Below are 253,076 nucleotides of genomic sequence, written 5' to 3' on the forward strand. Positions count from 1 at the left end.
TGGTCTGCTGCAGTCTGATCCACTAGTTTTCTGAATCCCAGCAAAACCATTACACCTGAGAAGTAGGCTAAGCAAATTAATGAGATACTGAAAACTGCAACACCTGTAGCTGGCATTGGTCAACAGAAAGGGCCCAATTCTCCATGACAACACCCAACCATACATTGAACAAGCAAGGCTTCAAAAGTTGAACAAAATTGTGCTACAAAGTTTTGCCTCATCTGCCATATTCACCTGGCCTCCTGCCAACCAACTACCACTTCTTCAAACATCTTGACAACTTCTTGTAAGGAAAATGCTTCCACAACCAGCAGGAGGCAGAAAATGCTTTCCAAGAGTTCATCGAATCCTGAGGCATGGATTTTTGTGATACAAAAATAAACAAACTTACTTCTCATTGGCAAAAATGTGTTGATTGTAATGGTTCCTATTTTGATTAATAAAGATGTGTTTGACACCAGTCAGGATGGCTGCTATCCAAAAGTCTACAAGCAATACATGCTGGAGAGGGTGTGGAGAAAAGGGAACCCTCTTACACTGTTGGTGGGAATGCAAACTAGTACAGCCACTATGGAGAACAGTGTGGAGATTCCTTAAAAAACTGGAAATAGAACTGCCATATGACCCAGCAATCCCACTGCTGGGCATACACACCGAGGAAACCAGATCTGAAAGAGACACGTGTACCCCAATGTTCATCGCAGCACTGTTTATAATAGCCAGGACATGGAAGCAACCTAGATGCCTATCAGCAGACGAATGGATAATGAAGCTGTGGTACATATACACAATGGAATATTACTCGGCCATTAAAAAGAATTCATTTGAATCAGTTCTAATGAGATGGATGAAACTGGAGCCCATTATACAGAGTGAAGTAAGCCAGAAAGATAAAGACCAATACAGTATACTATAGAATATATGTGGAATTTAGAAAGATGGTAACGATAACCCTATATGCAAAACAGAAAAAGAGACACAGATGTACAGAACAAACTTTTGGACTCTGTGGGAGAAGGCAAGGGTGGGATGTTCTGAGAGAATAGCATTGAAACAAGTATACTATACTATCAAGGGTGAAACAGATCACCAGCCCAGGTTGGATGCATGAGACAAGTGGTCGGGCCTGGTGCACTGGGAAGACCCAGAGGGATGGGATGGGGAGGGAGGTGGGATGGGGGATCGGGATGGGGAACACATGTAAATCCATGGCTGATTCATGTCAATGTATGGCAAAAACCACTACAATATTGTAAAGTAATTAGCCTCCAACTAATAAAAATAAATGAAAAACAAAAAATAAAGATGTGTTTGAGCCTAGTTACAATGATTTAAAATTCATGGCCCAAAACCACGATTATGTTTGCATCAAACTAACAGGATCCCACATGCCACGGAGCACAACAAAATAAAAAGTTATTATCAGCTTTAAATAGAAAGTTAAAAGTATAAGATGGTTATGTAAGCCTTATGACAAACACAAAGGAAAAAACCTATAGTAGATACACAAAAGAAAAAGAGAAAGGAATTAAAACATACAACTATGCTAAAATGATCAATTCACAAAGGAATAATGTTAGACATTATTCCTGAGAGGAAGAGGAAGAGCAGGAGAGGAAGAAACAACAGAACTACAAAACAACCAGAAAACAACAAGATGGCAACAATAAATCCTTACCTATCAATAATTACTTTAAATGTAAACTGATTAGATTATCCAATCAAAAGGAATAGAGTAGCTAATGGATAATTTTTTTAAAAAATACAAGATCCAGTATATGTAGCCTACAAGAGATTTACTTCAACCTTAAGGACATACATAAGTTGAAAGTAAAGAAATGGAAAAAGATATTCTATATAAATAGAGACTAAAAGAAAGCAGACATACCTATACTTATATCAGACAAAATAGATTTGTCTGTAACAAGAGACAAAGAAAGTCCTCGTGTGATGATAAAGAGATCAATCCATCAAGAGGTTATAACACTGTAAATATATAAACACCAACAGCGACTCACCTAAATATATTAAACAAATATTAATATATCTGAAGGCAGAATAACAATGCAACAATAGTAGCAGACTCCAATGCTTCACTTTCAACAATGGATAGATCATTCAGACACAAAATTAAAAGGAAATATTGGACTTGAACTACAATTTATACACCAAATGGACCTAACAGATATCTATGTAACAGTCCATCCAGACTTTCCTGTTGGTACAGTGGATAAGAGTCCATCTGCCAATGCAGGGGACATGGGTTTGATCCCTGGTCCAGGAAGTTCCACATGCTGCAGAGCAACTAAGCCCATGAACCACACCACTGAGCCCGCACTCTAAAGCCCGTGAACCACAACTACTGAGCCCACGAGCCTAGAGCCTGTGCTCTGTAACAAGAGAAGCCTGGGCACCACAATGAAGAGCAGCCCCCACCAACTGCAACTAGAGAAAGCCCACAGGCAGCAGCGAAGACCCAGCACAGCCAAAAGTAAAAGTAAATTAAATACATTTTTATTAAAAGTCCATCCAACAGCAGCAGAATACACATTATTCTCAAGTGCACATAAAACATTCTCCAGGATAGATCAAATGTTAGGTCACAAAAAAAGTTAAGTTCCTGAAATCAAATCAAGTATCATTTCCAACTACAAATGGGATGAAAATGGAAATCAATAATTGGGAAAGCTGGAAATTCCACAAATATGTGGAAATTAAAAAACACTCCTAAAAGATCATTGGGCCAGATAAACCAAACAGAAAATTTAAAAAAAAAAAAAACTTAAATGAAAATGAAAACTCAATATATCAAAATTTATTGGATTCAGTAAAAGCAATTCTAACTAAATGCCTCCATTAAGAAAAAGAATAATGTCAAATAAACAATCTAACTTCACACCTCAAAAAACTAGGAAAAGAGCAAACTAAGCCCACAGTTAGCAAAAGGAAGGAAAGGAAAAAGAGAAGAGCAGAGATAAATGATATAGAGATGATAAAAACAACAGAAAAGATTGAAGAAACTACAAGTTTTTTTTAAGATAAATAAATTTAACAAAAATTTACCTAGACTAAAAGAGGAGTGGGAGAGAAAAGACTCAAATCATAAAATCATAAATGAAAGAGAAGACATTAAAGCTGATATAACAGAAATTTAAAGGATCTAAGTAGTCTCATGAATATGTATGTGCCAAAAAAAACTGCACAACCGAGAAGAAATGGATAAATTCCAAGAAACATACAACCTACCAAGACTGAATCCTGAATAAATAGAAAATCTGATCATATCTACAACTACTAAGGAGACTGATCAGTAGTCAAAAATATACCAAGAAAGAAAAGACAAGGAACAGCCTGTAAGTAGTGAATTTTTACACTATGATCCAGCAATCCCACTCCTGGGCATATATCCAGACAAAACTATAACTCAAAAAGATTACAGGCACCCCTCTGTTTATAGCAGCACTATTCACAATAGCCAAGACAGAAATAATCTAAATGTCCATCTACAGATGAATGGATAAAGATGATATGATTCATATATACAATGGAATACTACTTCGCCATAAAAAAGAACAAAATAGTGCCATATGCAGCAGGATGGCTGCAACTAGAGAGTGTCATACTAAGTTAGAAAAGAGAAAGACAAACACCATATATCATTTACATGTGGAATCTAAAATATCACACAAATGAACCAGAAACAGAATGACAGACATAGAGAACAAACTGGGGGTTACCATGTGTCTGGGGGTGAGGGGAGGGATGCTATGGAGGTTGGGATTAGCTGATGTAAACTTTTATATATATGTGGATAAACAACAACGTCCTCCTGTATAGCACAGAGAACAATATTTAATATTCTATGATAAAAATTTTGTACCTGTATCAAAATTCAATTTAAGTCTGAATCTTGCAATAAGGATCTCATGATCTGAGCCACAGTCAGCTCTAGGTCTTGTTGTTGCTGACTGTATAGAGCTTCTCCATCTTCGAATGCAAAGAATATAATCAATCTGGTTTCTGTATTGACCATCTTATCCATGTGTAGAGTTCTCTTATGTTGTTTGAAAAGGCTGTTTGCCATGACCAGTGTGTTCTCTTGACAAAACTCTGTTAGCCTTTGCCTGCTTCATTGTGTACTCCAAGGCCAAACTTGCCTGTTATTCCAGGTATCTCTTGACTTCCAACTTTCACATTCCAGTCCCCTACGATGAAAAGGACATCTTTCTTTGGTGTTAGTTCTAGGAGGTCTTGTAGTTCTTCATAGAACCACTTCTTCATCATCAGTCATTGGGGCACAGACTTGGATTACTTTGCCCACTTCCAATTTACCTTGATTCATGAACCTAACATTCCAGGTTCCTATGCAACAATTTTCTTTACAGCATCGGGCTTTACTTTCCCCACGAGACACAGCCACAGCTGGGAGTCACCGCTCCTTTGGCCCAGCCACTTCATTCTTTTTGAACTATTAGTAATTGCTCCCCACTCTCCCCCAGTAGCGTACTGGACACCTGCCGACCTGGGGGGCTCATCTTCCAGTGTCATATCTTTTTGCCTTTTCATACTGTTCACGGGGTTCTCGTGGTAAGAGTACCTGAGTGGTTTGCCATCCTCTCCTCCAGTGGACTACGTCTTGTCAAAACTCTTGACTGAGATCTATCCATCTTGGGTAGCCCTGCAGGGCATGGCTCACAGCTCCACTGAGTTACACATGCCCCTTTGCCACAACAAGGCTATGATCCATGAAGGGGAACGGAATATTATTCAGCCATAAAAAGGAGTGCATTTGAGTCAGTTCTAATGAGATGGATGAACCTAGAGCAGATTATACAGAGTGAAGTAAGTCAGAAAAACAAACATCATATATTAATGCATATACATGGAATCTATAAAGGTGGTACTGATGAACCTCTTTTCAGGGCAGCGATGGAGATGCAGACACAGAGAACAGACTTGTGGACAGTGGGGGAAGAAGAGGGTGGGACAAACTGCAAGAGTAGCATCGAAACATGTACATTACCATTGGTAAAACAGACAGCCAGTGGGAATTTGCTGTTTGATGCAAGGAGCTCAAACCCATGCTAACAAACTAGAGGGTTGGGATGAGGTGGGATGGTGGGGGGGGGCGTGGGCTCAAGAGGGAGGGGACGTATGTGTACCTATGGCTGATTCATGTTGTATGGCAGAAACCAATACAATATTGTAAAGTAATTATTCTCCAATTAAAAACAAATAAAATTTTAAAAAATGGACAAAGGATCTAAAATACACATTTTTCCAAAGAAGATATGCAAATGGCCAATGGGTACATGAAAAGGTGAAAAGGTGCGGAACAATATCAATCATCAGGGAATGTAAATAAATGTAAATATATTTATATATCTATATAGGGCTTCCCTGATGACTCAGTGGGTTAAAAAAATCTGCCTACAGTGCAGGAGATTCAGGAGACACAGTTTCAATCCCTGCATTGGGAAGATCCCCTGGAGAAGGAAATGGCAACCCACTCCAGTGTTCTTCCTTAAAAAATCCCATGGATAGACACACACACACACACTTACAATGGAACATTACTCAGCCATTAAAAAAGAAATAATGCCATTTACAACAACATGGATGGACCTAAAGATTATCAAACCAAGCAAAGTAAGTCAAAAAGAGAAAGACAAATACTATGTACATATACACTTACAAGTGGAATCTAAAATATGACACACATGAACATATCTACGAAACAAAAACAGACTCACGGATGTAGAGAACAGACTGGAGGCCAGCAGCGGGAAGGCGGGTTGGGGCAGAAGGGATTGGGAGTGTGTGATTAGCAGATACAAATTATTATATATACACTGGATGAACAGCAAGGTCCTACTGTATAGCACAGGGAACCATATTCAGTATCCTGTGATAATCCATAATGGAAAAGGACATATATATGTGCAACTGAGCCACTCTGCTGTAAGCAGAAATTAAACACAACACTGTAAATCAGCGACACTTCAATAATTTTTTTAATTATTGTGTTGCACATATGATGACACTGGAGGAGGAAGGAAGGACGAGAGGAATAACAGCTGCACTGAAGGAAGGGGCAGGTGGAAAGCAACTGAGTTGCCCTCCAGAAGCTCACAGTGTGATGGGGCAAATGGGACCAACTGAGAAGAACCTCATCTGCGGGCATCCCAGACATGGCCACGCAGCAAGCCTTGCTTAAGGTCTTCCTGAAGGGCAGCAGGGGCTTCTGGGTTTTTTTCCCAGATGAGCTGGGGCAGAGCACCCTGGACCCTACACAGTTCCGTTCCCTTTGTATTTTGTCTCCATGGACCCTGGGCCCTGCTGGAGCCTGTGTGATGGCGTCTGAAGCTGATGGATTGATGAACAAGGAAGAGGCGCTAACTCTTACTCCACAGCTGGTGAACATTAAGATGTCACTCCCAGGACTTCCCTGGTGGTTCAGCGCTTAAGAATCCCCCTGTCAATGCAGGAGACACAGGTTCGATCCCTGGGCCAGGAAGATGCCACACACCACAGAGCAACTACGGCCATGAGCCACAACTATTGAGCCCGTGCTCTAGAGCCCATGGTTGATGATGGGAGAAGCCACCTCAAGGAGAAACCTGCGCGCCACCACGAGAAAGTAGCCCCTGCTCCCCGCAGCTAGAGAAAAAGCCTGCACAGCAACAAAGACCCAGCAAAGCCAAAATAAATAAATACTTTTTTCAAATGTGCTAAGAGAATTCACTCCCACCTTGCAAGGTCAAAGTCTTCCAAACTGCCTCTTAGAATCTCCTAATCCTTGAATGAGGGACTTAAGCTTCCTGTCCAGATGGAAACAAAGGACATGAGAGGGACTGACCACTCAGAGAGCCCAGATACCCTCCACCAAGGAATAGCCCACTCGTAAAAATAAGAGGATTATTTGGCTGTGAAATTCATTTAATAATTGAATAGGAAACTTCTTTTGATTTCCCATGAAAAAGTCACACATTAAGTAATGTAAATTCCCATTCAGCTGGGAGCCAAATAAGCAGAAAATATGAATCACTAGATTCTTCCCCACGCACCAGACCACATTCTATTTCACGGGAAAGAAACAAAGAAAATCAAATTCTCTGACGTCTGGATTTTACGCTAACAAGCAGACCAACAAAATGAACTGGGGAGGGGGCTGCCCACATTTTCCCGGGCCCTACACCAGGAGCACTCAGAACCAGCCACAGAGGATGAGCCACTCCTGAGTGTTCTCCTGCGAACCTCTGGGATCCTTTGAGGGCTAATAGGAGAGACTGGCTCATGATCAGGAAGTAAGACAAACGTGAGTGAGTGCCTGGTGGGGGAGAAGCCCAGGGGCTGAAGGACGGATGCTGGGCTCAGCTCACCCAGCCGCATGGGCCCAAGCTGAAGTAAAATGAGGGAAAACTTGAGCAAATTTTACCTTCCATGCAGCATAAAGGTGTTTATAATTTGTTCTAAGTAAAGATCCACCAGTTCAACAGATAGTTGCAAAACGATGTTCCCCACTCCCCTTTAAAAGTGGCTGTTCTCACAAGCACATCTGACACGAGAGAGCTGGAGAAGGCCCCTGCTTGTACGTTTGGATCCTGCTTTGATAACAACAGCTGTTACGATTTTATGAACACTTATCCTGTGCCAGACTCTAGACTAAGCTCTTAATGTGTTCTCCCATTTAATCTCATGATAAGCCCATGAAGCCAGGGCAGTGCTTAAGGTCTGAATCTGTCTTCTCCAAATACTAGCGGTACAACCAAGTGACTTAATTTCCCTATACTTCAGCTTCCTCATCTGTAAAATGCATATAGTAAGTATGTGCGTGCGTGCTTAGGCGCTTCAGTCACGTCCGACTCTTTGCAACCCTATGGACTATAGCCTGTCAGTCTCTTCTGCCTATGGGATCTTCCAGGCAAGAATACTGGAGTGAGTTGCCATTGCCCCCTCCGAGGGATCTTCCCAACCCAGGGGTCGAACCAGTGTCTCCTGCATTGCAGGTGGATTCTTTACCACTAAGCCACCGGGGAAGCCCTATAATAAGTGTACCACCTTTAATATCGATATGAAAATTAAATGAGTTCTTACATAAAGTGTCTGGAACACAGTATGCACAGTACAAGCAGTGCTGTTGTTATCATCATCTGTTTTCACAAATGAGATAACTGGAGCTCAAAAGCTAAGAAGACTAAGCTGTATCCCCACAGTCCATTCTACTATCAAATTCATTGTCAAGGCCGCACCCTCCCCTACATTCCCATTCACAAAGCATCTAGGTTACACTCTGCAAAGCTCCTGGCCTTTGGACGCCTCAGGAAACAGGTTTGGGAGCAATGGTGCTGGAAAACACAGCTGGACATGGACCGCCTCTCTCCAGACACCTACCCACCTGCCCACAAGACCACCTCCTCGGCTGGAGCCACCACCGCTCCTGGGGAGCTCTCCCCCATTCTAAGAGGACAGAGGCATGCAACTCCATCCGAACAGCAAGAGAGAACACAGCAAGCAGGGTTCCTCAGCATGACCACACAGGTATTCATTTATTCTCAACGTGTCCCATCCTCACAGCCCCCAAAGAGGCCTTTATGTTTAGTGAGAACAGTTTCTATCAAGTAATTTTTCTGGTGAATGGCCGTAATCTCTTGTTACTTGCATGGCTTGTGATTTCGTTGCTGTTGAATACTGAACATTTTGAATATGTGGCAACTCTGGAAGTCAGAGTTTCCTTTCTCTGCCTGTTACAGGTTGCTGCTGTTTGCTTGTTTAGTGACTTTTCGAAACAATTTTTGTAAGGTCTGTAGTCTTTGCCACTGAATTCTGTGTTCTTTTAGCTTACTGGACAACTACTATTTTGGCAGAATTACCTTAAATGTCTGAAGCCAATAAAAGACATGAAGAAGAATTTTTTTAGAGAAAAGAAAAAAATACCCTCCTAGTTTTCACAGATTGGATCTATGTCAGGGCACTCCTTAAACACTTAGTAGGCTGCTTACAACTCTGCCTTCACTTCGCTTCCTGCTTGCACAGGGCCTGAAGGCCAGCATGAGATGAAAGCCCAGATTCTTCTCAGGCCTTTTCTGAATATGTGTCTCACTCTAAGCCTGCACATGGCTTTCTCAAAAACCAGGCACACACAGACCCTTTGAAAAGCTCTGTTCCCACCCATGTCTCTTTCCCAGCTTCTCCTTTAACAGGCTTCTTGTTCTATTACTTGTCCCAAGTATTGTTCCTTGCTCCAGGCTGCTGTGGCCAGTACCTGCCTCTGCTTTTAAACACTTTTAGCAAAAGCCACAGAGAGGTCACCCCAGCTCTAGGAATGCCCTGAGTGAAGAAATAGGAAGCCTTTCCACCTGTCCTGCAGGCTGACACCACAATCACAGCTCTTTCAGAATAAGTTCCTCTCTGGCACCCGCAGTCAGCACGAGAAATCTAGGTCCCCTTCCTCGGGGCCATGGAGCATGGGGGATGGTAGGTGGGCAATCTGAAATGCCACTGCACCCTCTGACCATAAAGCAGCAGTTTGTCTCTTCATCAAGCTTTCCCTTGATCATTTTAAGTTTTTGGCTAGATTTCAGAGTCCCCCAGGAGCTGATTCTGAGGCTCCCCCGGTAGTCTAGTGGTTAACAATCCACCAGCCACGGCAGGGGGACACGGATCCCTGGTCCAGGAAGATCCCACACGCCATGGAGCAGCTAAAGCCCGCACCTCAGCTACTGAGCCAGTGCTCTATGGCCCTTGGGCCACAACTGCTGAAGCCCTCCAGCCTAGAGCCCATGCTCCGCAACAAGAGAGTGGCCCCTGCTCTCTTCAACTAGAGAAAGTCCACTCATAGCAACCAAGTGCTGACAAAAACTTTTTTAAAAAACTGAAAAAAAAAAAGCTGATTCTGATGATTTTCATCATTAATTGTTTAGGGGATAGGATGATACCCTTGGGGCTTCCCTGGTAGCTCAGATGATAAAGAATCTGCCTGCAGTGTAGAAGACCCAGGTTCCATCCCTTGGGTTGAGAAGATCTGCTGAAGCGAACGGTTACCCACTCCAGTATTCTTGCCTGGAGAATCCCATGGACAGAGGAGCCTGGCGGGCTACAGTCCATGGGGCCGCAAAGAGTCGGACATGACTGAGTGACTGACACTTTCTGTGTTGCCCTGGATTTCCCTCTTCCACCAATTTTGGTTGCCCAGCACCTTTTAAGCACTCTTTATGTGTTTGGGGAAATTCCTATATTGTGAATCTAAAGATCCCCAAGGTTAGGATCTTTGTTTTTCCCCATCTCCCTTGCAGCCAGTAATGCACTTAGATCCTAGCAAGATTGGCCCTGTATCTCAGAAATACATCAAAAATAAATGTATTAAGGAACACAAGGGTGCTCTTGTCACTCAGGATTATATGCTTAGCACTGGCTCAGCATGAACTGTAATCCAAAATATCCTATTTCATAACACTGTTCAGGCCCCAAGAATGTTCTCCTCACTTCTTGCCCTAAAATCTCTAAACAAAAGGCAACAGTATCTGAATCTCACAAAGGTTTGCGGGGAGTGGCCTCTGCCGGTATTGCAGACAGACACCTCTTCAGAAGATTCAAAGAACTTGAGCACTGGAAACACTTATGTGAGAGAAAGGACAAATTAATTAACTTCTTAATTAATTTCTCCTTCTCAAGTAGCATGCGTGCCTGTGCAATAGATTCTAGCGTAACAAACATCATTTTCCAGCAGTGCTGAATGTCCATTTTTCTGTTGCTCTTCATGTTCCTGCTTGTTTCTGAGGAACATTTTGCAGTTTAAGTAGATCATGTGTGCTCAGCTGATCAGTTATGTTCAACTTTTTGCAGCCCCATGGACTGTAGCCTGCCAGGCTCCTCTGTCCATGGGAATTTTCAGGCAAGAATACTGGAGTGGGTTGCCATTTCCTCCTCCAGGGGATCTTCCCGACCCAGGGATCAAACCTGGGTCTCTTGCGTCTCCTGCACAGGCAGGTGGATTCTTTACCATTGAGCCTAAGTAGATCATATCACTTTCTAATTTGTATATATGAGATCCAGAATTTCTTTTTTTCTTTTTTTTTGAGATCCAGAATTTCTATTTGGATAGAAATTTCTATTCTTCTTCACATAAGAAGTATAAAGCAATACGAATTCCTTATATTAGCAACTAGATTGACAGAGAACACCAGGCAAAAAGTCATGTAATGGAAATACTGCTTAATAATGAAATATTACATAATGAAACATTTTGTGTTTGGTTTTGCTTTTTGGCCACAATGAGTCCTTAGGGATCTTTTTCTTTTTTTGAGTTGGGGCTTTCAAACTCTCAGTTGCAGCTTGTGGAATCTAGTTTCCTGACCAGGGATCAAACCAAGGCCTCCTACATTGGGAGCATGGAGTCTCAGCCACTGGGCCATCAGGGAAGTCCCCAGTAAAACTGTTTATAAAATTGCTTTCAAAATAGTAAACTAAAATTTCTCAGATTTAAACAACTTTGATTTAAAACTTTGATATTCAGTACTTATATAATTTGTATTTTGTCCTGTAACTTTAATACTTTTGAATACTTTAGAAAAGCAACTTCACTGACGCTTTACAGCTTTAACACTTTCTTATTTTTGTATTTACTTTATATTTTCTATGAAAACATACTCAAATTCTTACATTTTGAAAACTAATCATACTTTTTTGTCTTTTGGATCATTACCACCTGTATAATATAAATTATACAAAAACTTTTACTATAACATATTTAGTGATTTCATGAAAAATGAAGGGCCATAAATTTTATGAAACATATAATAGTTTATAAATTATGAATGTCTTTCTTTCTCATCCAAATATTGCTGTCCCATCATCTTGCTAAGGATATATGCAATAGTTCAGTTTTTGACATTCTGCCAACTTTATCATATAAAACCAAATTTATTTGGGGTTTTGCTGTTATGAAGCTGTCAAGATACAAGAGAATATACTTTACTGAACATCTTGTTAGCTTGACTTATTACTTTTAAATGCACAGACATATGACAAACAGGCCTCTTTTGGAACTCTGGTCCTGGCACAGGCTGCTTGCAGCCCTGATCCCACAGAACAGTGCTTCTCAACCTGGGGTGATATTGCCCTGCAGGAGAATTTAGTAAAGTCTGGGAACATTTTTGCTTGTCTCAGTTGGCATGTAATGTAGGGTACGGAGGCCAAGAATGCTGCTAAAACCCTACATTGCACAAGACAGCCACTACCGTACACACATACCAAAGAATTATCCTGCCCAAAATGTCAAAAGTGCCAAGCTTAAGAGGCGCTGCATGAGAGGATAATATGAAGGAAGTCAGTGTGGAACTGATGCTAATAAGGGTGGTAGAAACCTCAAGCTTCTAGAACCTCGAGTAGGGGCAAAGAACTCAGGAGCTGAGTTTTCCAGTGGAATGGTCAAGAGGTATAATGGAGATACAATCTCTGGCTGTAAACCTCCAAACTAATTCTCCAGCCCTGCCAGAGATTCTGAGTTACCTTATACCCTGCAATAATTTAAACTAGCTAGAGGGATTTCTGGTTTTTTTGCAACTAAATGTACTGACTAATAAACCACATAGTGCTGTACCCCAGAAACTAACAAAACACTGTTAGTTTTGTTATTATACTTGTTATATAATATATATATATAATATATATATATTATATTTTGTTAATATACTTCAATTTCTTAAAAAAAAATATTAAAAAAAAATGTTTAAGCAGGTAGGACCAGTTATCCCAGCCCTCATCTGACAGACGACAAGATTGATTCCCAAGAAGTTCCAGAGTAGATTCATGAAACAGCTGCAAGTAGGGCTGTATTAGTCTGCCTACAAGGGACTAGAATTTAGTTCAAATCAGTAAATTTTAGCTTTATAAATTTATTTTTAAATACACTAAAATTTAGTTCAAACTAGTACTTTAAAAAAAGGTAAGAGTGGAGACTGTTACTCCTTGCTCACAGAATACAAACACGGGTAGGGGCAGGGTAGCACTGTGTCTCAGGAACAGCTGGAAGCAAGAGCCAGTCACCATGAGGACCTGATGCATCGTCTGCTCAGGGACATTCCTCTGTGTTGCTCCAAGTGTCTTTCTCCACACAGCAGAAATCATCACAATCAGCAGCACTCTTATCATTTCCACCATTTTAAAGAGACAAACCTCACATCTTCCAGGTTCAAAATATCCTAATGTATCTTCTACCTGTTTGAGGCAGGTGACTCACTGAGGACTATGTCAGGGGGCTGGGGTGTGGGGGTGTTTAAGAGCCATGTGCACGCATGGAAAATGTTATGGGGATCAATGGAAAAAGACACGTGGAGAACTGGGGGTCAGATTCTCTCCTGACATCCACTCAAAGAATGAGAATCCCTTTTATTCTGCCTACCACCCATTTCCTTTTTGTAACTTAAAAAGCCCTTACTAAATTTCAGAGACTGCTCTAATGCTTGTTGTAAACAATTCACTTGTATCAATGGGCTAGTAATGAACCAAAACCATCAACGGGTGATTTCTCGCTCTTCCACACTGCCACTGCTGAATAGCTGGATCTCTGCATTGTCACCCACACTCCTGGGACTGGGCCACTACAGCCCAGCACCCAGCACCAGGGCAGAAAGAAATGAGGCACACGGGAGTTCTCCCATCAGCCACCAGATGCTCCAGCCTGGCAGTAACACACATCACTTCTGCTCACTTTCCAGCTCATGCATTGCCAGAATTAATCACATAGAAAGTATATGTACCTGGCAGGGGAGAACCTAGACATTTTGCCAACGGCTCTAATTACCATCCCAGTACTTAACAAGCATTATATTTAATCTTCGTGACCCCCACAGGGGGCAGTACGATCATGCCTACACTAAAGATGAAGAAACCGATACAGCAAGGAATGGCATTTGGCCCAAGATCACATGGCATGTGTGTGACTGAGACTAACATTTCATTTCAAAGTCCATTCTATTAACCATCTTTCTTTACTGCCTCCTTTAGCTTATTTTCTGTGTGGTCTTCAGCGTGCTGCAGTCCAGGGGATCACAAAGAGTCACAACTGAGCAACGGAACGACAACAAAGCACTTAAATCTTGACTTTGTCACTCACTCCCTGGCATCTTGAATAAAATGGCACAGCTCTGTGCTTTACTTTTTTTCACCTGAAAAACTGGACCCAACAATAGTAGCCGTAACACCGAACTGTTAAGATGAAATGAGATGATATCTGTAAAGCTCTTGGTCCCATGGTTGGCATATAGTAGTAACTAACAAATACTAAAAACTACTCTTAGCCTTACTAATTCCCAAGTGATGCAATGCTAAAGAATCCGCCTGCCAATGCATGAGATGCAAGAGATGCAGATTCAATCCCTGGGTCAGGAAGATCCCCTGGAGTAGGAAATGGCAACCAGTATTCTTGCCAGGAGAATCCCATGGACAGAGGAGCCTCTCATGCTGCAGTCCGTGGGGTTGCAGAGTTAGACACAACTTAGCAACTGAACAACAAATCTCCAGAAAAAGCATAACACATTTCTTTGGAAGGAAGTTTCATGATTTGACATTTAAGCTGGATTCTGGGAACACCTCTGGGGAAAAGGTATTCCAGATGGGGTGAGCCATATTCAAGAGCTCAGAGGCAGAGCACATATAGGGGAGATTTAGAGCTCAGGATTAGGCTGTCCCTATATTAAAACTGAAGCAATTGCTATTAGCTATTTTGGGAAGCAGTGAATTAGACTGGAAAGCCAAGAATCAGATTTTGAGTTTCCCAGAGCTTGCTTCCTTCTGGGTCAGAAGGGGAAAGCAAACTTTGTAGTCTGGGGGGAAAAGTCATCTCAGATGTTGACCTGAGCAAGTTAAACTGTTAATAATTCTGACTTGCCCAGAGAACTGAGTACTCTTCTATCTACCCGTTACCCCAAAGCAAGGCAAAACAGCCTCTAAATGAGGATTCAGCATGCACTAGCGTGGACACAGATGGTGCTGCTCAATTGTGGAGGGTCTCCTTGGCTATAGTTCTGACTTTTTGAATTACAAATTTCTTTCAGACTATGATCAAAGGCTCTGTGCTGTATGCAATGTCTTTAAAAAAATATAATAATAATATGTATCAAAGTTTGTCTGCCTGACATCTACAGATTCCAGGTTAACCCAGGGCCTGCAAAGGTGCTGGGCCCCCTTATAACACTGACTCAAAGTGCATCTGGTGGGTTCAAATAATCCAGGCGCTGTCCCACTCCAAGTCTCCAGTCTCTGCCTCCCGGCAGCAGCAGCACATTAGAAGGCTGGGTTCACATCACAGGAAAGTCATCCTGCCAGCAGGAACCTAAAGTCTCCAGAACAACTCCAGTACATAGCCCCAGGTCATGATACAACTCTTACTGGGTCTCAGAAACAGACTAAGGCCATCTGCTTCCTCACCAGCATACAGAACATGTGCTGTTAAATTCATTAACAGGTCTCCCAAATTTTTCCACCCACCCTTGTTCATTTTAAACGACACAGGATCCTTATTAATGGCAAATGTACGCAAATCAACACGTACTTCCTGAGGGGCTTCTCCGGTGGCGCTAGTGATACAGAATCCTCCTGCCAATGCAGGAGACATTAAGAGACTTAGGTTTGATCTCTTGGTCAGGAAGATCCCCTGGAGAAGGAAATAGCAACCACTCCAGTATTCTTGCCTGGGACAGAGTATCCCAGGGACAGAGGTGCCTGGCGGGTTACAGTCCACAGGGTCACGAGACACAACTGAAGCAACCTAGCACACATGTACTAAGGTATCCCGTGTGCCATTTATCAGGCAGACCAGAGACAACAGCAAACAAAACATGGCCTCCATCTACTTAAGAGCTTACCTTAGCGTTTAAGAGAAATAACCAAGTGTAAAACATCAAATGCTTGGTACTATTTTATGTAACCTCACCTTTTCCTTCAATTAAGGTAAATTTTTTTTCATTATCCTCAATCAATATTATTAGGTAGTAAATCAGACCTCAATCCTGATCTGTTGAGCCCCCCAAACTCATGCTAATTACTCACAACCTTCCAAATAGCAGAGGCCCCAAACCTAGACATGCCTCTCAACTTGCTTTTTAGTGAGTGAGCCCACGTGTGGTTGGGCTTCCCAAGTGATGCTAGTGGTAAAGAACATGCCTGCTAATGCAAGAGACACCGAGACCCGGGTTCAATCAGTGGGTCGGGAGGATCCTCTTGAGGACAGCATTGCAACCCACTCCAGTATTCCTGCCTTGAGGATCCCATGGACAGAGGAGCCCGGCAGGCTATAGTCCAGAGTCAGTCAGACGACTGAAGCAAGTCAGCATGCACACCGTATGTGGTTACCAGGCCCCTCTCTACAGCCCACCCAAGGGCTGTTTCCCACATCTTACACCAGCCTTCCTTTCAGGAAGTTACTGAGTGAGTAACCACATGAGATTAAGTCCTCTCTTTACCCAAGAAGGACGCTCAGAGTTGTCACTTGTCAGAGTTCACTTTACCCCAAGTCAGCAATGATTCTGCATTCCTACCCAGGAATACCAGTCTTAATTAAGATATGCTTTAAATGTGAATAAATGTACCATGTTGATCATTTCAGGCTTCCAAGATGGCGCTGGAACAAGTATCAACCTCAGATATGCATATGCTATCACCCTTATGGCAGAAGAGAACTAAAGAGCCTCTTGATCAAAGTGAAAAGAGAACATTCGACATTCAAAATACAAAGATAATGGCATCCAGTCCCATCACTTCGTGGCAAATAAATGGGGAAACAATGTAAACAGACTATTTCGTTGGGCTCCAAACTCATTGCAGATGGTGACTGCAGCCATAAAATTAAGACACTTGCTCCTTGGAAGGAAGAAAAGCAATGAAAAACCTAGACAGCATATTAAAAAGCAGACATTACTTTACCAACAAAGGTCCATGTAGTCAAAGCTGTGGTTTTTCCAGTAATGTACAGATGTGAGTTGGACCATAAAGAAAGCTGAGCACCGAAGAGTTGATGCTTTTCAACTGTGGTGTTGGAGAAGACCCTTGAGAGTACCTTGGATAGCAAGCTCAAACCAGTCAATACTAAAGGAAATCAATCCTGAATATTCATCAGGACTGATGCTGAAGCTCCAATACTGGCCACCTGATGTTGACTCACTGGAAAAGACCCTGATGCTGAGAAAGATCGAGGACAGAAGGGAGTGAGAGAGGATATGGTTGGATGGAAGGCATCTCGACCTAATGAACGTTTCAACAAGGTTCAGGAGATGGTGAAGGACAGGGAAGCCTGGCATCCTGCAGTCCATGCAGTCGCAGAGTCAGACACAACTGAGCTACTGAACAAGATGGCGCTAGTGGTAAAGAACTTGCCAGCCAACGCAGGACGCTGTTAAGAGACAGTGAGTTCTATCTTTGGGTCGGGAAGCACTAGAGGGCATGGCACTTCAGTACACTTGCCTGGAAAATCCGTAAAGACAGAGGCACCTGTGGCAAGCTACATAGGGTCCATAGGGTCGCAAAAAGTCAGACAAGGCTGAAGCCACTAGCATGAATACACATCATGTCAAAGACATTGTAAAGAACAAACCCCACTCATTTTTCACATTATCTATATGGTGAAATTTTAACTTTTGAACACAAAAATGTTATTTTAAGAAAAAAAAAGTTCCTCTTGTTTTAATGTGGCTTCCTGAAGTTTTGAATACACATGTGGCTCTTGTTAGATGTATACTGGACAACGAGCTCTTACTAATTCTGCCCAACTCCTGAATGCATTTGGTGACAGGCTCACAGTACTGGGTTTAAAAAGAATGACATCTTATAGGCACGTACTGCTGGCACGCCCCTGATATGCCATCCAAATTTGAGTCTTAGTGAGCTGCAGGGCTCTAATTACCTGCTTCTTTATGAGTACTTACAGAATCAACTGTAACTGCTATCATATTTTTAGGGTATGAAACGTGTATCCTATCAAGCTAAAAATAGAAAGGCACCACTCATTCAAGGGTTAATTTAGATCCCAGAAGAGGCAGCTTTACCATCTGGACCCCAAACCAGAGTCAATCATCCAGGGCCAGACACACTTTCCTCTGGTGAGCCACAAGGGTGATGGTGAAAGTTACACCAAGTTAAAACTTTCTTGTACTTCAAGGAAACAGCATTCACCAATTAACACAAAGGCTGTGTACTCCCGGAGACACTCTTGCTACTCTGCTGTACAAAGTTCAAATGACTTAAGGAAGCACCAGAGTCCTCTAAGGCATTTTATTTGTACGTATTACATCCCTAGAAAAAGAATCCAAGGATTTTCCCTCCTGTATGTTTTCGTCTTGCTTCTTCATGGTCCATGATGCCAGCTGAGGTTGTCAGTACAATGAAACTATGGAAAGTTAAAAAAAAAAAAAGTTGGTAAGTTTTCCCTATGAACTGTTCAACATCGAGCTACTTCTGGTACAGAAAAACTCCAGCATTCGTCAGCGTTTACCACGCGGTCCCACACTTAACGCAGCCTCCACAGGCTGGCAGTGCACAGGCATGACTCCTAGAACCAGAGACTCCAGCTACACACGCAGTCCTGGTCTCAGCTAACATGAGGCAGCGCTACCTAAAAACAAAAACTGCAGCTCCTCTAACTGCAGAATGTCACTTTCTGCTCTCAAGCAGACATGCAGTTTAAAGCATTAAAGCACTGATATAACTTGACGGAAATGTTTCTGCCACTTACTGTGTGTATGATCACAGGCAAACTATTGTACAGTTACCTGGACAATGGGCATCCCACCTGGCCTATCTCATGGGTTACTATGGGGGTCAAGGTAAGACACAGAAAGTATATAAACTGGGAGGCATTAAAATTAGCATCCTAATTACAATCACAAAGGATCTGCCCTGAACACTCTACCTGTTATACAGCAACCATGAAGTGGGAGTAAAGTCAACATCACCAAACGTGACTGGGTGTTTAAGCTCTTAACCACAAACAGACCAAATGCTTGGTGTGTCAGATCAGGTTTTAAACTGCTTTACCAGAAGCAAATCAGTTGATAATATAACTTACAATAAAAGAACTACCATCTTTAAGAAATCAAGGCCATGAATTGCCCAAAGCCTCACAGCTTTAAAGTAGAAAATCCAGAATTTGAACTCAGTCTCTTAACCACAGATTAAGATTTTCAAACTGAGTTTGCCCAGAGGGTAATGGTTCAGAAGTCATTCTGGCCACAGGAGGGTATTCACAGAGAACATGTATGAACTATCTGCACTGAGCCAAAAGAGCAGACATTAAAGGGAACACAATTCTCTCTCTCAGCCAGCTTCAGTTCTCACACACCTCTCAGAAACTAAAACCTAACACATGAGGTGTGGCAACATAGGAGCTAACCCATGAGTCAAGCTGGTTGGGAATGGAGACTATTACTACTATTGACGTAAAAAATAAACAAAAAGCTCATCAAACTGCATCACAGGCATCCACAGCATCAACTTTTAAATGAAGAAAATCAACTTACCCAAACTGACGGGATGGGAGCAGGTTATTCTGCCATTTTTCTAGATCTTTGAGTTGCACATCAAATCTGGGACTGATCACTCCACACTGTAAAAAGTAACAGAAAACAGTGTTCACACTTCACTAATAACAAAACAGTAACACTAAAAAGCATTTATAAGTGAGCATAGAAACCAACCAACTCAACATTAAATGGGTAACTATTCTGTACAGTATTCTATGTAAGTTCAATTTGAAAAACAGCATGCTCAGTCACTTCAGTCGTATTCCACTCTTTGTGACCCTAATAGACCATATTCTCCAGGCAAGAATATTGAAGTGGGTTGTCATGCCCTCCTCCAGGGGATCTTCCCCACCCAGGGATTGAACATGCGTCTTTCTCTTACCTCTCCTGCATTGGCAGGCAGGTTCTTTACCAATAGTGTAGCCTGGGAAGACTCCAAAATGCTTAACAGTAAACTGAGACTACAGTAATGCTTAACAGTAAAATGAAACTACAAGATTAGGACTTGGTGAAGTCTCTGGAGCAGTTCCACTTCCCACTTCCCTAGGCAGATCGAAACTGGAAATGGACCCATCAGGTCCAAGTGCCCCCTGGCAGGAAGCCCACTCAAGTTGTTTTGATCACATCATCCTGGGAGCTACCTGTCACTTGACTATCAAGGGGAATCCCGCACTGGATAGAAGCAACACAGGGATAGGAGAACGGAAAAGCCAAGCAAGATACAGTGAAAGACAAAGCTTTCTGAGGCCTCTATGCTGCCACATCCAAGCTTTATGTATTCCAGTAGCAAAAACTCCCTTCCATTCAGCTAGTGTAATTCCATCATATCTGCTCTCAAACCACATCTAAGATATGATTAAGGGAAGAATTTTCTTAATCTAGTCTTTAAACACTACCTTATTTCCCAGCCCCATTACATTTACACAATAAGGTATATCCATCTCTTGCATGAAGGAAACTGAGGCAAGAATGTCTTACAAAGGAAGAAAACGGAAATTAAGAGAAACCAAAAAATAATTCAGGCATTTGGCAAGGCCTGGATTTCAACTATCTATTAGCCAGGATTTCCCAAATGACTGAGTGTAGCACAGAGTAACGATGCCGCAAGTTGAGTTCCATTTGGTAAATACTCTGTTCAAACTTATTTCTCAAGCTATTATGTACAGTGGATGTTCATGAGAAATCTGGTCCTTCACAAACTGTTTTTTTTTTTTAAATATCAACCCAATCTTCTGCGGGACAGCTTTAAAATGTGCTATAAGCTATACACCAGAATTAGTCTTCCACTGTCCTTGAGCAGGACTCAGATATATCTTAGTTTCCTAATTCTTAAAAATAGGAAAATAAACACACCCTCTTCTACTTCAACACACTGTGAGAATCAGAGTGAGAAAAGTGAATTCAAATCCTTCCTTGGGATTGGAATCTAACGGTTACAATAAAATAACAGACAGACCCAAAATTTCCTTCAAAAACTCTTCAAAGGCTTCATATCCAGTAATTTTCATCTGACATTAAGTATTTATCCACACAAGAAGCAAATTCACTATGTAAGAAAGCAACTTTGTAAAACAGAAAACTGTTGGACTAGGGAATGACCTTATTAATCAGTCTGGCCCCTGCCACTAACCACTTTCTTGGCCCATTTGCCCTAGTGTTGGATTACAGGAACCTGGCTGCAATGTAGGAGACCCAGGCTGGATCCCTGGGTTGGGAAGATACCCTGGAGAATCCCATCGACAGAGGAGCCTGGCAGGCTGTCATCTACGGGGCTGCAAAGAGTTGGAGACGACTGAGCAACTAACACTTTGGATTATAGGATCTCAGATCCCTTGCAAACCTGAAAGCTACAAATCTGAACACAGAAAGCGAAGAAGCAGCCCTGAGACCCCCAATTGGCTTATAGAATAATACCTAGCCCCCAAATTCATGCAATCCACAAAGTCAAAAAAATCAAACAGATTCAGTAGATTATGCCTACAGGTCAAACTGACAGGAAAAACAGACCCCACAAGTTATTTACACTAACAGGACTACTGGCCTTGAGCCATCCAGGATTCAAAACCAGTACCACCAGTCTCAAGCCCCCACATCTCCCTTAAGATACCTTATACTCCAAACACTAGGTCAATTGACAATTCTACCTGGAAGTTACATAAAATTTAATGACTTTAATCAATTCTCATTCTTCTTAACCTAACTAGGTAAAGCAAACACGACACTATCTGATTTTACAAAGGCAATCATGCCACCTTAGACCATTCTGAAGATTCGAAAATGTGGAAGATAGTCAATTCTTACCTTATTTAGCCTGCCTGTGAGGTTCACAACAATTTTCCCAGCCCTGTGATCATCAATGATTTCAAATTCGCCAATGTAACCTGTAGAACACAACTGACTGTATTAAAAAATAACTTTAAAATTAAGACAGCAATACTCAAAACAAACCACCCTGCAATTTTAAAAGAGGGATAATTTCCTCCTTGCCTCTTCATACCTTCCCACTCCCAAAGGCTACCTAGTGTCCAGGACGTTCAACAATCCTTTACATCCCATGAAGCTCTGAGAAGAGCTCAGGGTCCTTTCAATGACATATTTTGGGGGTGATGTTATTATCAAGAAAGGCCATTTTAGCTGCCAAACACCTAGCAGAGCAACAGTCACAAACCTCCTTCTTTCAACAGTCCTCCTCCTCAGCATTTCTTAAACAGCATCACTTCTCCAGGACTACCCTGTCCACAGCCCAAGTCAACTGCATTAGTTACCACATCTGACTACCACCTTGCTCCCCATTTTCCCTCTCCAGGCCTCTCTCCTCAGTTAATTTCTCCAAGACCCATTCCACAGCATGTTTATCTCAAAACATAAAACAGCAACTTACCATGCTTCATCATCACTGTTAGAAACCTGACGATGACCTTGGAGCACGGCCGAATAAGCACCTGGCGTTTGCCTCTCTTTTCGGCGTTGTTGATACTCTTGAGAGCATCAGCCAGGACATTCATGCGCACCATTCTGGCTGTTCTCGGAAGACAAAACAGGCGGTTTACCGGCACCGTTTTACCATTAACAGGCACCCTATCATTTCCCTGCGAAGACATCCTTTCCTTTCTGCCTCAATCATGTGGAAGCTTCCCCATTTCTCAGCAGGCTGCTTCCCCAGTAACCCCAGAAGGATGTCAACTACTAAAATAAAAACACCAGTCGCGGTAGGTTATTCAAAATGAGAGTTAATAATCAAACTTGCGGCATTCAGCAGCATCTCTACTATTAACACGGTCCCTTAAACCTACTCAGAATCAGCCTTTTCCCAATAATCGAAAGATACTACTCAACTTTCACCTAACACCCAGAACTACTGTATTAACATAAAACGTCCGGCCCTGTGCCATCTAAAGCTATGCCCAACAGTAAGGGTACCGAAGTAATAAACTGAAACATTTCACATGCACTAGACTGGCCTCTTATTCATGGGCACAAACTTCATCTAATAAAGTTTTGAAAGTTAGGAACAGAGGCATGTCTCAAACCACAACAGTAGGACTCCAACCTACTTCCTCCAGCTCCAGTGTCTTCTGAGGAAACCAGATTCGTTCCCAGCAAACCGCCACCACAGGCAGGATGCAGTTTCCCCTCCTGAGGGTTCTCATCTCCCAAGCTCCCGGCGCAACCAAAGTAATGGGAAGCTGCACGGCCCACCAACTCCGTGGCCCTCCAGTGCTTCTCGGAGCCAACAAGCTGCCTCAACCACTAACGGGAGGTATTGGCGCCGCCGAAAGATTCGGAGCTGCCACTCCTCCGGAACGGCCCAAAGCTCCCTGTTCCCAAGGGCTGCGGCCTGCGCCCCAGAGGCCGGGCTCTCCCGGAGGCAAAGCATGGGATAGCCGGGCATGACTCTCCCCTATGCCTGCCCAGACCCAAGCAAGGCTAGCATCTCCGGCCCAGGAGGCCTCCGACATCCTCGCAGGACACGGAGCGCGACTCCCACACCACAGGATGGCACCGATAACCGAGGGATGATGTTGGGTAGCTCAGAGAGAGATACTCACCGGCACGGAAAGATGGCGGAAAGAGGACGGGAGGGGCGAGCGCACGGAATTATGGGTTACGGGTCGGGCTATCGCGAGACTTTTAAAGCCCCGCCAAAAACAAATAAAAAAGGATTGCCTACTGGAAGGAGGCGGGTGAAGGGGCGGAGCCTCCTCCTGGGTAGGTAGTAGAGAATCGATGGAATCGAACATGCCCGGCGCGGCATGGGGGCAGTCACCTGCAAGAGGTGCGGCGTTTGCGTAGTTTTCAACTCCTTTCTAGCAGCTAATTGGTAAAAACGAAAAACTGACGAGAGCCTAGATATTTACTACTTTTTATTGCAGTAACTGTTGACTATTTAGAATGAATTTTGATACGTGCGTATTTACACTATCTCTGCAAGGGATAATCGGCGGCAATTGCCTTTGGGAAGGGCGTTAGAAACTGGGATGGGAGTCATGCTTTTCTCTCCATTTTTGTTGTTTCGTCGCTAAGTCGTATCCGACTGTTTGTGACCCTATGGACTGTAGCCGGTAAGGCTCCTGTGTTCAAGGGATTTCCCAGGCAAAGATGGGTAAGTTGCCATTTCCTTCTCCAGGGGATCGTCCCCATCCAGGAATCGAACACGGGTTTCCTGCGTTGGTGAATTCTTTACCACTGAGCGACCAGGGTAGAGCTTTCTCCTTATACAATTTCTTTTTGTCTTTTGAAATTTTATACTTTTTCAAAAGAGTAAAAAATATTTTTCTTAATCGATGCTTCCTTTTTGACGCTCCCTAAATATTAGAAATTATTTACTGGAGTTCCAGACTTTTCTTTCAAGTTTTGAAAGACACAGTTGCAAAGAAAGCCACAAATGTTTCGAAATAAAAGCTCGGCCTCTTAAAGGTTGTTGCAAGGGTTAGATGAGATAATGGTGACAAAGGGCTCGCAAAATGCCTGGCACGCATTAAATAAATGCTCAGCAGTTACTGCTTCGGGCTCGAGGTCCGGCTGCCTGGGAGTCAGTGAATTCTGGCGCCGCCCTCTCTGGAGCTGAGTGACCTCAGGCTAAGCTTCTGCTCAGGACTTAAGCTTTCTCACTGCTTTCACCCTTACCTTCCCTTCTTCAGTCAGTCAGTTCAGTCGCTCAGTCGTGTCCGACTCTTTGCGACCCCAGGAATCGCAGCACGCCGGGCCTCCCTGTCCATCACCAACTCCCGGAGTTTACTCAAACTCATGCCCATCGAGTAGGTGATGCCATCCAGCCATCTCATCCTCTGTCGTCCCCTTCTCCTCCTGCCCCCAATCCCTCCCAGCATCAGGGTCTTTTCCAATGAGTCAGCTCTTCGCATCAGGTGGCCAAAGTATTGGAGTTTCAGCTTCAGCATCAGTCCTTCCAATGAACACCCAGAACTTACCTCCTTAAGGAGGGACTGGTTGGATCTCCTGGCAGTCCAAAGGACCCTCCCTTCTTACCCTTCCCTTATTTTCCACCCCCTTCCCTGTTTCCCACGTGGCTGCCAGAATGATCATTTTAAAACTTGTCCGACCTTGGACTCTCCAAGGATTTCTGTCAGCCTCAGTAAAATCCAGATTCCTTACAAAAACTTACAAGGTCCTCCTTGTAACATCTGCCTCCTTGCAAAGGAACACCATCCTCCAGCGTTCTCCCTGGCTGGCTTTTCTTCACATATTCCAAGCACACTCTGCCTCAGGGCCTTTGCATTTGCTTTTCCCTTTAAATTGACTTTTCCTCCCCCAGTTTGTCAGGTCTCTGTTCAGTCACACATCCTCCTGCTCATCCTCCCCGCCCCCCAATCTCATTGCCCTGTTTAACTTTTCTCCATATGTTTTACCGCCTGAGATATTGGAAGTGTCTGTCTCCGTTAAGCAAGCAGGGATGTGGTTGGCTTTGTTCACCACCGTACCCACAGCTTCTAGGTAAGTTAACTCCACATAGTAGGTCCCTGATTCATATGTGATGAATAAATGAATGGGCAAATCAGTTTCCCCGTCTGTAAAAGGGAATGATATACTAATTACTCGAAGTTGCTGTGAAGATAAATGAAATAATCCAGATAAAAGACCAGCATTTGTTATTAGCATCACAGCCCACCTCACCCATCGTCACCACTTCTCAAATCCTAAGTGAACCTTGAGTGCCAAGCTCCCAACATAGGCATTGGCTTTTCTAAGAAACATTTCCTGTAAGAACTGGTTGCCTGAATGCAACATGTTGACTAAAACCGGTACTTAACTTGAGGGACTTAGCAACACTGGGGAGTTAATAAACCCACTTTCCTTCAAGAGCCTCCATTAATAGAAAACTAGTGCCACTCACCCTCTTTTTGTACACTTCATTCTTTCCTCCCTTCATTCAGCAAACATCTTATGAGCGCCTATCATGTGCTAGTTGTAGCAGGTGACAGGACAGACATCAGTTCCAGGCCTTAAGAGGTGCAGATCCTAGCAGAGAGAAATCTCTAAATAACAATACCGGGCAGTGTGCTGTTTCCATGCCAATATGAATGTGGGAATGGAGAGGTGGCCTGGAAAGTTGCTAAAGCTTTGCCAGGAGGAAGTGCCATTTGATCTGTCTGAAGGCCTCTAACAGCTACTGATTCCTAACTGCCACTAAGCGCTTCCTGTAGATTAACTCTGAATCCTCAAAACACAAGGAGTTACATAATGCCCCTTTGAGATCTGTATTATCTCCACCTCACAAATGAGAAAGCAAACTAAATTCAGTCTTAAATTAACTCAGTCTTAAAATTTTGTTGGTTAAAAAGTCAAAGAAAGTGGTCATGTATAAATTACTTGTGGGGTTTTATTTCCCAAACTATGTGGCCTATGGGATTTTTGAATGGCTCTAAGAGCTAGGGGCTTCCCTCAGCTCAGTTGGTAAAGAATCCTCCTGTGATGCAGGAGACCCCGGTTCAATTCCTGGGCCGGGAAGATCCCCTGGAGAAGGGAACAGCTACCCACTCCAGTATTCTGGAGAATTCCATGGACTACAGTCCATGGGATCACAGAGAGTCAGACACAACTGAGTGACTTTCACTTTGAAGAGCTAGGAGGGCATATAAGGCATATAAACAGAAATCTTGGAATGGTTGGGACTGGGGGAAGGGAGAGGAGTGGAATGGAGCAGAAGACTGTATAAATCCCCTCTTGACGTCCTGTGAATTCTGGAATAACTCTGCTAGAGGTGGTGCAAAGAAACTTGAAAGGGGACTTGTGCTGTGGCCAGAACTGGCGTAGTATCCAAGCTGGCCTGCAGAGTCATCACAGCTGCACGTGGCTGCATTCCAGAGCACTGGGTGACCAAGAGGCCTATGGTGACAGGGTAGAAACTTCCCTTTTCTGGACATCAAGCCTCCAGGAGGCTTCAAGGAAGGATCCATACATTTGGTAGGTAGGGAAAGCAAGAGGTTTGACATTGAATCTGTTCCCAGGACCCACAAAGAATAGATAGTGAGACCCAATGATAAAATACCCAATTTGGGCTCTATTTTAAAAAAATTCTAAGTGCAAACAAAAGTCACCCACTGATTACTGAGCACGTCAGGTACGAAATTCTGAGCTAGGTCCTAGGGTAGATGTGCGTGGGAGGCCCTCTCTCCTGCATCCTTCTGCTGCAAGACCTCCTAGCCACACCCTCACATACCACCTTTGGCCATCACTTACTCATTTTATCTCCTTTTCCATCTAGGGTGGTGCCTGGATGTTTACTGAATGAACGTAAACCTTTTAGTTCATTCTGCTCTTAAAGAGCACCCTGTGCTATATGCTTAGTTGCTAAATCATCTCCAACTCTTTGGCACCCCATGGACTGTAGCCCACCAGGCTCCTCTGTCCATGGGGCTTCCCAGGCAAGAATGGGTCACCATTTCCTCCTCCCAAGGGATCTTCCCAACCCAGGGATCGCTTCTCCAGCATCTTCTGCATTTGCAGGCAGATTCTTTACCACTGTGCCTCCTGGGAAATCTAAAGAGCCCCTTACAGCAGTGGAATGATCACCGAGCATAGTTCATTAACTGGGTATGTAAATCCAATCATGGAAACACTGTATTGGTTAAGCTATAAAGAAAGGACACAAGGAAGGATTCCAGCTTTTTCATTTATTCCCCTTTTAACAAAGTAGAAGAAATAATACAGGATTAAAACTGCGAAAGTAGTTAATTGGTAGAACACACACACAAAAAATCTGGATAGGAAGACAAACTTATATACAATGAGGAAACACGTGTAAATTATGGTAGTTTGTAGACGAAACATTTTTTTTTAAAAAAAGTCAAACATGCTACACAGTGCCACTGTTTACAGCAATATTGAAGGGGAGAAAATAACACTAATTTAGGGACTGATATACCACAAGGTCCAGGTTTCACAGCATCAGTGCAATATTCACAAAACTATATTACAACTAGTTAATCAGTTTTAAGAATTGTTCCCAAATATGTCACATTTCCATTCCTCAGAGGTCCATTCCTACAGATTTCAACTACTCCATCTATGGGGACCAAAAGCAGCCAGTGTTACCATAAAAGGAGACTCTTGAGACTTATCTTTAAAGGCTTATTCTGGTCTTGAAAAATTAGTAGGATAAGGCTATTTTCTACTGAAGTGAATCTTGACTCAACACAGGAAGACTTTTGTCCTTTATTGGCTGGTCTTGGAGTGAAGATCATAGACATGACTCTTAACCTATTATAGACTTTAGCTCCAATTAACTGAAAATCTGAAATTTAGAAGTCCTAAACACCAACTTGTGTAAGCCTGCTACTAAAAAGCCTTTGAGGATGTACTAACTTCAAGTTTAAGTGTGCAGGAGCAAGAGTTCTGAAAGTTCCTGTCAGATTCCCCATTTGGGAGGAAAGATCAATGTTTCCCTCAAACTGCTAACTTCTGCACAAGGGAGAAAACACATGCTAAGACATGGAATGAGTTTCATCTTATTCCATGAGGCTTCTCCCACACTATCGAAACAGAATGAGGAATGACTCTTCATTGGTCTCTTCATCAGAAGTGGTAAACTTGGTCTCTATATTCATGAAGCCAGTTTTTTAAGCAGACCATGGAAGCAGATGATAGAACGAGCTTCCTGAAACCACAGACCACTCTCCCGTATCCAGCTTAAAAAAAAGATCAACTTGAACAGTTATCCCAAGTCACTGTTAACTGTACTAAAAGGTGAAGTAAGTTCACCACTATGTTATTTTAAAACTAAGAGTTCAGTTAACCCTGGGTGACAAAAAACCAAGATGAGGAACTGAAGAGTTGTCCATATAAGGCCAGCTGATAAGAACACACCCATGAAGACACTGGGCATAAAGCCTTACTTGACAAGTCAGAATTTCTACTAAGGGCAGAGCAAGGGGCAGCAGAGAGCTACTTCTGCAACATTTTAGTATCCAAACAGCATAACAGACACTGTTCCCAAGGACAATGTATACTCCATTAATCACATTGAATAAAGCAAATGCTTTATTCATTTTTCTTTTCTTTTTGTTTCAGAAGCTTGTTTATCTCTCTTTTGGCCATTCCAATGTATTTCGAAATGATTCCATGTTGGTTCAGTCCAGGAAGCAAAAGTAAGAAAGTCACTTTAAAAAAAAAAAAAAGTTACAGAGGCAGCAATTAACTTTCTAAAGACGACTACATTTTACAAGAAGCGAATTCCTCAGACTAAGACACTCTAATGGGAAGAAGCAACATGATATCCATTATTCTCGTTGGTATTTATCCCCAGAAGCTTCTGGTCTCATACCTCCCAATCTCAAGTAACACACACTGCCTATTTTTACCTCACGCACAATACTGTCTACCTTGGTTATCAGTTCTGTGTCTGTCTTCTGCTAAGACCACAAACTCACTGAAAACAAGGACCCAGCTTTTAGTCATCTTTTTATGCTCACACAGTTCCTTAATCACTGCCTGGAACTCAGTGAGCAAGGAACATACTGTTTACTGAATTCCAGTTAAACCGGCCAGGATTGTGCAGAGTACTTCCCCAGAGACTTACCTATCAGGTAGGTGAGGAGGAGGTTATGGACCTGCTGTCCGACCCAAGCAACCGCAGCCAGAGAAACGATCATGGTCATGAAGTACTAATAATGAAAATAACAAGAATTTATCAGCTCCTCGGAACAGAGTAAGAACTGAAACTTTAGGAGGTTGTTTCTAAGGTTGGAAGATAACTCAGTTTTTATTCGCACTTTTCTTTAAAAAGATTTAGCATCTATATATTATATAAAACCTACAGAAAACTCCCTAGGTTTATTTTACAGAATCTAGATACATTCTCTCCTACAATAACTGTGATTCTATATGTAAATTAAGTAGTTTATAATATAAATTACACTACTTTCACAATTGATAACGTCACATAGTAACCTCAAGTGAAGCTAAAAGAGAAGTATGTATCTTTTATATTTATTTCAGTAAGTAAAAAGAACCAGAAAAAACTCACTCTACAATGAAAAATGCAAAATGTAATTTTAACTCTCAGTATAATTGATAAATAAATATTTATGAATGTGCTCAGAGGAGTTAAACCAACACATAATGATAAACATACAACTAGAGTAAAAGAGAAAGGCTTTGGACTATGATGTAAAATCTGACACAATCTTAAAGTGTTGCTCTACTTAAATAAGTCAAAACCAAAAAAGTACCATTTTAGGCTTTTCTTCCTTTAGTGTAAAGAGGCGTTTCCACCAGCCCACAGCTCTGCGTCGCGTTTTTACTAGATTGCTGCAAATTTCATGGAATCTTTGCTGTTGCTCAGTGGTCCTAGAAAAAGAATTTTCCTCTTTACTATAGACAAATCTAAATATTAAACAGAAGTATACCATCCTCTCAAATTTCAGAAGCTACTTGCCAAAGAAAATCTAAATAAGAAAACAATTCACCATTATCTTATTTTTTTTTAAAAAGAGAGCTGTTGAGCCATTAAGACTCTTTGGGGAATTCCTTTTGGTCCAGTGGTTGGGACTTCAAGCTCTCACTTCTGAGGGCCTAGGTGCAATCCCTGGTCAGGGAACTGAAATCCCACAGCTGTGCACCATGGTCAAAAAGCAAACAAAAGACGGAAACAAACCAAAAAAAACCCCCAAAGCTTCCTGTATCATTTGGCAGACCCCAGTGAATCCTGAGCGGTGGCCACCAGAGTCCCACTATCTTGAGGAGGATGTGACATTTCTACCACAGTTAGTAACAATTGGCATTCAAAGCACAATACCCTCAACTGGGCTTCATACATTTGATGCCAAGGCAGCCACAAACAGTTCAAATCCAATCACAAATCACAAACAAAACAGCTATAAGAATACAAAAAGATCCTCCCAAAAAGTCCATTTTCATTTATAATGTATTCTAGGTTCTGATTTTTTAATTTTGTCTTTGTGCTATCTTTGTTACACAGAAATAATGGTTGATATAAAAAGTAAGCCCTATGCTGAGGTGTGTTGCTTGCTCTCCTTGTCCTTGTCCTTGTCCATCTGCAGTGATACAGTAGAAGGCCTTCTGCAGAGCCCTGGAACTTCTTCTAATCAAACATTCATATGCTGCCCATAGTCAAGGCCGGGCTGTGACTATGCAACAATGTTCTTCCTTCCTCAGAAAGGTCAAAAAACAAAACTGCGCCAGTGGTAACATACCAGCTACCAAGAAACCTCATGTGTTAACTTCTGAAATTTTTTCTCCAGGACTTAAGAATTAGCAGATTAGGATGTTATCTGGCTAATAAAATCAGGGTATGAGGTTGAGTCTGTTAATTGTTACACTGCATAGTCACAAACTTGCCCCCAGGGACTTCTCCTCGGTGGTCCAGTGGTTAAGACTCTGAGTTCCCAAATGCAGGGGGCCCAGATTTGATCCCTGATCAGCAAACTGGATCCCACATGCCACAATGAAGAGGGGGCACAGCCAAATAAATTAAAAATAAACTTTAAAAATTAATTAAAAAAAAAAAATACTTGGCTCCCAAACTGCAGAATAATTCATTACTGCACATGAAAAACAATTCAGAGGACATTTCCTAACACTAACCATTCTGATATGATAGACCACGTTTATACAAACAAACATGCTTACTTATCCCATAATTTAAGCAATTCCTACATTTAAAATTATTTTTATAATTTGTTATTATCAGAACAAAAAACTACAGGCACAAGTAGACTACTAATCAAATTAAAATAAACAACCAAGGGAGAAAAACATCTAGGAGAAAAAAAAAATCCCATTCCTCTATCTAGTTTTGTTCACTATTTGGATCAAAAGTGAGAAATCCAACATTCCAGAGAAAAGTTAAGCAATACTTTAATAGGATCCAAAGCCACTTAACCTTATCTTGGGAACCCATAAGTAACTTGTTCAAAGAATGGTATAAATGAAATAAACAACCCACTTCTGTATAAGCTTGAATCTATTCTTAAGCACTTTTGCTAACCACTACTGCACTGCCTCAATGTCTTAGCCTGAAACACAAGATCAATTTTAAAAATCAAAATACTTCACAGCACCCAGAAGAGTGCACTAACATAAAAGTAGACATTCAATAAACAGTTGCTAAATGAACAGGCAAAAAAAAAAAAGCTATGTTTACTGTTTTCAGTTATTCATAAGTTATGAAATTAGTATTATCTTAAATATCAATGGTAAAAATGTAAAGTAGACATACTACTTTTACGGAAAGCTCATTATGAGTTCAGCAATCACTGAAAAATCATTACCGAAAAAAGCCTCACTTCAATAGAAAGGTCTAGAAAGAAAAAAATCAAAATAAATGCTAGAGTATAAAAGAACTATGGAGATATAAGTACTGGAAATTCATGATTTATATGTGAATCAGCTAAGAAATTCTTTACATCAAAAAATGTCTAATCCCTAGCTATCTGTTAATTAAGGCAGTTCTCTGTGTGTAATTACAGCACCCTAGTCACAGTTATCAGGTTCGTAACTTCGCAGAAATTTGAATGCCACATCATTAGGCCACCTACCATTTATTGGAGCCAAAAATTCTAGGTGCTAGAATGGGAACAAGGTAGTCAGCCAAGCACAAAAACATAACAAAACAGGAAACACCAGATAGAACAGATGGATCTAGATAGTAGATAGTCCTGTTTAAAAAAAAAAAAGTAACAAAGGTTAGAAAAATACGGTCTTTATTAGTGCCAGCTGAAGATATTTATTCACTTCGTCCTCTGGTTCTCAAAAGATGTTATCTGCCCTTCCTATTCTCATTTTCTCACAAGTGGTTTTCCGGAAGTTTGATGACATGATGACATCCCAGCCATAATGGTTAATGTAAACATCAAGAGGCAAAAGCCCTTTGGGGTCCTCAACACCTTCTAGGAGTGTAAATGGTCCTAAGTTTGAACGACAGATTTGTTTCACTGCACCGGTTACTGAGTTTACATAGTACTATGGATTCTGAAAACCAGGCAGACGGCTCTAAGGAAAGGCATTTTTTACAGATATTAAAATTACAAGACTTCAGGCACTTTCATAAATGAAACCTGAACCATTATTAGTAACAAGCATAAATCTATTGTAATTTAATAGCTCACTTACAGAAACACCAAAGAAACCACACCCATGATGGCAGGTGGAAACCAGGCTCTTTCCCATCGGAGGACTTTATCTGCCATCAGCATCACTTCTCCCCAGCCTTGCAGCTGCTCTTCCAGACTTGCAGTCTCTGCAGCCTACATACGATCAACGTTTAAAACAATCATTTTACTAATCTCAACATTTCTGTGACTCCTAGAGATACCAAAGTCAGAAATCAGTGGGGGTAAAATTATCATGTAACAGTCACTTTCCAAGCCCAAGTACTGGGGTTATGTAACATTATCCTTATAAGACCCCTTAAGATAGGGATAATCAGACTCATTTACAATTAAAGTGAGTTCCGAATGGTTATTTTCCCAAAGTCATGCACTGCTAAGTGGCACTGCCCCGAGTATAAAATAAGATCACTTGAAGTTTGCTCATTTCAGGTTGTTACAATCGATCTGTTGTTTTGTCATTTCATTGATTTAACCCCCAACTTCTGAATCCATGAGGAAAGCCTCTCCCTGAACAGCTTTCTATTTCCAAAATAGCTCTTTGTGTACTGGAATCATCTATACATTGGCATCGCTTGCACAACTAAGGAAAACTACTGTGCTTTCAATGAACTATAAAAGACTTATCAATATTAAGCCCAATATATCTCAATAAAATGCTCCTACACTTAGGATGCTTTGGTTAGACGTCAAATTTCTCTGCAAATCTGACAATCAGCTGCAAGCAGTCTTCTCAGATGACCTAATGTGGCAAAAAACCTTTAAGTTGATTTTGCTTTTGTTGTTGTTTGGTTTTTTTCTTGCATGTAAGTGAAGTTTTGGTAGAGTGGGGAAAGAAAAAAAACTGGAAGAAATCCACGTTTCCTTAAACAGAGTACCATGTGACAGAAACTCTGTTAAATATTTTATATACTTACACTTTAATGGTTCCTCCCAACAAGCTGAAAGGAAGGTGTTCTTACTATTCTCATTCTACAGATGAGGAAACTGAGAGACACAGAAGTTTACAGATCTGAATTCAGCAAAGCCAAGGCCAAAGGTCTTGTTCTCCTCAAATTAAGTCACACTGTTCTGTGCAAAGAGCAGACCAGCTCGAGGCCAAGACCAGTTGTTTCAATAGCTATTCGATCTTGGGGGTGGTGCGTGCGTGTGTGTGGTGTGTGCGTGTGTGTGTGTGTGCTGGGGCTAACTAGGCTAACCATAGAAAAGGGGCAGAGGTCATGCATATTTAAAAGTCAACACAAAATGAAAATCACCACAATCAAAACTGCCCAACAAAATCACTTGATTCGTTAGAACCTGGGCTCTTGGAAAATCAAATGCCAAAATTCTGTTTCTCTATTCACTGTGATGATGGTGTGTGGCTTGTCTTTTCCTGGGGAAAGGCCAAGGAGAAGATGGACAGATTTCTCTCGCTTTTGCCTAGATCCTGCGGTGAGATTCAGGCTAGGGTTAGAATTGTCTGCCTTTGATACAAGCTCACTGCAGTTCCCTTCGACCCCTGCTTACTCTAAAATCGTTCTGACACCCGCTCCCAGCCTTCCAGACAAACCTACAGACAAACGCCAGGAACCTCCCACTGTCCTTCCAGCTGGATCCCACCTCCAGTTTCCAGTGGTGAGCTCGAAGCCTCCCTGCCGCTTTAAGCCGTGCCAGGCTCTAACAGAAACGCTCGGGAAGAGCCCTTTGACCCTCCACTCCTGCCCAAGCGTTAGGGTAAAGGGCGAAGGGACATTCTGGTTAAGATCAAGGAGGGGGAGACACAGATACGGCTGGAGTCTGGGCCTCAAAGGCGCTCGACAGGACCCTCTCAGCCCTCTGTCACTGACTGCAACCCAGACTGGTCACAGCTCCCTTCTCCAGCTTCCTCCTCAACCTCCATTGCAGCGAATGATCACGCGCCCTCTTCGCTCCATCGCGCACCTTCCCCAAAGGGGTGTTAGGAGTCGCCACGACTCGTCACTGCCAAGCAGAGGTTAACCAAGAAGCCGAAAGGGCAAGCGTCGTCGCCTACACCTGGGAAGGAACAGGAAGGCCGGGCCCGCGGCGGGTGATAAGAACAAGGCCGCAGCGCAGTCCCACGGAGCACACCAAAGTCCGGAGGCTCCGCTCGGTCCTCTGGCTACTATGCGCTGGGACTCACCAGCAGATTGGTGCTGCGATTATCTCCTTCCGCCATAGTTCTCGAGGTGCAGTCTCAGCGAGCACAGGACGCCACCAAGTCTACTCCTCCGCAGATTCCCTCGCCGCACCCCTAACGCGAGGATACGCCCCGTAGCCGGCTTATATAGGCTGGTGGCCTTTCCCGACAGACCCTGCGAAGCTCGTTCCTCATTGGGCAAATCGAGATCAAGCTTGAGCAAGCCGGACCAACCGCTGCCCAGCGCATGACTTGAAACCGAGGTCAAAGAGTGAGACCACGCCGGGGCCCCGGGGGCGGGGCCATGTGATGGCCAATCAGCGCCCAGTAGGTGGGCGACGCCCCGCCCAGGCCTCGCCGAAGCGGTTCAACGGCCGCTGCCTGGGGCCTGGCCTGGCTTCAGTATTCCCAAGGCGGGCCGCCAGGTGGCTCTCGGACGGTCTTACAGGGGACTTCAGAGCAGGCTAAGCACCCTCTCTGGTATTGAGTCCCTAAGGAAATATGCCACGCAGTATCAGGCGGAGGGCAGAGATGGGCATGTGACAGTAACCTCCTTAAGGGGGCGGGCTGGGATCTTCTACCAGATCCAGCGGGTGGCCCTGGGCCTGGCCGTGCACCTAGTTGGATCCGCATTTCTTCTAATCCCTGCTCTGGCAGCCCTCATCAGGCTTCTGAGCAGTTTAGCCTGGATATGTGACTCGGAGACTCGTGCCCATCTCATGAGCTTTGAGGACAAGGGAAAAGGGCATAAATTGTGGATTTTCTGCAGTTTTTCCTTCCTACTCATTAGGAATAAGGCCTTAGATGGAGGGGCGGGGGGTGGGCGGCAGAGAGGGTGTGGACATCTGGGCATAGTTTGAGAGCTTGTGAAAAATGCACCATTTTATAAAACTGGTTTATTTTCATGGGTTCTTTGGGGAAGTTCTTGGTAGAACACTTCACTTGAAACTGCATGGTCCCCCTCCAAAAAGGAGCTGGCTTTGACAGATCCTTTCATATAAGTGTAAACCATCTTATGAGTGGAATTCATTGCAATTTAAGAACCAGATGATGGACGTGAGACACATTTTCTCTCCAGGATTTCAAAATGCATTAACGTTTTCGTTACTCAACACAAACAAAATAATGCCAAATGTTGACCTGGTCAGATGTCTCTTTCAGAAAAACATGCCACAGCTTTCAACTTCCAGTCTTTCATCCTTTTATAGTCATCTATATTATGCCATCAAGTTTATTTTAAAAACGTTCCTTAAATAACTACCAGGTTCATAAAGAGTTCAGGGAAGGCATAAAGAAATGTGAGCCAACACAGCTACAGACCACATGCTGCCCCTAAGAAAACTAGGGGGACAGAGGCATTGTGAATATCACAAAAAGGTATGAAATTTGCCATTGAACTTTAAAAAAAAAATAAGCATCTGATCAGGTATAAACCCTGCGGGGCAGGGCAGGGTGGGGGCGCTTTGTAAGGGAAGGAGACTTTTCAATCAAATGCCGCTTTTGGAAACGTTGGGGTGGGGGTGGGGGGGAGTGTTTATGTAGGGAAAATGCAGCCAATTGGTATACCCCATTTTGGGAGACTTTATATAAAGTGTGAGGAGCAGGCCCTCCTCTACCTATTCAAAAGAAAAAATGTCCCAATCAGCAGCCACATAGTGAATATATAGAGCACTGCGTGCAAAACCTTGCTACAGGCACAGTAATATCCTCTTCCAAAGGGAGAGGTGTGGGGTTATTAGACTTTAAAACCTGCCTTTTGTACTTTGGGAAATCAGTTTTTGTTACAGAATGTGCCTGGTTTTAACCCAAGTTCTCTATGTACAACTTCAGAAGAAAGACTTCAACATCAGCTTGTGAAATTGAAGTAGGTGAAAAAAACTAAAGAAACTGATTTAAAACAGCACAGTTCTCCTTGTTACTCAAGGAACACGTTCCCAGACTTATTTACAACTTAACAGCCTAAGGCACTGAAATAAGGTCCTTAACTAAATTTCCAATTGCCCTAATTACTAAAAATCCCAGCCAGCACTTGGTGTAGCTTCCTTTGGAGTTTTGGGTTGGTTGGCTATTTTTTTGGGGGGTACTACAAAGGCAGGATGTGAGCTTTTGAAATGTATCAGATGACTGAACAGATCCTCCTACAGAATCTGGCAGCAACAAATGCAATCTGATTTCCAGATATTCAAACAAGCTGGATATTGTTTTCCTTCAGAGCTTTTACACACCACACACCAGGGAATATATGTCAATAATAATCTACAGAAGTTTTTAAAGATATACAAAATGAAGCTTAATAAATTGTGCCTTAATACTAAGAACTTTGAAGTAAAATTTCCACTTCTATTCAAAAATATTAGAACATGTAAAATACATTTTTTTTAGAATCAACTTTTTAAACTTTTGGAGGTATTAATGCTTTAAAAAAGCTAGCCATACTCCAAAATTAAGTTTTCTGGAAACTACTTCAACAAATTCAGAGCTTAAATGCTACGTCTTTTAAGACTTTATTTTCTGAAAAACAGGTATTTCATACAATCTTTGCCATGTTAACACAAATATGCACAAAGTAGGCCATGTACTTTTGTTTTCCAAAAGATGCATTATGAGCATTTTCAGGAAGCTGGTGTGATTTATTCAACTTTTAATCTTAAATACAATCACAAAATTATATCCATCAGGAGGCATTACAACCTTTTGTACAGAGAAGCCACTTTATTTATACAATGTTACTAGAACAAGGAAGATTCAGTTCAACTCAATTTGCTCTTATATAACAAGGGTAAAGTAAATTAACAAGTGAAGTGTGATGTTGCCATTGACATTACAGGTGGAAATACAAGGAAAATTTAAACCGGAAAAATAAAAGAACTTTAAACAGGAGCTGAAACTTGGACTGTCGAGGAGGGAAAAAAAAAAAAAAAGCCTGTTTTGAAAGACATACATTCTGCAAGTCTGCATTTCAGAACATTCAGTTAAGTTTATCATCTTCCAAAGTCAAGCTAATTTTATGACACTTTTCCAACAGCACAACAAACAGCTTCTTCCCTAGTAAGCCCAAATCCCCATGGAAAGCAAGAGGCTACATGGTTCATGTTGTACAACTAACCACTGAACCGATAAAGCTTCTCTCAATTGCAGTTCATTTGCCCTTTTGTAAAAAAGAGATGGTGATATTGTTACCCAGGCCTTAAAAAAAGCAGGAAAAGTGCAACAAACCCTTCCGGGTTCATAATACAGTGGATTTCCTTCCTCAGTGTTTGGAAATTTTATGTTAGTTTTTCCCCATAGGAGGAATCTTTCTAATATAACCCACATAGTGAAAAAAATCTGCCTTCTTTAAGCGATCCTTTTATTAACATAGTCTACCTCCTAGAGTTAAGAGGGGAAAAGTCCTAGCTCTAAATTACTGGAATTTTACAAGCTCAAGATACAGAATGGAAGGTCATTGGTTTTCATATGTATCTGGTTTTATGTAAAACAAAGGTACTTCAATGTGCTAACAGAAAAACATTCACTGATTTTTTTTTTTATATATATGAACAGAAGCTAACAGGCTAATTGTAGGCGCCTTCTTTAATATGAAAAGAACTGGGAGAAAAGAAGAACCAGCTCCTTTGCTTTTAGTACTGCCAAAACAAGTAAGCCCCAGAGTAATTACAAATATGTAGAGGAAAATAGGCCAGGAAGACTTCTCAAAGTACTGCCTATATCACAACAGATTTAAAAGGACCTAAGATTGCACATCAACTCTAATATTTGGCTGTACTTGCATTGCCCTGCTTGGAATTTTTTTAATGGCTCTTTCCTTAAATTTCACACATCAGAACAACAATTAAAAACAAAAACAATGCAGGTAACACCAAACACTGGACATTAAGAACACCACATACGACACTTAGATAACAGAGGCAAGTGTTAAGGGCAGTGATGGAAGTTTTTCTTTGTATTACAAACCCTCAACCCTGAACCTGGGGTTTGGGCCCTAAAAGAGCAATTTAGGGGAGCAGATCAAGAGCTTGATTATCAGTTCTCACACAGAAACCTCACGTATCTCAAACAACTCAAACAACTCACAAGTGCCAGACACAAAAGAATACTCATCTAGCAAACTATGTGAAGAACTCATGACCAGAAATAATGAGATACTGCAAGACACAGCAAAGAAACAGAGTAAAAGAGAAATACTGACAGCTCCATAGACTACTAAGCCTCCACAGCTTTATAGAGAAAGCAACTAAAATTCAGGCAATTCTAGAAAATTAAAGACAGCAAAACACTTATGATAAACTTCAATTTCCAAGGGTACATCAAATTGTAGAGGTTGTTAAGTTATTCTGTACCCCCTGAATCTTAAGAAAGGGGGGGGGGGGGAGAGCATAAGAGAGAGTGCAGAAGTCGGGGTGGGGAGGAAGAGGAAGGAGGAAGGTGGGAGAGGGGATGGGGGACAGGAGAAGGGAGGGAGGAAGCAGACCCCTGGTTTTCCACAGGTTATTTCTGTATTATCAAAGATGTATGACTTCATAACCATAGCACTCTGAACTTCACATTTTACAAGATAATCACCAAAATATAGACCTGTCTTCTGAATCTGCTGTATGACCAAAGCCTTTTACTGCTGATTCAATCTCCTAACTGTTGAGTTCTCTTTTAACAGTTCAAAATGACAAGGCTACTTGTCAAATGACTCCCCCAGAAGCAGCCAAAGAGTACAGACTGAGGTCTTGTTGTCCAGAATGCAGCAAAGAGCAAGCTTTGAAGTCATCAATCACGCATATCTGCCCTACAACCAAACATGTATATGTCACACTATTCTCTGAGGGATCATTTTAAAATAAAAGTGATGGATAATTCAGCAGAGGCACATGTTTTTCATGTAAAGCTGTTTTGTTTTCGCTAGGATAAGGTGCCAGGTACCTCTGAAGCCTGAAATTCACAGGCAATAAAATTCACCTATTTCATTTTTCTTCTTTGCCAAAGAAGCAGCAATTTCTGATTACTGTCTATAAGGACAAACTAGTGTGAACTGGTTTTATCACTGTAATAAAAGTTCTTCCTTGTGACAAAGAATGTTGTTGAAAGACTAATCTTAGTAGAGGTAATCAACTGATGAGTGCAACAGCCTCTAGGAAATAAAGCAGTGTGCAAAACACAATATGGCATTATTATTCCGATAGGTTGTTTTGATTGTGAAAATAAGGTTCAAAATGAATGAAGAAAATAAAATTTGATGCACTAGGTTCCTTAACTTATTAGACACATGGGTATTCAAAAATATCACCTTTCTTATAATACCTGTCAAAGTATTAGAGCACTGATACTGAAATGCATTCTCCCATGAGTATTTAAAGATTACCGATTAATGTGGCAATCGGAATACAGGAAAGGCCAGAACTATGTGAAATTTTTCCTTAATTCCTTTCAAGTTTGTCTGTGAAGACTGGCAACTAGAAAGTGATCATAGCCCTAATCTCTAAATTGCAGGGAAAATGTACTCAATCAAGATTTTAATCCTCTTCTACTCTGTGTCGATACGTGATTTTAGGAATCCTATTCTAGTCTGGATTTTTATTTTGGATCAACAATTGAGCTTACACAGTCAGTACTGAAATGCAATGCTAAATTTAAGGAAACCTTGATCATGAATTTACTACTGAACTATTAAAACTGTGCAAAAATCAAAGTACTTCACACACTAATAATGGAACTTAATAAAAGATGTTGGTGGTTCTTACTTTTTGCTCATGTTTCATGTATATGTCCTAAAAGGCCAGGTAAACTAAAGCACTTTTAATTTACTTGTAAATTAAAAGTATCAAATGAGAAAACTAAATTAAAAAAAACATTTCACTCTACCTCCACCAGAACATCACTTTATTGTTAATCTGTCATCAACAATGTAAAACTAATAGGTACTCTATCCTGGTTTTTAAAAAGGTAAAAGATTACATTGGATTAGCTACTTTCTATGAAGAAACTACAGCAATCACAGAAGAGGGAAAATTTGAATGACCTCTCAAAAATGTACACTATAAGCAAAGGGGAGTGTACATTAAATCTAATGTCTGTTAGATTCATTACTTTTGAATGCACAGTGACAATTCTGGAAACTGTACATGATAGAATCACAGATATGACTTAAATAACCAGAATTACATTTTGTATGTGATCATCAGACCTTTAAACAATCCTTGCATTTTCCATGTTATCAGTGGTTTTGGAAAATTTTCTGTTTATCACTCCAAATATAAGTTAACAGCATCGAGATGAAGTACATGAAATATAAGGATTGAAATAAAAGTGAATGTGAAAGATGGCTAATCTACTAGATCAGGTAAAGGGGGAAATGGGCAGATGGTGGGGGGTGGGGAGGAGGACGATGGGGTGGGTTTTTTTCCCTTCATTTCAGAAGTAAGTTCTTCCAATGTAGTGTATCTGTTACATAGCTCTCCTTCTTCAGTCCATTTCTGAAATTCATATCGCATAGACTTTTTTTGTACTTACTGGTCAACCCGACCAGTACTGTTGCTAAGCAACAAGTGTTATGCAAGAATCTGAATGCATCAAATCTTCCTTGGCTGTGATTTCTTCGCGGCCCCAGTTTCCTCTGTTTCTGAGCGGGGTTTTTTTCCTGGATTGTACACACGGGGTCAGGTGGAATGGAGTTCCAAATCACTGTGCTCCGCGGCATCCCGATCTCTTTCTGCAGCTAACCTCCTGACACGTCTGCAGCTGTTCTGTGGCAGAAAGACAATCTCCGTGTTCAGGCGGTGAGCTTGCTTGCTTGCTTTCACCCTTGACCCTGGGGTTGGCAGGCCATGGTGTTGGGCATATCCCTGAGTGCAGCTGTCCTGCAGGATTCACTTCCCTAGCGCACCGAGATTTCCTAGGTTTCCTCAGAGTAAGCCCCCAGTTGCATCACCACCGACTGTGGTGTGGCTTTGGATGCCTGAGGCTGAGTTGATTCTGGTGGATGTCTGACCTCGCTTAACCAGACTCATCTACTGTCTTGCCATTCATACCCAGGCTGTCCAACCTTCATACAGCTGAGCCAAGTTATCTAGATTAGTTGCTTCCTTAATGACATAGTCAACCTGTAAAAATGGGCAGGACAGAATTTAAAGCCATTTAAAACTTGAAAGAGCATGATTCTTATCTGAGTTACATGAACTGTTTAAGTTTCTTATCACCCAAATTAATTACCCAAAGATGTGCAGTTGTCATGGTGGGAAGAAGTTACATAACCTGAGCTTCCCTCCTAATGCTGTAACTTACAAATGTGTGTCTTGGGAAAGTCACAATCCCCTTTGAGCCTTACAAATCCTTAGATGGAGAAAGAGTGCCACTGACCTCACAGGTGTTCTTGGGATTAAACATGTGAATTCACTGGACAAATGCTTAGGTGAACTGAAAAGTGCCCAGCAGATTCTGGAACACAGTTTGATACTCAGCAAACATCTGCTGATTCCGACTCAGCTAAATATTCTTTTATAGTAAGAGATACAATCATTTTTCTATCCAGAGCATCCATCAGGGTCCAATTATATAGTAAATGCTCACTATATGGCTGCTGAATTACAACCTACAACAGTTGTGTGCAAAGAACTCTATACTTACCCTATTCCTGTGAGCCATTTAACATTTTTTTATATAAAACTTAACTATCAGAATAAAAAGCACAAAAGCTAAGCATCATTCAAATAAATAAAATGGACAGAGACCTAAGATGCAGTCATGAAAGCACACAACCCATTAACCTACCAGAAAGTTTCTGAAGCAAAGATACCCCTAGACCCAGAACACTGTCCAGGGTTTTTGACAAATTTGACATACCCTGTCTAAAGAATGACTCTTAACCAAGAAGAGCTTAAGCTCAGATCCATTATAGAGATCTAACAGTGTTTAAAATTTAAAAAAATATTTTCTTGCTGATGTGAATTATGGATGCCAAGCCATTAAAAATAGGATATTCACAAGTCTCAGATTTTTACCCCACAGAAGAAAAGGCAAAGGTGTAATGGAGAATTCAGGAGAACATTACCCTTGACGAAGTGCTCTAACTTAATAACAAAGATGGCACAAACAGACACACATTCAATGATGTAAAATTCTAAGAAAACATCACTGGCAAAGTAGTCTTGCCAAAAATGCTATGATATAAATAAAATATCAGACAAATATAAACTGAGGCACATTCTGCAAACCAAGTGGTCTGGACACATCAAAAATATAAATGTCATAAAAGAAAAGGCTTGGGAACTGTTCTAGACATCAAATGGAAATTAAAACTGGAACAAGTATATGAACTTCAGCATAAGTTTTGACTAAATTCTGTATGGGTGGGGGTGGCTAAGTCAAAAAGGATATCTGAAGATAACTGGAGAAACCTAAATATGGACTCAATGGTGGATAGCAGTCAATATTAACACCAGTGTTAAGTTTTCTGAGTTGATAATTTTATAATTATATCGCAGCTATATATCATAGCTATATATTATTACAATGTTTTGTTTGGGAGACAAAGTACTTAGGCAAGAAGTGTTACACAGAAAGATTAGGCAAATAAAAGATTAACAACCAATTTGCCAATTGTAGACAAGGAATATATAATACATCAGCATTCCTATAACATTTCTGAAGGTTTGAAACTTTTCAAAATAAACAGCTGTGGGCAAAAGAATTCATTCCTGAATTTATATATACAATTTTAATAATATTAATGATAAAATTTCAGAGTAATAACTTCAGACCAACTGACACCCAGGAACACTTTACAGATTAAATTTTGGTTAAAAGAGGACTAGGGAGAAAGGAAAGTGTTAACAGGCTAGAGTTAGAGTTGACAATCTAGGAGCTGTGTTATTCAAAATGTTCTGAGGCCTGAAAATAGGTTTAAATGCCTTATTTCTCAATATGCCACCAAAGATGGGGGTGAGGGAATTTTTAATCCTATACTGCTTTAGCAGCATTAAAATGCGTAGCTCAAGTTTAAAAGATGGTCACCTGTTCAGCAACTGACATCCTCCTACTCGGATCAACATCTCGGCCCTCTAGCTTGGCTTTCACTCTCTTCCACACGCTCACTGCATACGAGTTCCTCTCCTGCACAGCTATGAGGCAATGGAGACATGTGTAAGTCAAGTCACCACTTTGTATTAATATTTAACACGTAAGGTGTCCTTATTTTAACTCATTACCTTTTCCAGTCTTAGGGTCTCTAACGGCCTTTTTAGGACTACAAGCAACACTCTTGCCAGTTCCCGGAATGGTGCTTGGTGGAGTATCTGCTGATGTAGCCAGATTTTTCTGAATCAGCTTTCTAGCATTCTGTGACATGACATCAGGCTGAGTCTTCTGGCCAGTGTTGCTTCGGACTGCTACAGAGAGAAAGTTGGTAGCTCAATATACATGTAAACAGAAAATGGGGGAGCAGGGCAGTTCTGTTTCAATCATCAACCGCAAATGGACAACCCTGATACTAGATGTGATATTACAATCTTAAAGTCCTTATCCCTTAAAATAAAAGCTCTTCACCTAAAAAGACAGTTTAAACAGCTAGATGTGGAAAAAGGCAAGGAAAGGTACAGTCACAGAATGATACAATTTGTACACGTGTGTGCATGCACACAGAGAAGTCAACAAATACACAGTGGTTTTATCTCTAGTTGGAATGGAACTACAGATTTTCCTATTAATTAATTTCCCATATTTCCCTAACAGACATAGATTTTATAATCATAGACAGTATTTGAACACACAGTATTTTTACTCTCTAACATAAATACTTTTAAAATAAAGGCAAAATTTGTTCAGTTTGAAATATGACAAGCATTTAGGGAAACCCGTTGTTCACTTAAATAACTCATTTTTATGGGAGTACAGTTGATAAAAGTCGTGTCAGTTTCTCCCGCCCAGCAAAGTGAGTCAGTCCCACCCACTCTGTCTTAGGTTCTACTCCCACAAAGGTCATCACACAGTACTGAATGGAGGCCCCTGTGCTATGCAGTAGGTTCGCATTATCTATTTCATGTATAGTGGTGTGTATATGTCAACCCCAAGTTCCCAATTTTCCCCCTCCTTGGTAACTATAAGTTTGTTTTTTACATCTGTGACAGAATTTCTGTTTTTGTAAATAGGTTTAATGGGGAAAACCTTTAAAAAGGTGATGATGACTATAAACATGTTTGTTGTTGTTTATTTGCTAAGTCCTGTCTGACTTGTTTGCAACCCCACGGTCTAAAGCCTGTCAGGGTCCTCTGTCCATGGGATTTCCCAGCCAAGAATATTGGAGTGCGCTGCCTTTCCCTTCTCCAAGGGATCTTCCTGACCCAGGGATAGAACCCACGTCTCCTGCTTCTCCTGCATTGGCAGGTGGATTCTTTACAGCCTGAGCCACCAGGGAAGCCCAATAAACATACCAGACCCTTTAACATCTTAGCATCTATGTGTAGATTATTAACAGGTCAAGATATAGGTTTTTCTCAATAGAGGTGTCTTACCTGCAGCAAAGGATGGTTGATAAGTAGCAGACGATGTTGGACTCGAACATTCATTTGTTGCATCGGTGACTAAGGGTGATGCAAAACTCACTAAATTATTATAGACACTGAAATATAAAATAAAATGACTCATTTATGAAATGCTTCAGCAAATAGCTACTTGTTAAGTATGAACAAAACTGAAAAAAATATTAAATAAACAAAACTTACTTTACCAGATGTTTTGCTTACATTTTAAATTCAGGCCTGAAGGCATTCTTACCTCTGACTTTGCGTTTTCAGTTCTTTCAAGGTGGGAGTTATTTCCTGGAGCATTTCAACATGTTCTTGACTTCGAACCTGACCCATGGCTTGGACTAATGTAAACAGCACTGTCTGAATGTTGTCTTGCCATGATTTATATTCACCCAGGAACTGCCTAACACTGTTTTCATAGGGAACGTCTTCACCATCTGCCAGAGCAGCTTCTTCATCCTACAATCAATATTTTAATGATTAAGAAAAATGGTATTTGTTTCAGTATTACTCTTCAGACAGTCACCTTTTGGATAACAGGTTAATAAGTGGTTTTTTAATATCAATGTATTTAGTCTGCTTATTACAACTTATTAATAACTTCTTTTCAACAGGAATCTTGTTTCCAGCACAAATAAAAACTCCAACTAAAAAGAAATCCAGGGACTTCCCTGGCAGTCCAGTGGTTAGGACTCCACGCTCCCACTGCAGGGGGGCATGGGTTTGATCCCTGGTTGAGATCCCACAAGCCACATGATGCAACCAAAAAAAAAAAATTTCAAAACGTAAGTCATCTACTGTTTTGTGACAATAAAGCCTTTTCTAAGGACTGTTTCTTTACTATCTAGATTCTATACAATACTGGAGAGAACAGGCAATATTTCATTTATTTTGGAAGCAAACTATATGATTTGGGTTGGGAGGCAGGAGGGAGTTAGAGATCTAAATACTCTGTGAGACCAAGTTCAAGTTTCAGCTCTTCTATAAGTTATGTAACTTTGTATAGATCAATTTCTCTAAGCCCCAGTTTCTCTGTGTACAGAATCAGAATACTATTTACTACCTGCTTCAAAAAAAAAAAAACAGTTGACAGTTGATGAAAACACAAATAAACTCAGTGACAAACCGGATATATGACCTTGGAGAAATTAGGTTTCTTTCTCATGAATAAAACTCTTTGTAATTTTATAAAAGGGGGGAGTAATTATGTGTCAGTGGTATTAATCTTACCTTGGCCATTGCTTTCAGGAGATGTTTGACATCTCCAAGCTGCCGGTTATGGCCAGTGAGCACAGTCTTTATATTATCAACCAGATTCTGAATTGTTTCACAGACTGTTTCTATTTGTTGCTCTTTCTCTGTCTGAATTGCTCTCTGAGTAGACATATCCTGGGTCAGTTGTTTGTGTGCTGACAAAAGCCATTCAGAGCTGCCAATAGGATGTTCAAGAGTCGTGTCCTAAACAGAATAAGGGTTTGTTTGATTTTAAGAATCAGACAGAAAAATATAAGATTCTTTTCATCAAAATCACATCAAAAGACACTTGTAACTCAAGCTGATACAAAGAACCTCAGTTGCTGAGTCATGGATTAATTCACTAGAAAACAGTTGTTTTCTTAAAAATTTTAATAAATTTTTAAAAATAGTTGATAATTTAAACAATCTACAAAATACAAACTAAGATTTTTACTTTTCTGCATAATTATACAGGGAACAAATGCTTAGTTTAAAACCTAAGAAAATATATTTGGAGTAACAAAGATGACACACAGCTAGGACCCTAAAGACACTGTAAGTAACTTTTTAAAATAAAACCAGAGCCTCCTAATATATAGTCTAAAGCCTTCCCACAGAGTAGAAATGCTGAATTTATTAACTTGATATCCCAGCATTCATCCTCCACTAGTCCTCTGTCTGCTACCCTACTTTCAAAAGTGCATCTGAGTCATTTGCTATTGTCTCTCTCCTTCCCTAGGAACCCCTACAGTGATTCTACTTGTAGCTCCGAGAGTTCTTTTCACTTTTTCATTCACTGCATTATTTGTATAAATAAGTTCCTTTGGGGATAAAAGAAGATTTAGTCATCCTTGAATTCTTCATAACATCTCATATACAGTACATGCTCAATAAACGTAGACTAGTGAATATATTGATTTTGAGAGCATGTAGTTGGTCTTATTTAAATTACCCAATCTCTTCACTCCCAAGAATCAAGACTTACCACCCTCTGTAATAAACGAAGCTCTAACTCAGAGACTGAACTGTTAAACTGTGATGCAAATGAACACATTTGCTGACACCGTTTGATAAGTTCAAATAATGCAGCATCCAGGTTTAAGGCTTCTGCAGTTCTAGTTCGTAAACTTTCAAAATGAATGATATTGCTGCAGAGGAAAGTGACCTATGAAGAGGAAAAAGAGTGGAACCATCACAATGAGGAAAAAATTGCAATTAATGAAAGAAAAATAATACTACCTATTCATTTCCAGAATTCAGGACCAGGTCCTGAAAATGCATGAATGTATGACTCTCATGGGAAACAGACCCATTTCTTATAAAAGCTGTAAATAAATGAAGACTTTTGGGTTGATGCTGTCAAGTCTGAGAAGGCCAAAGAGCACCTAAGCAGAGTCAGGTAAACATGTCTTCCGCATGATTCTTTTTAATACAGAAGTTTCACTCCATAAACAGCCCATCACACCCCGCTGAAATCTGTCTGCGCAACATCCAAACTCCAACCGAAACGCCCCCCCCCTGCTGCTTTGCTCCTATGCAATTTACCATTTAGATCAGAAAACACTGACTGGTTATTTGACAACATTAAGGACATCTTTCAAGGTACAGTGATAGTACTGTGATTATGTTACTAACTAGTTCTCATCTTTATATATACATACTGAAATATTTACAGATAAAATGATATAATATTTGAGATTACCATTAAATTTAGGATAGGGAGTAGGAAGTATAGAGGAAATAAAGTAGGACTTGAGTTGATAATTATTAAATTCTGGCAATGGATATACAGGATATGGGAATCCTGTTGGTTCAGTGTTGTGCCTGATTATGTAATCAGTTATATAATCCTGTAATTGAAAACAAGATGGCACACACAGGTGCCCATACCTGACTTGCTCTTTGGCTCTCCTTAAGGACAAGATTTCTTCTTTCAGCTATTGTTGCTTCAAAATCCTGTAGTACAGGTGCCAGGGCAGGGTTGGCACCACCTGCCCATTTGAGTCGCTGTTCAATACTTGCTTCAAGTGCTGCCAGTTTCTCCTATAAAAGCCAGCAGAATCTCAGTGAATAGGACTCCACTTCCTATCTGTTGAGCATTTTATATGAATAAGAGGGATTCAAAAGAAGTAGGATGGCATACATAACTTAGAAAACATCTTTAACAAACTGTCACCTTTTGGAATTAATCTTGACTTCATATTGAGTATTTAAGACTAAACATATCTGAGAAGGTAAGGACTGGCTTTCAGTTTATTTTGCAGAAAGAAGTTTCATTTTCATTTCTAAATAGTCTTAAAAAAAAAAAAACCCTGTCATACCAAATTCCCACTGCACTATATATGCAATCCATGAGAAAGTCCATTTATATCTTTGATAGTAAAAGATGAAAATCAGATCCCCACAAATGTAAATGTTTATGAATAATGGTAAAAAAAATCCAGCCAGATTATCACAATACGAAGGTTTTACATAACAAAGTTGCTTCATTATGTATTCAACATTTCAAGTGGCGGAGTTCCCAATACTCTTCCCCTCCACCGCTCACTCACACAGACACCTCTAGAATCAGAAAGGGCCTGAGTTCAGTCTCTAAAGTGAAAACTAGAACTAATATGCTGTAGAGAAAAGGTATCTCAATCTTCAAAGAAGTGAGCTCAAGAAAAGTTCTATTAAAAATTTTTAAAATATTAAAAAAAATTTTAAAATTACTACAGTGATTGTAATCATACTAATATTAAACTATAAAAACAGAAAAATGTCAGTTACTACTGAATATATGAGATATAAGAATACCAAAGATGTATATAAAACCATCATCAAGACCAGTTTCTTTTATTTAAAAAAAGAAGACGAGATTAAATATTTTGCTGATGTGACCCAAAAAAAGTCAAAAATAATGGTTTAGAAAAATGTTCTGCTGCTTTTGATATCACAAAATTCCTTTAACTTCACAATAGAAGGAAGATAGGCCTAAGCTTCATGGATATTAATAATATGCCAAACTTTCAGGAAACAAATTTGGTATTCAAGTTTTTACCATTACCAAGGTTAATGTATAATGGCACAGTAATAACCATTAAAACTTCTTAAATAGTTCATTAAAAATTTGAAATATTTAGTATGTCTCTATTCTTAGTTCAAAATATACTGCTAAGATTCCGTTACTTTGGAAGATAAGAAAAAAAAGTCACAAATTAAAAATAAAAGTGCAAAAGGTATTAAAGTTCCTGTGACTTAAAAGCCAAGGACAGACTGAACAGAGCACTTCACCACAGTTGAGGTCATTTCTAAAAGTAAGATGTGTCAGAAGGAGGAGATGACAAAAGGTACCTGAACTGTTGCAATTGAAGTTTCAATCTGGCTCAGAGTATGGAGTTTCTTTTTCATGCTGGTTAATATGGCAGAACGAGGGGGAGGGGTGACAGACATGGCTTGTGGTCTATTGATAAGGAGATCTTCATGCTGCCACTGTTCAAAGAAAAAGAAAAAGAAATGCAATAAAGTAAGCACAGAAAAAATCAAGAGAGGGGAAGTGACACTAGGGGAAGGACTGGGGGAGGAGGTAAAAAGTCCAGTTGCAGCAGGGCAGGGTGGGCAGGGAAGAGTAACAGAAACACAATAAAAGAATTAACCAGATGGAAAATTTCCTGAGGTAGAGAATGGCTGATAAATTCCTTGGATCACTGATATGCAGTATTTAAATAGCAATTCTGAAGGCATTTCCTAGTCTAAGTAAAAGTTTCCTACACAATCCTCCGAAAATATAATCTCCAGTTCAGAGGCTGGAATAAGCACAGTAGGTAGAAGAATTGCCCAGCATGGGAGCTAAGCAAGTAACTGAGAGAAACGACGGCAGCAGTCAAAGAAAGAATTCTCTAGTGAACCTACAAGGGACAGAATGACAGAAAGGTGCAGGGAACTGATGGCAGAGGATCAAGCCATCTTATGCGAGCCTCTTGTACGCTGTAAGGTGGCCCCAGAAGGCCAAGGGACATCTGAGCTGAAATTTTAAAGTTATATATTGTGCTAGCTTAAAATGTGTTCAGATGAACAAAACTGGAAGGACTTTTGTATTTTCCATATAGTTGTGAACTTTTTCAATGAATAAACTCTAAAATGTATTATATAAACCTTTTCAACATTACTCTTTTGAAGTAAAATAAATGCCAAGAAAGCCCAACGTGGGGTTTCCCTGGTGGGTCTAGTGGTTAAGAATCCACTTCGCAATGCCAGGGACAGTGGTCCGGGAAGATCCCACGTGCTGTGGAGGGAGCCACTAAGCCTGTGCGCCACAGCTACTGAGCCCGTGCACCCCGGTTACTGAGGCCTGTGTGCCGAGAGCCTGTGCTCTGCAACAAGGGAAGCCGCCGCAAGGAGAAGCCTGTGCACCACAAACGGAGGGCAGTCTCTGCTCTCCACAACTAGCACACAGCCAACAAAGACCCGAAACAGCCAGTAAATAAATAAAGGCTTTTAAAAATAGATGTTATTAAAAAAAAAAAAAATCCCAATGTGCTAGATGGACTGTTTCTATAATAAATGCAACTTCAGAATCTGAATAAATTACTTTTCTTAACTTAGGAGCTAAGAAACCAGCTAATTGAGAAAATTGCAAAGAGAAAAATATACTGGTTCCATGCCCCACCAATTCCACTCTTGGGAAGTGGCTTCAATATAAATGATACAAAGTAACCAGTGTTTGGGCCAAACCAGAACCCGGATACTACAGTCCCAATGCTACTCCATGAGTCACAACTTGTCAAGCTACTGACAATCTTGAAGCCTCTGAAGTAAAGAAATAAGAAAAAAAATCTGTAATTTATACTGTACTTATGGTCTTACACAGATCACTTTTTTTTTTTAAAGTATTCATTTTTGGGAGTGCTGGGTCTTTGCTGCTGCGCGGGCTTTCCCTAGCTGCAGTGGCCTCCCTTGTTGCAGAGCACAGGTCCCAGGGCACGCGAGCTGCAGAAGCTGCAGCGCGTGGGATCAGCAGCTGTGGCACACAGTGGTTAGCTGCTCAGTAGTTAGTTACTCCAAGGCATGTGGAATCTTCCCAGACCAGGGATCAAATCCGTGTTCCCTGCATTAGCAGCTGGATTCTTACCCACTGTGTCACCAGGGAAGTCCCAGATCATCATTTTTAATTCACACAGTCATCAACCTTTTGGAGAGTACTGTCCCCATTCTACAGGTAAGGAAATCAGATCTTAAGGGAGGTTAAAGGTAAGTTCATATATCCGAATCCAAATCTATCTCACTCCCAAAGTCTGTACTGCCCCAAAACAAACAAGGACAAAAACAGGCTTCTAAAAAATAGTTCCCAAATGACAACAGGTTGTATGCAGAGAGCTTAGACATTCAGGGAAACAGATGTCACTTTGGAAATAATTATGTTAGTACACACAGAATATATACACCTAACAAATACGTTCCATTATTAGAAATCACATTTACAGGGTGGGGGACAGGGAGGCTCAATAGGGACGGGATATATGCACACGCACAGAATTCACTCTGTTGGACAGCAGAAATGAACACAGTGTTGTAAAGCAATTATACTCCAATTAAAAGAAAAAAATTACATTTACAAGTAATATTTAACGATAACACTAACCATAAAACACTGATGGAAACGAATTAAAAGGACACAAACTATAAACATAAAACGATCACAACTACGTAGACAAGAAATGTTACAGAAATGTTAAAGCTGTGTTTGTTCTGGGCTGGCACAATTTGGGAAGTTTAAATTTTCTCTTCTTTATATTGTTCTACATTAATCTCCCAGCTTTTCAAATTCCTACACTGAGGACAAACCCCGTTATGGAGAGAAATACGTACTTGAAACATGGCGATATGCAGCTGGACGCGCTGCAGGCTTGTCTTGCAGGAGGAGATGCTGGTCTCCAGCCTGCGCACCAAGTCGTGCTTCTTCCAGGCAGTGTCGTAGGAGCTCGCCAGCACAGTCGCCCTGTTCATGACCAGCTGAGAGAACTTCCCGATCTGGATGTTGTGCTCCACTGCTTTCTTACACAGATCATCAACAGACACTTTGCTTTCAGCACCAAAATCCTTCGCCTCCACCTGTGCAATGATGTCTACCCCTAGAGCACTGATGAAGCTGCACAGTGTGAGGCCCAGGGCTTGGTTCGGGAGTCCAATCAGGAGCTGCCGCACAAAGTCAGCTGTGAATGCCTTTATTGGTTTGGCCATCTGGTCTTCACTGAAACAAGAGTTTCTAAAAAGGGTTTTCACATTGACAATCTGTACAGGCCCATTTACAGTATTCTGATCTTCAAGTGAACTTGATCCTAAAAAAGGAAATTTTTCTTTAAGTATTTCATACAATACTAAAATAAGGTGACAAAGCTAACTTAAGAATTTGAAGACAGCATGAATTTAAGATTTTAATTTACAGTTAAATTAAGCCTACTCTATCCCATTTCCCTCCAAAGTACAACTAAATCCGGCTTAAGTGTGAAATATTACCTGACAAAGTTTTAGAAAAGGTACCACAGAGCCGAAAGAACTCTTTAATTGTCTGTAGTCGTTTTAGAAAGAAGATCTCTTCCAGCACCTGTCGGTGATTATCATCATCAAAAAAATTGACCTGAGTGCTCCTGGCTTCCCGTATAATGTCAATCTTTCGCCAAGCTATAGGAATTTCCATCTTATTTAGCTATGTAAATGAAAGAAAAGAAAGTTCATTTCTCCACTCTTCAAACACAGAACAACTACTTTACTACACTTGCATTATTTATCAAACCAGGTCAATTATTTACCTTTTCAACTAATAAGCCAAAAGCAGTCTCAACTTGGGCAAACATGCCATCAAATGCTACCAAAAGCATCTGGCCAGCTGACATTTTTGGTGTTTCATCAACTGAACCATTTCTTGGTTGGATTAATTCACCATACTGAGCATGAAGCATTCTAGAGGAAAAGAAAAAGGAGTTAAAACCATTCCTAAACAGTAATATATTTGGGGGGAAACGTTAAGATCAACAAGTCTTACAGCTAGTATGCAGAGTCTAGGGAAAAAGTCTTTTTATGAAGGAAGGAGTGTTATTAGCCATTGTTCATGTGATTAAATTTTATGCAAACTGAAGTTATGACAGTTTTAAAAGAACTATATAAAATATTACAGTATCTCTTTATATACAGAACATTATACACTTCCAATATCAAAAAAAAAATCAAGAGGCACACAATTCTAAAGCTGGTGGACCTAGCAAAAGTTGTCAAGTATCTTCACACTACTGTCACAGGACAGTCAGCTACAGACAGTGAATGGAAACAGCTATCCTTTTTGGCATGCTGAGTTTTGAATAATGCATAGTTTGAAGGCAGGTCTTGAGACATTTGCTCTCACATTATAATTAACTTAAGACTTGCATAGTGTTTATGTATCCAAGCACCATGTTAAACATCTTATATAAGTGTTAAGCTATCAGAGAAATTTATAATGGAAAAAGAGCTATATGATGGTATAAAATTTTCATTTAGATTACCAAAAAGTTTCTCTAACACAAGATACATACAGGCTGTAGTAGAATCAAACATGAAGTCTGTCACCCAGTGCTTACATGGAAGTAAACATTCCTCTATTTGAGAGTAAAGGGAATCTAGATTAGACATCAAGGAAAAGTAAGGGCTGAACTTTTCTGAGAAAGAAAAGTGTACAGACTTAGCATCTAACTTTTAAAATAATGCTAGGAACTTTATGATAAAGCTCTTGTGCAAATAATCTCATTATTTAGCTGAAAAATGTTTATCCTATACTAATTACACTTGTTTTTTAAACTTTATGATAAAACAACTAAAAGAAACATGAGAAAATAGGAAAATTTTGAATGCAGGATAAAAGAAAACATTAAGGAGTTGTTACCTTTTCTTATGAAATAAGGGCCTCTTAAGAAAATAAGTCTACATTAATTCTCCTGCAGTTTAAGAATGAAAAGGTATTTGCTTCAAAGTACCAGGGCAGTACAATTTAAACAAGATTAACCAGAAGCAAAAAAAAAAAAGGGGTGGGGGGCAGGATTAATCACAGTGCAGATAATTACTGAAGGTGGTGAAATGGGGGTTCATTATACTGTTCTCTCTGCTTTCTTATATCTTGTAATTTTCCCATGGGAGGAAGTATGGTGGGTCAATTCATTGCTTCTCTCAATTATATTTTCTGACAGCAACTGGACAGAATGCCAAAGAAAGAGGCCCTGAATCACAAGGGACAAAGGGGCTTAGGGTTTAGCTTTGGGTACACTGCATGGCTGAAGAAACTGTTCAACCTCTACATGTTTCAAAATTGTTTTCCTAGATCTAAGAGTTGAGAAATACAAAGTTCAATACCCAAAATAAACTTATAAAACTTAAGCTAACAAGTGTTCACCTGAAGTGACGTGTATACCCCATTAGCAAGCTAAACTGGCTCAGATGCTCCCATTGAATTCCAAGTGCTGGCTTAAAAAATAACACATTCCACTTTGTGTGTGAGCACAAATATAGTAAAAATTACAGCCTTTAAAGAATATGTGTGTGTATGTAACAAAACCACACACACACACAAGTACACATGTAACTGGTGAAACCTGAGTAAGCTCTGTGGACTGTATCAAAGTCCATTTCATGGTGTTGCTACTATACCACAGGTATGCAAGACGCTACACTCGAGGAGGGATGAAGGCTACATAAGACATCCCTGAACAACGTTTTATTTTAAAAATACAACTTCCTATGAATTTGTAATTATTTCCAAATAAAAGGGGTTTTTTTTTGCTTTTTTGGGGGGGAGCGGGGGACGGAACGGGAGATGTTGTTTTGGTTTTGTTTGTTTTAGCCATGCCGTACAGCTTGCAGAATCTACCAGGGACTGAACCTGCACCCTTCGCAAGTGCAGAATCCTAACCATTGGATCACCAAGGAATTCCCCCAAATAAAAGTATTTTTAAAAAGGTATTACTGAGGCTTCCCTAGTGGCTCAGTGGTAAGGAATCCACCTGCTAATACAGGATATACGGGTTGCATGTCTGATCTGGGAAGATTCCACATGCCTTGGAGCAACTACGCCCATGCAGCACAACTATTGAGCCTGTGCTCCAGAGGCCAGGAACTGCAATTACCGAGGCCACAAGCCACAGCCACTGAAGCCCATGTGCCCTAGAGCCCAAGCTCCACAAGAGAAGCCACGGCAATGAGAAGCTGGAGCCACCGCAACTACAGAACAGCCCCTGCTTGCCACAACTAGAGAAAAGCCTGAGCAGCAATGAAGACCCAGCACAGCCAAGGGCAGAGAAAACTTACAAGTGTTTATATATATATCTGCTCTAAAAATTAAAAGTAAGCTTACAGTAAAATAAGAGCTCAGAAAACGTATCTGGCTTCCCAACTCTTTCACAAGAAAACAGCACAGCTTAGCATTCACTTGCCTGGCAACATCGATGTAATGAGCATGTGTTTCTTCCTCAAGTCCCATAGCTGCATTTCTTAAATAGGCTTGAAGAGATTCAACTAGAGTCTGCAGAGGAACACCATCAGTCGTCTGCTCAATAAGACTGTCCAGCTCACGAAGCATACTTTCTAACGTGTACTCTCCTTTCATTAAACATCTCAGTGCTTCTGGAAATATGATTTGCCGGAAATTTGAATTTAATTCCTGTAAATACATGAGAAACCTATTTTAATGCTTCCTGAGTTTAGATAAAGCAACATTAAAGGCTGAGGAAGTCAAACTGCTTTTCAGAACCAGAGATAAAAAATACAACACTCAACATTTAAAACAAACTTACAAAATTTAAGCTAATTTAGAAGTGCTCACCTGAAGTGAGGTGTATACACCATTAGCCAAATGAACTGCCTCAGATGCTTCCATGGGGTTAGGAATATCTAAGTCTTGTGGCACTAAGTGACACTGCTTCAGTAACTGAACCAGGCATGTGACATTTCCGCTCATGCTGCAGAGCTCCTCCAAGAACCAGGCTCCATCCCGAGAAGTCAGATCAACCAGCTGCTCTCCAGCACTCGACGCTGCACCTTCCATCATTAGGTTACGCCTGAATGAGGTAAGTATTTGTACAGTGAAACCAATTTAGTGGAACACACACAAATAGGATACCTCAAAATCTGGGAGAAAAATAATAATAATAAAGCAGTCTTACACTGGGCAAGACTAATGAAAGTACAAGGATACCTTAAGTTTGGGATCAACCAAAAAACACATGAACTCTCGATAAGCATCAATGTTCACAGGACAGTGAAATAATCTCAATAATACGTCAGCTAACTCACCTTGTGAGAGTACAAAGGGCAGAAATAATAACACTTGCTAGACTCAAAGACCCTTCCTCTCCATTCTCATGAAGGAAAACTTTGATACAACGTTCAATTTCTTTCAACTGATCTTCACAGACAGGTACAGTGACAGCTTCCTGTTTCAAGCGTTCCACCTGTCTAATAAGTCGGCTGTTGATGTCTGCTGCATACCGCTGCAGGGTCATCTCAGTGGCCGTGATGAACTGACACACTGTTGGGGGTGGCTGGGGCGCATACTGCATTTCATATCTTTAAGAAAGAGAAAGAAGGGCTTGAAAGGGAAGTTCACACCTTACAAAGTACTAAAAAAGACAAGATGGAATACTATATTTGATACTCAAACTTTGAAGAGCAGAAATCATTATTTCCATTTTACAGAGAACGTCTCAAGAGCAAAAGTAACTTCTAAAGATGACTTGAGTGACAGAATCAATATGTGAATTCAGCTCTCTTTACCTGATCCCACCACTCTTAGATACATTTTATCTAAGAGTGAGATACATTTGAACTAATTACAAAAACCACTGTCTTATAAAGGAAAACAAGAGTTTAAACCCTCTTAAAACCACAAGAAAGTGACTCCATTCAAATTCCATCAATCATTTCTTTCAGAAAATGAAATACTATGCAATTGAAAATGTGAACACAACCTTGCTTCCAGTCCCAATGAGAAGTAAAGAAAATCGAGAGTGATTAACTTACTTCCTGTAGAGTTCCTGACAGCGTTCTACTGTGGTATTACAGATGAGCTCTTCCATCCAGGTCTTCCACTGCTCAATTCGATGTTTCTGAAATATGGCCTTTGGATACTGCAGAGCAACGGTTGCGTAGTGATGCAGCTGCTCCAGACAGCCTCGCAGGACCGAGCGCCTCTGCTGCAGGAGGGCGCCAACCTCCCCCTCTAGCTGCTCACACTGGCTAATCAAGTGGGCCTGGCCAGCATTCTGCAGAAAGGCTGTTGCCGGCACGTAGCTGGGAGGACCTTTCAGTAAAAGATAATTATCCATCACACTGAAGCCATTTCAAATCAGCAGTCATTGAAAGGGAGTACAAATCAGAACTCTACACATAAACACATAACAACAAAACTCACATGCTCACATGTACATCTAACATACCAAGGTCCATCTGCGTGCTTATCTCCTGAAGCAAACTGGCCAGCTGCGTCGCTTCCAAATTACTGAATGCAGCCTGATAGTGTGTTATCCACTGTTCAAATTCATTCAGCTTCACCTGGATTGCTTCCTGAACAGCTCTCTGCTGAGTCTGTAGTTGAGTGTGTTCAGAATACCTAATGGAAGGAAAAAATTTTAATTGACTGCTGGGAATTTTCATCACTCTAAAAGTATATTTTGCTCATACTTGAGCCTGGTAAGTTCCTTTTCAATCTTGAGGATACCACTCAAACGTTGTTTCCTCCTCTGGTTTTTTTCCTGACGCTATAGTCCCCTAACTATACTCACAACATTTTAAACAAAATTCTACATTTACCAGAGTTATTTGAAGTGCGGAAGACTGAGACTGGAAGACAGATCTCTGTAATCTCAGGATCTCAGCATCTCCTGCAGTGTCTGGCACTTCCACATTTAACCACCCTTCACTGAGCTAGGCACCCACTCTGTGCGAGGTTCACTCACTTAGATCAAAGCTCAAAAAAACTTGGCCATGTGGACAAAATCCACCATACAAATAATAAGGATTCAGACATAAAATGCAGAGGAAAAAAATAAACCCCAGATTTTCTGAATCCAAGTTCACAGTTCTAACCACTATGTCCACCATCTCCCATAGTAACTCAAACATCTAAATACAATGAAGCTGAAAATTTAAGTGAATTCTGTAAGTACTTCAAAACTGCAGTTCTTGCAAGAGCTTTGATTATTCATATGTGAGTTGCTGCAGCAATTCTAATTCAAGTTGATAATGTTCATACAAATACAAAAGTTCTCCTTAATGGAATAAAGATAAATTACAAGTTCAACACTTGTTTTAAACCTGTGTTGCAGAGTATGAGAAGGATGATCCACTCCTTCAGCTCCTTCTAGAAATTCAATTTCTTCCAGCAGTTTGCCCTGAAGTTTCTCCACATCTGTTAGTTGCTCTTGCAAGCTCAGGTATTCATCTAAACTGCTGTCCAGCTTGGGAAGTACAACCAGCATCTCATCCCTGTTTTTAAACCAGTTCACCTGTAAAAAGATATAATTAGGAAGATTCTTATAGGGGCGACTGTGAGGTATGAGGATGTATGCCAAAAGGATCATGTTAGAAGAACATTCTGCACATGCTATTACACTTAAATCTCAACAAAGCCAGTGTGGATCACCTGCATTTTTATAAAGATAACTAATGCAATCAATTCACATGGCCATAAATGAAGACTCAATTCCACAATAACATGCAGTTACCACCATGCCACACAAAGCAGGATCAGCATCACTGGCTATATGTAGAAGGAGGAGACTATCCAATTAAAATCAAAGAGACTATCCAGTTAAAGAACACTTAAAACAGTCACTGGCAAACACATTCAGTATACTAAAAAAGGTATAATATTTTTCAAATTATTAACCTACCTCCCATGTGGGAGTGTGACTATGTGTCTTTTCATGTGAGCATTTCTTAGCAAACGATCACAGCAAACTGCCCTACTTCATGGCCATTTCAATACCATACACTAGAGTCTTACTTTTTTTATGGACCTGTTAACCTTTTTTTTTCAGTGGCACTACACAGCTCACAGGATCTTAGTTCCCTGAGGAGGGCTGGAACCCAGGCCCTGGCAGCAAAACCACCAGGTCCTAGCCACTGGACCACCAAGGAATTCCCTGGTCTTGTTAACTATTAACAAAAAAGGGACAATGACTTACTACTGGCCTCACCTTAATTTCAGCTACTCTTGAAGAAAAAAGGCTGCGAGTGATCTCTCGTTCCATCTCTCTCTTGCTCTGCTTGCTCTCAGCCTGCTGGCCCCCTCCACCATAGACGGCACCAGCAAACCCAGCCTCACCCCCAGCTGTCCAGTCCACCAGGGGGTCATATACAAAGGCCTCTAGCAGCGTCAGCAGAGTCTCCCTGCCACGCCGCATAATGTGTAGAACCTGTTTTCAGAAAACTTTTAATTAAGTTTTGCCAAAAGTTTCCTCATTAAAATGTAGCTTTTCATTCCACAGAACTTGCTAATGTAACAGGTACACTACGCAAGAGAAAACCACATACCTGCTCACACGAAAGCCTAAAAACACCTTCTACTCCAGTTACACCCAGTGCGGTTTCAATGTTCTGTGTCATTCGAAAAGGTACTTTCTCAGGAACTCTAAGGCTTTTACCTTGAAAAGACAAATCATTATATTTTTGTACTTTCACCAAAATATATTCCACCCTTATATAAAAATCCACTTTAATTTTACCTTTTTCAAAGCAAACATTGTAATCTATGTGAACAACCTCTCCAGTCGTCATATCTATGAGAACATTATCCAGATGTCTATCTCCAAGGCCAATTATGTATCCGACCATAGACATGACTGCAGTAGATCTGGCATAAGACTAAAGAAGAGGGGGTGGGGGGAGCAAGTTAGGCATTATTAGCAAATTTCCTTCCAACATGGTCTTGATTCTCTAAAATTTATAAACCCCCACAATCCTACTCCCTTATTTCTAAATAAATAGCTGGCACTCTTCAGGGATGCTACATGTGATCACAGACTTTGGTGAGCAGCAGCACACAACACTGAGGTCCTTGCTGGTTCTACTTTATCATCAACAGAATGCAGGACTTAAAAAAAACAACTGTTCTTCAGTCTCTCTAGTTTTTCCCTTTCTAAAGTTTTTATTCCACTTTTCATTTCATCCATAACCCCCTTCATTCTGCCTTCATACAGTCATGGCCACGCCTCATAAAAATAAAGGTAATATAAGATTCAAATACAGGTCTCAAACTACCAATTCTAGAGGGGCGGCAGGAGGGTGGTGAACAAGACAAGACAGGACGCAGGCAAAGAATAATACTGATGACAGCCCAAAACAAAACACATACCTGTGTGACTCTCCACCACTCATCAGGGGTGGTACATGATGACCAAAGCTCTTTAGCAAGGAGATTTGGGGGCGTGGCCTCCATTAACTCTTCTAACACTGCCTTCATTACATGAAGGGGCCAATCCCGTCGGGACACATCCAGACTAAGTCCAACTGCTTTCAAAGCAGGACCAATTTTACTATAATAAAGTTCACTAGGACGGGGTACAATTCCAGGATTCTGAGGAGTTTGGTAGGAATCTTGGGCCTTTAAAAAAATTTTAAGAGAAGATTAACTTTGTTTAAATAAGGATAAAGAGTACCTTGAATATAGAGTAGTATTTTAAAAACTGTTTTCTCAGCAGCATTCTCCACTAGCTAGCTAAATCTCATGCATCAAATAGCCAGTTCTTCTGGACTGCAATCTACGTTATCTTTTTCTTAATTAGGTCTTATGGCTTTATTGAAAACTTGGTTTACTGTTATATTTTCTTGAGGTTCAACTCAAGCTCAACATCCAAGTTCCACTTTTCTTTGTAACATAGAATTCTGTTTAAAATTTATCATTCATTTATGCACTTATTTCATTGTTCACCAATATAACTTAATAATAATATAAAATTATGATTTAGAAACACCTTAGACAAAAATGCAGATGGCCCTTTCCTAATTCCATCTCTAATCCACCCTTCAGTAATTGTTCTACAGTCTCCTATGTTCAAACTCTTGCTCTTTCCCAAATCTATCCAACTTAGAATCATTTTCTTTGTCTAGATGTTGGAACTTGAAGTTGTGACTGTTTAAAAATTTACCTTTTTTATATGAAGTACTTAGTACTATTTCTTTCATATACTAAGCACTCAGATACTCAGCTAAAATGAATTCTAAAAAACTGTTCTAAATCAAAGTATAAATTTCACAGGTACAAAACAGAACGCCATAGTGATTAACTCCAAATTTAAAGGTGTGTTTATTCCTTCTTTAACTCTCAAACCTGAAAAAATGCTCAAAGGCAGTAAACCTAGACATATTTCACATGTAACGGAGAACAAACTAATACATATACTTGTTTATCAGCATTCAAATAAAAGTACATATTTTAATTTGAATCAACCTTTTGTGCTTGCAAGGCAGCTTCCCGTTGTTGCCACCGTTTGTAAAGACCAAATAAGGGCGTGGCTCCATCTACCCACTGGATTAGGCCTGACCGAGTTCCCAGTGGTGTTACAGAATAGTGGCGAGCATGGAAACGAGGTGTTTCCTGGCGATTGATTGTGGCAAACATGGTATTTACAATAGACAGAAACTGCATTATTCTCTCATCCAGATGTAAATCCTCCAGTCCTGTGGAAACAAAATTAAAGTGGTTGGGACAGATAACCAAATAGGGTGAAGTGCAATGGAATGAGACTGGAAACATACCACTTTTTCATGTCCCTCTCAATTAGCAATAGCAGTGAAGAACTGACAGTCAAAAGGGCATAATGACAGCATTAAAGAACATTCTATTCAGCCACAAGATATTAGATACAGCATTATTAGTTGTATCTCAGTTGCCCAGCTTGTATACATTCATAACCAAGAACAAAGGAAACAAAAGAAAATCACACTACACAGTTTCCAACAAGTTCCATCAAAATACATGATACTCCAGGCTATTCATGACATATAGAAATTCACCTAAACAACACACACACACAGAGAGCATTAAAACATTAATAATCAGATTAATGTTCTTTTAAACCCCACCTTTGAAAAGATAAGGATAGCTCTTCCCATCTGATCCTAGAAAGAGGAGCTTCTTTGGCTTGGTTTTAGTAGGTAAGATTGTGATGGTCCCACCAACACTGTGGATCGTGACGGTGTCTCTGGCTGAGACCTCTCCAGGAAGAGCAATCTCAGTGCTGGTCATGGCAGCCAGCCACGGGCTGATCTCTTCAAGACGCAAGATGTAGCTTGCGCGTTTCTGCGCTCTCTGTTGCAGACTCAGCATTATCTGTGTGTAAGACAGGGAAAGTGTACATCATCATCACTGCACTTACTTTCCTCGACATTTAATCTGGCTTAAAGATAAATTTAAAATACAAACACCTCTTGTCTAGTTCATTTAATTTGCTGTTACATATTTGGGCTTTTCTGGGAGGGGAAACACTGATGTGCTGATATGCTCTTGGTGATTTCTGCTTTGTTCAGACCTCTCCCAAATAAGCAATGAAATCATAGCAGATGGAAAAACAATCACTGCTGTGATCACAAAATTCAAGGCTTGTAGCAAACTAATTCCCCAGTGTTAAGCTATGTCCAATCAACACCCAAACAGATCACTTCACTCCTAACAACAGAACAAAAGATAGAGCTAGTTACTGGCAGGTAACGTAAAGGTGGCAAGCACCTTTAAGAAAGCCATCTGAAAATTTAGTAATAATTTAGAGCTCGGACTATTTGAAGTATGCAGAAGACGCACAATCTTTCTAATAACTCACAGAGAGAGGATCATGTATAGCTGTATCCCTTCTTAGCTAATTCAATAATCTACACCTGAATTAATGAACTCTGGGCTCTGCTTTCACGTGAAAAATTTTAATCAATCTTTAGCAACATTTGTTCATAAAAGGAAAAAGGTAACTGGAAACACCTCAAGTATTCACTGACGGGACAAAAGATAAACTGTGGTACTGTTCAATAATCTATTCATGTTCAACTGTATACAAAATATGGATAAATTATTTTAAAAACCAAAAGCAAAAACCTAATGCTGATGAATCATTTATGGAAGTGGTAAAACACATAACATACACATAAAATACAATCTCATTTATATGAAATTCAAAAACAGGGGGAGGCTAAACTATACTATTTAGAAATGTATCAATAAAAACTATTTTCTTTAAGTAAATAAGGATTAATTCAAAATTCAGAGCAGTGGTTATGGAGAGGAAGATATAATTATGGAGGGACACAGTACTTCTAAAATTTTTCTCTATGACTTATTACACAAACACACACCCACACACACACACACACACCGGGTTTTTAAAAAAATATCCCCTATGGGAGGAGTACAGGAGAGGGAAGGATCAGGATTAGCAGATGCAAACTAGCATATATAGGATGGATAAACAAGGAACTACTGTATAGCACAGGGAATCACACTCAATATCCTGTGATAAACCACAATGGAAAAGAATATGAAAAATAAATATATATAAAAAAGTCACTTTGCTGTACAGTTGAAGTTAATACAACATTGTAAATCAACTGTACATCAGTTTTTAAAAACTGGGACTTCCTGGGTGGTCCAATGGTTAAGACTCCACTGCAGGGGGCACAGGCAGGACCCCTGCTTGGGGAACTGAGATCCCACAAGTCAAGCAGTGTGGCCAAATAAAAAAAAGTATTCCTCCTATCTCCTCTGAGTTTCTTGGTTGATTCACTGAGAAGAATGCAAAGCAAGAAATTACTGCTGGAACATGAGGAAAACAAATTTTGGCTAGGCCACACAAATAAACTTCATCCTTCATGTTAGTGCTCTTGTCTTGAGCTCCTAAGGCATTTCCTCTGTATTTAGCATTTCCTCTGCTTCATATTTTCTACTTAAAGTCAGGTGTAGTTTTGGCTCTACACTGTAGCTTTTAACAGTTTTTTCATTACTAACATATGGAAATCAGTTAAGATCAATATAGGAAAGGGACAACGAAAGAAGGGATAAGAAAAAGATAAAAGGTAATAAATAGGATCCCCCAACTACTGGTGCTATTGCTAAAACAGATGCAAACCAAATATAGAATTAAGTGGATCAAATAAGGATTCTCAAATATTTAAACATACTAATCATCCTTCTGGACTGCAAGGAGATCCAACCAGTCCATCCTAAAAGAGATCAGTCCTGGGTGTTCATTGGAGGGACTGATGTTGAAGCTGAAACTCCAATACTTTGGCCACCTGATGTGGAAAGCTGACTCATTTGAAAAGACCCTGATGCTGGGAAAGATTAAGGGCAGGAGGAGAAGAGGACGACATAGGATGATATGGTTGGATGGCATCACCAACACAAAGGACATGGGTTTGGGTGGACTCCAGGAGTTGGTGATGGACAGGGAGGCCTGGCGTGCTGCGATTCATGGGGGTCACAAAGAGTCAGACATGACTAAGCGACTGAACTGAACTGAATCATCCTTCAAACAGCCTATGCAGAACTGCTGTCGAAAAAATTACTTTTAAAAATTGATGCTATTACATGGAAATATTTTGTCTGTTAGAAATACTGAATACCCCTCCACTAAGAAAAGCTACATAGGTACAAGACCAAATTTGCTAATCTTTTATGAGAAGAATATAGCAAGCAGTCAAGCTCCTTCCCTGTTTAACACCTTACAGTATATTCTCCCCTGGTGGGAACCCTCAGTAGATGCACCTTGCCACCCTAGGACAACTCAACCTCAAATTCAAAAAAATGAAGAAAACATCTTTCTCTATACTTAGCAACTGAACACTGGCTGCATTCCATGGGCTTAGAAAGTCTTCTCTGTGTTTTAAGTAAAAAGAGACCCCTTACTTAAGTTTATTTTCTCATGGAATTTCCCATTTCAGTAGCATTCTTAGATTTTTCTATACCTCTTTAAACGGAATCCAGCTGCTTCCAGGCTTTGCAGGGTTTGACGGTGTTTTCAGTTTTTCTAGAGCATTTTCAATTGCATCACCATAGTTATCCTGAAACCACTTTTCATGAGGTGTTTCTGCAGGGGCCGCCGTGATGCTCCTCACATGCTCCAAAGCAAACACGATGGGCTTCATCAAAGCTGTGTGCTTTTCCCTCATGATTGCAATTTTCTCTTCTCTGACCAGAAAGACATAGAGTTCAATACAAACAAGGAACAATTTAAATTGTCAAGTGTAAGTAAACAGCATAAAAGAAGAATAAAAAATAATAATAATAATAATCAAAATGAATTACTAAAATATTTACAAAGTAACTGACCACAAGAGCACTGTAAAAAATCGAGCATATAAAAGATGCAGCTTCTCCTTTTAACAAATGGTGCTAGGAAAGCTGGATACCTGTTTACAAAAGAATGAAGCTGGAGTGTTACCTGATACTAATATGCCCAAAAAAAAAAATCAAAATGGATCAAAGACCTTAACATAAAAGCTAAGACTTCATTTAAAACTCTTAGAGGAACACAAAAGAAAAAAACAGATAAACTGGGTTACATCAAAACTAAAAAATTTTGTGCATCAAAAGACATCTTCATGCAAGAGTGAAAAATACACAAAATAGGAAAAAATATCTGCAAATCAATGTATCTCATAAAGGGATTAAAATCCAGAATATTTAGAGAGCTCCTAAAATTCCAACAATAAAACCCAATTCAAAAATGGGCAAAAGATTCAAACAGACAAAGGAGATATACAAATGGTCAATAAGCACATGAAAAGATACCATTTCACACCCATTAGGATATCACTATCAGTAAGACAGAAAACAATAAATGTTGGTGAGGATATGTAGAAACTGGAACCCTGGTGCACAGTTTACCAGTTCCTCTACAAGTTAAACATAGAATTACCATAAGACACAGCAAATTCACTGGCTCATACACAAAATAATTAAAAGCAGGGACTCAGACACTTGTAAACCAATGCTGATAGAAGCACTGGTTACAAGAGCTAAAAGATAGGAGCAACTCAAGTGTCCACTGACAGAAGAGTGCATGAATAAAATGTGATAAAGAAGCCCCCTGCCAATGCAGGAGACATAAGAGATGCAGGTTTGATCCTTGGGTCATGAAGATCCCCTGGAGGAGGGCATGGCAAACCATTCCAGTATTTTTGCCTAAAGAATCCCATGGACAGAAGAGCCTGATGGGCTACAGTCCACAGGGTCACAAAGAGTTGATCAGGACTGAAACGACTTGGTGCATGCACACACACACATTCATACGAAGGAATGTGATTCAGCAATAAAAAGGAAGGAAATTCTGATACATGCTGCAATATGGAATGAATCTTCAAAACATGGTAAGTGAAACAAACGACACAAAACGACAAATACTGTTATGTTTCCAGTCACACAAGGTACTCAGAATAGTCAAATTCATAGACAGAAAGTAGACAAGTGGTGAGCAGGAGCTGAGGTTAGGGGAGGATGCAGAAGTACTATTAAATCGGTACAGAGTGGCTATTTGGAAGGATGGATAAGTTCTGGAACTGGACACAACATTGTAAATGTACTTGCTACAACTGAATTGTACACTTAAGCTGGTTAAAAACGGCAAACTTTATATGTATTTTACATTAATAAAAAGGGGCAGCTATGTTTCTGATGTATAAGTTGATAAAAACATACTTGCGTAAGGTGTTGTTGTTCTGGACTCTCTTCACCTCATCTTCCAGCTGTTGAATTCGTCTCAGGACATACATGTGCTGCTGTAACAGAACTCCCAACCAGAGCTCATCCCAGAGAACAGTGACCCTGCGCAGCTCAGCCACAAGCATCTGAACCTGCACACACAGCACATCCAAACATGCTCATCTGTGAGTCTACACACAGCGCAGTTCTGCTAACACTGCAAATTTCAAGGGAAATGGGTGCATCTTGTGTTCATTATCCAATTACAGAACCTCAATCAGTGATTCTATCAGTACAGATTTATAAAACCAATTTTGATTATTTTAAAAGCTTTGCTCCTTAACTATAATTTCCCTAACAGCTTTAGGGGTTTTGTTTTTAGGGAGGAGAGGGGAGTGGTTACAAAAAAAATTTATTTTAAAACATATGAGTTGCTCTGTACCTGTAACACCATAGTTGGGTTTGCCGAGGACAGTTTATCTACAATTTTGCTGTAGCAGTCCTGCATCATGGCTTGGTCTTCATTCAGTCCACTTTTAGGTTCATCCTTATTGCTATCTTGAGAAGCAGGAGGACTTCCTCCCTCACATTCAGAAACCAGCAGTTCTTCTCCTTGAATATTGCCAAGTAAAGTTGGAATTGCAGAGGAAAATTTATTTCCTATAATGAAATGGGAGAATAAGGTATACATTGACTGTTTCTCTCATGTGCATATGTTGAGTTAGGGAAAACATCTATAATGTATTTGATTCCAGGGCACTCATTTAACTCATCTTGCACGTGTGCACTAAGTTGACCAAGGATCATGGATATTATGCCTTTTTACAAGTTGAGCTTCTATACTTATTAATATTATAAGCTAATAAAAGATAAATGGGGGAAATGATAATAGATGAGTCTCAACAAATAAAGAGTTTGACTAACCAGAGTTCAGAACTTGGTTTCAATTCTTATCTGCCAGTTAATCCAGCTCAGTGAACTGAGAGTGACTCGGTTTCTCCAAGCCTTGGTGAGTTACTTTGAGACTGAAGACATAGTGTAAAGCACACATCCTACTGCCAGACATGGTAGCTACTCACTCAGTAAATGGTATTACTATTGGTACTATTATTATTGGAAAAAAAATCACAAACTCTTATCAACTATGGAACACAAAGCTCAAAAAATTTTACCTAATAAACAGTGTTTGCAAACTAATTTAAAGTAGCAGTATTTTAACCTTCCTTACCTGAAGCCTGTGACTCACTACTAAGCGATATGGTGCCCACTATTGCAGGATACAGTATGAGATGCGGGGAATCCTGAGCCACACGGCAGAGGAGGTTACAGATACTCTGACGCACATACACTTCAGGGTGGTTTAAGCGTGAGAAAAGCTGTGGAATAATTCCTTCAGGATAAGAAGAAAAATACTTTAAAATTATTTAAAAAAAACAGTCAACATGGTAGAGGCAAAAGGATAAAACTTGATATATGTCAGTCATTAGTTCTACGAGCCTCAAATTTCTCCCTGGGATAACAAAGAACTATATACACAATAGCTCTTGATTTGCAGGTTTAGTAAGGGTACAGAGCTGTAATCAAAATCCTGATTCAAAACAGTATACAGAAATATATTTTCTGTGAATGCCTGTAAAAGAACGCAGACATAGACAATTTTTTCAAAGGGGTATGAAATTTTTTGAAACATTCTTATCACTCTCTCCAAAATTCCTTTTGTATATTAAAAGCTTTTTGCCTCTCAGCCTTCCATTCCTCTGAAAGATGGGAGAGAAGCTGTTAACAAGCAGTCCACAGTGTCCTCTGAACTAATTTAGCTATTTCATAACACATTCAAACAGTAAACATATAGGAATTTTTTTTTGGCCACACCATGAAGCATGTGGGATCTTAGTTCCCCAACCAGGAATCGGACCCACACCCCCTGCAGTGAAAGTGCAGTCTCAACCAATGGACTGCCAGGGAAATCCAAGGGACTATTATGTTTCAACTGTCTTATTACATTCTACCCAGAAGTACTCTTCCCTGAAACATTTTATTTAGACCATCACCTCTCCATGGCGCAGTAGGTGTTGTTTCCAAGCCATGTTCCAGATACTGCCGAAGCTCCCCAGCATGCTTCACAAGCAATCTGAGCAACCGCAACGTGGCCATCACAATCATGTCATCTGTGCTCTGCTCCACTCTGTGACTTAAATGGAGCCGAGGGTCATCTTCATCTAAAGGAATCTAAGGATGAGAGGCAAGAGGAAAAAATAAAACAATTCCGAATACTGTTTTCATCTACTAGAAAAGTAATTTCAAATAAACTTTCATAACAGAATATTGTGCTACCTACCTGCCCAGCATTGAGTTTAAGGAAAGTAAAATATGCACTGCAAGACAGTTTATACAGGCTGAAGATTCTATCCACAACTTTCCTCCACACTTTAATAACTCCTTCTGTTGCACTTTCATCAAGTTCTGAAAGCCATGGGCAACTTGATATTAACTGACGCCAGATAACATCGACCATGTCATCTTCCTCATTATCTTCACTTTCTGTGATCTGAAGCGTTATATCTTCATCCTAAAGAAAAACAGGGCAAAAAATGCTATTTGGGGACACAAATTTTAGAAAGGAGAAAAGTACGTGCCTTTCCTAATATATGCAAGCATTTTCTCATTTATGAAAGATCAAAATACTCCACATTTAGTGCTATACATGCTAAATCAATGTTACTATGCTTCTCTTTAAGATATATTTACTAATGTAGCTAATGTGGCTAAAGAAGAAATCTTTAGCGAAAATTAAAGATTTTGATTTGGGGAATTTAAATGCTTCCGTTACAATATAATATTCTGCCTGCAAAGAATCACCTTCCCCGCCCTACAGCACCGCACACGTCCCTGACACCAGCTTTGGCAGACACTGATACATGCCAAAGTCGAGAACAAGAACTGCGTCAACAGTTTCAGCTCAGCAAGTAAAATCCACACAGCTAATGTCTACAACTAAATCAGACTGACAACACTCTAGGACTGACAGAATTTTGAGAGAGAGGGGAATAAATCATACAGACTATCTAGTCGGCTGGTTTTCAGCGATGGCTGTATATTTAAGTATCACCTAGTAAACTTACATAAACCCTCCGATGCCCAACACATACACAAACATTCCATTCAGAGTATGTGGGGTAGTGCTTTAGACATGGGCGTATTTTAAAAAGCTTCTAAGCTAGTGATAAGAACCTACTATCTGATCAGAACAGCAATGAAAACAGAAAATCTATTTTACATAAAAAGAACTTCACCTTTTTTAACAGAACCCTAAGGAAATGACTTGATTTTTTCAAGAAAATCACATTCTTCTTAGAAAAATATTTTAACTCCCTTTCATCTTATCAAAATTTCATCTGAAATATTTAATCAGGTATATGCTATTTAGAACACTATTTCCCCCAAAATACTGTATCATGTTTTTCTTGCCTGAATCCCCGCTGGGCGACACACAGCTTGACCAAGAATACCATATATTCTCTCTTTTTCTTCTTCGGTTATGGTGTCTGGGAGCAGATTCTGAACTTCAGATTTCTCTCTAGGCAACAGACGAACACCTTCTCCCTGACTATAAAAATAAAACAAATCATCACTATTTCAGCTACCAAAGCTTTGCCATGTCAGCAGACATTTTAAATCTCTATTTTACAATGCATTAAATAAATTACATGTTTTAACATACACACCTGGCATTGTCAACCACCTTTCTGCCCCACCTGTAAGCCCAACTAGCCAATGCGGCCCAAGATTTGGCTACTTCAGGTGCCTGTACTGAAGACAGGTGATACAGCTGTCCCAAGATGAAGTCAGGTTCCCCAACTCCAATATGTACTGCCATGATGGGAAAAAAAAAATAATGTCACATTCATAAATTTCTAACAGCATTCTCATTTACATTTTAGGAATTTGTTATCAGCCAATAAGTCCTATAACATTATAATGGTACATAATTTGATAAAGCACACATTTGTATTACACTTTTCTGAAAGGCTAATATGTTGAAATGAATCACTCAGTTTCTCAAGTAAGCTTCCTGTAAAACACATCAATGTTTTTCATGACACTGAACTTAACAAACAGTTCAGGTGTCAGATGTGTTGTAGAGTGTCTTGTATTTTGGATATGATTGGCCATTTCCTCACAATTTGATTCAGCTTAAAAATTCTGGCAAAAATAATATGTGATAAGTAGACAATTTCATTCAATGAGAGATTCATGAAGTAATATCTTTTCCCCAATTTAGAAATGAAGAAATCTCCTGCTATAGTGCCACTTGCCAATATGAAGATTTATAATAACAAGCCATATGCCTTATGAATAAAGACACCTATAGTACATAGATTAGAATTATTCAGTAAGACTAATCTAAGTAACTATAGTTCTAGGATTCACAACAAAATGAACAACATGAACAAAATTCTAATGTTTTAGCAAAACGTTTAGTTATCTCAGTCTGTAAAACCTGGACAATGGTGCCTACCATAACAGGCACTCAAACACTGAATGAATTAATTATTCTATTTGTCGAGTACCTTTCTGTAAGTAACACTAGTGTCAGGAGGTGAAACTTGAATCTTTCTGTAGTTTTTGTGCTTCACCAGTCAACAGGATCAGAGGCCACTATTCTATATCTGTGTTAAGTTCTTCCCAGTATGAAGAAGAATTTTAAATATCACAGGTAGGACCTTTCTGCCAGCAAAAACATGTAAGTCCATAAAAGCACCATGAACTGGGGAGTTGGGAAGTATGGTCTGGGAGGCTTGAGTTCAGTGACTTCCATGTGGTGTCAGATGCTAAAGAAATGTGCTTGAGTCACTTCTGGGCAATATACTATACTAAATTTCCATAGAGACAGTTTTTGTGGCAAACTATATAGTCAGCCTATAATCCATCTGCCAATGCAGGAGATACAAGAGACTCAGGTTCAATCCCTGGTTTGGGAAGATCCCCTGGAGTAAGAAATGGCAACCCACTCCAGTATTCGAGCATGAGAAATCCCAAGGACAGATAAGCCAGGTGGGTTACAGTCCATGGGTTCACAAAGAGTCAGACACAACTGACCACACATGCAACATTGTAAACTTTAAAACAGGGGAAATAACTTCTAAAATTAACATTTTAAAGCTATTAAAACAAATTCAACCTGTAGATTCACTCTCTATCCGAGGATACTCTTCCTCCATCGCATTCACAGATGGTAGTTCAATTAGAGTGAGTATGTTTTTAGACAAAGTGGAAAGGCCCGTGGAGTTCTGCTGCTGCTGAGCTCTGTAAACCTGCTTCAGCTGCCCTGAGATCTCCTTCCACTCTGCCTGGACCCATTTAGCCAATGTCAGAATTGACTTGGCAACAGCATGCTCAGCCTTGGCAGACTTGCAGAAAGAGATGGCGCAGGAACTCAGCATCTCCATTGCATGTGTTGACTGGCCTATAAAAAGATCAAAACACCAGCTCTTAGCTGTAAACAAATGATATCCTTTCAGGGTAAAGTAATATTGTAGATTCAGTGACAATCAATGATTTCTGGAAACATTTCTTACTATAATAAACAATAACAAAATCAAAAGCACCAAACTATATAGATAACTCAATTACACAAAACTTATTCAGGATGCAAATGTTCTGCAGAAGTTGAAAAAAAATCAACTTTTCTATTACTACTTTACACCATACACAGTAACATTCATACACGATTTTTAGTATACAGTCACGTATTATTTTACTAACCTGCTGTATACAGCAGTTTCGTTTTTTCAATGTCAAGTTCAGGCCCCCATTTTTCATCCACTTGACCTTGAGTTGATAGTTTTTTAAAGTGCTGGACTAAATCCTGTGCAGTGGTGGTCTTTCCCAGCTGAACCTCACTACACTGTGCCAGCAATCTTGTTGCAAGCGACACATTCCCCCGTTTTCTAGCAAATTTTGCTGCTGTTAGACCTAATTCCATGAGATGGCTTCTAACTGGAACTGTTTGTTCTGGAGAGAAGAAAATGTTTTATTAGTCCCAGATTGGTCTAATCCCAGAGAGCACAAAAACATCGCCAAAAATTCCTTCCCCGATTATTCACTTTCCCACTGCCTCCCTAGATAAAGATAACTCATTTTTCATCATCTTTGAATCCCTAGGAGTTAGCATAGTGTTTGGCATACAATGAACAATAAATGTTTGTTAACATGAATGTATACAATGAAGTATATGAAAGTAAAAATCGTCCAGTCTAAGAAATTAGCTTTTTAGTTTCTGCTCCTAGTGAAGAGCCTAGGCCAACGGGTGGGTGGGGGAGGAGGGTAAGGCTAGACCGTCCCCCCTTCTTGAGTAAGTGTCCTCTGCCCTTCTACCATGCTGTTTTCTCCTGGTTTACTCCTACCTCTCTGAGGAATCAGCTTCTCAGTCTCCTTCTCGTCCACTACCCATCCATTATAATTGGGGCTGCTGGGGTCGATCCTAGGCCCTCTACTCTTCTCACTCTGCATGCTCTCCCTGGACAATATCATCTGCTCCGGTGGCTTCAATTACCATACAAATGCTGATGACTCTTGAATCTTATCTCTAGCTCAGACCTGACATCTGAGTCCCACCTGCCTACCAGTCTAGTCACCTATACTCAGGTATTTCAAAGGCACTTTAACCTGTCACAAGGAATCCATTTCCCACCACCCTCCAACAAATCTCTTACTTCCTTCTCTGTTTTCCTTCTCGAGTAAAGGCACATGATTAACCTGGCTACCTGAGAAGGAGTCTGGTAGTCATCTTAGACTTTACTGTCAACCTTCACATCACATCAGCTTTTTTCTGTCCCTGCCGTCACTACTTTGGTTACCTTTCACAGGGGCTTCTGCTGCTCTGCCTTAGCCTCTAATTCATTCTTCAACCTGCAACTGAACTGATCTTATACAAAGGTAAGTCTGAATACTTAATTTTCCTTTCATCCCTTCCCTAACTCCTAAATTTGGCTTGTAAGGCACTGATGCTTGCATTCCACTCTAATCTCAATCTCATCCAGCTCCATCTCTTCCCATTCTCCCTGAGATGAGAATTGAGTCCTCTAAGAATCTTTTATTACTGCTGGTGGCCTTCACACACAGTGTTTTCTCTAACTAAATCAGTCTGCCTTCTTTCTCAGCTTAAATGTTACTTCCTCCCCAAGTCCTTTTCTGATTCCTAGGATTAAATTAGTGGCCCTGCTGCATTATTTTAAGCACCATGTACATGCACCTCCAGTCAGCACACCATGTTGCTGTTCCTAGCTTGATGACAATTTTCCCTGCTAGACTTCAGAATCCCTTTGGTCCTAAGAATGCAGAAAACAGGCTTGTCTTGTTCACCATTTCATCCCAACTTACAGCACAGTACCTGGCACAAAGCACATTATTTTGATAGGGTTTGCTGAATAAAAAAGAAATGTGAGGAAGAGTGAAGTTCTGACTCCAAAAGTAACTGTTAGGTTACTGACATTTCCTTCTCAATTTTAAAACTTATTCAGTATAGGAAGGATGAGAAAGGAGATGATATTTGTAGTCCAACTATATGCCACGCTCTGTGCTAAGGCTTTTATATACCTTGTCAATCCTTTCAAGAATCTAAGCGGGGCAATCCCCATAACTGAAAAGCTAAGTGATTCAGAAGTTTATGACTTGCCATGAGGTTCCTCGATTTGCAAGTGTTGGGCAAATGATCCAAAACTAGGTCTACCTGGCACTGAGGGTCCTGGTGAATCAAAGCTCCCAGTAATCACCCTGCAGTACAAGTCCACATCCCAGCATTAGCTGACTTAAAATTGAATAGCAAATTTACTCAGTAACTCTGACAACCACATTTTTGACAAATTTTATAGAATTCTGGCAACTTTTCTGTTTTACAGCAAAAGGAAATTTCTAATATCCATTCAACATGATGTCTCCTTCTTAAAAATGAGACATAAATATTTATACAAATGCTAATTCTGTATTCACTTGAATTATTTAAAGCATTCACAGTATAGTATAGCCAACAAAGAATTTGAATATCCAGAACATATAAGTCTTCATTAAAAATAGGCAAGAGTTGAATACTTATAAGATATACAATGGCCACTATACAAATGAAAAGATGCTCAGTATCATTAATCATCTGGAAAATGTAAATAAAACCACAATGAGATACTATTGCACATTCACTCCAGTGACTAAAACTGAAGACCCACTATGGCAAGCACGCAGATGTCAGAAGGAATGTAAAATATACAACCACTTTATAAGAAACTGCTGAACTATTTCAAAAGTTAAACCATATGACCCAATAACTCCAATCCTAGGTATTTATTTCAGAGAAAGGCAAATGTATACCCAACCAAAGACCTGTACATGAGTATCATAGCAACTTTATACATAATAGCCTGAATTTGAAAACAACTCAAATATCTGTCAAAGGATCAACAGATAAACTATGGTGAATTCATACAATGGATATACTCAACTGTAGGAAGGATGGCAATACTGACACATGCAACATAGGGAACCTTAAAAAATAAAATGCTGAGCAAGAGAAGCCAGACACAGAACATACTGTACAATTTATTAAAAAATTTAGTAAAGACAAGTCTAATCTACAGTGATGGGAAACAAATAAGCAGTTGCCCAAGACAGGACAGACAGGAGAAATACCTGGGAAGAAGCATAAGGAAACCTTTAGGGGTGACATAAATGTTCTGTATCTTGATTGTATTGGTGGCTACACATGTGAAGAAATGTCAAAACTGATGAACTATACATTCAACATGTGTAACTATATCTCAAAAAAGCTATTGAAAATAAAAAACCACCTCGTTACCTTTAATTTTCTCCAACAACTGACTCTGATACATCGTGTACCTTAATGCCTGCATCCATGGCCTGACATCATGCTGTTTGCATGAGCGCAAGGCTTCACTGAAGAGTGGGATAAGACAGTCCTGCCAGAGAAAAGTCAAAACCACTGAATGTAAAGAGAATCCTTATATATGACCCCACAGGTCAGCCACTTCAGATCTATTCTAGATTTATCTATCAAACTTTCCTCTACCTTCACTGTATCTTCTAATCACAAGGGGAAAAGACAAAAACCTTTGTTTTTCGAAAAGCAAAAATATTTTTTTCAGAATATTAAGTCCAATTTATCAATGCATTTATAACAAAGTGGTCATATTTTAATTTAAAAAAAGGTTATTTTCTATAAAGCAAAAGCTAAGTTAAAGAAAAACACAGAACTACCACTTCATAAAAAGATTCTCAAGGATTATTTCCCTTGGGAAGGGTTCACTTTTGGTTAAACTTTCTCCTGTTTGAAGGAGGAGGCACTGTGTCTTCTTTTCAGTCAAATCTGAAATGTATACAATCTGGTATATATTTTCATAATCAACTCCTCTTGCAAAAAAAGAAAGGTGGGAAGGAGGAAAGGAAGGTAGAAAAATTAAGCGACTAACTAGCCATTCTTAGGTTCCATCTTCCTCACATATTTCTCCAATGAAAATCTGCCTGAAAATGGCATTTTGGATTTCTGGATTTAATATTAATAACTTGTCCAAAAATGCTACAAATGTTATTTTTAAACTTTTTAAAAAAACTTGAAAAACAGCTTCTGTCCACAATAATGCCTATTAATGGTAAGAAGAATATCCTGGTTAAAAATGTACACATACGCACCTCTGTGGAAAGTCTGTTGGAAACTGTGTTCTCCAAAGCAGAAGAGCAATATAGCTGTAAAGTACTTAGGACTGGCAGAGACTGGGAAACCGTTAAAGTAGAAAGTCTCAGTGGTCCAACAGCTATGCGGGAGGTTTGCTTCAAGTACTTCACCACATTTCTGAAACAAAATATTTGCTGCTAATTAACAAAAAAAATTTTCCAACTTGTAACCACTGAAGGGATAAAGCAGTGTGATAAGATGCTACTATACTGGCATCCGAAGAGGGGAAAGAAAAAGGAACTGCTTGTTTTTAAGTAAAATGACATAAGCAAGTCAAGATACTCGTATTTGGGGATATGAAATTTTTAACGTTCTTTAGTTTCAACCTCTGTATATTTGCAAGCGGCATTTACACAACCTACAACTTCTACAACTAAAATGAAGCTATTATAACTACCACTCCGTGATCTGGTGACTGCCTCACTCCCACCAAACTACAGACATTTACCATATGGTACATGTAATACGTTATTACCTCCTTAGAATTAAACTTACTCAGTAATAGACTGCCACTTCTGATCTTGTTCTATGTGGTTTAAAGCAGTTGCCAAACAAACAGAACTTCTTAACAACTGAACTTCAATGGATTTCTGAAGTTCTCTTGGATCTGGACTTAACATGTTAGGAAGCAGTTTTTTCATATCTACAGAAATCAAACAGGTTCCACTCAGTTAATTCATGTTTAATGTGCAAGGGTGACAAGATACTTTGATAGTATTAAAAAAAACAATCACCAATGAGTACCTCCTTTCATGTTTAAGTTCATATTTAAGTTCAGACACTATGATCAAGCATTTCTGATAACATTTTGGGAGGTCTGAGGTATTACTTTATGTGAGGTATAAAAAAAGTATTTTAAAAAGTGTAAAAATACTTCACATAAAATAATCCCTCAGACCTCCCCAAATGAGTTCATTTTCAAAGACTCAAAAATCAGTAAATCAACCTACTACTTAATGGGGCAAACACTGAATTTATCAGATCAATGTTAACACATAAAATATTCACAATATTTAACTTCAGTACTACATTTTTAAAAATGTTCTAGTTATAATAAACAACTTAATTAGTCAACCATATTAAGATGTGAAGCAAGAAAAATATTTAAACACTACTTGCACTTTTTCAAAGAAAATGGCTAGATAGATCTCTAAGTATTACAATAGCCTTTTTTAGTTTGCTTAATTTGAATTAAACTATTTTATATTTGCCAGATGTAAAGAGAACAGCCCTAATTTATTGCTTCATACTCTGCCCCAATAAATGTACAAAAACTTCCAGATTTTCCACTAAAGTATACTAAACCATTTTAAACAATTTGTTCATTAAAATACTTAATTTAAAAATTATCTCAAATACCTATTTTTTCTTTTGATCCTCCAGCAAGTAGACTGATATTTTCTCCTGGTAACAATTCTAGTTGTTCTGTGCATTCAACAAATTCTCCAGATTCAAAACTGCTTAGTGATCTGTAATTAAAATACTGGTTAGCTTGTATTACACTCTCCCCAGGCTGTGGAGTCATTCAAAAAATAGAACAAATTACAGGAAAAGAGGGCAGTTACACAGAATTCCTGTGATGAAGTTCCTTCCACATAGGCCACCATTTTATTTTTATTTTGAAGATGCAACTACCATCTTAATTAGAGTGCAAACCACAAACTCACAGCTACAGATACTCAGTTTAGCATACTCAACCCTCCACATTTCCTTCCTCTTTCTGCAGCATGTTATCTTTGGGGGCCCGACCAAAACACTAACAGTAGAGCTCTGCAGGGCAGCTTAAACGTCCAATTCTTCCCAAGCTACCACTATATCCCCTGCCTGACCTCACTGCTCATCTAAAGCATAAGCCCCAGCAGGCCTATCTTACTGCCTCAATCTGATATCCTAGTTCTACCTTCTTTCTTTGCTAGTCTCCCTCCTTTTCTCACTTTTCCACTGTTTTACAGAACCTGTTCCTCTTCTTTCAAAGAATTTTTCCTTCCCTTCTCCTCACCTGACCTGAACGTGGTATATCCCTGGAACTCCTTCTGATTGTCTGTCTATAGCTTCAAGGCCAGGATGAGGGCCTTATCATCCTAGCAATCCACTGCCGCTTTCAGATCTATTTTCACTCTATTCCCATTCCTATTACAGCTGCTATCTAACCAACAAGAGGACTTACAGTTTCTCAATTCCCTCTTCTCCACTGATCTCTTATCTTTTCCTATCCCTCTCACTGTATCACGTCCTTCACAACTCAGCCTGAATACAGCACTAGAAATGATTGTGCCTGCTTCTACCTTAACGAACCCCAGCTTCTGAGGTGAGCTGCAATCACCTGGCATTAATGAACCATCTTGGTGTGCTGACCAACACACTTATTATTTCTGCCACCACAGGGTCTGAGTCCTCTCCAAAGGCAGGCTTGCTGTGTCCCCACTATGCTCTATCATGTCCTTGCACTTTCAGCTAATAACTGACACCTCGGAAATAATTTCCTTGCCCTCTGTGTGTTACTTCAATTAATAGCATCTTTTTCCTCTCTGTTCCTTGACCCCACAGTTCAATGGCCAAATGCTCAGCTCCCACCCTAGCCCCTCACCTCCTCCCTGATGATAACCTAGCAGAGTGAGCCAGTAAGTCAGATACTTGTTCAAATCCCACCTAAGATTTTCTATCTTACTGGGAGTCAAAATCTTACTTCTATACCCTTATCACCTATTATTTACTCAGCTCTAACCACAGTGGCCTCCCAGGCATTTCCAGAACACTCCAAGTCTAACATCTTTGCGAGAGGTCTGCTTCCTCAAGTCTGTGCTCAAATGACATCCTGATGGTTTTTCCCAACCTAGTCTGCCTGTGTCTGCTGCTCACTAGCTCAGCTCCTCGAGGGTTAGAATGTGTGTCTGTTGTACACAGCGTTACACCCCACTGGCTGGCACTCAGTACATGTTCAATGGAGAAATTACCCACTAACTCATTTACTCACTAGAAGCTGAGCTCCCTGATGGCAAGGCTCATGACCCTTATCATCCCAGCCTAGGGTCTGGGACACAGCTTGTACTCAAATTTCAAATTAAGATATTAATAAATGCTCAAATGAATAAAAGAAGAAAACAAGAAAGGAAGGGAGTTTGATTTACAAATGTCATAAACTCTGTCCTCTTTATAAACAATGTTTTTGATATATTCACACCTAATTTAGAAATAGTGCCTTCACGTATTATCCCTTCTAAAGCAGTGACAAATTTATTTCATTAAGATTTTAGAACAGGTTCTGAGAATCAATCCCAAATGACTGTTTCAACATACAAATATGTTTTCCCGTTGCGTGAATATCTTCTTCACCTCTAATGTTGGTTTCTCATTGTAGTCATTTTAAGAATGGCAGTATTATTATAATTACAAGCATCTTGTCATAATAAATATAAACAATTTTAATATTCTTCTGCCATAAAACAAGACTTTAAATAAAGTTACTGAAAAATTTTTTAATGGGGTTAAGTATAATTTGTAACTGAAAAGAGATCCTTACTTTATGTAGTTGAAATCCGCCTTTAGGTTGAGAGAAGTGCTACTGGTGCTCTTTTTCAAGTCATGAATAGCATTCTGCCACTCCTGTACTGCAGCCCAATCAGCAATTGAAATGTAGCACTCACATGCTTTATTTCCCAAATAATTTATAACCTCAGGAGAAGAATCAGTTGGTTTGGACAGCACAGTTTTTCTGGATTCACCTAAGTGAAAACATTTCATAAAATAGCAAGAGAGATCCAAAGCAGTTATAAATATTTCAAAGCGAAGAGATATCTAAAAATGTACAGTAAGATCATGAGTTCAAATTATTTGACTACAACTTTTTGTTTAAACTTGGAATGCTCACCATTCAAAGAATGCTTGGGGCTGGCACTATTACGCCCGGTATTAGCTAATGTGAGAACGGATTTGTCGAAGCTAGAGATGCAGCAATCGACACCTGTCATGGCACACAGGTGCTCCTGGTACTCCACAGAGGCCTTTTCAAACCTTCAACACAAGTTCAAACAGTCTTATTTTTTAATTATCCACATATTTCATTTCTAAAAACACTGGAAAGAATGAGTTATTCAATAAATTGAGTGGAGACAATGAGTTGATTATTTTGTATGGGCCTGAGCAGGCAAAAAACTAGACCTCTTCCTCACAAAAAAATGAAAATAAATCCAAAAATCATTAAGTGTTTAAGAAAAAAGAAAGTATAAACTAACAGAAAATAATGCTCGCTTCGGCAGCACATATACTAAAATTGGAGCGATACAGAGAGGATTAGCATGGCCCCTGCGCAAGGATGACACGCAGATTCGTGAAGCGTTCCATATTTTAAAAAAAAAAAAAAAACAAACTAACAGAAAATACCGTTAAGTATCTGATCTCAATGTATGCAGAGACTCAACAGAAAAATAAACACTAAAATAATAAAAGTTAACAGATTTAATGACACCATAATTTGAAACTTTTGGGTATCAAAAAAAAAAAAAACCCACCATGAATATTAAAAACAAATTACTGATCAAGAGGTTAGATAGCATCAATAATCTTGGTGTACAATAAAAGCTCACAGATCAATAACCAAAAAACCAAGAGGACACAAAGACATAACCTATGTTTTTAAGAAATCACATATGGTCAGTAACATATGGGGAAAGCTCTACTATTAATTATTGATAAATTTAAATTAAAACAAGCATTTTCATTAATATGATGGGAGAGTTCTTGTTTCTCAGTGGCCCTCTCTATTCATAAAGGAGAAGGGAAAGGATTATTTTTATTATTAGGGATACAAGTTGGAACCATCTTTTATGCAGGGTAAATTAGCAATAATATGTATCATAAGCCTAATGGTCTGTAGCCTTTCTTCTATTAATAGTAAATCAACAAGCATGAATGCATTCAAAGAAAACCATCACAAACATGAGCAAAGAATTAAGTGCCGTGGTGCATTAAGATTAGTAAAAAAAAAAAAAAAAAGATCACAAATAATTTTGCTGTCTAACAACAAGGAATGTTAAATTACGGTGCACTCAAAAAATAAAATGTGTTGTTAAAAGTCACATTGTAGAAAGTTTAACAGGGCAAAATATTTTTTTTTTTAATACTGTTGAGTAGAAAAAGCAAAATCATGTGACCAGCAGAAACATTGCCATTTCTGTGAAAAGAGGTTAGAAAACTAGATATAAAAGAAAAAGAACTAGAAAGGCATGTACAACAAAACAGTTACCACTAAGAGATGGAATTATGAACCCTTCTTTTATTTTCCCTACATTTTCCATATTTGATAAAACTCACTCAAACATATATAGAGGAATCCAAGGTATGCAAAGAGTCTGTCTAAAGGAATCAAGTAAGTTTAGAGCTAATGAGTGAGAACTCTGGCCATAAAGCGGAATTTGTATCAGATTCTGACATGAAAAGTTATCAATTAAGAATCAACATTAAAAGTAATTAACATTTAATTACAGAGTCAGCCAGTAACACAAAAAAACAACATAAAGAACTATCACCCATTTCCTTCCTTCTAACTTACCTCCCTTCAGCCTGCTGGGCCACTGAATTAATCCAGAGAAGATTTTTTCCAACAACCGAAGATGACCAGACAGCAAGTCCCTGTATAGCCTCAGGACAATGAAGTTCGCACAATGCTTCTACCACCATCATGATAGTTACTTCCAATTCATTTCCCTGAAAGTGGCCATTCAGAAAAAAATCAAAGACTTCAATACCTTCAAAATTCAAATCTCTACTAAATTTACAACTACTGATCACAATCTAAAGCCTGTTTAAAGTCAAATTTATTTAACAATTACTTTTACAATAATGAAATTACATTAGAATTTCCTAAAATGTTATGTATACTGTAGATATGAGGGGGAGGGGGCGCTGATGGACTATAATAAATAGCACTTGGCTGTTAATCTTTACAAAATAAAAAAAAACTTTTACCATTTCAGCTGTGGCATCTTTAGGAGTAACACATGAAGTAAATACAAAGCAAAAAATTGAATAACCATGAATCAAAGAATGCCTAATTTTATGTCTTTGCATATTGTGTATTAACTAGTAAACATTTACAGTTTTTGGATTCTACTTATTTAGTAACCCCACCTACAAGCCAGCACTTTTCCCATATGTTATAATGTTATCAATATTGTATTTTTACATATATTATAATTATACTTTCCCGTACACAATCATTACAAGTGATTATAAACATTTTCTTATATACACGAATTTCTTAGAATAACTTTTAAAGTTCCAACCTTTAAGCATAAGTAATGAATATTTTCACATGTTCTAAGTAAAAAATATAAATAGGCAACTTTGGAAGTTACTGCTTGTATAAAAATATTGGATGAAAAGCTTTAAAAACCAACAGAACCTTTAATTTATTTTATCCAGACTGTGTGCTCAGTTGCATCTGACTCTTTGCAGCCCCATGGATTGGAGCCCACCAGACTCCTCTGTCCATGGGATTTCCCAGGCAAGAATACTGGAGTGGGTTGCCATTTCCTACTCCAGGGGATCTTCCCAACCCAGGGATCGAACCCCAGTCTCTTACATCTCCTGCACTGGCAGGCAGATTCTTTACCACCAGTACCACCTGGGAAGTTCCTATCCAGAGATTAGATCACAGCAAAGGAATTACCCGCAAGTTTTTCTAATTAACAGATTTAACTAACTCCAGACACACCACTTTACCTGAGATGGATTTGTCTTCATTTCTGTAAGCAAATCAAAGCCATGTCTCACTGTCACAGCAGGCTGGCCTGCCAACAATCCAACCCTCATGATGGAGAGTCGGATCCGAGTCAGCCAGTCTTGACAAGTTTGGCGATTGGTATAGAAAAAAGTCCTAATGACCTTTAGAAGAGAAAGAAGAGCTCAGGACTGGTTCAAATTACAGGCAGAAACGTCTGAAATACACATAAAGCATATATACAAGTCTACTGTGATTTCAGCTCTGCACACACTGCGAGGTTTGACCACAAAACTGCTGTGAATCAACATCCAGCCCACTGAAACCAACCTTGGGAGGCGATGTTAATGCATTGGCGCATCCTTCATATGCATTATACATTAACTTCTCCAGGTTTTCCAGATACTGCAGAAGAAGCACAAGTCTAAGCTGGTTGCTACTGTGGCCTTCGTCATTGTCTGCAGTTGTCCACTGACTAACATCTTGATCGGGGTTTAATGTGTGAGCTGCAAGACTTCTAATGATACCTACAACCAAAGACAACATTCCACATTTAAAAGGAGTCTTCAAAGATTCTAGAAGTTCTTGGAGATAATTTCACAAATTCACATTTATCAAGTATCCTTTGCATATCCATCACTTAAAAACAAAACTCCCAATAAGATCTTCATTTTTAGAAGAAAAAGTTGTCTTCTCCACACAAATTCCCTAAGTTTGTGAACAAACACATATGACACAATTATTTCAGTTCAGTCAGTCGTGTCCAACTCTGCGAACCCATGGACTGCAGCACGCCAGGCCTCCCTGTCCATAATCAACTCTCGGAGTTTACTCAAACTCATATCCATTGAGGCAGTGATGCCATCCAACTATCTCATCCTCTGTCACCCCCTTCTCCTCCTGCCTTCAATCTTTCCCAGCATCAGGATCTTTTCAAATAAGTCAGTTCTTTGCATCAGGTGGCCAGCGTATTGGGAGTTTCAGCTTCAGCATCAGTCTTTCCAATGAATATTCAGGACTGATTTCCTTTAGGATAGACTGGCTGGATCTCCTTGCTGTCCAAGGAGCAAGCATGTTTTAATTTCATGGCTGCAGTCACCATCTGCAGTGATACTGGAGCCCAAAAAATAAGTCTGTCACTGTTTCCACTGCTACCCCATCTATTTGCCACGAAGTGATCGGACCAGATGCCATGATCTTAGTTTTCTGAATGTTGACTTTGAAGCCAACTTTTTCACTCTCCTCTTTCATTTTCATCAAGCGGCTCTTTAGTTCTTTACTTTTTGCCATTACGGTGGTGTCATCTGCGTATCTGAGGTTATTGATATTTCTCCTGGTAATCGTGATTCCAGCTTGTGCTTCATCCAGTCCAGCATTTCTCATGATATATGATGATGTACTCTGCATATAAGTTAAATAAGCAGGATGACAACATACAGCCTTGACGTACTGCTTTCCTGATTTGGAACCAGTCTGTTGTTCCATGTCCAGTTCTAACTGTTGCTTCTTGACCTGCATACAGATTTCTCAGGAGGCAGGTCAGGTGGTCTGGTATTTCAATCTCTTGAAGAATTTTCCACAGTTTGTTGTGATCCACACAGTCAAAGGCTTTGGCATAGTCAATGAAGCAGAAGTAGATGTTTTTCTGGAACTCTCTTGCTTTTTCAATGATCCAATGGATGTTGGCAATTTGATCTCTGGTTCCTCTGCCTTTTCTAAATCCAGTTTGAACATCTGGAAGTTCATGGTTCACATATTGTTGAAGCCTGGCTTGCCGAATTTTGAGCATCACTTTGCTATCGTGTGAGATGAGTGCAATTGTGCGGTAGTATGAGCATTCTCTGGCATTGCCTTTCTTTGGAACTGGAATAAAAACTGACCTTTTCCAGTCCTGTGGCCACTGCTGAGTTTTCCAAATTTGCTGGCAAATTTGTGAACAAACACATACGACACAATTATTTAATAAAAGCTTATTCTAACAAACATATCTAGATTAACTGATAAAGTACTAAAGGAAAAAACTGTGTACTCTCAAAGTTCTGTTTTAATGAAGATAAAAAATCCATTATTTCTTAACGCAAGCTTGAAAGTATTTACACTGCAAAGTCTGAAACAGTGCTGAGTCAATTACCTTCAATTGTTTGGAAGGTATCCTGAGCTCTGCCAAGTGGGGTCCTCAGCTTAGAAAGGACAGTGAACTGTGCTGCTTCCCAAATAGCCCACTGCCAGAGGACAGCATCTGTCTTTAGAAGATTGCGGGGAATCGTTGATTGGTCACGTTTATCCAATCTCTGGCAGCTGTAGAACAATCTTTCTAACCAATTGTCCTTCCTGGAAAAAGCAGTTTCATATTTAAAAACAACTTCATTTGAAGAAAAAAAAGACAATAACAAAAAACAAACGGCAAGGGAAATGGGAATATGGGACTTTTCCCCTACTTCAAAAAGGCAAACCTATAAAACTGGGAGGCATTATATCCCCACCTCTCATTTTAAGGTCTTTTACAGCTGAAATAGAGTTGGGTACAGTGTGGACAGATTATTAGCGTAAAAGGCTCATGACAGTTTGGCTATCAGGATAAAATATTCACTACAAGTAAAAGTCTCCAGAATGTCTACACCCTCAGGCCCCTCCCCAAGGCACTGATGACTAGGTCAGATCAGTTATATGTCAACCACATTTCACCTTTACTATAAATTGTAAAGCTCATTTTTATCTCTTCAGGTGCCATCTTCAAAGCAATTCCTCCTATTAAAAACTTAAAACAACTCATTTGAAAAGAATATTACTTTCTATTCTGCTACCCCTGATGTATTTTCTCCTCTAAACTGGGCACAGGGTTAAGACATTCAAATATATTTAAATTATTTTTCCTAGATGAAAGAGTCAAAGAAAGGTCTTACCCTGTTCTATGAGAGTTTCCATACAAAATAAAACTAATAACATCAGAGAAATCTTGTGGGTGGAATGTGTTACTTGGTGCTTTACTCATGTGACTTCTTAATGCTAAAGAAATTTCTTGAATTTCGGTGTGATTATTATTGCTGCAGACAGAAAATAAAGTCACTGTTATACAAAATCTTCCAGTTAAAAGGTTACCTCCTGCTGTAAATGCAATGCTTCCTTGTTAACTAAATCTGACAGTAAAAATGGATAAAATTAAGACATTAAAAATAAAGGTTACTAAAACTTTGAAATTTAAAGTTCTTAAATCACCAAAATTAACCCAATTAAAAACTATAAAAGAATGCAATTTAGTTTTACAAATAATAACTACTGAGAAACACATTTTGGCACTTTAAGTATTATTCTGTAGCAATCATCATAAGCTTTATAAAAATTACAAGTTTTTGTTATTTTCTTCTAGACCTGCATGATTTGATTCTTTGCCATCTCTTCAATCATTGAGAAGCACCACAAAAGATGTGATGTTAATTCACTGAGAGACAATTTGTCTTTTCCTAAACTAAACATTGTGGGATGTCTTTGTATTGATACAATTGTTATACCTCAAGACAACATCTAAAGGGATTGACTTCAACAGCTTTCCAAATGCTTGTCGAATACGAGTTCCACTATGGACTAGTTGAACACGGCAAACATCAACACACCTACAAGAAAATGAAACAGATAATACAAGTGTGGCAATATTTATAGGTTATTAGGGCCAAGGTCAAAACAGTGGATCTAATTTAATCCATACCTCTGTAGAAGATCATCTGGTAAGGAAGAAGACAGTGCATGTAGACTGCTGCATGCTTGCAGACAGATATTCACATCTTCAACAAGAGCTGTTAAAAATTTAAAGACACTTTCAGCTTGCCAGAAGAAATTATATGCCAGTACATCATAAATTTCTGAACACATTCACTTCGATAAACACTGAGTGATTACTATGGATGAGGGGTTGTTCCTGCCTGGAACCCTATCTCACTAGCAGTAGTAACATTTGGGAAAATGATATAACACTCAACAAGAATCTACTTAGGGTGACTAGTCTTCACCCAAACCTTTCTCTGAAGTAAATTTTAAAAGTACATAGAATGTATAAACAATCACATAAGCTTAAAAATGTTAACAATCACTTTAAAACAACTTTTTTTCACATACTAAGACTGGCAAAAAAATTAAGACAGATTACACCTTTGTCATTAAAATGGGGATGACACATTTCCACTCCAGAAAGGCACTCAAGTGACTATCTTTCTCTCATCATCAAAGATCTCTTTTAAGCACTGATTAACAAAAATTAAATAATCACAGAATCTTACTGTTGGCTAAAAGGCCTTTGCAAAATTTATGGAAAGATGGAAGAGAGAATAAAGGTGCGTATGTTTCAGACTTCTTCATTAAAACAGCCACTTCCAAAGCCCAGGTCATTAACAGCTTCCTGAAACATAAAATACACAGTTGATTTCACATTAATAAAAACTAAAAATAGAACAACAACTTGAAAAATCTATTCTTTTTACATTAATTTTCTTTTGGTTTTTTAAATACTTCAAGAAATAAGAAACAAATATTAAAAGTATAGAAATTCCTCTGACAAAACTGTCTTTTAAGAAAATCTCCCCAAACTAGCATAAATTGTAGCAAAGAAAATTCTAAAATCTCTATAAATACATTCATCTATAAAATATTGCAGAAGGGAAAGGTTTCATGTAATTCTTTCAGGAAACAAGAAATTCTAGACTAAATAATAAAACAAAATTTGAAGTGTTTTCATAAAGATGAAGCTGCTCTATATCCCAAATGATAGTCTTCATTTCTTTTTCTCAAATTAACCAAAAGTTAGAACCAACATTATAAAATATTAGTTACCTTGTGTCCTGGTTAAGATTATCTTTCTTAAGCAATATTCCCAGGAGATTTAAGATAATCGAGAAATGTTTTTTTGTAGCTGTAGTTACAGTACTAATAACGGCACCATCAAACAAGGACGGGGATGATGAACTAAGACTACTAGATATAAAGTGGTCATGCCTAGAAGACAAAATTTGGATCATCTTGTCAACTCTCATTAAAAAAAAAAAAAAAAGCAACTCCAAAGTTCAATCTACACATGTTACACTGTATACTCTAAAGGGTCCATCCTCCCTTAAACAACCAATTCTGAAGCAGTATGTGCAGACACATTACCTGGTACAATGCGAGTACAGCGTGTAGAGCACTGCGTACTGAATGGCAGGGAAATGAACAGCCAGCTCGCCGTGCACGACCATCAGATTCTTACTCAGGAGAGCAAACACAGTTGGAGACAGGGCCCACATCTGATGACGTACCAAAGAAATTTAAATGTTTGGCTCCTCCAAGACACACATGACCATACAAAATGCTTATCCTTCAAAATATATCTGCACATTTTTAAAAATTAAAATGACAGATTTAAATTTGGAAACAAGCTAGTACACTAAACCTGGGATCAGCAAATACTTCTTGAGAAGATAAGAGAGTAAATACCTCAGCCTCTGCAGGTTATGTGACACCTCTGTTACAATGTCCAACTCCTCAACTTTGCCACTGCAGTGAGAAAAGTTACAGACAAAAAATAGGAATCAAAGTGGCTATGTTCCAATAAAAAGTCTTTACAAAAAGAGGTGATGTTTGGTGATGGCTGCACAATTCTGTGAACATACTAAAAAATCACTGAATTGTACACTTTAAATGGGTACTGTACAGTATGTGAATTATATCTCAATAATTAAAAGAAAAAAAAAGAAAGAAAGAAAAAAAAAAGCAGTGGACAGCTAGATTTGGTCCATGAACTGTAATTTGCTGATCCCTGGTCTAAACAAAAGCCCCTGCACTCTTCAGTGTAGTAGATCATATTACCTCAGTTTTCCATATACCATAAATGGCGAGTTGCCCTCTCCAGTGGAAAAAAAGGGCAAATCCTGCCACTCTAAGCCTTTACCATTCTTCCCTTTCTTTCCATTGCTAAGATACTCCTTTCACCTGACCACCCTGTCCCTACTTCCTCTCACTTTCAGAGTGTGGAATATAAACCTCAAATCTGAACACAATGTGAATTTCTCAACAACCAAATTTTAGAATGTGAAAGAGGAGTCAGCTGCAGCCCAGCAATGAGGGAAAGAGCAGTCACTGGGGGGACACAGGGCACCTGATCTAATATGGCCAGCATACAAATACAAGTATCAAGTCTTGAGTTTTCCCTCCCTTCTCTCAGAAACACTAACCCCTTAACTATATTCCATTACTTTTCATTGTAAATAATGCTTTTCAATTCTGCAAAGTACCATAGGAGGGAGAAATATACCCTGACACCTCAGTTGGTAAAGAATCCACCTGCAATGCAGGAGACCCCGGTTCAATTCCTGGGTCGGGAATATCCGCTGGAGAAGGGATAGACTACCCCACTCCAGTATTCTTGGTCTTCCCTTGTGGCTAAGCTGGTGAAGAATCCACCTGCAGTGCGGGAGACCTGGGTTCGATCCCTGAGTTGGGAAGATCCCCTGGGGAAGGGAAAGGCTACCCACCCCAGTATTCCGGCCTGGAGAATTCTATGGACCGTATAGTCCATGGGGTTGCAAAGAGTCAGACACCACTGAGCGACTTTCACTTCACTCACACACAGCAATTATTATAAATCAAAAGCAGTCACTTCAGATTTCTTAAAAGGAATGAAATCTTTCTTCCAAAATAATATGTGAATGTTCCCAAAGAAAAGTGGGTAGTCAAAAAATAAGGGACATACGGAAGCACTAACTAGTGGGAAAAGGAAAAGAGTATCAGGGGAAGAAGGGGTTGCATTTTAGAACTATACAAACTTGTCCTGTGGAAAATGTTGACAAGTTTACTAAAAGCATGCTCGAGTAAATGGGAGACGGCATTAAAATACAATTTCAAAAAATAAAAAGGATATAAAAAACTTATCAAAGAAGGCAAGAGCTAAACATAATAGCACGAAAATATTCCCGTCAATTTTAGTTATCCAAGCATGTCCAAAATATGGCCGTTTGTTCTGTGTGATGCTGTAGACACACCGCCTTGATAGTTAATGAAACATGTTATCATGCAATGAGGAGAGGCTCAAAGGTGGATAAAACAAAGCCATTACAAGTAAATACTCACCCCTATCAGTGAGTTTTTAGCATTTCCAATTGTAGTCAGAGCACTAAGGTCAAATATAACTACAAATTTTGCATTGTCTACATTGAAAACATGATTCTTAAAAGCCTCATGTTTTATTTCAGAACAGGCATCAGGAAGTTGTAGACTATGTAGCAGATTGTTTAGGGCACAAGTCATTTCTCCCAAAATTAATTTATAGGCAGTCTCTAAAACAGGAATATTCTTCAGACTGAGCACTGCTTGATAAACAGCATGGGCTACAGCAACAACCTTAAAAAGAGAATTCAGGAAAGTAATAATTAAATGGAAAGTATATTACTATCTGCAAAATGATGATACAAATCAGCTTAAGATTGATAAATTCACTGTCTAAAACACCAAAGACTTTAATTTTTCAAAAGAAATTTAGGAAACCTACACAGTATCAGTAAGCTATTCAAAAATCTATAAAGTTTTATTATCAAAAAAGTATTCTCTAAAAATGACAATGTTAAATTTCTTAAAAGGCCTTCTGTTTTTTAAGCCAGTATCAGAACAAATACAAGCAGCAATTTATAGAGACAGGTTTTCCTACATCTACTTGGAAAGTCTATATTGGCTTTGACTGGAAGTCAGGAAGCTAACAATAAAGTTTTATTTATGACATACACATGAAATTTTAATAAAACAAATTTAATAGAAACAAATGATGAAAACTATCATTCATCAAGGTATACAGTATGAAAATCAACAAATATTAAGTGAATCATTATAATTTCTAATATTCTAAATCAAACATTTATCATTTTAATTTCATTTATGTACCTACTAAGTAATGAACATGAGTCAAACTTTTCAATGACCTAAGTTATCAAAAGCCTGATCAGTGAATCACTTACCTCTTTTTCTTTATGATAACGCAAAAATAGTAGTTTAGATGATGGTATAAATAGCTTTTCTACAAATGATGATGGCAGTTTTGTATTTATCTGTTCAACAATCTAAAAGAATAAAGTAAGAAATGAGCTATCAATTCACAAAAGAATGTAGAGGAACCTTAAATACATACTCCTAAGGGAGAAAAAACCAATATGAAAAGGCTACATATTATATAATTCTGACACTCTGGAAAAGGCAAAACTATGGAGACAGTAAAAGGATCAGTGGCTGCCAGGTAGTAGAGGGGAGAAAATAGGTGGAACAAGAGGGATTTTCAGGGCAATAAAACCCTCCTCTGTGATACTACGAAGGTGAACACATGACATTACACATTTGTCATAAACCACAGAATGGACAATATGGAGACTGAACTCTATGGACTTTAGTTCATCATAATGTGTCAGTCTGGCTCATCAGTTGTAATAAAAGTACCACACTCAAAGAAGGTATTAATAATAACAAGAGGGAACTATTGGGGAAATAGGCTGTAGGAGAACTCTGTACATTCTGCTTAACTTTTCTGTTAACCTAAAAACTGCTCTGAAAAGTAATCTATAAAAGAAAAAAATAATATATCTAAGCTATATTTTTAGGCCTTAACATTGTGACATTAAATGTTTAGCTATCTAAATAGGATACATGTAATTACATTTAAGGGTAAATTTTTACATTGGCAAAGGGAAGTACCACTATGGCAGCAATGTTCAGCAGAATGTCACCTAGAATTTGTTCTGAAATAATCCAGTTGGGGATGGAGGGATGGCAAGGAGGAGGCAGAGAGTAGGAGGCCTAGATGAAACCAGATGGGCCATGTGTTTCTAATTACAGAAACCAAGTATTAAGTATGCAGAGACTCATTATACTATTCTTTTTAAAAATATGCTTCAAAATTCCATAATAAAAGGTGAAGAAAGGGGGAATATTTATGATTAAGAAAAGAAAAACTATCAAAGAAGCTTTCACATGTTTCAGAAACAAAACATAACAGGGTCTTTCAAATTAAGTATCAACTACCTCCTCTAATCAGGAGTGCTAGATAAGTCTCATGTGAAGAATGCTATGTCAACAAAAACAAGAAAAAAGTGAAACTACACTAAGAAAAAATCTCAAACACTAAAAGTAAACAGATACAAGAGCAAAAGCAAACTAGATTTTAAAAGACTAATGCAAAAAAAAATTTTAAAAGCCCCACAGGCAAACAAGGGCTTAATTTCTTCCACAACAATTTACACTTAACAACCTGAATAAACATATTAAAAAGCAACAAAAAAGAATTCACATACCAATGTGAGCAAATTCAAGACTGAGATGATATAATCTGTACCACAAGTCTGGCAATTCTCCAGCTGATCTAATCCATATGTAATAACCATGTCACAATGTACAGTCATGCTAGGATCCAAGCTGCCGAGCAAAACACCAACACACTCATTAGCAGCTGTCAACACAGCCTCAGAAAAAAACACTTGGTTTGCAGCCGTCACACATCTCATTACTCTGTACAGAACCTGCAAATGGGGAAAACAAGCAGCTTTTTAAAAAAATTCATATTCTTCCACAGAGAGAAAATATTTTCTTTCTAATGCAGTTTCAATGGAAAATTAACTGCCTGCCTTGTCAGCAGTCTAAATATTCCAGTTCTCAATGGCTGAATAATAATAAGGGTATCTCTGGTACAATACACAGAAAGGATCTTGCCTAAGTATCTAAAGTTCTACTGTGACAGGAAGTGGGATTTGCCATCCTCTATTTCCCTTATACCCAATTCCTACCCCCCAACCAAAGTCACTAAATAGCTGAAGGTCAGAATCTTTTTAATAATCATAAAACACACCAGAACTTAGCTTAGTATTAACAACATGGGAATAACCTACCAGGAGAATAACTTTCCATAATCTAGCACTTGGACTTTTAATCAATCTTATAAAACTAAATATCCAAGATAGTTTAGCTTATGAAAGTTCATATACTGACGGCCTCTTTGTAAAGATATTCTCATTCATAACATAAAATACCTATTTAAGTATTATGAAAATCATATCATTTCCAAACAAAAACTCTACTAAACTATAGTAGTCAATATTAATGTACTAAATTTCTAATAAAAATAACTTAGGAAAAAACAGATAAAGAGAAAATTGATATGGAAAAATATTTCTCAAATTTTACTGTAATATTCAACAACTACTACATACAGGGTTTTTTTTGTTGTTTTTTAAACCAATAATAGGTTTAAAAAGGCCTAAAACACCATTTTTGGCAAAGACCTAAAAGACTTTCATTAAAGAGTACATTAATATAGAACTAGTCTGGAAAATGATATGTGCTCATCCTTTGTTTTATATCTGAGTTAACTGCTTTTATTTCAACACTGACAAAGTCATCAACCACCCTCCTTTTAGACAGTAAAAAAAAAAAAAATAAACTACTTTGCTCAGTTTTAAAATATTAACATGCTGCTTGTAATTATCTTCAGGAGCTGACATGTCTGCTCAAATACACAATTAACTTACTAAGAATAATATATGTAATTAACATCCTACTTTATCTAGCAATGTGTTCAACAAAAGTAAATGCTAATAAAAGCTAAAATTTTATACCAACAGTAAAGTTTTAATCATTTAGGTTAGATTTTTTATGACTTTATCACACAAGTTTCTCCGTTCTTGTTCAAGCAGAGTATAATGATAGGGGTTCACTTCTCACATCCATTACACTGAACCACTCACTGGACTGTAACAGTGCAACTGATGTCTGGGGCTGAAATGTGGCAATCTAGCTACCTTTTATAATTGGTCTCAGGCTATTACATATTCTAGGTTCTATGTCTTTATATCCTTTGATGTCAAGCTATCAAATTGTTTCATTCTGTCATGCTTAGAGAAAATTACTTTTTGAAGCCTTATTTGTAAGTGAGAAGTATGTTGAAAAACTTCTTAGTATGTTGAAAAACTAAAAGGAGACACAATAATTTTAAAGCAAAACTTAAAATTATTAAAAAACTACAGAATAAGTTTTTAAAGTTATATATTAAAAATAAGAATAAATGGACCTACAGAGAATCTCCTAAAAGTTCAGACATTTAAAAATACAGAGTGGACCTTTTATCATGGGGTGAGGGGGAGTGGAATATAGAATTCCCTATCTTTCTGGCTATTTAAGAAAGTAGTCAGACACATACATACATGCTAAACAAATGAGAGGTTAACAACATATTTCACTAGGTAAAGAGAACCATTTAAAACAAAAAGCAATTATTATTGAATGATACTTAAGACTACTAAAACTTACATCTGTTACATATGCCTCAGTAATTGGAGGACCTCGAATTGGGCTGAAACGTTCCCCAATGCTCCTCACCACAGTGCTGAATACCCGGAGAAGTGCTGCCAGCTTTGGTAAGGACACTGATGGAGGAGGAACGTCTTCATCCACTGACTCTCCAGAGGCTACGTGGCTGAGGTCCTAGATGTGAATTCACATCATTCTTATTTAGGAAGGACATTGTTTTAAAAAACAAACAAAAAGCAACTCCCAATTTTTAAATCAGTTAACTTTATAATAGACGTTTACAAATGAAGAGGAATTTTGGCCTATGAGAGAAAAGGAAACATGAATCTAAATATAAAAGTAGACTTTACTTCTCCAATTATTTAAAAAGCAAAGTGTAACCTCAATAGATTCTTTGAGGAACTCCAACAGTAAGATGAGCCAATATCATGCACATGAAGAGGAAGGGGGATGGGGGAGTTTAGAGGAGGCTGGTTCAGAAAATTATAAGAACCTAGTCTACAGATTTAAAAGCCAGTTGAGGAAATTAGATATACTCAAAGGAAAAGATTAGCAAAAAATGGAGTATTATAACCATTATACCTACATATAATTAAGCACCAAAATAACTGAAGAAAACTAGATCTCTAGGGATAGCAAAAGGAAGTCTCTACAAAAAAGAATGGGTGGCTTATGAGAAGCAGATCAGCTTTAAAGCTGTGCTAGGAAGCAAGACATCCTAGGTGTGGGGGTAAAGAAACATATGGAAGCAACATATTCTCTCATTTTTCTCTGAAAGGGAGAAAACATATTGGTACAGTTACAAGTAGTGAGTTAACCATTTGCCAGAAAGAGCAAAGGTATAAAGAAAAGATGAAGCTAAATCTTTATGGAAGCCTTGACCACCAAATAAGAATCATGGTAATTACCAACTGAGCAAGAAAGAAACACTAAGAGATAGATCCAAAGACGGCAGGTTTAAATCGTGACAGTGGCCAGGAAATCCGAGAACCAGTAATGGACACTTGATTTAAAAGTGTCATACTCAACAGGTGACTGAAACCAAGCTTTGTCCTCTGAAGCACAAGCCAAGACTGCCGATACAAGTAAGAGGAAAGCCTTTTTCATCATCAATTCACAATATCAATTAACCTTTTTCATAACAAAAACTAAGAGTAAACTACAACTGAAGAAAATGTTTTTGAACACTACCAGCCACCAAAATTATTTCAAGCTTTGGGAAATTAGGCCTGCAATGTCTTTCCAGTAATTCTGCTGGCAACCTAAAAGCATCTGAAAAACAATTTAAAAACTGCAATGGTCTCATAATTTTTGCTTAAATGTCTGGTGATCAGAATTATTTTAAAATAAATCTAGCACTGCTTTAGATTTTTGTTTTTGCTTTTTTTCTTAACTGAAATTTTAGGAAATAACTGTTTTTTATATACTCACCTCAGCATATGCCTCCATGTCCTCCAGAAACTGACCAAGAAGAGTGGTAGAAAATGCAAGGTCAGCTACCCAGAATGGCTCCAAACTCTGCAACCACCCTAGGAAGCACATAAGAAAATTTGAAAGAGTAGGAAAAAAATCTAGGTCCAAATTTAAAAATATTTAATAAGAGACTTTTAAAAGGCTTTCAAGTTGCTCACTCTTGAAACAAGCTCTGTATCATAAAATTAGTACTATAAACTGTTTTTTGTTTGTTTTTCGCTGTGCCGCATGGCTTGTGGGGTCTTAGTTCCCACATCAAGGATCAAACCACTCTCCCATCCCCCTTTGCCCCATGGAAGTAGAGTTCTAGTCACTGGACCACCAGAAAATCCCCATGAACTATTAAATATACTAATGATTAACAGCTACCTCTTTTAATGCTGCAGAAATAAAAATTCTACAGAAATTAAAATCTAATCTGTCCTTTTTTTTTTTTAAAGTAGATTTAATATCCATACTGTCACTACACACATGGCTGAGACTATACTGCCCCAATCTAAGACCACACTGGGTTTCTCCTCCAGGGCCACACCTGGCCACTGAAAGTGTACCTTCATCTCCGGGGGAGAAATGGAACCACTTGCCAGTGGAACTGAGAGAACTATTCTCACCTTTGTATCTTAACTTCAGAACTTTATTGTACCAAACAAGCTATGAAAAACTACAGCACCTGGGACAAGTTCAAGTGAGTCCTACTAGTCATTCATTTAACTTGAAAAAGAAAGTGGCTTTTCCCCACAATTTATGACAATCATCCAAATGAATCCATTTGTTTGACTGTTTAATCACTAGAAAAACAAAAAAAAATCATAAATATCCAGGATGTTCCTTCCATTCTACCCTTCAGAATACTGCCACTATGGTATCTCTTCCAACCAACACATGCAACAAATGACTTGAGACAAGTCATAGGTACAACACTACAATCTGCATTTACTCTCCCTACTTATTACAAAAGTACACATTTTTCCTTTGCAAAGATATAGGTAGCTAACAAGTAATCTTCACCAAAATATTCTCTGAAGTAATTATTTTTCTTCTATTATCAAAAAACTAGTATTAACAGCTGGTCTTTGAGGAACCAACACTCCTTCCCACAATATTTAAATGACTGGTATATCCTGAATGACTCACCAGACACCTGTTGTGTAAGTGAAGGTTTCTGAGTATGATCTATATGCCATCCAACTAATATATCAACTGTATCCTGGATGGAGACAAAGAAAAGGGGACTAATCATTTTAAGGTCTTATTGCTATTCCACCTGTGGACCACATAAGAGTAAGAGACTCTAGAACATCTTATGTCCTACCTACCTGACATCATACTAACTTAAAATAGGGGTGGGAGGGACAGGGCAGGAGAATAATGGGCCTTTGTTCATGACATTGATGAAATATTTAAGTATCTTAAGGCACAAGTGTTGGCAAGTACAGATGGTATTTTTCATAAAATTGCATTACTATATCATTCAATCCTGGCCCTTAAAACTGATTATACTCAAAGGAGCAGAAACTTTGTTTTCTATCTAATTTCTCAAGTCCTCCCACACGCAGCCAATCCCTCACCCCATCATCTGAAAAGAAGGGGTCAGGGAACTCACCCTAAAATTGGTGCTGAAAATATGAGGGTAACATCGAGCTACCAAAAGAATGCACTTAACACACTTGCAAAGTAATTCTGGTGTATCCACATTTTCAAGAATGGACTGCAGGCTGGTCATTACAAGCTGAAAAATAAAAGTTACAAACCATGAACATTTAATAAAATAGGGAGAAAACAAGCAAATTAGGTTTATTATTTAATAGTGACATAGCCAAAACTGACTGACATCAGAGAAAATAAACTCTGTAGTTTTAGTTTCCAAAAAATTTGAAAACATTTCAATCCACTAAGATATTAAAGGCTGAAAACAAATACTGTTTTTCCCTTCTTTAATGTCTGTTAACATGTTTCTAAGTAATGTGTTTACTCTGTTCCTAAGTGCTCTCTTCAATATTATGGGTGTGATTAAAATTTCAAGAACAAAAACTATGATGTATGATTTTAAAATTCAAAAGACAGAGCAAATGTTGAACAGTTTATACTTTAAAATATAAACACTTGCTTCAAACTGGAATGACTTAGAGAAGATTAGCACGGCTCTAACACAAGAATGACATATCATGTTACCACTGTACATGTGTATATATATATTTATTAAATAACCATATGGCATGCTACTTATAGAATATTTTGCAGCTGAATTTTTTGTTAAAACCCATTTTTTTCCCCAAAACAAAGGTTCTTCTCTACAAAAGAATGATGTTATAAATATAGAAAAAGTGCTAGAATGAGAAAACCACCATTTTGCAACAGCTAGTACTATAATCTACACAATGCACAGCATATAAATGAATGCTAAAATTGAGTGAAATATTATGAAAAACAGAATATTCAGAAGGTCTCATGGCATTATGTACAGATTACTGACTAATTACAAAGGGAGAAAAACAAGCCTTCACAATGGAAAAATCTGACTGGTCTTCACCTTAACTAAGCAATGAAACTCTTCACGTAAGAGGTATGTGAACCTGAAGCTATGTACCTGCTAGCGTGACACAAAGCTAAGTATGAACCCATGAAGTATTCATGACCAAACTGTTTGAACTGAATTGAACCAGGAACAAATAATCAGACAAGCCCAAGACACAGAACATTCTACAAAAGAAGGGGGACAAAAAAAGTGCAGCGAATTGTTACACCTAAGAAAGATTAAAGAGGCACAACCATCATCTTCAAGAGATTAAAGATTCATCAAAAACATGAATCTTGATGGAATCCTGAGTAAGACAAAAGCTATAAAAGACATCTCAGTGGCAACAGTGCGATTTGAACATGGATTTTATTATGTGACAGAACTAATTTTCTTAGGTATGATTATAATATTGTTATATAGAAGATTAGCTTTAATCTCTGGAGATGTATATGTATGCTCAAGTATCACAGGGTAAACCATCATGATGTAATTTATTTTCAAAGGTTCAATAAAAAATCATGTCTGTGTGTGCATGTGTGTAAAAACAAAACTGGAGCAAAATATTAATCAATGACAAATCTAGGTAAAAGATATATCGGCGTTTACTGTACTAGCCTATCTGTTTTCCTGTGGATTTAAAATTTTTCAAAATAAATAACTGGGGGAACATCCACAATATAAACTGCATGCAGAATAAGTCAAATTTGGTGTTATGCTGTTTAGTTACAAATAATTTTCTAAATCCTTCCCCAAATTCTTTTCATAACCTCTACAATGAAGGGAAAATAAAAATTTTAAGACAGAATAGATTTCTCACTTTTTTTTTTTTAACCAATTGGCCAAAATAAAACAAAATTAGCAACTTTTTAGGAAAAATAAAAATAAAGATATCAAATATTCCAAAACCATCAAATTCTAAATTTCTAAACAACAAAAATTTAATTACTTATAACTTGGCTCAAAATTAAATTGGGAATCATCTTTTAATAATTCAGATAGGCAATTATTTTATATAACTTGGAATAATAATTTTTAACATTATCAAACCTAAAAAAACCCCAAAGTAAGTTGTGATGTTTAATTTTTATTCCCTCAAAAAATGTGAAGCCCCCTTTGACCTGGCTTTCCTCATGCAGCTCCAATGTCCAAATCTGGAAATGATTCTAGTACTAGGCAAATTCAAAAGAAAGTTTCTAAAAAGTGAAGACATAAAATTTTAAGTAACTTATTTTAAATCTACCTATAAAGTGTATTCTTTATATTCTTTACTCAAATTCAGAAAGAGGAATTTTATTTACATTACATGTACTATCAGTAGATAACCCCTACCCTAAGATTCCTTTCTTCAAGCACTCCACCAAAGATGTGTTAAAGACAACGTTCTTACCAAGCACATCATCACTCCCCCACCCTCCATATTCTTACCTGCATTACAGATGAAAAGGCTTTCTTTTCTCCTACAGTCTCTAGTGCTTTGTAGGTGGCACATAAGTAGAGGAGTTTAACTTCATCTTTTGCAGATGAGCTAAATTTGCTAAAAATCCATTTGAAGATCTTCTCAGCCTCATAGCTCAGAGATGCACAAAGAAGGCCAAGACAACAAGCTCCCTCCTGTCTCAACTCCTGAAGCAATTTGCTACTGTGTTTATTTTAATGCAAACAAAACAAAACAAATACACAAGAGGCTTAAGCTTTCACAGATGACAAGAATAACATATCTCACAACAGAATGTCTTAAATGATTTAATTTTTATTCAGACTACACAAAAGGTTTAAGTTTTACCCATTCTAAGTATTCTATCTTCTCTCTCCTGTAGTGCCCAAAGTACCTTTGTTAAAACTTTAAATTTTCTTTTATTTTAGAATCGATTATTTACAAATAGTAAAGAAAGGTTTAAATATACTAAAATTCAGACTTCGAATTTCATCTCAAACTATACTAACTGATTCATAGAAAAAGGCAGCAACAAGTGATCAAACAAAGTGAAGTCACTCAGTCGTGTCCAACTCTTTGGAACCCTGTGGACTGTAGCTTGCCAGGCTCCTCCATCCATGGGGTCTTCCAGGAAAGAATACTGGAGTGGGTTGCCATTTCCTTCTCCAGGGGATCTTCCCAACCCAGGGATCAGATAAAATTACTACACAAATAATTACATACCTTGTAATAGTTAGTATCTGAGGACTATAAAATAGGGAACAGTAATAGTTAAATATAATAAACTTAGAAGATGAACACTGATGTATTATATTAGTGAGTAACTATACAAAATAAAACCATCAAAAAGCAGTAAGATTCATGACCTACTGAGATGAGTTTGGATGCTTTCCAACACTGCAATTCTTTGGGAATCACCATAGGAAGAAATGACTGCAGACCTCTGGGGAACCCCAGCAGCCCTGGAGACTAGATGGCTTGAATTCACTGTTGCCCAAAGGACACTCCCTTTCACCTCTACTCTCTAAGCAGTTTCAAAATGCTCTAGTTTACAAAAGTTAATTGGATTCATTCCTGCTTGCATTCAGAGTTTATGTCATTCTACAAGTCAGTGCTCAATTATTTAGTCATGTTGACACATTAAAAAAAAAAAAGGCTCTCCCTTTCAAGTGGGTTCCGTGTGTGCGTGTGTGTGTGTGCGCGCACGCGCACGCGTGCATGCTCATTTGCTAAGTCCTGTCTGACTCTCTGCACCCCCACAAACTATAACCCACCTGGATTCTATTTCAGTGGTAATTAAGGTTTAAATACTTTAACACAAGAAAAAATGGCAAGAGAACCTAGTGCAACATTAAATATGTTATAAATGAAGTCAATAAGTTTGTCTTCCTGTATACTTTTTAAATTTCTCTTAAATTACTTACCTCTCATTAAGCACATCGTGTACAGCAGCCAAGATATTATCCAATTGCTTAACTAGCACCTTAAAAAAAATTAATAAAAACTTCAGATTTCTATACTTTTAAGAATAACATTATGTACTTTTTCTTACTTCTGGTTCCCTCCAAATTGTAACAGGACCACACCTTACTTTTCTTATTATTCCCAGGTCCCAATTATATCAGGAGGGTCATAAAGTTTCCTTTCAGATTCTGAAAGAAACTTACCCATAGGAAATATACAGCTATGATCATCAATGGGGGAAAAACCAACAACTCTTTCATTTACTCTGAAATGCATTTTTAAAACAACAGGTGGACTGATGGATAGAAGAAGAGGTAGAGACATATATGATAAAGTCATAAAGTGTTAAAGTGTTAATGACAGAATTTAGATGCTATGATATTCACTATAAAATTCTTTCAATTCACTGTGTATTTGAAATTTTTCATAATAAAATCAGGCAGGGGGACTTGGAGGAAACAAGCTTTGAACCAAATGTCATTTGACTCACTATACCATTTTCATTAACTTTCTCCTGTTCTGTATCATGTTCTTAATAGTAGGAGACTTAGTTGTAGGGCAAAGAAATTTGTAACTGCTCCTGTACTTCATTCCTTTTTTCTGGCCAGGCCAAGTAGCTTGCAGAATCTCAGTTCCCTAACCAGGGACTAAACCCAGGTCAAGGCAATGAAAGCCCAGAATCCTAACCATCAGGCCACCAGGGAACTCCCTCCTATACTTTTTTTTTTTCCTCCAGTACTTTAAAGAGTTTTTCCATTTATTTAGCCCTGGCCACCAGACCAAACTTACCCATGAGCAAATTATGTACCTCGTACTCCAGTTTCACTTATGAAAACAGAGATATTCTGTCCCAGAACACAGTATAAAAAAGTTCCAAGGACAACAGAATAAATATGTAAAAGGTCAAAAGTACTTTACCGCAGAAGGAACCAACACAGATCCAACATTTGTGGCTAAAGTACACATTAGGGGCATTAAGTTCAAGATGATCATAATATAGGCCAAATAATCTGGAATTCCCTATTATTTTTCCTTAGAAGCGAACCTTTTCCCTTCTTAAACTATTTCAGATCACATTATCTAGTGTACTATGGATATGCAAAACTGATCAATATTTCCAAACATACTACACTGACCAGCTTATTTTCTGGTTGCTGAATAAATTCTTTCAACTGCTTTACAGTAGCCAGTCTTCGGTCTCTGTCGTCTTCCCGGGTGATCCTCCGAAGAAGATTCGACAGTCGAGACTCATCAGAATAAGACAACGATCGCTCTGTGAACATAAACATTGAGGATGAATCAGCACAGAAACTTAATAGCCCAAATATTTTAAAGTATATTAAATAATCACAGTCCACCAGACAATTAAAGCTCAATGAATGCAAGTCCTGTGACTTTTTTTTTATAATTATTTATTTTTGGCTGTGCTGGGTCTTTGCTGCCACAGGGGCTTTTTCTCTAGTTTCGGAGGGCAGAGGTGACTCGAGCTTCTCACTACGGGGCCTCTCGGTGGAGCTGGGGCTCTAGGGCTGCAAGTCTCGGTCGCTGCAGCACGTGGGCTCCACGTGGGCTCAGCACTTGCGGCTCCGGGGCTCTAGAGCACAGGCTCAGCAGTTGTGGCGCAAGGGCTTAGCCACTCCGCAGCACATGGAATCTTCCCAGACCAAGGATCAAATCCATGTCTCCTGCATTGGCAGGTGGATTCTTTACCACTGAGCCACCAGGGAAGCCCAGCCATAACACCTGTTCATCACTGTAAACCCAGCCCCAGCAGACTGCCAGGCACACAGCAGACCCTCAAAAAAGATAAACCTACACAGATACCTCATTCCAGAGAGCCAATTGACAGAGAAAAAAGAAAGGCTTAGAAATTATTCTCTTCAGATCTGTTCCAAACTGTCTTCAACACCCAGGTAAAGAGCACAGGTAAGAAACTTCAACAGGTTTGAAGTCACCATCAGGCAAAAAGAGGTTACATGCTTCTCTTTCTCACCTAGGTCTCCCACTGGAGGGGAGCCTCTTGTTACATCATCAGTTTTCAAGAACAAAGTTTTGGTGAACTGCAGTTACACATTCAGTTCAACAAATGTCTAATTACCACCTCCCATGTGCAAGGCATGCCGCCACAAGGAAAGTGGCAAATCAAAACTTTTCTTCCCTTGTTTAATGACAAGAACAAGCAGGAATGCTCAAACAATGCTGAACACTACTAACCAAGATGGCTTTAAATAAAGTGTTAAATTTTTCTTTTTAAATTTTCAACTGTGCAATTCATCATAATTAATGAATGTACATTAACACAAACCACATTAAACGGTCTGACAGTTCCATTTCTAAGGAAAAGTAATAACAAAAGAAATTATAACATCTGAGAGAAGGAATAAGATTTTTTAAAAAGCCTTAGCCTACAGAGTCAGCAAGGATGACTGCTAAAAATGTCTGTAGGTTACCAGTCAAGAAATCTAGGCTGTATTTACAATGCTGCCACTAGCAAACTGTTTAACTCTGAGCCTGCAAGGGGGAGCTAGACTAAATTAGCTTTAGAGTCACCTCCTGACTCCACCAGACCTAACTCTTAAGACTGCAAATACTCTGAAGAGATGTTTCAGCCTATGACTTAGTCATTCCACTTTAGAAAAATTTATCTAAAAGAAATCACTTTTTTTTTTAAAGCTGCATGCAAAATAAAAAAAGTTCTAATCAAAAATGTTCACCAAGATACACCACACACACACACACACACACACACACACACACACACACACACACACACACACACACACACACACACACACACACACACACACACACACACACACACACACACACACACACACCCCCCCACACCCACCCCACTGGGAAAAAATGGTTATAAAGTAAAGGTCCAAACAGTAATTATATCCAACAAAGTGTGTAAATCAGAAATCTTGACTTCTTAATCAGCTTTACCAAAATAAACTTCTCTTTCAGAAAAAAACCCATTACCTCTAATCCTATGAACGTTCAAGATACTTTACCCATTCAGTGAGTCTTTAACTTTAGAAAAGGGCCCAGTCCCTTTACTAGAGTTAAACAGAACTCTAGAACTCTAGGGGCCTACCCTCACCCTAGAGTTGAAGGACTTGCTGCACAAGAGTCTATTATACACTAAATGTTCAATATAATACTGTAACCAGGAAAATCCTTTCTTAAAAATCTCATCCAGTCTCCTTATTTTAAGAGAATTCTTTTTAAAAGTATTAAAAACCTTTCTGGTAGAAATTTATGTTGGGGAACAGTTGAGAGGTAAAAGAATGCAAACAATTATCACTGACACACGTTTCTCAACTCAGTAAGCTGACCAAGTCACAGATGCGCAAGGCACTGGTATGAAACGAGGCATTTAGGAGGTGTCTCAGTGGAGGCATGTGCGTTGGTCCCAGGTCACCCAGTCTTACCCTGTGATTTCCTCATGTCTTTGATGGCTAACGCACGACTGCCATGCTGAATACTGGTAAACTCAGGGCTGGTCACATTGTTAACCCTCAGCTCTTGCCCCAACGACTTCCGACCATAAGTATTTTCCCCAGATCCTCCATTGACACTGTAGCCACCTAAAAACAGCAACATTTACATTATTTCAATGGGCTCTTTGTTTCACTCCATCAATTCCTGATAGTTCAGGTCCTTCTGACTCAATCTGCAGCTCAACCAGCCTTTGCTTCTACTCTATCCCTGTGATGCATGTCTTGATTTCATTTTGTTATCTTCAGCGGAAGATCAGATTTTACACTATAAAACTTTCTAGAAGTCCAGAGGAGAGACAGTAGTCAGGAAAGACTTTAGCCTCAGTGATAATACTATATTTTGGGGGGAAGAAAATTGCACTTATATATTTTACTGCATGTGTAAAGAGTATATTTAAATTTACAAGTAAGGGATAAACTTTCAAAAAAATGTTTCAAGAACAGCACTGTGTTTAATAATCATATTTTAAACACATTAGAAGAAAAGAAGGGGGGAGAGGGAAAGAAAGGGAAGGAGGAGGAAAAGGAGAAGTAGGTAGGTTAAAAAACACATATATACACAAAAGCATGCCTCTGGCAATAAGGAAATATATAATATATACCCTTTTCGTCATTCTGTATGTCAGCGTGGATTCTGGTATCATCATGCCTTTGCCGAGACACCACAGCTGAATTTGAAGGTTGCAGTCCATAAGAGGAAGACCCACCCCTATCTCTGGATGAAGAGTATTTTAAATTATCTGGGTCGGCTGATGCACTATCAGTTCTGCAAAGAGAGAAGGGTATAAAGTTACAACTTTAAAAAAACATTTTGATAACCCAAACCATAAATCTTTCTTCTATACAAGCCTCTATCTTCTCATTGCTATTATACAAAAGCACTCCAACATCTAATAAGAAGTCTTTCAACTAGGAAGAGGTTGTCACTGGGTGAAACACCAGCTTTTCAGTCTCTTCTACTATCTAAAGATTAATTCAGAAATATGAATAACTTTCAGGAATAGGGTGGCCAACTCAACACCTAAACTGGTTTTAGCACTGAAAGTTCCATGTCCTATGAACTCCCTTAGTCCCAGGCAAACTGAGGTAGCTGGTCACCATGGTCCAGGGTTCTTTTCACGTGCCTTGATAAAAGGAATAGTTGTTTCTAAATCGCCTTCTCTCATAAGAAGGTTAATCAGTGGAAAATTAGTCTTCTCAGTCATAAAAATAAAAAACACTGGCAACATATCAGGCAGGAGCAAAGTGTTACCAAATTATTATTATTTTTTTTTTTTACCAAATTATTTTTAAACTACTGCCTAACGGCAATGTGGCACTCTGTCTCTCTCACCTAAATTCGTAGCTTGATTATTTGGTGGGAAAATAGATTATAGAATGAAATTCGAAAGCATGCTCAGTAGGGTATTAGGAAAGAACACAGCTGAAAAATAAGATTATGGCAATACTGAGGACTTCATTATTAATAGATATTCTTTATACAAGCAATATCTATTAATAATAAAGACTGAGTCAATTAAAAAAATAATATCTATTAAAATTATAAAAAGTGAGGAAAATAAAAGCAAGGTATCCAAGAATCCAATAAAGCTGAAGGTTGCAGTCCATAATCTATTTAAAATTCAAATGCTACCTAGAATAATCCCAGATATCTGGATATTAATAAACAAGTGGCACGGCCCCAAGGTAAAATCAGTATGCTTACCTAAGGATCATCTCTAGGCCCCAATGGCCCTACCAGTAAAATGGGAAGCTCAACTCTGTAACTTCTCATGAACCTTATATTTTCTTCAATCAACTATCAAGAAATAAGGTATCAAGATATATAAGACAACACTAACTACTCTGTGGTAACACATGAAAAATATGAAGAAAAATGCTCCTCTAATATTGCTATTTCTTCGGACAGGAACGACCTTCTTGGGGGGAAAAAAATCATTCTTACGATACTTACTAAAACGCCTTCTGCACCATAATTTTTTGGTGACATTATCTGGGGACATTAAGGACACTGGCAAGAGCAGAAACTTAGCTGTTTCTCAACCCCGTTCCCCTCCCCATGTATAAAAAAGGACACAGTGTCTGTGTATTTTATTTAGAGTTTATCATCCTTTCCTTGTCCCCATCCACAACAATACTAAATATGAAAAAGTTGCATAGGCTCAGACATCCTGATCTGAACCTACTGCAACCATTGTTAATACAGAATGTAGACAAATAGGTTCAATTAAACTTGGATACCTCCATGGCACACAAGTCTAAATTATTCCTAAAGGCTCTGAATCTGAAACTTAATAAAAATTCATAACGCTGGCATACTAACTAAACGTATATAAGGTTCCATAATGAAGTATATTCTTCAAACATTCAGAGTTCACTCAACAAAGCTTAGAATTTCCAACATGTGAAAAAATAAAATCTATGGAATTTTTAAAAAAGGTATGAGGATACTGTCTAAGTGTAGTAAGTCTACAAGCATTTAAATGCCTTTACCACTAAATGAAGCATAAGAACTCCTTAAACTTACAGAATGACCTGCCCCATGTATCTAAAAGTAGCATACTCAAGGAGCACCTATAATAAACCGTAACATACCATTAACTTCTAAAAAGGAATTGAAAAACAAGAGAATCTATAAACTTTAATGATTTGGGCAGACTTTAAACTTGTCTGTATGTATGGCACCTAACAACCTGGAAAAGGAAACTGTTAGCAAATGAATTAATAAAACAATCCTGAAACATCAAGATAATTACAGTCTTATCAATATTTAAATAAATATTAAAATATTCTGGATTTCTAGTGTCCATTATGCTTAATATAGATTACATATACTACTCTTACTATGAAGAGTTAAATATTTGTATCTTTTTCTGATGACATAGCAGTAAACACAAGGCAACAGAGAATATGGGTTAAAAAAAGATCTAGGCTCAAATCTCAGCTCCAGCACTGCAAAGGTACCTGTGACTTTGCACAAGGAAGTTAACTTCCAAGCCTCTGATGTCTGTTGCATAAAATGGGGATAATGCCTATACGTGATGTTTTTATAAGGCTTATGAAAGATAAGTTCTTAAGAAATACTTAGCTTACAAGGTACACTCAAAGTCAGTAGGTCCATAATACTAAATATACTCAAGGTTTCCAGTCTAACAGATAAATATAAATCATTAATGTATATATGAATATGATCAAAACAAGTTTTTATACTCAGTATACAATAAACTGATTTTAACTTCTTCATTGAAAAAATTAAGCAATCCACTACGACCAAGAAAAGAAATTCATTTCTACTTAGGAATCATACAAAACTAAACAAACAAAAAAACAGAACAAATCTCCCAATTTGTTAGGAATAAAATCTCATTAGTATATACACAAATAAACACAGAGACTTTTCTCCCCAGAATTTGAGTTTTCAGAAATAAAATGAAAAATTCACTAGAGTAGAACTACTGTCTTAGAAATGTCTAAAAACTCCCTGGTTGCCAGGTTTTTTTAATACAAACCAATCAAACTACTTCTAACCAGAATTCAATTTATAGATATTCTGAACCCAAAGACACAAAATGGTTCAGCACTTATATGAAATCTTTTTTTTTATAAGATCTAGACAGCTTAGTTCTCAAAAAGTCAGTATCAGGCAGTTAGCATCAACAAGATCATTGCAGTCCAATAAATAGAAAACTGTTAAGAATGGAAATAAGCACTTAAAATGAGGCAATCAAAGGGCACTAAAAAGAAAAGGCAGATTGAACTCAAAGAGGCAGGCATAAATGTTAAGCTAGTTGTAAGGGCTGAAAAAACTATCATCTGCCAGAATTAGTATCTCAATTTAGTGATAAAAGAAAATGTATTTGTTAAGACTAAGTATCCTAGCTAGGACCCAAAAATACCTCCACAGCCCTTTTAATACTATAAAAATATTATGGAGAGAGAGGGAAAAAAAAGAAATGCATAAATTCCCCAAAATGATTAAACTGAAGTTAAAGCCTGATGTACATGCCACATGAGAGGTAAGTTTCTAAAGCTCATACCTCAAAAATCGCATACTGTATAATATGGAGCCTTTGTGATGTTTTTGCATCAAGTCAATCTGTAAGACAGTAGTTACAATATTAGTGAGGACAGTGGGTTAAAACATTTGTTTTCCAAACATGAAGCAAATATCATTCATGGGTTAGGTGCTTTTAGTTGCACTATGGCCTTCTAGGGTTCATATGCTGAAGCAAAAACTGAGATGGAATGCCACTCTCTGCCTTAGAGGACAGAGGCTTGAGGTGGCAGTGAAAAAATTTTTAGCACCAAAGAGAATTTAAATGTTAACTATAACATACAAATCACATGCAAATACAGTTACCACTCATTTTAGTTACCTATTATCAATATACAGAAAATGTAATAAATCAGAGAGATTATTCATTTTCATTGACCGAAGCCCTGAGATCTCACATCAACAACCTACCGAGTGTTAGGGATCATATGTCACCCCTAAATGTGGTTTTATAGTCCAGTTCTTGTAAGCATCATGAAAACAACTAAGGAGGGGGGAAAAAACCAGCCTGGAAAGGTGAAGTCAGGGAATTCTCTTATCAGAAAATATTTCCATAAAGCACCCCAAAATGACTTGATGCAAACACCACACCTAGTGGTGCCCAGAAAAAGCCTGATATTGCTTCAAGCTGTTTTTAACTAGGCTTATCAAGGGATTTCACTCTAATGGTGAGATCTAGTTTGTAATGAGGATCAAGCAGGAAATGAGATCTGCACTAAGGCCAGTGAGGTGGGAATGCGTTAATTCTCTGAAGCAGTGGCACTCAAAGAGAGCGAGCATCACTGTCACAAAGAAGGTGCAGAATATGCTGTTTCTCATACTAACAGTTCATACCCCTAAAAATTTACCTTTTAAAAATAAATTCAAGGTTATCCCTGTGATGTCTCTTACTCACCTGGATTCAGACATACTTTCAAAAAAGTGTTAAAGAGATGGGAGAAGGCGAGGGTGGGATGTTTCGAGAGAACAGCATCGACACATGTATATTATCTAGGGTGAAACAGATCACCAGCCCAGGTTGGATGCATGAGACAAGTGCTCGGGCCTGGTGCATTGGGAAGACCCAGAGGGATCGGGTAGACAGGGAGGTAGGAGAGGGGATAGGGATGGGGAATACATGTAAATCCATGGCTAATTCATGTCAATGTATGACAAAAACCACTACAATACTGTAAAGTAATTAGCCTCCAACTAATAAAAATAAATGGGAAAAAAAAAGTGTAAGAGAAAAGGTGAAACTATGCATAACTCTGAGACTTGAGTACATCACACTTTCACATGAGAGACACTGCTCTAAAATATGAATCTGTGGCTAAAAAATTAAGTTGGGAGGCTCAGGGACTTCACTGTATGAAATGCCACAGGAGAAAATAGTAAGTTCAAATTTAATAAAACAGAATTGAACCATCAAGCCAAAATTAAAAATTATAAATGAGTTTACCTCAGTTTTACTATAATGAAATATTAAGTTAATATTTCTTGATGAAACTTCCGTAGGTACTTAATAAGAATTAAGTATTAAATACCAAATTTTAATTACCTATTTATGGGTTCTTTAGTAATCAACTTTTAATATCAATCAAACCTTAACTAATTAGTTTTTGCAGTCTCAAAATACAAAAATATATTTAACTACTGTTGGAAAAGTGTAAAGAATTTCACCTTGCCCAAAGAGAGGCCTGAGTTTACCCCTCAACTTCTGGAAGAAGTCTAAACTCTTAGAATATAATGCCTAGTTAAGAGTGTCCCTGTCCACCTGGAAACTTTGGGTCACACCAGAAAGTAAAACTATGGGATCTATGGTGAGGCCTCTGAATCATATGGATCAACTCAACCTTTAGTAGGGCTGGAAACCTAAGTTCATGCATGTGGGCAATTGATCATGGACCCCATGAGAACTCTGGACACCAAGGTTGGGCTGGGCTTCCATGTTTGGTAACATTCCATACGTATTATCACAAGTCAATACCAGGAAACAGAGAGAAGCTCAGAGTTTGGAAGTTATCTGAGACTCTGCCCTATGTACCTTTACCCTTGGTTGATTCTAATCTGTATCCTTTAGCCGCAATAAACTGCAATCACGAATATAACAGCTTTCAATGAGTCTTTAAGTCCTTCTAGTGAATTATCCAACCCAAGAGTGGTCTAGAGGACCCCCAAACTTGCAACTGTTATCAGAAATAAGGGTGATCTTATGGACATGTTCCTTCTAACTCTGCACCTATACTTAAAATCATTAAATATGCTCTAATGCAAAATTTAAAAGGTTGTAAATTTTGTTTTTATGTAATATCTTTAGCAAAACATAGTTTTCAACTTCAATATAGTTTATATCCGTTCCAAGGAATCTCAAACACCATCTATTTGACAGACCTCTAAGCCATATTAACCAAAAAGGACAAAGTAAGTAACTACGTGGGTACTCCATTCGATTTCAACCTTTGCTTCAGGTGCATCTACACTTTGTCTTCAGTGTAAACGTTGTTGAATACACCACTCCTATGTAGCTCTCTGCCTACAACTGAGTGTTCATTGCTGCCCGTGACTCCCTAGCTGGGGTTCTCTGCTTTTCCAAAACAGCTGTCAAACTTTCTGCACCTTTCTCTTTCCCCCAGTACTACCACCGATAAAAATTCCATAAGTGACCTAAAGCAGCACAGCTAATTAGCTAATTAAAGGCAGAGTAAGAATGTAAACTCAGTTCAAGTTCTTTAACACTCCACCACTGCCTGCCACCTCCTTCCAACAATCCACAAGGTTACCTGGGTCTCACACCAAGCCTTTCTTCCCATCACACTCACACAGTGGAACAAGTAAACCTCCTATCTATAGAACCCTCTGAATCCATACATCCCCCTATCTTCTGAGGTATGCCTTGCATCTCCAACTTTCCTACTGCTCATCATATCATCAACAAATACACACACTCAGGTCTTTCCTCTAAAAAAAAAAAGCAGCTCTCTTTTTTCTAAAGCTAATACATCCTTCTAAAGCTAATTGTATAGATAGACTTTTCATAGCCAAACCTCTGGGAAAAAAATTATCATCCTTGCCTTCACTCACTTTTCAACTTGCTGAAACCAGAGTCACACCCTGAATGCTCCAAAGTGCTCCACAGAAACCGTTCCTGCCAAAGTAGCAACTGCCACTGGTGGTTACTTGTCTTTCAAATCCCAAAAGTTTTTCAGTTCATCTTGCTCAATGCCCCCTGACGACTTGCATTGCTTTTGACAACTCTCTATTCTCATTTTCTCTGTACCACTATAAAGGTTTTCAGTAACATTAATTCCTGTGACTTTCTCTACTTTTTCCAATCCAAGTACCTTCTTTTGAACTTCCTCCTTTAATCAGTTTAGATTTCACGGTCTTTCACTTCAGTAACTCTTCCCTTAAATTCCCTTAATATTTCCCTCACACCAGCCTGGCAAAATCCTAATCCTGCATAAATCCAATTATCAATTACCCATCATCCATCAGTAAGTATCACATTCCCAGGTTCTTCCAAAGTTCATCTTCCACATGCACTATCTGTTCCCCATTCTCTTCAGATTCCAAAACACTCTCCTAAATTCCCTACCCCCTCTCTCCTCCCTTCTCTAACATTCCCTCTACTCGATCAAGAGGAAAAATAAAGATACGAGAACACACACGCACTCAACTCTAGAATTTTATGGGACTCCACCTTCTTCTTGTAACTTTTCAAATAATCTTTCTCCTGTGGACTCTACCTTTTCCACCAAACTGAATTTTCTTAAACATGTAAAACTTTCTAATATCTCCCACTTAAAAATATAAAAACAAATTAAAAACACATACACACACAAAAAAAACAGAAAAACTCCATCAATTCCACATCCCTCCAACCAACCAATCTGCCTTTGCTCTTTGCAGTCAAACAAAACTGTCTCTCCTCCCCATTTTATTTCTTTACCTCTATTAGTTCCTCTGTTTACACCAATCCAACTTCTGTTCTATCCCTTTTGGCAAAACCAACTAAGACCTCTAGGTTGCTAAAAGCAAGATATATCTCAGGTTGCTCCTTACTCATCCTCTCACAGGAGGCTTTCACAAGGCTACTGAGCAGGGCTCAGCAGGCTATGGCCTGCACAAAGGTGCCTTACAGAGGAATGAAGTGGGCTGAATGAAAACTTCTTTTTAAAATCCTTATAATAACCCGGGCTCAGATCCTGATAATTCAAAGTAACTAGATTCTTTCCTTCCTGTGGCTTATAGGATGTTGCTGCTGCTGCTGCTGCTAAGTCGCTTCAGTCGTGTCCGACTCTGTGTGACCCCATAGACGGCAGCCACCAGGCTCCACCATCCCTGGGATTCTCCAGGCAAGAACACTGGAGTGGGTTGCCATTTCCTTCTCCAATGCATGAAAGTGAAAAGTGAAAGTGAAGTTGCTCAGTCATGTCCGACTCTTAGCGACCCCATGGACTGCAGCCTACCAGGCTCCTCCGTCCATGGGATTTTCCAGGCAAGTGTACTGGAGTGGGGTGCCATTGCCTTCCCCTATAGGATGTTATACTCTGTATTTCTTCCTACCTCTCCACTTCTGCTTTTTCAGGCACCTTTGAAGACTTACTCAGCCTCTTCTACCAAACCACTAAGCCTTGGAGTTTCTCAAAGCTTGACCATAGGCCTTTTATTCATCTCTTCTGCAAACTATGCTGATGGCAATACTTATCACCTGTATGACATAGACTCCCAAATCTAGGCCTCCATCAAAGACGTGCACTCTGAGATCCAGACCTACATACCCAAGTATTTAACAACAACAACAAAAAGCACTTTTAATGTTCTAATGCCTCAAACACAACAACTGGCTCCTTTCTCCCCAGAACTCCCACTTTAATAACGGTGGGCATTTTCCAACAAATGGCACTATTTGGTCAGACAGACATATTATGCTGGTGCAAAAGAAATTGCAGTTTTATACTGCTGAACGTGGCCATTTGATATTAGAACACTTTCTTAAATGTGGTTATGTTATACATCATTTTAATGCACATTTCTCGCTTTATGTTTTTTTGCTAATGACTTATTACTAGCTGTTTCAGTAAAGTTCAGTTGTTCAGTCGTGTCTGACTCTTTCCGACCCCATGGACTGCAGCACACCAGGCTTCCCAGTCCATCAACAACTCCCGAAGCTTGCTCAAACTCATGTCCATCAAGTCGGTGATGCCATCCACTCATCTCATCCTGTCGTCCCCTTCTCCTCCTGCCTTCAGTCTTTCCCAGCATCAGGGTCTTTTCCAGTGAGTCAGTACTTCGCATCAGGTAGCCAAAGTTTATACTTTCATCAGGTGGCCAATCAGGTGGCCAAAGTAGACTCAAACTAGCTGTTTATATTTATTTTTAGACTAGGGAAATAATGTTAGACAAAAAGCAAATCCAAGTGATTTTCTTATTCGAGTTCAAAATGTGCCATAAAGCAGCGGAGGCATCCCAACATCAATAACACATTTGGCCCAGGAACTGCTAATGAATATACAGTGCAGCAGTGGTTCAAGAAGTTTTGCAAAGGAGACTAGAGTCTTGAAGATGAGGAGTGCAGTGGCCAGCCACCAGAAGTTGACAATGACCCATTGAGAAGATCATCAAAACTGATCCTCTTACAACTACACAAGAAGTTGCCAAAGAACTCAACATCAACCATCCTAACGTCATTTGGCATTTGAAGCAAATTGGAAAGGTGAAAAAGCTCAGTAAGTGGGTGTCGCATGAGCTGACCAAAAATAAAAAAAACTGTCAGTTTGAAGTGTCATCTTTTATTCTACGCAACAACAAAGAACCATTTCTCGATCGGGCTGGGACATGTGATGCAAGGTGGATTTTATATGACAACCAGCAATGACTAGCTTAGTGGCTGAACCAAGAGAAAGCTCCAAAGCACTTTCCAAAGCCAAACATACACCAAAAACTGTCATGGTCACTGCTTGGTGGTCTGCTGCCAGTATGATCCACTACAGTTTTCTGAATCCCAGGGAAACCATTACATCTGAGAGTAAGCTCAGCAAACTGATGAGATGCACCAAATACCGCAACGCCTGCAGCCAGCATCGGTCAACAGAAAGGATCCACTTCTTCTCCACAACATCTGACCACGTGTTGCACAACCAACGCTTCAAAAGCTGAACAAATAAGGCTACGAAGTTTTGCCTCATCCACCATCTTCACCTAACCTCTCACCAACCAACTACCACTTTCTTCAAGCATCTCAACAACTTTTTGCAGGGAAAATGTTTCCACAACCAGCAGGAGGCAGAAAATACTTTCCAAGAGTTCATCAAATCCCAAATTTTTACACTACAGGAATAAACAAACTCATTTCTCATTGGCAAAAATGTGTTGATTGCAATGGTTCCTATTTTGGTAAATAAAGATGTGTTTGAGTCTAGTTTAAATGATTTAAAATTCATAATCTGCAACTGTAATTACGTTTACACCTACCTAATAGTATGTTTTCCACCTCTAGTTCTCACCTCTATTCCATTTCTCCGCACACTGCAACAAAAACAATTCTAATAAAACACAAATGTGATGTCCTCCCACTGCCATTATCATCTTCTGGCCCTTACTTCCCTTTTCAGCTAACTCTCCACACTCCTGTAATCCTTTTACATTCTGTGCCCCATCCATCCCATTCTTTCAGTGCCCCAGTCACCTTGCTAAGCCTGTCTGCATGGAACAGCCTTCTCCTTGGCCCTCATTAATCTTTCAATGTCCTTTAAGCTTTAGCTTTCCTTTGCAAAGTTTCTGATTCCCCTGAGACTGACTAGGAATCCCTGTTACATAAGTATTACCCGAAACTTAACAGTTCCTTAACTCTTACACCAACGGAGAAGCTTATTTAACTGTGTACTGCCAGGAGACTGTAAAGTCCAGAAGGGCAGGAGCCTGTCAGTGTTGCTTATCACTGTATTCCCATTGCCCAGAAAGCAAAAAGTTATTTCCTATGGCTGCCTCTTCGCACAATCGAGGCCCTTCTCTTTACTCTAGAATGCAGTCCCCTAATTTAACCCAACACTAATTTTTCTTCAAGATTCAACCTAGAACCCATACTCCCTCTCCCATATGTTCTATTAAAAATCAACAATGTTTTCTTGGTTATTTTCTACAAGAGCACTTAACAGTAATAACTCCAAAAGATGAACTAAATAAGATAGTTCCAACTCCCTAAGAATTTACAATCTAGAAAGAAAAGAACTGTTAGTATAAATTCCAATTAGGAATATAAAATGTTCTGTGATTTCAGGGCAAAAAAGAAATCCTATGATTCAGTACCTTCTTTAAACTTTAAACTTACTTTAAACTTTTACTCTCAGAGAGAGTACCACACTAGCTTGCACTTTAGTAGTTCTATACTAGCTTCAATTTGTTCACTAGTTTGAGATGTCAGCATTGAAGGCAGATGTACTATATTATCTAACACCACACACGTTTCACAGGGAAAGGAGAACAGCATGATGCTGCAAGGAGAGTGGAGGGAAACTAGATGACGACCTTGGATCAAAATCCATTATGCTCATTTAAGTAAAAACTTTGTCTTGTAACACAAAAAAGAACCCAGTAATAGAAAAGGGATGGATTCTGTAGTACATTTAAATGAATTCTGAGTTTTTTAAACCTACTTAATATGCATATTACAAGTCTCTTTTTTTTGCAAAGGATACTATCAAGTGAAAAGACCACTCACAAAACCAGAGAAAATACTTGCAAATCATGTATCTCTTAAGAGTCTAGTATATAAAGAACTCCTATAACTAAGCAAGAAAACAATCAAATTTAAAAATGGGCAAAAGATCTGGATACATTTCTCCAAAGATATACATATGGCCAATTAGCACATGAAAAGTTGCTCAACTTCACTGGCAAAAGGGTGCTAAATCACTTCAGTTGTGTCCAACTCTTTGTGACCCTACGGATGGTAGACCACCAGGCTTGAGATTTCCCAGGCAAGAACACTGGAGTGGGTTGCCATTCCCTTCTCCAGGGGATCTTCCTGACCCAGGGATCGAATCCTCTTATGTCTCCTGCATCGGCAAGTTGGTTCTTTAACACTAGCGCCACCTGGAGGAAAATGCAAATCAAAACCACAAAGAGAAAGCACCCATTAGAAGAGTCAAAAAATTTGTTAATGGTAAATAACTAAAGTTGTGAGAGGTGGAAAATTTGGAGCCCTCATACATTACTTATGAGAATGTAAAATGCTAGAACCCACTTCAGAAACAGTTCAGCATTTCCTCAAAAAGTTAAACAGAGAAATACCACATGATTCAGCAAATCGACTCCAACTGACTCCCAAGTATATGCCCCAAAGAACTGAAAACAAAGTATTCAAACAAAAACTTATACATCAATGTCCACCACAATACTATTTAAAGTAGCAAAAAGGCAGAAACTCAAATACAGATCAAACAATGAATGTATAAACAAAATGTGTAAATCTATACAATGGAAGATTACTCAGCCATACCTACTACAACATGGATGACCCTTGAAAATGTTATACTAAGTCAAAGAGGTCTGACACAATAGGCTACATATTACATGATCCCATTTATATGACATGCCCAGAACAGAAAAATCTATAAAGAAAGTAGATTTATGGTTGCAAGGGGGTGGGAAGAGGGGAAAACTGGGAGTGACTGCTTAATTGGTACTGGATTTCGATCTGGGATGACAAGAAGCTCTGGAACTAGGTGTTGGTCACGGCTGCACACACTGTGAATGTACTTAATACCACTGAATTGTAAAATGGTAAATTTTATGTGTATTTTACTACAATTTTTCCAAAATTTATTTATAACATTCTTGAAAAGACAAAATTATAGGGGAGAAAAAAAAGACCAGTCGTTACCAAGGACTAGGAAAAGCTGACTACAAAAGAGAACAAGGAAACTTGGGGGTGTGGGGTGAAGGGGATGATGGAACTATTGATAGCTTAACTGTGGTGATCATTTTTTTTATTTTCTTTACATATTTCTTTACAGTAAAGATATAAAAATAAGTAAAGACCATCAGGCTTCCCAGGTGGCACAGTGGTAAAGAATCCACCTGCCAATGCAGGAGATTAAAGAGATGTGGGTTTGATCCCTGGGTTGGGAAGATCCCCTGGAGGAGGAAACAGCAACCCACTCCAGTATCCTTGCCTGGAAAATTCCACAGACAGAGGAGCCTGGTAGGCTCCAGTCCATGGGGTCACACAGAGTCGGACACCACTAAGCACACAAAAGGCCATTGATTTTTAATAATTTGATATTTCATATTTTACACTGCCTACCAAATTTAATAGTCCTTTTCAATGGAAAAGCAAAAATGTAACACTGGATACTCTCCAGTGAAATCAAAGACTGTTAGTGTCTGAATTTACCAAACGGTAAAGAATTTACCAGATTCTTTTACCACTGTGTCACCTGGGAAGCCCAATGGTCTTTTACTTATTTCTACACCTTTACTGTAAAGAAATACACTATTTCCTTTATGTTTGACTTATTGAAATATAATTTACATGCCCTAGAGTTCTTTTGAGTTTTGAGGAATGCAGATACTATTTAGCACTAACTAAACTTCACTTAGTGTCTGAACTTTAAGCTTGGGAAGAATTAACCTAGGCAGGGTACAGAAAGAAACCTACTCATATTGCCTACTCATTTTCAAAAAATTTTAAAGAATCAAAGCACTCAGTTCAGTCACTCAGTTGTGCCAGACTCTCTGCGACCCCATGGACTGCAGCATGCCAGGCTTCCCTGTCCATCACCAACTCCCAGAGCTTGCTCAAACTTATCTCCATCAAGTCAGTTACGCCATCCAACCATCTCATCCTCTGTCGTCCCCTTCTCCTCCTTCTTTCAATCTTTCCCAGCATCAGGGTCTTTTCCAATGAGTCAGTTCTTCTCATCAGGTGGCTAAAGTACTGGAGTTTCAGCTTCAGCATCAGTCCTTCCAATGAATATTCAGGACTGATTTCCTTAAGGATTGACTGGTTTGATCTCCTTGCAGTCCAAGAGACTCTCAAGAGTCTTCTCCAACACCACAGTTCAAAGCATCAATTTTTGACACAAGCGTCAAACCACTATGGCTAGCAAAATCAGAAAAATCACTGCTTGAGAGGCAGGCAATCCACTTCTAATCTTTATGTATGTTAAGTATTATGTACTTCATCTGGCATAAATTCATATCTTACTAGGCGTTAAGAATACTGCTATCTATAAAATCTGGTATGCTTTTAATCTTCAATACAAATATGAATTCAATTCTTAGTATTTAACAAAAAAAAATTTGTTAATGCTAAATAATTGTTCACCTGAAGGCTCCCAAATCTAAAGCACCACATTAATTTGACTTACTCTCCTCCGAAGTTTATTTTTAACACAAGTTGGTTTACAGCCTTAAATAAAACTCTGCTTCAGCTACCATTTTTGCATTGCTTATCTTCCTCTTTTGTCAGCAAGTCCTGGAAGTACTTTAGAAATATCCCATTCAGTCTGGGAAATTGCCAAAATTGAAAGGAAATCTCTTACTCCATGACCTCCCTAGTAGAATAGGACAGAAAGACTGAAAGTCTACAAAGAAACATGTCCCACCCCCTCATCCCCACCCAAACTCTCCAACTAAATGCCAAACATAACCCCTGAGGACAGAGAAGATTAAGGATCACTGGAGAAGGAAAAGGCAGCCCACTCCAGTATTCTTGCCTGGAGAATTCCCATGGACAGAGGAGCCTGGCAGGCTACAGTCCATGGGGTCGCAAGAATTGGGACACGACTTAGCGACACCACCACCATCAAGAGATAAACACTAAAGGAATCCTAAAAGGAAAAGTCTTGAAACCAGATTGGGACTCCAATCAATGAAAAGACAGTGTTTTATAAGAAATGTGTGAAACCATCTTTAAAAAGACCTGAAAACTGAGGTTGGGGGAGGGGTGAGCAAAGTATAAACAAATCATTTTTTTTCTTTTTACAGGTCAAGAAAAATGATGTGGTTGCCAAAAATCTCTCATAACACATTAAGAAAACATGGTTCCGTTCAGTCGCTCAGTCGTGTCCAACTCTTTGCAACCCCAGGGACTGCAGCACACCGGTCTTCCCTGTCCATCATCAACTCCCGAAGTCTACCCAAACTCCTGTCCATTGAGTCGGTGATGCCATCCAACCACCTCATCCTCTGTTGTCCCCTTCTCCTCCTGCCTTCAATCTCCCAGCATCAGAGTTTTTTCCAATGAGTCGGTACTTCGCATCAGGTGGCCAAAGTATTGGAGTTTCAGCTCCAGCATCAGTCCTTCCAATGAATATTCAGGACTGATTTCCTTTAGGATGGACTGGTTGGATCTCCTGGCAGTCCAAGGGACTCTCAAGAGTCTTCTCCAACACCACAGTTCAAAAGTATCAATTCTTCTGCACTCAGCTTCCTGTATAGTCCAACTCTCACATCCATACGTGACTACTGGAAAAACTTGACTAGAGGACCTTTGTTGGCAAAGTCATGTCTCTGCTTTTAAGAAAACATAAATATTATGCAATTCAACAAAGATTTTTTTTTTCCAAGAGGGTATTAAATCTTTTGTTGATTACACATGATAATGGATGATACACAAGCTTCATTCCCATCTATAACTTTTATCTGGTACCATAATTCAATTTAGATATATTGCATAGGATGTGCCAACAATTATTAATAACCAAAAAAAAAAAAAAAAAAACCTCCATGACTTTGCATGGGTGACCCTTTTAATGGTGAACTCCAGGTCACAACACAGTAACTGTCAGTTCAACTACACCAAGGTTCTGAAGACAACAGCTTCTCCACCAAGCAGGTTGTAAATAAATTTCAAATGGAACCTGGCATCACCCTGAAGGAATTCTAACTTCACACTGTTGGGGTAGTTTACCAAAATGGCTTCAGAGTAGACTAACTTTACACAGCACATTTAAAAAAAAAAGACATTTATTCAGCCTCATGATCAGACTATTACATTTAGCAATCAACAGCATGGGTGCAAAAAAAAAAATCTACAGTAAAACCCTTTTCAACAAAGGTATTTTTAAAGAAAACTATTATCGAGTTAGGCTCTACTGCCATAATGGTATGGTATACTCTACAAGTCCTGGGCATAGTCGATGATTTGGGCAACAAAATAGCAATATTCTAACATGCACCCCTTAACACTTATCACATATCTCAAATATAGTAGCAAGCATGGAAAAAACACTGAATTTCATATTCCACACATGATTTTCAACAAAGACATTACCAGAAATATCTTTAGGGTATTCTCAAATTAGACACATGACCCCCACTTCAACCCTCTTAAAAAATAAATACACCTAAGAGAAACCTTAGGTGTATTAACTTATATGCAGATTATATCACGAGAAACGCTGGGCTGGAAGAAGCACAAGCTGGAATCAAGATTGCCGGGAGAAATATCAATCACCTCAGATATGCAGATGACACCACCCTTATGGCAGATAGTGAAGAGGAAATAAAGAGCCTCTTGATGAAAGTGAAAGAGGAGAGTGAAAAAGTTGGCTTAAAGCTCAACATTCAGAAAACTAAGATCATGGCATCTGGTCCTATCACTTCATGGGAAACAGATGGGGACACAGTGGAAACAGTGTCAGACTTTATTTTTGGGGGCTCCAAAATCACTGCAGATGGTGACTGCATCCATGATATTAAAAGACACTTACTCCTTGGAAGGAAAGGAGTAGACAACCTAGACAGCATATTAAAAAGCAGAGACATTACTTTGCCAACAAAGGTCCGGCTGATCAAGGCTATGGTTTTTCCAGTGGTCACGTATGGATGTGAGAGTTGGACTGTGAAGAAAGCTGAGCGCCGAAGAATTGATGATTTTGAACTGTGGTGTTGGAGAAGACTCTTGAGAGTCCCTTGGACTGCAAGGAGATCCAACCAGTCCATCCTAAAGGAGATCAGTCCTGGGTGTTCATTGGAAGGATTGATGCTGAAGCTGAAACTCCAATACTGTGGCCACCTCATGCGAAGAGCTGACTTGTTGGAAAAGACCCTGATGCTGGGACGGATTGGGGGCAGGAGGAAAAGGGGACGACAGAGGATGAGATGGCTAGATGGCATCACCAACTCGATGGACATGAGTTTGACTAAACTCCGGGAGTTGGTGATGGACAGGGAGGCCTGGCGTGCTGCTATTCGTGGAGTCGCAAGGAGTCGGGCAAGACTTAGCGACTGAACTGAACTGAAGAGAAACCTAAACTCCTTGGTTTTACTTTTAATTTTACCAACACAACTACACTAAGACAGCAGCTGGATTTTTAAATGGATCCTGATTCCTTCCAACATCTCCAGTAACTCCTCTAGGACCTATCGTGTTAGGTATCCTGGGGTAGGAAATACACTATTAACACCAAATTGGTGAAGAAACATACTACCTGTAATCAGTGCTAAAATATGTACGGTAAACCCTCCTAACTAAGCACTGGAACTTCTTTTTCAGAGCTGTTCCTGAAATAGCCACATCCTCTCCTTTGTTGTTCAGTCGCTCAGCTGTGTCCGACTCTTTGTGACCCCATGGACTGCAGCACACCAGGCTTCCCTGTCCTTCACCATCCCCCAGAGCTTGCTCAAACTCATGTCCAGTGAGTCAGTGATGCCATCCAACCATCTCATCCTCTGTCATCCCCTTCTCCTGCCTTCAGTCTTTCCCAGCATCAGGGTCTTTTCCAATGAGTCAGCTCTTTACATCGGGTGGCCAAAGTATTAGCGCTTCAGTATCAGTCCTTCCAATGAATATTCAGGACTGATCTCCTTTAGGATTGACTGGTTTGATCTCCTTGCAGTCCAAGGGACTCTCAAGAGTCTTCTCCAACACCACAGTTTAAAAGCATCAATTCTTCAGCGCTCAGCCTTCTTTACGGTCCAACTTCACATCCACACGTGTCTACTGGAAAAACCACAGCTCTGACTAGACGGACCTTTGTCGGTAAAGTAACGTCTCTGCTTTTTAATATGCTGTCTAGGTTTGTCTTCCAAGCTGTCTAGCTTTTCTTCCAAGGAGCTAGTGTCTTTTAATTTCATGGTTGTAATCACCATCTGCAGTGATTCTGGAGCCCAAGAAAATAAAGTCTGCCACTGTTTCCACTGTTTCCCCATCTACTTGCCATGAAGTGATGGGACCGAATGCCATATTCTTAGCTTTTTGAATGCTGAGTGTTAAGTTTAAGTATCCTCCCCCACTTAAACATAAACAAATAAGGTCTCAGATATATCTCAAAAAACATGGACTCCTAAATCAAATAATTAGAAAAGGAAGATACTTTTCACAAAAGCCACATTATTCTTTCAAGTGTAGAAACATTTATTAAATGAAGTCAGTTTGGGGTAGTTACTGAAACATACTAGTAAGCAGCAATCCAGAGCCAGGAAACACTGCTCCCCCTGTGCTCAGCAGTGGCCAGAAATACACTGAAGTGTTTAAAGTAGCCATAAATTCATTGAGAAAGCTATGAAACAGTTCAAAATCATCACTTAAGCCACTTTAAACTCAAAAGGCCTATACAAACTCAAAAAACCTATACAAACTCAAAAAGCCTATATAAACCCTATCTTTTTCTTCTAGTACATTTTACACTTAACATACATGTATCCAGTTGATTTAAGTAGTATAAAATAAAAACCTTACAATGAAAGAAAAAAATCAGTTTCTAGATATGAAGTTCCTTAGGAGAGAGCATTGATCCATTTTGAATAAATTTACAGTCCACAATTTAAAACAGTACCCAAATTTGATGATAGCTTAATACAGTATATACATTATATAATGATACAAAATTTCACTAATTTGTATCTGTTTAGATGATATATATGGTTCTTTTTTTTAAAACATACTTCAACCTATTACACAGGCAGAGTCAACCCTTTCCATGATTCCATGATTTCCCCACTCCCTTTAAAACATACATACATACATATTAGAATAGGGGAGAGAAACACAATGCAGCATTCAACTGATGTTCTTATAAGAATTAATTATTAAATTCCAACTGTATAATGAAAGTTAAGCAAGGTACAAACTACCTTCTAACCTACCCCATCTGTATTTAATTCCACTGCACCTTCCCTACAATAAAGGCAGTCATGAAGATTAGATTATTTTTGCTGGTCCACAATTTCAACTGGTATTAAATTCTAAGAGTGTGACTTATAAGATATAGAGAAAAACAACAAATTTAACAATTATATGAGCTTCCAGTCATATATCCTCTGAGAGACTTGACATAAATGCCTTTTATGAAATTTTTATAAGTAACTACACACACATATACACATTGTGGTACTTAAAGAGTATTAGAAGAGAAAAATGAAATTTGAACTTGAGTCTAGGTACATGTACGTAGTCAATTCTGAAACTCTTTGAGGAAGAGATAAAAGAGTGATGTTCTTTAAAATTCCTAATTTGATTCAAATGTGGCAACGTAAGTATCATTTGTATAGCACTTGTTAGTTTTGAAAGTAATTTCCCAAACTTTATCTTTAACCCACACAACCCTATTTTAGGAAAAGCAAGAACTACCTCCTGAGGGACAGCTGGTAACGTCAGTACAAAAGACCTCTATCTTCTCACGCTTAGTACACTGCTGTTTTCATGACACCAATCTCTCAAGACAAATATATGTAAAGAAAAAAGAACTAAAAATGCACACATTCTTAAAAACAAATATATCTCAGAGAAGCATCTAAAACACTCTCGCTCTATTTTTAACTCCTCCAATGTAACTGTACTAAGACAACAAGTGGATTTTTAAATAGACTAAAAGAGGGGGGAGAAGAGCACTGTGATATAAGTTTTATATCTTCAATGAGATTACAATAAAAACACAGGGAATACTAGCATTATAGAAGCTATGCAAGATAGGGCACTTTAACTAAATAAAAGGACACAATCTTTATTAAGCACAAATTTATCTTTAATTCCAGTATTTTCCAAAAAAGAAACAAAATACCACATATTAAAATGATCTCAATATTTCAAATAAGGCCAATTAATCATTTCTAACAGTCAAAAGTCTAACTCAAGTCCTACAAAAACAACACAAACGGTGTCTCAAGGTAGATTTCTCTACAAACCAGACTAATGAAGACACTAAATCCCAAGTTTCATTACCTTACTTTTGGGAAACCATTTTCATTTTTCTTTACATTTATCAAAAGAATATAAGGATAGCAAGAAAATCAATCTGTTTGGAAAATAAAATCCAGGATGTGCTTTCTTTCTGATTAAATACATATTAATTCATCTTTACCATACTGCGTGATACTGGCAATCATCTCTGAATCTTTTTAGTCATCTAATCAGAAGGGAGTCCCATTATACAGAGGACAGAAAAAAGTCTGACATCTTTCCTCAAATTAATAGATTTTTCTGCTTAATTTCTGACAAATCTCAGGATGTCAATATACACTCTGTCATTAGGGCAATGAGTCTGAATTTTCAGCATTAGAATCAAAGCAAAGAGACTTAGAGATAAAGTGACATAATTCAGACCAGGATTCCAGGGCTCATGTTATCAGGAATATAAACTACGAAGACCTTCAAGAAACAGAAATAGCAAGAGTCATGAGTTGTTTCAAAGAACTAAATATTCCAAGTTGTAAGTTAAAATTCCAATCACACACATACCATATAGACCACATCTTTTAAAATCAGATTAAAATACTAAAAGGAAAATTTTTCAATTAAATTTAAATAAGAGGGAGGTTTTTTAATTCAAAGAACTTCAGCAGTAAAAAAATAAAATTGTTGTCACTGCTGTCAGAGAAAAAACTAAAATATATCACTATATAGTCCAAGACATGCTTACTATTGAAGCCTCCTGACTAATCAGCAGGAAGGTATTAATATAGATAACATCCAAAAATAAATATCTAGTAAATACTAAGCTTAACATTTTTTTTAAATCTGCATAAATATACATATAATTCAGCCACTGCAGAGCCGGCAATAACTTTCTTGTGGACCTATAAGAGCACTGTCAAGGTTCTTTACTGATTAAAAAGGAAAAAAAAGTAATGCCTTTCCTAATTAAAAAAAAAGATATAGCATAATTTAGGAAACTCCATACCAAAAAGCAAATTACAATTCTGATATCAGAAACTCTTTTTTTTTTTTTTTTTGGCCTCCAGGCTTGTGGGATCTTAGTTCCCCCTACCAGTGATCGAACCCAAGCCCCAACTGTGAAAGAGCTGACCCCTAACCACTGAACTGCCAGGAAATTTCCTGGAAACTCCTCTTCTGAAAAAGATTTTAGTAAACACAGAAAGTCTGTAAAAGGTTTTTACATAATAAATATGAGATTCCAGACATACTATGAACAGCAACATTAACTTCCGAGGGAATGATTTCTAACAGGGATACAATCTCCTTTTTTCAAAGGGTATGAAGATTACTATGAAAGAAACTTGTGGATCTTGGAATTTGGGGGTTTCACAGTCATTCCTCAATCAGTAGGCATACAACTGGCAAGAGGTTTGTTTTCTCAGGCATTCTAATGGAAGGCCAAAAGAGGCTCTACCCAGTGCTTAACTTTTTCCTGATTAGACTATTTCAATAATGTATAAACAGATACAACAGATATGGGATAAACTGTCAGTGTGTAAACTAACTTGAAATACGTGCGCAGAGACTTCTCTGGTGGCCCAGTGGCTAAGACTTCCAATGCAGGAGCCCCGTGTTCAACCCCTGACTGGGGTACTAGATTCCACACGCAACAACTAAGATCCAGGACAGCCGAATGAATAAACATGCTTTTTTAATAAATAAATATGCAAAGCATTTCCTCAAGATGGATAAAACTCCATGGCCCTGGTTTGATCTGGCCACCTCAGCCCACTAGAACACTGTCCCTTTGAACTTGTTCCATCAACTTAATGAAGTTGCTGCCTCAGGCTAACCAGGCTATTGTATGAGGAACAGTTTCCCTCAAAATGTCTCCTACTGTAACAGTGTTCTAAGCCCTGAAGTTAACTCTGAACACAAAAATAAACTTGCAGAATTCCATTTTCACATATTTAGATGAGAAAGAACACTCAGATTTAGAGCATTTACTATTTATTGATGCACTAGTAGGGAAGGAGGGATACAGAGGGGAAACTATTATGGAGAAGATACACAAAAAACTCATATAGTGAGTATTATTAGAGAAGTTATTAGAGAAGGCTGCTGCTTCTCACTGAGGGGGTGGCAATTAGGCTGAAACAAGCATGACAACACCCAGGTCAGGCACTCTGAGAAGAACAATCTATGCGGTAGCTACACGCAAGAACAGGACATTCAAAGGCCCTAAATAAGGCAGAAATTAGTCTGGGGAGTGCTTTGGGGCAAGTACACAGAAGCAGCAGAGAAAATAACTCATACTCAGCCCTTGGGGATTTAAACTAGTTGGGGGAACAAAAAAAAAGATTGAAGTGCCTAGCACAGTTAGCTTTCACTGTAGATCTGTAGCAAGATTTGGAAAGGAGTACAGAGGGCAGAGGCAGGGTAAGGATCCCAAGGGAAGCACAATGCTTACATTAGAAAGAGCACGAGAAACAGAGCTACCAACAGCAGGTGCAAGAGGGCACAGAAAGGTTTGTGAACCTGGACCTCACAGGAACAAGTTTAGCCAACAAACTTAGAAGAGTTCCTCTGTGTCCAGGACTCAAATGCCTGAAAAGGTTAATAGTAGATCCATCGGAAACTACTTTCACAAAGCTCTTCAGAGATCCCAAGTTTGTCTATTGCAAAAGAGGAATAACAGAAATATGTTGAAGATGATAAGGTTATCAATCTGCAGAAACCATAAGTTGGTAATAAATTACAAGATAATATTCAAAGATTTCCTTTCTATAATAACTTTAAGGCAAGACCCACGTGTACAGTCTGCCAAGGTTCTGTTTTGGTTTGGTCTGGTGGTGAGGGTGGGACAAGGTGCAGTGGGAAAGGAAGTTATCCAGATGCAAAGTCACTGTGTATCTGTATCTTGATCAGGGTCATGGTTACACAGGTGTATGCATTTGTTAAATTCACCGAATCTACACACGGATAAATTTTTCCTCAAAAAAGTAACAAGTTCAAAAAAGAAGAACTCAAAAAAGAATTCAACTAGGAGAGGAAAAGTACAATCAACTAATACAAGATGGAGCAGAACATAATAAAAACATACATGGTCCAGTGGTTAAGACTCTGCCTTACAATACAGGTGACTAAGACCCCAGGTGCCACAAAGCAACCAAGTCAACGTGCCACAACTAGAGAGCCCCATACCCTGCAACTACTGAGCCCAGGAGCTACAAGTAGACAATCCACGTGCCACAATGGAAGATAACGCATGATGCAAGGAAGATCCTGCATGCCACAACTAAGACCCAATGCAGCCAAATAAATATGTTTTTTAAATGTACACAAACCTGAAACTAATATGCTATACGTCAATCACACCTCAATTTTTTTAAAAACCAAGAAAAACAAATATCTCCATAAAAATTTAAAAGGTTATACTCTATATTAAAAAAAATTAATAAGCTGGAGTATTTCATACAGGAGTGAAATCACAAAATGTCTGCAATCTTCCCTGTTAGACCTCTATACAAGAGAGAATATGTTTTACTTCGTAGTCCCCAACATAAAATGGATTTTAAGAAAACTTTAAGACAACCAAAGACAGGTAACCAAAAAAACAAGGTGAAAAGATACCAAACAAAAGACAGCTTGTGTGCATCCATACAGGGAGGTCCACTGGAAACTGTCTCAGGGATTTACTTTAGGTCTCATTATTAGGATGGGCAGAGAAATGCAAATAAGCAAGTACCAAGCAATGAAGGCAAGAAGCCTAAATTTAAAAGCTGTGAGAACTTAATGTTCACGAAAACATCAACCACACTCCATTTTATGTATATGATCATTCCATATAATGTAAGTGCCCTAACCCGAACTGAATTGTGAGCAGGCAAGTATCACTTTAGTGATCATCCTCAATCAACACCAAATAACAAATGAGGGGCTTTTGCTTTTGAAAATTCCATATATTGAGCTGAATACTTTTGTCTGAATTTAAACTATGAATTATAAACAAAGTATTCAGGTCCTTAACAGTCTATCTAGTGTTCAACTGCCTCCTACTGTGGTTACACTTACACACACACACCCCCCAACAATCCTCAATTATGCCACTTCCATGCGGGTAAAACTTCAACGGCTCCCTAAAGTCTTTCCAAACACATTTCCAATGTGATTCAAGAACCACAATATAGCCCCACTCCAGCTCTTAAGCTTCATTTCTTATTTGTATCACATTTCACAAATACCCCATCCTTCTAACCAATCTGGGAATTTTTTTTTTTTTTTTAACCAAGGACAGCCTGTATTTTGCCATTACCTACCTTCTTCTATTTTTGAGATCCCCTCCAAATTTACTGACAAAATAGAACAGATGAATTTCATGGCCCCACCATTCCCCACTCAACTGTATAGCTTTCCCTCCTCTGACTCTCCAGGTTTTAAACTGGAAATCACATATAAAAAGAATTATATGAAGAATTATATCACAATTAATATCCATATAATGCTCTACCTTTTACAAAGTGCTTTCTTATCTCCCATACCAACCAACATCCTCCTTAACGACAGTGGCTCTATTAGTTATAAAAATCCCTACAGCATCCCTATTTTCTGAAGCAGAATATTGTCACTGAATTAGAATATTTCAGTCTCTGTCTCTTCATATTTAAAAAACCCTTCAGTTATACTCCCATCTTAAAAAAGAACCAACAAAGAAGAGGGGGAAGGGTTCAGTTTAAAGATACAATTATTTCATAAGGAATATATTTTATTCTATAATGAAAAAATAAACTTTTCCCCTAAATTAAACACCCATACATAATCTCTGAAGCTCCTTAATGTCCTTGAAAAAATGTGGTACTGAACTGGCAATCTTTAAATTCTGTCCAACTAAAGCTCTATTTATAGTTGTAAAATGTACTTCACCATATTATGCATCTATGGATATCTGACAGTACAGGTTCATAAAAGGCTGAAACAGACAACTCTAGTATCAAAAATCCAGCTTCTCACAAAGCCAGACATACTAGTTTTTGGCTTTTCCATCTTCACAGGCCTCTTTCCTATCTTCTGGTCTGTGACAATAGAGAATGAAGGTATTTGTACTGTGAGAACTTCAATCTGTCTACATTTTACCAAAAGTGGAAGCTGTTTTTAATATACAGTTTCATCTTGTTAGAACTGTAGAAAGATCTTAAGTTGGAGCACAGTAAGACACCAATATTTATTTGTTAAATAAAGTCTTAAGACTCCCAAGTGTGGAAGTAAAATTATGTGTTTTGGGTTGACCTGAACGCTTCCTCTTATTTGTTGAACTAATCTATATTTGACTCCAATGTCAAATTAATCTTGTCATCTGGAGTATTAAAATGAACAATGTAATTATACACTGAATTTTTCTTTTCCTGGCTGTACCGCAAGGTATGCAGGATCTTAAGTTCCCTGACCAGAGATGGAACCCATGTTCCCTGCAGTGGAAGCCCAGAGTCTTAGCCACTGAACCATGAGAAAAGTCCTATATACACTTAATTTTTAAACAAATCATTCTGATCTCTATCTTGACTGGTATACTTAGAATATTACTTTCCAAAATAAAGTCAAGAAAAGGAGAGACTGGTCAGTGGCAGTAAGACCACTCATTTGCCTAATCCTTCCGAAATGTTAAAGAAGAGTACAGTAAATGAGCCTATAAGCCACAGCTATAAAAATGCTTTCTGCTAAGATGTATGCTTTTAGCAAAGGTGGGCTTGCTCTGTTGCCACATGACACAAGTCTACTCAGCCACCTGGAACACTTCCTGTCAACATGTATGAAGTATCATGTGTGGCCATCACTAACTCAACAGTCAGTTTCCAGACTGACAAACACTGAAAAGAAACCAACCAAAAGTCGCCTTTTTAAAATCCTGCTTTTTAAGAAGCCTAAATTAAAGGAAAGAGAACCAAAAAAATCAGGAGGACTGGCACAGAAAGGCAAATAACTTTTTTAAACCAAAATGATTCTGATGAACCATAAGGAATCTGCTTGCATTTGAAGGTGCTGAGAGAAACGAACCCCCATTTAAACAAGCGGGAAATTGAGCTCCATTCTCTCAGTTAACTGGAGTCTGTCACCTTTCTAAAGTGAAGAGGGAATAGAATAACAACAACCCCAAATTTAACTCATGAAAATTTATGACTTGGCAAACACCTGAGGGTTTTTTTTTTTTTTTTTTTGGCTATTTAACGAAACAACTAGGCAATCGTGCAAAGAAATCAAGTTTTGCTATGGTATATTGTCAGTACTTTTCTGTTCTCTCCTCTGAAAAAGTCAAGTATTTCCAACATCCTAATCAATTCATGGGCTCTCAAGGTGTCTCAGAGGTAAAAAAAGAAAACAAAAAAAAGATACGTCCGCCAATACAGGAGACATGGGTTTGTTCCCTGGGTCAGGAAGATCCCTTGGAAAAGGAAATGGCAACCCACCCCAGTATTCTTGCCTGGGAAATCCAATGGACAGAATAACCTGGCATGGATACAGTCCCTGGGGTCGCAAAGGAGTGGGGAACTAAACAAGAATCAACTGTCACCTAGGCAGTAAGTTCTGAGACTTTGTAACAGAGCACAGCTTCAAAGAATACACAGCCTACCCAACATACAGCCAAGAAATAAAGTATTTAAAAGAAGAAAATATGAATAAAATTAATAACCATGTATATATTCCATAACTATATAAGCCACCCTGCTTCATACCAGTCAAATGAAGCCAGGTGATCTCAACCCATAGCTTTAACTATGCTACTGCATTTATTCAGAGCCACAAGCTACAATTTATTCTTTTCCAGAAACTCTAGGGCTCTTTGTAAATGGCACTTTATTTAGTCCTCTAAAGGGATACTATGTTCATTCTTTTACATATGCTGACCACAGTACTGAAAAATAATGGAAAACCTGTCAAAGACCTCTCAAATGTCAAATCATGCTCATTTATCATGTAGTCAACAGGTGGGAAAAAAAATTAAATTTACACATTACAACAAGCATATAAACAACTAAGAATGTCAATTACAGATTTAAAAAAAAAAAACTAGTGAACTGATTTTATGTGAAGCATGCACAAACCCTAAGTGGCAAAGGAAGAGTAAAACTATGCTTTCCAAACTTGTTTAACTATTTAACATCTCAATTCTAGGCTCAAGTATTAACTTTTAAAGTCACCTGTTCTCAACAGACACAGGATTTGGAAAGGCATATTAAGCAGAATAAGATGTGTACCACTCATTAACCAAAAGATTATTTTTATTTTTCTATCAAGTCTTAAGTGCTACATTCTAACACCTTACTAATTTCCAAACACTGCTGGAATTAAAAGTACCATTAAGAAGCAAAAGTCATCCCAACAACGTGTGTGTCTAACATTTATCTGCCTAGTTCCTGGGTAATCATAACACACGTGTGCTTCAAAATATGAGAGCACAATGAATCAAGGAACCCTAAAATATTACATACGTTTAGGGAGTTCTTCCAGGCACTGGGCGAAGTTCCAATAGTCTATTACAAGCACTTATTCAGTAAGAGAGGTAAGAATAAATCAGTCCTAAATAAGGTACAACTGGCCCATGATTAATCAGAAAGATATGAAAATTACTTTTTTTTTTTTTAAAGTCAATGCTCCTCAAGGAGTTCCCTCGTGGCCTAGTGGTGAGGATTCCCGGCTTTCACTACCCAGGCCCAGGTTCGATGCCTAGTAGAGCAGCTGGGATCCTGCAACCAGCGTGGAGAGGCCAAAAAAAAACAGGGAAAAAAAAACAAAAAGCAGTCGATTTTCCAAATATTCACTTCCAACTAGGCCCCAAACCTTTCTGAAAACATAACAAATTCTCTACTCCTGTAAACGAGTGTCCGCTCAAGTGTCCAGGAATGAACTGCTCTCCGCCCAAATAACTGCCCCTGCACTTCACTCTTCAGTACCAGGGTCGGTCGGTCCCCATTAACACAGTCACAATCTCGTCTCACGCTCCACAACTACCCTGTTGTCAGAGTAAAGACTCGGGAGTGATGGGTTGTGTGTGTGTGTGTTTTAAGATTAACACGTGGGGGGGGGGGGGGTGTCACAATAGAGATCGCTGTTAAGGAAAAATCTTTCACGTGAGGGCTGAGCGGGAGAGGGATCAGGGAAGTTAATGGATAAACAGAGAGGACCCAATACTCTCAGGATCCCTCAAACTCAACGCCCAACTTGAGGGGAAGGTGGTAAGTCAACTCACCCCCACAACCTGGTCCCCCTTCCTTCACCCTCCTGAACCCAATTCCTAGGCAAGTGTCTTCTCCCGGGGCCCCGGGTTCTCGACTCCAGCCCCCAGACTGAAGCGCAGGGAAAGGGGAGGCATTTAGGCCTCGCCTCCCAGCGGCCTTCCTCCCCCGACCGGGGCGGGAGGGGACCCAGGAAGCCGCGCCCGGTTTTCGGTGCGGGGGGGGGCGGGGGGGTGTGGAGAGCCTAGGCCGCGCCTCCCACCCCGGCGGTCCTAGGCCTCGGCCCGCCCGAGGCGGGGCCCGGGGTCGCGGCGGCGGGCTGGGCGCCGGCTCACCTACCTGGGTTGCCAGTCATTCCAGCTCCGCGGGTATTTGGTGCCGCCGCCGCCGCTGCTCAGCCGAGACCCCGGGGCTCTGCGGCTCATTACCTTCCCCGACACGACATGGCCAAGCGCCGCCGCCCGAAGAAGCGCGAGTCGCCGCCCAAACCGGCCGCCGCCGACACTCCGCTCCGGCCCGGGGCTGAGGAGGAAGCCGAGCAGCAGCAGGAGGAGGAGGCGGCGGAGGGCGGGGGAGGCGGACGGCCGTTCCGGGTTCCGCCTGAGCCCGCAGCGCAGGACGAGGAGGCGGGAGTGCCGCGGCGCGAGGGAGGCGGAGGAAGGGGAGGCGACTTCTCTTCCAGGGCCGTCCGCGGCCCGCGACGCCCGGGCCCAGGAGGAGGAGGACAGTGAGGAGGAGGCGGTGGCGACGGCGCCCCACGCTCACACAGCCACGGCTTCCCCGCCTCCCGGCTCCGCCCGCCGCGCCGCCGCTGCCGCACGGCATCCTGGGAAAGAGGGGCGGTGCCGGCGCCCGCCGGTCCAGGGCAGGGGCGGGGCCAGATCAGAAGGGCGGGGCCTGGGGCGGGGCCTGGGGCGGGGCCGGCGCAGCGAGCGGACTGTCCTCCGGCTGCCTGCGCTAGTCGCTGCTCTCCGCGGACCGCGCCGAAGTCCAGCCCCGCCGCGGGGGATCACGGGAGAGGGGATCTCCGCCACCACCCCCACACGCACACCCTTCCACTTACGCCCGGGGAAGCACCTGACCCCCTGAGGGCCGGGCAGTCAGGTGTAAACCGGCAACCAGTCTAGAGCCTGCGGTGCCCTTGAGGGGGTGGGGGGAGCGAGGGGGCGCTCGTGCATACATACACACACGTGCCTTGAGGGTTCACGTGTGTCCACGTTCCTCACCTTCTACGGTAAAAAGTGGAAATTTTTAAAAAGCGGATTGACCTCCATCTACCCTCCCTCTACCTGAAATGTGCCCATAGAGTTCTGACATCTTGACCGTTTCTTCTCATTGCAAAAAAAAAAAAAGTAGAAAAAGCTAATTACTGACAAGCACCAACCCCGATCCCCTGAAAGGTGAAATATGCTCTATCTTCTCACGGTAACACTTGCCCACTTTCCCCAACAAAAAGAGACTGGAGAGTGGGGGTGGGGGGGAGGACACCCTAAGCACTCTCTCCCCCATCGCGACAGTCCTCCCAACAGTCTTCAGTAAATCATTTGATACGTAATGTGAATGCCATGTACAATAAAATTTCAGCAAAGTGCACATCAGACAGGTAACAGGAGTTAAATTTGGGGAGGTTATTCAAATGGATCTTACCCCTGTCTGCACAGAGGGTCTTAACCTATTTTATGTTGCAAGAGAAAAGTGTATATATTGCTTGTGTGATTAAAAATGGTTACCAAACATACTTGAGATTATGAGATATTACTCATCCTCTTTCAACCTTCCACTCCTTCTTTATGCCCACCAACCTCTCAAAAAGTTATGATCCTGCCAGTTTTAGAGGATGGAAAGTTAGATTTTCAAATGCACTTTCTCACCCGCCCCCGCCCCACTTCACCCATCCAGGAAAAAAGAAACTCCTCTGAACTGGGGCTGTTTGACTCAACCCAGAAATTCCCATTAGGTCAGACCTAAGTATGGTCACCCACATGCGTGAAAAAAAATTTTTTTTAATAAAAAACCTGTGTGAAAAGGAATACATCTGGAAATTTGCCCTGGGTTCCCCCATACTTGCTTGAGGAAGGATCCCACTGTTGTAAAAGGGGCCCTACTCAATCCCTGTCCTCAAGGAATTCTGGAAGTAGGGGGTCAGAGAGATAATCTATTCAATATTATTAGAAATAGCTAAAATTGCTGTATTTGCTCAACCTTGCCTCTCTCTACCATCCTGCAACCCTGTCTCACAATCTGACTAAAAAAGCCCCCTCACCCAAAGCCTTTTCTTAATTCTAAATTTTGAGGATTCCTTGTACCTGTTTTCCTCAGATTGTTTTCTTTTTGTGCTTCAGGTGAGTTCCTGCTCTCCTCTCTGGGACTCTCAGACCCCTGAGCAAATGGCTAATGTAGCCAATTAATCATGTTGATTTCCTTCAACAGTTGATTGCAACAGTGGTGCAGTGACCAAATTATGTCAGTGGTTCAAATTCCAAAATGATTTCCAAAAGACTAATCAGTACCTTAGAACCCTGAGAAAAATTTCAGCAGTCCTCTAACCTTTTCAAATTACAGAACACCAGCAGAGTAATTCAAGGGAGGGCTCTGGGATCAAATTCCAGCTCTGTGTAAAAGCTGGGGGGGGGGGGGGGGGGAGGCTGAGTGCCCCAGGTTCTCATCTGTAAACTATAGATGATAATATTAGCACTGACCTCTTCAGGATGTTGAGAGGGTTAACAGCGATCTTGCGTGTAAAGTGCTTTTCACAGTGCCTGCCACTTGGTAAGCAATCAAAAAATGTTAGCTAAAAATCAGATCCTCCACTTCTCTGAAGCACATGGGCTATTTGGATAATATATGACCAGTGAAGAATGAGAAAAAAAAAAAGTAGCTGGCAGGGGTTGTGCCCAGTTGCTCAAACAATTGCTTTTTATTTATCATTTTTTCCCCTACTGTTTACATAGAAATTATTAACCCTCAAAAACAGTGTTGATACAGAGGAGATGTAAGGACGCAGAAGGTGAATGAGTGTCATTAGCAGCAACTTCCTGGAAAGCAATTTTAAGAGTGTGTATCCAAAGACTTAAAATGAATTCCCTTTCCTCCTAGGAGATTCCTCTCCTAGGACTCTATCCTAAGAAGATATGCGACACTGCAAAGTTATTTTCTTCAAATAAAGATCAGATCATGTGACCATCCTGGTTAAAACACATCAATGGCTTCCCATTCTCTAGATAAAATCTAGACTCATCATTACTAAGAGCCTGTAAAAACTGGCTTATCCTGCATTGCAAACATCCCAGGGCTGCTCATACCTGTGAACAGGATCCTAATAATGGTTCTAGATTTCTTCTTCATAGTAAAATCCTCTCACCTAGGCTGTACCCCAGTTTAAAAAAAATCAGAATCTCTAAATGTAGACTCAGGCATTAATATTTTTAAGACTTCCCCAGAAGATTCTAATATGCACACAAGACTGAGAAACACCATTTTTGAGCACCTAAGAACTAAAAACGGTATGATTCCACCCTCCACCCTTACCTCCCAATATATGTTGGTATAAAAATTCTAAACCACTGGGAAAGAAAGACTTAAAAGCTCAGTTCTCCCATGATGACTATTTGGATAATTAAAAATACATATACATCAAATATGATCAATGTTCAAAACTCTCCAAAATTTTTTCTCACTTCTTTTGGTGGTTCGGCTTCACTGGTTCCATTAGGACTTTTTAATTCCACTCCAAACACAGAGACAATTTCTGTTCCTGAAACACACTGAGCCTCTCCAGTCCCAGAGTTGTGTTTGTTTTTTTGTGTGTTGTTTTTTTTTTTCTTTTGTACTTGATGTTGCCTCTGCCTGGAATGCCTTTCGTAACTTTGTTCCCATTAGAGTTGGGACTAGGGTAAAGAGTGGAGTGCCTCTGGTGCTGAATTTAAGGAGGTACTCACTCTTGAGACTGTCCAAATGCAATCCTGCACTTGGCACAGGCCTGCAAGTGAGTGCCTCCTTAAATCAGGGCAGCTAGGCACCTCATTTGTCTCACCCTAGTCCTGTTTTCCTTGGGCCATCTCAATTTTCCTGAGAGGTTTTCCCTGACCTCCCTCCTCAAAAAAGCAGGCCAGTACCCTATCCAGGTGTGCTCTATCACACACCCCATTTCTTTCCTTTGTAACACCCATCACCATCTGCAAGTATTGGGTTTCTTTGCATATTTATTATCTGTCTCACCCTTAGGGTACAAACTCTGTGAGATTCAAGCTCATACCTGTCTCACCTCTACCTCCTCCATCCCCAGCCAACAGCACAGCACTTGACTTAGAGTAATTAAATACTCAAAAAATAGTTGTTAGTGGAAGGAATGAAATGGAAATCAACTAAGATATGGACCAAGTTCACTTCAGTCTCACAGTCATGTCTGACTCTTTGCATGTCTGCAGCCATGCAACCTATGGACTGCAGCACGCCAGGCTTCCCTGTCCACCACCAACTCCTGGAGCTTCCTCAAACTCATGTCCATAGAGTTAGTGATGCCATCCAACCATCTCATCCTCTGTCGTCCACTTCTCCTCCTGCCTAAAGGTTGACCTTTCCCAGCGTCAGGGTCTTTCCTCATGACTCAGTTCTTCACATCATGTGGCCAAAGTATTGGAGCTTCAGCTTCAGCATCAGTCCTTCCAATGAGTACTCAGGGTTGATTTACTTAAAGATTGACTGGTTTGATCTCTTTGCAGTCTAAGGGACTCTCAAGAGGCTTCTCCAACACCACAGTTCAGAAGCATCAATTCTTCAGCGCTCAGCTTTCTTTATGGTCCAATTCTCATGACCATACGTGACTACTGGAAAAAACATAGCTTTGACTAAATGGACCTTTGTGGGCAAAGTGATGTCTCTGCTTTTTAGTATGCTGCCTAGATTTGTTATAGCTTTTCTTCCAAGGAGCAAGTGTCTTTTAATTTCATGGATGCAGTCACCATCTGCAGTGATTTTGGAGCCCAAAAAAATATAGTCTCTCACTGTTTCCATTGTTTCCCCATCTATTTGCCATGATGCTTTGGGACTGATGCTATGATCTTAGTTTTCTGAATGTTGAGCTTTAAGCCAACTTTTTCACTCTCCTCTTTCACTTTCATCAAGAGACTCTTTAGTTCCTCTTTGCTTCCTGCCATAAGGGTGGTGTCACCTGCATATCTGAAGTTATTGATATTTCTCCCGGCAATCTTGATTCCAGCTTGTGCTTCATTCAGCCTGGCATTTCCCATGATGTGCTCTGCATAGACGTTACATAAACAGGGTGACAATATACAGCCCTGATGTACTCCTTATCCAACTTGGAACCAGTCCATTGTTCCACGTTCGGTTCTAACTGTTGCTTCTTGACCTGCATACAGATTTCTCAGGAGGCAGGTAAGGTGGTCTGGTATTCCCATCTCTTGAAGAATTTCCCACAGTTTGTTGTGATCCACACAGTCAAAGGCTTTGGCATAGTCAATAAAGCAGAAGTAGATGTTTTTCTGGAATTCTCTTGCTTTCTCAATGATCCAACGGATGATGGCAATTTGATCTCTGATTCCTTTGCCTTTTCTAAATCCAGCTTGAACATCTGGAAGTTCTCAGTTAATAAACTGTTGAAGCCTAGCTTGAAAAATTTCGAGCATTACTTTGCTAGTGTGTGAGATGAGTGCAGTTGTGCAATAGTTTGAACATTCTTTGGCATTATCTTTCTTTGGAATTGAAATGAAAACTGACCTTTTCCAGTCCTGTGGCCACTGCTGAATTTTCCAGATTTGCTGGCATATTGAGTGCAGCACTTTCACAGCATCATCTTTTAAGATTTGAATAACTCAACTGGAATTCCATCACCTCTACTAGCTTTGTTCATAGTGCTGCTTCCTAAGGCCCACTTGACTTCACATTCCAGGATGTCTGTGTGAGTGGTGTGAGTGATCACACCATTGTGGTTAATTATTTAATTATGGGTAGCATAGATGCTTTTTTTTTCCTTTGAGGCTAGTGGAGAAATTCAAATTCTTGCCAATTTTTCAAATGGAAGCTTTATTAAATATATGTCATTACACAGATTAAAAAAAAAATCAAGGCATGTGACATAGTATCTGTGATTTTATCATAGTAATATCAGGTTAATTTTTTTCCCCAACATTTTTATTTGGATATTTAATCTTAAAATTCAGTTATAAGTTGCAGTTCTCCCTTTCAGTCCTGAGATAACTTCCCCCTGATATATGGGGGAGAGACTCATTTTGCCTCCTCTTTTCTTCACTCAGTCTCTCATTTAGCATCAGTCAGATTCTCAGGGACTTTCATGGATTAGCAAACATATTGACTAAGGGGTATTTAAACAGTTTTTGCTTGGTGGCTGGTGACCACTTTGATACTTTATCAGGAAGTTAAAATAACCAAGTAGATCAGTGTCAGTGAGGAGAGATCCCCCAAATTACCATCTATCATGCTGACTGGTAATGGCTTGTATATATGTTGCTAATTTGTATACAGTAACTTTTGTACATGAACGAAAGTACATGTGCAGCCAGCCAGTCTTTAGTATATATCATTTCTTTTTTATCCTTTTTTTTTTTTTTTTAAGCTTAAGTAAGAATGATAATTCTTACCCTTATCTGTCAGAGGGCAGACAGAATGAAAACCACAATCACAGAAAACTAACCAAACTGATCACAAGGACCACAGCCCTGTCTAGCTCAATGAAACTATGAGCCATGCTGTGTAGGGCCACCCAGGACGGACGGGTCATGGTGGAGAGTTCTGACAAAATGTGATCCACCAAAGAAAGGAATGGCAAACCACTTCAGTATTCTTGCCTTGAGAACCCTATGAACTGTATGAAAAGGCAAAAAGATAGGACTCTGAAAGATGAAGTCCCCAGGTCGGTAGGTGCCTAATATGCTACTGGAGAAGAGTGGAGAAATAGCTCCTGAAAGAATGAAGAAATGGAGCCAAAGCAAAAATAATGCCCACTTGTGGATATGACTGGTAATGGAAGTAAAGATATGGACCAAAATTGATTTTAAAAAGCATTGGCCTCAGTTTTACTTATAAAAAGCAAAAGAAAAAAAAAAAAGAAAAGAAAAATTGAGGCATTATCTCAGTGTTCAACAACAGGAAGCATTAGAAGATAGTCCATTCATACTTGTAATTTTCTTCAGTTTATTAGGAATTATAATTATGAAGCATTTTAATGGAATTGGGAAAATATTATGTTTACATGTTTAAAAAAGAACATGAATTAGAGAAATGGGAATCAAAACTGCAATGAGGTATCATCTCATACCTGTCAGAGTGGCCATCATCAAAAAGTCAACAAACATGGGCTTCCCTGATGGTCCAGTGATTAAGAATCTATGCTTCTACTGCAACAGGCACTAAATCAATGCATGGTAGGGAAACGGTGGTCCCATATGTCCCATGGCACAGCCAAAAAAAGTCTATAAACAATATGTGCTGGAAAGGGTGTGGAGAAAAGGGAAACCACCTACACTTACATGCCCACCTGTAAGTTGGTATAACCATTGTGGAGAATAGTATGGAGTTTCCTTAAAAAACTAAAACTAGTGATCCAGCAGTCCTAGTGCTGGGCATGTATCTGGAGAAAACCGTAATTCAAAAAGACATATACCCCCCAATGTTCACTGTGGCACTGTTTACAATAAGACATGAAAGCAACCCAATGTCAATCAACAGAGGAGTGGATAAAGAAAATGTGGTACATATATACAGTAGAATATTACTCAGCCTTTAAAAAGAATTAGCTAATGCCATTTGCAGCAACATGGATGGCCCTAGAGATTTTCATACTGAGTGCAGTGAGTCAGACCAGAGATAGACAAGTGACATGCTACCACTTATATGTGGAATCTAAAAAAAGGAGGGATACAAATGAACTTATCTACAAAACAGAAACAAATTCACAGACTTAGAGAACAAATTTATGGTTACCAAAGGAGAAAGGATAAATTAGGAATTTGGGATTGACGTGTACACACTGCTATATTTAAAATTGATAATCAACAAGGACCTACTATATAGCACAGGGAACTCTCCTCAATACTATGTAACAACCTAAATGGGAAAAGAATTTGAAAAATAATAGATAAATGTATAAGTAAAATAAATAAAGTGGCAGAACCAAAAAAAAGAAGAGGAAGAACGAGAAGTGGTACATATATATGATGCAATACTACTCAGTCATAAAAACAAATGAAATAATGCCATTTGCAGAAACATGAATGGATGTAGAGATTATCATGGTAAGTGAAGTAAGTCAAACAGAGAAAGAAAATATCATATGATATTGTTTGTATGTGGAATCTTTTAAAAAGTAATACAAATGAACTTATTTACAAAACAGAAACAGACTTATAGACTTTGAAGACAAACTTAGGATCACCAGAAGTGAAAGGTGAGGAGGAAGAATAAATTAGGAGTTTGGGGTTAACATATCCACACTACTATATATAAAATGGGCTTCCCTGGCAGCTCAGCTGGTAAAGAATCCACCTGCAATGCAGGAGATATTGGTTCAATTCCCGGGTTGGGAAGATCCCCTGGAGAAGGGATAGGCTACCCACTCCAGTATTCTTGGGCTTCCCTAGTGTCTCAGACAGTAAAGAATCCACTTGCAATGCAGGAGACCTGGATTCAATCCCTGGGTTGGGAAGATCCCCTGGAGGAGGGCATGGCAACCCACTCTAGTATTCTTACCTGGAGAATCCCATGGACAGAAGAGCCTGGTGGGCTACAGCCCATGGGGTCACAAAGAGTCAGACACAACTGAACGACTAAGCACAGCACATATGTAAAACAGATAATCAACAAAGATTCTACTGCGTAGCACAGAGAACTCTATTCAATATTCTATAATAACCCATATGAGAAAATAATCCGAAAAAAACATTGAATATGTATATATAGTGAACCACTTTGTTGTACACCTGAAACTAACCCAACATTGTCAATCAACTCTACTCTAATGTAAAACAGAGATCAACTTAAAAAATAAATTTAAAAGAGCATAAGATACAAATGCGAACACGTGCTATGACCTCAAGTCTGTTTAAAAACGGAGGTGACAGTTTTATAGAAAAAACAATTAGAAAAAAAAATGTATTAAATTTACTTAATATTGATGCCCTGGGATAAGTGGAAACATAGGTGATTTTCCTCCTGCTAAATGCTAGTTTCTAATTAAAATACAGAAGTAGCATTTGAAAGCACAATTTTAAAAAATGAAAGGATTTGATAAATACGTGTTAAGTGAATGAACAAAGAAAGAATACTCTACTGTGGCAGTGACCCACATAGACTAATTAAATACACTTTGGCCAAAGCATAGAGTCTTAGCTCTAATAACAGTGACCAACTCTAGCTAATATTTATTGAGCATTTATTAATGTCTAATTTACTAATTTACTTCATGGAATTCTCCAAAACCATGCTCTGCAGTAATTATCTCTGATGCCAAGTGTAACTGAGCAGCCTGCCCAAAATCACCCAGCTGGTAACAGGCGGGGAACTGTCGTAAGAGGGACAGAAGGGACATTTGGTCCTGACTTCACATTCGTCAAGCCCTCAAATTTAGACCCTTGACGCTATTGCCTAGTGAGGTTATACGCAGAGTCCCAGAAACACAGTGATGAGAAAGAAGCCTGGATTTTAAAAATTGTGTCCCTTTACCAGCCACAGACCTGGAGGTAACCCTTTATAATTGTGTTACATTATTCACTGGCAAATAGGTAAATTCTATTGCATTGTCGTTTCTTCCCCTAGTATTAAAAACAGTCATTTGTAAAAAGAAAGCTCTTTAAATGTACCACAAATTGTGTGTCCTGTTTGCTATTTCTTGTTTTTTTTAATACACCCAGAAACTCCAAAGCTGTAAGTTGACCTGAACTTTTAATTTCTGAAGTACAGTAGTATAAGAATTTGAACAGAGGCACTAGGATTTTCCTAGATAGATCTTCGAGATTTCCTAGACAGATACTAAAATGTATATCCTGAGTAAACAAAAGATAAAGCACTCTCTTTCGTTTCCTATAATCCCCAGACCTGGTGCAGGATTCACTCCATTTGTCTCCAAAAATCAAGGGACCTCATATTCAAATAGGAGACAGGAGTATAAGAGTGATTTTTAAAATGCAGCCTTAAAAGCAAATCCACATCATAGACATTAAAGCAGGTTTTTTAAAAAGAAAAGCAACAACCCTCTTATTCCTGCTCCCAGCTAGGAAAGCTTTGTCACAGGTCAGGCTCCCTCAGTAAGGTCTATTTTTGTAGCCAGTTTTCAAGTTGGTGCTGAAGGAATTTGGCTGGAAAACCTCTTGACACATTTGAAATCTCCACTCAAGCTGCCTCAGCTTGAGGCAAAGCCAAGCTTCTATGAATCAGGGCACAAGACGTGCTGCCCAGAGACTCGCGCACACTCCAAACAATAAAATAGGAGGACAGTGATGCCCATCTAAAGCTGTTTGTGACTCGCAAAGTGCAGAAAACATGAGGGTGAGGTTCCCCCATGCCTGGCTCTGAGGTGCCCAGGAATTTATGTGATGATTCTGAAGGAGCCAGCTCCTTTGCTTATTAAAATTTAAACAATAATAGGCACATATGTGGGCTTCCCCGGTCGCTCAGCAGTAAAGAATCCGCCTGCAATGCAGGAGTTTCAGAAGAGGCAGGTTCGATCCTTGGGTCAGAAAGATCCCCTGGAGGAGGGCATGGCAACCCACTCTGGTATTCTTGCCTGGAGAATCTCATAGACAGAGGAAATTCAATCCCTGGGTTGGGAAGATACCCCCTGGAGGAAGAGACGGCAACCTTCTCCAGTATTCTTGCCTGAGAAATTCCATGGACAGAAGAGCCTGGTGGGCTACAGTCCATAGGGTCACAAAGAGTTGGACATGACTAAAGCGAGTTAGCATGCACACACGCACACAGGCACAAATGTAAATAAAATGCAGATTATGCAGATAAAATATCCCCAGCAAGTCATTTCCATCAATTTTTTGTACAGTTATCTTTTTTTTTTTTTTACTCTGCTGGGTCTTTGTAGCTGTGTGGGCTTTTCTCTAGCTGCAATGAGCGGGCTTTGCGTTGCGGTGGCTTTTCCTGTTGCAGCACACAGGCTCTAGAATGAGTGGGCTTCAGTAGTTGCAGTTTCTGGGCTCTAGAACACGCTGGGCTCAACAGATCCGGTGCACGGGCTTAGCTACTCTGCGACATGTCAGAGTTTCCCAGCCCAAGGATGGATTCTGTATCTCCTGCACTGGCAGGCGGATTCTTTACCACTGAGCTACTAGGGAAGCCCTGGACAGTTACCTTTTAACATTTTAAATATATCCTGTGTATATTTCCTTTCTGTACCTCATTCCTCATTGCATGCATGCTCAATCATGTCTGATTCTTTGTGACCACATGGACTATATATAGTCCACCGGGCTACTTTGTCCATGCGATTTCCCAGGCAAGAACAGTGGAGAGGGTTGCCATTTCCTCCTCCAGGGGATCTTCCTAACCCAGGGATCAAACCTGAGTTTCCTGCAACTCCTGCATTGCAGGCGGATTCTTTACCACTGGACCACCTGGGAAGCCCCTCCTGTATCTAATATATGCCTTTTGGAAGAACTGGATTGTAAGAAAACAAAGCTTTTTACTTCTAATGCTAAATGACAAGTAATGTCTGGCTAGAGATAGTTTATTTTCCTTTCTCTTGGGCCCTTAGTGGGAGCTCCTACCAATGTAGACTTTAAAATTTAAAGTCTACATTTTAAAATTTTAAATTCTAAATTTTAAAGTCATTTATAAATCCATGGCTTCACCTGTCATTTCCTGGTCTCTTACCAGGGCTTCCCTGGTGGCTCAGAGGTTAGAGCGTCTGCCTGCAATGTGGGAGACCCGGGTTCAATCCCGGGGTCTGGAAGATCCCCTAGAGAAGGAAATGGCAACCCACTCCAGTATTCTTGTCTGGAGAAATCCATGGACGGAGGAGCCTGGTAGGCTACAGTCCACGGGGTCGCGACTGAGCGACTTCACTATCACTACCAACCTTCATCCTTCCAAACATTTTGCCTAAGGTCAGGACCCACCAGGATTGGGTTGAAGAGAAAATCCTTTCTCTTAACGTGTGGTGGGGGTTGGAAGAGGAAGTATACAGATGGAAGCTAACTCGGGACAAAGAAGCGTGGCACCTTTAGTATGTGTTATTACTGCCTGGAAGTCATCCAAGTCATCCATGATGATGGTGGTGATAAAGATGATACAATTGGTAATAACAATAACTGACATTTATTGATCTCTCGCTTCTCTCCAAGCTACTGCTAAGGCTGTACAATAACTAATTCATTGTTCATGGAATCCTCAAGATGAGGTTGGTTGCTCTTCTTATTCCCATTTTACAGATGATGAAGCAGAGGCTTACAGTGGACATGTATATAGTAGAGCTGAAGCTTAAATTCACATGCAGTTGCCTGTCCCCTTGCTCCCCCTATAATTTACTTTAGCCAACAATCAACTTAATGTATCAATTTGTGTGAGTACCCATCTTTCAAAAAGCAAACAGATATTGCACATTTAATTCACTATAGTTAAAGAGTTGAGCCAATCAAGTAAGGGAGGGATAAATATTTCCCTGCAGAGCTTCTTGCTGAAGTAGAACTCTTTGACCTCTTTAGTGGACTGCTCTATGTGTCGTAACTGAAACTGAAACGATCCCTTCGTCCCATGCCAAGGAGCAAATGAAAGCTTATTCTGGAAGCTCTTTTGTGTTACAGTGATTTGAAGGTCACTCAACTTGGCCTGGGTGTTTGGACCATCCCCCAGGCATACCACCTCTCAGGGTACCCTCCTGCTGGGCCCCGGAAGAAGCTTCTCAGTAAAAGCATGACTTGAGGTGGTTTTTGGATGCAGGGGAAGCAGATGGCCGAATATGACATCACCTCTGGTAAGGGAAACAGAAACATGAAAATAATAGGATTGTAGGAAAATAATAGCCTAATCTTAAATTATCAGCTAGTGTTTTGGAAGTGTTTATTCCTAGCAAATATCAGGGATGGAAGAGAGTTAATAAAAGACCAAGTCTGGCCCTGAGCTCCCCAGTTGAAACTCAGAAACCACCTTTTCCACTATTTTAGTTAAAATAATAATGATTACTTACAGAGAATTTTAATTATATTTATTTCAAACTGCCACCATTCCTCAAACACTGGGAGGTAAATATTATCAAATTCTGATTTTTACATAGGAGGAAACTGTACTCAGGAAGCTTAGTGAGTAAATTGCCCCATGCCACTCAGCCGGTGAATAGCAGAACCTGGTTTTGAATCCTGGGTTACCTGATGTCAAAGATACCCTCTACCTGAAAACCACTTGAGGGGTGTATAATGGGGGAGTGTTTTTCTGACCATTCCATAAAGTACCAAAATGATGTGCCTCAAAGGACACTATCAACAGAGTGAAAGGGAGAAAATATCTGCAAATCATGTATCTGAAATGGAGTTAAAATCCAGAATATACAAAGATCTCCTACAGCTCAACAACAACACAAACAAGTCAATTAAAAAATGGGCAAAGGGGGCTTCCCTGGTTGCTCAGTGGTAAAGAATCTGCCTGCCAATGCAGGAGACATGGGTTTGATTCCTGGTCCAGGAAGATCCCTCATGCCGTGGTGCAATAAGCCCATGTGCCACAACTATTGAGCCTGTGCTCTCGAGCCCAAGAACCACAACTACTGAAGCCTGGGTACCCTAGAGCCCATGCTCTGCAACAAGAGAAGCCACCACAACAAAAAGCCCGTGCACCGCAGCCAGAGAGTAGCCCCTGCTCGCCACAACTAGAGAAAAGTCCGTGCAGCAATGAAGACCCAGCACGGCCAAAAATAGATAAGTAAATTTTTTTTTAATGGGCAAAGGACTTGCATAGACATTTCTCCAAAGAAGATGTAAAAATGGCCAATAAACACATGAAAAGATGCTCAACATCTCTAATTGTTGGGAAAGTTCAAAACAAAACCACAATAAGATACCACTTTACACCCTTTAAGACAGTCATTATAAATGAACAAGCAGAAACCAGCAAGTGTTGGTGAGGATGTGGAGAAAATAGAAGCTTTTCTATTGTGTGTTGCTGGGGGGCATGTAAAATAGTGCAATCGCTGTGAAAAACAGCTTGGAAATTCCTTAGAAAATTAAAAAATAAAATTACCATATGATTCATCCATTCCATTCTGGGTACATGCCCCAAAGAATTGAAAGCAGGGACTCAAACAGGTTTTTCCACACCCATCCTTATAGCAGCATTACTCACATAGCCAAAGACAGAAGCAATCCAAGTTTCCATCGATGGATGAAAGGATAAATAAAATGTGGTATATCCATACAATGGAATATTATTCACCCTTAAAGGGAAAGTCTGACATATACTACAATATAGAGGTTTGCAGACATTATACTAGGTAAAATAAACTAACACAAAGAAATAAATACTGTATGATTCTACTTATATGAGGAACTCAGAGTAGTGAAACTGGTATGGACAGAGAGCAGAATGGTGGCTGCCAGGACCTGGGAGAAGGAGAGAATAGGGAGTTACTGTCTAAAAGGTGTAGGGTTTCAGTTTGGGAGGATGACAAGTCTCTGGAGATTGATGGTGGTAATGCTAGAACAACAGTGTGAATGTAGTTCATGCCACAGAACTCGACACATAAATGGTGAATTTTATGTTACATTTATTTTATCTCAACCTAAAAATGGTAAAAAAAAAAAAATTAGAAAAAGAATAAGACATAGGAACTATTACTCTTCTGTACTTAATAATTCTATCTTCTTAACATTAATAGAAAGCAAAAATAACAATCTCTCACTTTGAAAAATTTTTAATTAATTTTAAAGTAATAAATTAATGAATTTTTCTTATAGAAATAATTTTTACATTAAAAAGTATTGTTAGCACCAGTTGTATCAGAATAGAATTTCAGGCGTTTTGGAAGACAGAACACATAAATAAGAGTGGTAGTTTGTACTGACATTGTCCAACATGGTAGCCATTAGCTACTTGGGGCTATTGAGCACTTGAATGTCTGGTTCCCCTTGATATATAATGTAAATAAAATATGCACCAGTTTTCAAAGGCTTATTACCAAAAAAAGAGTGCAAACTATCTCATTAATACTTTTTACATTGATTATAAGAAGTGATTGTAGTTTGGATATATTGGGTTTAAATAAACTTTATTATTAAAATTCATTTCACTTATTTCTCTTTACCTCTTCTTTTGGTTTTGTTTCCTTTTTCTGTTTGTTTGTTTTGGATGTGCTGTGCAGCTTTTAGGGTCTTAGTTCCCGGCATGTGTACATGCTCAGTCACCTCTGACTCTTTGGAACCCCATGGACTGTAGCCCACCAGGCTCCTCTGTTCATGGGATTTTCCAGGCAAGAATACTGTGGTGGGTTGCCATTTCTTTCTCCAAGGGATCTTTCCAACCCAAAGATAGAACCTGTGTCTCTTGTGCATGCGAATTCTTTATCACCTGGGGAGCAAGGATCAAACCTGGGCCCTGGGCAGTGAAATTGTGGAGTCCTAACCACTAGAATTCTCTCTTGACTTTTTAAATGTGGCTACTAGAAAATTTGAAATTATATATGTGGCTCAAATTATATTTCTATTGGACAGAAGTGTGCTAGACAAAGGATAAGAATGTATTTTTATTGTGCATTGTCTAAGGGATGCTGACACTATCCCTGGGGCCTTGGCAGCTCATTTGCAGTCTCTGCTGAGAATTACCTCCCAGGGTCTCCTCACTGGACCTAACCTTTCTAACCTCCATGGTCCAAATCAACTCTTGCATGCAACTTATCTTTACCTTAAGACCTGAAGGAACTCTCTTTTTCTGACCCTACAGAATTATCTTAACCACTCCTGTTGTCACTTAAGTGTATTAAGTCTTAACTCCCCAACCAAGCCAATGTGGGTAGCTTGTAAGAAGCCTCTTATTTTTGGTGAGGAAACACCCAACAAGCATCCTGTGCCTTCTCCTAAGATGTAGACATCCTAGTAGACATCACAACGGAAATCAGCAATCAATCACGGCACTATAGCCAAACATGAAGAATCAACCATAGCATATTTTCTCTCCAAGCCCATTCAAGGGCTTCTTCTTATTTTTTTTTTCTTTTTTTTTTCTTCTTATTTTTTAACACAGAACTCTAGGCAGCTACTACCCACTGATCAAAGCTGTCATGAGAGAAAAAAACCTATTTGCCATCCCTGTAATAGAGTCAATTAGTGAACTGAATTCAGAGTAAATTCAGCAAAGAAGCATATGTTTAAAACTTTTCTCTCTTTGCATAATAGGCTATATAACAATAAACTGAGGCCAATAAGAGGATTTTATTAATAGTGTGTCCAAGCATGTTATTGTTGCCTGATACCAGGTGTTTGGGTAATTCCTATGTGTCTACTGAAGCCCGGGAAAGTTGTAAAGCACATTGTCTATTTTCTTTGAGATAGTTTTTAGCAGGTTCCACCATTCCCTCTCCAAGTACATACAGAGCAAAAGGTATTGGCATTATATAACAAGTCAGGTTCTCCAAAAGTGAGTTTCATGGAACACTAGTTCTGTAATTCTGTAGGATGCTAGTAAATATTCAATGAAGAATTAAATCTCTAGTCAAGTAGGTGAGACGCATTGGGTTTAGAAAATGTTAAAATGATTTACTGTGACTCTCCAAAAGGGAGGATCTAGTACACTCCCCAATTTTTTTGATGTAGAGTCCCATTTTCACATCTTGAGAACTATGTTCTAAGACACATATTTTTAGGAAATACTATCCCAAAGGTTAGTGTTGATGCTGTGTTTTTGAAAATGGTAGGGGCGGGTGGGAGGAAGGAATATTGATGGTAGGAATTATAGTAGTCTCTCCTTTATTTTCAAATTTATTTCTTCAAACTCAAGCATTTGTTGCCATCATTTATCTGGTTAACAGGTGATAGATAAATCATGATGTTTATTTAGCGTGGAAGATCAGTAAGCCTGATTCAACCCCTTGGGTTTGCTGATGAGAAAACTAAGGCTCGGAGAGATTAGGTGCCAATAGCCAAAGTCTCCAAGCACATCAGCGTCTAACAAATTATGAGGCTTTAAAAAAAAAAAAAAGGCAAAATATGAAGCCGCCCAGAACAATCACCTCCATAATCTCCTGTACCTTAGACTACCCTCATCCTTCATTTGTTTACCTGCAAGAGAAAATTGCATTTTGTGGGAGGGTCATGAAGGTAGATATACTCCATTCACCCAACAGAAATAGAGAAGAAATTTATGACAGCAAAGAGCAGGACAGCCTCTTGAGCTCTTTGGTTTCCTGAGGAAACCCAGCAACGTGAGCTTAGAGTTCTTAACACTAATGATGATACCTGTCAAAGAACTTCTCTGATTTGATTTCTAGAGCTCTGGACATAAGTTTCCTGTTCTAAATGCATCGTGTTCTCAAAACGTGGGCCCTGTGACAAGTAAAGGTTAATGGTTGGAGTTGGCCTCTCAGTGGGGACCTTTACAGAATCTGGCAACTCAGTTGACCTCTACTTGGGGCTTAATTTCAAGACTCTCACTAATAAGATCAAAGACCCCATAGCATGTGTCCCCCACACTCAATGGCTTCTACACTTGCACAGCCCAAACGTCTTTGCCTCTGGCAAATGTCGTTGGCACTGACCTTGGCTTGATCAGGTTTTCTCGAAGCTAGCACTGTTAGCATTTGGGGCCAGATAACCATCTGTTGTAGGGGCCGTCCTGGGCACTGTAGGATGTTTAGCAACTTTCCTGGCCTCTACTCACTAGATACCAGTGGTATCCCCTAACTTGTAACAATCAAAAATACGCCCAACAAAAGCCCCTTAAGAAGCAAAATTGCCCCTGGCTGAGAACCATGGTTAGATGAACCCAGTGAGGATGACGAGCACTTTCAACAACAGAGAATCAGTTTCCACTAGATGGTGCTCAGGCAAGGACTCAGGAAACATATGTTAATAATTTTTTAATCTCTCTCCCTGGCACCTAGTAGGTATTCACTCACCAGTTCACTGCACAAATATTTATTAAGCACCTACCATGTGCTAGGCACTCTTACAGGTGATAAGGATACAGCACTGAACATAAGTAATCCCTGGCCTCAAAGAGTTTATATTTCAGAGGGGGCAAGATAGATAATAAAAATACAAATTAAAGTATAAATAAATATACGAAGTAATTTTAGTCACTAAGGGCTTTGAAGAAAAAAAGCAGATAAACATGAAAGAGGGCTGCCTTAAACCAGAGTAGTCTATCAGTTGGAATTAAATTGGTAACAGGATCCAAAATAACTGTGCCTTCAACAAAATAAAAGTTTTATTTCTCTCTCAAGTCTAAGTTCAGAGCAAGTAATCCGGAACTCTTATGGCAGTTCTGCTCCATGAAGTCCTCAGTGATCCAGGCTCCATCTATTCTATTCCTCTGCTGTGCTTGGCCTCCATTTCCAAGGTTACCTCCTGGTCTGAGGTGGCTGCTCCAGCTCCAGCCATCAGGTCATGTTCCAATCAGGAGAATGAATAAGTGGGAAGAAAAAGAAGCTAAAAGTATGTACCAATCATTTTTTAAGGATGGTTCTTAGATATTGCCACATAATATTTCTGCTTATACCTCATTGGACAGAACTTGGTCATATAGCTATAGCCAGGTTTTTTTTTTTTTTTTTTTTTTTTTTTTGGCTATGTTGCCTGTGGGATCTTAGTCCCCCAACCAGTGATCGAACCTGTACCCCCTGCTTTGGAAGAACAGAGTCTTAACCACTGGACCAACAAGGAAGTCCCCCATATTTTTCATAACTACACACAAACACATATATATAGAGATGAGTGTACAGCCACACCTCCCTTTTGAGACGAGGAAAAAGGCTAAATAAGTGGATTAGGTTAATAAAAAAAGATCTTATAGGTTAAAGAAATTGCAAGGCATAAAAGTTCTATTGCCTTTGGTCACAAAAATCAGCCTATTTTAATCTGGACCTCTTTCACTTTAAGAAAATAGTAAATCCAGGTTAATATTTATTCCAATTCTGAGTCATCCTTGGTTTCACTTTCTAAATCATTCAGTCGTGGGTCTGGTGAGATATTGAGAAGTAAGAAACTGGAGGGTGGGGTGGAGAGGGAGAGAGAAACAGCGTGTTTGCGGAGAGGCCTCCTGGGAGGAGCTATTAGACAAGGTGGTAACTAATAATACGATGAACAGAGTATATCCAGAATACATCCAAATGGTAATTAAAATGTTCCTTCCTCCCTTACTCACTCTGTAGGGCCCCCTTGAGGTGCTCCTGGAATTTATTTCCTTTTCTCCAGTCACTATCCCTTCCCTAATTGAAATGGGCGGGGCCGGGGAGAGGGGAGTGTCGCCCGAGAACCAGAAAACAAAATCACCTCTGGACCCGGTTCAGTAAATCATTGATCTAGAAGTCAGAAAGTTTCAGACACACACTTCTGATTGTGTTTTTTTGTACCCCAGGCCAGTGCATGTCACATTTTAATTTGCTTATGAGTCACTTGGGATCTTGTTAAAGCGCAGACTGATTGAGCAAGCAGGTCTGGACTGGGGCCTGAGACCCTGCATTTCTAACAAGCCTCCCCCCCTAGCCCACCGCCCTGTGATGGCAGTGGAAGTTGCTAGTCTAGAGACCACCCTCTTGAGCAGCGAGGCCCCAGATAGAGCAGTGGTTTTCAAACTCGCTTGCCCATCTGAATTACCTGGAGGATCTTTAAGAACTCCTGATGCCTGAGCCTTATGGCCAGCTTCTAACTTAATTAGTGTGGGTGAAGCCTGGGCATGATTGGGGTTTTCAAAGCTCCCCAAGAGGTCCTAGTATGAAACACATTTGGGGACTCACTGCCCTAGGCTAGAGCCATAGTTCTCACATTTTAGAGCGCATCAGGGTTATCTGGAGGGTTTGTCAAGTCATACAGATTGCTGGACCCCACCCTGCATGGTTTCAGTGGGTCTGGGTGGGGCCCGACAGAGAATCTGCTTTTCTAACGAAATGCTTTTTAATTTTTTTAAAACTTTCAATTTTGTATTGGGGTACTCTTGCCTGGAAAATCCCATGAACGGAGGAGCCTGGTAGGCTGTAGTCCATGGGGTCTCTAAGAGTCCTACTGGACTGAGCGATCTCACTTTCACTTTTCACTTCTATGCATTGGAGAAGGAAATGGCAACCCACTCCAGTGTTCTTGCCTTGAAAATCCCAGGGATGCGGGGGAGCCTGGTGGGCTGCCGTCTATGGGGTCACACAGAGTCGGACACGACTGATGTGACTTAGCAGCAGCAGCATAGCAGATTAATAAACAATGTTGTCATAGTTTCAGGTGACCAGAGAAGGGACTCAGTCATACATATACATGTATCCATTCTCCCCAAAATTCCCCTCCCATCCAGGCTGCCACGTAACATAACGTTGAACAGAGTTCCACGTGCTGTACAGTAGGTCCTTGTTGGTTATTCATTTTAAGTACAGCAGTGTGTACATATCCATCCCAAACTCCCTAACTCTCCCTTCCCCACGGCAACAATAAGCTTGTTTTCAAAGTCTGTGAGCCTGTTTTGTATGTTCATTTGTATCATTTATTTCTAGATTCCACATATAAGGGATGTCATACAATATTTCTCCTCCTTTCTCTGACTTACTTCATTCAGTATGATGGTCACTAGGTCCATTCATGTTTCTGCAAATGGCCTTATTTCATTCTTTTTAATGGCTGAGTAATACTCTGTCTAACGAAGTGCTTTTGATACTGTTGGTCTGAAGATTTCACTCTAAGAGGCACCATCTGTGGGCTAGGGAAGAGGAGAAGGAACACAGAGCGATGTCCCTAAGGGGAGGTGTTAATCATCACTTAAGCAGGCACCTAAGGAAGCATAGATTACCAGTGCTTGGAAGTTGCCTTGACTGTCCTCTCACTACCTAGAGAGGACTAGCCATCGATTACAGTCAGCCTATGGCCCCTACTTTATGGCACAAGACTAGCCAGCTCTCCTATTCCATGCTGATGACTCCTTTGCCATAGTTCAGACTAGTTGTAGCCCCTCTAGAATAGAGGGTGGTGGCCTTGTCCTCAGAGAAGTGATGCTCTTGGGGAGGATGAATGCTGCACTTGGACAAGCTGCAGGTCGCCCACTGGTCTGGACAGAGGTAGAACATCCTCCCTTGCCTCAGGAAAAGCCCATGATTCCACTTCACAGAGATGGTTTAGTGACCCTGGTTCTTATGCAAACAGTGGAAGACCTCAGTTACAACCACAGGAATGTTGAGATGTGGTAGAACTAGAGAGAATTTTCTTATGGGTAGCAGATAAGAATGTTCAATGACCACGACTGTCTCCTCAGAACACTGAGCTCCTAAATCCAAAGAGTTATTTTCCATATTTAATGTTTTCTCCAGCTTTTTAAATTAAAAAAGAAGGAAGAAAGAAACATGCTATAGATTTATAACAAGCTTCAAGATAGAGCACAGGTAAGACTGAGCTGCTTTTATAAAATATTCACTTTTATCTTCCCCAAAGAGAATTCCTTTACTTACCTATGTATTTTCTTTCAAGGATATTTTCATAATCAGTAGTCGGAGTTAAGTGTGTGTGTGTTGAGTTGCTAAGTTGTGTACAACTCTGTGTGACCCCATGGACTTAGCACCCCAGGCTTCTCTGTCCAGTGGGATTTCCCAGGCAAGAATACCAGAGTGGGTTGCCATTTCCTTCTTTAGGGGATCTTTCCAACCCAGGAATTGAATTCACACTCCTTCATTGGCAGACAGATTCTTAGCAGTTTAAAAAAAAAGAAAAAACTGAAATGTATATGATATATCGGGGAAGGCAATGGCACCCCACTCCAGTACTCTTGCCTGGAAAATCCCATGGATGGAGGAGCCTGGTGGGCTGCAGTCCATGGGGTTGAGAAGAGTAGGACATGGCTGAGCGACTTCACTTTCACTTTTCACTTTTATGCATTGGAGAAGGAAACGGCAACCCACTCCAGTGTTCTTGCCTGGAGAATCCCAGGGATGGGGTCGCACAGAGTCGGACATGACTGAAGTGACTTAGCAGTAGCTGTAGCATATGATATATAACATTGTATACATTGATTTGATACATTGTTGATATTATGATATATTTTATAATATGTTGATATTGATGCATTGTAATAAGATTGCTATTGTAGCACCTCTTTCACATCACATAATTATCATTTCCTTTTAAGATCTAGTCTCTCAGCTAGTCTGGTGATTATAATACAATGTTGTATATATTCACTATAGTGTGTATAGCTTTATTTACTACTTAATTGCAAGTTTGTTTAATCCTTAGAAGAAAATAACCCTAGAGATGTGGGAAGGAAAGTATCATTTATTAATCATCTACTATTAGGGATTCCACAAACCTTTTTGTGTTCATTAACCCATGTATTGTAGTAGAAAGCTCTGCTATCACTGGGATTATAATTGTCTGGAGTTGGAATTTCTTTGGAAAAAAATTTTTAAGCAAACTAAAGATAAAGCATTCTTTATCACAGAGAAAATGACATAGACATTAAAGAAGCATGTAGAACTCTGAATCTATGTGGGCCATTAAGCTACAAAAACTTTCTGGATCTTGTATGGTGACCATTAAAATTCCTGCTGAGAGCTCATTTTTGTTTGTTTGTTTGTTTATTTTCCTGCAAGATCTTAGTTCCCCCATCAGGGATGGAACCTGTGCCCCTTTGCAATGGAAACATGGAGTCGTAACCACTGGACTAGGGAAGTCCCGAGAGCTACTTGTTTAATCATATCACAAACAAAGTTTTAGCAGTAGCTTCCAATGGTTTTCCAAGCCTATGGGGTCCCCCAGAATTAGTGGGGGGTATGGCTTATTTTTGCTTGCTGGCAGAAACTTTAAGTACAGTAAGTTCCCTACATACAAACCTTCAAGTTGTAAGCTTTCAAAGATGTGAACGTGAGTCTCTGTACTTTTTTTTTTTTTCAAGAGGGTAGATAGAATTGAATCCAGCAAGGAACCAGAAGCTGTGCCATGGTGGGAGTGAAACTGCAGTTTGCCCTCCGTCTCTTATTGCTGAAAATTCCTCAGCTCCACCATCTCCCCCCTCCTCTCCCTCGTCCAGTCTGTAACTCTTCCTGCCTGTTCTCTTGATGTCAGCCCCTGTATGTCAGCTGTTGTTCTGTACTACTGTACTTTTCAAGGTACTGTACTGTAAGATGAAAAATGTTTATTTTTTGTGTTTGGTTTTTTATGTATTACTTGCATGAAAAGTATTATAAACCTATTATAAGCACCAAAGTATAGTACTATATGGGCTTCCCTGGTGGCTCAGAGGTAAAGCGTCTGCCTGCAATGCAGGAGACCCGGGTTTGATCCCTGGGACAGGATGATCCCCTGGAGAAGGAAATGGCAACCCACTCCAGTTCTCTTGCCTGGAAAATTCCCTGGGCTACAATCCATGGGGTTGCAAAGAGTCAGACATGACTGAGCGACTTCACTTTCTTTCACTTTATAGTACTACATAGCCAATAGTGTTACCTGGGTATCTAGGCTAACTTTGTCGGACTTAACAAAATTGGACTTAAAATGTGCTCTTGGAATGAAACTTGTTTCTGTGTAGGGGACTTACTGTATTGTATACATATTTTTTGTTACTCTGCTATATGTTGACCATTAATTATATAGCAAAATGAAGCCATGTATTAGGCAAAGGATTTTTTTTCCCCTCCAAAATACTGTATTAAACATTGACCTTGAATGGGCAAGTGCAAGTGAAGCAGTCACCATCACTGAAAATACTGTGATCAGAGGCAGTGGATGATAAGATGCAGAGATGCTCGGATGTTCCACTTGACCTTGCTCTCCTCTGCTCTGCCCCAAGCCCTGTACCACCAGATGCTCAGTAGGGGCACGGCACAGAGGCACAGCCTGCCAGAGGGCCTTCCCTTGGCTGTCCTATTTTGGTGCTTGGCTGCCCAGATGGACAGGCTGGTGCCTCCTCTGATCCTATGGCTTCCCTCCTGGACTGGTCCTTTCCCCACTCCTTCTAGAGCTCTGTTAAGAGCTGATTTCTGGGATAAACCTCTCATCCCATCACCCATAGTGTTCTGTGTTGAACTTTGGACCAGACCACAAAGGCCAAGGTGAAGAATAAAGGAAGCTACTGAAGGCCCCTGAGCCAGGGGGTGGCCTGTATCTGTGAGTGGGGCCCTTTTGACTGCAGCTAGGGTTCAAGGCCCTTGGACTTCTCCATGGAGCAGGGTGCTGTGCAGAAAAAATTGCCTTCAGACTATTTCCCAAGTCTGCCCCACAGCTGGTGCCCTGTGCCCCCCTGCCTCACTGACCAGGAGTCACTATGACTTTGCCCCTCAGTCTTGATGCTTTCCTTGTGGCTCAGCTGGTAAAGAATCCACCTGCAATGACAGACATCTGGGTTCGGTCCCTGGGTTGGGAAGATCCCCTGGAGAAAGGAAAGGCTACCCACTCCAGTATTCTGGCCTGGAGAGTTCCATGGACTGTATATAGTCCACAGGGTTGCAGAGAGTCAGACATGACTGAGCAACTTTCACTTGTTTAAATATATAAATATTCTCACTTCGGGGCATCCCTGATGGCTCAGAAGGTAAAGAATCTGCCTGCAATGCGGGAGACCCGGGTTCAATTCCTGAATCGGGAAGATCCCCTTTAGAAGGAAATGGCAACACATTCTAGTACTCTTGCCTGGAAAATCCCATGGACAGAGGAGCCTGGTAGGCTACAGTCCATGGGGTCACAAAAAGTCAGACATGACTGAGCAACTTCACTTTATTTATTCTCACTTCACTTGACAAGAAGAGTTGGTCTTTGCATCCAACAAATAGGACTGACATGCAAGGGAGATTCTGGTTCTTTATGGCAGTGGTGTTTATATGCAGCTGCTTTGTGGCAGGCACAAGAATAGGTTAAATGAGGTGGCTTTTAAAACAAGAAGAGCAGGAAATCTGCCTTCCAGCAGGAGATATATATATATATATATATATACACACACACACAGCACTCTGGGAAGGAGCACGTGTAATTGGCTGAAAGAGGTATTAGTGGTTACATTTCAGAATCCACTGGGGGGCTTTAAAAATATCTGGGCTCTCCACTGCAGACCATTTAAATCCAGTTTCTGAGGGTGAGGCCCAGACATCTTGGTGGAGGTTTGTTTTTGTTTTTTTTTTTTTTCCTTTTTTAGTCTAAAGTGATTCCCAAGAGTAGCCAGGATTGAGAATCCATTCAACCACAGTGAAGAGGTTGCCAAAGGGGACCTATGGGCCATATCTGATCGAAGATAGTATTATCTTTCAGAAATTTGGATTTGCTGTCATATTGAAACAGGGAAATTGCAAATACAAACCTAAATTTCCAGCTTCTTTCCTTTGAGATCCTAGAAGTGGGGCCATAGTCCCCACTAACCCCTAGTGTCTTGCCCAGCCTGTTTCACTCATTCTATCATCTCCCTGTCCACTGCAGGCACTGACTTTGGGGACCTCGCAGGGATTAAGAGCAGGTGTCAGTGAACTATAACCCTTGGGCCAAATCTGGCCTGCTGCCTGTTTTTGTATGGCCTATAAGCTAAGGATGGTTTCTATGTTTTGAAATTGCTGGGGGGAGTGAAAGAGGAATACTTCACGACACATGAAAAATTAAATAAAATTCAGATGTCAGTGCCATATTAGAACAGGGGTCATGGCCATGCTTATTGGCTCATGTGTTGTCTGTGGCTACTTTTGTGCTGCAGCAGCAGACTGTGTGGTCACAGAGCCTGTGACCTTTACCTACTACCTGTGACTTGTTACAGAACCAGTTTGCTGATTAAGAGAGTAAGATTTAGAATCAAAGAAAGCTAGATTTGGACTCTGTTTCTTTTATCAGCTATCGGAGAGAAATTGGGCAAATTCCATCACCTCTTGGCAAAATGCAGAGAAGAAATCTTACGCTGTGGGCCACCGTGACAATGTTGCTTAGATGACTATGTTCAGCTCCCAGCGTAGCGCTGAGAAAGTGCACAATACATTGTATCCAACAGAAGAGGAAGACTGAAAATCATCCTCTTTGAGAGTGATGGTGTTTTTCACTGACTAACAGAAAAAGATCCAGGGGTCCTTAACTATTTTTTTTTTTTTTTTAAAGTTCATTGCTCATCTCCTAAAGAGATTACATTACTATGTCATTAAAGTCACTTTGCAATTCAAATGGAGCTATTGTTCTACGTTAGATATCTTTTAAGTGTAAAACCTGCAATGTTTATCAAATGCAAAATTACCTTTTTACTTGACACTATTGATTATTGACTTTGTTACCATATGAAAGCCTTGGAAATAATTACCCATTTAGCATGAATAATAATTCAGATTGTTCAGAAACTGAACTGTCCATACTGAGTGAAAGCCGTCTTTTCTGTGATATCACTTTATATGTTACATTGGAAGTTTGCTAATTATTCAGAAGCTGATATTGTTGATTTCCAAAAAAAAAAAAAAGAAGCAGAATCTTCCTCTGTTTGATGAAAGTTGACCAAATAAAAGACTTGGTTATAAATATTTATAATTTAATTAAATCATCAGAACTGATCATGCATTTAAAATACTCATAACTTAACATTTACCATTTTAAAGTATACAATCTTATGGCATTAAGTACTATTCACGATGTTGTGCGGCTGTAACCACTATTGAATTCCAGAACTTTCTCATCACCCCCGCAAAGAAACCTCATACCCACTAAGCAGTCACTCCCAGTTCTCCACCTCACCCCAACTCCTAGCAACCACTAACCTCCTCTCTCTCAATGAATTTGCCTATTCTGGATATTTCATTTATGTGACCTGCTGTGCCTGGATTCTTTCACTTAGCATAGCGTTTTCAAGGTTTATTTCTGCTGCTCTATGGCATGTACCAGATATAGCATGTACCTGCTCTATAGCATGTACCTGATAGCTCAGTTGGTAAAAACTCCACCTGCAATGCAGGAGATCCTGGTACGATTCCTGGGTTGGGAAGACCCCTTGGAGAAGGGAAAGGCTATCCACTCCACTATTCTGGCCTGGAGAATTCCATGTATAATCCACGGGGTGGCAAAGAGTCAGACATGGCTGAGCAACTTTCACTTTCATTTTTCATAGCATGTACCAGTACTATGTTTCTTTTTGTGGCCGAATAAAATTTTATTGTATGGGACTTCCCTGGTGGTCCAGTGGTTAAGAATTCCCCTGCCAATCCAGGAGACACAGATTTGATCCCTGGTCCCAGAAGAACCCCATGCTGTGGGACAACTAGGTCCACACGCTGCAGCTACTGAGCCCACGTGCCCTAAAACCTGAGCTCTGCAGCAAGAGAAGCCACTGCAGTGAGAAGCCCGTGCAACTCAGCTAGAGAGTAGCCCCTGCTCCCTGCAATTAGAAAAGCCTGTGCATAGCAACGAAGACCCAGCACAGCCAAAAGTAAAAAAATTAATAAAACTTTAAAAAAATTAAATTTTAAAAAAAAATTAAATTTAAAAATTGTACAGGAGGCAGTGACCTAAAACATCCCAAAGAAAAAGAAGTGCAAGAATGCAAAGTGATTGTCTGAGGAGGCTTTACAAATAGCTGAGGAAAGAAGAGAAGTGAAAGGCAAGGGAGAAAGAGAAAGATATACCCAAATGAAAGCAGAATTTCAGAGAACAGCAAGGAGAGATAAGAAGGCCTTCTTAAAAGAACAATGCAAAGAAACAGAGAAAAACAATAGAATGGGAAATACTAGTGATCTCTTCAAGAAAATATGGGCACGATAAAGGACAGAAACAGTAAGGATCTAACAGAAGCAGAAGAGATGAAGAAGAGGTGCCAAGAATACAGAGAAGAACTAAACAAAAAAAGTCGTAATGACTTACATAACCATGATTCTGTGGTCACTTACCTAGAGCCAAACATTGTGGAGTGTGACGTCAAGGAGACCTTAGGAAGCATCAATACAAATGAAGCTAGTGGAGGTGATGAATTCCAGCTGAGCTATTTCAAATCCTAAAAGATGATGCTGTTAAAGTGCTGCACTCAATACACCAGCAAATTTGGAAAACTCAGCAGTGGTCGCAGGATTGGAAAAGGTCAGTTTTCATTCAAATCCCAAAGAAAGGTAATGTCAAAGAATGTTCAGACTACCATACAAAGTATGGCACTACTTTGTATGTACCTACTACACATGCTAGTAAGGTTATGTTGAAGATCCTTCAAGCTAGGCTTCACTAGTATGTGAATCGAGAACTTCCAGTTGTACAACCTGAGTTTAGAAAAGGCCGAGGAACCAGAGATCAGATTGCTAGCATTGACTGGATCATGGAGAAAACAAGGGAGTTCCAGAAAAATATCTACTTCTGTTTCATTGACTACACTAAAGCCTTTGACTGGGTCACTGCAAGCTGAAGCCTTTGACTGTGGATCACAAGCTGTGGAAAACTCTTAAAAAGATGGGAATATCAGACAAACCTCACCTATCTCCTGAGAAACCTGTATGTGGGCCAGGAAGCAACAGCTAGAATTGGACATGTTACAACTGACTAGTTTCAAATTGGGAAAGGAATATGACAAGCTGTGTATTGTCACCCTGCTTATTTAACTTCTGTGCAGAGTACGTCATGCTAAATGCCGGGTTGGATGAATCACAAGCTGGAATCAAGATTGTCAGAAGAAATATCAATAACTTCAGATATGCAGATGACACAACCCTTATGACAGAAAGGAAAGAGGAACTAAAGAGCCTCCTGAAAGTGAAAGAGGAGAGTGAAAAACCTTGCTTAAAACTCAACTTTCAAAAAACTAAGATCATGGCATCCAGTCCCATCACTTCATGGCAAATAGATGGGGCAACAATGGAAACAGTGACAGACTTTATTTTCTTGGGCTCCAAAATCACTGCAGATGGTGGCTGCAGCCATGAAATTAAAAGATGCTTGCTCCTTGGAAGAAAAGCTATGACCAAACTAGACAGCATATTAAAAAGCAGAGACATTACTTTGTCAACAAAGGTCTGTCTAGTCAAAGCTATGGTTTTTGCAGTAGTCATGTATAGATGAGAGAGCTGGGACATAAAGACGGCTGAACACCAAAGAACTGATGCTTTCAAACTGTGGTGCTGGAGAAGATACTTAAGAGTCCCTTGGACTGCAAGGAGATCCAACCAGTCCATCTTAAAGGAAATCAATCCTGTATATTCATTGGAAGGATTGATGCTGAAGCTGAAGGTCCAATACTTTGGCCACCTGATATGAAGAACTGACTCATTGAAAAAGACCCTGATGCTGGGAAAGATTGAAGGCAGGAGGAGAAGGGGATGTCAGAGGATAAGTTGGTTGGATGGCATCACTGACTCGATGGACATGAGTTTGAGCAAACTCCGGGAGTTGGTGATGGACAGGGAAGCCTGGCATGCTGTAGTCCATGGGGTCGCAAAGAGTCAGACATGACTGAATGACTGAACTGAACCAAACTGAACTGAAGATTATAGCATCTGGTCCCATCACTTCATGGTAAATAGAAAGGGCAAAAGTGGAAGCAGTGACAGATTTTCTTTTCTTGGCCTCCATAATCATTGCAGATGGTGACTGCAGCCATGAAATTAAAAGACAGTTGCTCCTTGGAAGGAAAGCTATGATAAACCTAGACAGTGCATTAAATAGCAGAGACATCACTTTACTGACTAAGGTCCATATAGTTAAAGTTAAGGTTTTTCCAAGAGTCATGTACAAATGCGACAGTTGGACTATAAAGAAGGCTGAGTGCCTAAGAATTGATGCTTTTGAATTGTGTTGCTAGAGAAGACTCTTGAGAGTCCCTTGGACTGCAAGGAGATCAAGCTAGTCAATCCTAAAGGAAATCAACCTTGAATATTCATTGGAAGGACTGTTGCTGAAGTTGACATACCAATATTTTGATCACCTGATGGGAAGAGCTGACTCATTGGGAAAAAAATAACCCTGATGCTGAGAAAGACTGAAGGCAAAAGGAGAAGCAGGCAGCAGAGGATGAGATTGTTAGATAGCTTCACTGAATCAATGGACATGAATCTGAGCAAACTCCGGGAGATTGTAGAGGACAGAGGAGCCTGGCATGCTACAATTCATGAGGCTGCAAAGAGTCGGACTTGACTTAGCAACTGAACAACAACAATATCATTTTAAAAAATATTTCAGTGTTTGGACATCTCGTGTTTTGTTTATTCATTCATCCACTGATAGATATTTGGGTTGTTTCCACTTTAGGGCCAGTGTGAATAGTGCTGTGATGAACATTCATGTACATATTTTTGTTGGAAAACCTATCAGAATTCTACTATCAAGACCCTTTCAGACAGTGCTAAGTGTCTGAAAGAAAATGAGTTAGATGAACAGTAAAAGGACTAAGACCTGGATTAAAAAGGGCCTTGATAATGCATTTGTTTGTTTGCATAATGCTGTCTCACCTCCTTGAATGCAAAGGCCATCAGGGCCAAGACTGTAGGTGTGTTCACTGCCACACCTTGAGAGAGTGAATATACAGACTGTGCCCAGACCACATATAAAAATAGAACTCAGACTCACAGTCTGCAGCAACCAGCCAAGAAGCCAGCCCATGATTGCCAGTAACCAGCCCAGGAAACCATTTTGCCATCTCTAAGTCAGACTTGGAGGAAGTCAGACCACTCTCTTCAGCAACCAGCCCAGAAGCCAAATAATAACCCTTGCAACCGTCAGCCCCCCATAACCAGGACTTGATTCGTAACTGACAGCTTCCCTAATTGTTGTTCCCACTTCTAACTAGAGGGACCAACTAGAGAAAGTTAACCATGCAAGCCTAACCATTTACACAAGGACCTGCTTCTAGTTAGCCCGCCCCAACTTTCCTATGCCAACAGCCTCCGATGGGACACACCTGGATCCTTCTACCATCCCCTCTGCTGCTTTTTTCAACTATAAAGGTTTCCCACTCCTCTGCCTGCCTTTGAGTCTCTGCCAAAAGGCAAAAGATGGGGGCTGACTCCCTTGCTCTAGCAGGCTCTGAATACATGGCTTCTTCATGGTTCCTTCAGATGGTCTCTGTTTCCACAGCCTCCTTCCCCGGGACAGGGCCTGGCACAAAGAGGGGCCTGGTCAGTGACTGTGGATGGTGTGAACACACGTTGCTGAGGACACGCCTGTCCTTTCACAGTCCCCGCCAGGGCCCTCAAGCCCACAATACACTCTGTGGTCTTATCCCAGCACCCCTCTCTCTTTGGATCTCCAGACCTGTGTGCGCAGCAGCTGACAGTCTGTCTCTGCCTAGACATCCACAGGTCCCGGGACTCGGTGTATCCTACATCTGTTGGTCCCTCCTCTCTTCCTTCTATACCTCTTCACCTGGGGTCATCACCCAGGTCCCCCCCAGTGCCCCGCCTGGAACCTGGGAGTCAGCCTACCCGCCCTTCTCATTCTCCCCAACCTATTCAGTTCAGTTCAGTTGCTCAGTCATGCCTGACTCTTTGTGACCCCATGGACTGCAGCACGCCAGGCTTCCCTGTCCATCAGCAACTCCCCGAACTTGCTCAGACTCATATCCAATGAATTGGTGATGCCATCCAACCATCTCATCCTCCGTCTTCCTCTTCTCCTTTTGGAATCAATCTTCCCCAGCTTCAGGGTCTTTTCTAAGGAGTCAGTTCTTCACAACAGGTGGCCAAAGTATTGGAGCTTCAGTTTCAGCATCAGTCCTTCCAATGAATACTCAGGGTTGATTTCCTTTAGGATTGACTGGTTATAACCCATCAGTAAGTCCTGCTGGTTCTACTCCAGAATGCCTGGGGAATCCACATGTTCTTCCAGCTCTACTACTGGTCAGGCCCTCATTGCAGCCACAGCCCAAAACTGGTCTAGCTGCCCTCATCCTGGTCTCCTCCAAAACAGCCAGGGGACACTCCCCTGAACAACCTATTTCTGATCAGCAGATGCCCTCACAGAGTCACCCTCAGGTTAGAGTCTAAACCTAAAAGAAGGGAATTCCCTGGCTGTCCGATAGTTAAGGCTCTGCACTCTCAATGCAGGTGGCACCGGTTCGATCCCAAGTCAGGGAACTAAGATCCCGCATGTCCTGTGGCATGGCATAGCCAAAATAAATAAATAAACCTAAGAGAAGAGTTTTTCCGGAGCCTCCCAGACCTGGTCCCTGCCCACCTTTCCAGTTTTAACTCCGGTCTAGCCTATATTCTAACCATGGGCGTGGCGGGTGATGGCACTCTCTACCCTCCCTGTCCCCCTCTCTCCCCTCACCTACTTGGCAGGTGGCTTCTCTTCTTCAAGAGGAAGCCTTGGTGAAGCCTCGTCTTGACTGCCCTGATACCCTCCTGTTATCTGATAGATTATTCTGGGCTCATTACACTAGGACGAGATTTTCTGGTCAGTCCCCTTCCCCGCCTCCACGTGTAAATTCCTTAAGGGCACAAACTGTAGTTTTAACCTTTGTCATCTCAGAACCAAACACAATGCCTGGCACTTGGCAGATATCAGAATGTCAATATTTGTTGAGCAAATAAATGTTTGAGCAAGAACTGTGTCAAAGCTGGATTACCCAACTGACTTTAGGGCTAGTAGTGAAAGAGGGGGAACTCCCCAAATTATTTGGAAAGACTTTGATATGTGATAGTTGATTAAAAACAATGAAACCATTATTCTGAGAAAATAGAGGAAATGAGAATTTTGTTGGACTTCCTTACATTCCTCTTGCTGTCTAGCTTTTTAACTTTTTTTCCCAACTTTATTTCATTTTCTTCCAGTTTTGTTGAGATATAATTGACACACAGCACTGCATAAGTTTAAGGTATACAGCATCATGAAATGATTATCACTATAAGCTTAATGAACATCCATCATCCCATATAGAGAAAAAAATTAAAGGAATAGGAAAAAAAGGTATCTTTTCCTTGTGATGAGAACTCAGGATTTACTCTCTTAGCTTTCATATATAACATAGCAGCATTAATTATATTTACCATGTTGTCCATTTGTCCATTATTCCCGTAAGACTCATTTATCTTACAACTGTCTAGGGTTGTTTTTTTGTTTTTATTTTTAGGTTTCTATTATTATTAGGCCTACCTGGTGGCTCAGATGGTAAATAATTTGCCTGCAAAGCAGGAGACCCAGTTTCGATCCCTGAGTCAGGAAGATCCCCTGGAGAAGTGAATGGCAACCCACTCAATATTCTAGTCTGGAGAATTCCATGGACACGGCTCCTATGTCCATGGCTTGTTTTTATTATTATCATGTTCTCAATTGTATTTGTAACACTTGACATATGAAACTTGCTTTTGAATAAGTTTTAGGAACACTGAGAATATGAACAATTATGTAATTCATTATTACCTTTTTAAAAATTAGTAGCCACAGGAAAGATTTCTTTCCTAGTTCTTCCCTTCCTTCCAAATACAATCTTAACCCCTACTGAACAGATGTTTTTTTTTTTTAATTAATTAATTTTTGGCTGCACTGAGTCTTCGCTCAGGGGCTTTCTCTAGTTGTGGTGAGCAGGGGCCACTCTTTGGTGCAGTGTGTGGGCTTTTCATTGTGGTGGCTTCTCTTGTTGCCGAGCACAGGCTCTAGGGCGTGAAGGTTCAGTAGCTGTGGTGCCTGGGCTAAGTTGCTCCAAGGCATCTGGAATTTTCCTGGAGCAGAGATTGAAACCATGTCCCCTGCATTGGCATGCAGAGTCCTATCCATTGTACCACCAGGGAAGACTCCGCTGTATGTTTTCCAATCTCATTTCTCCCTCTTTGTCCAGCTTCCATGAAGCTCCACACTGTATCTGTGGGCCATATTTTATAACTATGCAATACTTTTCTAACTACTTCCCTGGTGGCTTAGAGGGTAAAGCGTCTGCCTGCGATGCTGGAGACCCGGGTTCGATCCCTGAGTCAGGAAGATCCTCCCCTGGAGAAGGAAATGGCAACCCACTCCAGTACTCTCTCCTGGAAAATCCTATGGACAGAGGAGCCTGGGAGGCTGCAGTCCATGGGGTCACAAAGAGTCGGATACGACTGAGCGACTTCACTTTCACTTCTAACTACTAACTTCTCAGACTATTATTTAACCTTTCTTCTTCTTTTTTTATCTTTTTATTTATTTTTTTTTCTTTTGACTGCACTGGGTCTTCATTGCAGCACTAGGGCTTTATCTAGTTGCGAACTATGGGTGAGTTCTAGAGGGCGCAGGCTCAGTAGATGCAATGTGCTGGCTTAGTTGCCCCTCGGCATGTGGGATCTTAGTTCCCAATCAGGGATCAAACTTGATCTCCCTGCATTGGAAGATGGATTCTCCACCACTGGACCACCACAGAAGGCTGTACCATTACTTTTCAAGCTTACATATTAACATAGTTGTTCCTGGTTTTTTAGTTAACAGACTAATTTTTTAAAATCACAGTTTTAGCAGAATTGAGCAGAGAGAACACAGAGTTCCTATATATTCTCTCTCTCCTTAAGTTTCAGTTATTATTAGCAGCTGGCATTGGTATAATACATTTGTTTTGACTGATGACCCCATTGCTGTGTTGTGCAGTTGCTTGGTCATATCCAACTCTTTTTGACCTCATGGACCGCAGCACGCCAGGCTTCCCTGTCCTTCACTGTCTCCCAGAGTTTGCTCAAACTCATGTCCATTGAGTCAGTGATGCCATCTAACCATCTCATCCTCTGTCATCCCCTTCTCCTCCTGCCTTCAATCTTTCCCAGCATCAAGGTCTTTTCCAGTGAGTCAGCTCTTTGCAACATGTGGCCAAAGTATTGGACCTTCAGCTTCATCATCAGTCCTTCCAATGAATATTCAGGACTGATTTCCTTTAGGATTGACTGGTTGGATCTCCTTGCAGTCCAAGGGACTCTCAACAGTCTTCTCCAGCCCCACAGTTCCAAAGCATGAATTCTCAGGTGCTCAGCCTTCTTTATGGCCCAACTCTCACATCTGTACATGACTACTGGAAAATCATAGCTTTGACTATACAGACCTTTATCAACAAAGTGATGTCTCTGCTGTTTAATATGCTGGCTAGGTTTGTCATAGAATGTCTTCCAAGCAACAAGTGTCTTTTAATTTCATGGTTGCAGTCATCTTCCACAATAGTTTTGGAGCCCAAGAAAATAAAGCCTGTCGCTCTTTCCATTTTTTCCTCATCTATTTGCCATGAAGTGATGGGACTGGATGCCGTGATCTTAGTTTTATACATTTTGAGTTTTAAGGCAGTTTTTTCCCTTCTCTCTTTCACCTTTATCAAGAGGCTCTTTAGTTCCTCTTTGCTTTCTGACATAAGGGTGGTGTCATTTGCATATCTGAGGTTATTAATATTTCTCGCTGCAATCTTGATTCCAGCTTGTACTTCATCCAGCCTGGCATTTCACATGATGTACTCTGCATCATGTGAATAAGCAGAGTGACAGTATACAGCCTTGACATACTCCTTTCCCAATTTTGAACCAGTCTGTCGTTCCATGTCCAGTTCTAACTGTTGCTTCCTTACCTGCATACAGGTTTCTCAGGAGGTAGGTAAGGTGGTCTTGTATTTCCATCTCTTGAAGAATTTTCCACAGTTTGTTGTGATCCACACAGTCATATGTTTTAGTGTAGTCAATGAAGCAGAAGTAGATGTTTTTCTGGAATTCCCTTGTTTTTTCTATGATCCTACAGATGTTGGCAATTTGATCTCTAGTTCTTCTGCCTTTTCTAAATCTAGCTTGTACAACTGGAAGTTCTTGGTTCACGTACTATTGAAGCCTAGCTTGAACGATTTTTAGCATTATGTTGCTAGCCTGGGAAATGAGTGCAATCACATAGAGTTTGAACATTCTTTGGCATTGCCTCTCTTTGGGATTGGAATGAAAACTAACCTTTTCCAGTCCTGTGGCCACTGCTGAGTTTTCCAAATTTGCTGGCATATTGAGTGCAGCACTTTCTCACCATCATCTTTTAGGATTTGAAATAGCTCAGCTGGAATTCCATCACCTCCACTAGCTTTGCTCGTAGTGATGTTTCCTAAGGCCCACTTGACTTCACTTTCCAGGATGACCCCATATTGATACGTTATTTTTAACTTATTAACCAAGTTCATAGCATGTTTCTTGTTGCTTTAGTCTCTAAGTTGTGTCTGACTCTTTTGCGACCCCTGGACTGTAGCCTGCCAGGCTCCTCTGTCCATGGGATTTCCCAGGCAAGAATACTGGAGTGGGTTGCCATTTCCTTCTCCAGGAGATCTTCCCAACCCAGGGATCAAATCTGCTTATCTTGCATTGGCAGGCAGATTCTTTACCTATGAGCCACCAGAGAAGCCCTCGTAACTTATATTGAGTTCACTCTTTGAAGTATACAGTTCTATCCATTTTGACAAATGTATAACATCATGAATCCATCATTTCAGAATCACAGAGAAGCGTTTCACTGCTCTAAAAACCCCTGGTGCTTCCCTCTGCCCCCACCCCCACCTCTGCACTTTGCTGTTACTTTTGTTTCTATTTTGAATTATATAAGAAAGAGAACAGAGGGGAGTCATAATCACTTTATCCTATCTTCTCATTACAGAAATTTTCAAACATTCCTAAATGTGGAATAAATGAACATCAGTATACCCTCCACCTGGATTCAACAGTGGTTAACATTTTGTCATTTTTCTTCTCTATTATTTATTTATTTTATTTCACACATTTTTTTCTGAACCATTTGCAAGTAAGTTGCAGACAGTGTGGACTGTTGAACTCTAAATACTTCAGGATGCTTCTACAGTAATAAAGACATTCTCCTATACAAGCTTAATGCCATTATCATAGCCAAGGAAATTAACTATAATTCTACATTGTCATCTAATAGTCAGTTCACATTCAAATTCCCCCAGGTGTCTTCAGAATGCCTTTTATGACTGCTTTGTTTTCTCAAAGCAGGATGCCATTAAATTTCACGTTTGGCCTCTAATGCTGTGTCTTTAGTTGTTTTTTAACTCAGAACTGTCAATTCATCTCCCTCCATTTTTTCTTTTTTTTTTTAGACTTTTGCTATGGAAAAATTTATGTAGTATACATATAGCATAAAATTTTCCATCTTAATCATTATTTTATTTTATTTTTTTGGCAGTGTCTTGCAGCATGCAGGATCTTAGTTCCCTGACCTGGTATCCAACACACGCTCCCTGCAGTGAATGCATGGAGTCTTAACCACTGGACTGCCAGGGAAGTGCCTTAACCACTTCTAACTGTACTATTCTTGATTCTATATGAAGAAAACCCTAAAGACTTCACCAAAAAAAACTATTAGAAGTAATAGACAAACTCAGTGAAGTTTCAGGATAGACCATGAAAAAATCAGTAGCATTTCTTCACACTAACAATGAATTTTCTGAAACAAATAACATTGACTTTTAAAAGCCTCAGGCCAGTTGTCTTCGAATATATCCCACCTTCTGAATTTGCTTGTTTCTTCCTAATGGTAATTTCTTCCATCGTCTTTCTGACAAACTGGAAGTTAGTTCTAGAGGCTTGATCGAATTCAGGCTAATTGTTTTGGGACAAGAACACTTCAGAGATGGTATGTCCGTCAGAGTGCATCACCTCAGGAGGACACGCAGCTTTACAACAAGCTGTCTTATGTGTGTGTGTTAGTTGCTGTTTGCGATCCCAAGCCAGGTTCCTCTCTGTTCAAGGGATTTTCCAGGCAAGAAATACTGGAGAGTGTCGCCATTCCCTTCTCCACGAGATCCTGATCCAGGGATCAAACCGGTGTCTCCTGCATTGCAGGTGGATTCTTTACCATCTGAGTCACCAGGAAAGCCCATGCTGTAACATAGGAAGGATCAATCCAGCCTCGAGTTGAATGAAATCTCTGCCTCTCTGATCTCACTTAACGGTCTTCAAGTTTATGTCTCTACAGTCTCTATAGCTGTCTCCAGCAAACTTCACACTGAATTTTCTCTCAGCCACTGTGCCCTGCCTTTAAAAATAACTTTAATCTTTAGCAGCCAAGGATGGAAAGGAAATGAGCTGTAAATGCTCTCCTCTACCCCACTCTGCTCTTCCATATTCAGAGGACTGCTTTAATCTCAAGATGCATTTTTATCCTTTACTTTTTGATCACTAAATGGATATGACTTTTTTTGCTTTGATTTTATTATGTTGGTGCATTTTCCTTCTAAAGGTGTCAAAGTAGGCAATTTCAGAAAAGTTCAAAGAGGCTTCTTAAGATCTGGCCCCAGTTTCACTCATTATCTCTGATTCATTAATCAGAAATGTAATAGTCTAAATTGACTTAAAATTGCAGAAGGAAAGACAAATGGAAAACACTCAGATACTTCTGAAGACATTTGCAAAGGTTGGAGTAGGGGGCTGTTAATAAAGATTACAGAAATAGCTGCTGTTTACCCAACACCTGCCACATGCCTGGCTGCCTGGGGTTCTTATCCAACATGTTTTCTGATTCTCTGACACCAGTTGGGGGTCCAACAATTCAATTCCTTTTCTGGAGTTACTGTCTGATCCCACAAGTTCGGTCCCACAAGACTGCCCCCACTTCAAAGAGCAGCCTCAAGACCAGGGCCGCCCATACTTCTGACCAATGGCTACAAATTTGGGGGTTCTCACAACTGCCCCTTCAAGTTCAGTAATTTGCTAGAATGGCTCACAGAACTTGAAACCATGTTACTCAGATTGGACTTGAACCCAGAATCTTTTAACTGAGATCACACACCTGGTTTCAGGACTTAATGAAGCTCAGGTTCTAGATGTCTCATCGCATAAAGTATTCAGTAAGAGACAAAGTGATAGGTAAGAAATGGATTTATTTAGAGAGAAACACACTCCACAGAGACAGTGAGGGCCATCTCAGAAGGCGAGAGTGGTACTTACATGGGTGGGTAATTTCGTAGGCTGCTGAGGGGGAGGATTGTTCCAACCATTTTGGGGAAGGGGTTGGAGGTTTCTAAGAATTGGGTCATCACCCCCTTTTTGAACTTTGATGGTCTACCTCAGAGCTGTCACGGTACTGGTGAGTGTCACTTAGCTTGTGATAATGTGTTACAAAAAGCGTATAATAAGGTTCAAAGTCCACTGGGAATCTTCCACCATCTTGGATCTAGTTAATTCTAACCAGTTCTCATCATGTCCTGTGGCTCTGTCATTCTTTTAAAGCTTGTGCCCTGCCCCCTTCCCTCCTGTTTCAATCTCAGGAATATACTTTATATTTACCAATTTGTTGTAAAAGATAAAACTCAGGGATGCATGGCAGAGAAGCCCAGGCAAGGTGCGATGGGAGGGCAGCCCAGAGCTTCCACACCCTTTTTGGGAAAGTCGCCCTTCCAGCACCAACCCAGGAACTCTTGGAACTCAATCTCATTGGAAAAGTTTTTATACAGCTCATCCCCAGCTCCTCCTTCCCTCCCTGGAGGTCAGTTGTTCAGTCATTAAGTCATATCTGACTCTTTGTGTCCCCATGGACTGCAGCACGCCAGGCTCCCTGTCCTTCACTATCTCCTGAAGTTTGCTCAAACTCATATCCCCTGAGTCAGTGATGCCACCCAACTGTCTCATCCTCTGTCCTCTCCCTTCTCCTCCTGCCCTCAATCTTTCTCAGCATCAGGGTCTTTTCTGATGAGTCGGCTCTTCACATCAGATGGCCAAAGTATTGGACCTTCAGTTTTAGCATCAGTCCTTCCAGTGAATATTCAGGGTTGATTTCCTTTAGGATTGACTGGTTTGATCTGCTTGCAGTTTAAGGGACTTTCAAGAGTCTTCTTCAGCACCACATTCGAAAGCATCAATCCTTTAGCATTCAGCCTTCTTTATGGTCCAATCCTCACATCTGTACATGACTACTGGAAAGACCATAACTTTGACTCTATGGACCTTTTCAGCAAAGTGATGTCTCTGCTTTTTAATATGATGTCTGGAGGTCAGTAGGTGGGGCTAAAAGTTCTTATTCTCTAATCAAAGATAGTCAGCCCTCATACAGTATCTTTGGGTTCAGAACACTTGAATTCAACCAACTGAAAATCAAAATTATTTTTTTAAAACATCTGGAAAGATCCAGGAAGCAAAACTTGAATTTGTTGGGTTCTGGCAACTATTTACATACCATTTACATTGTATTTACAACTATTTATATAGCAGTTACTTTGTATTAGGTATTATAAGTAATCTAGAGACAATTTAAAGTATAAGAGAGGATGTGTATAGGTTATATGCAAACACTACACCGTTTTATATGGGGGACTTGAGTACCTGTGGATTTTGGTATCCGAAGGGGTTCTGGAACCATCCCCCATGGATACTGTGGGTTGACTGTGTTTGGTGTTTTGGGTAACCAGCCCCACCTTGAGGCTATATAAGACCCCATCCTAAATCACCTCATTAGCATACCCCAAGATATGAAGAAAAGACTCCTACCACTAAAGAGATTACAAGGATATTAAGAATCCTGGACAAAGATCCAATATATTTCTTATTATTATGTCACAGTAGTACATATTTTCTGATTATTTGCTCTATGCCAGAGACTGGGTAAAAGGCTGGAGGTACAGTGGACACTGGCAGAGGGGGGAACGAGAAAGGCATGGTTCCTATATTCGCTGACCTTGATGTTTAGTTCAGGAAACAGATAATTAAATAGGCAATTACAATTCAACTTTATAAGTGTTATTGAGACAGCAGGAAAGAGGGCAAGGCACAACAATTCAAAGAATGACCCGGCCATTAAAGATACAATGAAAACTGGTTAGAACCTACAAGGCCCAAGATGGCAGAAGATTTGACTTCCAGTAGACCTTGAGCCTCACTATGTGCTCAGTGTACTACATTAGCATGTAATAAACAGGCGCCGTGACAGTGTCAAGATTGACCATAAGAGACTAAAAAGTGGGCTGTGGCCCAATTTCTGAAAATAGTTGGAATAACTCTCCCACTATGAAATTACCCAGCCTATAAAAACTAATCACTCCAGCACCCTGAGGCCTCTTGCCTCTGAGATGGACCTCATTTCTGCCTATGAACGTGTAGCTCTCTAAATAAGCCTGTTTTCACTTTACCATGGCTTATTCTTGAATTCTTTCGTGTGCGAAGGCTACGACCCTCACTTGGAGGCCTGCCCCAGGGACTCACCTGAGACCTGGGACACGACCATCCTGTTGTGCCCCGTTTTCTTGCAACAATATGAAGAAGATACAAAGAATGTTGGAGTACAGAGGAAAGGGATAAGGGTAAGGACAGGACACTTTATACTACACTGACTCTGAAAACAGAATTTCACATGCAGAAGAATGAAAGTGGATCCTTATTTAATACCATATAAAGATTAACACAAGATGGATTAAAGATCTAAACGTAAAGATTAAAATTATAAAACTCTTAGAAGGAAACATAGAACAAAAGTTTCATGACATCAGATTGGTCTCTTGGATATGACACCAAGAAGCCACAGGTGAAAAAAGAAAACAGACAAATTGGACTTGCTGAAAATTAAAAATTTGTGTGTGTCAAAAGGCACTATCAACAGAGTGAAAAGATAATTCACAGAATGGGAGGAAATATTTGCAAACATATATCTGATAAGGGATTCATATCCAGAATACATAGAGAACTTGTAAAACTTAACAACAAAATAGCTCAATTAAAAAATGGACAAAGGACCTGAACAGATATTTTTCCAAAGATGATATACACATGGCAAATAAGCACATGAAAAGATGTTCAACATTACTAACTGTTAGGGAAACGCAAGTCAAATCTCAATGAGATACTACCTCATTGCAATGGCTATCACCAACAAACAAACAAAAACTGAAAAAAAAAACAAGTATTGGTGGGGATGTAGAGAAGGTGCTATACTTGTGCACTGATGGTGGGAATGCAAAATGGCACAGTCATTTTGGAACACAGTATGGTGGTTCCTCAAAAAAAATTAAACATAGAATTACTGAAAGAGCCAGAAATTCTGCTTCTGAAATTCTGAATTTCAATTATTTCAAAGAATGGAACGCAAGGTCTCTAAGTGACATTTGTACACCCATGTTTGAGCTAATCACAATAGCTAAAACATGGACTCAATCCAAATGTCTATCCATGGATGAATGGATAAACACAACATGGTAAATGTATGCAATGCAATATCATTCATCCTTAAAAAAGGAAGGAGATTCTGACACATACTACAGCATGGTTGAACCTTGAATTCTGAAATGTCAGACACACACACTAAAACATACATACTGTATGATTCCACTAACGAGGTACTTAGAGTAGTCAAAATCATAGAGACAAAATGTAGATTGATGGTTGTCAGGGGTTGGGCGAAGGGAAATGAGGAGCTATGATTAATAGGTATGGAATTTCAGTTTTGCAAGATGAAAACATACAAGGATGGATAGATGGTGGTGGTTGCACAACAATATGAATTTACCACAATTTTAAAAAAGACAACAACAAATATTGGTGAGGATATGGAGAAACTGTAACAGTCAAACACTGCTGTGGGATTCTAAGATAGCACAACTAGTTTAGTTACAGTCTGGCAGTTCAAATAAAGGTTAAATTTAGAGTTACCATGTGACCCAGAAAATCCACTGCTAGATGTATGCTCCAAAAAAGTGGAAACATATGTCTACATAAAAACTTGTCCACAACATTATTCATAATAGCCAGAATGTTGGAACAACCCCAATGTCCATCAACTGATGGGTGGATAAAAAATGTGATATATACATGCAAAGGAATATTATTCATCCATGAAAAAATGAAGTATTGATTTATGCTACAACATGGATGAACCTTAAAAATGTTCATCTAACCCTACTAACCCTTCATCTAACCCTTCTGACTCTTTGCAACCCCATGGACTGCAGCCTGCCAGGCTCCTCTGTCCATGGGATTTTCCAGGCAAGAATGCTGGAGTGGGTTGCCGCTTCCTCCTCAAGGGGCCTTGGATCATACTAAGTAGCAAATCGAGGCTCTAGCCTGCTGTTGACTTAGCAGTTCAGCTTACACAAACAGCTCTATCTCTGGAGTTCCTGAAAGGGCAACTGCCCAGGAATAGGACCCTGAAGTGAAATGCACTTCAGCCCCCTCAGTCACCTAGGGTAACACACACAGTGATTGTAACGGACAGTCATGAGGTCAATGTCTCCTGCAGTGAGAATGATCTCTGTGGCTTGGCCTGGGCATTTATAAGCAGCAAGAGACCATTACATAGCACTGGCCTTGTGTTATGGCCCCAGTACACGTGTAAAAAGTATAAACGAAAGAGAAAGTTCACAGGCTTATTTAAGTTATTGCTTCTCATGACTGAGTAAAAAGTCAGTGCTCTGATACTTTCCATAAATCTTCTGGCTACAGTTATTAATCTCATGCCAGAAATCTCAGTTCTTTCCATTTTAGTCCACAGCCCATGTTGCTGAGGACTTGTTTTAATGTCTTTTTTAAAGCCTGAAATAATGTTACATTGGAAAAATAGACACAATAGACTGAATCCCAGATGTAAACCCATTGAAAGAGCCATAGACCCAAACCAAAGGTCAACTAACACTCAAAGAAATTTCTTCCTTTTCCAGAAATGATACTGTGTGGACATTTGGTGTTTATTTAATCATCTGATATTTATTTAATCCAATAGGTACCAGGTACTGTACCTCATGTATTCATGTATTGCCTATTTATATGTACAAGCAAGAGAATACTTGACTAGGATGTAGTCATCAGTTATTGCTGGATAACAAACAATCCCTGAATCTCAGTGGCTTATTATAGCAAACTTTTTTTTTTCGCTTGCTCATATGTCTTTGGACTGGCTGGAGTTGACTGTTCTAGGTTGGGCTTAGCACCAGGTCATGAGTTTGGTTAAATCCTGCTTCACACATCTCTTCTGAGACCAGCAGGTTTCTTGAGGCACATTCTTCCATGGAGATGGCAGAGGTTCAAGAGGGCAAGACCAGCTGCATAAGCATACATTTCATTGGCCAATATCCCAATGGCCTGCTCAAGTCACCTGACCAAGCCCAAAGTTAAGATATGGTGAAGGACACCCTGACCTTCATGAGGCCAAGAGTGTAGATGGATAATTCCACCACAGAACAAGAAATAATTGGGACCAACCTCCCAATATATCTCTGTTGTTGTTGTGGTTCAGTCACTAAGTTGTGTCCAACTCTTTGCGACCCCATGGACTGCAGCACGCCAGGCTTCCCTGTCTTACACCATCTCTTGGAGTTTGCTCAAACTCATGTCTATTGAGTCGGTGATGCCATCCAACCATCTCATCCTCTGTTGTCCTTTTCTCCTGCCCTCAATCTTTCCCAGCATCAGGGTCTTTAGATCTCTCTCTCTCTCTTTGTATATGTGTGTGTGATAGATAGGGTCTATATATCACCATGGCATAGCCAAATAAGGACTTTTTCTCTCCCATAGGAAGTCTAGAAGCAGGCAGCAGGCAGCCCATGGCTGGTGAAGCTGTTCAGTGATGGTGTCATCCCATCCCAGGGATTTGCTCTTTCCTCTTTGCCATCTTCAGCACGTTGGAGTCTGCCTAGATGCATACGTTTCCTGGCTTGGGATATGGCTGCTCCACTTACAGCCCTACTTCTGCAAGAGCAAGCGGGAAGCAAGAAGGGACAGAGCCTGATTCCATTAGACAAAAGCTTTCCCAGAAACCCTCAGCTTATTAGTCATTGACAGAAATTGTCTCACTTCCATGATAAAGATGAGCCTGCTTGCAAAGGCACATTGCTGCCCCAAACAAAATCGGGGTCCTTTCAGGAAGAAGAGGTGGTAGACATGGGTAGGCAGTTGCAGTGTCTGCCATGGTGAGGAAATCTCATGAAAACTCTATGAAATAAGCATTATTGCCATTCCAAAGATGAAGAAATCCTGGCTCAGAAATGTTAACTCATCCAAGTTGCCTCAGCCAGGATATAAGGCTATAATAGGATTGAGATTTGGACATAATACATTTATTTCACAGCAAATCACTCCTTCCCACTAAGCTGGGGCCCAGTACACTTAAGTTCTTGTTTTTCTGTCTGCCACTAATGCAAATGTGTGACTTTGGATGTATCAGCCAATATAAGTGAGTCTCAATTTCTGCATCTTCCCCAAGTCCAGGTAGCAGTAGAAGAACTTTATGAGTTCTTTTTCAAACTTGAGTATTCTGTGCTACTTCTTTTTAAAAAATATTTATTTATTTATTTGACTGCTCCACGTCTTAGTTGCAGCATGTGGGATCTAGTTCGAACCTGGGCCCCCTGCATTGGGAGCGTGGAGTCTTAGCCACTGGATCACCGGAGAAGTCCCTTATGTGTTACTTCTAAAACAAACGATGAAGATACAGACCCTCCCTTCTGGCAGCGTGTTCAGTCATTTATTATACATTTGAGATGGAAGAGCAAGTTGATCCTTTGTGGTCTATTTCATATTTCAAGTTTTTAAGTTTTCAAGTGTTTCTTCCAGCTCAATTCAATTACTTGGCCATCTATCGAAAACTAATACGACAGACAAATTCATGTTTAGATCAATATAGACATCACATTTTCCCCCAGAACATACATACCTAGTAAATCACTTCTCTCTAGTGTTTTGTTTTGTAAGACTGTTTGTTTATTCAGTTACGGCTGCGGGGAAGGCATGCGGGCTTTCTCTAGTTGGGGTGAGTGGGGCTGCTCTCGAGTTGCCGGGGTGGGTGTTTCATTCTGGAGGCTTCTCTTGCTGCAGAGCCCAGGCTCCAGGCGCTGGGGCTTCAGTAGCTGCCACGCAGGGACTTCATTGTTTCACAGCATGTGGGATCTTCCCAGAACAGTGGCTGAACCGGCATCCCCTGCATTGCAAGATGGATTTGTAACCACCAGACCACAAGGGATGCCTTTTTAAGTCTTAAAAACACCCCCCAAATTTAGGGTCTTTTTAGTGACACCAAAAGAAATTAAAATTTACCCATAGTTCCAATCACTCAAAGATAATGAGTATGTCTAGCATATTTTCTATACATGTATAGAAATAATTTATTTTTATACATGTACAGAGGAACCTGGTGGACCACAGTCCCTAGGGTCACAAAAAGTCAGACGCGACTGGGAAAGTGAGCATGTATGATTATATGTTATACACATCTATATATGTAAATGGGATAACATTATTTTGGATCTGCTTTGTTTTCAATTCATAAGCGTATTTCCATGACAATAAATATACATTATATCATCACTTGCAATGCCTATTGACTTGCCTTTAATTTATACAAATATACTACTACAATTTAACTGTTGTTGTTTTCAAGTTTTTGATATTAAAAAGCAGTAATTTCCCACATAACTGGAGTAATGCAATGTGACGAACTCTTAAACATTTAAATAGTTATATATTTATTTGTATGTTATATACATTTGTGTGTATATTATGTATTTATTAAAAACACCACAACCAGACTTTTGATAGTCATATAATGCTTGATTTTAAAATAAATTGAATTTAACTAAGTGTCCTGGGTCATTTAGAAAATAGTATGCTGGTATGTAGATATAAAACAGACCACAAACACACAGCTTGAATGAGCCAAGTTTAGAAAACACTTCCACGAACAATGCTACGATCAATATTTCTGGGCATCTGTCTCTGTGTTCTTGTCTGAGGCTTTCCTTAGGATGAATTCTTAGAACTGCTCAAAAAGCAGACACATTTTTAAGGTTTTAAACGTGTTCTGCCAAACTTCTCTGCATAAAGGATGCCCCACCTTACCTTCCCACATTCCACCCCATTGATAGAAGCCCCAGGAAGGTAGACACTTTGTTCAATTCCGTAGACCTGATGTTTACAGTAGTACTTAGAAAATAATAGGTTCTCAATTAAAAAAATACCCTCGGTGGATTTGTCAAGAACTTTGAGGAGCCTGAGATCTTATTCTACTTGCACCCTGGTGCCAAGTCAAATGTTGGAGTCAGAGTTTTGGGTGAAGTAGAAAAGAGTGGTTTTAGTATTTGCCAGGGAAAGGGGGCCACAGTGGGCTGATGCCCTGAAAACCACGTGTCCCAACTTGTGGAAGACAGTGAGAAGTTTTATAATAATTGTCCAAAGAGGGCGTGATCAGCTCATGGACATTCTTCTGATAGGTTGATAGTGAGGTAAGTGGGAATCAACACCATCAACCCTCAAGTCCAGCTGGTCTGGGGTCTGCATGCTTGTGGGCAGCAGCATACCATCGTTAAAGGTTAAATTCTCCCACCTGGAGGGGGTTTCAGTCTCTGCAAAATATCTCAAAGATACTGTTGTGTGTATCCATTGATGGGGAAACAGGACCTTGCCCCAAGGCTGCTCTTGATGGTTTGTTTCTCCCTTGTCTCACACCCGCTGCCTTCCCTAACTAACAACTGCTTGAATCTGCCCATTGGAACTCAGGGAAGGTCACGGAGGCTGAAGGAAGGCTGCTTCCTATAATACAAGAAATGGGGGACAGAGATAGTCTTTATACCTGAAAGCCCTACTGGGCCCTGCATGGTATCTGATGCTGGCAGAGCAAACAAGATTCTCAGCTCTGAGACAAAAGACCTTATCACTCACTGCAATAGCAGTGGCTGGTGTATAGTATTTATGCTGGTTCCCCAAGCCCCAGTTCCCCAAGGGTGATGCAAAAGGAAGACAGGGTGTCGACACACACAGTAGGATGTGTTGCAGAAAAGAAATCTTGAGCTTGGAGACTGCTTATCATTCATAATGGACAATAAGCCTGCCTGACCTTTGCCCAGAGGGAGATGTTAATTTCTTCCTCTCTTCCTCCCCTCCCTTCCCCTCCTCCTCCTCTGTCTTCCTCCTCACCTTTGCCTTCCCCTTTCCCTTCTTCATCTCCTCTTTATCCTCCTCTTCTTCTTCTCCTTCTTTCTTGAGATACTACCTTCTTTGTTCTGTGTGTGTGCTCAGTCATGTCAGACTCTATGTGACTCAAGGTCTGTAGCCCGCCAGGCTCCTCTGTCCCTGGGATTTCCCAAGAAAGAATACTGAGCAGGGTGCCATTTCCTCCTCCAGGGGATCTTCCCAACCCAGGGATTGAACCCGCATCTCCTGCATTGGGCAGGCAGATTCTTTACCACTAAGCCATTTGGGAAGTCCTATGTTCTCATACTGGACAGTAAACTAAATTTGCTCTTGGCTCTGTCTCAATCTTCCAAGGCTGTTACAAACATTCTTAAAAAGACAGTCTGGAGAAGTTCTGTTCAAAAAACATGCAGGAAAACTAGACCCATGGAGAACTGTCTCCCAACAACATCCATCCTTCATTTCTACACTGTCCTGGCTTTTGGCAAATTCTTCCATGAGTATGCCACTCCACTGGCCATGTCAGTTCATCTGGTCAACAAAATCCATTCATTTGTCTCATACAGCACTTAATTAAGCCTAGTGTCGATAGGACTCCAACCAACAGTATTGTCCTTGGCAATTCCCATGGTCCTAGACTCGGCCAGCTGAATAAGTCCCATAAACCATCTGGGTCATCCTTAGAAAGCCAGATGACTTTCTCCTTAAATCGTTGTGTTGGCCTTTCCTCTTGGCCTAGGGCATTGGTCCAGATACAGCAGGAGATTCTAGAGGTTGCACAGATTCCATTGTGACCTGCAGAAAAGAAACTATGACAATCACATTATCCATAACAACCCTGGCCAGTGAGATGAGGCTGACCCAAATGTCTTCTAGGGGTAAGGTGGTATCACTGATCACTTTGGATAAAATCAGGGATTGGTTTCATTCCATCTGTCCCCACTGGATGACTTCCTTCTTGTGGATAACTGAAAAATAACGAGTATGAAAAACAATGGATTACAGCCTCGTTTTGGAGGGATCCCTGCAGCTATGCCAGATATTGTGGCATTTTCTTAAATACTTGAAGATCTCTTCTGACCACCCCAGTGGTGCAAGTCATGGTGTTTTCAGGAAGGAGACAAGTCAATGCCTGATTTGCGCAAAAAGAAGTACTGTCCCAGGGTTGCACGTGGTGCTCCTGAAAAGATCGTTGCTTACAATTGTTGGGGCCTCCAAAGTGGGATGTACATCAGTCAGAGGGTACAAGGTGATGAACTGGCAGGTCTAAAGGTGCCAGTTCGGTTGAGTAATTAAGGAACTGCCTGAGGGCAACCTGTCTTGGGCATCCAGGCTGCCAACTGTGGCATTTGCCCAAATGACTGAGCAATGGCTCTGGGAAGGAGGTGGACAGGAGGTGGACAGGTGCTCTGCACGGGAGGCACAAAAGCTGGGGCCAACTCCTGCTGTTCCCCGAAGACTTTTCTGTCAGGTTAAGGAGCGTGCGAAGTCGCTTCAGTCATGTCCAACTCTGCGATCCCATGGACTGTGGCCCCCCAGTCGCCTCTGTCCATGGGATTCTCCAGAACACTGGAGTGGATTGCCATCTCTCCTCCAGGGGATCTTCCAGACCCAGGGACTGAACCTACCTGTGTCTCTTATGTCTCCTGCATTGGCAGGCGGGTTTCTTTACAATTAGTGATACTTGGGAAGCTCAAGGTTAAGGAGATCCTTGATCAAATCACTGTTAGAGCCACCTGGTGGGGAACGGCAGGCCAGCTGACAGATTTCAGACATTTGCAGCTGCTTGAGATCAGGGCGTTTTCCTTCCTAAGGAAAGCTCTAGAGGTGGCTCTGAAAGACAAAAGATTGCTAATGTCCTTTCCTTCTCCCTACCTTCTGGGGTCCAAGGCGCCTCCTCCATGGTGCCTGTGCCCATGCTATTCCCCCACCTCCATGAATCACTGTCCACCTCCTAGTAGATATAACCTTACCCTTTCTAATCAGCCCCTGCTTGCACCCAGGTCTCTGTCTGAGAGGCCAGTGCAAGGACAAAGATGCTTTTATAAAGCTTGTAGAGAACGATTATAATCCTGCTTTAGGGGGCTACTAGCAGGGTACTCAAAGAAGTGTTCATTATTTTTATGATCTCAGTTCAGTCGCTCAGTCGTGTCTGACTCTTTGCGACCCCATGAACCGCAGCACACCAGGCCTCCCTGTCCATCACCACCTCCCGGAGTCCACCCAAACCCATGTCCATTGAGTCGGTGATGCCATCCAACCTTCTCAACCTCTGTCGTCCCCTTCTCCTGCCCTCAATCTTTCCCAGCATCAGGGTCTTTTTTTATGATCTAGGGCCATATTAATCCAACAGGTGAGTCCAGGCGGCTGAAGCAGAATTAAGTTTGAATCTCCTAGTCCCCTTCAGTCAGGTTTCTACCTTGCAATGATTAATTTCATATGTCAGCTTGACTGGGCCTCTGGGGGACCCAGACAAATATTATTCTGGGTGTGTCTATGCTGGTGTGTCTGGATTAGACTGCCTGTCTGTCTTTCCTTTGGGACATCAGTCTTCTGTCTTTGGACTTGAACCCAGATCGGAGCTCATATCATTATCTCTCCTGGTTCTCAGGCCTCTGGACTCAGACGAGAGAACTATATCATCACTGGCGGCCCTGTTGCATCACCAGCCTCATAACTGCAGATCTAGGACTTCATCCTTCATCATAATGTGAGTCAATTCTTTATCTCAATCTTTCATATATATCATATATCTCCATCTATGTCTGTACGTACTTATCTCCTGCTGTTTCCATTTCTCTGCAGAAGCCCCACTAATACATTCCAGGAGAAGATAACCTTGGTTGCAAAGAGCTCAGAAATGGTTCAGATGAAATTCTGATTTTTTTTAAAAAACAAATCACTCCCTAACCCTTTCATTTTGAGCGTTATTCAAGAAGTGGCCAAGAGCAGATGATCCCTTTCCAGGGACATCTGTATCCAGTGGCCAGATAGCCTAACTAAGGTGCTGGAACCAGGAGGCGGGGAGAGAGGGAGAAAAACTCAGAAACCTCTCCGAGTTGGTTTGTCAGAACTTAATGCTACCAGGTGCTTATGGATGGTAGGGAGGGTCATGAGCTGAACTGCGTCTCTCCAAAGTTCGTATGTCGAAGTCCTACTACCTCACTCACAGTGTGACAGTATTTGGAGATAGGGCCTTGAAAGAGGTAATTATGGTAAAATGGAGTCACAAGGGTGAGCCCTAATTCAGTTTATATATAGTATATTTTTATGTGAGTGTGTTAAGTTGCTTTAGTCTTGTCTGACTCTTTGCAGCCCCATGGACTGTAGCCCACCAGGTTCCTCTGTCCAAGGGATTCTCCAGGCAAGAATCCTGGAGTGGGTTGTATGTCCACATACAGACTATCCTTGTGTCACGACAGCTACAGAATTCTGGCAGGAGCAGCGACTCTCCCATGTCACCCCACCCCCCAGAGTAAACCAGGATGAAAGCTGCAGCAGGATAGGACTTGCATATCTTCTGTGTCGATATTGACTAGGAGGTTGCTCTCCAGAGGGTCCTGCCAGGGTCCTTTATCATTTCTGAGCATCTGCTGTGGCTTGAGATTCACAGTTGAGTCACTCAACACAAAGCCTCCAAGGCCCGTAAAGAAGCAAAAACCAGGAAGGTGAGAATTCTCAGGGGACATCCAAGTGACTTTCCTTTCTGTTTTCTCTCTCTGCATCCTGCAGATAAAAAGGCTCTACTGTTCGGGCAAACTCCAGGAGATAGTGAAGGACAGAGGAACCCGGTGGGCTACAGTCCATGGGGTCGCAAAGAGTCGGACACGACAGAGCAACTGAACGAGAACAACTGTTTTTCACAAACCCCAGAGTCCTCTGACACCCAAAGTGGCATCACTCAACAGAGGTACCAAATTGAGACTGGTTAAAACAGGACTTAGGATTTGGGAGGTGGACAGAGAAGACGGATGCCCCCAGAAAGAACAGAATGATTTTGGAGCTTCCAGTATCTCTAGATTCAAGGTATCTCATGAGTGAATAAATGAATAAACACCTATGATGTGCCCAAGGTCACACGGCCTGTTAGCCAGGGCTGGGACTCAATCCCAGGGTGCTGGCTGAGGCTGCTGGAAACTTCTGCAGAAGAGTATTGTCACCTGGAATTTTGTCTTTCCCCTAGCGTGTGTCTGCCAGGGCACTGCTCACACTAGAATGAAAGGATTTTGTTGTCTCTCTCTCCCACATGACTCCAAGCGCATTGTTTCTTTACCTATTGATTTATTTTTAATCAACTCCCATTAGGATGCAAACTTCACAAGGGCTGGGCTTTTTTCTTTTCTTTTTAATTGAAATGAAATCCACATAGCAAAGTTAAATCTTATGAAGTGTATACAAATCCATAGCATTGAGTACATTCATGGTGTTGTGGAACCGTCACCTCTCTCCAGTTCCAAAGAATTGTGATCATCTTACAGGGAGCTCTGTACCCATTAAGAAGTCCCTCCCCTATCAGTTCCTCTAGCCAGCCCCTGGCAACCACTAATCTATTTATACTTTCTCTCTCTAAGGGTTTGCCTGTTCTGGACATTTCAAATAAGTGAAGTCATACAATATGTGTCTGACCTCTTTCACTTAGCATGATGTTTTTGAGATTTATCCAAGATAGAGCATCCGTCAGTATTTCATTTCTTTTTTTTTTTTTATTTTTTTATTTTTTTTATTTTTTTAGTATTTCATTTCTTTTTATGGCTGAATAATATTCCCTTGTATGGATAGATTGCATTTTGTTTATTCATTCATTTGTTAACAGCTTTCCAGGACTTCGAACACTTAAAGAGTTTTTTCTTTTTTTGGTCCACTGCTTTCCCCTAATGTGAGAACTGAGAAATTAAGGAGGGGCCAGGTGTTATTCACTTTATCCTCTCCAGTTGATAATGGGCATTACTAGGTTTGTAGACCTGAGCTCAAAAGAATAAATAACTAGAGAGGCAGTACCAGTGGAAGCCACTGTGAACGAGGGAGGGAGGGGCCCAACTGGACAAAGCTTTCTATTTTCTTCCTTTTGAACTTGAAAAAGTGAATCATGATGGCCACAGAGAGACATCTTAATATGCCCAGTTCTGAGGAAGGAGATTGTTTATCACCACACCGCAAAGGCAAAATGATGCATTTCGATGTTGGCAGGTTCACAGTAAATCACAAGTAGGCGTAGAAGGCAGATTCTACCTACCAGGGGAACTCTAGGGAGAAAGTCATCGAAATCCAATGGTTTCGCCACAAAGGACTTCATTAAATGGCTGAAATTATCAGGAGTCTATTGCAAAAAAAAAAAAAAAGAAAGAAAGAAAGGGCGAGGGGAATAATTTCCCTTTAATTGTTGGTACAATTTAGAAGAAATTAAATTGTAATTATGTTCGTTTACTTAGGAGGAGACTGAGTGTGAACACCCACTGGGGACTCCATCAGCCTTTTGAAAATAAGATGGCTTTTTGTTCCGGATTGTTCCCAGGGTTCCCCCCGCCCGCCCCGCAACCCCCCAACTGGTTCTTCAGCGAGTTTGGCTACTTCAGCGCGCCCTCTCGTGGCCATGTGTGGCATCGCCCTTCGTTCTCCAGCGCAGTGTGCAAAACAAGGGGGCAGTTTCAGCCACACTTAAATGGTCGCATTTAAACTGGACCCGCAAATTGTTAACTTAAACTGGAGAGTCTATCTCAGCATGTGCCACTTTGGGGGTGGGGACAGAAAGGAATGTCTAGATCAACATACTTTAAAGAATTGTAATTATAAGGTTAATTGTGATTATAATTTCAAATACTTTCGAAGCTTATAATGTAAAAGATCAGTTTCCCGGGACAGTTTTCTCACATCCCAAATGGTATCAATTGTGTATTTCAGAAACCTCTATAATTTTCTTCTGCATAAACACGTATGTCTACCTTTTCCCCCATAAATGGGATCATATTATATGTACTGTTTAGCATTTTTGCTTCTTTTTCAAGCTCTTCTCTTAATAGTACATGTTGGAGAGAGTCCCATGTGAGCACATACAGATCCACTTTTTTTTAATCATCTTGCATTTCACGGAAGTACCATAATTTTTAAACCGGTCCCCTGTTGATGAACATATAGCTTGTTGCAGCTATTTCTTTTTTAATTGGTGGGAAATTGCTTTACAATTTTCTGTTGGTTTCTGCTGTATGATAACTCAAATCAGTCATAATTATATATAATCCTTCCCTCCTGAGCCTCTCTCTTCTTCCCCCATCTACCCCTTTAGGTCATCACAGGCTGGGCTCCCCATGTTATGTAGCAGCTCCCCACTACCTATCCTACATGTGATACTGTATTTATGGCAATACTACTTTCTTAGTTTGTCCCACTCTCACCTTCCCCCACTCTGTCCACAAGTCCATTCTCTACTAAGTTCATCAGAAACATTTTTCTAGACTCCATATATTAATATACATGTTAATATATGATACTTGTTTTTCTCTTTCTGACTTACTTCACTCTGAATAAGAGGTTCTAGGTTCACACACCTCACTACAACTGACTCAAATACATTCCTTTTTATGGCTGAGTAATATTCCATTGTATAAATGTACCACAACATCTTTATCTGTAGGTAGACATCAGGGCTGCTTCCATGTCCTGGCTTCTGTAAATATTGCAGCTACTTCTTACCAGCACTAGTGCACATCTTCCTGGAAGTGGGCACATTTCTGCTGAAATGATAAAGCTGAAACGGCCATCAAGGACGGTGTTGGTGCCTCTCTGCTGCCCCTCTGCTGACTTCCTTTCACAAGCATTCACTGAGGACCTCCCAGCTGGACTGGGAGCTGAGGATACATACATAGGATCCATAAGCCATGCTCCTAACCCTAAGGTGCCCAGAGTATTTGGGCAGTTGGACCAGTCAGCAAACAAACCCCTGTAATATAATATGGTCTATGGTCTCCAGGCTACGTAAGAGGTAGAATGGAATGTACTGTGGGACACAAAAAAAGCTGTGATCAAGCCTGGGGGAAGTCAGGAAGGCATCCGAGAGAAAGTGATAAGACTTAGGCGTCATAACAAGTTTCTATGATGGGGCACGAAGAGGCCCTGCAGGATGGAGGGGAAAAGAGAAAGAGGGAAAAAATTCTTTGCGCTTGAGCAGAGGTGAGCTGCCCCTGGAGTTCTACATCAGTATGATAAGTGATGGGAGGAGCTAGTTAGGAAAGGGGAGGGGCCAGGTAATCAGGGGCTTCCTCAATCACTCCAGGGAGCCTGGGTCTCATGGGGTAGGACCAAGTTTCTCAAAGTGAACTCTGGAGACCACCAGTTTCAGAATTCTCTATGGGAGAAGGATGTCTTTATTTAAAAATGGAGATTCCCATTTCCCTCCTGGATCTGTTGACGCGTGCTCTGTGGACACAAATCTTTGCAATCTCTTTTTTTAAATCAACCCTCTGGCCCATTTTTAGATTTACTATAGTCTGAGAACCTTGCAGTTGGCAGTTGTAAATACACAATTGTTCATTAGCAGGTGTCAGTGTTTATTTAAATCACTATCAGTCGGAAAGTCAAAAAAGTTGATTTGAAGAGTATTTGAGGGACAAAGTCTTTGTATCATTCCGGGGGTGTGTGTGGGGGGGGGAATGCAGGAAATAAGATTGCTAAGTTAGTTACAAAACTAGCTAGTTTTCTAAAAGGCAAAAACTAAAAACCATGTTTGGGGTTGACTCTGTTTCTGAGCTATAAAATTATAGCTGATCATTCTCTTACAGGAGAATACAAGAACTGCATTTGATCAGTTGTGCATTGTTCATCAAAATCCTGTGGCCAAAAAAGCTATATTTTTCAAAGTGTCAGATGAGGGACAAGAAAGCTATTTAATTAGTAAATGCTCTAACTCAAGGATCATCACATCTTTTCTCTAAAGGGCCAGATGGTGAGTAATTTAAGCTTTCTGGGCCAAACATCTGTTTGATTACCCAACTCTGTCCTTTGTAGGAATGCAGTCCTAGGTAATATGTGAATGGACATGGCTGTGTCCCAGTAAAACTTTATTTACAAAAACAGGTAGCAGGCCATATTTGCCTGTTAACCTCTGCTAACACTTCGACTCTAGGAACTCTGCCCACAACCACTGCATGAACTGCCTCACGTGCATACTTCTGGAGCTGTTATGGAAATTTCAGGTGAGAGCGCCACTTTTAAGAGTAAGCACCAAGCAGTCACTGCTATTCAAGAACCTTCTTTTCTCATCAGAAGATGTCAAACTACATAGAACAGTTCTCTGTGGCAGATGATTACAAATTACTTGGGAATAAATTCTGGACTGATTAGGCTTGCATTTTACAATCAGAACTACAGGTATGGCAGAAACCCCAGGTCAATTCGAGTTTGGGGCACTTTCATTTAAGGAAGTCCTGGCTGATGACAGTTGTATCAACTGGAACCCTAAATAATTTGCCAAGATTGGAGATCCTCCCCTGCCCTGAATTCTAGGGACCTAGCACCCTTATGGCAGAAAGTGAAGAAGAACTAAAGAGCCACTTGATGAAAGTAAAAGAGGAGAGTGAACAAGTTGGCTTAAAGCTCAACATTCAGAAAACTAAGACCATAGCATCCGTTCCCATCACCTCATGGCAAATAGATGGGGAAACAGTGGCTGACTTTATTTTTCTGGGCTGCAAAATCACTGCAGATGGTCATTGAAGCCATGAAATTAAAAGACACTTGCTCCTTGGAAGGAAAGTTATGACCAACCTAGACAGCATATTAAAAAGCAGAGATGTTACTTTGCCAACAAAGGTCCGTCTAGTCAAGGCTATAGTTTTTCCAGTGGTCATGTATGGATGTGAGAGTCGGACTATAAAGAAAGCTGAGCACAGAAGAATTGATGCTTTTGAACTGTGGTGTTGGAGAAGACTCTTGAGAGTCCCTTGGACTGCAAGGAGATCCAACCAGTCCATCCTAAAGGAGATCAGTCCTGGGTGTTCATTGGAAGGACTGATGTTGAAGCTGAAACTCCAGTATTTTGGCCACCTGATGCAAAGAGCTGACTCATTTGAAAAGACCCTGATGCTGGGAAAGATTGAGAGCAGGAGGAGAAGGGAACAACAGAGGATGAGATGGTTGGATGGCATTACCGACGTGATGGACATGGGTTTGGGTGGACTCTGGGAGTTGGTGATGGATAGGGAGGCCTGGCGTGCTGCGGTTCATGGGGTCGCAAAGAGTCGGACACAACTGAGTGACTGAACTGAACTGAAGGATGCAAGTGAATGACTATGTCCCAAACACAGACATTGGTGAACAGCCTAGTGCTTCAGCAGACTTATCAGAGTTTGTCACGTGGCTGAGGGGAGTCAGCCTCCCAGGGAGGCTCACCCACCTGGCTGTGGGCTGGAGGCCTCGGTTTCTCACCACAGCGACATTTCCCCGGGGCTCTTTCAGTGCCCTCACAATGTGAGGGCTAACCTTCCTCCAGTGAGATTCAAGACAGAGGAAGGAGGAGGGCATCTGGACTTGGAAGTCACATGCTGCCATCTCGTCATCATTCTCTGGGTTCCACAGCCCTCTCTCTCCTCAATGTGACACCAGGGGATGACACTCACTGGAGTCCTCTTGGAGGCTGGCCTCCAGAGTCCCATTCTTGAGGAGAAGCTGAGTCTCTAGGGCAGATGTGGCAGGCATCGTGGATGGAAAAGCCGCTTGGGGCTAGGGTTCTGAGGCCCATCATAGCCAAGTGTAAGTTTTAACTAGGAACCGAGAACTGTGATTGTCACAGGGATGTGACATGATCACTTCGCATGTACGATGCTGGTGCTGCTGGGAATGCCTTCAGAAGACGGAGAGGTGAGGGGTTAGAGGCCGCAGATCCACTGGGGAGCTATTGTAATAAAGTAAATGGGGAGAGAGTAAGGTGGTTAGGGGACAGGTAGGCTGCTATAACAAAGAAACCTTCGAATAAGATGGCTGCTTCTCTCACACCTTGCAGTCCGTGTTGGAGGTCCAGGGCTGGAATTGTGGTCTGAGAGGGTTGGGGACCCAGGCTTCTTCCATCCTTTTGTTCTGTATCCTCAATACATGCTTCCACCTTATGATCCAAGATCCTGCCTGCATGCCTACCTCCGGGTCAGAGTGAAGAGAGAAAAGTAACAGTTGAGGACAAGCTCCTCACCTATAGGAGCACAACCCAGAAACTGCGTCCCTTCTGCCCCACACTTCATAGGTCAGAACTGAGTCACATGACCACTCCAGCAGCAAAGGAGGCTGGGAAATGTAGTCTTTATCTTGATCGGCCATGTGTTCAGGGAGGGAGACGGTGAGATTAGTCATGCGGGACAACTAGCCCCCTCTGTTCGGGAGGACTACGGTGAGGGAGATGAGGCGCCAGAATCAAGTGCTCTTTCCAAAGGAGATATAACAGGATTCGGTGATTGAATGAATGAGGGGGTGAGGGGAAGGGAAGCACCTCAGATAACAATGACCTTGCCTGGAGCTCTGGAACATGCACTCCCCCTTCAGCCACTGATAGCGCCTCTCCTTCCTTGGAAAATGTGAGCCCTCTGATGCTGCTTCTCTTCCCCCAGCTCACTCGGGCTGCTCACCACCCCCAAATGTACTGCCAGCTGCTGTTTACTTAGGAAATGAAAACTAATTTTAGTGTTAGCTTTAGCACAACCTAATCTCGAAGCCAATCAGCTGCTGCCATTGAATAAGGGACTTGAGAGTCAAATAGAAATGACTTCTAACTTACAGGCTGTATGCAGTCATCTACGTCATAGCACAACCCTACTATGGAGATAAAAATAACCATGTCCCCACTGAATTCTGAAAATACCATCTTCATTAGATTTGTTTTTTTTTCCTCCACCTGGGATGCTCTTCCTTTAAAGTCTCTGCTCAAATGCCGCCTTATCAGTGACAGGTGGTGACCACACTGTGTAAACCAGTACCCACTCATTCCATTGTGCTCAGAGTTACCACCCCCTTTAACCACTCTAGAGTTCGTTAGAACACCTATCACCATCTGACAAATGGTGCATTTTCTTGCCAAGTAGTTTATTATGTCTTTTTGCCCCTTTAATAGATTACAAGCTCCATGAGGGTAGCAGCATATGCCTGCTGGTCACTGTTCTGTCTCCAGTGCCTAGATCAGTGAAAAATCTTGACATTTATTTGAATATGAAAATTCTTGACATTTATTTGCATAATGGCCATTGCCAGCAAAAGTGGAAGGTATGAGAAATGGACTCTTGCAAATTTCTGGTGGCAATATTATCCAAAAACCAATTTGGCTTGATTCTCTTTGTTTATCTTAAGGATACCATCAGCAGTGTAGACAAATATTTAGAACAGAGATTGGAAAATCTTTCCTGTAAAGAGGCAGATCATAAATACTCGATGCTTTGTGGGACATAGAATCTCTCTTGGAACTAGGAAACTCTGCTAGTGTAGACAATGAATGGGTATGGCTGTGTGCCAATAAAACTTTACTTACAAACATAGGCCAAGTGCTGGATTTGACTCATAAAGCCATAATTTTTTGGTTTAGATTTAGAAGAAAATGTCATTTATAATGGCATATATTGAGGATATTCTGAATATGCAACAATTGGGAATTAAAGTTATACTACATCCATAAGGTGGAAATGATGTAGCTATTAAATATGGTGTTTTCAAAGAAACTGTAATGAACTGAGGATATGTTTAGAGATAATCATGTAGATGAGAATCAGGTTAGCCATTAATTAAAAGCACAACCTCTGGAGTCAAAGAAATCTAAGCTTGACTCCAAATTGGACACCTATGGTATTTGGCCCTGGGCAAATCGCTTAATTTCTGGTAAATCTTAGTTTTTTCATTTGAAAAATGGAGACAAAATCTTACATATCCTGGAAGATTGTTAAGAGCTTATTAACTTAGCTTACTGTTGACTGTTAGTTGTTGACTGTTGTCTTAGTTTACTGTTAATACTGCTCAGTGCATAAGTGCTTAGCAAGTAATTGTTTGCAAGTGGGTAAGTTCAAAATGAATTTATTTTTATAACTTCAGGGTTTGCAAAGCTGGGAGGACACATCTGAGGGGCAAGCCTCTAAAGGAGGTGCTCAGTAAACGTTTCCCGGCCTCAGTTTCCACAAGGCTAGAGAAGGACTGTGATTGGCTCATCTTGAGTCACTTGGCAACATCTTGGACCAATCAGTGTGTCGGAAAGTCAAAGTGATGCCCATTGGCTCAGACTTGCTCACCCGCCTGCCCCTGTAGCAGGGAGCATGGAAGAGCGACCTGGATGCAATGGGTCGTTGCTAGGAGCACCCACGAGTGGCAGATTGTAGACGAAGTGGCAGGTGAGTCTCTGTCATGCTGGAGCTTACAGGCTAGTGTGGTCTTGGGGAACTTGCTAGACTTTGGGGTGTCATGGGGTAGAGAAATTTCCAAGGTGTGTATCTTGGAGCTCACGTCCTGTTATGGCCATATGTTCCAGCAGGTACTGAAGTTATGGTTACCATTTTGATTCTTTGGACTCTTATCATGTATATATGGTGTGGTGATTTACAGTAGTAGGGGCTGAGTAACCTGGTGTGGTTTTCAAGTGAAGGACTGTGTTTTTGACGTTTTAATTATTCTCTTGTTTTTCCTTCCTTTCTCCCTCCACACAAAACTCCATTCTCTGCTTTATACTCTGTTTTACTTCTCTGTCTTTGTCTTTTCAAAATATTCTACAGCTTTCTTCAGTTATAACTGCCCTTCTACTGACAATTTCCACCTGACTTCTTTGCTTAACTCAGGTTTTCACTCTTTGCGCATTTAAAATCGAATTCAATTTTCAAAGCTCCCTTTACACCTAACACTTGCAAGATTAATCTAAGGTGTCCATATTTATTTGTGCATCAGAAATCTTACTGGATGTTAGTAGAAAATACAGATACTCCCTGGGCCCTGCCATAGGCCTATGAACTCACATCTTTGAGAGTGAGTTTTTTGGTAGCATCCAGTCCCATCGCTTCATGGCAAATAGATGGGGAAACAATGGAAACAGTAAGAGACTTTATTTTCTTGGGCTCCAAAATCACTGTGGATGGTGACTGCAGCCATGAAATTAAAAGATGCTTGCTGCTTGGAAGGAAAGCTATGACAAACCTAGACAGCATATTAAAAAGCAGGGACATCACTTTGCCAACAACGGTCCATATAGTCAAAGCGGTAGTTCTTTTTTTCCAGTAGTCATGTATGGATGTGAGAGTTAAATCACAAAGAAGGCTGAGTGCTAAAGAATTGATGCTTTCAAATTGTCGTGCTGGAGAAGACTCTTGAGAGTCCCTTGGACTGCAAGAAGATCAAACCAGTCAATTCTAAAGGAAATCAGTCCTGAATATTCATTGGAAGGACTAATGCTGAAGCTAAAGCTCTAATACTTTGGCCACCTGATGTGAAGAGCTGACATTGGAAAAGATCCTGCTGCTGGGAAAGATGGAAGGAAAAAGGATAAGGGGGTGACAGAGGATGAGATGGTTAGATAGCATCACCAACTCAATGGACATGAATTTGAGCAAACACTGGGAGATGGTGGAGTCTGACGTCCTGCAGTCCATGGTGTTGCAAAGACTCTCACATGGCTTAGTGACTGAACAACAACAACAAATTCTAACAAAAATTTCAGAGGGGATTTAATGAACAGCTAGTTTGGGAAATCACTTGTCACTACTGAATTTATTACACTTGTACTTTTACATTAATTATATGTGGATGAGTGTCTGTCTCCTCTGCAAGATCCTGAGCCTTAGGAACATGAGACTGTGTCTACACGTTGTGTTGTGCTCACTGAGTCGTGTCCGACTCTGCGACCGCATGGACTGTAGCCCTCCAGGCTCCGCTGTCCATGGAATGTTCCAGACAAGTATACCGGAGAGGGTTACCATTTCCTCCTGCAGGGGATCTTCCCTACCCAGGAATCGAACCCATGTCTCTTGTATCTCCGGCCTTAGCAAGTGAATTCTTTACCACTGAGCCGCCCGGGAAGCCCACACTGTGTTCAGTATGTATCCAGCGCATACTGCATGTTAATACTGCGTGTTTGCGGGAAAAATGAACCTCCTGCTGCAGGATGTGATAGTGAGGTTTTCTCAGTCAACCAGCAGGTGGCGCAAGAGGCTAGGCCACGGTTAAGAATTATAAACCCATTTCAGTTCGTTTAGGTCATGGGTGGGTTTACATTTTTAAAAAATTGTTTTTTACCAACAGTTTCACAAATTTATGGAATACATTAAAATCCTCTTGGAGATCCTTTTAACATTCAGTTAAATATGGAACTGTTATATCAATATCCCTAGAAGAGGAAGGAATTTCTGTTCTCTGACAATCTCCTCTAAGTACTTTGGAAAAGTACATGGTATATTTAAAAAATAAAAATATGATGGTACTGCTTGCACCTTTTTAGGCCTCTTTGCTCCCTTCTATAAAGTGGAGAAGAAAAGATGGTTTCCAAAATCACTTTCTGAGCATATGCAGGAATCTTGGGTGGGCTGAAGGGGCTTAAAAATTTTAGTCTTAATCTGAATGATGGTTATACAGGTATGCTCAGATAGTGGAAAATGTATAAAGCTGTATGCTTATATTATGTACATTTTTATAATATATCTGTTCTTTTCCATATTCTTTTCTATTATAGGTAATTCTATATTGGATGTGCTATGCAGTAGGTCCTTGTGTTTATCTAATTTATATACAGTAGTATGTATTTGTTAGTCCCAAACTCCTAATTTGACCCTCTCCTCCCTTTCCCCTTTGATAACCATAAGTTTGCTTTCTATGTCTGTGAGTCATAATAGGTGTACTTTTATGTGTGTATGTTATACTTCAGAAAAGTTAAAAAGAAAACGCAAAACCAATAAAGGTCCACTATGAGTTTCCTATTATTACCTTAACAAATTATTACAAATTTAGTGACTTAAAACAACACAAATTTATGGTGCAGTTGCTATGGAAAACAGTATGTAGGTTCCTAAAAAAATTATATATAGAATTACCATATGATCCAGCAATCTCATTTCTGGGTATATATTTAAAATAATTGAAGACATTATCTTGAAGAAATATTTGAACATTCATATTCATCACAGCATTATTCACAATAGCCAAGAGGTAGAAACAACTTGAATGTGCATAAACTGATGAATGGATAAACAAAATATGGCCTTTACATGCAATGGAATATCATTCAGCCTTAAAAAGGGAGGGGGAAATCCTACAGCATGGGTGAACCTTGGGGACGTTATACTTAGTGAGATGAGCCCATCTCAGAAGGACAAAAGTATATGCTTCCATTTATATGACGTATTGAAAGGAGTCCAGTTCTTAGAGAACAGAAAGTAGAATGATGATTGACAGGCCTAGGGGGCGGACATGGAGGGTTGTTCAATGGGTATGCAGTTTTACTCTATGAAAAGAGAGTGCATAGGTTTAACATAGCTTCACTGTGTACCTAAAAATGACTGACATAGTATAGTTTGTATAATGTGTTTTTTGCTGCAATAATAATAGTAATAAGAACCCCACAGGTTTACTGTCTTACAGGTAGGTAGGGCAGAAGTCTGAAATGGATCTTCCAGGGCTCAAATCAAGGTGTCTGAGGACATCCGTTTCTGGAAGTTCTGGGGGAGATTCAGTTTTCTGCTCATGTGAGTTTTGGCAGGATTTGGTTCCTTGCAGTTACAGAGCGGGAGTCCCAGTTTTCCGGCTGGCAGTCAGCTGGGGGTTACTCTTGGCTTCTAGAGCTGTCACATTTCTTGACTCCCTTCCTCTGTCTATAAAGCCAGCAGTGGTGAGTGGAGTCTTTCTCATGTGGAATCTCTCGGACCCACTCTTCAACCTCCCTCTTCCATTTTTCAGGACTTGTGTGATTAAGTTGTGCTTCCAGGTGGCGCTAGCTGTAAAGAACCCGGCTGCCAGTGCAGGGTACACAGGAAGCGAGGGTTCGATCCCTGGGTGGGGAAGATCCCCTGCAGGAGGGCATGGCAACCCGCTCCAGTATTCTTGCCTGGAGAAACCCATGGACAGAGGAGCCTGGAGGGCTATACCCCATGGGGTCACATAGAGTTGAACATGACTGAAGTGACTTTATATGCACACACGTGATTAGATTGGGCCCATCTCCATCATCTTCCCATTTCGAGATCTGTAACTTAAATCTGCAAAGTCCCTTGTGTCATGTTAGGTAACTTATTCACAATTTCTGGAGAATTAGGATATGGGCATCTTTGGGGTGTCCTTTACTCTGCCCACTACAAGCTCCTTCCAGCTCTCACCTGATCATTCTCATCTACCTGCATGTGATGGCAGGAGAGAAGATGATCATGAGAATGGATGCCAATATTGGTCCCCATATGAATATAAGGGTCTGTCTTTATTGAGACTTCATTATATGCCAGACACATTTGAAGGCCTCATATAGGTCTTCTCAGGGGTAAATGTCATTATTTTACAGCCAAGGAAATAGAGGCTTAGAGCAGTTAATTTATCTGTTTAATGTCACAATGACACTAATAACGAATTTGCTGTAAATTTGGGATTTACATTCATACAGTCTGCATGCTTAATCAATTGGCTTTACTGCCTCTTTAATAAATATAATAATATTGATGGCAAAATATTATTTTAAAAGATGATTATACTTGTGCATTTAAAAGAAGTATGAGTAAGAAGCGGATTTTAAAAAGTGGGGAATTAGACAGTATCACATTTATTTTATAATCAAAGACATCGAAGCTAATAGGGAAGGCAGTTACTTTTTCAAGTTCCAACAGCCAGTTGTGGTTTTAGAATCTTTGTCTCTTCAGACTAAGATTGAACTGGTAATCTTTTTTATCTGGGTAGGACCTTCTACAGCCAGCGTACAGAGAAAATCCAGCTTTGAGAGTGTATATGTGTTGATGGGAGCATAATTATTAACTTGATTTTCTAATTGCATGTGAAAGGAAGCATTCTTTAAACTCTTGCTTATGTTCAGGAGACCGCATTTGCCCTCCTGAAACCTGAGTGCTGATTTTTACCCTCCCCATCTAACTCCAGAATAAATCCTGACTGGTCTAAGCCCACAATGATAGCCTGGGCTTAGCAATGGGCATTTGGTCCCGATCTGGCCAATGGGATGAGAGGGGAGTCTGCTGGGGACTCCTGGGAAAGAGTCTCTGTTCTGCAAAAGAGATGTGTAAGAAGAGGCCCTCTTCCTCCTGCTCTGAACACTCTCCTGCCTGCCCGTGAGACTTGAAACTGAGGTCAGCCAGAAAAGGGGACTTGGGGATGGCAGAGCAGAAAGATGGAAGGATTTGATGGCTTTGTTGAGCCCTGAACTAACTGGCTTTGGATTCTCTCTGTCACTTGATTTCCTCTGTTTAAGCCACTGGCAGCTGGCTTTCTGCAAACTTGCAGTTGGACCATCCCAAGTGGCTCACACTTGCCTATTTAGTCTCTGTTTTCCCCATCATTTATAGTTTGTCTCAAGACCAATAGCAATAGCTCTGTTGGGTGGCATCAATAGCTTACTGAGCCCTCTGATTCTTACCATGCAATGCTCCAGGACATTTCTCATGCCATACTTGTTGAATATCCACTTCATGTCCAACACTGCACATACATTTTTAGACTCAGAGAAATGAAATGTTTCCTCAGTATCACAAAACTAGTAAATATCTGAGCTGTACAACACTTTTTTTTTTTTGGCCCCAGGGAACCTGCCTCATCTTTCCCAAATGCAGGAAGGAGTCCATTTAGTAAAGACAGTGATGAGAATGGCTTATCCCGTGCCAGACACAGTTCTCAGCTCTACCCCATTGCTGTTGTTTGGCGGCTAAGTTGTGTCCAACTCTTTGAGACTCCATGAGCTGCAGCACACCAGGCTTCCCTGTCCTTCACCATCTCCCAGAGTTTGTACAAATTCATGTTCATTGGGTCGATGATGCCATCCAACCATCTCATCCTCTGTCACCCCCTTCTCCTCCTGCCTTCAATCTTTCCCAGCATCAGGGTCTTTCCCAGTGAGTTGGCTCTTAGCATCCAGTGGCCAAAGTATTGGAGCTTCAGCATCAGCATCAGTCCTTCCAATGAATATTCAGGGTGGATTTCCTTTGGCATTGACTATCTCATTAAGTCACAGAAAGTCTACGTGTGGTAGTGATCTTCTTAACATCCCCATTTTACAGATAAGAAAACTGAGGCACAATGCATTTAATAACTTGGCAGAGTTAGCATTTAAGACTTCCTCCTCATAAGCTAATTGACAGAAAGGAACTAGCAACTGTTGAGAAAATCTTGATCTGGGGAGTTAGAGGTGGTCGTTAATTAAAAACAAACAAACAAGAAAACAAAACCAACTTTTTCCCAGGTTAATAGAGAGATATTTAAAAGAAAGCAGTCCTATAGTTCCCCAGAGGCAGCCACTCATCAGTTCCTTGTATTTCTTTTCTTGGGAATTAAACATTGTTTGAACCAAAGCCATGCCCAAGGTATCGGTCTGAAAAGAAATAGGGAAGCAAGAGGAGAGATGAGATAAATACTTTCCATGAGAAAAGCAATAGGTGCTGGACATTTGGTGGGAGATAATGTTTCCTCTTCTGTTCTGTGAGGTATTTGCCCCACACAAATGAGTTACTTATTTAAAAGTCTGTTTTTTTTTCAGATAATAAGAGTAAATTCCAAAATAATTAGATTGATTACTAGAACACTGATTTTTTTTTCCTTTTACTTTGGATTTCTAAAACTACTGTATCAAGATATAATCTATGGGGGGCAATATAGGGGTGGGGTAGTGAAAGTTACAAACTCCTGGGCATAAGGTAGGCTACAGGGATGCGGTTTACAACACGGGGAAAGAGCCAATATTTTGTAATAACTGTAAATGGAATGTAACCTTTAAAACTGTAAAAGAAAGATCTGTATACCGTGAAGTTCGCTCATTTAGATGGAATAATTCAATGGTTCTTATATTTTACAGTTGGTTTGTTAAAATCTGACTCTAAACAAGGGTGACAGTTTGCATTCAACTATTATGTTTCTTAAATCCCTCTCCTTTCTCTTTAAACATTTTTTGGCTGTAAATTTTTATTACAAATGAAACAGACACTGGAAGCCACACACAAAAGACTAGCTTAGTGAATCATGATCAAGCAAACTTTTGACATCAGAGAATACCTTCAAACCACTTATGTCACCAGATGGCTTGTTAAGTTTTAATTGTCACGGAGAATTACAATGCTTTCTCCGTCTCCCCCAACTTCTTGATTAATTTTTCTAGTGATTCAAAAAAAGTGTATGAAGTTTCCAAGAAATACTCATGGAAATACTACTGTCCAGTGGGTTTTTGAGTGAAGCCCAGGCACAGGGTTGCCAGCTAAAATACAGGATGCTTGTTTAACCCAAATTTCAGATAGACAGCAATCTTCTAGCACAACTATGTCCCAAATCATCTATGGGGTATACTACAAAGCTATTCATTATATATTTGAAATTCAAACTCACCTGAGTGTCTTGAGGTTTTCTTGCTTAATCTGGCAACCCTACCAGGCAGCCAATCAGGCTAGGATCCTGGAACATAGAAAAACACACCTGGGCAGCTGGTTTCTCAATAAGCTGCAGAATCGATAGCCCTGCTGTCTTTAAGACTTGGATTCACCCTTACTCAATTGACTACCTAATTATATTACCCATTGTCCTGTCTCCATTTAAAACTGGATATTTTCTCTGAATGCCAGCTTAACTTGTTTGGGCCCCTGAGTAACACCTCTTTCCATTTTTTTTCTTTTAAAACATGAACATTTTTTGTAGAATAGTTTTATAGACAAATTGCAAAGATAGTATAGAGAGTTCTTATATATCCCACACCTAAATCCCCCTATTATTAACACCTTACCTTCATAATAAACCAGTATTGATGAATTATTATTAACTGGAGTTCATACTTTATTCAAGTGTTTTTAGTTTTTAACCTAAGGTCATACTTCTGTTCCAGGAGCTCATCCAGAAATACCATGTTATATTGCTGGATGTCATCCAGACATACCATATAAGTTTCTCTTGGCAATGACAATTTCTCAGATTTTCCTTGTTTTTGATGACCTTAACAGTTTTGAGGAGTACTAGACAGGTATTTTAGAGAAGGTCACTGAACTTGTTTGTCTTAAGTTTTTCTCATAATTATACTGTGGGTTATGGGTTTCAGGAGGAAGGCCACGTGGGTGGGTTTTTCTCACCACATCACACCATGGGTGCGTAGCATCCCCATGCTTCTCACTGTGCTTCTGGCCTTCATCACCTGGCTGGGTGGTATGTGTTCGGCTTCTCCACTGTAAGGGTGCTCTTTGGAAGGAAGTCACTATAGGTAGCCCACACTTAAAAAGTCTACCTTATACTCTAACTCCTGGAAGTCAGAGCATCTGTATAAATTATTCAGAATTCGCTTGCTTGAGAGAATCTCTTGTCCATGCTCCTTATTTATTTAACCATTTATTCATATCAACATGGACTCTCATGAGTTTTAAATTTTTTAACTTAAGGTTGTAATCCAATACTTTATTTTGGTGCTCAAATTATTCCAGCTTTGGCCACTGCCGCTCTTTCAGTTGGCTCCTGTGTCCCCTTGACATCCTGCTTTGTGGTTTTTCATTGGAGCGCTTCCTCACTTCTTGCATTATAAGATGCTCTGGGCTTATCTTGCATATTTCTTGTTCCTGTCCTAGAATCAGCCATCTCTCTAAGGAGCCCTATCTCCTTGTGTTGGAGAATGGTATTAAACATCTAGATCTGAGAGCTCTAAGTGCTTATTGCTACTGAGGCATCCTTGCTTCTCAGCCCTCTCAGCGGACAGTGCAAAGACAAGTATCTGTATATTAACTTGTGTTTTTGCACATAACAGTAAATATTTCTATATGGAACCATCTGAATGTATATTAAGCTAAACACGCATTCCTATTGAGGTCTCCAAGGCAAATGCATCACCACATGGATCAGTCCAGCCTTCTCTGCTGATATCTGTACTCTCCCACTCAACAATGCGAGCCTTGACTTTCACCAAGGCCATCCATTCACTTCATTGTTCAGTTCAGGTTGACACATTGTGGGGTGTCTTTGTTAGGATCAGTGATTCTACTCATGGAAGTTTATCCTATTGAGAAATTCCTCCAAGAAGATAAAGATGCATGTGAGAGGAAGTTCATTGGTAGACTGACTCTTTGCCAAAGTTTGGTTCCCCTTCTTTTGTGGGAGAATTATACTTCCCTGTCATTTGAACTCAGGCAAGCTCAGGTGACTTGTTTGAATCAAAAATGTGAACAGGTTACACGTGTCACTTTCAGGCAGAAGGTTTAAGCCTTTGTGTGTCTTGTCACCCTCCCTTTCCTTTATGCCACACTCTCCTCCTAATTGCAGATAGTGGCAACTCCAGCAGCCTGGCTCTGGGAGTGGGCATGACAGAGGGCAGAGCCCCAGCTGACCAAGGGTGGAAACGTATCATGTTGGTGTTGTTCAGTTGCTAAGTTGTGTCCAGCTCTTTGTGATCCCACGGACTGTGGCACGCCAGGCTTCCCCGTCCTTCACTATCTCCTGGAGTTTGCTCAAACTCACGTCCACTGGGTCTCAGTGATGCTACCCAACCATCTCATCCTCTGTCACTCCCTTCTCCTCCTGCCCTCAATCTTTCCCAGCATCAGGGCCTTTTCTAATGAGTTGGCTCTTTGCATCAGGTGGCCAAACTATTGGAGCTTCAGCTTCAGCAACAGTCCTTCCAATGAACATTTAGGGTTGATTTCCTTTAGGATTGACTAGTTTGATCTCCTGCTGTCCAAGGGACTTTCAAGAGTCTTCTCCAGCACCACAGTTCGAAAAGTATGCAGTCTTTGGTGCTCAGCCTTCTTTATGGTCCAGCTCTTATACCCATACATGACTACTGTAAAAACCATAGCTTTGACTATATAGCTCTTTGTTGGCAAAATGATGTCTCTGCTTTTTAATATGCTGTCTAGGTTTATCATAGCTTTTCTTCCAAGAAGCAAGTGTCTTTTAATTTCAAGCCTGCAGTTACCATCTGCAGTGATTTTGGAGCCCAAGAAAATAAAGTCTCCTACTGTTTCCATTTTCCCCCCATCTACTAGCCATGAAGTGATGGGACCAGATGCAGGAAATAAAACTTTCTCAGCTACTGAGGCTTGAAATGTTCATTATAGTTTACCTAAACTAGCCCATCCTGAGTTTGTAACACTGAAACTGGAAGTAATGCAAATATCTATCAATAAGGGACTAAGTTAATACATTATGGTGCACTTCAACAATATGCTATTAGTGCAGCCCTTGTCAAAAAAAGAGAAAAGGCTATTACTAAGGTGGAAAACATCCATATTGTTAAGTGAAAACAATCTGTATAACAGTTTATTCAGTATGATCACATTGTTGTCAAAGAAATAATTTATAGGCATATGTTACTATGTGCATAGGGAAAAAACCGCTGGAGGAATGTGTTCCAAACTGTCAGCAATAGCTCTCTGTACATTTTAGATTTCTGTACTGTTTGAATTTTTACAAGTCCTAAGTCTACATTCCCTCTGCTCTGGGCTGGATCTATTTCATCCGTCATTTGGCAGCTACTAGATTATGCAAATTGGCTTTCCTCTTGGATGGATTTGACAGTCTACAAGGTTAAGTCTGGAGGCAAACACGTGGACTTGTTAAGTGCGGACAGGCTAATAAGTAAGGCAATTTGAGCATCATTCCTGGAATTTTTTCCAAGCCCATCAAAAGCACAGAATGTAATTAGTACTCATCTTAATTCCCAGCATAAACAATGGTGATTACAAGCTGATGAAGACTGAGATGGTTTCTACACCTCCATTTGTCACTTATGATTCTTGGATAATTATTTTCACCGAGCAGTTTTAATAAGGAGACAGGATGGAGGTGAGGGGCTGGTCTTACTCGTCTTTAAGTCCTCAGTATCTGGCTCTGGGTTGGCTCAGAGTAGGTATTCAATTAATGTGACTCAGAAAATATCTGTTTTCAATAATAATTGTTATTTTAAAAATATTTATTTTATTAAAAATCATCATACATTAAAATTGACTTTTTGGTGTGCAGATCTATGAATTTTCACCCATGTATAGATTTCTGTAACCATCATCACAATCAAAATACAGAACTGTTTCATCAGCCCCAAAACCCCCACTGTGTTTTTCTTTTATAATTACGTATTTTCCCACCCCAACTCTTGGTAAACACCGACATGCTCTGTGTCGGATACAGATTTATCTTCTCAAAAATGTCATATAGGTGTGGTCATCTATATGGAGACCTGGGTTCAGCCCTTGGGTTGGGAAGATCCCCTGGAGAAGGAAATAGCTATCCCCTCCAGTATTCTTGCCTGGAGAATCCCATGGACAGAGGAGCCTGGCGGGCTACAGTCTGTGGGGTCGCAGAGTCAGACACAACTGAGCGATTTTCACTCACACTTCGGAGGTGATCATTGGAGACTGGCCTCTGTCACTCAGTTTTTTGTTACTGAATAGGATTCATTGGACGGCCTCACCGACTCTATGGACTTGAGTCTGAGCAAGCTCTGGGAGTTGGTGATGGACAGGGAAGCCTGGAGTACTGCAGTCCATGGGGTCACAGAGAGTCAGACACGACTGAGTGACTGAACTGACTGATTCTTCAATAACACTGTATTTTGAGCACCAACTATGTGCCAGGTGTCATAGGTATTGGGGACAAAAACCAAAGATGGGGCAGATATGGATCCTATAGGTTTAGAGCTTAGAGACATCCACAGTGGGTTCACAGAATGTCATAGCCCTAAGCGGGCTCAGAGATGATGGAATCGCTGGATACTCAAAGTGTGATCTATGCTCCAGGAACACCAACCTTCCCTGAGAACTTGTTAAAAATTACAGGCCCTCAGGCCTCTCTCCAGAACAATTGAGTCACAGCCCGTAGAGAAACAAGATTCTCAGGTGACTCCTCTGCATCATTCACAGAGCGCAGACGTTCCTACATCCCTTAACATGAATATCCTCAGTCACGAGCTTTTAGTTTGTGCTTCAGCAGTCAGCCCCTTCCATGATGAGCAGATCAAATTATTTGCAGTTTTTCTTAGTCTAAATGGAAATTTGCTTTTGTGTAAATTCCACACTGTCATCCGAGTTCTGACTTTTGGGTCAATCCAAAACACACATATTCTTCTTTCATCTAATATCTCTTTGGTTATTTACAGACTTCATGTTATTTTCTCCAGATGAGCCACCTCCAGATGCTGTGATCATTCTTTATATTCATTTATTCATCCATTTAAGATATTTTTATTGGTACCTACTACGTGCAGTTACCAGATCTGACTTACTTCAGAAAATTTTTTACACAATTAAAGTGGGTTAGCTGGATGTTAAAGTGCTGAGTATTTCTGATAAGATGTAAATGAAGAAAAGTTTTAAAGGAAACATTTAATATGGATAGCTAAAACTGGAAGAACAAGCCCAAGTGCTACTTAGGTAACCACAATATACCGTTTAAAGAAAGCTTGTTTCCTGCTATCTAGCTCTGTTGCCATATAATCTTCTGATTTTTCAAGACAAATCAGTAATGTGGATTTTGATGTGAATTTTCTGATTTTTAGATGTGTGCAGTTATACCATCAGGGTTACCAACTGCTAACTGAATCTTCTAAGGGTGGATTAGCAGAAAAAGGGTTTATGGAAAAGGTTTATCAGGTGGCTCAGAAAATTAACTGTGAGGTGGGGAACTGGACTCAGAAGATGGGGAACATCCACAGGGGTCCAGCAGCTAAGAACTCAGCCAGATCATGTCGAGAGAGCAGGCCGGTAAAAAGCTAACATTGGCACTGTGGCCACAGGACGTTGAACAATGTCCCCCTAATCAATCCCCTTGCCTTTGGCATCTTCCAGTTGCCCCTGTGTTCAGAATGCTGGGTGTGAACTTTAACTGGCAACACCTGGTTTGCATGTCCCCCCAACCCTGGCCTTCAGGGAACTGAGAGAGAATATTTGCCCTTTTCTAATACTTTTGAAAGGGGGTAAGGAGTTATTTAGGGGCTTCCCTGGTAGCTCAGCTGGTATGGAATCTGCCTGCAATGCAGGAGACCGTGGTTCGACTTCTGGGTCAGGAAATAACCCTGGAGAAGGGATAGGCTACCCACTCCAGTATTCTTGGGCTTCCCTGGTGGCTCAGACGCTAAAGAATCTGCCTGCAATGCGGGAAACCTGGGTTTGATCCTTGGGTTGGGGAAATCCCCTGGAGGAGGGCATGGTAACCCACTCCAGTACTCTTGCCTGGAGAATCCCCATGGACAGAGGAACCTGGAGGGGTATAATCTATGGTGTCACAAAGAGTCGGACACGACTGAGTGATTAAGCACAGCACAGCACGAGGACTTATTTGGGAAGTTTAAATAAACAGAGTTGAGCTCAGCAACTGTATTAGGAATGCTTTTGGCTGCAAGTTGCTATACATAGCTTAAAACCAGAGACCATGAGTATTTATACTGACATAACTCATTATTTTCTCAGTGTAGTCAAGGACCAGGCTCTCTCTCTATATCCACACATCCTTCAGATACTGACTTTTTTTTTTTTTAGACTTTTTATTTTCTATTGGGGTATAGCTGATTAACAATGTTGTGATAGTTTCAGGTGAACAGCCAAGGGACTCAGCCATATGTATACACGTATCCATTCTCCCCCAAATTCTCCTCTTGTCCAGGCTGCCACGTAGCATTGAGCAGAGTCTCATGTGCTATGCAGTAGGTCCTTGTTGGTTATTCATTTTAAATACTGCAGTGTGTACATGTCCACCCCAAACTCTCTAACTACCCTTTCTCCTTTTCCTTCCCCCCTGGCAACCATGAATTCATTCTCTAAGTCTGTTTCTATTTTGTAAGTAAGTTCATTTATATCATTTCTTTTTAGATTCCACAAATGAAGGATGTCATATGATATTTTCCTTCTCTGACTTCACTCAGTATGACACTCTCTAGGTCCATTCATGTCGCTACAAATGGCATTATTTTATTATTTTTCATGGCTGAGTTATAGTCCATTGTGTATATATATATATATATATATATATACACACCACATCTTCTTTATGCATTCCTCTGTTGATGGACATTTAGGCTGCTTCCATGTCTTGGTTATTGTAAACAGTGCTGCAATGAACACGGGGTTGCAAGGATCCTTTTGGATCATGTTTTTCTCCAGATATATGCCCAGGAGTGGGATTGCAGGATCATATCTTAGCTCTATTTTTACTTTTTTAAGAAACCTCCATACTGTTCTCCATAGTGGCTGTATAAACTTACATTCCCACCAACAGTGTAGGAGGGTTCCCTTCTCTCCACACCCTCTCCAGCATCTAGTGTTTGTTGATTTTTGGATGATAGCCATTTTGACTGGTGTGAGGTGATAGCTCATTGTAGTTTTGATTTACATATCTCTGATAATTAGTGATGTTGACCATCTTTTCATGTGCCTCTTGGCCATCTGTATGTCTTTTTGGAGAAATGTGTATTTAGGTCTTCTGCCCATTTTTCGATTGGGTGGTTTGTTTTGATGCCATTAAGCGTCATGAGCTGTTTGTAAATTTTGGAGACTAATCCCTTCTTGGTCACATCATTTGCAAATATTTTCTCTCAGTCTGTGAGTTGTCTTTTCATTTTGTTTATTGTTTCTTTTGCTTACAAAAACTTTAAGTAGATCCCATTTGTTTATTTTTGGTTTTATTTCCATTATTCTGGGAGATAGGTCAAAAAAGATTTTGTGATTTATGTCAGAGAGTGTTCTGTCTGTTTTCCTCTAGGAGTTTTAGTGTCCGGTCTCACATTTAGGTCTTTAATCCATTTTGAGCTTACTTTTGTATATGTTATTAGCTGTCCAGTTTTTCCAGCATCATTGTTGAAGATACTGTCTTTCCAACATCATGTAGTCTTGCCTCCTTTGTCATAGATAAATTGACCGTAGATGTATGGGTTTATTTCTGGGTTTTCTATTCTATCCCATTGATCTATATTTCTATTTTTGTGCCAGTACTGTTTTGATGACTGTAGCTTTGTAGAATAGCCTGAATGAAGCCAGGAAGCCTGATTCTTCCAGGTTCATTTTTCTTTCTCAAGATTGCTTTGGCTATTTGGGGTCTTCTGTGTTTCTATACAAATTTTGAGAGTCTCTTGGTTTAGTTATGTGAAAAATGCCATTGGTAATTTGACAGGGATTGCATTAAATCTGTAGATTACCTGGATAGTATAGTCATTTTCACAATGTTGATTCTTCCAATCCAAGATCATGGTTTATCTCGCCATCTATTTGTGCCTTCCTCGGTTTCTTTTCTCAGTGTCTCATAGTTTTCAGAGTCCAGATACTTTGTCTCCTTAGGTATATTTATTTCTAGGTATTTTATACTTCTTGTTGTAATAGTTAATGAAATAAGTTCTCTATCTTTCTGATCTTTCATTGTTAGTGTATAGAAATGCAACAGATTTCTATGTGTTAATTTTGTAACCTGCAACTTCATCGAATTCTTTGATGAGTTTCTAGTAATTTTCTGGTAGCATCTTTAGGATCTTCTATGTATAGTATCATGTCATCTGCAAACACTGACAGTTTAATTTCTTCTTTTCCAATTTGGATTCCCTTTGCTTCTTTTTCTTCTGTGATTGCCATAGCTAGGATTTCTAAAACTATTTGAATAAAAGTGGTGAGAGTAGACATCTTTGTCTTGTTCCTGATCTTAGTGGAAATGCTTTCAGCTTTTCAACATTGAGTATAATGTTGGCTGTAGGTTTGTCATATATGGCATATATTATGTTGAAATGTGTTCCCTTTATGTAGATAGTGGCTTTTTTTACACTTAGTCTTGTTGTCTCATGGTCATTAAATGGCTACCACAGTGCCAGCATCACGTCTGCATTCCAGCTGTAAAGAAGAGGATGGATAGCACCCCTCAGTGCTCTTCATGAGGGTCAAAAAAGCCCAGCAGTTCTTGACTTAGAATTACTGGGCCAAAGTTTGGTCACATGACCACATTTAACTTCAAGGTGGGTTAGGACAGTGAGTATCTCACTTTTCCCCTTTCTTTTTCTTCACACTTTTTTCTTATTTTTGATAACTTTAGTTTGAAATAATTTCAAGCACAGCAAACTTGCAGGAATAATATAAAGAACATCCATTCACCCTTCACCCACATTCTCCAATTAACTTTTTACCACATTTGCTTTATAATTCTCTCTTTCTGTTATATAAAAATAAGGTGCAAACAGAATGCTCTTTATCGCTACATATTTCAGAGTATATTTCACAAGTGCAAGTTTATTCTTATATAAAACCACAGTAGAATAACCCAAATCAGGAAATGACAAAAGTACCTGGATTTTTTTCAGTCTCTATAGTGGATATGGCCAGAGAGAAAGGGACTGGGAATAGCTGTTAGGGTTCCAACCATAGCAACTAATTTTTTTAAAGTTTTCACTGGGACTTCCCTGGTGGTGCAGTGGTTAGGACTTGGTGATTTCACTGCCATGGGCCTGGGTTCAACTAAGATCCCCACAAGCCGTGCAGCACAGACAAAAAAAGTTTCCACTATACAAAAGAAGGAAAGCCAACCAGTCAAGGAGATCCAACCAGTCAATCCTAAAGGAAATCAGTCCTGAATATTCATTGGAAGGACTGATGCTGAAGCTGAAGCTCCAATACTTTGGCCACCTGATGCAAAGAACTGACTCATTGGAAAAGACCCTGATGCTGGGAAAGATTGAAGGCAGGAGGAGAAGGGGATGACGGAGGATGAGATGGCTGGATGGCACCACCGACTCGATGGTCGTGAGTTTGAGTAAACACTGGGAGTTGGTGATGGACAGGGAGGCCTGGCGTGCTGCAGTCCATGGGGTCACAAAGAGTCAGACACGACTGAGTGAACTGAATTGAACTGATACAAAACAAACTGTGTCTATGAACTAAATCTAGCCAGTGTGAAAGTCACTAATTTGCTTTAACCGCTTTAAACTTCTTGCTGAACTATCTTTGTTTTAATTAGAATACTGAGAAAATTTGTACAGTATACATTTCTACTTTTCGTGTTGATATCATTTACTCTCTGAATGGTGTTAGAATCCATTAGAGATAACAGATAAGTCTGGTTAAAGGGTATTATTCTCTCCAAATTTTACCAAAATAGGTAAAAAATGGACATTTTCTTTCAATTAACTTTTAATGTCAATTTCCTGAAAATGTCCCTGAATTATATAATTACATTGCTTTAATTCTCACAATTTATAATGAAATCAGAGGACACAAGAGGGATATTGAGAGTTCTTCCTTTTCTGCCAGCAAAATTAAATTCAAGTTGTGCTGGAGAGATAGGAGGCAGAACACATGGAGTAATATTTTTATATTATCCTTTTTAGTGAAATGGAAAATAGAAAGTGTTATTTAAAAAGTGGATGAAACAAGGGCATGGCCTCTGGTCTGTTTAGGGGTGCGGGAAAAGTTATGTTTGACTTGCTGATGGGAGAATCGGGGTTGGGTGAACAGTGAAGAAGGAGTGAGCTGGGTTGGCAGTGAATTTTCAGATGGGGAGGAGGACAAACATTTGGACCATGTGCAGCCCTTTGCTCACCTAAAACTTCTCCCCCTCCTGCCATTGTTTTCCCAGCTATGCCAGAGCTTCCGAGCTCTGGGCTAAATGTTTAAGCACAGAGCAGGAAAGAATGGAATGAATACAATTGGTTTCTTCACTCTGACAGGGAGGCAGACCTTTAGAAGTGGGGTCTCAGAGTTTGGCGGACCTAAGCAGGCTCTTTGCTCACAGGTGGGTAGGTACTACAATCAGGTTCCCAGAGTGCTGGCCAGAAAAAGTACATCAAGAATTGGGTACATGACAAGGGCTTAATTTCCAAAATATACAAACCGCTCATATAACTCAACAGCCAAAGAACAAACAACCCAATCAAACAGTGGCCAGAAGATCTAAACACACACTTTTTCCAAAGAAGAAATCCAGATGGCCAAGAGGCACATGAAAAGATGCTCAACATCACTAATTAGTAGAGGAATGCAATCAAAACTGTAATGAGGTACCACCTCACACTGGTCAGGATGGCCATCATTAAAAAGTCTACAAATAAGAAAAGATAGAGAAGGTGTGAAATGCACGTTGGGGCAGCCGTGATATAAAACAGTATGGTGGTTCCTCAGAAAACTAAAAGTAGAATTCCCCTATGATCAGCAATCTCATTCCTGGGCATATATTTAGACAAAACTCCAACTTGGAAAGATATATAAACCCCTAAATTCATAGCAGCACTTTTCATGATAGCCAAGATATGCAGACAACCTAAATGTGCACCAACAGATGAACGGATAAAGAAGATGGTACATACAGACAATGGAGTACTACTCAGCCATAGAAAGAATGAAATAACACCATTTGGTGTAATACAGATGGACCCAGAGAATATCATACTAAGTGAAGTGAGTCAGAAAGAGAAAGACAGATACTATATGATATCACTTATTTGTGAAATCCAGAGTATGACACAAATGAACCTATCTACAAAACAGCAGCAGACTCACAGACATAGAAACCAGACTTGTGGTTGCCATGGGGGAGATGCTTTGGGGACAGATAGAATGAGGGGTTGGGGTTAGCAGATGTAAGCCATTAGATACAGAATGGATAAACAACAAGGTCCTACTGTATAGCAGAGGGATGTATATTCAATATCCTATGGTAAACCATAATGGAGAAGAATATTAAAAAAGAATGTATAACTGAATCACTTTTCTGTATAGCAGAAATTAACACATTGTTAAGTCAACCCTCTTGATGAGGGTCAAGGAGGAGAGTGAAAGAGCTGGCTTACGACTATTAAAAAAACTAAGATCATGGCATCCAGCCCCATTACAGCATGGCAAATAAAGGGGAAAAGATGGAAGTAGTGACAGGTTTCCTCTTCTTGGACTCCAAAATCACTGCAGACGGTGACTGCAGTCATGAACTCAGAAGGCAATTGCTTCTTGGTAGGAAAGCAATGACAAACTTAGACAGTGTGTTGAAAAGCAGAGACATTACCCTGCTGACAAAGGTCTGATAGTCAAGGCTATGGTCTTCCCAGTGATCATATACAGTTTTGAGAGCTGGACTGTAAAGAAGGCAGAATGCCAAAGAATTGATGCCTTTGAACTGTGATGCTGGAGGTGACTCCTGAGAGTCCCTTGGACAGCAAGGAGATCAAACCAGTCAATCTTAAGGGAGATTATTAATCTCCCTTAAGGAATTGAAGGAGTGAATAAGTGAATATTCACTGGAAGGACTGATACTGAAGCTGAAGCTCCAGTATTTTGGTCATCTGATGCCAACAGATGACTCATTTGGAAAGTCCCTGATGCTGGGAAAGATTGAGGGCAGAAGGAAAAGAGGGCATCAGAGGATGAGATGGCTGGACGGCATCACTGCTGCAATGAACATGAACTTGGGCAAATTCCGGGAGATGGTGAGGAACAGGGAGGCCTGATGTATTGCTGTCCATTGGGTTGCAAAGAGTCGGACACAACAACAACAAGTCAACTATACTTCAATAGAAAAAAAAGAGCTGGATTCAGGGAGTGATGTGCAGCTGGAGAGAAGAAATATTAGTCTCAGAGCTGGAAGTCAAGAAGGTCCAGAATTTATTCTTTGCGAGTGAAAGGTAAGTTGAAGCAAATGGTACAGGGCCGAGATCGTGTAGGATGTGTGGAGGCCTGTGGATGAGTTGCAGGTTGTGAGGATGGTGGGGTGGAGTGGGGGTTGGGGTTTCTGCCTTTCAACACTTTTTTTTTTTTTTCAACACTTTTCTTATCTGTGATGACATGGGTAGAAACTTCAAGGGGATTATTGGATAAGTTAATCTCTAAAAAAGTCAAGCTGAGCACAGGCATTTGGGACCAGATGATTTAAAAAGAAAAAAAAAAAATCTAATTTAGAAGTTAAAGAAGATGGGATTAGGGGCTCAGGTAGACCCCTGTCCTGGCTCTGCCATTTACTAGCTGTGTGACTATAAATAAGTTACCTAACTTCTCTGTGCCTTAGTCCTCCTTTATAAAATGGGAATAGTAATAAAACGTACCTCATTATTTTCCAGTGAAAATTAGATGAACTCGGGCAAACTCCCGGAGTTGGTGAGGGACAGGGAGGCTGACAAAGACGAGACAACACATGCAAAGTGCCTAGCAGATCCTGGGATTGGAGGTCATCAATATATGGTGTTTTTTGTTTCTGGTGACTTTTTGTTGTTGTTCAGTTGCTTAGTCATGTCCGACTCTTTGTGACCGTCTGGACTGTAGCGCACCAGGCTCCCCTGTCCTTCACCATTTGCCAGAGTTTGCCCAAACTCATGTCCGTTGAGTCGGTGATGCCATCCAACCATCTCACCCTCTGTCACCCCCTTCTCCTCTTGCCTTCAATCTTTCCCAGCATCAGGGTCTTTTCCAGTGAGTTGGCTCTTCACATCAGGTGGCCAGAGTACTGAAGCTTCAGCTTCATCATCAGTTCTTCCAATGAATATTCAGGACTGATTTCCTTTAGGATTGACTGTTTGATCTCCTTGCAGTCCAAGGGACTCTCAAGAGTCTTCTCCAATACCACAGTTCGAAAGCATGAGTTCTTCATCTGTCATCCTTCTTTATGGTCCAACTCTCATATCCGTACACGACTACTGGAAAAACCATAGCTTTGACTATGCGGATTATACCTTTGTCTGCAAAGTGATGTCTCAGGACATTATTTAATCTGCTGCTGCTTCTTGGGGTTGATTGTGTGGTAAGAATAATACAAAGGATGGGAAATTGCCTCGAAAAGTTAAAAATGTACTTATGAATGGAAGAATTTTTTATCAGTTAGGAACATAGAGCTGAAAGATTTTGCTGGTTGAGTTGAAATTGAGGTGAAATTCAGAAAGGGTGTGGAGGTCACCCCAAGAAACAGACATCAATGCCCACATTGATGGGGCATTTAGCTTTTAGAAGCTAAAATTTCATTAATGACCATCTTGGAGCTGCCCAACGGCTTCATTCCTGGAAATTGTGTGGGATATCGTGGCAGATACTGTTGATCCCTTACCTGATAGCTACTTTTCTTTTTTTATTCATCAGTCAATTTCTGGTTTTGTTGGATATCCTGTGGCCATGACCTTTAAGGAATACAGTCCCTCTCCTCCACCTCACTGAATAGGGAGTGTGAACCCTGAATATTTCAAGCCATTCATGGTAATTCTGCTTCCATGGCCAGCAACTGGTTCATAAATGGGCATGTGACATCATTCTGGCTAATGAAGGAAAGTCTGGGGGCAGCAGGGCTCTGTCAAAGTTTTCTCATCTCATAAACAGACACAAGGAAGAACCATGTTTTTTTCTTGCTCTGGTCTTTGGATATTGCTTTGGGGGGATGTGATGTTTGGAGCTGTGTCAGCCATCTTGCAATCATGAAGATCAATGTTATATTTGACAATGTGGAATGCAAAAAAGAACTTGGGTCTTTGATGATATTGTTGAGCCACTGGGACCCCTCCCTTCTTGAGGCATCTTGTTATATGATTATTTTATGTATCTTGGATTCTGCAGCCTTGATAAACTCACTTATTAGTTCTAGCAGTTGTTTTATAGATTCTTTAGGCTTTTCTATGTAAATGATCATGTCATCTGCAAATAGACACAGTTTTACTTCTTACTTTATAATTTGTATGCTTCTATTTCTTTTTCTTGTTTTGTTGCAATGGGTGGGACTGCCAGGACAATGTTGAATAAAAATAGTGAGAATAAGCATTCTTGCCTTGTTTGTGATTTCATGTTTTTATATTAGATTATACACTTAACATTCTTTAGGTCAGTGGAAATGGGGTTTCTGCAAGCTTTAATGCTTCCAGATAAAAGCATTGTAGCTGACACTGGTATTAAAGAGAAGTTTGATCCAGGAAGACTTGGTTATATACAGGTTAGAATTATCTGTGATGCACTTAAAATATCAATATCTCAAGCTACTTCTACTTGTAGACATGTTGGGTTCCACATGAGAATATAGCTTCTTTGCTCGTGGGAGGCCCCTGCTGTTCCCAGAGATGCTGAGAACGAGAGTTTGAAGTGAGGTGGCCTGATGAGGCCTAACATTTATATCTCACGGAGAACCAGAAGCCTGGCTACATTCCCCACAGAATCAAGAAAGTATTTTTACTGCTGTGTATTTCTGAGACAGGCTCCCCAACCTCCCAGGAAAAGAGGCTGGAATTTATGGAGCTTGCTGATGCCAATTATCCAAAGAGGATGTGATCCAGAAGCATGAGAAGGATCAATACAGCTCAGCTGGGATTTGGCCTTCTCCATGTGGAAGGAATAAATCCTGTGATTAGCTCTGAAAATAAAAACTAAACAAAATCTCAGACAATCACAGACACAGTTCTTTGCTGTCTATAAGCTTTAAAAAATTTAAATGATTTTAAGATTTGCCTGTGTACACCTCAGAGTCCAGCTTTTGCACTGAAAGCTACTATCGGATTCAAAGCAGCTGCAGGCCATATGCGCTCCAGCAGGGCTTTGGGAATGTCAGGAGGACCACTGGGTATGTTTGGTCCCTTTCTGCTACTGTAGCAGTCTCCAACATTTTTGGCACCAGGAACCGATGTCGTGGAAGACAATTTTTCCACAGACCAGAGTCGGGGGGCGGGGGGTTGGTTTCAAGCTGATTTGAATGCATTATATTTTTTGTGTGCTTTATTTCTATTACTGTTATATCAGCTCCACCTCAGATCATCAGGAATGAGATCTCAGAGGTTGGGGACCCCTGTACTACCACATGAGTGCTGCAGGCTTGTGGACCACTAGTGCTTCCCTGAGCAGAAACCTTGCCAAAATGTAAGGCCAGGTAAGATGAGCAGAGGGCACCTGGCTTTTGCCTGCAGTGGTCAACTTTCAGACCTCTGAGGTTTGGGGTCCTCGGCTCTAAAAGCCATGGGGCAGTTCTTAACCAGAAGAGAAGGCACACGGGACAAGTTGCCTTCTTCCAAAGTTGTTGTTTCAGTCATTTCGGATAACTGGGTTTTAAATAAACTGGATTTCAAACTGGTGCCTGTCATATCTTTTCCAGTCTGATATTTTAGGGGAGGCGTGTTTAACTTTACAAATTGATGGTACAATGTGAACCACAGAGAAGTCCCTTAAAAATGGACTCAAGTGGCTTCTAAAGGGCTACTCCTATGGCTGTGAAACACGGTTGCAATGATGCTTGGAGGGTTCTGTGAACAGTCATGCCTTTTGTGGCTGGCCCTAGATCTGAACAGAGCCACGCTCTCCTGGGCTGCCCTTACTTATGATCCCACTGTCAGTCAGGAAGGCATGTTCACAAGACCTCAGGCTGGGATAACTGCCCTCAAGCAGCGGGAACAGTTCCACTTGTTCAAATACCACTGTATGGTCAGCAGTATTCTCTGAATAAAATAATACTATAACACAGAGAGTGGTGCTTCCCTTATAGCTCAGTCGGTAAAGCATCTACCTGCAATGCAGAAGACCTGAGTTCGATTCCTGGCTCGGGAAGATCCCCTGGAGAAGGAAATGGCAGCCCATTCCAGTATTCTTGCCTGGAGGAACCCATGAACAGAGGAGCCTGGCAGGGTGCAGGCTGCCTAAGAATCGGACACGACTTAGCGACTAAACCACCACATAACTCAGAGATCACTCAACATCTATCCAAAATAGTCCAGACTTTGTGACATTGCTAGGATGAACAAATGAATGGGTAGGATACTTTTTAAAGTTGTGGTAAACACATGTAAATCCATGGCTGATTCATGTCAATGTATGGCAAAAACCCCTACAAGATTGTAAAGTAATTAGCCTCCAACTAATAAAAATAAATGAAAAAAAAAGTTATGTTAAAATATACATCTGGAGTAGGAAATGGCAACCCACTCCAGTCTTCTTGCTTGGAAAATTCCACAGACAGAGGAGCTTGGCAGGCTACAGTCTATGGGGGTCACAGAGTCAGACACGACTGAATGCAGCACAGCAAAATACACGTAACATAAATTTTGCCATTTTATACTAAATGCCACTGAATCATGTATAAAATCCACTCTATTACTAATTGTTATGTTGTAATAAGATTTTGGTTAAAATGAATCCATTTGGCAGAATCTTAATATCCATCTGCCAAAGTCAAGTTCAAGGTTGAAATGGACATGGAATCTCTCTGCTGCCATGATTTTAAGTAATATTATGAGCACTTAGTTTGCACTGGTGTCTGAAGCCTTTATATATTTTAAGTAATTAATATGTGGGTATTATTAGCATCTTCACTTTACAGATGACGTTTTGGCATTTACTAAAGAATGTAGAGGACTAGACAGCTTGAACCCAGATGAGATCTGAAGTCTGTGTACTTAGCCAACAGGATAACTGCAACAATTACTGCTGGGTCACTTCTGCCACTGTCATGGATTGAGGGCTGAACGTGTGCCTTTATCTACACGTTGCTTGCTTGTTTGTTTTAGTCAGTGTCCGACTCTTTGTGACCCCACCGGGCTCCTCTGTCCACGGGATTCTCCAGGCAAGAATACTGGAGTGGGTTGTCATTTCCTTCTCCGGGGGATCTTCCTGACCCAGGGATCGAACCTGTGACTCCTGCATTGCAGGCGGATTCTTTATCACAGAGCTGCCTGGGAAGCTCAGGTGAGGGGACATTTATATCTCTATCATGTTTATCTATCTATCTATTCTGAACAGTCAAACAGTCAGCAAGGTAGTCATCATTACTGTCCTTTTTTCAGGCAAGGAAACTGAAGTTCAGGGAGGTAAGTGCTCAAGGCCAGAGGCAGTGGGAAAGTAGGGATTTGAACTTGTTCCCCTGCTCTGCCTCCTCACCCCATACTGCCTCTGTTGATGGAATTAACTAATGAAAAGTAGCACCTTGAGCCCTGCAGGGGCAGCAGGAAGATGGCTGGGCCTGGGTTGAAACCCAGCATCACTACCCACTTGGGGACCAGTTCAAAGCCAATTCCAGACAGAGAAAGATATTGACAGTCACTGACCTTTTTTTGGAGTGATATATTCATTTATTTTTCTTAGGGAAAAGGGATCTTTAAATCAGGGATTTTTTTTGGGAAAAACCTTTCCATTTTAACCAGTTTTCTTTCCTAGAGAACTTGCCCCTAAAATCTGTATCCCATTTGTGATGCAGAGAGAGTGAAAGCAAATGAAGAAGAAAAAGAGCTGCCACTAAGAATGGATTCGCTCTTCAGGCGGTTGCTCAGTCCCTCCTGACTCACTAGAGAGCTACATTTTAGCTGTCATCTCTATTTAGGAAACTGCTGTGATTCTGAAGCCTCTTTAACCCTAGTCACAGTCTGAAATAGAAAGTCTTTTTGTTGGGTAGCTCTTAAAGGCTTTGGGAAATACCAGGCTGGCTTTTTTTCTCAACTTGGTCATTTTCCTTCTATAGGTGCTATCGTCAGGGCTGGACCCAGACATGTGGACACCTTAGGCTAATGATATCTATTGAGGCAGGTGGTCAGGATTAAAAATCCGGCTCCATCACCTGCCAGGTTTGTGGCTTTGAGCAAGTGACTAGAGCTCCATGCCTCAGTTTCCTCATGTGTAAAATGCTATAATAAATAATGCCTACCTTGTAAATTTGTAATGCAGATTAAATCATCTGTCGGCATGGTAAGAACCCTGTAAATCAGTATAAAAAAATAATGACAATTTTCTCTACCTGGTTAGATTTCTAGGGACATTTTAGCACCATCCCTGTGCTTTGGCACGGAATGTCCCATCGCTTAATCCAGTTCAGGCTAACCCTTTTCAGCCCCAGCCACTTTGCTAATCAGGATTTTATCACATCTCAGTCTGGGCTCTCCCAGACCAGGCAGGGAGCCCCTGGGTCCTGCCAGCCTGCTGTCACCGTCTGCGTGGCTCTTAGCTGGGGAGACAGAAACCAAATCCTCCCAAAGATGCTGGGAAATTAGTTTAGCATCGTCTGCCAGTGTGCAGTGACTCAGAGACTGCCAGCCCGGGGGGGCTCATGGGCTTTGGGGTTGGAACAAGATTGATGTTGTCACGAATGCAAAACAGCAAGAGAGCTGTGGGACTGGGAGGCAGGGAGAGAGAGGGAGAGGCAGGGCCTTCTGTTATCTCTTTCTCCCCTTCTAGGTGAGCAGAGATTTCAGGCAGCGGAAGGGAGGTAGGGAGCAGGGGAAAGCTAGCAGCTGGCTGGGCTGATGTGAGGCGGGCATCCTGATCTGGTCACTTACCGTGTAACCCTGGGCAAACAGCTGAAGCTCTCTGAGCCTCCCTTTCCTTGTCAGTCAAATGGATATACTAGCAACTGGGCTTGCTGGGAGGATGACTGCGATGATGCACATAACGTGCTTAGCTTAGCACTGCACCTGGAACACTGTGCGTGCTCAATAATCGGGAGCAAATTAATAAGATCTGGCTTTACAAGCTCCCTAGCCCCTTTCCTAATTAAACATCCTCATCCCTTCACATCCTTCCAAACTACTCTCTGAAAGCAACATTCATCAAAAGGTGGGGGAAGGAAAGGACGGAGGAGAGGTGTTGAGTGTGTGTGTGTGTGTGTGTAAGTGTAAGTGTAAGAAAGAGAATGGGGGGGAGAGACACAGAAAAGGAGACACACATAGACATACACATGAACATAGAGACACAAACACAGAGACACAGAGAGAAATAGGAGAGGCAGATGTCGGGGTCTGAACCCTTGCTCTGCCCGTCACTATCTGTGTGACCACAGTCTCTTAACCTCTTGGTGCCCCGTCTTGCTCATGTATACAATGGGGACAGAAACAGCCCCTCCTTCACGGGACTGATGTGTGGATCAAATGAGTACGATAAAGCAGTTTGTAGAGAGACTGGTATATAGTAAAGTTAAAGTGAAGTTGCTCAGTCGTGTCCGACTCTTTGCCACCCCATGGACTGTAGCCTACGAGGCTCCTCCACCCATGGAATTTTCCAGGCAAGAGTACTGAAATGGGTTGTCATTTCCTTCTCCAGGGGATCTTCCCCACCCAAGGATCGAACCTGGTTCTCCCTCACTGCAAGCAGACACTTTTACCGTCTGAGCCACCAGGGAAGCTCCCAGTATATACTGCGGCTGCTGCTAAGTCACTTCAGTCGTGTCCGACTCTGTGCGACCCCATAGACGGCAGCCCACCAGGCTCCACCATCCCTGGGATTCTCTAGGCAAGAACACTGGAGTGGGTTGCCATTTCCTTCTCCAATGCATGAAAGTGAAAAGTGAAAGTGAAGTCGCTCAGTCGTGTCCGACTCTTCGCTACCCCAAGGACTGCAGCCTACCAGGCTCCTCCGCCCATGGGATTCTCCAGGCAAGAGTACTGGAGTGGGGTGCCATTGCCTTCTCCGCCGGTATAGACCAAAGGCTCAAGAAATTTGGCACTGGCGCCCCCTGGTGTGCACTCCTGGTACAATCCCCTCCCCTTGAGGGTGGGTGTATCTTGTGAGTTCTTGGGCCATCACTGATTCGGTTACTTTGTAATGGCAAAGGTGAAAGGATCTTGCCGATGTATCAATATTTGAGGTCCCTAAATCTGTTGACTTCAAGTTAATCAAAAGGGAGATTATCCTGAGTGGGTCTGAATTAATTACAGGAACCCTTAGAATCTGGGTCTAGAGGTCAGAGACAGGTCACGAAATTCAAGCCTCACTGGTGTTACCCAGTTGACCCTGAAGAAGCCAGCTGCTATGTGTGGGGCGGGCCATGTGTTAGGGAGCAGTAGGAGCCTCCAGGAGCTGAGGGCCTCAGACCTACAGCTACAAGCTCTGTCAACAACCAGTAAAGCTTGGAAGAGGACCCAGGCCTCAGGTGAGACCTTGACTTCAGCCAGGTGAGACTCAGGGCCAGGTGTGGACTTCTGAACCACAGGAGCTGTGAGATAACACGTTTGTTTTGACTTAGGCCACTACATTTGTGGTCATTTGTCATGCAGCATAGGAAATTGGTACTCTTTTTTCAAACTGTGTTTGAAAATACTGTGATAAATATGTAATAATAATAAAAATTTTGTTACATCAAAGATGGCAGGAAAATCATTATCTATGAACAAAAAACAAAGACAAATTAACATCTATTTATTATCTCATGTTTCTCCAGGTCAGAGGAGTCAGGCAGGCTTGGCTGGATTCACCGTTTAGAATCTCACAAGGTTGGAATCCAGGTGCTGGCTGGGCTGGGTTTTTTCTGGAGGCCTTGGTGAAGCATATTCAGGTGGGTGGGATAATCCAGTCATCTGTGTCTGTACCCTGTGCCCTGGCCTCCTGCTGGCCATTAGCTGGGGCCATGCTCACCTCTGAGCACCCCTCCTTCTCCGAAGCCCGCAATGGTGCTCCAAATATTTCTTGCATTGGGAGAGAGTCTCTCTGATTTCCTACCAGCCAGAGAAAACTCTGCTTTCAAAGAGCTCATGTGATTAGATTAGGCCCACCTGGAAAATCTCCCTTTTTATGAACCCAGAGTACACTGGTTAGTAGCCTTAATTACATCTGCAAAAATCAATTTTGCCAAATAACTAATGTCAGTATAGATGTGCTATCTCATCAAATCCACAGATCCCACCCACATTTAAAAGGTGGTGGGAGATTATAAAAGGATGAGGATCACTGAGGGTCGTCCGTAGAATCCTGTCTGTCTACCTCACTGAGCCTGTCTCTGTCCTTGTCAAATCCTGGCTCTCCCATTTTTCATTCCTTCCTGTGAGATACTCTGTATACTTTCCATAGGTTTTTGCTTCTTTCAGGCAGCGATTGTTGGCCCCAAACCCTAACTAGTCCATCTCCATTTGCCAAGATTTCCATGTGCACACATAGTAAGTCCAAGGCAAGGCCTTGAGTCTTATGACCTCGGAACTGTCTATGTCCATTCATCTGGACTTAGATGTGTGTTTTGCAGAAAGTTTTCACTTTCATCTCAGGTTCAAAGGATTTGTTAACAAAATAAGCCACTCATTCTATGCAAATAAATAATACCAATATTTACTAGAGAATTATTCAGCTTATTTTCGATATACTAACATTAAAAGAGAAGAGAAATAGAAACAGTAGAGGATACATCCCCAAGTTGGGTTTTGACCAACATCCAGACTCAAACAGCACTGGGAAGTCCCGTGACACAGCACATCTGGAGTCTCAGTTGGGAAGAGGTCCCAGGCTGCGAATCCATGGGTGAGACTTCAAAAATTGCAGTTCTGGGGTTCTCACTTATAATCCCAGGATGCAAACTGATATCATCAATCAATCTGTCAGCAAACTGAAGCCCCAGTCTCAAGATAATGCTGTTTGTTTTGTCTTATAAAGCTTGGAATTCTGGTAAGCCTGGGGCCTGGTTGACCAGGGGCCCTTCAGGGGCTCAACAATTTCAAGATATGTCCCCTATCTTCTTGCACTCACAGCAGTCACAGTCAGAGCACTCACGGTCAGGGCAGTGGCCAGGCAGGTTAGAAGCGAGGTCTGAGTCCTGCTCTCTTTTGTCTCTGAAGCCTAAAGAAGACCATCTATTTAATTTCCTGAAGAACTGATGCTTTCCAACTGTGGTGCTGGAGAAGACTCTTGAGAGTCCCTTGGACTGCAAGGAGATCAAACCAGTCAGTCCTAAAGGAAATCAGCCCTAATATTCATCAGAAGGACTGATGCTGAAGCTGAAGCTCCAATACCTTGGCCACCTGATGCAAAGAGCTGACTCATTGGATTAGACCCTGATGCTGGGAAAGGTTGAGAACAAGAGAAGGGAGCGACAGAGGATGAGATGGTTGGATGGCACCACTGACTCAATGGACATGAGTCTGAGCAAACTCAGGGAGATAATGAAGGACAGAGAAGCGTGGCGTACTGCAGTTCATGGTGTCCCAAAGAGTCAGACACGACTTAGTGATTGAGCAACAACACCAGCGCGGTGACTGAGAGGACTTGGCTGTCTCGCCCTCCGAGGAAGGGGGTCCCTGGGAGGGATGGAGGCGCTTCCAAACACTTATCTAGGAGACCAGACACAGTGCTTGTGCCTCAGATTCCATCCTTGGCAATTTAGGAATGGCTTGGTGAGAAGCAGGAATTTACTGCCCCAGGAGCTGGCTCCGAGGTGGCTTCTACACAAACTGAGAGGCTATGAGAATCCAGGGGAACAAACTGGGACTGGATCCCACGCACACTGGCGCAGCCTCAGGCTCTGCTTCCCCAAGCAGCAGGTCTCTGCTGAGTGCCAGTTTCTTCCGTAGGTGTCTTATGTGCAAGAGTGTAATCTTGAAGCCCCATGGCAGCACTTCAAAGAAAGACACTTATACACATTTTTCAGATGGGGATCCTGAGGCACAAAGTGGCTTCTTAATCTCGTTGCCTGTGTGAATTCCATCAAACAGATGGCACTGGAAGTTGGAGCAGCCTTTTCTTGCGATTTAGAGGGAGTGATGACCATTTCTGGGTTATACTAGAGCAGGCGTCAGCCAACTTTCTCTGTCAAAGTCCAGATAAACCACTCTTGTAGGCTTTCTGGGGAGGGTGGTCTCTGCCACAGTTACCCAACTCTGCTGTCATGGTGGGGACACAGCCATAGACAACATGTAAACAAATGGGCATGGCCATGTACCAATAAAACTTTATTTATGAAACCAAGTGGTGGGCCAGATTTGGCCTGTGGCTCATTAGTTTGCTCCTTGCACTGGATCATGAGACAGGGGATGGAGTCAGTGACATTTTAAAACCTTTTCAGTCCTAACATTCTCCTCTCTGAAATAATATCAATCTTAATAGTGTTATAATAAAATAAATTGTATTAACTGATCACACAGAGTATAAGAAAATTCACGATAACTTGCATCTTGAGAGGAGGAAGAAGATTCAGGAAGAAGTGGAAGCTAGTCTGCAGACTCACAAAGTGTCCACCCTTCCTGGGTTCTTTCTAGATTGCCTTTTAATGGTTCTCAACCTGGTTGCCCCTAGAAATCCCCTGAGAAGTTGGGGAAAAAAAAAAAACAAACACCGATGCCCAAACCTCACACCAAGGATTCTAGTTTACTTGGTCTGGGTGCAGCACTGGGATTTTATTTCTTTTTTTTCTTGAAACATTGGGATTTCCCCAGTGATTCTAATGCACAAGCAGGGTGGAGAAATACTGGTTATGATGTTGTTTTTCAGTATGCCACAAAGCCAGTGGTTTCTCCTGTTTTGCTGAAAGCTTTTACTTTCGTCTCAGGTTCAAAGGATTTGTTAACAAAATAAACCACTTGTTCTCTATGAATAAATAATACAAATATTTATTATAGAATTATCTGGCTTACTTTCAATATACTAACATTAAAAGAAAAGAGAGAGAGAGAGAGCAGAGCATACATCACCAAATTGGATTTTGACCAACATCCAGACTCAAACAGCACTGGGAAGTCCCGCGTCACAGCACATCTGTAGTCCCAGTTGGGAAAAGGTCCCAGGCAGTGTGTCTGCTCCGTAGGTGAGACGTCAAAGATTGCAGTTTGGGGGTTCCCAATTATAATCCCAGGACACAAAGTGATTTCATCATCAGTCTGTGACCAAATTGCAAGCCTGGTTTCATGGTAATGATGTTTATTTGGTCTTATAAAACTTGTAATGTTGCTAAGCCTGGGGCTTGGTTGGCCAGGCCCCCTCCAGGATCCCAACAATCTCAAGATTCCTCTCGTCTTATCTAAGGTGCTGCAAGTCTTGCTCTCCCAGCAGGCAGTCCCTCCCAGTCACTCCCAGTCACTCCCAGTCCCTCCCAGCCAGGGCAGTGTCCAGGCAGGTCAGAGGCCTGCTCTGCTTTGTCTCTGAAGCCTAAACAAGACTATTTATTTAATTTCCCTAACACCTCCAAGTTAGGCATTTAAAGTCCCTAAAAGCTACTTTGCTTTAGTGTTTCTGGTTCCAGGTAGCTATTTACACAAAGGTTTGCTACACAAAGGAAAGCTAGCTGATGGTGAATGCATTTCCTGCTAGTATGTAAATAGGCACCTATAGAGTATTTTCCAGAGAATACACTTCTTAGAATATTCATAGAGATTATATTTATCATAGAGCTTCCCTGGTGGCTCAGCTGGTAAAGAATCCACCTGCAAAGTGGGAGACTTGGGTTCGATCCCTGGGTTGGGAAGATCCCCTAGGGAAGGGAATGGCTACCCACTCCAGTATTCTGGCCTGGAGAATTCCATGCAGTATATAGTCCATGGAGTTCCAAAGAGTAGGACATGACTGAGTGACTTTCACTTTCACTTTTCATATTCATCATAACACACACAAAAGAGGTCCAGGTTCAAATCAATTAGGGAAACAGCAGGTTAATGAGAGTTTAACAAGGTTTTCAATTATAGGACTTCTCAGAGCCTTTAGCACATTAACGTGCACTCATCTATCCAACCAGCATATGGTCAGTGTACACCGTGTGCCAGACACTGACGGTGTGACCTGGTGGTGAGCAAAATAAAGCATAGACCCTGCCCTTATGGAACTTACACTCTAGTAGGGAAAGTAAGGAATGAATAAACAGATTAAGTACAAATTGTGGCAAATGCTGCAAAGAAAAGGATGCTAGGAGAGTGCATATGTGTGCATGCTAAGTGGCTTCAGGCGTGTCTGACTCTTTGCGACCCTATGGACCGTAACCTGCCAGGCTCCTCTGTCCGTGGGATTCTCCAGGCAAGAACACTGGAGTGGGTTGCCATGCCCTCCTCCAGGGGATCTTTCCGACACAGAGATCAAACCCGCATATCTTACATCTCCTGCATTGGCAGGCAGATTCTTTACTACTAGTGTGCAAGGAGAGAGACTCACAGAAGGGATGAACTTTAGATGAGGCAGAGGTGAAGGAAAACCTTCCTGAAGAAGTGACATTTAAGTTGACCCTGAAGTTTGCAACGGGGCCAGCAATGTGAAGAATAGGACTAGCATATGAGAAGAGGGAACAGCATTTGAGAAGAGGGAACAGAATATGAGAAGACTCTGGGGAATGGCTTGGTGTTTTGAAGGAAATGAAAGGTGCTGGGGTGAGGGGGTGGGAAGAGGTTGGCAGGGGCTAGATTGACATCTGCATCTTGCTCTGGGTGCTGCAGGACACCACCCCTGTGCAGGGTGCATTTCCCCAGGGAAGTGGGGGTGCGTATTTAGGGCTCCCCCATTCTTTGGCAATGGCACCCCATTCCAGTACTCTTGCCTGGAAAATCCCATGAGCGGAGGAGCCTGGTAGGCTACAGTCCATGGGGTCGCTAAGAGTAGGACATGACTGAGCGACTTCATTTTCACTTTTCACTTTCATGCATTGGAGAAGGAAATGGCAACCCACTCCAGTGTTCTTGCCTGGAGAATCCAGGGACGGCGGAGCCTGGTGGGCTGCTGTCTATGGGGTCGCACAGAGTCAGACACGACTGAAGTGACTTAGCAGCAGCAGCAGCATTCTTTAGGGACAGGTATGTGGAACTGGCAGGTGTCGAGGTGATCAATTAGGACAATAAGCCAAACAGAAAGTAACAATTAAGGCTTTATTCACTGAGTACAAAAATGAAAGCAAGAGGCAAAGAAAAAGAAGAGAGCTGACTCCGCAAGGTGTTACTTTTCCCAGCAGGCAAGTGGTCAGGAGATGCAGTTCCCTCCAGAGACTAATGAGCTGATGCATCAAATCTGGTGGGCAGAAGGTAACTTCCCCCACATGCCTGCCAGCCAAAGCCTTGCACTTGCCTATGGTTGGCCTGAAGGATTATTTACACACAGGATTTTGGCCTGGAGCTGGACTGCTCCATATGAGACTTCAATGCTCAAAACCCCTTTGAAGAATTCCAACCAACACCTTTTCATCTTTTTTTTCCCCTGCAATGTAAATTTCATTGACCATATAAGTGAAACTTATCTGAGAAAGACAGACAAGTTACATGTATGTAGCTTGATTTTCACAAACCGAACACCACATCTAACTCACACCGGGATCAAAAAGCAGCATTTGACCAACATCCCAGAAGTCCATGGTGACCCTTCCAGTCACTTCCCACTCCAAGGACACCACTGTCTTGGCCCTGACCACCATAGGTCTTGCTTGGTTTTGAAGTTTATGCAAAGAGAACCTTACAGAATGTTCTTTTCTGCGTCTGACTTTTCTTCATTTATGTTTTCAAGATTCACTCATGTTGTTGAGCGCAGTTTCAGTTTGTTCATTCTTATTGCTATATAACAGGAGCTAGCAAACTACATACGGCACAAGGGCCCAATCTGGCCCTCTGTCTGTTTTTATAAATAAAGTTTTATTAGAACACAGCCTTTCCTGTTCATTTTCACATTGTCTGCGGCTGCTGTCGCTTTAGCGGCAGAGTTGAGTCATTGCAACAGAGACCATATGGCCCACAAGGCCTCAACTGTTTACTCTGGCTCTTTACAGAAGATGTTTCTGGACCCTTGATGTAGGGCAGAGCCACTCAAGCTGTGATCTAACCAGTGCCGATGCACAAACGCTTTCTGGTCAAGGACGAGATCAGAAGTCAGGAGTAAGTGTTTGAAAACTTCTTTTGTGATTTGACTTCCCATGACATTTAAGCGTACGGTTGGTGGACTCGGTTTATTGAGTGGGGTGCAGACCCGCCTGTGTGTTGCTGAGCTCCCAGCTTTGTCACGAGCCGAGGACGAGTCACACAGAATAGGACTACAACTTGGTGACACGTCAGGGGAATCAGAACTGCTTCTGCAGCTAGCTTGAGCAGCACCACTCTATCATAATCTCATTGTGTGACTATGCAATTCATTTACCCATTCAACAGTGGGTAGAAATTTGGATTGTTTTCAGTTCCAGTTGACACTTTTAATTTGCTCTGCAAACTTTTTTTTAAAAAATGATGAATATCAACCCTTCTGGGGGAAAAAAAAACCAAAAAAACCCTGCTGACTGAAACAAATTCTGACACACAATGTTTGTCCTTTTTTTCTTTTTTTTTTAGTTCTACCACTTTATTGCTACCAACCCATCTCCCTCCACCCTTGTGCACACATGCTCAGTCATGTAACCCCATGGACTGCAGCCCTCCAGGCTCCTCTGTCCATGGACTTTCCCAGGCAAGGATACTGGAGTGGGTTGCCATTTCCTTCTCCACACAACGTTTGTCTTACGGCTTGGTTGTATTTGTGTAAGAGCTTCAACTGGATCTAGAAGGTAGCCCCTAGGAATGTGGAGGTGGAAGGAGAGATTGCCTAGAGCGTTCTATTGCCCCAGCATTCTATTCTATCCAGAGAGGGGACGTCCCTGAGATAACAGAGTAATACATTTACTAAGTTAATGGTTGAATTGGAACTAGATCCAGGTGTCCTAGAAAGAGGATGACCTTTGGAGTTGGGAGGACAATGGCTGTAGCTGTGTGATCTGGGGAAAATTCCTCAAAACCCTCTAAGCCTCAGTTTGCTCATCTGTAAAATGGGAGCTATAGTAACACCTTTCAGGAAGGATTAATGAGATGATGCTTGTAGGTGCTCAGGGCAGTGCCCTTAGCCAGCACCCAAGGAAGGGGTTCTGATCCCCAGCCCCCCAAGTCTGGGGTGCTCGTCATGCACTGTGTTGTCTCTGTGATAACGTGGAAGGGCTTCCATGGTCTTAAAGGCTTTCGGCAGAATGTCACGAGAGCCGGGCTCCTCTCAGCCACTTCCCAGAGACAACTATCTATTCATCTGAAAAGACCTATCTTGACTTACCTACAATGAAGAGAATATTATTCTTTTGTAAAATAGTGTAGGCAGGAGATGGTTTCTGGCAGGAGGTAGAAGGAATGTCCCAGAGTGAGGAAAATTGGATCTCTCCCCCTCAACTCCTGCTCACTCTCTCTCTGCCCCCCCTTTCTCTGTGGTCCCTTTCTTCACTGAAATGTCTTTGGCCAAATAATAACACTCTTTAGCATCTGAGAATATGCTCAAAATTTCACATCCCTTCAACACATCAAGTTTTAACTTCAGAGCAATTTAACACTTTGTATGGGGCTGTCACGTGGTGACAAATGACAGGATCATGTTTATGATACTTAATACAATGGTATGATAATAATAATAATGGCTAGTATTTGTTGATCGTTTACAAAATGTGTAGTACCATTTTAAGTGCTTTTACCATACTTAATCTTCACACCAACCCTGAGAGGTAGATACCAATACTGTTAGCAATTTACAGATGGGAAACGGAGGCACAGACGGGTTAAGCAACTGGCCGGGAGACGTGGCTGTGTCTCACCTCTCCCACCACTGCCCTCCGGGCTGCGGTTCTGGCCGCGGCTGTGTCCCTCTGTGGCCAGAGACGGCTCTGTCCGGTGGCCTCTCTTTCTCCACCTGGGCTCCCCCAGGGCCCTGGGGATGCAGTCACCCCCCACCCCACCCCCACCCCATTCAGGGAGCTTCTGCTAATCCTGCATGCTCCACCACCCCATCAGTAAATTCTTTTCAAATCAACACTTTAGCACGTGCCAGATGTTTTCTGCTGGGACCCTGACTAAGACATCAGGTAATCCAACCTCGCTTCCCAAGGGCCTCAGCATGTAAAGAATCCACCTGCTAATGCAAGAGAAGCAGGAGATGAGGGTTTGACCCCTGGGTCGGGAAGATTTTCCTGGAGGAGGAAATGGCAACCCATTCCAATGTTCTTGCCTGGAGAATCCCACGGACAGAGGAGCCTGGCGGTCTAGAGTCTGTGGGGTCGTGAAAGAGTCAGACATGACTCAGCAACTAAACAACAATCCAACCTTAGCGCCTCCAACTCTGCCACCTCCTCACGTTGCCTCAACTCAGATGGGAAGCTTCCGGATCTCCCTTGGAGGGGGAGAGGAGAGAGTTTTTGGTCTGATGGTCTGTTTTCACAAATGAGAACACCTCTAGGAGGTGCCGAGCAAGGTGATGGGGGTCCTGCCCTGGGCCATATCCCTAGTTTTCACCATTTTGTCCCTTGGACAAAGTATGTGTGATTTTCTGCCTGGGATGTTCTCTGGCCCCAGGAGCCTGCTCAACTAACATCCAGGCCAGGCTGGGAATGCCTGAGAATTTGTGTTCTAGAAGCAGCCTCAAGCAGTGACAGGTGGGGGGCTGGTGGATAAATGCCCCAACTCCCTCACCCCTTAGACAAGCTCTCTGCAGTCTCCCATGTGTGTCCAGCTGGACTGGGGCCCAGATGCCCTCAGCAGGAACCTGTTCTTGGATGTACCTGACATGGTCTTCCTTCTCTTCCTTCCCTGTGTTTCCCAAGCCTCTGCTGTCTGGGATCACCTCCCACATGAATTACTTACATCAAGTTCTCACCTCCAGAGTCTGCTTCTAGGGAACCCAAACTGAGTAGTGACCTTCCTTTTTTTTTTTTCTTCACTCTCAGTCCACGTGATTGGGTGGGATAGATCCCACTCCCAGGCTCCCTGGGTTGGAAGCCTCCTATATCATCTAATCAAAGTACACTGTCTTTCTGATAACAGTGATTGGTTCAAGAATGGGCACGTCACTCAAACCAGGGTAGAGAAATCAAGTGTAAGCCTTCCTTCCATGGGGGTTACTAAACTCCAAGAAGATAGGCAGTGGGGCTGCAGGCAGACCTCTGCCCCCACCATAGGGAAGCCTTGTCTGGGAATGAAACCAGCACCATGGAAAGCAGGGCTTAGAGAGAGAGCCCGCTACCCGCTACACTGTCTGAGTCTATGCTTTAATGGGCTTTATCATTATTTAGGTATGGGAAGCCCACAGACCAGGAGATGACTGCCATTAAAAAGGTAGTTTGTGCCACAACTACTGAGCCCACATGCTCTGGATCCCACGCTCTGCAACTAGAGAGCATTGCTCATGCTGCAATGAAGACCTAGTGCAGCCAAAAAAAAAAAGACAGTGTATTATGCTCACACATCCCAAGAGAAGGAGTACATGTCACACGATGGGGGGACACAGGGGGCGCACCAGGGTCAGTCGTTAGGCAGAAGGAGCGGGGAGCTGTGGGTGAGGGCCTGTATTGTGGTTTCTGCAAGAAGGAAGGGAGAGGCTGGGTAAACAGACTTTGGATTGGCTAGTGTGAATAATTTCAGTGAGCTCCGGAGCATGGGATGTCCTCAGTTTCTTGGCACCGGGCTCTGGGGTCATTAGGGCAGGTGTATAGTGGCCCAGTGTGTGAGAGCTCAATAATCGAGGTGGTTAGACGTGTAGACTCTGGATTGGTTGGTTCGTATTTGAAAAGTGTGTCCAAGGAGGAGGACTCTTCCTCAGGAGGGTGGGTGATGCAGGAAGGCAGGAGGTCAAGGCAAGGGGACTTAGGACTTGGGCAGAATATCGAGTCGTCTGGGACAAAGTGTGCCCAGCACAGAGTGCAGGGCAGATGTTAAAGCATCAAGCTGGAGGAGCCGGAAGCAGGGTGAGTAAGGTCCCGGGATCCAGCCACGTCTTGATTTTGGACTTTGTCAGTTACATGAGCCAAAAAATCCCTTGCTCTTTTGCTGAAGCTAATTTTCGTGTTGTCAGTGACAAACAAGAGAATCACACAGCTTAAAGGCTGGTTCAGGACTAAGAAATCAGATGTCTTAATATTCAGGCCAGTGTTTCTTCCAGCATTTCTGAGAGTGCTCAACTGTGTCCGAAATACATGCCACGTGTCCTCTGGGCTGCAAGAAAAAGTGGATGACACGACTCAGTGGAGATTATAATGGCATCTGGGTGATCAATCACAGCTCCTGCCACCGCCTGATGGGAGAACAGAGGCTATGTGCTCAGCCAGCCCATGGGCAGAGCCTCAGCACCTACAGCCTCCTCTCCTTCTCCCCAGGATGACGGTTAAATTTCAGAAATACGCACCTGTTCTGTATTCAGAAGATTGTTTTTATGCATGGGGAGACCACTTGAGGCCCTGGAAGCAAAAACTAGTGGAGCTGAGTCAGAGCCTGGAAATTTGATGAATGAACATCCTCAGATGGAGAGGGTCTGCAGGCGTGGATCGACAGAGCAAACGCCATGAGGCTGTGATGACATTGCATTTAAAAGTGCTTTCCCGTCCTCCAGGGTCTGCTACCAAAACACAGCAGATGCTCGGCCTCTCCAGAGGGTGTTTTCCAGATCTAGTAGTTCTCTGATCTCAGGAAGGGATATCAAACTGAGCTGGTTGTACAAGGGTCTGACAGCTGTAACCAAGACTTGAAATCACTGTGGCTCTAACTCAATGACAGTTTTCTTTCTCTCGCAGACAAAAGTCCCAGCCGGTGTATTGGCTCATTCTGCGGAGTCACCAGGGGGACAGAGTTCTCCCATCTTGGTCTGCCACCCCAGGGGTGCCACCCCCATCTGTAAGTTCCAAGATGGCCATGTCTGAAGTCCAGACATCAAGGAGGCAGGAGAAGAGGAAGGGAAGGGTGCACTGCCCCCTTTTTAAGGGCCCGGGACAGAAGTTGTTCACATCCCGTTGGCCGGAACTTAGTCCCATGTGGTCATTATCCTGGCAGCCCTGTGCCCAGCTGAAAATCCAGGCTCTATTCCTATAGAATTGGGTGTCTCAATCTCAGCACAACTGACATTTCGAGGCAAATAATTCTGTGTTGTGGGGGCTGTCCTGTGTGTTCTTGGGTGGTCAGCAATGTCTCTGAACCCTACCCACTAGAAGCCAGGAGTACCCCTCCTCCAAGTCGTGATGACCCAAAACCTCAGTCCTTGCCTAGTGTCCCCTTGGAGGCAAGATGGCCCCTGCTGGAGAGCTACGGCTGTAGAAAAAAGAGACAGTGGATGTTGGGGGGAAGTTAGTCATCTCTGCCACATACTAGTCAGTAGTTTTCATTTATCTCCTCCTCACAGACAGAAGGTGGTAGTTAAGAGGCAAGTGGACCTGAATTCAAGTTCTACCTGTGAGACGATGGACCTCAGCTTTCTCATGAGGAAAGACTGGCTGGGGGCTGGATGCATTAAAGTAAGATGATAAATAGCAAATGCTCAGCATGAAGCCTGGCACATAATGTATACTCAAAACTACTGGCTGATAATGTACAGGCTGGGTTCGTTTGGGTGATGGTGGAGGAGGCCAGGTGAACTTCTCTGCTGGGAAAAGATGTGAGGGTTGTAGGAAGCTGTAAAAGATGAAGGATGCTGATGGTGATCACTCCTTTCTGGGGAACGAAAGGATAGTCAAGAACCCAGTGATGGTCAGAATGGGGACAGCAAGGTCATAAACATTTTCTCATATAAAAGAGAGAACTGGGACCAGGTCCCTGAGTTCCACACTGCTGTTTCCTTCTCTGTCTTTCCAATGTGACTCTGGGTAACGATGGTGCAGATACTGGTTCTAGGCTGAGTAGTCTCCTGCATGTAGCCTTGACTGACCTTCTGTATCAGGGTGAGGTTCAGCTGCACAAAACAGGAAACCCAATTAATGGTGACTTACAAAGATAAGGCTTCCCTGATGGCTCAGCTGGTAAAGAACCTGTCTGCAATGTAGGAGAACTGGGCTGGATCCCTGGGTCGGGAAGATCCCCTGGAAAAGGAAATGGGAACCCACTCCAGTATTCTTGCCTGGGAAATCCCATGGACAGAGAAGCCTGGCGGGCTACAGTCCACGGGGTCCCAAGAGTTGGACACGACTTAGCAACTAAACCACCACCACAAAGATAAAGCCCTGGGGACTTCCCTGGTAGTCCAGTGGTTGAGAATTCGCCTTTCAATGCAGGGGACGGGGGTTCGATCCCTGGCTGGGGATGCCACATGCTGTGGGGCAACTGAGCTGAGGTGCTGCAAGTACTGAGCCCTTGTGCCTCAACTAGAGAGCCCACGTGGTCTAAAACCCGTGCACCACAAGCAGAGAGAAGCCTGTGGGCTGCAACGTAAGATCCTGAGTGCTAGGCTCGACTCGACACAGACTAATTAATTAATTAATTTAAGAAAGGAGAAAGCATTGTCTCTCACATGAAAAATTCTGGAGGCTGGTGTCCAGGGTCGGTCTGACTCCTTGGCGATGTCAGCAGAGATTCAGGTTCCTTTGGCTTTCTGCCCCACCATGGTTAGCACGTGCCTTTCAATCTCAAGGTTGTCTCATGGTCACAAGTGATCGCTCCGCTCCTCTCCATGTGCCAATTAGCAGAAAGGAAGAAAGAAATAAGAGCAAAAACATGACCTCCATCTGAGTCAGACTCCCTTTTAGGGAGTTTTACCAGAAATGTTTTCTAACAACTCATTGACCGGCATTCTCTCTAAAAGGGGAGTACAAGAAATATAATTTAGCCAGGCGTGTCACCTCTCCTAACATAATCAGTTTTTTCTTTAGAAGGAACAGGAGGTGAAATGTTATTGGGTAGGCAATCAGAACTTTCTGCTGCAGCTTCCAAGACGGGCGTCTGTGAGTGACTGGAGGAGAGGGCGATGGAAAGGCGGAATGAGAGAAAGAAAAAAAGAAGAGGAGGCAGAAAATAATCGCCGCATCCAATTCTGAAGGGAGCGATCTGTTCTAGGGGCTGTTTGAACTGGGTTTCGGAGACTGAGTAGAATTTAGACAAGTACCATGTCAATTAGGGTTCTTTGTAGGATTCCAGGTAGCACTAGAAAAAAGCGATTTGTTAGAAAGATAGAAGGATGTCTAAAGAATTATTTTTAAAAGCAGAGGGGATGCATGTAGATCCTTAGGTGGAACAATCAAGAGACTTGTCAGTTCAAACCATCTTGCTGTTGGTGGTGGTACGTTACTCTTCTGAAGATCCTGTCTCAGGAGAGAGCATCCGATTGGCTTTACTTGTATCACGTGACTGAGAGGCGGCCCCACAAATGGGGGAAAGGACTTCCCGAGGGCGAGTAGAGGTGGTGTACCAAATGGCCCCAGGGCTAGCATCACCGGTGCCACTGGCAGGAGTGATGGGAAGAGAGACTGTTCCAGATAAGCAAGGCTAGGAATAAAAGCCCAAGAGCTGGATTTTGTGATTGAGTCTTCATTGCTGTTCTTGGGCTTTCTCTAGTTTTGGCAGGTTGGCTACTTGCTAGTTGCGGTGCATGGGCTTCTCATTGTGGTGGCTTCTTTTGTGGCAAAGCATGGGCACTGAGGCGTGCAGGCTTCAGGAATTGTGATACATGGGCTGGGTTGCTCCAAGGCATGTGGTTTTTTCCTGGACCAGGGATCGAACCCATGTTTCCTGCATTGGCAGGTGGATTCTTATCCAGTGTGCTACCAAGGAAGTCCAGGAGACATTCTTAAGGAACATCCAGTTGGCCTGTTGGCCAAGCAAGAAGAGGAGGTAAGGTTAGTGGGGTGGGTTAAGGCCAGATTCTAGAGATCTTGGAATATCAGGCTGAGGCATGCATGTTTTTGTCAGGTGGCTCATGGGGCGCTACTGAGAGTTTTTATACAATAGAGCAGAGCCATTAGGTCTGACCCAGGCTATAAAGACGGGTCTAAATGGTCACATATATATGGGGAAAGGCAAGGGTCTCTCTGGGTCTTGGACATTGGTTTTCAGGGACTCGAATGCTACCAGACCACTCTTTCCCTCCACCCCTCCTTTCCTCCTCACCACCTCTCTCTTGTTGCCTTCATGTTCCCAGATCTTCCTCACATGGATGAGCTCCTCAGCATGGCTCCTGTTACCTCCCTCCTCTCACATCTCATCCCCCTTGCTCTGTAGGGTACTGAGCCTTGATCCTTCCTGTCCTAAGTTGAAATATCCAGAGAAGGCCCCTGATCGGCTTAGGTGATGCCACCAGCCCATCAATGGGGCCCAAAGACGTGGATGTGAGAGGAGAGAGTAGCTCCCGTTCAGTGAGGCAGGGACCACAGACCATGCCAGGCTGCCACCACCTCAGCTTGGTATTCCAGAGGCAAGACAGAGCCTCTCTCTCTTTTGGTAAAATCTTGGAGAACCAACTGATTAGCCTTCCCTTGAACCAACCACACTGACGGGGAAGATGGGACACACCACGAACACCTGCCGGTGTGTCTGCAGGACTCCGCTCCCTGAGTGCAGAAGCCACGTCATCTCCCTGCCTCTGCAGCCTTTTCACGGGGCATGACACAGGGTAAGCACCTGACCTGGTGAGGACCCAGGTGTTAGCTTCCCCCGACCCCACTGGGCTTCCTCCACCCAGGCCCTGAGTCAGAATCCTACAAAGAACCCTACACCAGGGTTCCACAGAGATCTGATCACACCAAGAATATGGAGATGATGGACTTCACCGAGGGGTTGTGGGGTCACAGGGAGGAGGGGTCATGTGAACCAGCCATGTTGCATCCCCCTAGGTGTCCGTAGTGGGTGCTTCTGTTTTCCTGAGTTCTTCATCGGGGAAACCTCCAAACACACACTTTCCCTCCACTTTCCATACCCCGCTCCTGGCCTTGTTGTCTGCTCCTCTTGGATTTTTGTTCAAACTCGCCATCTCTTTAGTATGGAGAGCATTTCATTTTCTCCATCCAATGGTACATCCAAACACATATGATGCTACTAAACAAAACAGAGCCTCCCCCATGGATAAGATCCTTCACCTTGGAAGGTGCCTTAGAGAGACAGGTTTTGTTATTTGAGCCTGTCTCTGGCGGCTCAGATGGTAAAGAATCTGCCTGCAATGCAGGAGACCCAGGTTCAATCCCTGGGTTGGGAAGATCCCCTGGAGAAGGGAATGGCTGCCCACTCCAGTATTCTTGCCTGGAGAATCCCATGGACAGAGGAGCCTGGCGGGCTACAGTCCGTGGGGTCGCAAAGAGATGGACACAACTGAGCAACTAACACTTTCACTTTTTCACTTTCTGGGGGAAGGGCATAGTGTGGTCTCATTCCAAAACATCATGGCATTTTATCTAAATAAATACAATTTTTTAAAAATAGATATATTTCCCATGTAAACATAAGACAATAAAGATGGATTTTCCAACTGGCTGCTGAGACTTTAACAAATAGCAATCCCCACATGCCAGATATTGTTCACAAATATTAACTCATTTAATTTATTAAAACATCCTATTTGCAGGTGACTGAGACCTGGAGACATTAAGTAACTGGCCCAAGGTCACCCAGCTGGCAAATGTGAGAGCTGAGATTCAGACCTGGGCAGTCCAGTTCCAGAGTCTAATGTCATCTTCTCATCATCTAAAGAGATGACCGGGGACTTCCCTGGTGGTCCAGTGGTTAACCACCTCACGATGCAGGGAACGAGGGTTTGATTCCAAGTTTGGGAAGATGCCACATGCCACAAGGCAACTAATCTCAAAACTACTGAGCCCGCAAGCTCTAGAGCCCAAGTACCACAACTAGAGAGCCCACGTGTCACACTAAAAGATCTTGCATGATGCAGCGACCTTTCCATGTGCAACAACTAAGGCTCGACACAGCCAAATAATATAAATATAAATAATATAAATTATAAATATAAATATAAAAACAGAGAGGATTGACACCTAAACTGTTCCACTGGGGGTCTCCTTTACACACAAGCTTGCTCTCTCTCCAGGTGGCTTTGCATTTTGAGATGTGTACAAATTAAGTCAGGAATCCAATTAGAGGTGCCTGTTAAACTTATAAAATTGAGACAGCCCTGTCCCTGGGCAGGGGCTCCTCACGGCCGCTCCCAGGGACTCATCAGAATTTGGGCACCAAGGCTTCCCTGGTTGGTCCAGTGGTAAAGAATCCACCTGCCAATGCAGGCTTCCATCCACACGCCGTGGGACAACTAAGCCTGTGAGCCATGACTACTGAGCCCATGCTCTGGAACCCACGCTTTGTGACAAGAGGAGCCGCCCAGTGAGAAGTCCAAGCAATGCAAGAAAGAGTAGCCCCTGCTTGCCGCAGCTAGAGGAAGTTTTTGCACAGCAGTGAAGACCCAGCCCAGCCCAATCCAATAAATAAAATTAAAAAAAAAAATTGGGGCGCCTTAATGAAATAGGCCAGGAAGACAGTGATGTTACAATGTGGAAGGCTCTAGTTTTGGAGTCAGCCAGCCTTGAGCCAGAATCTTCACTCTGCCGATTTACTAGTCATGAGACTTTGGGCTAGCTATGTAAGTTGTCCAGGACTCAGTTTTTAGATCTGTAAAATGGGGGTGATAACACTCAGCCCATTCAGTACTTGCAAGGCTGCTGAGATAATGCAAATCAAGTGCCTGGCACACAGGGGCCTCAATGAGCACCAGCTCCTGGGATGGTCTCTCCCCTGCAGCACTCCGTCTATTGTTTGCGTGTTAACTGGATTGTAAGATCCAAGAGTGGAGGCTGGCTGTAATGAGTCCCGTGTTTTTAGAGCCACAGCAGCCTGTCAGGCACCAGAGCAGGTTGAAAAAACAGTGAACAACATTTCTCTAGTTCTGTCCCATGCCCTGCTGTGGAACTCTAGGCTACCTTAAAATGCAGTTTGATCTCTGGTTCAGGAATAAGCCATGTGCCCTGGGGCCACTAATCTCAAAACTGTTGAGCCCGTGAGCTCTGGAGCTGACGTGCCACAACTCGAGAGGCTACCAGTTCCTTCACGATGTAAAACCCAAGTCCCAGGATTACATGTACTCAGAACCCAGACCTCTCACTTTTCATGTCAGTTCTTCTGTTTGCCTCTTTCCTTTGTGCTGGGCTCTTGGAAGCAAATGGCTGAGTCAAGGCCATCCAACACATCACAATTCTTGATTGAAACTGACAAATTACCTCCACAGAAACTTTACAGATGAACCCACACAATTGTATCTGAGGATGTCTATTTCACACATCTCCAGCGCCAAATCTTCCCCATTGTTTACCTTTTTGATTGTGTGAAAGATGAAAACACTGCATTTTGCTGATAGTTTGCTTCCTTCATGGAATCTGGGCATCGTTTCCTGTGGTTACTAGCCATGCGTTTTTTTCTAAGACACACTTTTGAGCAGTGAGGGTCCTTGCAGCTTGGAGGACCACCTTGGGACATCTTTTTCAGGTTTCAAATCTCTGTGCTCCCAGTGCCAACCACAGGGCATGGGACAAGGCTGGCATTCATTTGTGTCTGTTGAAGGGCACTGAATCTCTTTGTAGTCAGCACGGGTCTAACTAAGCCTTTCCCTGGGGTTGGAAACCCTCCAGCTCTAGAAATCATACAAAACAAATGGCTAAGTGTGAGTGGAATAAATATTTGAACATCTCAGAGCCACAGTGACTTGGATTGTCAAGCAGAGTGTCCCGCTGAGGGGCCAGTATCTAGACTGACAGCTCACAGGCTCTGGAGCCCTTTGTGGGCTGGACCCGCTGTGCTGTTTGGCAAGTCTCTGCCCCTAAGGACTCATTCGCTGTAGAGCAAATAGCCCGCCGTTACTGGGGGATGTGCTGCCTTGCAGGGTGTGAGTTGGAGGCAGCCTTCTATGTGAGTCAGAGGCTTCTTAGCTGCAAGGAATACAGAGGGACCAACAGAAACCTACCCTGACCACCAGCCAGTCTGCACCAACCACACCCTCCGTGATTGCCAGGCTGCCGTAACATTCCCCAAGAGTCCTTCATCCTGGCCCCTGCCTTCCCTCCCAGCCCCACCTACTGTTGTTTTCATTCCTGCATCTTGAGCATGATCCACCCCCCACCCCATCCTTCCTCAGCTTTGAGGGTGAGATTTGGAACCAGAAGGCTCTGATTCAAGGATTGGCTTCATTGCCACATGCCAAGTGCATAGCATGCTGCCTGGCATATCAGGAGAACTCAGTAGTTGAAAAACAAAGGACTTCTTGCTCCTCAAAGTATGGCCCTGGGACCAGAGGCATAGGCATCCCTGGGGTTCTTGTTAGAAATGCAGAGTCTCAGGCCCTCTCCAGACCTCCTGCAGTGGGATATGCATTGTAACAAGATCAGCCAGTAATTCAGAGGCACCTTTGAGTCTGAGAGGCACTGGCCTTATTGACAGACTTGTTCTGAAAATCAGTGACATCAGGTGTATACATGCCTGGCAAAGAGCTTAGTTCATTACAGATGCTGAAATAATATGAGTCATTTCCTACATGTCCATTCTGTCCTAGAATGTGAACTCTCTCAAGCTTGGAGCCTGTCTCATTTCTCTTAAGATCTCCAGGTAAGGTTAGCACCTGTTTTTTTTTTTTTAATTTTTATTTTATGGCCTGTGAGATCTTAGTTTCCTGATCAGGGATTGAACCTATGACCCCTGCACTGGAAGCTCAGAGTCTTAACCACTGGACTATCAGGGAAGTCCCTTAGTAAGCTGTTAAATGCTGAAGATGTACCATAGCTTAGTAAAGTGACTTTTCAAACTGCAGTTTGCCACTCACTAGTGGGTGGGAGTGAGAAATAATTTAGTGGGTTATAACTTTTTTCCTTTCCAGGTGGCTCAACAATATATAATCTGCTTGCCATTGCAGGAGGTGAGGGTTGGGAAGGTTCCTGGAGAAGGAAATGGCAACTGACTCCAGTATTCTTGTGTGGGAAACCCCAAAGACAGAGGCGCCTGGTATGCTACAGACCATGGGGTCACAAAAGAGTTGGACGTGACTGAGTGACTAAACAGCAACGGTGAAGATGGATAAGATGTAGGTGGGTGGATGGGATTGTGCAGGATCTTTCTGAAAGCCCATGGGGCTGTGAGCAAAGGCCTGCAGTGTGGGGCTCAAAGGGCTTTCCAGGTGGCACTAGCGGTGAAGAACTCACCTGCCAATGCTGGAGACACAAGAGACATGGGTTTGATACCTGGATCGGGAAGATCCCCTGGAGAAGGAAGTGGCAACCCGCTTCAGTATTCTTGCCTGGAGAATCCCAGGGACAGAGGAGCCTGGTGGGCTACAGTACATGGGGTTGCAAAGAGTTGGGCACGACTAAGCATGTACATGGGGCTCAGAGGGTGATGCCTCCTCGGCTCCCTGGAATCGATGGTAGGAAGTATCACAACGAGCAGGGATATCCCTTTCTTTGGGGCTGGAATCAACCTGCCCAGTTGACAGGAGGCTCTCCAGGCAGGGATATTTTTATTTGATGAGAAGGTTCTGTTGGGACCAGGGTAAAAATGGCCCTCCATCTGCCCAGCTGGATCATTAGCATCCGCGTGTAGGAGGCAGGGTTGGGAAACCCAGCCTGGATGCCTAGCAACTAGTTCTTTTTTCTCTGTGCAAATCCTCTGGATTCGGGCTCCAGTTCAAGTCAGACCCCATGGGAGGGAAAGGTGCTTTCCCAAGAACAAGCAGGTACCAATCATGTACTTCTAAAATTGTGGCAAAATATATATAACATACTATGCAGTGTTAGTGGTGTTTAAGGGTACAGTTCAGTGGTTAGCAAGTAGCAATGCTGTGCCACCATCACCACTATCCATTTCCAGATCCTGGTCATCATCCCAAACAGAAATCCTGCACCCATTAAACATGAACTCCCCATCCCCCCTCCCACCCCACCCCCCGGTCTGTGATGCTCTCTAATCCACTTTCTGCCCCTATGAATTTGCCTGTTCTAGGTACCTCATAGAAGAAGAATCATATAGTACTTGTCCTTCTATGTCATGATTTCACTTAGCATAATGTTCTTCAAAAATTTTAAGTCTATACTTCTTATTTAACAAAATTAATTTTATTCTACAACTTTAAACACTAATAAAATGAATCCCACATCTCAGTCAAGCTCAGGAATATTTGCTGATTTTCTGGTTAACTATTCTCTATTGTTTTTTTTTTTTTCCGAAGACTTCTTTTTTTTGGAGAAGTTTTAGGGGAAGAGGAACTAAAGAGCCTCTTGATGAAAGTGAAAGAGGAGAGTGAAAAAATTGGCTTAAAACTCAACATTCAAAAAACCAAGATCATGGCATCCAGTCCCATCACTCCATGGCAAATAGATGGGGAAACAATGGAAACAGTGACAGACTTTATTTTCTTGGCTCCGAAATCACTGCAGATGGTGACTGTAGCCATGAAATTAAAAGACACTTGCTCCTTGGAAGGAAAGCTATGACCAACCTAGACAGCATATTAAAAGCAAAGACATTACTTTGTCAACAAAGGTCCATCTAGTCAAAGCTATGGTTTTTCCGGTAGTCATGTATGGATGTGAGAGTTGGACGAAAGCTGAGCACCAAAGAACTGATGCTTTTGAACTGTGGTGTTGGAGAAGACCCTTGAGAGTCCCTTGGACTGCAAGAAGGTCCAACCAGTCCATCCTAAAGGAAATCAGTCGTGAATATTCATTGGAAGGACTGATGTTGAAGTTGAAACTCCAATACTTTGGCCACCTGATGTGAAGAGCTGACTCATTGGAAAAGTCCATGATACTGGAAAAGATTGAGGGCAGGAGGAGAAGGAGAGAACAGAGAGGATGAGAGGGTTGGATGGCATCAGTGACTTGATGGACATGAGTTTGAGCAAGCTTCGGGAGTTGGTGATGGATAGGGAAGCCAGGTGTGCTGCAGTCCATGGTGTCGCAAAGAGTCAGACACGACTGAGCGACTGAACTGAACTGAACTGAACTGTGGGCTATTTAGTTGTGGCACGTGGGCTCCAGAGCTCTCGGGCTCTGTAGTTTTGAGATTAGTTGCCTCATGGCATGTGACGTTTTCCCAAATCAGGGATGTAATCTTTGTGCCCTGCACTGTAAGATGGATTCTTAACCACTGGACCTCCTGGCTCATTTATTTTCAATGCTGAACTATATTCCATTGTCTTGAAGGACCACAGTTGATTTTTCCATTCACCTATTGAAGGTCATCTTGGTTGTCTCCAAATTTGGACAATTATAAATAAAGTTGCTATAAACATACATGTGCAGGTTTTTGTGTGAACATAAGCTTTTTGCTTTGTTGGGCAAATACCAAGGAGCGCAATTGCTGAATTACCTGGAAAGAGTAAGTTTAGTTTTGTAAGAACCTGCCAAATCACTTTGCAAAGTGTCTGCAACGTTTTGCATTCCCACCAGCAGGGAATGAGAGTTTCTGTTGCTCCACACCCTCACCAGCAGTTAGGGTTCTCAGGACTCTGGATTTTGGCCATTCTATTAAGTATGGCAAGAGTGAACATCGAGATTTTAGGAAACAGTGAACTAAAAAGGAGCGGAATGGGTGAATTTAATTCAGATGACCATTATATCTACTACTATGGGCAAGAATCCCTTAGAAAAAATGGAATAGCCCTCAGAGTCAACCAAAGCATCTGAAATGCAGTACTTGGATGCAATCTCAAAAATGACAGAATGATCCCTGTTCATTTCCAAGGCAACTCACTCTGTATCACAGTAATCCAACTCTGTGCCCCATCACTAATGCTGAAGAAGCTAAAGTTCTATGGTTCTATGAAGACCTACAAGATCTTCTAGAACTAACACTAACAAAAGATGTCCTTTTCCTCATAGGGGATTGGAATGCAAAAGTAGGAAGTCAAGAGATACTTGGAGTAACAGGCAGGTTTGGCCTTGGTGTACAAAATAAAGTAGGGCAAAGGCTAACAGAGTTTTGCCAAGAGAATGCACTGGTCATAGCAAACACCCTCTTCCAACAACACAAGAGAAGGCTCTACACATGGACATCACCAGATGGTCAATACTGAAATCAGATTGATTATATTCTTTACAGTCGAAGATGGAGAAGCTCTAGACAGTCAACAAAAATAAGACCAGGAGCTAACAGCAGCTCAGATCGTGAACTCTTTATTGCAAAATTCAGACTTAAATTGAAGAAAGTAGGGAAAAACACTAGGCCATTCAGGTATTTCCTAAATCAATTCCCATATGATTATTCAATGGAAGTAACAAATAGATTCAAGGGATTAGATGTAATAGAGTGCCTGAAGAACTATGAATGGAGGTTTGTGACATCGTACAGGAGGCGGTGATCAAAACCACCCTCAAGGAAAAGAAACACAAAAAGGCAAAATGGCTGCCTGAGGAGGCCTTACAAATATCTGAGAAAAGAAGACAGGCAAAAGGCAAAGGAGAAAAGGAAAGATATACCCATCTGAACGCAGAGTGCCAAAAAATAGCAAGGAGAGATAAGAAAACCTTCCTAAGTGCAAATGCAAAGAAACAGAGGAAAACAATATAATAGGAAAGACTATAGATCTCTTAAAAAATTAGAGACACCAAGGGAACATTTCATGCAAAGACGGGCAAAATAAGGACAGAAACAGTATGGATCTAACAGAAGCAGAAGAGATTAAGAAGTGGCAATAATTTACAGAAGAACTATACAAAAAAGATCTTAATGACCCAGGTTACCACGATGGTGTGATCACTCACCTAGAGCCAGATATCCTGGAGGGCAAAGTCAAGTAAGCCTAAGGAAGCATCACTGAGCAAAACGAGTGGAGGTGATGGAATTCCAACTGAGCTATTTCAAATCCTAAAAGATGATGCTGTGAAAGTGCTGCACTCAATATGCCAGCAAATTTGGAAAACTCATGGCATCTGGTCCCATTACTCATTGGAAAAGACCCTGTTTCTGGGAAGGATTGAAGGCAAGAGGAGAAAGGGGTGACAGAGGATGAGATGGTTGGATGTCATCACCAACTCGATGGACATGAGTTTGAGCAAGCTCCGAGAGATGGTGAAGAACAGGAAAACCTGGTGTGCTGCAGTCCATGGGGTTGCAAAGAGTCGGACATGACTGAGCGACTTCACTTTCACTTTTCACTTTCATGCATTGGAGAAGGAAATGGCAACCCATTCCAGTGTTCTTACCTGGAGAATCCCAGGGACAGTGGAGCCGGGTGGGCTGCCGTCTATGGGGTGGCACAGAGTCAGACATGACTGAAGTGACTTAGCAGCAACAGCAGCTTGCATTTGCTATGATGCAACGGAGGTTGATAATTTGATCTCTGGTTCTTCTGCCTTTTGAAACTCCATCTTGAACATCTGTAAGTTCTTGGTTCAGGTACTGTTGAAGCTTAGCTTGGAGAATAAGTAAAAGTCACGTGTGTCTAATTTTCAGGATGGTGCTATCACCTCCACCGTACAAAGCTGTTTGGTGGCTCTATGCTTCTGGCTAAATTAACTCTGCTGGGAAGAAGGGTTTTTTCCGCTTTCACTGGGCCAGTAATTTGGAGCTGACAAATTGTGGTGGATGTGTACTGTGACAAGTTATCTGCAATGAGCTGGCCTTTCTCAGAACTCCCTTTCCGGCGGAGACCCTGGTTGGCTGAGCCATGGAGACACTTGTGGAAGATGTGGCAGGATGTGGGGTGTCTTCTCCCTATGCGGCGGTGGGGACAGGGGGGTGGGGATGGGGATGGGGTGTGGGTTAGAGTCTGCACGGCTGTCACTCATTTGCTGTTTCCTTTTTCAAATCTCCTCCTCCTCATGTGTGTTAAACTGTGTGATGAAGAATGCTGGCCACTCCTGCAGGACTGCGCCCCCCACCTCCAAACGCGGAGGCCAAGAGAGACCTCCGTGATCCTGCCTGTCCTCGGGGCTCCAGCCTCGCAGGTTCCCGTCGGTCCTTGCCCTCTCCCCTTCACATTCACGGTCCTTTCCTGCCCACTCTGTGGAATCAGGCTCCAGGACAAGACACACAAATAGCATCCTCCCGCAGCTGGACTGTGTGCCCAGCTCTCAGATCCCTGTCTTAATCCCTTACAATACACATCTTCTCTAAAGCCCTGACTGGTGTGCAGATTCCCAGACCTCTGTTAATTCACTTAGTATTTACACTCAAGTCCAGATGTAGGCAGGATGTAGGCAGGGCAGTATCATTATCTCCTCATTATTGGAGAACAGATAGAAGCTTGAGCAATAGGCAAAAATATACAGAACTAGTTAAGCGGTGGAACTGGGTAAGAACAGGTTCTTTCTGACTTCCAGCCCAGGCTCCTTCTGCTATGCTCTGGGGCTTTCTCTCACCTTGACAGGCCCACAGTCCCAAAGGCGAGGATATGGAAACCCAGCCCATCTACCTCCTTCTGTGATGAGTGAGGGCCAGCTGCTTTACTTAGTCTATTGATTCAAACGTTAATCTCATCCAGAGACACCCAGGCTAATGTTTGACCAAATGTCTGGGTATCAAATTGACACATAAAGTTAACGATCATGGACAGTGATGTGAATATGCCTTCTCTCTAGTCCACGTGGGATTGGTAAACAGAGCCAGGCTTCTCTCAGGGCCCAGCCATCACTCCTTCTTGGTGGCTCAGATGGTAAAGAGTCTGCCTGCAATGCAGGAGACCTGGGTTTGAGCCCTGGGTAGGGAATATCCCCTGGAGAAGGGAATCGCTACCCACTCCAGTATTCTTGCTTGGAGAATTCCATGGACAGAGGAGCCTGGCGGGCTACAGTCTGTGGGGTCGGTCGCAAAGAGTCGGACACGACTGAGCAGGTAACACTAACACACATCACTCCTTACGCACGCTCACCTCACGTGGCAATCTAAAACATGGTCCCAAGATTGTTTGACACTTCTCTCATCAGGAGAAGGGACGTATGTCATCTTCCCTTGACTCTAGGTTTTGTGACTACCTGATGCAAACTGGCATCAGTTTCCAGTTTCCAGGTCTAAGCCTCAAGAAACCTGAAGCTTTTACTTCCTGTCTCTTAGGAGGCTTGTTCTTGGAATCCAGCCATCATGCTGTGAGAAAGTCCAAACAGCCAGTGGAGACCCTCCCCCCGAGTGGAACTGACATATAGGCTCTTAGTACTGGCTGCGAGCCCAGCCGAGAGCCAGCACCAGCTTTCCAGCTGGGTGAGTGAGCCACCTGAAGGATCCTCCAGCCCTTAGTCAAGCCACTCTTGCTGATGCCTCATGGGGCAGAAACGAACTATGCCCACCTAGAAAACAAATGATCGGTGCTTTTTAAATACTAAGATTCAGAGTGTTTTGTTATGCAGCAGTAGTAACAGGAATGCCTAAGAAGGCTGGCTTTGGACCTCAGGAGGGCAGGAAGGCTCCCAGCCCAGTTCCATTAGAGCTCTGCCAGGGGTTATTGGTCCAGGTCATAATCAAGGGGTACTTTGACTTCTGTTCTGCTCTTGTTCTTTCTGTATGCAGCTCCCTTAGGAGCTGAGTGTGTATGGGATAACTAGAAAACTGGTGGAGCAGATGCAGGGCATAGATGTTCCTCGGGCCTCACTACATCCCCTAGGAGCCTTTCCACCTGTTCAGTAGACTCACTATCCAGCCGCTGTAGGTGTTGCTGTTAATGTAGTTCAGTTGTTCAGTCGTGTCTGACTCTTTGTGACCCCATGGACTGCAGCACGCCAGGCTTTCCTGTCCTTCACCATCTCCCAGAGTTTGCTCAAACTCATGTCCATTGAGTCAGTGATGCCATCCAACCATCTCATCCTCTGTCATCCCCTTCTCCTCCTGCCTGCAATTTTCCCCAGCATCAGGGTCATTTCCAATAAGTTGGCTCTTCGCAACAAGTGGCCAAAATATTAGGGCTTCAGCTTCAGTGTTAGTCCTTCCAGTGACTATTCATGGTTGATTTCCTTTAGAATTGACTGGTTTGATCTCCTTGCAGTCCAAGGGACTTTAGCTGCTAATGGCTTTTGCTATTATATTTTTGCTGCTAATGGCTCACATGGAAAACCTTCTCCAAAAACTGCCGTGGGTAACTGGAGCTGCCTTAGCTCCCTGGAGGTGCCTGGGAGTTAGGCTCCCCCTCACCGAGAAGCTATAGCCAATGGCTGACTGGTGTGGGGTTATGGAGGCCCAGTTCCTTACCTCAAAGAAGCTTCTGTCTGGAGCTATCCATGGGGTCAGGCTGGGGCCAGGCTTCAACCTCTTGGTTAATCTCTCCCCAACCCTATCCTGCTTCTCTTCCTCCCATACAAATCTTCCTGTGAGCACTCCGTCCATAGATCACTCTCACAAACATCCTTGTTTTAGGCCCTGCTTTTCGGAACGTAACCTAAGAAAGCATGAATTCTTGGATGCTCAGAAATTGTACCTTCTTGGCGCTGGTCTGGGGTCTTGAGTAGGTGGTAGGTGATCACGACTCTGACCCATCCCTCTGTGAACAGGTGTTGCTGTTTCTCAAGTGCCAAATTCTGACATATTTATGTCAATAGGTCTATGTCTATGTCATAAACCCCCCAAATCTTCATGCCCCATAGATATTTCTATACTAATAGGATACGGGGAGGGGGGGGCGGGAGTGAGAAAAGTGAGGAGGGTGATGGCACCATACGGTGACTTCATCCTCCTGCCACTCATCTCAGAAAGGTGTCTAGGAGCAAGACTGGGGGTGGTTGGGGGAGTGGAAGCAGGAGAAATATCCTGGATTTGCATGAACATTCCAGTGGAATAAAATTTCAATGTTGGAAACAAGTTGTGAGATCCACGCGTGGGCAGTATCTCTGTGATATTTTGACATGTTTAAGCTTCTGACTCACGTACAATTAAAAAAAAAAAAAAAAAACCACCTGGCTTAGAGCTGGAGTGTTGGAGGGTGATGGCTAAGGGGTTTCATTCTGAGGGTAAAAGATATTCTAAAAGTGACTGTGGTGATAGCTGCACAAATCTGCGAATGCTCTAAAAGCCACTGAATTATATACTTTAAACGAATGGTCTGATGTGTTCTATCTACTGAATGTTTGTTGCTGTTGTTTAGTGGCTAAGTTGTGTCCAACTCTTTTGTGACCCATGGACTGTAGCCCACCAGGCTCCTCTGTCCATGGGATTTCACGGGCAAGAATACTGGAGTGGGTTGCTAATTCCTTTTCCAGGGAACCTTCCCCACCCAAGGATTGAACCCACGTCTTCTGCATTGGCAGGCAGATTCATTATCACTGAGCCATCTGCGAAGCCCATATGTTTGTGCTTCCTTGGTGGCTCAGATGGTAAAGTATCTGCCTACAATGTGGGAGACCCGGGTTCAATCCCTGGGTCGGGAAGATCTCCTGGAGAAGGAAATGGCAACCCATTCCAGTATTCTTGCCTGGAAAATCCCATGGGTGGAGGATCCTGGTGGGCTACAGTCCATGGGGTTGCAAAGAGTCAGACACGACTGAGCAACTTCACTTCACTTCACTTCAGATTCATACGTTGAAACCTAATCCACCAACATCTCAATGTAATGGTATTTGGAGGTAGAGTCTTCAGCAGGTGATTAGGTCATGAGGATGAAGCCCTCATGAATGGATTAGCATCCTTATAAAAAAGACCACAGAGAGCTTCCTTGCCTTCTCTACAACTTGAGGGCACATCGAGAAAAGTCAGTTATCCAACTAGGATGTGGGCTCTCCCCAGACACTAAATCTGCCAGTGCCTTGATCTTTACAGTCTCCAGAATATTAGGAAATAAATCTCTTTTGTTTATAAGCCACCCAGTCTATGGTGTTCTGTCACAGTAGCCTGAATTAAGACAGTGTATCAATTATATTTCAAATACACATAAATCTTTCAAAAAAAAGAAACCCACCCGGATTTATTTCTGGCACACTCCAGTGGTGCTGGCAGCACTGGCGTGGAGGGTGGGCCACTAAAGGCACGCAGTCTGTGGCTGGGAGTAAATAATGGGCAGAGTGAACTGTCCCCGATCTACTGGAGAGCAGCTACTAAGTCTAGGACAGTCTCTATAATAATCAATATACCTAACCAACAATAATGAAATGCCACCCAATCCCTGGGCTTCCCAGGTGGCTCAGTGGTCAAGAACCTGCCTGCCAGTGCAGGAGCTTCAGGAGACATGGGTGTGATCCCTGGATTGGGAAGATCCCCTGTAGAAGGAAATGGCAACCTACTCCAGTATTCTTGCCTGGAGAATCCCGTGAACAGAGGAACCTGGTGGGCTACAGTCCATAGCATTGCAAAGAGTCAAATATGACTGAACGGCCGAGCACACACCCAATCCCCAACATACTCCAAAGCCATCTTGGTATCATCTGGGGCTTTGTCCCTCTCTGTCACCTCCCCTGCAGCCCTCCCCTGCTCCCCATTCTTCTAGGCTGACATATATCAACCTTCAAAGTAGCTCGGCATGCGAGCCTTTCCCCCAGTCTGTCCTATTTCCAGCAGGTCCGATTGTCCTCTGTCTGCTCAGAGTGAGAAGTCACCTCATTTCATGAGTGGTTTTCAGATATTCAGTTCTGACAACTCTCTAGAAGGAAGCATTGTTGATCATTATAGATCACTGAGTTTGCATTACTTAATGATCTTTGTTTTTTAAGTATTAAGATCAAATACCCAAAAGCTTGAAAGAAAGTAAAAAGATGACTGTATAACATTTCGGAATCAAATTTAAACAGTCTGATTAAAGGTTATCTCACTCTCTAGGAGATTTCCCAGGTGACTCAAGCCAGATAACTCAGTTGGTAGAGAATGAGACTCTTAATCTCAGGGTCATGGGTCTGAGTCCCACATTGGGCACATGTTTTAGGGCTTCCCAGGTGGCTCAGTGGTAAAGAACCTGCCTGCCAATGCAGGAGATGCAGGTTCGATCCCTGGGTTGGGAAGTTTCCCTGAAGTAGGAAATGGCAACCCACTCCAATATTCTTGCCTGGAGAACTCCATGGACAGAGGAGCCTGGTGGGCTCCAGTCCACGGGGTTGCAGAGAGTTGGACACGACTGAAGTGACTGAATGTGACGCTTGCACACGACTCTCCAGGGGCTGTCGCTTTGCTTGACTTTGCTATTGATTAGGTTCAGATTTGATCAAGTTAGATGTCAACGTGTAGAAAATTGATTAAGGTGCAAATAATTTTTGTCCTGTGAAGGTGCAAATGGCTTTTATCCTGCAGAGAACATAATCCCCAAGTATTGACTTATTTTTATCCTGTCGGTAAGCTTTTCTTGTAAAGGCTCAGAGGATAAACATTCTAGACTTTGTGGGCCATACAGTCTCTGTCCCAACTACTGAACTCTGCCATGAACAAGCTTGCCTGAGTCCCAATAAAACTATATTTACAGACATTGAAATTTAAATTTCATGTCATTTTCACATGTTATGAAATATTGTTCTTTTTCCAACTGTTGGAAAATGTAAAAAAAAAAAATCTTAGCTTGTGGGCATACAAAAACAGGTGGTTGGTCTGATTTGATCAGCAGGTTATGGTTTGCTGATTCTTGGCCTAAAGATTTTATTGGCCTGTAGGTCATTAACTAGTTTCATATTTAACTTGGACCCTGATTCCAGCATTCTCTCTTTGCACTAAATGTGTGTGTGGATGTCGGTGTATATATGGTGGTGTGTGTGTGTTAGTTTCTTTTATCCTCTTGGAACCCATTTTGCCATCCTGCTGATCCTTTCATTAATGAGTTAAATACGTTTGACAGATGCTCACCATACATTTCCAATTCACTTGGAATGTGGAGGAGTTCGAACATCTCTTTTGTTGCCTTGGCTCCCATCCCAAGTGATTTATCAAGATGTTGTCCTAAATAAAGACAGGTCTGTTCCTAAGAGAAATTCTCATGCCTACAGTTTTCCCCACTCTATCATTATGAGGCTCTTTTTGCAACAACATCCTCCTTCACGGGGCCCATGGCTGGGGCTGGCAGTGGGCGGGCCTGCATGGATGAAAGATAATGAGTTAATGACACTGGTGGAGTTGATGCACAGCGGGGCTTGGGTACCAGCAAACATCAAGTTGCCAGGGCCCACGTGGAGAAGAGCAGCGCACCCAGAGCCTCCGAGGACTCCTGCAGGGTTTCTCACCATCTCGCTCCTGCATCCATGATTTCAGTGCAGCTGGAGACTCGCCCCTGCGGATATATGGTATCATTAATATGGACCAGTGCTCCCTAGAAGACTTGGCTCTGACAGGGCAATGTCACTGTTGGAATCTTTCTATTGTAAGAGAAATAGCAATGAGTCCAGTGGGTGTGGGGAAAAATATAGGTTCCTGCAGAGGGAAAGTTCACTGCGTGCCTGGTTGTTGTTTGGTTCCCTGGGGGCAGGTGTTCATTAAATAGTCCCTGGGCTGTGGGAGCTGGGCTTTTCCCAGGGAGGAAGAGGTGGAAAAAAGGCACCTCTTCCCTTAATTTAAGATGGCCAAGAGCACGGTGAAAGAATGCTCACCCTCAGTGGTTGTCAAAGAACTATTGATTGAAACCAGTAACAGCAATGAATATTATTATTTTTGTCATCTTTCCACTGATTGGGGTGGAAATTGGTTTTACCTTCTTGAAAGCATCTTGGCAAT

At 41.1% G+C, this 253,076-nt stretch overlaps 3 protein-coding genes and 1 non-coding gene across 6 annotated transcripts; 1 reads left to right on the plus strand and 3 right to left on the minus strand.

Annotated features, from left to right (window-relative positions):
- Positions 1-18,252: 18,252 nt before the first annotated feature.
- On the minus strand, positions 18,253-23,678 carry RPS15A (ribosomal protein S15a). The gene is made up of 5 exons (XM_043455942.1): positions 23,564-23,678; positions 22,396-22,533; positions 21,816-21,895; positions 19,512-19,597; positions 18,253-18,382 (listed from the first exon to the last, which is right to left on the minus strand). Exons 2-5 carry the CDS (start codon positions 22,526-22,528, stop codon positions 18,289-18,291), a joined length of 393 nt encoding a protein of 130 aa, XP_043311877.1. The 5' UTR covers positions 22,529-22,533; positions 23,564-23,678; the 3' UTR covers positions 18,253-18,288.
- Positions 23,679-27,631: 3,953 nt separating this feature from the next.
- ARL6IP1 (ADP ribosylation factor like GTPase 6 interacting protein 1) lies at positions 27,632-35,474 on the minus strand. The gene is made up of 6 exons (XM_043455941.1): positions 35,244-35,474; positions 33,105-33,238; positions 32,531-32,650; positions 30,203-30,320; positions 29,551-29,635; positions 27,632-29,131 (listed from the first exon to the last, which is right to left on the minus strand). The coding sequence occupies exons 1-6, from the start codon at positions 35,277-35,279 to the stop codon at positions 29,013-29,015; spliced, it is 612 nt and encodes a 203-aa protein (XP_043311876.1). The 5' UTR covers positions 35,280-35,474; the 3' UTR covers positions 27,632-29,012.
- A 2,254-nt stretch (positions 35,475-37,728) lies between these two features.
- SMG1 (SMG1 nonsense mediated mRNA decay associated PI3K related kinase) lies at positions 37,729-135,237 on the minus strand. Of its 3 annotated transcripts, none has more exons than XM_043455938.1 (63): positions 134,536-135,237; positions 109,865-109,923; positions 106,430-106,593; positions 105,759-105,914; positions 103,458-103,594; positions 102,282-102,340; positions 100,848-101,061; positions 98,508-98,633; positions 98,039-98,111; positions 96,863-96,960; positions 95,432-95,605; positions 93,424-93,648; positions 92,101-92,202; positions 91,223-91,492; positions 89,270-89,400; positions 88,952-89,113; positions 88,402-88,520; positions 87,834-87,921; positions 87,640-87,741; positions 87,034-87,174; positions 86,262-86,461; positions 84,461-84,657; positions 84,133-84,294; positions 82,961-83,115; positions 81,281-81,423; positions 80,933-81,134; positions 78,772-78,881; positions 77,908-78,055; positions 77,370-77,529; positions 76,519-76,639; positions 73,437-73,685; positions 72,853-73,137; positions 71,396-71,540; positions 71,139-71,277; positions 70,009-70,239; positions 69,722-69,899; positions 68,899-69,060; positions 68,113-68,330; positions 67,668-67,822; positions 65,936-66,158; positions 63,071-63,317; positions 62,436-62,665; positions 61,341-61,589; positions 60,521-60,850; positions 60,184-60,402; positions 59,300-59,490; positions 58,423-58,595; positions 58,007-58,286; positions 57,281-57,553; positions 56,811-57,045; positions 56,422-56,648; positions 53,776-53,926; positions 53,483-53,672; positions 52,835-53,304; positions 50,321-50,458; positions 48,878-49,030; positions 47,973-48,152; positions 46,982-47,209; positions 45,999-46,210; positions 45,737-45,843; positions 44,435-44,614; positions 44,241-44,347; positions 37,729-42,331 (listed from the first exon to the last, which is right to left on the minus strand). In XM_043455938.1, the coding sequence occupies exons 2-63, from the start codon at positions 109,912-109,914 to the stop codon at positions 42,254-42,256; spliced, it is 11,022 nt and encodes a 3,673-aa protein (XP_043311873.1). In that variant the 5' UTR covers positions 109,915-109,923; positions 134,536-135,237; the 3' UTR covers positions 37,729-42,253. The 3 variants fall into 3 exon arrangements, with proteins under 3 accessions (XP_043311873.1, XP_043311875.1, XP_043311872.1); XM_043455940.1 differs by lacking the exon at positions 109,865-109,923 and having other exon boundaries at positions 60,521-60,630; positions 60,712-60,850; positions 134,536-135,236; XM_043455937.1 differs by lacking the exon at positions 109,865-109,923.
- Positions 81,653-81,759, plus strand: LOC122433700. Its single transcript, XR_006267182.1, has one exon. It is a non-coding gene; the product is annotated as a U6 spliceosomal RNA (small nuclear RNA).
- Positions 135,238-253,076: the final 117,839 nt, after the last annotated feature.

The sequence above is a fragment of the Cervus canadensis genome, chromosome 32 (genome assembly GCF_019320065.1).
Source record: "Cervus canadensis isolate Bull #8, Minnesota chromosome 32, ASM1932006v1, whole genome shotgun sequence".
NCBI lineage: Eukaryota > Metazoa > Chordata > Mammalia > Artiodactyla > Cervidae > Cervus > Cervus canadensis.

Coding starts and splice junctions, on each gene's coding strand:
- SMG1 (XM_043455937.1), bottom strand. CDS start 134,621: ATGAGCCGCAGAGCCCCGGGGTCTCGGCTGAGCAGCGGCGGCGGCGGC. Junction 63,318..65,935: donor GCTGGATTCCGTTTAAAGAG/GTATAGAAAAAT, acceptor TCTTACACACAG/ATAATGCTGAGTCTGCAACA. Junction 57,046..57,280: donor GCCCTTTGTACTCTCACAAG/GTGAGTTAGCTG, acceptor TACCTCATTCAG/GCGTAACCTAATGATGGAAG.
- ARL6IP1 (XM_043455941.1), bottom strand. CDS start 35,279: ATGGCGGAAGGAGATAATCGCAGCACCAATCTGCTG. Junction 32,651..33,104: donor GTGGTTTCTTTGGTGTTTCT/GTAAGTGAGCTA, acceptor TTTTTTAAACAG/GACTATCTACTATCTAGATC. Junction 29,636..30,202: donor AGGAAGAAAAGCCTAAAATG/GTACTTTTTTGG, acceptor TTTCATTATTAG/TACTTCATGACCATGATCGT.
- RPS15A (XM_043455942.1), bottom strand. CDS start 22,528: ATGGTGCGCATGAATGTCCTGGCTGATGCTCTCAAGAGTATCAACAAC. Junction 19,598..21,815: donor TCACAGGCAGGCTAAATAAG/GTAAGAATTGAC, acceptor TACTTTTTACAG/TGTGGAGTGATCAGTCCCAG. Junction 18,383..19,511: donor CTCCCATCCCGTCAGTTTGG/GTAAGTTGATTT, acceptor AACTTTCCATAG/TTTCATTGTACTGACAACCT.